Source organism: Lepidochelys kempii, chromosome 5 (genome assembly GCF_965140265.1).
Source record: "Lepidochelys kempii isolate rLepKem1 chromosome 5, rLepKem1.hap2, whole genome shotgun sequence".
In the NCBI taxonomy this organism is placed as follows: Eukaryota; Metazoa; Chordata; order Testudines; family Cheloniidae; genus Lepidochelys; species Lepidochelys kempii.
The window spans coordinates 73,057,941-73,346,298 of NC_133260.1; the positions used below are offsets into that span (position 1 = coordinate 73,057,941).

General features: G+C 40.9%; 1 protein-coding gene and 1 long non-coding RNA gene across 3 annotated transcripts; one reads left to right on the plus strand and one right to left on the minus strand.

The window, feature by feature from the left end:
• Positions 1-14,143: 14,143 nt before the first annotated feature.
• LOC140911512 (uncharacterized) lies at positions 14,144-115,867 on the minus strand. Its single transcript, XR_012159003.1, has 3 exons — positions 115,728-115,867; positions 31,346-31,423; positions 14,144-14,816 (listed from the first exon to the last, which is right to left on the minus strand). It is a non-coding gene; the product is annotated as an uncharacterized lncRNA (long non-coding RNA).
• A 75-nt stretch (positions 115,868-115,942) lies between these two features.
• Positions 115,943-224,032, plus strand: KCNN2 (potassium calcium-activated channel subfamily N member 2). Of its 2 annotated transcripts, XM_073344727.1 has the most exons (8): positions 115,943-117,052; positions 117,812-117,907; positions 144,827-145,245; positions 192,707-192,848; positions 212,793-212,903; positions 215,457-215,584; positions 221,159-221,228; positions 223,458-224,032. In XM_073344727.1, the coding sequence occupies exons 1-8, from the start codon at positions 115,943-115,945 to the stop codon at positions 223,740-223,742; spliced, it is 2,361 nt and encodes a 786-aa protein (XP_073200828.1). In that variant the 3' UTR covers positions 223,743-224,032. The 2 variants fall into 2 exon arrangements, with proteins under 2 accessions (XP_073200828.1, XP_073200829.1); XM_073344728.1 differs by lacking the exons at positions 115,943-117,052; positions 117,812-117,907 and adding an exon at positions 119,958-119,981.
• Positions 224,033-288,358: the final 64,326 nt, after the last annotated feature.

A 288,358-nucleotide genomic window follows, 5' to 3' on the forward strand; every position in this document is an offset into this window, starting at 1 on the left:
CCTACAATCTAAGTATAAGACAAGAGACAACAGACAGATGTAGACAGGGGAGTACAAGGAAACAATGAGACAATACTAGTCAGTGTGATAGGCCGTGGTATCAGTACAACAGCAGCCTAACCATTGCCAAGTGTTTTTGGCATCGTGGCAGAACAGAGTTTTAAGAAGAGCTTTGAAGGAAGATAATGAGGCTGTTTATGGGGAGCTCCTCCAAAAGTGAGGGGCAGCTGGGGAGAAAGCACAAAGAGGCTTGTTTGAAAACTTAACAAGTGAGCGATACAGGCTGGCATCATAAGTGGGAGTCTACCTCTCGATAGCGAATGAGACCTGATAGGTAGCGTGGAGATTGACTGACTGTGAAGGGGCTTGCAAGTGAAGCGGGTATCTCATGTTTAATACCTTACAGAAGGGTGGGGGGAGCCAGTTCTGCTCAATATGAGAATGGAATTAGAGAAATTCATAAAGGGTGCAATTGTTAGTGAGTGGGTGGATGGCTCTATTAGCTGATTACAAGACTTTGTCCTGTTTCAAGAGCTCTATATTGCTCAGCCATCACTGTATTACTATGATGCTTTTTTCATTTAAAATTAGTGTGGTACGATGGGAAAGCTGCTAACATAAAAACACATTCCAGTAAGTAGCTGCCCACAGCACAACTTCTGATAGGGTTTGCCACACCGCAATGTCCATGAAATGAGAAATTTCCAAATGGCAAACGTTCAACTAAGATAAATGTCTGGTCTCCGTAAAGTTCTTGCTATAAAGACCTTTTATTTGCTTCTCTGGGAATGCAGCAGTATTCACTTGATGGACCCTATAAAAATGTTTAATTATTTTCAATACAGAAGGGGATTGTAGGCCAGGGAAATTCTCAGTAGATTTCACTGGAAGATATTAGTAAGACAACTGCACCTAGTTGGTTCAGCATAGACATTTTTTCCTCTTTAACCCTCATCTGTTGCCCTGTGGATCTATTCTTAAGCTACAAAATGTGACTTTCGTAACACATTTTTCTTCAAAATAAAGCGAACTTTTTCTATATGCTTAGCAGCTCCCAGGCATTTGTACGGTGATTCATTTGTATTAGAAATGGTTCCAAAATCTGCTGAGAATCAGAGTACAAGTCCAGGGTATTCCTGGAAGATATGTATTTATGTGATTATAGCCTGGTCTGGTAAGGTCCTGCGTGCCCTCAACTCCTGTTGAAAAGTAAAGGAAGATGAGAGCGTGACGTTACACCCCATATTCTTCATAGAAATATGCTTATGACATAACTGAGATATACTTTACGCAAGATGGGTCTTATATGATATCATTGGAAAGGTGGTGATTTACGGAATGTGTTTATCCAATCTATATGCTTGTATCATTTCTGTATCTGAAGCTGGCAATGTTGACCATGTCTCTGTATTTCAGATGAGCTACGTTGGATGAGGCCAAACAATGTTAGTGACTTATTGAAGAAATGCACACAAGCCTCAGGATTACCCCAGCAACTGTGTGCCATAGAAACCTCTCAGAGATAGCTCTACACAATGGGAACTGTTTGACCCAGGCAGGGTGACAGTAAGCCGGTACGCGTACCGGTGAAAAAGAGAGTGCAGTGGCATACCAGTAAGAAAGTGGCCGAAGCATTCAGCACTGGCTTACTTTCACCTCTTTTGGCTGCATAACAGCCTAAACTCCACTCCATCTGTGGTTTAACCCGCAGGATTAGGGGCCATTTCTGGCATCCTTGTTTATTTCACAGTTGTTGGTGTGACCAAGGGACAGTTTTTTTTTTCTGCCCTGGATCCAATACACAAATACAATTGGAATCGGGGACTATTTCCGAGTTCAAGTCTATCCCTCCCCATCAGAGGATGGATGTGATGCCCAAACTGCTTGCAGATCTTCATTGAAATGTTACTTTAAAAAAAAATGGAGAACATGGTGGGAAGATGTCATGTTTGGGGCTTAGTTTTGGCAAAGGAATTTTGCTAAAGCAATGAAAGAATCACAGGGAAAGCAATTAGCCTGATAGACAAAACCACAAAGAGATCAGAGGGGAAAACTGGATATTTAGGAAAATTATTGTACCACCTTTGAAAGAAAAAAGTTTCCATTCCACCCTATTTATATATTGAATTAAGCTCCCAGGCACATAAACATTATTATTCTCCCAGGCACATAAAAGGGCACAGGGGGCACGCCAATGGGTGGCTAGTAGTAGGGTGAAGGAGAAATGAATGAAGGACAACTAGAACAGCCTTCATGAAATATACAAGATACTTAAAGAAAATTTTGTCAATTTCAGCATCTGCAGGACACTGAAACAAGACAGAAAGAGATCTCACATCGGGCCTGTATGTCCTAACAACATTTCAGGTGTCATGCACATCTCTCCTCGCATTGAGGAAGAGGGTGGATTTTTATGAGCTTGCGTTGTGCAGATTTTTCTATATAGTGCAAGACAGTATTATTTTGGATTTATCTCTCCAAAGGGGCGTGCATGTGAGTGCTGGGGGAATCCTCTCACACAGAGCTGACTTCAGTCTGGCTGCAGCTGTGTGTGTGTGTCGCACACGCTGCAAGAGGCCAGAGAGCCTAATTCAGCAAAACAAGGAGTGGGAACTCAGGCCAGTGTAGCAGGAGAGGCTCAGTGAAATCCCAGTACATCAGGTGGCACTCCGGAAGGGGGGTCCAACCCATCACAGAGAGTACTCATGTTGGTCATCTCTAAGCATCAACTCCTATGTATGGATGGTCTTAGAATTTTTCTGTCTGCTCCATGGAAACTGGATTTGGAATAATGGAAACTAGTTTAAGACATGCACTTTTATTTCCACATCAGGAATGAACATACATGTATGTGCAAGAGTGGTATTCTTTAAGCTCCATAGCTTAAATAAATTAATTTTTAAAAAAATCCCAAAGCTTTTCCCTTTTGTAATAGGATCAAGAACCATAACTACTGTTCCATTTCTTCGTTGTATGCAGTGTTGCTGTAGCTGTGACGATGCCAGGATATTAGAGAGACTAGGTGGGTGAGGTAATATCTCTTATTGGAGCAACCTGTAAGAAAGACAAGCTTTCAAGCTTACACAGAGCTTTTCCTCAGGTTTAAGAAACTTAAGTGGCCTGTTAACACCCCTCCAGTCATAGGGAGGAAACAGGGGCATGGGGGGAAGGAATTGGGTGACAGGTTGTTAGTGGGTTATAGATTCACACTGCCAGAACAGCAGATGCAAAATCTGCAGACATATCTCCACTGCTACAATGATCAACACACCTGTCACGATCCATGGGTTCTACATATGCCCATCAGAAAATATGGCATACTTCATGCAGTGCACTAAATGCTTCAATAGCAACTCTGTGGGTGAAACTAGATAATCACTATGATCACAAACGAACTCACGCAGGAAACTGATAAAAGACAAAAACACCCTATCACCTGTGGGTGAAACTTTTTCACAAAGCGATCACAATATACCTGAGCTATCAGTCCTTATCCTCAAAGGAAACTTGCACAACACTTTCAAAAGATGAGCCTGGGAGCTTAAATTCATAACTTTGCTAGACACTAAAAATCATGGACTGAATAGAGAGACGGGATTTATGGCTTACTACACCAATTTATAACCCACTAATAAACCTCCCTCCCAGCTGCTCCCCCCCATTCCTTTCCTCCCTATAACTGGAGGGATGTTATCAGTCCACTTCAAGTTGAATGGTCCCTTGAAATATGTGTTAACTACTTATGCTAAACAATCTTTTATTTAACTGTGACACTCTTGAGTAAATTTCCCACACCTGAAGAAGAGCTCTGGGTAAGTTAGAAAGCTTGCTTGACCCACCATTTCTTCATGATTATTCAGGCAAAAATCTTGGGGACTTCGTTAACACAGACCCATAGGCATAGGCGCCGACTTCCCTGCTTTCCCCTGGTGCTCAACCCTCCTCTGCCCCCACCCCCACTCCACCCCTTCCATGAGGCCCCGCCCCTGCCTTGCCTCTTCCCACCCCTGCCCTGCCCCCATTCCAACTCCTTCCCCAAATACCCCACCTCTTCCCCACCTCCTTCCCTGAGCATGCCACATTCCTGCTCCTCCTCCTCCCTCCCAGCACACTGCCAAACAGCTGTTTGGCCAGGGGAAGTGCTGGGAGGTAGGCGGAGGAGGGGGGATGCAGCGCGCTTGGCACGGGGAAGGGAGCTTGGCTGCCAGTGGATGCAGAGCACCCACTAATTTTTCCCTGTGGGTGCTCCAGCCCTGGAGCATCCATGGAGTTGGTGCCTATGACTATAGGACTTCCTAATTAATTGCTGACTGAATTAGAGCATGTCTTTTAGAAAAACATCCAATCTAGATTAAAAAACTTCCAGTGATGGAGAATCCACCACAATTCAGCAGAACCTGCTGGATCCCATATGGTAATGCTGACCCTGACGCAGCTTGTGTTGCTTTATTTAGATTTATAAATAGGTGACCTGCTGTCACCTCTAAATATCACTAATTAAAAGATAGGATTATATTTTGAAATTAATTTTTTCCAACAAGTTCATTATAGCAATAAAATTGTTCTTAGTTAGAACTTCTCATGCTCTCATACAAATCAATGGCTGTTTGCCAGACACTGTACATGGATGGCTTTCAACCTGTAGTCCATGGACTCCTGGGGGGCAGCAGACTATTTCTAAGGTGACTGAAAATAAAGTTTCAGATCCCAGAATAGGCACGCTGTTTTTTCTGATTAATCAAAAGTATGTGAATACCCCCACCTACAGGTCAAAACCCAGAAGCATTGTCATTAGCATAGAAGCCCACAGTTTAGCGCCCTTTCTCATGCTGTATCAAATGCCATGCTGAGCATGGGCAACATTTCTAGTTTAATTTTGTCCAGTCAGTTTGCAGTCTAAGACTTCTATGGTAGGGGTCTGTGGACCACAGGTTGAATTTCCAAAGGGGTCTGCACCTCCATTCGAAATTGTTTAGGGTTCTGCAAAGGAAAAGAGGTTGAAAACCACAGCTGTACGTTTCCTTCCAAGCAGGGTACAATTGCTCTCTTTCCCCACCCCCCTCTGTTTTTTCGGCAGGGAATGGGTTGAGGCTGAAGAGGTTTATTATGGGTTTTATTTTACAAGTGTACTTGCTATTGGATATTTGTTTTAAGCCGCCGTTTGTATGATACTCTGTTGTATGACTGTATTGTAGGATTACAGTGCTCTGAAGAAGCTATCGTTAGAACCACCACAAGATTCAAAACTTGAAACCTTCAGCTCCCAAGTACTGGTATCTATCACAGAGCTACAGGAGGATCTTAGCTAACTCAACTAGTAGTCTCTCTAGAGAACATGGGTATACATGTACATAAGACAGCTAATCACAAGCAACTCATTCAATCCCATTGGCATTCAGGGGAAATATTTAGGTACTGGAATCCCAAGAAGCTTCATGGACAATATTTTTTTGCTGCTATTAAGGCCCAGATCCACAAAGGGGCCTAGGTGTTGCAACACCTACTTTGTAGGTGCCTTGAAAAATCTCTGGAATTCACAGACCCTGGGCTAGGCACATAGGCTCCTATATAATGAGTGGATGGGGTAGAGAGGCACCAGAGAAAGGGATGCACAAAAGCCAGCACCCTACTCTGGAGGCTGCCTAAACTAGCCAATAGATGCTGATGAGGGGTATGTGTCCTAAGCCCTGACTCTCATGGAGCTTTTAGACACCTAAGAGAAGGCTGCCATAGGTCAGTGGCTAGGGCACTCACTGGAGTGGTGGAAGACCCCTGTTTAAATCCCTTTTCAACAGGCAGAGGAAAGAATTGAACCAGGATGTCCCACCACCCAGGTGAATTTCCGAACCACGGGATTAACGGTTATGAGTAAAGCCTCTTCTCCCACCACTTCCTGGTTCTTTTGTATGGAATTAGGCATACCCAGAGCACACCTAACAGATTGGGCCATAGACAGGGCAACACCTGGTTTCACACGGGGGGCTTAGCCTGTGGGAGAGGTGCCTGGGCAGCAGTATGTGTGCCCACAGGCAGAAACGTAAGCACCTGGGGGACTCTTACAGCAAACATTTAGGTGTCTACAGGGTTAGGCAGCAGCCGAGTGGAGGTTTTGTGCATTGAAGTAGCGCCTAAATCCCAGGTTTAGACATCAAAGTCCCTTTGTGGATCTGGCACTAAGGCCTGGATTCTGCCGCTCTCGTATGTGAGTGTAACTGGAGCTGGTCAGGATATTTTCAACTGAATGTTTTTGTCAGAAAAGGTTGATTTTTGTGGAAAGGTATCAATTTTGACTAAATTTTCACTGGGAAGGTTTCTCGGGTCCAGGATAGAATTTCTGGTCAATGAGGTAAACATCCACCCACCCCAGAATAGCCAATAGCTCAGTGGTCAGGGCCACTCACCTGGAATTGGGAGATCCAGACTCAAGACCCTGCCCTGCCTGATACCCTGCATCTCCCACATCCCAGGTGAGCGTCCTAACCACTGGGCTCTTGGCTATTCTGGGAGATGTTTCTCTCTTGGTTTTTTCACAAAAAAATTAGAAAGGTGTCAGCTTTGTTTGCATGCAGAGCAAAACTAAATTTCAAAGCCTCCATTTTTTGTGTGAAGCAGAATTCTTGTTTTTTGGCCAGCCCTATCTGAAACTCATTTTGAAATTATTGAAAAGGGCTCCAGGACAGGGCTTTGGAGTGTTAGTTTTCAGCAAAATTGATTTTTATTTTATCCCATGGGATCATACATCTGGATTTCCCTATGCCTTGTTGTGACTCCCCTGTTACACAAAAATATAGCATTTTGCTTCAGTGATGCTTGTTACAAAATATACATTCAGTAATGAATGCCCACACTACGGAGATTCATAAATGATCGTATGTAGGCTTACAGAGTTCTGTACATGTAAATAGATATGTACCAGTAAAACTGCTTTTCAGGGCTTCTTATTTTTGTTTTTTATAAAGAATGTGTCTGAAGTTGCAACATCACACTGATTAAGCTGAATATCTGCAACAGGCAGTTTGAAAGAAATCTTCCCTAAGGAAAATAAACCTCCCCTCATTCTGTTTTCTTATCAGCATAATGCATGGTGGCCTCATAGAGCATTCTGAAACAAAGCAAAGTCTGAACGAGGCATTTTGTTTTCTCGTATTATAAATTTCTGGTTTCTAATCCCTTTAAAGCCATCAGTTACCAGCATGCCTTGATCACTGATTTTTCCATCTCTAAACATCTAGGATTCAATCAGTCTATTAGACCATTCAATCCATCTTCCTGTAAATGCAGTCCTAGTCTTTCCAGGACTGACCTGGAGCAACAGGCACAAATTGGGGGACTTGACTGCATTCTATGTGTCAGTATTGAAGAGAAAAATCAAATGCCACCTTTGCTTGTGACATACAGTAAATGAAATCAGGTTGAATTCATGCCACCAGCCTTATTACCTTATTGTAGGCTCAATTAGCATGACTAATGGCTTTAAATTTGGGGCAGAGGGCAGCCGTCTGCATACGTAAGCCAGGAATATAATCATAGTTCTATAATGCTAGGGAGAAGGGAGCACCCTGAACAGTTGCCGTTGCTACACATTTAGTAACATATGCAGCCCCCTAGCTATTTGCCAATATACAGGAGGAGGCAGGACATAGCTATATGGCACCCAACCCCAATGTGCCCCACTGGGGATTTGAGCAGTGTGAGGCAGCACTTTCAGCATCTCCCCGCACTACTGATTCCAGGTAGCTGAATTATTGCTGCTTCCTGATTGGAAGTAGTGTGTGAAAGGGGTAATCCTGATAGCTGCACAGAGACAGCCATAATTGGGCTTTTAACTGCCTGCTGGGTAGTGAATGCTGAGTCAAAGCTAAGTACTGAGGTGATTTGGTTCCTGTTTATGACCATCAGAAAGCCATATGGCAGGGCTGGCCGAAGAGCACTCGTGAGCGACTGGCTCCGTCATACCTCTCCCCCAGCGCATCCCCACCCGGCTCCTCGGGGCCCGAGCTGGGTGTCATGTTGTGTCTGCAAATACACCAAATGAGTCCTAGAAAACTGCCTTCATCATATGTAGGGGTAGGAAGTCTTTTCATTTTGGTTTCTACAACAGTTGTGACTAAGTCACTTTTATGCTATCACAACACATTCATTGCACTTAGTCATGTTTTCTTTAGCTGAATATTATCCAGATTTTTCTTTGCTTTAGAATCTACTAGTTACCACAATCTTGACAGAAAAAAAATCACTGAGAAAAACAGCATCTCTGTTCAAGACAGTACTTCTTGACTTTAGTAAGTCTTATGATACTGTCTTGCATGACCTTCTTATAAACAAACTAGGGAAATACAACCTCGATGGAGCTACTATAAGGTGGGTGCATAACTGGTTGGAAAATCATTCCCAGAGAGTAGTTATCAGTGGTACACAGTCATGCTGGAAGGGCATAACGAGTGGGGTCTGGTTCTGTTCAATATATTCATCAGTGATTTAGGTAATGGCAGAGAGAGTACACTTATAAAGTTTGCGGACGATACCAAGCTGGGAGGGGTTGCAAGTGCTTTGGAGGGTATGATTAAAATTCAAAATGATCTGCACAAACTGGAGAAATGGTCTGAAGTAAACAGGATGAAATTCAATAAGGACAAATGTGAAGTACTCCACTTAGGAAGGAATAATCAGCTGCACACATACAAAATGGGAAATGACTGCCTAGGGAGGAGTACTGCGGAAAGGGATCTGGGGGTCATAGCGGATCACAAGCTAAATATGAGTCAACAGTGTAACACTGTTGCAAAAAAAGCAAGCATCATTCTGGGATGTATTAGCATGAGTGTGGAAAGCAAGACATGAGAAGTAATTCTTCCGCTCTACTCCACGCTTATTAGGCCTCAACTGGAGTATTGTGTCCAGTTCTGGGGGCCACATTTCAGGAAAGATATGGACAAATTGGAGAAAGTCCAGAGAAGAGCAACAAAATGATTAAAGGTCTAGAAAACACAACCTATGGGGGAAGAATGAAAAAATTGGCTTTATGTAGTCTGGAGAAGAGAAGACTGAGAGAGAAACATACATTTTCAAGTACATAAAAGGTTGTTACAAGGAGAAAGGAGAAAAATTGTTCTTCTTAATCTCTGAGGATAGGACAAGAAGTAATGGGCTTAAATTGCAGCAAGGGCATACATTAGGAAAAACTTTAGGTTGTACATTAGGAAAAACTTCCCAACTGTCAGAGTGGTTAAGCACTGGAATAAATTGCCTAGGGAGGTGGTGGAATCTCCATCATTGGGGATTTTTAAGAGCAGTTTGGACAAATACCTATCAGGGATGGTCTAGATAATACTTAGTCGTGCCTTGAGTGCCTGGGACTGGACTAGATGACTTCTCAAGGTCCCTTCCAATTCTATGGTTCTATGATTCTGCATAGGCTTAAGTCCCATTGAAAGCTATAGGACTTAAGCACATGCTAAAAGTTAAATGCTGTGAAGAATAGGGATGCACTTATGAACATAATAAAGTACTTTCATGAATTAGATCTATGGAGCGTATAGTATCAAATGGGCCTTCTGCATTCTGCTGAGTTTTACCCCTTGATAATTGAAGAATGGCAGACTTGTTTGGAGAGTACAAAAACAATTAGACTAAACTGAGGCTGTAGTAAAAGTCTCAGCAGAGAGCTTGTTTTTGTAAGGTTGCCAGTTTGATCTCTTAAACAGAGGGACTTGGTTAAACTGAAGATAAGCATTAAAAAGTTTAGATGATTATGTGAACAGAACTTCTGAACCTCTTGAGTTTCTCCAATCATTAATCATAAATGCAATGGAGTTCTTGTGATCAAAAAATATCTGGTTTATAGAGGATGTCTTTCTGCAGAGCATGGCTGAAAGCCTTTAGCTTAGCACGGGAGAGGAGAAATGGTGTAGCAAAATGTCCAGAGGAAGGAGAAAAGATTCGAGTTGGTTGGATGGAAGAGAGTCTCAAAGGAAGAGTTGCAAATACCTATGTGTGGGTTTGTTGGGAAATAACACTGTCATTACTATAGTGGGTAGTTTTTATAATAAAACTGAACATAAAACAAGCTTAAGATGGCTAAATATAGGCAGCAATTGACCAAGTCTTTACTCTGTGGGAAGTCACATCTAGAAAAGCTGAAATTCAGAGTATTTGCACATGAGAGTTGTTTGTAGAGTCACTCAATATTTTTGTACATGGTTACAAAAGTATCACTCTGCTGTAATGATGAAAAGAATGGTGATTGAAACTAACAGTGTGTGATCAGTTAATTCTTTGTATACTGCAATCAGTCAGTAGTACGCATGCAATATGCTGTGATTGGGAAGAAGGCAGCAGTAGCTCCAAGTGGCTGGTAAGGTCCTTTGACATTTCTTCAGAGGAGGAGAAGGAAGGGTATGAATTAACTTACATCTATGCAGGCAAGCAGAAAAGCAAATAGTGTAATGTACTTCACAATGTCTTCGCCTGTTTGTTAGCTCGCACAAAGGAAAATGTACAGAACAAAGATGACTGAGTAACTGAAAAACATCCCACCCTTGCAAATGGCAACTGCTTTCTGAAAGTATAAAAAGGTCCTTCCACAGCAAGTCCAAAATGAAGTAATTTTTAAATGTACAGCCTTTGACCATGTGAATCACTCTAAGATTAAATTGTAATGTTACACTCGCTCTCCCTCCCTCCCCTCCCCTGGGGCAAAATGCAATAACTCTCTCTTTATTTGTAATGGCCCAAAATTGATAAGGACGCTGAACAAACAGCAGTATGAAGACTGAAATAGAAACTGAAGTAACTTTCCTTCTGGTGCTAGGTTTGTGATGACGCTTTCTAGTTTTCCACAAACTTGGAAGCTTATATTCACTGTGTTTGCTTGTTTTGCTTCAAATGATGGTCTTTGTGATTCATCTCCGACTACATCTCAGAAACCTGATTTAGTTAAAATTCCAGCTTTTACACATATAGGCAAATTTGTGGCCTGATTCTGATCTCCCACCTGTTGACATAACTCAGGAATAAGTCCATTGAAGTTTGTGGAGTTTTACACTAGTATAAATGACATCAGAATCAAGCCTAAGAATCAGAATGGTAATTACTTTTAGGGCATTGACAAATGCATGTGGTGATTTTGTGTGTGTGTGGGGGGGGAGGGGATAGGGGGTTGGTTATATTGAAAAGGACACAAAGATCAGCACTTATGTATATTTAACAGTATGTCCTATCATTATTAGTCTCATTGATACAATTAACTTAGGCTTGAATAGAGACTGGGAGTGGATGGGTCATTACAAAAAGTAAAACTAATTTCCCCATGTTTATCCCACCCCCCACTGTTCTTCAGATGTTCTTGTCAACTGTTGGAAATGGCCCACCTTGATTATCACTACAAAAGGTTCCGCCCCCCACTCTCCTGCTGGTAATAGCTCACCTTAAGTGATCACTCTGGTTACAGTGTATATGGTAACACTCATTGTTTCATGTTCTCTATGTATATAAATCTCCCCACTGTATTTTCCACTGAATGCATCCGATGAAGTGAGCTGTAGCTCACGAAAGCTTATGCTCAAATAAATTTGTTAGTCTCTAAGGTGCCACAAGTCCTTCTTTTCTTTAGTGTAAGGTGGTGTCAGCAAGAGCCAGAGTTGACCATCTGTAATCAACCAATATTCATTTGATGCAATGCTAATAGGTTGAGGGAAAACGATGAAACAAACTAACCATAGTAGAACATCAGTGAATTAAAACACCACAATTATTCTCTTCTTACATATTTGTATACAAATTGTGCAAATACACTGTTCTTTATACATAAACCTTTTTTATTCTTGTCTTTTCATAAAACATTTTAGTACAAGAAAATGGATGCTTCATTAAGTTTCAACACTTAATTTCTCTAATCCTAAAAAATGTTTTAGAGGCAAATTATAAGAATGAAAATAGAAAAACAAATCCATTACCTCTGTAACACCAGACTGAATCAGGAGAGATACTGTAATAACTGTAAAGACAAATACACTACCAATGTCTTGCAAATGTAGAGGAACATATTTAAAGCAAAAGGCTTGTCTGAAGCGACAAACTATAGTACTTGTGACTTGGGTAATTTTCTCCCAAGATCTTCTGATGTTCTGTTTAAAAATTGTTGTTTGGGTGGGAAATGGGGGAAGAATGGGCAGCTTTCAAATTTTCAGACATATATTTTCAGAATTGCAGCTTTCAAGCAGATGGATCAAATCTTCAAAATTTGATTTATTTGCTGGCACGCTTTAAAAAAAAATCACTTGCTTATGCAAATTTCCATGTGAAAAATCCATTGCATGCACTAATCCAGTCCAAATGGATTTTGTGCTGGCTATTCGCACATGTCTGTGATATAGCTGAAAACTGCATGTACAAATAATCACATGTGCACAGCTAGAAGTTGGGCTGGGATCCCTCTACAAATCTGCTTCACACCGGGTCACATGTAAACCTGTTCAAAATGTAAATTTAACTCATGAGACTCACCTGACATTTGGGCTCTATTACAAATTCAAAGCAGAGGCCAGGTTGACTAGAGTTTACAAACTTTAAGAGCAAGCCTCTGTCCAGTTTTGAACTATCCTTGGCTAATGTTTCATAAAATTCATGGTTTTGATGTGTGAAGTTAATGAGTTTAACTTTGAGTTTCAGGTTTGAAAGAACTCAAAAAGTCAGAGTAAAATCCAGGGAGCAAATCTGTGCAAGTAACTGTGGACTAAAACCTTAAAATTTTTCACCAGTTTCATCATAATGCTTCCAATCACATACAGTACGAGTGTAAAAGAGATGGAAACAATCATAATGAATGACATATCAACCCTTCCTATGTTATCTTGTTACTCACTCAACATTGTAAACCTTTTCAGAAATTGTGAACCTCGTTTCTCCATATTCCCATACTTCTTATGAATATGTTTGGATTTTATTAGCAGCAAAGCAGAGAAGATGTAAGAGGGACATTGTACAATCTTAATACTGCAAATGCATACACGTGTTATGGAGCACAGGAGAGGGGAGACATGCACATAGACCTTTCCCTGATGCTGTATGTAAAGGCAAACAGGTAAAGTTATCTAGTCTTCCTTACTGGTTTTGGAAGCATTATTTTGTTCTAATTCTATTCTGGGATTTTTCAAAAGCACCCATCTATATCTTTTAGGCTCCTAAATACCTTTGAAAATCTGGCCATAGGGCCTCAAACTAGCAAAGAATTTAAACATGTTTGTAACTTTAAGCATTTGATTAATTTCACGGAAATCAATGGGCCAACTTAAATGTTATACATGCTTAATGTTACTTTGCTGGACCAGGTCCTAGCACTTGTGGTTGTTTGGGGGGCGTATTTTGGGGTGTCGTGGTTTTTGTTGTGTTGTTTCTTTGTACTGTCTGTAAGCTTTTCTTTTAAAAAAAAAATTGTCCCAGTCCTTTTTGAATCATTCAGTTGTGTCTGGGGAGTATTTTCTTTGTCCAGTTTTCAATATAAAGCTAAGGAACATGACCCCAAGAAAAGCTGTATGCATCTGTGATGCTGGTAGATCAGGTGCCAGCTCTTGCCAAGGCTGTAGGCCTCAGCTGGGCACTGACAGATTCACAGCTGGAAACCAGACCAGCTCACCTGTATGTTAGTATGGTTCAAGATAGGCGTTAGACTTGTGTCAAGGTTCCTTCCCCACTCTGAACTCTAGATGTGGGGACCTGCATGAAAAACCCCCGAAGCTTATTTTTACCAGCTTAGGTTAAAACTTCCCCAAGGTACAAACTATTTTACCTTTTGTCCCTGGACTTTATTGCTGCCACCACCAAGCATCTAACAAGGAAAGAGCCCACCTGGAAACGTCTTTCCCCCCAAACCCTACACCCCTTTCCTGGGAAAGGCTTGATAAACATCCTCACCAATTTGCATAGGTGAACACAGACCCAAACCCTTGGATCTTAAGAACAATGAAAAAGCAATCAGGTTCTTAAAAGAAGAATTTTAATTAAAGAAAAAGTAAAAGAATCACCTCTGTAAAATCAGGATGGTAAATACCTTACAGGGTAACCAGATTCAAAACATAGAGAACCCCTCTAGGCTAAACCTTAAGTTACAAAAAGGCACAAAAACAGGAATATATATTCCATTCAGCACAACTTATTTTATCAGCTATTTAAACAGAACAGAATCTATCGCATATCTAACCAGATTGCTTACTAACTCTTTACAGGAGTTCTGACCTGCATTCATGCTCTAGTCCTGGCAAAAGCAACACACAGCCAGAGAGAACCCTTTGTCCCCCACCAGCTTTGAAAGCATCTTGTCTCCTCATTGGTCATTTTGGTCAGGTGCCAGAGAGGTTGTCTTAGCTTCTTAACCCTTTACAGGTGAAAGGGTTTTTTCTCTGGCCAGGAGGGATTTAAAGGTGTTTACCCTTCTCTTTATATTTATGACAACTTGTAAGAATGTGTTTAGTGTTTACACTCTATAAAATACTTGTAAGTGGCTACATGCATTAATCTTACTTGTAATGTCTGTATTCCATGCTATAAGGTAATATGAAAGTTTTGCTTTATAATTGTAAAAATGCCTGCTTTGAACTCAGACAGGAGGAGAGGTTCCCCTGGCCCATCAAGGAGGATTACCAAGACTAAGTGGGCCATTGTGAAGCATCACAATACACAGTCTTTACTAATTGCCCCTACACAAGCTACATGCAGAAGGGCACATCCCCTCAGTTTGAATTCTGGAAGAGGGAAATAAAGATAGCTGACATGACGATTTTTTTCATTTCTTTGCTGTTTGAACTCTCATGGGGCTGCACCTAGGAAACAAAAGTAGAGATCCCTATGGTCAACCTGGGTTAGCCCTGAAACATTCAGTGGATAGATTACTACATCTCTGTCACCTTTTGGAACCATAGACTAATTCATTTGTACACATATGTTGCCTGCTTTAATCTGTAAATAACCCCCTCTCATTTCTTTTGCCTAGTTAATAATCCTTAATTAGTTTACTATATGATTGGCTACAAGTGTTGTCTTTGGTGTGAGATCTGAGGTCCAAATTGAGATGGGGTAAGTTACTGGTCTTTTGGTACTGGAAGCAACCTGAATATTTTGTGATCTTTAGTGTAAGTGACTATTTATCACTAAGTCTAGCTTGCCTGGGTGGCAAGACAGACTGGAGAGCCCAAGGGAACTGTCTGTGACTCCATGGTAAGACGGTTACAGTGCTTCAGGAGTTCATATTTGTTACTGAGTTGATGAAATCTAATGATAGAACATACCACCAGTTTGGGGTGTCTACCCTGCTTCAAAAAACAGTCTGCCCTGAGGTTGGCACTCATAGTCATGAGCCACTCCAGACAGCGTGACCGTATCCTCCATCTCACCCCCTCTACTTCACCTAATCTATTTAGGATCTAATACTGCATGTGAATGGTTTATTAATTAATTTTACAACAAGGTGAGCTCTCTCTCCTTTTTAAGTGTTTTGGTGGAGTCACCCAATTCAGTATAAAAGGCCCAATTCTTTTAAGAAAGGGACTGTGAAGAGACATGCTCTCACTCAGGTATGATGGAGATTAACAAGCTCCTCTGGGCCTGTTCCTCACTAACGAGATACACCTCCAAGGTTTGTTTGGCCTGGAGGAGGAGGGGCTTAAAAGTGGGGAATTCCCCATGGGAAGGGGTGGTCAACAGGAAAAAGGCTGCCCCAACAGATGCTTCTGGTACAGAGGTAGATCAGCAGAGGAGGAGACACCACTCCCGAAGCTGTTCTGGCTGATAGCAAGTGCCCTAGGAAGAGGGGGAGAAGGTAAACTCTACAAAGAGGCAATAGACTATAGGAGACTAAGCCCTTAGAGCTGAACATCCAGGGGATACATGAGAAACTGGTCCTCTTTCCAGAGAGATCCTCCACTCCCGCAAGGGGAAGGGAAGTAGAGTAGCTAACCCCCTTCCCTTGACTGGTTGCCCTCAGAGAGCATCCCGAAGGGCTGCTAACTGGGGGAGAAGAGAAAGTAAACAATGGACAGGGGACCTGGGGGAGGAGTGTCCAGGGAGCCCCTCCCTGACAGGCAGCCAAAGATCCATATACAGGAACACCTCACTTAAAGTCATCCCAGTTAATGTTGTTACGTTGCTGATCAATTAGGGAATATGCTCATTTAAAGTTGTGCAATGCTCACTTCTAATGTCATTTGGCAGCCGCCTGCTTTGTCCACTGCTTGCAGGAAGAGCAGCCTGGTGGAGCTAGCTGGTGGGGGCTTGGAACTAGGGTGGGCCGGCAGCCCCCTGTCAGCTCTCTGCTCCCCTAAGTTCCCTGTGCAGCAACTGCCTAGCAGGCTACCGATTGCCTGCAGTTCAGCTGTCCCTCCCCCACTGCCATGTGCTGCTCCTGCCCTCTGCCTTGGAGCTGCTTCCTGAGTTTCCTGCTTGCTGTGTGTGGTGGTGGGGGGGGGGGTGGGCTAATGTCAGGGTGTCCCCCTGCACCCCGCTTACCCTATCTTCCATAGGGCAGGGGGGACACACAACAGGGCTCAGGATGGAGGGAGCTTCCTGGCAGCAGCTGCTGTCTCAGCTTGCTGATTAATTTAAAAAGGCAGTGTACTTAAAGGAGCAATACATCTCTCTCTCTCACACCAGGTGTGTGTCTCTGTCTGCCATGCTGTCTCCCATCCCTCCATTCGTGCTGCCTTGAAGAGTGTGAGGCTACATCTGGGGTGGGCAAACTGGCCCATGGGCCACATCCGGCCCGCAGGACCCTCTTGCCCAGCCCCTGAGGTCCTGGCCGGGGAGGACAGTCCCAGTCCCCTCCCCCGCTGTTCCCCTTCCCCCGCAGCGTCAGCACACCGTGCAGCCGACACAACGCTCTGGGCGGTTGGGCAGCGCAGTTGCAGAGCCGCAGCCTGACCCTGTGCTCTGGGTGGCACAACTGTAGCGCCGCCAGCCACCGGTGCTCCAGACAGTGCGGTAAGGGGCTGGGGGGGGGGTTGGATGGAGGGCAGGGGAGTTCGGGGGGTGGTGGTTGGAGTTGGGGTGTGGATAGGGGTAGGGGCGGTCAGAGGACGGGGAACAGAGGGGTTGGATGGGCCAGGGGTCCCGGAGGGCAGTCAGGAAGTGGATGGGGCAGCAGGGGGCAATCGGGGTGAAAGGTCCAGGGGTCGTCAGGGGACAGGGAGCAGGGGTGGTGGATGGGTCAGGAGTCCTGGGGGGGCATCAGGGAATGGGGGGGTTGGATGGGGCAGGAGTCCCAGGGGAGCTGTCGGGGGTGAGAAGCTGGGGGGGGGGTTAGGTAGGAGGTGGGGGCTGCGCCATGCCTGGCTATTTGGGGAGACACAGCCTCCCCTAACTGGCTCTCCATACAATTTTGGAAACTTGATGTGGCCCTCAGGCCAAAAAGTTTGCTAGCCCCTGGGTTACATTAACAACAATGAGTTAACTCTTGAGGGCTCAGCTAGGGTGACCAGATGTCCCAATTTTATAGTGACAGTCCCAATTTGGGGGTCTTTTTCTTATATAGACTCCTATTACCACCACCCCCCAGTCCCGATTTTTCACATTTTGCTGTTGTAGGCTCAGCCAATTGCTAGTTCATCATTTAGCGGTAAGGCATCCCCGGGGAAATATCCCACCCTCTGACTTCACCACCTCAACCAAGCTTCACAATCATCATTGCTGTGTACCAGTATTAAATTTTTTGTTTAAAACTTGTACTCTCTGTGTGTGTGTGTATATATATATGTGTGTGTGTGTGTGTGTGTATGTATGTATATATATATATATAATGTAAGCAGAGTCAGGATGAGCTCTACCCTGACATCTGGTGGCGAGTCGTGGTGGGTTACGGAAAACAACTTCAAGGGCTGATCTCATTTGCATAGGCACACCCACCCCGCCTAGTTGGTCACTTTGGCTGCTATAGGAGCCCCAGTTTCTCTGTTGTTGGGGCAAGAAGAATAAACTGTTATCCTGATTATGTGAATCAAGGACAGTAGAACTGTCCTTGGCCTTTTGTTATGATGGAGGGACTCACCATCAACTAAGCAGCACTCGCTAGGCAAGGGTCATGGGTTCCAAAACCCAGTGAATTGAGAGAGGCTGGGGATAGGTATTAATACCTGGTGCTATGGGCCTCCTGGTGAGGGTCCTACATGCTAATTGTACCCTCTCCCCCCCCCCCCCGTGGAATATCCGAGCTAGTTTTGATTCCACTAGGAGTCTAGTTACAGGCTGCTGAGCTGAGTTCACTTTGGGCCAATGGTGTACCAGCACTAAGGCTCCCCTAGTACAAGCAGAAATTACTAACAGCTGAAATCACTGAGCGTTGTGTTTAGTGGTGGGGCCTGAAGAGAGATTGTGGAGCAGTTTGCGGGACGGCAGGAATGGCTCACGAGATGGCTGGTGGAGCAGAGCCCTACGAAGAGGTTGGGCAGTCAGCTTTGGACCACATAAGGTGCCCCTTAAACCCCCCCCCCGCCCCATTTCCACCCAGGTTGGGAGGTAAAATTCTACAGATAAACTTTTGAACTCTGGGGCTGCCCTGACCAGGGACAGAGACTTTTGGGTTGTTGGCTGCTGGACTCAAGAACCAAAGGGAAATGACATGGCCCAGTTTGCTTGGGATGGGTTTTGGCTTATGGGTTGTGTTATGAATTCTGTTGGTGGTGTTTCCCTAACACAATGCCACATTGTTTCTCTCTGTTATTAAAAGGCTTTTGCTACACCCAGACTCTGTGCTTCTGAGAGGGGAAGTATTGCCTCTTAGAGGCACGTAGCAGGGGTGGTATATATTTGTCCCAGGTCACTGGGTGGGGGCTCGAGTCAGTTTTGCATTGTGTTATTGGAATGAAACCCCTAGATACTGAACCCGGCCCTTGTTGCTGCCAACTCTGATGGGCAGAAGGGTTACATATCTATAGTGGAAAATTACCGGTACAATTATGATGGGTCCCGCGCTTCCTCTTCTTGGGGGTGGGGGATAGGGTGGTTCAGGGCACAGTTCCCTGCTCCTGAACTAGGGTATCTACTGTCCCACCACTAACCCAGAGAAGGGTAGTGGAGAGGGAGGGACCCGGGCCCCCCCTTTTACTCCGGGTCCTAGGGATAGTGGTAAACCACTTGAACTAGTGCTTCCTTCCCCTGCTACTTCCCTCTCCTGCTTTTCAGCTTGTGGGGCTTCCTGCCTTTTCTCTCTCTCTCTTCACAAGCTGGGTGTCTCTTTACCTAGGGTCTTGATCTTCTAGCCAGCCATGGCACTGCTCCAACTCCTTTTCCTGGCTGATTGAAGCAGGAGGATTTTATCAGGTGACTAGCTTCAGGTGCTCTAAGTGGCTTCAGGTGCTTTTAATTAATCTATAGAAACCTTTCTTCCCTCTACAGGGAATAAGTTTTCTCCTCATCTTGGGACTTGCATATCTCTCCTATATCACTCTCCTGCTGCCTTCTGGCCATGCTGTATCACAATATATAATATAGTCTTTTGTCTGGTGAAAAAAATGTCCCTGGAACCTAACTCCCCCACCCCCATTTACCTTAATTCTTATGGGGAAATTGGATTTGCTTAACATTGTTTCTCTTCAAGGCGCATTTTTCAGGAACGTAACTACAACGTTAAGGAAGGAGTTACTGTACAAGTATGCATAATGTGTGCTACATTTTCATGCATAATTCCTTAGAGGTTGTAATATGTATTCTTCCCTAATTTTTCTAAAATATGCTGCTGTTACAGAATGGCTAATGTGTTCCAACTCAGAGGTGTTACAACCCAGATGGAGTTGTATTTCAGTAGTATGATTCTATGTATATACAATTTACGAAGTTCTTTTGACTCCTTAAGGGTGATAAGGACTAAAACTGTACATAATATTTTATTGTGAAAATGTAACTTGATAACTAACCTGCAATTTGCCAAGTTCCAGAGGGAAACTAAACAAAGCTGAGAACAAAATGTTTGGAAGTGACACAGCAAATTAACGTACCCTCTGATATGCAACATCTACAGCCTTTGCTGTTTTCTTTTATGCAGGGCAGAATTCAAAGGCTCTCCATGAGGTAAGAGAAGAGAGAGAGTGTGTTTTTGTAGATTGAGACAAGACCAATGAAAGCAGAAAGTACAAACAGCCCCTTTTAAAGAATTGTTTGATGTCCCCTAATTATAAATCAGGGTTTTCTGATTCTAATTCTGTGCTATCCATTGAATACATTATATCTCCCATTTGAACAGCATGGGATAAATCCTGAGGTCCTGATTTGGTGTTCACTCTGCCCTTACTCAGGCAAAATCCCATGGATGTTAAGATTTGGCCCATTTTTTTTATATTCTGTGTTAGGTGCACATTTATTTCAGTGTTTGGAGTAGTAGTACAAATCTGGACTCTGAAGAATGTGCACAGAATGGCATGCTGCAGAGTTTTGTTTTGTTTTTATTATTAAAAGGTCAGTACATTCCTATTTTTTTTCCTGTTTTTATATTTCTCTAATTTGAATACCTTTTTTGGAGAATGAGCCACTTAGCTGTCTTGCTGGTGAAGCAGAAATGGAAAACTGCACCTACTTTTGGGATCTGATTTGGCTCTTAGTTCTTGCTTTGCTATAATAGACATGCATCAGCTATGCAGTAACTCTATCACAAAACAGATATGCTGTATCTGCAAAATTCTTCTATCTAGATGTTCAGACCTAGAGCTGTATTGTTTAGCATTAGGGAAAGAGAAGCAAAACAAAGGGGAGAGAGGTGGGAACTGGATATCTGCTAATGTGAAACCATAGGTTAAAACAGATTTCCTTGTTGGGGTTAGATACAGTTTGTAAATTCCTATGTTTGAGCAATAATATGGTATGAAATAGTAGAAGAGAAATTAATCATTAATAAAAATATATAGAGAGATGAAGACTGACACCTCTGTTTTAGGGTCCAAACCTGAATACCTTACAAAGGGCTAGATTGTGTCTTTTTAAACACAACCCTGAGACACCCCACTGAGGTGCCATTGCTGTAGTGCATCCCTCTTGTGTTCGGGGTAGAAATAACCCACTACTGACCTTTAACAGGACACAGCATCCAACTAGCTCCACTGACCGGGTGTGTAGGAGCCAAGGATCCACTCCCCTCCTGCCCACGGGCTGGTGATAGGAGCTGTAGGAGGGAAGGGAGCTCTTCTCTTCCATACTCAGCCAGGAGCCATGATATGGACAGGTCTATCTTGGCCACATGCAGAGGTCTGAGTGGAGGCTTAAGCCCTTTTCTACACATCCACCTGGCGCATAAGGTGAAAGCACAATCTAGCTTTGATTCCTTACTCAGGCAAAAGATCCATTGGCTTCAGTGGGCATCTTGCTTCATGATTAGACCTTTAGGGACCAATCCTCCAAACATACATGGATGTTTGTACCTTTTGTGAGTAGTGCCACTAATGTGAAATGTCCCATAATAGAACTATTCTTATGAATAAAGTTACACATGTGCTTAAGATGTTTTCAAGACTGGGGACTTGAACATGCCAGGCGATGGATAGATATGTACAGGACACTGTACAGTCTAATGCATCCTTTGATAAAATATCAAAATGTAATGGCCTTTATTCAAGTCCTTGGGACTCATCTTTAAAGGTGCCAAGGGATTTATTGTGATTTAACCAAGTTCTGCTCTACTGGAGTTCTTTTATTGCTTCTAAAAATAGGTATTCTGAGGAAGTTCAATCACTTAATAAAAAGCAGAAACTATTAAAATGATCCAAACTGAGAAAGGTAACACCGAGAATAGAAAATAAATAAAAAGACGTGAAATACTATTTCAAATTGATTTCATTTAAATCTAAAGTGGGGACGGAAAGCCTCACAACAAAACTTGGATAGTGAAATGAGGCCAGTTTCTCATTACCAAAGTTCTTGAAGTGTTCCAGGCAAGTCGCTTTAGCAAAATTATATTTGGACATGAATGAGGCCATTTCATAGAATCATAGTATATCAGGGTTGGAAGGGACCCCAGAAGGTCATCTAGTCCAACCCCCTGCTCAAAGCAGGACCAATTCCCAGTTAAATCATCCCAGCCAGGGCTTTGTCAAGCCTGACCTTAAAAACCTCTAAGGAAGGAGATTCTACCACCTCCCTAGGTAACGCATTCCAGTGTTTCACCACCCTCTTAGTGAAAAAGTTTTTCCTAATATAAAGTTTTTCACATAAACCTTAGGGTCTTAGGTAGGACCTATGAAATATCTGAAAGCTCTTTACTAGGATAAGTACAATAAAAATTTTAGAGGCTTTCTGAATAATCTTACAGAATTGCTATGATTCTCTATTGAATTCTGTAGCACTTAAAAAAAAATTAAATTATTAGATTCTATAGGACTTCTCCATGAGGGTGTTAGACAAATAAGTAGGATGCCTGTTCTAGTTTTAACAACCAAAATGAGGCATATGGTGAATACACAGCAGGCCAAAACTTGGGTGTCTTAAACTTAGCTTCCTAAATCCATTATAGGTAACAAGTGGCTTCACTTTTCAGTGGTACTGAGCACCCACGACTACCAATGAGAACTATGGATTCTCAACACCTCAACAAATAAGGCCACTTTGTAAGTTATCCAACCAACCTCTCAGACGTTAGCTATAAACACTAAACCAGGGATTAATATTGTGGTTTACAATATTTTTGACCAAAAATACTGGCCAGTCTTAAAGTCAATTCAGAGGTGAAGTATAACTTATGCTCAGTTAAACTCTCTTAGGGCTTTTCAACATGTGAAACAATTATAACCATAATTATTCCACTATAGCTACTCTGGTCAATTTCCCTGTGAAGACAAGCCGCCCAGTGTGCTACTTATACCTAAGCTAGCGTCTTCTGGCTCACTGAGGTATATGTTGCTCCAATTCACACTCCCGAGGACACTGAAAGAAAAAGTGTGTGTTTTACTGTTAGTTTCTCCTCTCCAGCCAACCCTGTTTGTCTGTTCTGCACCCATTGCATGTCTTTTCATAAACCCAACATTTTAACTCTCTGGGGCAGCAAGTCTTTTTGCTACATGTACTAGGCACTGCACAAACAATGGGGCCGATAGATGCTACTACAATTAAAATTATTTGTAAGAAGCTCCAAGAGGTAAATGGGAAGAGAGGGTCTAAGTTATTGTAGATCAGAATTATCCACCACCTTTGAATTTTATCCTGTGAATTAGAGGGAATGTGGAGGGAACCTAAGTTGGCATAACTTGCCTACTGAGGGGACTGGAAGAAAGAGTACAGTATATTATGATTTCCTCTAGACTTTCTTAGCCAAGCTTAGACAGATTGCTGAATAGGGCCCATGAAAAGCACAAGTGCTTATCTGTATTCTGTCTGCACACCCACAAACAGAAAAACCAGAGAGCAAAATACGGTATAAATCCTGTAGGGGCAAAGGGTGTGTGTGTGTGTGTGTGTTTGTTTCTGATTAAGTGCAGTCACCTGTCAGTATTTTGTAAGTGATGCTTGTAGATCTTTGAAAGAGTTGAATTTGTTTCCAAGTTTTGTTTTCAAGAGTGTTTTGCCTCTGGAAAGGAGATTTGGGGGTCTAGATAGCTTATATAAAAAGATTATAAACATACCTTTGCGATTTTTCTTTTAATATAGTATTTTTTTACCGTTAAAGTTTCCAGAAAGTAGAGAAGAGCAATTATTCATGGAATACACAGACTCTGAAATATCATCCTTCATTTGAATTTAATCTTTGACATTTCCCTTTTGAAACAGACTGCAGCTGGATATTAACAACATGTGTTGGCAGAGGTCTGCAATAATTAATATGTAGCAGAGAAAATGCTAACAAAACAAAAAAGGAACAGATTGCAAATATAAAATCTGAAAGTGTCTTTGATATGACTCTTGATGACTTCACCTGCTTATAGGCAGAAGTGGATCCACATTAACCCTGGTAGGGGAAAGAATTGTCACTTGATTTGTCTTAACGTGTTACTTCACGTACTGTTGCAAAACCTTTGTGAAGTGCTTTGAGATCTACAAAGGCTAAATGTTATCTTTATTACCCCAACATTGATGCATATTAAACCAATGGATAAATAAAACTTGTACTTGATTAAGGACCTAATAGTTCTCTATGCCACATGATTACATTTGCAGGGTGGAGGAAGATGGTATAGAGCTTATTCCCTGTTTCCTTCCTAACATACCCATGTAGTAGTAGGGCTCTTGAACAGAAGGATGACAGGAGAGGGGCGATTTAGCATACTCATTGATAGTTCATGGCTTCAAGGGTCTATGGCCTGTCAGTTTGGCTGTATGGTTACACCTTTGGTCTACCTATACGTATGGTGGCTACACTGACTAGAAGGGGGTGCACATTGTTCCCCTTCTAAGCAGCAGTACGATGCATACCAGAGAGTATTCTCCTAGGCTGCCCTGCACTTGCAGGAAGGCTACTGGATTCTTCATTAAGTCACCAGCCTTCACTTGCTCACCCCCATTTTTGTACCTCATGTAAGTAAGGGCAGTGGTTTGCTTTGAGACTGTAATAGAAAAAAGAAGTTTCTAAATTTGAGGTTGTCAACTATGTAGCTGTTCAGACAGATAACACAAACTTCAGCAGAATGCAACCTGTCTGGTTTCATGTGTCCTGCTAAAGTGTGGACAGCGGATCTCACAATTCACAGGAACAAAATGCTGTTTCATTAGATTATTAGGGCACAGTCCAAAGTCTAGTGGAGTCTTTCTACTGACTTCAATGGGATTTGGATCAGGCTCAAAATTTGTATCATTTTATATATGACTCCTAACAGGCAAATCCAAGGACCTAGCCAAATACTGAATTGGGCATTTGAGTATCTTGCTGGGTACGAATTCTCTCTTCTAGGGCATGGATCAGCTCTACATGTTCTCAGCTGGGTCTACATTAGCTTAATGGCTGAATTAGCCTCTGTAGTCCAAGCATGCTTCTAATATGGCAGGGGAGGGGTAAAACCTGTGCAGCAGCTTCTTCCCTGAGCCCACCCTCGGCTCCTTCCCTTTCATACTGCTAGGTAGGGGCTGCCATGGAGCTGTGTTTTGCTTAACATAAGGCTTTGTAGCCCCTGCACAGCCTCCAAATCCAGCTCCAATAGAACCATACCAGAGGCATCTCTGCTAGCCTCAGAGAGGGGGAAAGATTTGCCCTTAAATACAAGTGATTCCCAGTTACAAATATCTACCTACAACAGCTTGACTTCTATTGATGTGCTTGAGAAACAAATAATGGACATGACTTGTTTCATGCTAATGGGAGAATTTGGGTCATTCCAGATGAAATCTCTTCCAGACCTACAATCTACGATTCTAAGAGGTCATAAAGTCCAGCCCCCTTCACTGAGTCAGAACCAAGTCAATTTAAACTATCCCTGACCGTCTAAGTCTACTCAGACTACCCCTGACAGGTTGTCTGCCTGTTGTTAAAAACCTCCAATGATGAGGATTCCATAGCCACCCTTTGAAGCTTATTCCGGAATTTAACTAACCTTATTAGTTACAAAGCTTTTCCTAATATCTAATCTAAAACTCCCTTGCTACAGATTAAGCCGATTACTTCTTGTTCTACCTTCAGTAGATATGGAGAACAATTGATCACCATCCTCTTTATAACAGCCCATAACCAGCGATGAGCTGCCAAAATCTTAACCGGTTCCCTCCTCACCCCACGAGGGGGTCATGGCCCGTGCCCACCCTGCAGGACCCCCCTCCCCTGTCCCCCGACTGCCCCCAGAACCGGGCAGGAGGGTCTCGTGGGCCACTGTAATGGGTGCTCGCCCCACCCCTAAGAGCCAGAGGGACCTGCCGGGGGGCAAGGTGAGGAGTCCTGGCAGTGCTTACCTGGGGTGGCTCCTGGAAAGCTTTCAGCAGGTCCCTCTGGCTCCTAGGGGTGGGGTAGCATAGCTAGGAGGGGAGCAGGGGGAGCGGCCGAATCAGCTGTTCACGTGGGAACTCTGGTCGGGAGGAGGCTGAGAAGCAGGCAGCAGCTTTGCGCTCAGGCCCAGGGAGGCAGAGGTGAGCTGGGGTGGGGAGCGGTTCCCCTGCGCCCCCCCCCCGGGTTACCTGCTGCGGCACGGACGGCTCTTCTCGTGCTCCCCCCCAGCTCTAGCTCACCTCCGCTCCCACATCCTTATTCTTGAGCCTGAGCGCGAAGCTGCCGCTTGCTTCTCAGCCCCCCCAGGCTTCCTGCGCAAACAGCTGATTTGCAGGAAGTGGGGAGGGAGCGGAGGTGAGGTGAGTTGGGCCGGGCGTGGGGTGGGGCAGGGAGCTGCCGGTGGATGCTCTGCACCCACCATATTTTCCCTGTGGGTGCTTCAGCCCTGGAGCACCCACGGAGTCGGCGCCTAAGGCGCCACTTTTGGCCGGTTGTTAAATTTAGAAGCCCTTTTAGAACCGGTTGTCCCTCGCGACAACCGGTTCTAAAAGGGCTTCTAAATTTAACAACCGGCCAAAAGTGCCCATCACTGCCCATAACATATCTGAAGACTATTATTGGGTCCCCCTTCAGTCATCTTTTCTCAAGACTGAATATGCCCCTATTTTTTTAACCTATCCTCATAGGTCAGGTTTTCTAAATCTTTTATCTTGTTCTTGTTTTTTGTTGTTCCTCTCTTCCAGATTCTCAGCAATTTATTCACATCTATCCTTAAGTGTGGTACACAGAACTTCAGCCAGGGCCTCACTAGAACCCTGTAGAGGTGAACAATTGCCTCCTGTTACATGCAACATTCCTGTTAATACACCTCAGAATTATATTAGCCTTTTTTGCACCTGCATCCCATTGTGAACTCTCATTCAATTTGTGATCTACTATAACCTACAGATCCTCTTCAGCAGTACTACCACAAGTTCTACCTTGTTGTTCCCCATTTTGTAGCTGAGCTTTTCATTTTTCCTTCCTAGGTGCAGTACTTTTCACGTGTCTTCATTCAATTTCATCTTGTTGATTTCAAACCAAATCTCTAATTTATCAAGGTCATTTTTCATTCTAATCTTGTCCTCCAAACTGCTTGAACCCCTCCTCCACAAATTTTACAAGCATACTCTCCACTCCGTTGTCCAAGTCATTAATGAAAACATTGACTAGTACTGGACACAGGACTAACCCCTGCAGGACCCCACTAGACATGTCCTCCCAGTCTGACAGCAAACAGCTGAGAACTAGTCTTTCTGACTCTATAAATGTCCTCTCTGGAATCTGAAGGTAGGGCAGGGATGTTAGGTGAGTACCTGAAGATTAAATAAAAGGATAGCAAAAAAAGAAGGAACAATGAAAAGAGGGGAGGGGAGAAGTGGTGTAGCTATCCCTTGGTAATGAGAGGATTAAGATGGATACCCTGTAAAACCTCCCAGGAAAAAATGAATTGCTCCACTGTTTCTTGTGAGGTGCTAAGTGTTGAGGAGCTCTCTGCTTCCATTCCCAAAAAGAGGCAGGATATCCGTCTACCCAGTGGTATGGGCGAGCTTTTAAAGACGCTGTTGCTGCTGAGACTTCATTTTTGAGATAATGGGAATAAGTCTTCACATAAGCCTACCAGATAGGTTGGCTGACAGGGTAAGGGAGAAGTTTAGAGCTTGAGCTGCTGTGCCCAAGAAAAGGTGAGGGAATGGGGGGAGGTAGCTTTGTATGTGTATTTGAGATACCAGAGAAATCTTACCTTGCGCTGTTCTGTTTGTTCAGAACGACAGTATGAACCAGGAAAGTATTTTAATCTTTGAACACTTAACTGGGTTGGGCCATATGTTTTTATGTGGCTGGCCTAAAAAAGTCCCTCTATTGAAGCACCCTCATCCGGACCCATCAAATTTGGACTAAAACTCCCATACTAAAAGGAGTACCAACTCCTCCCCCCACAAGAGAGAAATTAATAACTTATTGTAACTACAACCAGTATGTGGGGCGGATACCTGTCCACTAGCAAACTGAACTGAGATCACCAACTCACTTCACATACTGCAGGTCAATGTCAGTAACTAACAACTTTCTATCACACTTGTCCTGGGCTGGATTTGAACAAATGACTTGGACACACAAAGTTCAAGAGATCCCCTTTACCAAATGTCTAAGACAGTGTTTCTCAACTGGAAGAACCAGGGAATTGTAAGGGGTTAAATTTTATTGCAATATAAAGCAAAGAAAATATCATTTAGCCCACACACCCCATTACCTTTCAAGATCACAGCTGTGTATGAAAAAACTAAGGCCTGATATCTGAACGGACCTATAAAATGTCATGAATTAATGTTGAATTAATGCTGATGTTAGTTTTGAGACTAAATAAGGTAACTTTGTTTGCAGTGCTTATAGCCGCAAAGTGATCTGAAAAGCAGATTTTTCTGACCTTCAAATGAATAATACAATGCTAATAAAACTATAATCCTTAATAAATAAATGGCCTTATTATCCACAGTAATTAAGAATTCATCTCTAAGCTCTTAACTTTATCCATTTTGCCTTTGTAATTATTCTGTGTGCTTTGAGTTGGTAAGATTTCTATGCTTCTCATTTTTGGAAGAGTTTTGGAGTTAGGGAATTACTCTAATACAAACACATTTCCCTGTGGAGATACAAATATAACAAGCATTTTTTTTCATGTCGGAAGTACTTCTCAGCTTTCCCAGTGCAGTGAGAGCAAAGAAACGGAGTGTGAATGCTGAGTGACACAAACTGGATGATGAGTGCTGACCTTTTCTGCAATGACTTATGCCATATTGATGGGGCCATTGAAGTGTTTGGAGCATTTGTAAATCATCACTAGGTTTGGCTCCAAGAAGGAGCACATGTACTGTTGAACTGCTGTAACAGGAAACTGGATAGTAATTGATAAAACTAATGGCAGCCCAAGGTAAAATAAGCATCTATTCAGTCAGCACTCAAGCACATGCTTAGCTTTAAGCATGCTTTGCTGAAACAGGGCTAGAACTGTTTGATTTAAAGCTTAATATCATTGGCTGCAATATATACTCATATTACCCTGCACCATGACCCACAGAAATGTTAAGTGACTGCAGAATATACCTGTTGTTTCACTGGAATATCAAATGAGCTCACAATATTGAAAAACCTTGGTTTTATTATGACTCAGATCTATAGAACTCATATATTGCTGCAGTTTCTTTTCTAAGGGGATGACATCCTTTTGGCCTCTCTGTGACTGCAGAAAGGCCAGAATGCAGCAGATTGCAATGGTTCCACTAACATAGGGGAGATGGACACTGAAAATGCTGCATAAAGTGATGTAGAATCTACCTGTGTGCTGCCAAGCTCTGCACTGGCATTGCACACAGGAGAGGGGTGTGTGTGTGGTGTCATGTGAGTAGGTCAGGGAAGTGATGGAGCAGTGGCCATTGGGTCCATGAATTACATCCACTAGACACAAATGCTGCAGGGTAGAGGGCAACTGTAGTAGATGGGCTGCAGCAGAATTGTCTACCTCTGTGCCAAGTTTCTATTTTAATTCACCGTACAGAGCCTGTTTACTTGAGCTTTCTACAGCGGTGTGACTTTCACCTTTCAACATTGTTTTCAGCTTCTGACTCAGCTCCCGTAGGCTAACATGGAGAACATATAGGAGTGAGCAATGCCACGTGGCTCACGTGGGGGGGGAGGGGGCGTGGAATAGGGTTTATTTTTCCTTCAAATAAAATGCAGGCTATTATTGTATGTTTTTGTTTTTTGTTTAGTTTTTCTCTCTTCTTCCTTCCACCCACCTCCGACCAAAAATGTTTGGCAATGCAAAGACAGGGCAAACAATGATAGTTTCACAAAGATGTTGGTGGGTGGCAGATGGGGAAAGACCTGTTTCTGAGTGCACAATCTGTAAATTGCTAGCTCTTGCTTTCTTTTCCTGGAAGTGCAAATTCCTTTCATCCCAACTGGTAAAGCAGGCTCAAAAGCGAGAGAGATCGACCCATAACCACAACCTTTGTAAAGTTTCTTTGGGGAAAACAAAATTCTTTGTACTGCTAAAATTGACACTGCCACTTTACACAAGTAAAATTATGAGCATAACACATGAAATGAAAACTGAACTATCCTGCTTTAGCCTTAGCTCCAATACGTATTATAATGTCCTGTAAAGAAACCAACTATGCTCCTGGTGAAGATTTAGGTAGTTACAAGTAGATGTCTGGTCAACGGAAATGTCCAAGAAATGTGTTGTTTCTTTAAAAGGGCTCAATCCTGCATGGTGCTGAGCAATCTGGCCTCAATCCAGCAAAGCACTTAAGCACACAATTAGCTTTCAACAGTACTAAGGTGCTTAAAACCTAATTAAGTGCTTTGCTGGATCCAAGCCAGAGTACTCTGCACATCCAGGATGGAGCCCATAATGGTGTAAAAGGTTCAGAGAAGTCCTAAACTCTAAAGTGGGATGAAAAAGCATGACTGGTACTGGCAAATCCTTGGAAGAACCGATCACAAAAATGGTATGTTGTGCTGTGTAATGCTGTGGACATTGTGGCTCCCTTGTACATGCTCATAATTTACTGCTGTGGAACTCCAACCATATGAGCCTATTGCAGAAGTTATATATATGTGTGTGTGTGTGTATGTGTGTGTAGAGAGAGAGAGAGAGAGTGGTAAACCCAGGACAAACAGCTACAAAGGGGGAGGGTAGTAATTAGTCCCAGGGGGTTAAAAGGCCCCTCCCTATCCACGGAGGAGAGATAACCAAGGGGCAATAAGGTTCAGCTGGAAAGGGGGTTGCTAGGGAACCACTTAGGTTCAGCTGACTCCAACTACTTGAGGCCTTTTTAAACCCTCCCCTGGGTGGAAGGAGGGGGGGAGTGAGGGGAGCAGTTTGTAGCAAGACACCAGACCCTCCCAGTAGGGAGGCTGCACTCCCTACCCAGAAGGGAAGGAAAACAAGCACAAGGGACTGACTCAGGAGAGGAGTAGCAGGACCAGGACCCTGTGCCACCTATAAGGATTTGCCTTGTCCAAGGCTAAAAAGGACTGAGCCTGCTGAGGCAAACAAGGTATTTTGCCACTATATATATATATATATATATATATTCATGCCTTGGTCCAAACTTTTGTTTCTAAATTTCTTGCACTAGTAACTTTATAGCTTAACCCAGTCAAAGGCACATTTGGTCACAAATGGCAAACATCAGTTGGTATTTATTCACCCCTATCTCACATTGTTTTGTGCCTTAACATCTCAGTGGGTGCAGGGATAAAGGACTGGTGGACAAGGAAGAGGTGTTGAAATCCTCTGTGATTCTGGTGCTTGAGAATTTTTTTTTTTTTGCTTTTACTCACCCCTTATGCCACAATCCTGTAATTAAACTGTACCTATAAACTACTTAAAAAATAAAAAAGACAAAAGGTTTCTGAAAAACTATTTACCCAATGCTCTCCCTCCACTAAAGCAACGCTATAGCCATTCTTCAGGCACCAGGATTCTGTGCTGCTTCAGTCTTCCACCTAAGAAGATAAAACAGAGATAGAAACTTGCCATCTACAGGAAGGGATTGTGGGGGCATAGTTCAACTTGGAAAGTGGGAGGAGGAAGGCAGGCTGGGGAATGGGCTAGAGCCATGCTGATCATGAGTGTCTGTCCCTGGCTTCTTGACATACATAAAATGTCCTTTAACTACTCAGCAGCAGAGGTTTCTTGTGACTCCACAATGAATCAGTCATTACGTTCAGAGACATATAGGCAATGTCAAAATTAGTCCAGATACTTAGCTACAAAAATACATTTAGAAACACCTTGGATAACTGTTATACCAAGCCTTTGTAGAAGGATTACTTGCTGTGTAAAATGACAGGTCTCAGAGTAGCAGCCGTGTTAGTCTGTATCCGCAAAAAGAAAAGGAGTACTTGAGGCACCTTAGGGACTAACCAATTTATTTGAGCATAAGCTTTCGTGAGCTACAGCTCACTTCATCGGATGCATGCAGTAGAAAATACAGTGGGGAGATTTTATATACACAGAGAACGTGCAACAATGGGTGTTACCATACACACTGTAACCAGAGTGATCAGGTAAGCTGAGCTATTACCGGCGGAGGGGGGTGAAACCTTTTGTAGTGATAATCAGGGTGGGCCATTTCCAGCAGTTGACAAGAACGTGTGAGGAACAGTTCTTGGGAGACAGACCAGTCCTTGCTTACAGACAGCCCCCCGAGCTGAAGCAAATACTCACCAGCAACCACACAACAAAACACTAACCCAGGTACCTATCCTTGCAACAAAGCCTGTTGCCAACTGTGCCCACATATCTATTCAGGGGACACCATCATAGGGCCTAATCACATCAGCCACACTATCAGAGGCTTGTTCACCTCCACATCTACCAATGTGATGTATGCTGCCATGTGCCAGCAATGCTCCTCTGCCATGTACATTAGCCAAACTGGACAGTCTCTACATAAAAGAATAAATGGACACAAATCAGACGTCAAGAATTTTAACATTCAAAAACCAGTTGGAGAACACTTCAATCTCTTTGGTCACTCAATTACAGACCTAGAAGTGGCAATTCTTCATTTAAAAAAAAAAAAAAAATTCAAAAACAGACTCCAATGAGAGACTGCTGAATTGGAATTAATTTGCAAACTGGATACAATTAACTTAGGCTTGAATAAAGACTGGGAATGGATGGGTCATTACACAAAGTAAAACTATTTTCCCCATTCCACCACACCCACCCCCACCCCCGTTCCTCAGATGTTCTTGTCAACTGCTGGAAATGGCCCATCCCTCTCCCCCCCCACCCCACCCCCCCGCTGGTAATAGCTCACCTTACCTGATCACTCTTGTTACAGTCTGTATGGTAACACCCATTGTTTCATGTTCTCTGTGTATATAAAATCTCCCAACTGTATTTTCCACTGCATGCATCCGATGAAGTGAGCTGTAGCTCACGAAAGCTTATGCTCAAATAAATTTGTTAGTCTCTAAGGTGCCACAAGTCCTCCTTTTCTTTTTGCTGTGTACAGGTTTTTCAGGGCCATTATTTAATTGTGAACTGTTTGCTTTTGGGTTAGTCACTCACGCAGTAAAAAGTCTTATGTTCACCCAACCACACATGTCTGTATGTGTTTGTGCACATATAGGTACAAATACATCTATAGACAGGAAACAATTGGAAAGAAATCTCCCATGATCCACAGGATTCAGAAATAATACTGACAGTACCTGGTTTCATTCTCTCATTGCTAGAGGGGCTCAGCCTTTTGGCCACTAGACTTTGTTTTCATGAGTTTTAGCTGCTGGACTGAGTATTTTACCTCCGAATGGTATGTTGAGACTTATGCCCCGTCTCCATCCTTCTTTTCTTGACTGACACTGTATTGTGGGCAGCAGATGGTGTAAATGGCCCACAATACATTAGTTAAATTAATTGCTGACTTTCTTGGCACTGTACCTTTGGCACCAATAGCTGGTCAGGGAAAATGACAGCACTTGAAACTGATAGAGACTGAACTTTTCTGGGCTGGTTTTTGGTGACATGAGGGCATTTGTGGGATTGATGTCGGAGTCTGTGTTGGAGTGGGAATGACTTACCTCTCCACATTGTTGACACTATGCCCTGGAACTCCTGTTCAGTTGCTCTTAGAATGAGATATTGTAATCATGGATTCCTCTTATACTTTTTCTTCCTTTCCACTACAGTTAGGAGCTAGGGTCTTCCTACCATTTCCCCTCTCTTTCTTTCATCTCTCCTGATCCCCAGTGCAGGATGTCTGTGTCCAGGGGAAGGAGGTATGGCTGAGAGCCTACACTAAGAAAGACCCTGTTTTCCTGACCCCACTAAGCCTGGACTGATGGGGAAACCATGGTCGATGTAGAACTAATATTGTCACCACAGACCTCTTCAGAGATTATTTTTTCATATGCATTGTAACCAATAACACTGAGCAGAGCAGCAGTGGTATTGATAGTAGGATGCCCTTCTACTTCAGGCTTCTCAATGAACTACAAGGAGCAGTATAGCCTGTAAGGCCAGGCCCCAAAGAAAAGGCTCTGATTTCTCTTTTTTTCAGTATATCTTACTGTGGTGCACTAGCCTATAAGAGTGAGCTCTGGAGATAATCCTTCACCAAGATACAGAACGCACAGAGTGGGGTCGGGGTGGCTGTGAAATTACATTGTGTTTATACTACTTCTGTAAAGTTCCAGTTTGGCTGCATTATGGAGGCCATAAGCAAAAGAAGTGTCTATCCTGGGCACAATGAGGGAATTCAAACTCTAACATACGCACAGTCTCTCTCAGTTCCATAGCTGGTCCCACACACTCTCGCAAGGCCTGCAGGAGTGAAGAGGAGGGGGAAGGTTCAGCCTGATATTCATGAAATTGGAGAAAGAGATTGTTGGATTAGTAAAAATACATAAATTAATGCAATTTGCATTTCACCATTTTCCATGAAAACCAAAGGTAGACTTTTTCAGGCACAGAACTGCTGTTTTGCTACAAAAAGCTGCTTTCACTGTAGAAAGAAGGAAATTTCAATTAGTAATGTCCATGTTAAGCATGTCTTGTATTCAGTGGTTTACAGCTCCTGGCTCTTAAAATGGCAGCATATGGTGGTAGCTCTGCATTTTTTTTTTTTTAATGACCTGCTGCATCAGACCCCAGCCTATGATATGGCATAATTGTCACGGAGTCCCTGGGCGATGCTCTGGAACTGCTCCCCATGAAGCCAGTCAGGACTCTGGGGCAGTCGCCTTTCTGTGAGCAGCCTGTCTTCAGGACACACAGCTCACACAGCTTCCACCTTCCTAGGTCTGACCTCGGAGCATTCAGCATCCTCTGCCCCTCCGTGCGCTTCCCCCCCAGCGAGTCCGCTCAGGTGGGGCTCCTGCGGAAGCCAGAGGGTCCTGCACCCCAACTTCGCAGTCAGACGTGACTCTCAGCCAGCCAGTAAAACAGAAGGTTTATTAGACGACAGGAACATGGTCTAAAATAGAGCTTGCAGGTGCAGAGAACGGGACCCCTCAGCTGGGTCCATTTTGGGGGGCAGTGAGCCAGACAACCACGTCTGCACTTCACTCCATGTCCCAGCCAGCCCCAAACTGAAAACCCCCTCCAGCCCCTCCTCCTCTGGGCTTTGTTCCTTTCCCGGGCCAGGTGGTCACCTGATTCCTTTGTTCTCCAACCCTTCAGCTCTCACCTTGCAGGGGGGGAAGGGCCCAGGCCATCAGTTGCCAGGAAACAGGGTGTTGGCCATTCTCTGTGTCCAGACTCCTGCGCACACATGCCCTCTAGGGCTCTGCAATGATCATACACTCTTACTCCACCCCCTAGATACTTAAGAACTGCCTAGGGGAAACTGAGGCACCCCCACACTATTCAGAGGAAACATTAAGAACAGTCCCACTTCGTCACAATAATAGAAAGTAATCATAGAATATCAGGGTTGGAAGAGACTTCAGGAGGTCATCTAGTTCAATCCCCTGCTCAAAGCTGGACCAACACCAGCTAAATCATCCCAGCCAAGGCTTTGTCAAGCTGGGCCTTGAAAACCTCTCCTGCTGGAGATTTCACTATCTCCCTAGGTAACCCATTCCAGTGCTTCACCACCCTCCTAGTGAAATAGTGTTTCCTAATATCCAGACCTCCCCAACTACGACTTGAGACCATTGCTTCTTGTTCTGTCATCTGTCACCACTGAGAACAGCCTAGCTCCATCCTCTTTGGAACCCCCCTTCAGGTAATTGAAGGCTGCTATCAAATCCCCCCCTCACTCTTCTCTTCTGCAGACTAATAGCCCCAGTTCCCTCAGCCTCTCCTCGTAAGTCATGTGCCCCAGGCCCCTAATAATTTTTGTTGCCCTCCATTGGACTCTCTCCAATTTGTCCACATCTCTTCTGTAGCGGAGGGACCAAAACTGGATGCAATACTCCAGGTGTGGCTTCACCAGTGCCGAATAGAAGGGAATAATAACTTCCCTCAATCTGCTGGCAATGCTCCTACTAATACAGCCCAATATGCCATTGGCCTTCTTGGAAACAAGGGCACACTTCTGACTCATATCCAGCTTCTCATGCACTATAATCCCCAGGTCCTTTTCTGCAGAACGGCTGCTTAGCCAGTCAGTCCCCAGCCTGTAGCAGTGCATGGGATTCTTCCTTTCTAAATGCAGAACTCTGCACTTGTCCTTGTTGAACCTCATCAGATTTCTTTTGGCCCAATCCTCCAATTTGTCTAGGTCACTCTGGACCCTATCCCTACCCTCCATCATATATACCTCTCCCCCAGTTTAGTGTCATCTGCAAACTTGCAGAGGGTGCAATTAATCTCATCATCCAGATCATTGATAAAGATGTTGAACAAAACTGGCCTCACGACTGACCCCTAGGCCACTCCGCTTGATACCGGCTGCCAACTAGACATTGAGCCGTTGATCACTACCATTGAGCCCGACAATCTAGCCAGCTTTCTATCCAATTTGTAGTCCATTCATCCAGTCCCTACTTTTTTAACTTGCTGGCAAGAATACTTATCAAAAGCTTTGCTAAAGTCAAGATATATCACATCCACTGCTTTCCCCATATCCACAGAGCCAGTTATCTCATCATAGAAGGCAATCAGGTTGGTCAGGCATGACTTGCCCTTGGTGATAGATAAATCTAAACTGTAGTTGTTTTCACAGATCATTAACCAGCAGCAAAATGGGAAAAATCATATCTGGCATTTGATGTGAATACCTGGCTATATTGTTTCAGTAAGGCGTTGGTGCATGTTGTATACACAAGCTCTTGGGGCATAGCGCTTCCTGGGTCGTCCCACCATGCAGGGGCAATGCTTCTGTCCCTGAAGGAAATACAGTGTGTACTGCCCTCTGTGCCTGGTGTGGATGGGAGCAGAACTATGGCTCTGCCTCCTCCCCTCTCCCTCTGGGACAAAGGCTGTACTTGTGCTGTCCTGCAGCTGAGAAGTGTGGGCATGTGGGTGTGGGCTGGTCACAATCGAGCCCATTTGTAGTACAATTTTCCATTTGTCTCAATACCACAGATGCTGCTGGCTTTTTAAAAAAATGGTTTAGTACATTTGGTCTTTGAAGACACTTTGTGGCCAGAAACATTGCTGCATCTGTGGCCTTGTTCCATCCTACATGCTTGCGAGCATTGTTGTTAGCATAGTGTGAGGATGCATTAACTGCTGTCTTTTTCAAGATACCTCAGGGTACCAAACTAGTAAAAAGGAGACAATAAAGAAGGGCTGAGCCAACTATGAATTCCAAAACTACACTGGAATAGAGTGCTACAAGCAGCAGGACATAAATAGGATTACATTCTCACTATGTTTAATTTACATGGAATATAGGAACAGAGGAATTGCCATATCCAGTTTGACCAACCATTCATCCCATTCAGCATCCTGTCTCTGACACTGTCAATTATCACACTTCAGGGAAAATTTCAGAAACTAGATAATTATGGAATAACCTTCTGCTTTGAAGTATAGGGGTTTATAACCATTCCAGTTTTTTACTTGGTCTAATCTGGTGGTTGTCATTACCCATAAAAATGTCTAATCTTTTAAAATCTTACTAAGCTGTTGGGCTCAATGGTATCTTGCGGCAGTGAGTTCCAAAGGTTAGCTGTCTTTTGTGGAAATAGTTTTTTTTTAATTGGGTTTTAAATTGTTTACTATTCATTTTAATTGAAATGTGCTTTACTTGACTTTCTACCGTTTGTTATTGTGTATACCTCTATTGTTGTCCGCTCTTATTTGTCTCCTCTCTAAATAAACAGCCCCAATTTATTTCTCTCTTTTTTGTCATACACAAGTCTTTCCATGCCTCTAATCCATTTTGTTGCTCATCTATGAACTCCCTATACTTCTGCTGTATCCTTTTTGAGATAAACTGGCTAGCTCTGAACACGGTATTCCAAGTGAGGGTGTACTACTGATTTATATATTGTTATAAATTGTGTTTTCAGTATTTTCTTTCCCATTCTTTATACATTCGTCAGGGTGGCCTCTGCCTGGAGTACCCTCCTGCACAGACCACAGCACTCAGTGTCCTTCAGAGTCTCCAGATACAGTCCAAACAGGCTTTCTGAGTGCAAATAGCCTTTGCTGGGCTCATTTATTACAAAAGAAAGCCCCATGCACATAAGTCATAACCAAAGTCCCAAAACTATAGTCCAGACAGTACATTAGATACAGCGACTCTCACTGTGCCCCAGCTCTCCAGTACAGCCCCAGCATCTCTTACCTTCAGCCTTTCTGGCCCTCCAGCTTCAAGTCTCTGGCTCAGGGAGGCAACGGGCATCTCCTTTTTCTGCACACAGCCTTCTCTGGTCATGGATTTCTGTCTCAGGAAGATCAGAAGACTAGTCCCTCCTCTTGCTCTTAGCCTTTGATCCTTTTCAGCCTCCCAGCACTGGCTGGCCCAGCAAGGTCAGCCTGCAGCCCCCTCCTCTGACAATTCCTCCATTTTTCCAGGGGTCTGCAGAGAGCTCTCACCTGCCCTTTCCCTCAGGGAAACTGCTCTGACCCACTGGGTCTCTCAGATTCTCCCTAATACTTTGTAGCTCTCAGTGTAGCCAAATTAGCCTCTTAATTAGCCATGTTCTGGTACAGGGGCTCCACACCTGCTTCATTTACAGGAGACAGCCACCGTGTAACAATATCCTGCTTTTTTGACCTCTGTTTCACACTGAGCACAAGTTCTCATTGGTCTGTCCACTCACCTAGCTTTGTTAGTAGGGTGACCTTATGTCCCATTTTGGCCGGGAGAGTCCCTTTTTTAAGCCTTGTCCTGGCTGTCCTGACTTTTTTTGGCAAAACTGGGCATTTGTCCCATATTGCTCTTGCCAACTGATCATCAGGGGCATGGAGGAACATGTAGGGGGAGGAGGGAGAGGCAATGCCAGCCCCGCATGGGAGAGAGGGCTCAGGAGAGTGGCTTGGGCCGGGCAGCAGGGGGGTTCGGGCTGTCCCATGTGTGGAGAGGTGCGGGGGGCCTCAGGCTGGCCCTGTGTGGGCAGACAGCAGGGAGGGCTGGGGCAGGCCCTGCACGGGGAGGGAGTCTTTGGTCGGCCCCTGGGGTGTTCCGTTTTCCCTTTGGGAAAATATGGTCACCTGATTTGTTAGGTCCCTTTACATTTCTTCAAACTCGTCTCCAGTCTTGGCTAGCCTAAATAATATTGTAGCAACTGCAAATTGTGTCATCTCATTGTTCATCCCCTTTTCCAGATCACTGGTAACTATATTGAATACCCCCAGTTCTGGCATGAAATCTTTTCTAACTTCGTTGTTACCCTCTTGGAATATTGAAAATTAACCATTTGTTATTTCTTTTTGTTTTCTGTTTTTAGCCAGTTGCTAATACATGACAGTACTTTAATTCTCAGATCATAGGTATTTGGTTTCTTTTATATCTTCTTGTTGGATGCTTTTGACAGCAATGACTTATTGAAGGCATATGGTGATTTCATCACATAACGAACAAGAATGTCAAAAGTCAGACCAACCAGCCTCCATGGTCTTGCCAAATGACTCAACGCCGGCTCAGGTGCCTTGACCATCAGCTCCATCTACTGGAGTGCATATCACCCTGCCAGCTTTATGTATTTGATCCAACCAACGCTGGATGGAGAAGGCCTCACTGACAGCCTCATGCATGCTGGAGAGAAGTTGTGGTTTCCAATCTCGCTCACTTCAGCCTTACTATAGAGCAGGCCAGGATATTGGAAGGAGACTGGGCTGTCTGGAAATGAGTGATCTGAAGCGTGCACTCCACGAGCAGGAGAATTAATGAATGAATTCTCCTCTCATGAAGGACTTTGCCAAAGATTTTTGGAAAGTGTTCTCTGGGGCAAGAACAATCTTTTCTTCTGTATTGTTTCAGTGTCCATTACAATGAAGCTCCAATCCTGACTGGAGTCTTCGGGCCCTTTGAAATTCAGTCAGTTGGCTCTTTTTATCCATTGTATTGCATCAAAAGCATCCAATAAGTAGATATTAAAGAAACCAAAGAATTCAAATAGACTGGAGAGGCATGATTTTCCTTTACAGAAGTCATGCTGGTTTGCTCATATAATTCCATGTTAATCTCACTATTTTATAAATTCTCAGTTATTGTTTCAATGCAATTTCCTGGTACTAAAGAAATGTTTATTGGTTTGTAATTCCTGTGATCATTATCTGTAGCACTTTTCTTTTTTTTTTTTTTTTTATAAAAAGGGTTCATTTGCTACTGTTCCGGTGTTTGGATTTAGGAGCTGATTTTAATGAGACATTTCATATTTTTGTTAGTAGCTCAACTCCTTCATCCCTCAACACTCCTGGATAAATACTACCATCCAATCCTAATAATGTGTTGCTCCTTCATTTATCAATCTTATACAGTTTTTACAAATCATTACTGTATTTATTACATTTAATTAGTCTTTTGATTAGCGCTGGGTAATTATTTTTGGTCAAATAATAAATTTGCTGAAAATGCAGTTTTGGAATGATCGAAACTATCTGAATTTGGAAAAATGTTTTGGCCAAATAAGAGACAAAATTTAAAAAGTTGAAATGGTTTGTTTCTACACTTTTTTGAAACCAAATGTCTTGAAGCATTATTTTGAAATCAAAAATCATCTTGAAATTTAGATACTTTTTTTTATTAAATCTAAAAAAACAACCAGAAACAACTAATTGAAGAAATAAAATTGACTTGTTTGACCCAAAATGAAATTTTATTTTGTTTTGGCAAGAAAAAACAAAAATTTTCCATTTGAAACTAACCAAATTTTGTGTTTGATTTTTTTTTCAGTTCAGCCATCCCAAACTGACAAATCAATTATTCACTCAGCTCTATATTGTGTGCTCAGAATCCCTCTTCTGACTTTAGATTTTTCTCTTGAGACTCTATGGAATCTTCTAAGCATAGCACTACTCCTTTCTCACCTCCTACATTTCTCTGTAATATATATAGTATCTATATAAATATGTCTATTAATTATTTAACTTCTTTGTATGACACTTTTTACTATTCAAGAATTTGTCTTTGTGATCTTAACCTGTCCCCACCCCCAGCTCAGTTGTAATTTATTTCCTATTCATTGCTGAATACAGAGATACCTTTGTATTATTAATAGGGCTGTCAAGCAATTAAATAAATTAATCGTGATTAATCGCGCTGTTAAACCGTAATAGAATACCATTTATTTAAATATTTTTGGATGTTTACTACATTTCCAAATATATTTATTTCAATTACAACACAGAATACAAAGTGTACAGTGCTCACTTTATATTTTTGGTTACAGTTTGCACTTTTAAAAAATAAAACAAGTATTGTAGTGCAATCTCTTTGATCATGAAAGTTGAACTTACAAAATGTAGAATTATGTATTAAAAAAAACCTGGATTCAAACATAAAACAATGTAAAACGTTACAGCCTACAAGTCCACTCAATCCTACTTCAGCCAATCGCTCAGACAAACAAGTTTGGTTACAATTTGCGGTAGATAATGCTGCCTCCTTCTTGTATACAATGTCACCTGAAAGTGAGAACAGGCATTCACATGACACTGTTGTAGCTGGCATTGCAAGATATTTCCATGCCAGACGTGCTAAAGTTTTGTATGTCCCTTCATGCTTCAACCACCATTCCAGAGGATATACGTCCATGCTGATGACAAGTTCTGCTCAATTATGATACAAAGCAGAGCGGACCGACATAGGTTCGTTTTCATCATCTGAGTTAGATGCCATCAGCAGAAGGTTGATTTTCTTTTTTGGTGGTTCACGTTCTGTAGTTTCTGCATCTGAGTTTTGCTCTTTTGGGTCAAGTGCAGTAACTATTTTTTTTAGAAATCTCAGATTGGTACCCTCTTTGCATTTTGTCAAATCTGCTGTGAAAGTGTTCTTAGAATGAACATTTGCTGGGTCACCATCCAAGACTGCTATAACATGACATATATGGTAGAATGCAGGTAAAATAGAGCAGGAGACATACAATTCTCTCCCAAGGAGTTCAGTCACAAATTTAATTAATGAATTTTTTTTTTTAATGAGCATCATCAGCATGGAAGCATGTCCTCTGGAATGGTGGCCGAAGCATGAAGTGGCATATGAATGTTTTGCGTATCTGGTACTTAAATACCTTGCAATGCCGGCTAAAAAAGTGCCATGAGAACACCTGTTCTCACTTTCAGGTGACGTTGTAAATAAGAAGCAGGCAGCAGTATCTCCTGTAAATGTAAACGAGCTTGTTTGTCTCAGCAATTATTTGAACAAGAAGTAGGACTGAGTGGATTTGTAGGCTCTAAAGTTTTACATTGTTTTGTTTTGTTTTTTAGTGCAGTTATGTAAAAAAATAATTCTACGTTTGTAAGTTACACTTTCATAATAAAGAGATTGTACTACAGTACTTGTACGAGGTGAATTGAAAAATACTATCTCTTTTGTTTATCATTTTGACAATGCAAATATTTGTAATAAAAAATAATATAAAGTAAGCACTGTACACTTTGTAATAGAAATCAATATATTTGAAAATGTAGAAGAACATCCAAAATATTTAATGCATTTCAATTGGTATTCTATTTGCGATTTATTTTTTTGAGTTAATTCTGTAAGTTAACTGCAATTAATTGACAGCCCTAATTATTAACAATCTTGTATCTGATAAGAATGCTCTTTGGCAGCTTTTGGCTTTTCCTCAATTCCTACTTTAGATAATCCCCCTAAACCTGGATGACTTTCCGTACCAGCAATCTTGTTCTACTTTGGTTAAGGTAGAACCCCATTTCACACAGCCTATCTCATTTCCAAAAAAGTCCTTAGTGTCTAATGCGCTTAAACCGTTCCTCTTTCCATCATCATCTCATCCATATCTAGAGATTTCTGAAGGCCCCTCATCGTGCTAACCCTGTATGGGTAACTGGAAGCATTTTAGAATTAAGTACATTAGCGGCAGTGGCCCTAAGTCTATTCTTAGTAAACTAAATCTAGCTTGCGGGATCTCTTTCCTACTACTTGAGTAATATCTGAATGAAGAGTAGATATTTTTCAGAAGTGCTATGTGGGAGTTTAAAAGGGTATGACTACTTGTGTGAAGAGCTACTGGGGAAGTCTTAAGACAAAGAAATGTATTTAGCTTTGCATCCTGTGACTATTGGGCTTTGTAGCAATTTCCTAAGGGAAGTAGTGGAAGCCTCGTCACCTGTACCACTTAGTCTGGTCTAGATGCTAGAAAAGGCACAGATGTGAGAAAATTGTGTATTGGCAGCAGTTAGGCTGGATTATGACCTAATCAGTCTGTAATGGCTATGATAATTTAAGAACTATTTGTGACTGACTTGTTAGAGTGCTTTTGCTCTTCAAGTACAGAGCATACTTTTCTTTGTCTCCTTACTGAAGGAGCAACATAGCTTATTCACTAAGTACTTTCCTCTTAACCACGCGGTGTGTGGGGGTGGAGAAAGCGTATTTCTCAGTCTTAGGGGTAAATGCACTTTACAGAATATAAAATAAAGGCATCATGTTTTATGGAAGGGCAGGTGCATAACAGTGCATAAATAGTTCAGGTACCTAGCATATCAATCAAATGACAGGTACCAGCCACTAGAGGCTATGCTAGTCTCAAACGCTGAAGATCTCCATATACAGACAGCAATGGAACATCTAGTGTAGCATATTACATATTCCTTTTCCCCCAGTTAGATTTTATTCATGCCAATTCATCTTTAACTATTTTCTTTTCCCTTTTTCATCAGCTTTCTCCCTTTTTTCCTTTCTTTCCTTTGGCTATTTCTCTATGGATCCAGCTTTATTTTAATTGTTTCTTGCTGTCAACTTTTATACTGCACTGACCTATTGGTACACCACTTACTCATTTATGTGAAGCCCACTGTGAATGAACAGAGACAAAATAGGGTTTCAGAAATTAGCCTTGGTTTTTTGAGTCAAGTCAGCCTCAAATCTTCTTAAAATCCAATGCATCAGAGAGGCAGCATGCTATGGAAAATAAAACTAGTGTATTATTTGCTGCCATAATTCAAAGGGAATTTCAGTTTGCATCAGCCTTGCTTGTAACTGTGGTTCATTAGAGCTCATATTAACTCATCTGTACATGGGTATGGTTTATTACTTATACAGATTATAGTCTCATCTGTTTCTAAATCACAAAACCGCTCCTCCTTATTATATTTTTCTTTTCTAAATTACTGAGCTGTTCTCTGTCAATGTTTGTGTCTTTGTATTGTCCTCTTTGTGACGATTTTTGTATTTACAATGCTTATACTTATATTTGCATTACAATATCTAACTCTGTTCATGCCATCATAAAACCCCTCAAATTAACATTTCTCAAGTCTCTTGTTATCCCTACTCTACATTTTCACTGCTCGCCTACAGTGTCCCCCTCAAAATCACAAGTCGGACCATTCATTAATTCAAAAAGAGCAGTACGCCATTATACCAACTGGATGTGTACAGACATAAAATTGATTGTTATAAATGTTCAATACTCTTTCAAAGAATTGTAATGGAAAGCAATTAAGAAAAAGGAAAGGCACATAAAATATACAAGAATAAGCTCATAACAAAAATGATTCAACTCATATGGGTACAGTCTTTGCATAATTTAAATCAAAACCAATTTGTTCTACAATTAAAAACAGAGAAAGCTGAGCTGAGTCATAACATAACCAGGAAAAAATGAATTTATGGCTTAGAGTTTGAGAAATGAAATGCTATAATTATTAAAAAAGAACCTGGGTGACCATTCGAAATCTAGACCACTTCAAATGTTGCCTGCTGAAAGTTGTTACCATCAGAAGCCTGTTCATTGGCCTATCTGAAAAAAGTTGACTGTCTCAGTCCATTTCCTATTAGGTGTCCACATCACAAACACTGTCAGAATTGGCACAAATGGCATGATCCAAAGCACCCTGATGTCAGGGGAGAGATTTGCATATTTTTGTGGGCTTTGACTCAGGCCCTAATTTGGCACTCGCTTTTTAGTCTCAGCAGAGAGGTCACAGACTGAATGCATGTTGAGACAGAACTGTCCTTTCTTCTGAAGATGTCATCCACACAAGTCAGGCTTGAGGTATGTAGATAGCTGGTGAGTGAAAGATTACACTGCTTCTGCTTTCCTGTATCTGTTCTGTGGATAAACAGTGTCCAGTCTCAAGCTGATATTTTCCTCCAGCACTAAATAAACCTTTAGAACCAGATTCTACCTCCCTTACTCTGCTTACTCTGCAGGAAGTCCCACTGATTGTTTAGCAGACCCACTGAAATCAATGGAAACACTTACAGAGTGAGGTACTTCTCAGGGTGAATAAGGATGGCAGAATCTGGCCCTTGGCAAATAGTTTCACCTTGCATCTCTTTACTATCATATTCTAGTAGTTCATCAGTCAATGAAAGGGACAGAGATGCAGGATTGTGCCCCAAATGAGGGAGCAAAGCATGAAAGTATTTAAATAAACTAGTCTTTTATGGACATTGAAATCCTATGAAAACTCAGGTTGTCATTCCCTGTCCTATCAAATAGACGATGACATAGTAATCCTCAAATATGACAGCTGGTTGCATAGCAAACTGTACTAGTCATGCACATTTGGTGGAGCTGGGTTGTAAGCCAAACAGAGCTCATCTTTTGAGGGTGTGATGACTGAAACTGGCTGAGTGCTATTTTGTAGTAACGTGTCTGTCTGCATGCACCATGCAGGAGGAAGACTGCACGACAAAAGGAAAAATGGCAGTCGGCTGTCAGTCACGCAAACATTTCTATAGCCTGTCCCCTCCTCTTCAGTAATCCGCCTTCCTGTCAGATGTATCTCTTTTGTAAGTACAGAAGTTCCCTTTTTTTCCCCCTCTGAGCACTAGAAGGTGACTGACTTTGGAAGAGGTTTCTTTATATCTTTGAAGGCTTTATTAACACTTCTTTTTGAACTTCTAATAAGCCTTGTTTGCGAAGGGTCATTTTCTTTCTCACCTGCAGTGGTGTAGCTTGTTGCTCTTCAGCCACGCCTCTGCCCCCCGCCCTGCCACAGAAAAAAGAAAAGCCTATAACTTGAAAGCAGAGCATAAAGTCTCAGTTGGAGATCACGAATGACTGAAGTGAACCTGCAGTTTTTTGCCCTTCTCCTACTCATTCCTATAAGGAAGCTTTTGAATTGACAAATAAGAAGGCTGTGTATGGCAGATGAGATTGCAGTCTGTAATTAGCCACCAGAATATGGGGATAGCAACCTTTGGGCTGAGCTCAAGCTGAAAAACAAAGCTGTCAGGAGAGTATACCGTTGAATCAGGATAAAGAGAGAGAACAGGTAAGCTCAAAGTATCTTTATCTGAGTATGAAAATATAATCATTGCCAATCAGGCTTTTTTACCAGCTGCAAAGTTATTGAACAAGGCACTTTTAACAGGAGAGAACTGAGCCTACATCATTTTCATTGTATTACTCTCTATAGGCTGACTCGAGTGCAGTTGTTTTCTTAAAACTTCTCTGACCAACAACTATTTGAAATTCATTCAATTTGCTTTTGCTTCCTATGACAATGTGAATCTCTATATCTTGTACAAGGAATAGGTCCCTTTCTTTTTCCAAGTCTTTATTTCATAAGTGTGTTGGTAAGCTTACTTTGCAATAGTAATTATTATGGGCCTGATTCTGCCACCCTTTCTCACACCGCGTAATACCTTAGCTTGCAAGAAGTCTCACTGAAATCAGTGGGACTGCTTGCCTAGTGGGGCACTGTTCAACATAAATAAGGCTGGCAGTATTGAGCCTTATGGGATCAACAGAACACTTTGTGTCAGAAATTTATTAGTTTAAGTTCCAAATAATTAATACAATGCATTTATATTGTAACTTTCCACCTGGGATACTTAGATATAGGAAGATTATTGCCATCACAAGTAAATGATTCGAAGCCATGAAGCTTTAAAAGGCAGTTTTTATTATCTCCTGAAGAGTATGTCAAAGTTATGCTATGCAGGTTAGGTCTTTGACTATGAGAAAATACAACCATGCAGACAGAAAATATTATCCTTTAATCTAACATTCGTCCGTGTAATTAATATGCAGTTCAAATCAGAAAAGACAGCAATCTTAGAAGGCTCTTATTTTTTGTTTTATTGATGAAGACTGAAAAGTTACCTATATTAGTAACTGCTTTGTAGAAAATAAAACACGGTTGTTTCCTCTGTGGAAAACAGCTAGGAGATAAATATTTTTTTATTACTCTAAATTCAAAATACATGATACAATAAAAAAAGACTATTCATTATCTTGGCTTATTTACAAAATGCAGGGCAGGCGTGCATTTCATTACATTTTCTAGTGCAGATCAGCTGCTTATAAAAGACTTTTATCACTGTTGATCTTGGATCTTTCCAGCTCATTAACATATACTCCAGAAATATTCTCTTCTTTGATTTTGGGCTTTGCACTTAGCTTTATCTTGTAGTCACAGTATAAACTTTACATGAAACCAGCTCTGGGCTTGCATTCTAGATTGTCACTTTCCTATGACCCCTCATTCATTTCAATTTCAAATCAAAGGCAGCCTATTACCTGAGGATTCAAACAGGATCAAAAGCTTTCACATTATATTTGTATTTATTAGCCTGCTAGAAATGCATCAGTTTCATTCATCAAAGATCACTCCCCTGTTAGTCTGTTTATGTACATATAATCTTATGTGTAGACATATGTAATTGTTTTTATTTCTCACTGGTATCCTACAATCTGTTCAATCAGTGTAACCATATTATTTCTATAATCATAATATCATCAACAACTGTGCAGGTAAATCTTACGTAATTTTATTGCTCTACAGATGATTCTTTGGTATTAGTACCATGTGATACCCCTGTGAGAAGTTGATTAAAATATTTAACTCATGAATAGAAAATGTATGTGATTCTGCCCAATCTTACATACTTTTCATGTTTTTTGTAGAACACTACACTAATGCGGCTACAGGACATGATATTATTTAGTCAGTAACTTAAAAATGCTGAAACACAGCTATAAATTCATGAGACAGAAATACTGAAATAAATACCATGTCAGCTCTTTCTCGTGGCCCTGCTTCTCTACCTCCTCTTTTGCTACTAGACAGCAGATCGAGGGATGTGATCGTTCCCCTCTATTCAACGTTGGTGAGGCCTCGTCTGGAGTATTGTGTCCAGTTTTGGGCCCCACATTACAAGAAGGATGTGGAAAAATTGGAGAGAGTCCAGTGAAGGGCAACAAAAATGATTAGGGGTCTGGAACACATGACTTATGAGGAGAGGCTGAGGGAACTGGGATTGTTTAGTCTACGGAAGAGAAGAATGAGGGGGGATTTGATAGCTGCTTTTAACTACCTGAAAGGTGGATCCAAAGAGGATGGATCTAGACTATCCTTAGTGATAGCAGATGACAGGACAAGGAGTAATGGTCTCAAGTTGCAGTGGGGGAGATTTAGGATGGATATTAGGAAAAACTTTTTCACTAGGAGGGTGGTGAAACACTGGAATGCGTTACCTAGGGAGGCGGTGGAATCCCCTTCCTTAGAAGTTTTTAAGTCAAGCTTGACAAAGCCCTGGCTGGGATGATTTAGTTGGGGATTGGTCCTGCTCTGGGCAGGGGGTTGGACTAGATGACCTCCAGAGGACCCTTCCAACTCTGATATTCTATGATTGATTCTATGTTGCTGCCACTTCCCCCAGAAACAAACAAAAAACCCTAAATCATTTGTGTCATCATCAAATAGTTATCTTAATAAAAAAAAATTAAGTATACAGCTTGGGGCAAATGTGAACCAACTTGCATCAATGAAAACTGATTCCCCTATTTGCATCTTTGCATTCATAATTGGGAAGAATGGCAGAAATTGACTGAGGCCTAAGGTTGCCAGTCAAGTCCATGCATACCATATTCTATAATTCCGCAGGGGAACATGTCCTTACATTCTACCCAAATGAACATCTCACTATAGAACTAAAGGAAATAGCATACCTTTTAATCTAGAGTTGAAATCTCATTAATGTCAACTCTTAAGCCCTGATCCTACAATCGACTGCTCATGGGCATACTGCCATGCCTGTAGCTGGCCCCATGGAAGTTGTTGAGGCTGCACATGAACATAATCTATTGCAGTATTGGGACCCTCGTTAGCAGTTTTCTTCTTTCTGCACCTTGAGTATTGTATAAACATGTATGAATAGAACCTGACTGACACACACAGGTGGACCTGCTTCTGCTCCCACTGGGTACAATGGGAGTTGTACATTTGGGAGGCAACAAGGTCCAGTGAATAGGGAATGGATTGGGAATCAGGATACTATTCCTAGCTTTGCCACAGCTTTGATGTGTGACCTTGGGCAAGTCACTTAACTTCTCTGTGCTGTGCTTCAGTCTTCCTCATTCAATTATTCTCAAAGCACTTTACAGATGAAAGTAAGAACTATGGAAGGAAAGCATCATATGAGAGCTAAGTTGTTATTATTTATTCTTGTGGTTATTGCAAGGTGCTGGATACTATATCTGCTGTCTTTTTCTAAAATGGAAATTATCTAATTTAGATCTTACAGCAGTTATGGAACACCCCCCCCCACCCGCGCTTTTCAGTTAGAATTGCTATAAAAGTCTCATTGTTCTTTTCAAAAGGTTTTTCATGTAGGGTGTACTGTATGATGTATTTTTCTATAAGGATGCTTGAAACTACAGGCCTCATTCCTCAAAGAGAGAACCAGGACATAGTATTAGTTTTTTGAGTTTAAATGAATAAATGGCATTGCTATGCATTTTACAAGAGATTATAAGACAGGAAGGAAGGTCTTGTGGATAGGGAACTGGACTGAGGATCGAGAGAACTAGGTGAAATTCCCAGCTATGCCACAGACTTGCTATGTGACCTTGGGCACCACACTTGAAGTCAGTGGAAAAATGCCATTGACTTGAATGGTGCGGGATCCAGGTTTTAAAATCTGGAGTTTTCCATTGACTTCAGTGGGGCCAGGATTTACAGTCTATGCTCGTCACCTGTAAGCTTCTTTTCTCCTATCCTCTGGCTGTCTCATCTAGTTAGACTATAAGCTTTCCAGGGCAGGGACTCTCTCTCAGTATGTGTATACTCAACACCTAGCACAATGAGAACCTGATTCCAGTTGGGCCTTCCAGGTGCTCCCATGAAATGAATAGGTGTAATTGTTCTTGTCCCTACGTGGTTATAGACCTAGTTCCCCTCCTTGAGTTGGCTTGGAACAATCCTGATCCTTGTGCTCCTGGCCCATAAGGATGGAGGAGTCCGGCAGAGACAGAGTTGCTATATTTTCTGAAGAGGGCAGAATTGGTCAAGCCTGGGGGATACTGACTCCACCTTTTATAAAGCTGCTGTGCACATTCCTGTGGCAGTCCTGGATGCAGACCCTCCTTAGCTCCTTGCTCCTCACACAGGCAGTGGCTTAAAACGACAACCTTGCCCTACTGAATTCTGAATTTTATTTGACTCATAAACATGGTGATAATTACCAATTCTATTGTTTATAGAAAGCCAGCAGCATTGCATGTAATAGCACAAATCACTGTTTACCATAGGAAGTACAGCTTGTCTCAAAATGAAGAAATTTGGCAATTATCGCAAGTGAGCAATATTCAGTACAACTTTCCTATGCAGAGAAATGAGGAATAAGAATATCATTTATTTGTTAAAATTATTTTTTCTTCTCATTATCCTTTTTAATGGAGATGGCTTTATGTTGCAATTACGAAGAGCAGTGGTTCTCGAAATGTGGGTTGGGACCCCAAAGTGAGTGACGACCCTGTTCTAATGGGGTCGGCAGGGTTGATGTTAGACTTGCTGGGGACCAGGGCCAAAGCTGAAGCCTGAGCCCCACTGCTCGGGGCCAAAGCCAAACTCAAGGGCTTTAGTCCTGGGCTACGGGGCTCAGGCTTCAGCTTCAGCTTTGCCCCACTGCCTGCACAGGATGGTGGGGCTTGAGCTTTGGCCCTTCCATCTGAGGTGCTGGGGCTCAGGCTTTGGTCCCCCCTTCTGGGGTTGTGACGAAGAGTAACTGTGTGTGTGTGTATCTCTCTCTCTCTCTCTCCAGCCTGTTATTTTGTGTAACCATCTGATGTAGTAAACATATTATCAGATAAATAATATAACTTCTGGGAACTCCTATACAGAAATCATACTGTGTTGCATTTACCTGAGTCAGAAACGTACCAGCACACGGCTGAGTCTGTGGTGACAGTTACTGTGTTAGAGATATTCCTGTGCCTCAACCATGGAAGGTTGAACCATATGATCTCAACTTAAAATATAATTATTTTGCTCTGCATTATTATTTTTTGAATTTTGGGTGAATTACACTGCTCATCACAGCCACAGCCTGTTGGGTGGGTTCTGAATTCCCCAGAGTGCCTTTCAGTTCTCTGTCCAGTTCTGCCCATGTACCTCCTGCAATTCTAGTCCTGGGCATTACCTCTTTGAAGCCTTCCAAATGTTCTAAATTATGTGTGTGTGCGTACACACACCCAAAGTTGGCCCTTTTCATGGCTAAATACCCACTGAGTACTACCACTGGGACCACTAGTCCTTTTCTACTGTTGATGTAAGCCGAACTAGAACATAAGTCTGATCCCACTCTCATGCTGGTTCTGCACTGCTGGAACTCCATTGATTCCAATAGTTTCTCTTGATTGACATTGCTGTACCATGAGAGCAATTTCAGGCCCTAAGGATGAAATCTGGGCCATTCTGAATTCATTGGTAGAACTCCCATCTCTAAGTTTGAACCCATTGTCTTTCTTTATTTCAGTTACCTTTCTGGTAAATAGAAAAGGAGTGCTTGTGGCACCTTAGAGACTAACCAATTTATTTGAGCATAAGCTTTCGTGAGCTACAGCTCACTTCATCGGATGCATCCAATGAAGTGAGGTGTAGCTCATGAAAGCTTATGCTCAAATAAATTGGTTAGTCTCTAAGGTGCCACAAGTCCTCCTTTTCTTTTTGCGAATACAGACTAACAGGCTGTTACTCTGAAACTTTTCTGGTAAATGATTCACTATGAGTGACCTTTGAGTGACCTCCCACATCTCTTGCTTATTTCTAGTTTCCTAATTTTCACTTTGTCCCATAGAATTTGACACCCTCCCCCCATCACTGTACTCATTTTACCAACACATTATTGACTTAGTCCCTTATTCATTTTCCAGTTCTCTATTAGGTCACATCAAATTCTTCTTTTCCAAGGTGCACAAGACTAATTCCTTTAACTTTTCTTTGTTAAGAGATGGTACATCTGTGTCCTCATAACAGCACATGATGTCATTTCCAGTGGCACATTCCCTGAATAGAATTTCAGACATGGCAAAGGAGAGTCCTGTGTTGGAGACAGAAGTGGGAGGAATAAGACAGACTGAAATGGAGGAAAAGGGAAACAAACTGGAGGGGAAGGTAAAACAGACTGAAAAGGAAGGAGGGAGGGAAGAAAACTGAAACTTCACTAAGGTTGGCACCTGACAGCTCTAAGACTTTCACTCTTGGCACTCTGGCTCAGGTAGGACTGACTTATTCTTCAGTCCTGATATCCTCTTTCCATTCCTTTTATTGCACCCTCTCCAAAATAATAATATCATTCCTGTGACGCATTGACCAGTGTTGCATAAAACGATCCTTTTGGGGGATGACAAATGCCTTTATAGAGTGCAGTAACATCACCAACTTGTTTTCTAGTTTGTCCCTGTGCTAGTGTAAAATACTTACCTTATTTTTTAAAAAATCAGCTGTGTGTAAGGCTGATGGTGTCAATGACTTTTCTGTAACAGCTCCCAAATCCTTCTTTGAATTCAGAACTCCAAAACTGTGTGCCCAGTATGCTAAGAGTACCAGCTAGACTTATTAAATAAAATGCTAACTATCATATTGTAGAAACAAAGGGCAAAAAAGGAGACATAACAGCTGTGTCTATATCTTCAACCAAACACAATTTTGTGTGAGGGGACTCAGTCATTAGCATCTTGACTCAGCTAACAAATTGCCTAACTAGTAAGGAGGCTTTGCTTCTGTTTGAGGTAGGGTGGTAATGAATGGCCAGTCTTAGTAAAGAAGCTTTTACTTATGCTGCACCTGCTCCACTAATTTTTTACTCATGCTGAATTTCCCTCCACTAAGCCTCATGTTCTTGAAGAAATTAACTTCATGATGAAGAGGTTTCTTCCACCTCAGTAATGTCAGGCAAAGTGGACCACTAAAGGGAGGCTACCCATGTACAATCTGGCATTCTCTCATCTTCTCCAGAAGGTGAGAGTATTACTTCTGTGGCACTCCTACACCTTGCCAGCATGACCTGTGATAGCCAGAGACCAGCCTCAAACCAGCATCATAAGTTCCCTTATGACTTCATTGAATTGTGTTGACTTGTAACAAGAAGCACCAAGAACACTTCAGCTTATTTCACAACAAATTCCCAATAATACTAGCGATATGTGATTCACATAATGCCGGGGTATCCAGTCTACTTAGAGAGACCCTCTTTTGCCTGTTGATCAGGCTCAACTAAATGGACAGAATACTAGCCAGTGCTGAAACTCTTTTATTCATTGAAGCCAGGAGAGAAGACACTGGTTCGATGTTCTTTCCTTTGGGGTAGCACCCAATAAATGTTAGGCACGGAGACAGACAGTTCCTGCCCCAAAGAGCATGCAGTCTGAAATATGCATGTACTTGTTTATACAAATGACTTCGCTTCTTTTAGCTCTTCTGATGTATTAATGCAGACTTAATTTTTCACTTTAAGAACATTCCTCATTTTGAATGGAAGAGACTTCCTGAAGAAATTTAAAACATTGATACTAAAATGAATCAATTTTTCAAGATCAACTACTATGACATATCAGTTTCATATTGGTAAAGCTTGCTGAATGAAGGTGACAGAAGGTCACCAGAAAATGACTGGTACATATCAGTTTTAACTTTACATACTTTGTTCAGAAGCTTGGCTGGAATTAATTTGTTGCTCAAGGTTTAAAATAAAATGCAGTTGTAGTAACTTTCCAATAAAACAAATACACGGGATAGGACTTCTGAGAAATTGTTTTGGTAATGCTGTAATTTCATCAAAAGAACTAACTGCACCTATCAATTCTTAATGTGGGATAAGCAAAACCAATTTTCTGAGACTAATCCTTGGATTACTTTCCTTTGTCACATTGAGATCTATTGAGATCTTTCTTCATAATATCTATCCACTCTGTTTCATTTGCGGCAGAAAGAATCTTTCACCAGCAAATACTTCTTAATTAGTGTGTTTCAGGATAAATGGGACAGGTTTTGATAACATTAGGCCTCTGATTAATGAAACCATAATGATGCAAATCTGAGCAGGGCACATTGCACCTAGCTTATATTTCATTTATTGACCACCTGTCTTATTAATAACTAAGAATAAGATTTAATCACAGGTATTTTTAGTAAAAGTCATGAACAGGTCACGGGCAAAAAATACATAAATCGTGGCCCGTGACTTATACCATAAATACCCCTGATTGACTCTTAAGGGGAGGTGCTGTGAGGGGGGTGCTGTGGGGGAAGGCAGCTCATGGCACTAGCTGTGGGGGGGAAGCCTGGGAGGCCCCGCTGCTGCTCCAGCTGTGGTGGTGGTGGGGGAAACCCCAGGGGGCCAGCAGCTGCTTTGGCTGCTGCTGGGGCTGCGGGAGGAAAGCCTCAGGCAGCCAGTGGTGGCTTCGGCTGTCCCGGGATTACTGGGGGTGAGCCCCGGGGCCAGCTACTGTTCTGGCTGTCCTGGGATTGCTGCTGAGAGCTCCTGAGCTATGGCTGTTCCCTCCTCCCCCGGGACTGCTGCTCAGGTGGTCCCCGGGGCCAGCTGCATCGGCTGCTGCCTGGGGCTGCCAGAGCAGCATCTGGTTCAGCTGGTTGCGGGCACCCCCGAGCGGCTGGCTATAGAGCTGCTCCAGAAGTGGCCTGGTGTAGCTGTCCCCAAGGGTCAGCCACACCATCTGCTGCAGACGTCATGGAGGTTGCAGGAAGTCACTGATTCCGTGACTTTCGCAACCTCCGTGATGAAACCAGAGCCTTATTAATAACTTCAATAATTAACACAATATTGCTTGTGAATCCACTGTGAAAATGCAGTACACATACTTTCTTATCACAGCTTCAGGACTGTCACAGCAGCATGCACATGAGTGGAGAGTAGTGTATGCATTAATCTGAGGTAAGACAGTTTTATACTTGGAGAGATACCAGAATACTTAGCATATATCTTTCAGTCCCCTTCATGACACTGTATATGTAACATGGGGGCATACAGCACACTGAAGTGCATTTCATAAACTTTCTGTTGAAGTGACCTATTTCAAACATTTTAAGCAAACAATAAAAGGTTAAAACTTCTGTTATATCTAGTCACTATAGTTAACAAATTGAATAAACTTAACATTCAATAAAAACAGGTCTCCTTAAGGTCTTAACTTCCACCAGCAAAACATGGGCTAGGGACCCCCAGTGGCATAATGCCTGCTTGGGCAGAATGTCAGGATGGCCTCGGATGCTCTCCATTCCTGATCAAGAGCCACCTGGTGCAATTCAGAAAGTCGGTAGAGTTGGCTGGAGGTGGAGTGAGCCAGGATACCTGGGGGATACCTTGATTGAGCTCATTCCCCAGCAACTCTGATTGGTGAGGATCTGAGAGAGCCCCAAGTGAAGTATAAAGCTTTCCTCCCTGGTGGAATCCCTAGTCTTTGGAGAGTGTGCAAATTGCCCCTAAAAGTCAGATCTGAAAGTGATTTCATTTACTTAACGTTCATTTCAAAAGCAGCATAAGAAGAAACTATGATATCTTGATTACAGTAGAGTCTGGCCTGTGTTTCACATTTAGTACTGTATAACAGCAGGTAATTGTTCATTGTTCAGTATTCTCATGGTGACATAGATGAACAAATTGTTGAAAATTATAAAAGCCTTCATCTGATTGGACCCTAGATTTCGCTTAAAAACCAATACACTGAGGCTGTGCAGTAGCAAAATAAATAAATAAAATTTGTGCCTGCCTAGTGACCTCACTCTCTCTTTCCCCTTGGGTCTCTTATGTCATCGGAAACATCACTGCAGATTGAAATTCAGAACATGACTCATAATCAGTTTGTACCCTTTGGTAGAGATCCTGTTGTCAGTTTTCTCATAGCAACTGAAATACTACTGTGCCATCCCTGAAAGAACAAACATATTCAGATCAATGTCAATGACAGGCCCGCTACACCACTCAGTATCGGAAGTGTGTTAGCAAAACCCGACCTTTTGTAATAGTTTGAAATTGTGGTAATGCTGCAGTTCCAGATTTTCCTTTCCTAGTTGTAAGGAGTCCGGCAGGTTCAGAGTCTTTGCTAATGCAACTGCACTTTCATCTTTTCCAGTATTAACAGTGTGAATAACCTGACAAAGAACAATAGACAGCTGCTGCTTCTTAAAGCTGGCTCCCGCTCCATGGTTGCCTATAGAATCGTAGGACTTGAAGGGACTTGGGAGGTCTTCTAGTCCAGTCCCCAACTCTCACTCTGTTACAGAACGCTAACAATTAGGCTGTGGACTAGAGTTCTCCAGGGATAGTTTCAGGGGAGTGGGAAATCCTCCACAGCCATAGAACAGCGATTCCATGGCTGCTATTGCTCCACCACAGCGACAGTAGTCTTTGCTCTTGTTGCATCTACCCCTATGCTGTGGAGAGTTGCTAGTGGAGCTTCAGATGATCTGGACTACTGCTTAGGGTCTATGATGCTGTCTTTAGAGTGTGTGGGGACAGCCCACAAGCACTGGTGCACGTGAAAACTAGTTTTGATTATGTTAATATTTCCTCTATTTAGTATAAAATGACAAGGAGAACCTATATCTGCATGGTAACTCCTTTGATTTCAAATTTAAGTTCATACTTAACCCCCCCCCTTTTTTTTTAAATGGTCCTACTGAAAAGTTTCATCCTTTGTGCTTTTTTCCCCTCAGGGTGAGCTATGATGCCTCTGCATTTATAATCAGACATAAATTAAAATAGCAGCCCTGATGACTACACTGCAATGCTCTCATTTAAAAAAATCAGCATTTGCAAATAGCAAGGAATTGCTAGTGCAAATACCACTGGGTGGAAACTACTGGAAAATCCTGACTTCTTCACAGTGGCCATTTATCAAGGAATGTATTTCTTTTAGAGATTCTACCAGTTTAGTTACAGAGACATAAAAGACACATCATTTCTCTTATTAAAATCACTTACAGGAGGGATAAGACTGCCTGTTTTGCCACATCCACAGGTAACTGTCTAATTTGTTCTGAACATTTTGGCATATCTTAAATAATTATTACTGCTGTAATTTAATCTTAAATCAAACTGCCTAAAATATGCATCAGCTAATCTATTTTTTCACTGAACCAAAAAATATATTGGAGGCAAGGAAAATTAATCTCTTACACAATAGCATGGCTTAATGAAGACTTTGATTATATTTTTGATGTTGGTAGAAAGAAAAAAATTGCTCAGTCATTAAACTATATGGAAATGAGAGACAGAGAAAAATGATTAATCGATGGATGTTGATTTGTGAAAAGCTGTTATCCAAACACTCCATGATGGGGTGGAATATTGGAGTGTATTATTTGAAAGTCATAACATAACAGTAACTCTTCTTAGTTTCATTTGCATGCTGCACGTTTGAGGATGCTTGGCAAAAAGTCTGTGATGGCATCCACCCTAATAATTAACCACCCCAAGTGTCCATTATATGAGTTGTTTTTAGTTACTGATCTGTAATGACCTAAATAGGTTGCTTAATATGTTTTAAAGGCAAGATCCAGCTTCTTATTATGTTAATTAGGGATAGAAAAACTCATTCAAATAAATCTGGAATCCAGTAACAAAACTGTGCTTGTGGGATCAGAGCAAGAAGGGCTTGAACCTCCAAGATGTTGAGTACTATGGTCTGATCCAGCAAGGCATTGAAACACATGATTAACTTGAAGAACACTGACTTCAGTGGGATTATTCATGTGCTTAAAATTAAGCATGTATTCAAGGGACTTGCTGGATTGGATCAGAGTGCTCAGTATCTTGCAGGACTGAGACCTAACTGAGCTTGACAGAAGTGTGGTGAGTGGCTAGGGTTACGAGTGAAAAGAGAAGCAGTGAAGGAAGTGAGGCCAGAGGAGGAGAAGGGTGATGCAGTTGAAGGGAAGAAAAGAGGTTTGGGAGAGGAGCCTAAAAAAAAAAAAATCTATTTAAATACAGAAAAGTCTCAGAGTCGAGAGGGGCCTTTGAGATAAGGAGAAGGACATGGCTCCAAAATCCAAGAGGCGAGTGGTGGAAAGTGGAGTAGGTCTGGGGAGTAAAGGAATGTGGAATATAATTCTCAAATTAGGGCCCCAATAGTGCAAGTTATCTGCACAGAGGGTTCTGCATCCACACAAACCCATGCTGCCTTCAATGGGGCTCTGTCCGTGTAGAGTAATTTAGCTGTACAAATGAAATCTATTTAATTAAAGGGGAATTGCTATTATGAACAATATCACATCCAAAGTCCTTTCATCCTTTTGTCATAGAATTGTTAATTGGTTTTCTTATCATTACAATAATATTAATAAATGGACACATTACAGTAGATGGTAAGAGGGGGACGGACTGTCATTGACAAGGATGAGCAGTAAAGGAGGAAAAGATTATATTATTTCTTTACATATTGAAATGAATATTTGAAAGAGATTTCCAGAGTAGAGTAAAAGAAAATTACTCCATAAGAGCAAAGAAAACAATAGAAACTTTTTTTTGTAAGACTACAATAAGGAACTAAAATATAAGGTGTAATATTTTCTATTTGAAATATTTGTGTATAGTGGAATTTAATTTTTATTAATCACTGCTACGTGTGATAGCTTGTCTATATGGATCAAACATAAATTGATTAAAAGCCAATGGATTAAATCCAGGTCCCACTGAAGTCAACTGCAGAATGTCCATTGCCTTCAGTGAGAACAGGATTTCACTCAATGTGTTTGCATTTGCTTATTCTGATCACTGGACATTTGGCTGTAAAGATAAGTCTGGAAATCACTTCTTTTGACTTTTCCTCTGCTTCCAAAGTGAGAAAAGACTTGTCCACCCTGAATGCCACTCACGTTGCATTCACATAGGGAAGAGTTAATTCTCAACAGTAGTGGACCTCAAGTCTCCTTGCTCACTATCCATGAGGGGTAAGGGTTGAATCGAAATTTTGACCAAAAACCAGAAATGAATATTTCTGAAATACGCTGACTTTTCCCCACATTTTCTGACCAGCTCAGCTGCTCTCTTGCATTACAATCTGGTGAATGGAATACCTTAAAGATAATGTGTGTACTTTAACACCCCCCCCCCCAATTAACAAAGGAACTACAACAAAAATGCTGTGAAAGAGTAGGAAGGACCTGTCAAAATGCAGTAAAAAAGGAAATAAAAGTTCAGTTGAAGCAGCAGGGAATCCACCTTGGGTACATCCCTGAATCATTCCACTGTGCATGTTATAGGACAACCTTTGTTGTGAATTTCATTAATGAGTTGTCCTTTTCTAACTAGGGTTTTTCTTGTTAAAGTTGGCCTTACTGTTTCCAGTATTACCAATTTATACAGAGGGAGACAGGTGACCCAAAGGTGAAGTAAGAAGGCCTGGAAATAATACATTGAAAATATGGAGGAGAGAGTTAAGACCACAGAAGAGAGAGAGAGAGAGGCTAAAGAGAGTTTACGTCTCTATTCCCATGCTCAAGCTCTGGGGCCAGAATCAAAAGCCTGTTGAAGTCAATGGTTTCTTCAGATCTGCTTTATCCTTTGAACCAATGACACATTTTTAACATCTCTACTAAAAGATACTTTTATTAAGTTGAGAACCAAGTCCCCAAATCCAAACACCAATACACTTGAACCCAGATCTAGATACAAAATTTGTAACTGACCTCCTCCATCCTTGTAGCAAACCAAAATCTTGGATCTCGACATCCACAAACCCTGTGGTGTTTAAGATCTGGATCCAACTTGTAAAGCTTGGGCACATCTATATTATTCTGGGGGAAAATGTTTCAAAGGGAAACACACAAGCAGCAGTTGAGAGAACATGTAAATACAGAACCAACAATTATTCTGCAGTATAGAAAAAAATATTTATATCTATAGCCCATTTTCAAGCTTTGGATCGGTGACCAAGGAGCATGGTACACATGTGTCTACTCAAAATGAATCCATGCACTCTATCTTTAACTTTAAAGAATGACTCTCTATGCAGTGTAACTGAATATACTTCGGGCATAACCATGGCTCTGGCCATTCGTGTATGAATGGGAGTTTATATTACTGATGGCAATATGGGGACAGGGGAGAACAGCTCTTCAAGGCTACTATATTTCATCCCAGATGATCAGGGGAGAGGAATAAGTGGAGCCTTGTCTTTGCCCCCCATCCCATGCTCCAGCCAACATGGAAGGCGGCTGTAGATTGCCTCCTACCTGTAACAAGAAGGGAACCAGTGACCAGATGGTGATTTCATGAGTTACATTCAAGTCATTGGTCTGCATAGTATGGTGCAGCCCATTATTCTAGGCTTATGGCAAAGCCACAACTCAGCCTTTGTCTTTTAAAATTAAATTATAAAATGGCAAATTCCCATGTGCGTTCCTTATGTTCTTTATAGGACAGTAAGGATTCGTTAGTTCATGACTCTTCAGTGCTTTGAAAATGTAAAGTACAATATAACTATTGGTCATACAGGAAAGCATTATTCATGGAGCTGGTTGGAGAAACTTTGATGGAAACACATTCCGTTAGAATATGTAGCTCTCTCAATATCCAAATGCTTTGTGAAATGGAGTCGATGTCTTTGGAATTTTGTTTCAGAAGAAAACTGGGGGGAAAGTTCTGACACTCTCAACATGTCCTGTTTTGATGTTTTTAAAATGATTTTCATGCTGAAATTTTTTTGTTTTCAATTTTTATTTTAGTTTATTTTATTACGTTATAATATAATACAGATTTTTAAAAGTGGAAATCAAAACAAAGTAGTTTTTTTAGAATTTTACTTTGTGGGGAATTTTTACATTTTTGGGGTGAGTTCCAATTTTGAATGAAGTCAAATTTTTGAAATCTTGATATCCTTCACAAAACAAAATTTACATCCTCTGCACAGTCCTAGTTATTAATGTGAGATGTTCTCTTGGAGGCAGGCTGCAGTAGTCCCTTAGCCTCCAACATGGCCTCCCTCTTTCCTCTTCAGCTCCTGCTTGAGACTGTTTAGGACTGACTGGTAATTAGAGACTTGATTCTACATTAACTTAGCAACAGTGTGCTGACGTTATGTGGGAACGTTCCCCTTTGAAATGCTTCAGAGCTACACAGGTGTGTCATTATTTTTCAATCTGAAAAGCAGGTTGCTTTTTCACTAGGAAGGAATTGGTAAAAAAGGAGCACTTTAATACTAAGTCATGAAATGGTCTTCCATTTTGTCATGTGATGGGATCTAAAAGTCTGGATGTAAAAAAAAGACAGTGTTAGTCAAAATGAATTCTGAATTAAAGTCTTTTTAAAAATCAAAAGATATAATTTGACTGAACAAAACAAAATAAAGCCAAAAATCCCTGATTCAAGATCAGAGGTTTTATATTGTTACAACTTTAGTGGTGCAGGATGCAAACAATTTTTGTCAGATCTGAGATTTTTCTTAAAATGCTTTGAGATCAGATTATATATCTCACGCAGTCTTTTAAATTGTTTTTAAAAGTGATCCATGTTTAGTTTTATTATGAATTACTTGTATTATCTGCATTCCAGTAGCATTTGTGTTCCAAAGTGTAAAGCATTTAGATTCCACTTTCTTCTTGTTGTTTAGAGTATTTACCACACAACTCTTTTTTTGTGTGTGGTCATTTCCCCCACATACAGGTCCAGAACAACAGCTGGTGTAAATCACTAAGATCACACAGGATCTACACTGAGTTACAACAGTTAAGGGTCTGGCCTTATATTTTATATTGCCTAAAGAAATTATGTAACTGTAGAGCTAGATTGTGAAATGATGGCAGGGTAGGCATTTTGCCAGATTATTAGTGAGTCAGCCTTTCTCTTGGGCAATTTTGTTTTACTTGTAATTGACAATGTTTCTCAAGTGGGACCCCCTCTATTTCTAAGGGAGGGAGCTGCTATCCTTTCACTCTAGAATTTGCTTTAGCAATATGCCTGCAGGAACTTGGATTTGTTAGTCTTCTAGGGATGCTGCAAATCAACCCCCCGCCACATACCACCCACATGTTTTAACACAGACTTTTGATTTAGAGGTGGGATTGTGGCTTGAAAGTTTTAGTGTGCCTGTGACTGGGGATACTGGTGAGTTTTGCTGTAATAAGCACATAGACCTAGGCACTACAAAAGTAAAAGTCTAAATATGTGAATAAACACCAGGGACCACATTCTCTGATCTAACTGAGCTGTGTCTAATACAAGACGAGATAAGAATGGAAAGAATGTGGCTTTGTCACTTTTTGTAGCTCTCCAAACCCGGGACTGTGTGAGTTTCGGTTTTGGAGCTGCTCTGATTTTTGTGCCAAGGTGCCTATGGATCCCAATTGCTGTGCTAACAGCTGGCAATTACTGCAGGACAGGGGTACTCTCCGGCCCCCATCCCACTCAGGAGACTGGTTGAGTTGGCTTGTCAGTAGCCTGAAGGGGCTGAAGCAAGGCCAAGAGCCTGGATCCAGGTGGGCAGAGAGTCTGGCTGCCTGCTTGAGCAAACTTGCACAGTTATTGAAACTGTCTGCAGAGTATTTCTTGTGCACAGAGGGTAACATGTCCATTTCAACAGGAAAAAGTCTAAATGAATTCTTTTGACTGTCTTGTTCCATTTTGATAAAGTTAAATGAAATGTCTTGACATTATCAATTCAATTTTTTTCTTTTATAGTATATTCATTTAAATGGTTATAAATATTATTTTTATATTATTTTGACATTACTGAAATATTTTGACCTTATCAAAACTAAACATTTTGGTTTTTAAATCTGGCATTCCAATAATTTCAACTTCTAAAACTTGGAACAAAAGCAAATTTGGAAATGTCAGAATTACCCGCAAAATGGACATTCTGTTTTATGACCAACTCTAATAAGTCTTTCCACTGACTTATTTTTATTACAGTAGCAGCTAGAGGTCAGGCCCCTTTATGCTTGGCACTGGGCAAACAGTCTGTGGGTTTTGAAGCACCCTTCTAGTTTTTCATGGAAATCAGGAAAGATTTTTAGCAAGTGGGGGTTGTCCCACATACTCTCAAGCCTCAACTCTTACTCATGTGATCCATACACAGAAATTATTAACGTTGCTATTCCTCCATCCTAAGTACTGCTATAACCCTCATTACCATGGTAATAGAACTCTTCACAATCTTTTAATGCATTAGGACCCCTGTGAGGTAGGGAAGTACTGTTAGCTTCTCTGTGCCTCAGTTTCCCATCTGTAACATGAGGCTAAGTGACTTTCCCAAGGTCACACAGGAAATCTGTGACAGAGCAGTGAAGTGAACCTTGATCTCCTGAGTGCCAGGTTAGTGCTCTAACCACTGGACCATTTTTCTCTGCAAGAAACCCCCTTTTTATTGCATCTCTACAGTGTGAGCAAAATATACTGGAATGAGGTGTAAGTCCCACCAGCCCAAGCTCCATTTTGCACCAGTGCAGTGTGTCTGTATGAGGGAGTCTGCACTTGTGCAACTATAATAAGAGCAATGGTGAGAAGTATGTGGGGGGAAACCACAAACATGCTTGGCATATTTAACTGTCTAAGCCCAATATATTCCTATTGCTAACTTGTCACTTTTTGTTAATTATGGTTGGGAGACACTTGTTCAGAATAGAAATTAAGCCCATTGTAACCTATTATACAAAGAAAAAAACATTGCGGTGATCTGAAAAACAATGCCTGATAGTGGCATGAAGTGAAAGCAATTATTTACAGGGGAAAATTTCCACTAAATGCCCCTCCCTGCTCTGAAATGTGCAGTAAGTGATTGATTCATAAGCATCTGAAACCTTGAAATTCCAGAATAATCTGATCCTTGAGAAATGTTGTAGGCACTTTGGCAGTCACATTTATTGCTGTTTATAATTTCTAATCAGATACAACTGGAAGTAAGAGACCCCTCTTGTTGACTGTATAGGACACCTGCTGTGTCAGCTAATGGATAGTTTACTAATCCTAAAAGGGATTCATGAAGATTGTTGATTCACACTGTGATGTGGCGTCAGCCCCTCACTAGCCCATAAAGGGTTAATGGAACCCTAGGGAGGCTGTGCAGGAGACAGTCAATTGGAGAGGGCTCCGGGGAGCAGCCAATCAGGGCTCGGCAGGCCTGTATAAGAAGAGCCACAGGGCAGAGCAGGTCAGTCATTCCCTGGAGCTTGAGGAGGAGGAGGACTGGCTGCCTTGCAGGTAGAAGAGCAGCTAGCACCTTGGACAGAGCAGTGCTGGGCAGACTCAGGAGAGCGAGTGTGAGCTCCTGGCTGATGACTGATGACTGGCATGCTGAGGCCCTGAAACAAGGGCAGAGAAGGTGCTGGGGCTGCAGGGAAGTGGCCCAGGGAAGTAGACTGAGGGGTTGGAGGGGATGCAGTTCGTGGCTGCTGTCTAAAGGGTCCCTGGGCTGGGACCTAGAATAGTGGGTGGGCCTCGGTTTCCCCCTCAGTTGCCACTGAGGAAGTGGCTAGACCAGGAGTGGCCAACCTGAGCCTGAGAAGGAGCCACAGTAATACGTCAGCGGCCCCCCATCAGCTCCCCATTGCTCCCAGTGCCTCCCACCCACAGGTAGCCCTGACAATCAGCGCCTCCCCCTCCCTCCCTGTATGTCAGCTGTTTCATGGTGTGCAGGAGGCTGGGGGCGGGGGGGGGTAGGGGAAGGAGCGAGTACATGGCAGGCTCGGGGAGGGTGTGGGAAGGGGTAGAGTGGGGGCAGGGCCTGTGCAGAGCCGGGGGTTGAGCAGTGAGCACCCCCCAGCATATTGGAAAGTTGGCACCTGTAGCTCCAGCCTCTGAATCGGTGCCTATACAAGGAGCCGCATATTAACTTCTGAAGAGCTGCATGTGGCTCTGGGCTAGACAGTGGACTGCCGTTCCCCCCAGAAGAGGGGAGAAATGAGTGTAATGCAGCCAGAGGGTTGTATCCTGAAGAGGACGCTGTGTTCTTTGGAACAACATGCTTCCTGGAGTAGAAGTGATGGCAGCAAGATGTCACCAGATGAGGGTGCACTGGTGAACTAAGCTAATTCCCAGGATTGCCAACAGGAGGCGCCACAGCAGTGAGTCAAACCCCATCTCTCACCATGTAATTAATCATTTTAAAACAAACACACACACATAATAACATAGGAAAGCAGGCTAAGTGAACACAAGATGTGTTGACATGCTGTAGTAATGAAAATCTATTTCAGAGGGTGCCCATATGCTTCAGCATTTCAAAAAGCACTTCCTTAATGTATTCTCACTTTCTTCAAATCCTCTGTTATCATGGATAATTTTTTATTAGGCAATTTCCACTTCAAAGGGTCTGTGTTAATTTTAGAGTTGCTGCTCCTCCCCGGTCCCCTGTGTATCTTCCAAACAACTAATTTAAAAGCTATTTTAATGCTAAAAGATAAGATGACCTAGTACCACCTTATTAAAGCACTAGCAAATGAAAGAACCAAGAAGGACCAAGTTGCATTTAGTAGAAGCGTTAATGATCACATTCATCTCTTTTTAAAAGTACTTTCTTTTTCATTTCTATTCAAAACTCTGCAATTGCAGGTCTTGTTGCAATGTATTACATCTAACCACAAAATTACATAGGTGCCTACAACCCAGTTTTGGCTCCACTGTGATCCACAAAAACTGGGTTCAGCAGGAGTAGGCAGCTAAATTCATTTGGCACCTGTGTTTCTATGTCTGGGCATGTGCACAGCTCTCTCCCTCTAGGTATCCTGATGCCGATTTCCTAACTATGCCCCAGAACAATTCACAGTGGGGGAAGACAGCTATTAGTCTAAGTTGCATGTGGACCTGATCTGGCAGGTGGCCTCTGAGCACGTCTACTGGAGCAGACCCCATTTAAAACCTGGCAGAGGCAGCAACAGGTAGTGTTGCTGTCACCACCCACCCACCTTAGAACACTCACCTGAGCTATGGGGTATTCTGATGGGGGGAAGGGGCTCCCTCAAACTCCCCATTGGAAGCTGTTGCACTCTGGATAAATAATGAAAGTGTGATTGGAGCAGAGGGTCTGCTCCCAGTGTCTCCCCCTCCCAGTTGGGTGCCCAAACCACTGGACTAGAGTCTCTCCCTCTCCCCCCCCGCCACCGCCCTCTGGCTAATGACTATTCCACTGTGGGTAAATACTTCAGCAGAAGATTATCAGAATATCCCATAGCTCAGTGGTTACAGCACTCTCCTGAGATAAGATTTCAACAGGGTTTTCCCTTTTGTGCCTCTGGTAGGGGGGTGGGAACTGAACCAGGGTCTCCTACATCCCAACCAAAATTATAAGAGGGGCTCCACCTTCTCCTCCTCTGGCCATTTTTGCATGGAGCATGGTGGGTTCCTAGCTCATTCCTACGTGAGCCTAAACCTGACTCTAGGCAGCTGGTTCCCATTCATGGACCACTCAGGAGGCATAGGCACTTCCCTACAACCCCCAGTTTAGTCCCTATCTCCATGGGAGGGGCAGGGCTTAGCACATATCCCTCTCATCAGCATCTCCCATTAACTAGTTTAGGTGGCTCCTGTCCTAGAGTGCACCATGGATCAGAACCTGACCCCAAAACTTCTGCTGTACCATGCAATCACTTTCTCGACTCTGCTACAGGGAAAAGGGCTTGCTCTTTCTCATTAAACCTGCCATAGGAGGGAGACTGGATGTGTTCAGTGCTAGGCAGAAGCTGGGATGGGGTGTGGGCCAGAAATCATTTCTGTATGTGTCCCTGGATTCTGGTGCTTGGGAAAGCACATACTGCATCTTTTTTGGAAGGGTGTAATAAATGCTGCAGCTGAGTACACTTCCCTTTAAAGTCTGCCTCTGCCCCAAGGTATAGCATCATGCTCCTACTGCACACCTCCGAGTTAGTCATACTGTTGTACAAAGATGTGCACAAGGGCAGCCTCTTAGCGCTTGATGGGATTAGAAATCACTGCCATTCTTATTTAAGGAGAAACTCCCATATAATCCCCCTCCCATAAAGCTGCTTTTGCTTTCGTCAATATGCCTTCTGTTAATAATACGATAGCTTCTGCCTTTTCTAACTATATTTCTACTACTGAGTGTTATTTACTTGCCCTTACTATGAAATCTACTTTCACCATGGAGTGAGATATTTGGCAAACAAGACCTTGTCTTCACTGCTAAACAGGTACACTTTTACCTCAGCTATCCTGAGGTAAAATCAGGCACTTTAAGTTTATTGTGCATAAACAGCCTTAAAACTCCTTCAAGGGCTGACCTTAGCAAGCTTGTCTCAGGGTAAAACTAAAGCTCATGAGTGTTAGTTATCCCGAGGTAAAGCATGTACCTTTTTTTAGCAGTGAAGCAAAGGCAACAGTGCACGTTTTGCTCTTAGAATGACAGTGACTCATTATAAGGGACAAGGTAACATCATACTGCCAAGTTGGATGTGCTGATGTAACTCCACTGCTAGGGATCTCAGGTACTATATAGTCTGTCTCAGGAACAGTTATGCAACCGAAAACAACTATGCCAACAGAGAGCAGATCTATCAGCTATTCAGCTCATTTCATCCAGCAATTTAGGGAGAGTATATATTTTGAAAACTCATAAATGCAATTTTTTTATTTTATTAGGACATATAAATGTAATGGTATTTTACACAGAAGAATCAATCTGTGATTCATCATGATGTTACCTTACAGAATAAATTGTACAGAAAGCAATGAGTGCTATAAATAGTGGGATCAGAAGAAAATATTGCTCCTCTGTAAGTGCTTATAAAATGAACCCATTTTGTCAAATGAGTGAGGTTATGCCAAATCAAAAAGGGGTTGCTGTTGCTTCATCAATATGCTGATTCCAAAAGGAATGAAAGGATTAATATATATTATATATAGCTGAAGAAAAACAGCACATAACTAAGAAGTCAACATTCTTAGGAATGATCTACAGAGGAATAGATATAAACAGGGAGAGAGAAACTGGTTTTCAGATGGAAACCAGAATTCGAGGGTTCTGTTCTAGGCTTTGTGGGTAGGTCACTTAGGCCAGTGGCTCTCAATCTTTCCAGACTACTGTACCCCTTTCAAGAGTCTAATTTGTCTTGTGTCCCCAAGTTTCAACTCACTTAAAAACGACTTGCTTACAAAATCAGACATAAAAATACAAAAGTGTCACAGCACACTATTACTGAAAAATGGCTGCTTTTCTCTTTTTTACTCAGTAATTTATAAAATAAATCAATTGGAATATAAATATTGTACTTACATTTTAGTGTATAATATATAGAAAAGTATAAACAAGTCATTGTCTGTATAAAATGTTAGTTTGTACTGACTTCGCTAATGCTTTTTATGTAGCCTGTTGTATAATTAGGCAAATATCTAGATGTAGCCCCTGGAAGACCTCTGCATACCCACAAGGGTATGCAGACCCCTGGTGGAGAACCACTGACTTAGGCCAAAATATTCTAAGGGGCAAAGAATTTTTGAAAATGACTTGTATTTTTCACTCTATGCATCTGATGAAGTGGGTGTTAGCCCATTATAGCTTATGCCCAAATAAATTTGTTAGTCTCTAAGGTGCCACAAGGACTCCTCGTTGTTTTTGCTGATAGAGACTAACGTGGCTACCACTCTGAAAAGTATCCAACTGAAAGTCTATGGGCCAGGTCCTCCACCCACTTGAGTCTGTGTTTAGAGCAATTAATAAAGTTACCACACAAAGCAGGGAGTAACTAGGATTAGTTAATTGATTGAAATGTTGTAAATAAAGCAATGCAGGCAATGCACTCCTGAAAAAGCATGTGTGGGTATGTGTGCGCACACACAAACTTCCCTGTTGTACTGTAAACAACTCCAGAAAATTTTTCAACTTTTCCCCCAGACCCTTTCAAATGCTAAATCATGGCTTCTAAACCTCAGCCACAAAAGGTTGGAGTGGGCCATATCAGAGCCCCTCCAGCCCATTTCTTATGCAGATTGATCTTGCTTCTGAAATCTACTAAACCAAATATACTTTAATTACAGTGATTTTAATTGGACCATAATAAAAATTACAAGATAAATAAAGTAACTCCTCAGATGAACCAAGTGCGCAAAGAGAGTGGGTTCTTTTATAAGCTACAACAGACCATTCCACTTAGTGTTTCATTTAGGTTAGTGTTTAGATTAATCTCCATCCACCTTTCCAGCTGTAGCTATATCTTAGCAGCTTGCATCAGGATTGTGACCCTATTGGCTAGGCACTGTGGACCCACAACAAAAAGGCAGACCTTGCCCCAAAGAGCTTACAGTAATGAGACAACAGTAGGATACAACAAACAGAGGGGGAGTATAGGCAGATACTGATCATTAAAATAAGCCGATCATAAAATACTGATCATAAAATAGCATGCCAGCTGCTTAGCCGTTGTTGACTGTTTTGTAAGCATCACGGCGGGGAGAGTCTGAAGGAGGATAATTACTATTGTCATGGTTTGAGGAGCTGGAAAGGAACAGACTCCAATTGTGAGTTACTGAAATAGATGTAGACACAGAATACTGTATTCCGAGGCTTTTCTATCAAAAAAGCATTTACATTTTGAACAAGACTTCTGATTTCCAAAGCAGCAGCCAGGTTTATAATTCACAAGCATAGCTCTGCTTGCAGAATGCCAGAAAAAGCAGCTGGGTTTGAATACCTTCTGTGAGCCAGCAGCTCTCCAAAGACACAATTCCCAAAGCTACTACATATGTGAATTTTACTCTTTAAACACATTTGTGGATGTCATTAAATAGAATCAATGACCTCAAACAAGTGGGCCTATGTCCAGTAAGTACCATTATTGACTCTCGTCTGGGAATCTCCCAACATACAAGTGATCTAACTCCTACTATTTTTAATGGGAGTTGTACTTAGCCCGAAGAGAGAACAGAATCCCACCCTTCATATGTGAAAAGGATATCTGAAGAGCAATAGCTATGACAATGTGACAATGAATGTGTAAGTAAGTTCCCTGATGAAGTTTATGGGTTTTTGATTTGGGTATAATGTAGCTGGCAATATAAGATCACCCTTTCTAATCCCACGTCAGATATTTTACTTCAGTAAGTTGTCATCTTCATCACATCTGTCCCAACAATATTAAAAAGATATTTAAGGGCCTGTTACTGATCTGTGAAAATGCACTGTATTGTGTTCTTATTTGACATAATCAGTCCCTTACATAGTGTGAACCTACTGCCAGAAAAATGTCCTGGATGAAACTTCAACCATGCACATTGGCAGTATTGCAAATGCCTCTATTCTATCATCATCATAGAATGCATACTGATTTAAAGTCTTAAAATGGCTTTGCCTTTAATGACTAGTAAATATCACCTTACAAATACTAAGATAAATGACTAAAAACAGGTGGTATAATTTTATTTCTAATTTACTGATTTTTTTTCTCGTGAATCACATAAAGATCTCATTGATCTTTCAATCATTCTTTTCTCCTACAGGAAACTTCAACCACCTGAAACAAGTAGTGTTTTATTTGTTAAGAAAGATCTTAATCACTAAAATACTAAGGGACTAATGTATATCTCATTGACAGAACTCTGTGCTCTTCCTTTTTCTTGAACAATGTTATCAGAAAAATTACCAGCTACAGACATTTGTTTTTGTGCTACTTGAAACAGCCAGATTAGCAGGGGAAACTTTGTAAATTGAGGTGCATTCAGTTACACAACTTCAAGACATGGCACTGGATCCACAACCTAGGAAATTATCTACCTTATGTTAAATTGTACTGAATTTAAATGGGATTATACTAGAAATTGAAGCTGCTAACCATCAGGGACCATTTAAACAAAAACCTTTCTGCTTTGGCAACACATAAGCTAGTATTTGTGAGCTTTGGCTGCTTTGTATAGGTTTCCTTGCTATTACAGCCTGATAGACTTTTGGTGTTAAATTGGGTCCCAAGGGATCACTTTATCTCTAATTTTCCAGCTGCTAGCAAGTGTACCATTTGTATGGTCTGCTGTTATGCCATCAGTCCTGTATTCATGTATATTTTGTCTCTTACCAAGTAGTCATAAGAGACTTTCTTGCTTTCTTGTAACAAGAATTTATAAGTCTCTTGAGAGTTTGTACCATTACAATTAATACAGGTTTCCTCAAATAGAATGACCTCCCACTCCCACCTTTTCATTCAAATTCTTTACTGAAATGTTTCTCAGGTGGTAGACCATGACCTCTAGGGAGGTCATAAAAGCCTATTGGAGGTAAGGGCACTTCAAGCAGTGATTAATTTGTAATGAAAGAGGTGCTGGGGATCAAGCAATTTTTTTTACTTTCATAAGAGGCAGAAAGTCCAGAGGTGCCAGGGCTGTGAACTGCCATGCCTAGAGGTGCCGGGGCTCTGCCCTGGCAATCCCTGGCACAAATTAAGCATCAGCTGCAAGGCATTAAATGTTATTACAATTCTAAATCAAAGAAAATAAAATTACCAGCATAACGTCAAGGTAGCTAAAACCTTCAATGTTTGTGAGGTCAAAAGTAGTGGTAGTTGTTTTACATAAGCTTATCACTGGTATGTTTGTACTCTTATTTTTATAGTAAATAGAAGAGGGGCACCAAAATTTTGGAGTTCAAATGAGGGACTATCAACTTGGTAAGGTTCAGAAACACTGGCTCATTTATTCCATTAGGTGGTTAGCCCTAGCCAGTCATGAAAGAAATAAAAATAAGTGTTCTAAATTAACACTTTTTCTGGCTCTCCTAGTGCAGGGGTGGCCAACCTGTGGCTCTTCAGAGGTTAATATGGGGCGCCTTGCCTAGGTGCTGACTCTGAGGCTGGAGCTGCAGATGCCAACTTTCCAATGTGCTGTGGGATGCTCGCTGCTCAACCTCCTGCTCTGCCCCAGGTCCTGCCACCACTCCGCCCCTTCCCCCAAGGTCCCTGCCCCTTCCCCCGAGCCTGCCGTGCCCTCCCCGCTCCCTACCACAGCCTCCTGCGCACTAAAAAACAGCTGATTGGCGGGCAGGAGGTGTGGGGAGGGAGGAAGAGGTTGGGCGGGAGGCGCTGGAGGCGGGTAGCGGGTGGGGAGCTGCTGACGTATTACCGTGACTCTTTGGCAGTGTTCATTGGTAAATTCTGGCTCCTTCTCAGGCTCAGGTTGGCCACCCCTGTCCTAGTGTGTGCCAGCTTACCTATAAAAAGAAAAGGAGTACTTGTGGCACCTTAGAGACTAACCAATTTATTTGAGCATAAGCTTTCGTATAAGCTTTCGTGAGCTACAGCTCACTTAAGTGAGCTGTAGCTCACGAAAGCTTATGCTCAAATAAATTGGTTAGTCTCTAAGGTGCCACAAGCACTCCTTTTCTTTTTGCAAATACAGACTAACACGGCTGTTACTCTGAAATCAGCTTACCTGTGTCTGTCAAGTAGTTCATCATAAGCTCCTCTGGGCAGTGACAGTCATCTCTTAAATAATGACAATAATTCCTAACCACACAGCCTTCAAGGGGGAGTTGCCACATGCTTGAGCTGGGGTGACACATGGGGTACAATTATTTTTTGCTCAGCTAAAGAAGGGGAAAGGAGAACACAGCTGAATGAGAATTAATGGTCTGTGAGACAACAACTCAACCCTTTACAAAGGAAAAAATGCCTAGTAAGGCAAGAATGCAGTTGCTACTTCAGTAGCAGTGAACAGGCTTCCATACTGTCACAGGTGGGAAGTTTAATTGCTCTATTGCATCTTAATGTTTGAATCAAAAATACAGTCAGGTCAGAAAATATTGTAAACTGAATGAATATAGTATGTTACGATAGACAAGCATGTTATTCACTGCAAGGGTCTATTGCAAACAAGCTGAATAATTCACTCCTTGTGATTCTCAGAGAAGTGGAATTACAATCACAGAACAGCTCTCATGTAAGTACAGAATGAGACAGACATGTTGAGCTAACCAAGAAAAATCAGTTTCCATAGTAACAACTGCTTGTTAACTCTCAGATTTGGCAATTTACAGGAGCCACATGAAACACCATCCTCACTATTATTCATTATTGTAATGCTGTAGGACTCAAACACCTCAGTCAGGATTGAAGCCTTTTTGTGCTGGGTGCTGTACAAATACATATGAAGACAGACATGGTCCCTGCCAAGCCAAAGAGCTTTCAATCCAACTAGATGCAATGTGTGTCATAAACAATAGGAGGGAAGGGGAGAGCAATGACAAAGGTAGCCATCATCGCACTTTGCATATTGGTATCATGGCTAACCATGTGCATCACCTGTAGGGTCTGAATCATCCTTTATTATCCTCCTGCTCACACCATTCCTCCTAACAAACAATCAATTTTTCAACCCCACAAAACATTGGGGGAGATTTAGGTTGGATATTAGGAAAAACTTTTTCACTAGGAGGGTGGTGAAACACTGGAATGCGTTACCTAGGGAGGTGGTGGAATCTCCTTCCTTAGATATTTTTAAGGTCAGGCTTGACAAAGCCCTGGCTGGGATGATTTAGTTGGGGATTGGTCCTGCTTTGAGCAGGGGGTTGGACTAGATGACCTCCTGAGGTCCCTTCCAACCCTGATATTCTATGATCTGTAACTAAACCTACAACCAACTTAAATTTCAGCCACGGTCCATAATAATTTCTGTCAGCTTCGGCCAAACTATGACCCAAATTAGGCTGAGTTTCAAGCAAATGTACGCTGATTTACGGTTTCAGGCCACAATCAAGAGAAAATCAATGAGTTTCACCGATATGCACTTATACAATATGTATTTTTAAGTAATTATAACTGATGGGGTGGTTATATAACTTTTTGTAAATATTTTTAAATTGCCTGATTGTTTACTTGACTAATCTAATGGATCACTTGAATCTCATGAGTAAAGAATTGATATTTTACAACCTTCTACGCACTTAGCACAAACAATATCCCAAAGCTAAAATGCCCAAAACAAATGAGGATGTTAAACTCCTGATCAGAGGATGTTATGACTGACACAAACTCTGAAAGGCCAGGAAATTCCACATTAAAGCCTTGATCCTTAATTTCTCATTTATTTGTTCATTTCACAATGGTGTGTTAACGACAGCATGTCAGCATAACTTGGAAATACCTGGCACTAGTTGGCAGTGTTGCAGCCACTATAACATCAAGTAAACAACTTGTAGCAGTTAGCTGTTTTCATATGCATGCATATTTCTGCTTATCTAACTCTACTGACTGCCAAGAAAATATTAATTTAAAAAGTTCCCATCTTTCACCATGGGCTCAGATTGTTCAATCCTGTTTTGCAGGCAGCCTGTTAATTTATTCCCCCAGTTGTGTGGCTGTCTTTCCCCATCATTGTGAGCCAGTTCTCTTCTTCTAGACTCTGTCTTTGATTAAACATTGGCACATTTCACCTTTTGGTAGCGCTGGCATGGATGAAGGCCAGTATACAATGGTCGCCATTTAAATGTAATTTGCCCACAGTGACCAACACATTAAATATTACAGTGTGGTAACTGAGGTTAAACACTGATTGTTTTAAATGGTAACCAAGGTACATGGACCAGAATTTCAAATTTAGCTGTAGAAATTTTATGCCAGTCAGTTTCTATTTGTGGTTATAACTCTTTAGGAGCAATATTAGGAAATACCCTGACTGATTGTGGATTAATATGGGCAAACAGGAGTTCTGTGCACAGAAAGACATGCTGCCATTCCCTGCAGCGCTTTTATCAATTAACATGTTCCAGCCAAAAATCTCCTGTTAAGACTTCTACTCAACAATCAGTTCAATACAATTGTACCTTCTGCCTTATTTTTCATGACTCTTGTCTTCACACTCATGCAAAATTTGAGTGATTGAGTGGTTCTTTCCTATGCAGATTGTATTATTTTAATTCTCCATAAAACTGACATTCTCAATGTTGTGTCCTCTTCAGAATCTCATCACTCGACTTCTCACATGGTTAGTGCAGCATCTGTTACATAGCAGTGCTAGGCTGAATTACCTAGCCTACATAGAGCTTTCTTCATTAGTCCAGGGTGCGTGTCATGGATACACACACAAAAGTGTACTACCGTACATTCCTGTAGCTTGTTGTGTTATGATTTAGGAGCCCATAAAATGGACAATCAAAGTAAACCCCCTGTTCTTCCCCTTCTGCCCCAAAAGCACTTTTGAGAACTGATTACTACACTGATTATCCTGGCAACCTTAATCTTCCAAGACATGTGAGTCTATTCAATTTACTACTATATAGCACTGTTATATTTATTACTAGGGAACATCTTTCTTTCATTTCACATAAGTAAGGTTTATGATAAAGCTGAGAACTACAGCAGATCAAAAATTTTCAAGAAATAATTTTTCATTGGAAAATACAACAATCAAAACAAACATAACACAGGAATGTGACTTCTGATGAAATTTCATGGGGGTGGGGAGTCTAATGAAATGTTTCAATATTGAAACATTTTGTTTTGATAAAGTAAACTTTTTTGTTTAGACTTTATGGTTACAAGTAATTGTTTACTTATATATTAAACTATTTTCAATATTCTATAATATATAAATTATAACATTGACATTATCAAAGCAGAATGTTTTGATAGTTCCAATTTTAATTTTGGGGGGGATTTCCATCCTGCAGGAAATTCTGGCATTTCAAAATCTACTTTTGATCCAAGTTCTTGTTTCTGACCAGCTCTGCCGAAACACAGGTTGTCACTAAATGCAACGTGCATAATAAATTACAATATTATGGACCATATCCTCAGATGGTGTAAATCAGTGGAGCTTTTCCAATTCATTCCATCTGAGAATACAGCCCAATTTAGAAATACAGGAAATAAATTCCTTCATCTTCTACTTAAAATGCCCCTGTAGATGCTCTCTCTAATGCATCAGTTAAAAAAAACCCTCCCGATTTAAACACAAAAAAGCCAATAAAATTGAAGATAATATTGACTCACCCTTTGTCACCTCTGTCCTCTACTTTTGCCGATTTTTGCTTCCATGCATAATTTCGTTTTTGTTCCACTTCCCTACTTGTCCCCTTAGTTTAGGTATCTACAATATGCAGTACTTTGATTGTCATCACTAGACCACAGGGCAAAATGACATTGTGTTGTGTAAATATTTTACCGCTATTTACATTTTCTGTTTTTACTTGTTTTTCTCAAATTCCTGGGTTTTACAAAAGCTATTATTTTTACTGCCTTTTACCTGAATTTTGGACCACACAAGTACATGCACGTACTGATTATGTTAAGAATATTTAATTCATTACATTAGCTAGATGCATTTATTTTAATATATTAGTCTAAGTGTGAGCGTTAGGCTGACTGTTAAAGTATGACAATGTAGTGGAAGATATGCATACGTGTGCATATGTGTATGTACTGTTAATGTACAGTTCATGAAACAAACCACAACATTCAACTGTTATTACATTGAATAATCTTACTTTTCTCTTTGTTGCTTTTTTCTGTCCTTCCATCCACACATTAATATTAACCCTGATAGTTACACAAAAAACAATGAAGTTCATGTTTTGCACATAATGCCTTTTTTTACCCATTTTTAATTTAAATTGATAAATTCCTGGGAAATTTTAAACAAAATACAAACCGAAAATGAAGGGCCTTTCCAATATTTTACTAGAGTGGTGGGAAAGAAAAAATTCTCATTTTGATAGTGACGTATTAAGATTATGCAGGTAATTAACATCCAAATTTTCTTTTTTTCAGGTATTCATATGACTCAATATTTAGTGGAATCAGCTTTTACACTATTCTAGTAAGGGATCAGGGAGAAGCCTATCTTAAGCTGCAAAGCTATTACAATTAAGACTCTTTCTATATGGAATTTCCTTCATAAGATTTAAAGATGTATTAGCATTTTAATAGTTACTGGGATCATGGTATAATGTGTGCAAATTAAAATACTCGATTGATTGAAATGATGATTTAGTAAAATAAAATATGGAGAGAGAGAGAGAGAGAAATTCCATCCCAAAAAGTAACAGTGCATCTTATTAGTCACAAAGAGGAAGTACTATTTACTCTAAAGCCAGTTAAGGCACAATTAAGTGGTACAGGAAATAAAGTAAGAAATTAACCCGGGGGGAGAGGTATGCGGAGGGAGGAAGGAAGGAAAGGATCAGGAAAGATTTTAATTCTGATTTTCAAGTATTAAAGCAGAAAATATGGACACTATTCATATGGATCTTGAGGTTTTAATCTGCTGTTGGTTTTTTGGCAAATTTTAAGCATGCAGAGAGGGATGGTGGCGTGCTAGATTTGTATTATACAGATGGTAACTACTTTGCATATGAATCTTGGGTTGAACACAGTGAAAAGTTAAGAATTAAGTTTAACTTATAACCAAGGAGTCATGATATATCTTCTCATTAGTACAGACTTCTCTGCAGCAATACATTTATAGTCTGCACAGCGCAGCGAAATTGTGTGAAGATCAGTGCATCAGTACATGGTCAGAGTTTGATTTTGTTTTTTAATGAATAAATGGACTTCCAATTTGCTACCTATTTAGGAACTTTTAAATCACCCATCATCATAGCAATTCCTTGGTAAACTAAATCTGCAAAGTGATGTTGGCTAGGATATGTTTAAATTATACATGTATATCTTTTCTTTCCCTCTTCTCTGGTTTATAGGGGCAACACGGTCATTCGTGGTGAAAACAAACGGCCATTGGGCCAGGGAACGAGTGAAAGTGACAGTATAGCCTGGTGGTTAGGGCACACACCTAAGATAAGGGATACTCAAGTCCCTGCTCCAGTTACTATGAAGTATACCAAGGGGAACAGATTCAACAGGAGAGGCTGAGACCCATAGCAGAAGATTCCATCGCTCAGTGAGCTCTCTTGCAATGTTCAGGACTGAAGTTCAAGTACTTCTCCAGATCGGGGGGAGAGAGAGGAGAACTGAACCTGGGGTCACCCACATCCCAGCTGTGTGACCTAACCCACTGGGTTTAAAGTTATAAGGAGGGCAGTGGCACCAGTACAGCCAGGGCTGGGTGAGTAATTGGGGTGGGGTTGGGTTTTTTGTGTTTTTTTTTTTTTGTTTGTTTGTTTAGTGGCTGAACTGGAAAAAAAAGTGGTTTGCTTTGACCCAAGATGATTTTTTTCTTAGAGAAATGACAAGCCAAAAACATTTTATTTGGGCCAAACTGAATTGCCATTTGAAATAGCTCACTTAGATTTTTTTCAAAATGAACCATTTCAACATTTCCAAAATGTTTTTTCTTTTGCTGGAACTATTGGCCAATTTCTGCCAAAATTGTTTTTGGTTGAATGAAGTATTTTGTTTGACTCAAAATGTTTTTCAGTTTGCCAATAAACTAAAAAAATCCATTATTCACCCAGTTCTAAACATAGCAGCATGTTGACCCATGGATGGGCTTGAAGATTGGGCAATGGAAACAAACTGGAAGCCATCGAAGGGTCCTATATAGGCTCTTACTTGAACTGCTAAAATTGAGTTAAATATGTTTAAACTATGTCTACATGGGTGTTTAAAGTGGGATTTTAAATTAAGCAAACTTAATTTAAAAAAGCACCTTGACAAGTCCTGAACTGCAGTGATCCTGTATGGAGACAATAGATGGGTGGATCAGCGTGGCCACGTTCTCATTTGAAACAAGGGCAGTTTCCTAGTAAGCTTGAGGTAGATGATGGTGGTTTGCACCACGGATGTTACCTGATGTTCTAGGCTTAGTGATCCTTAAGTTTACCACCCCTTTGATAAATGAAGATGTGGTGGGAGATGGGGAGTATATCTTCAGTGGAGTGGGAGAATAATGTCCCAGTTTTTGAAGTAATCTTCCTCTTGACCAGCATCATTTTGGTCTTGCCAAGGCTATCTGAAGCCTGGTTTAAAAGATATTTCCTGTTGTTGGAGCTTAGTTGTCACTACTTTCTTAATGATTTAATCTGGAAATAGTGGTGAAAATGAGATATAGCTGGCTAACTTTGTGTCTAATATTGGTTTCTTGAGGACCAGGCAAGTTGGCACACGTGCTTCTCTGAAGGAGGCATTGACAATTTTCAATAGCAGTGGGCACAGTTCTTCTCTGGCTTTTGTCAACCAAGAGAGTCATGGATCTTTCCTGCGAAGTAGGATAGGCACTCTTCACAGCAGTTGATGCTCAGGACTAATACTTGGATTACACAGTTCATGTCAATTAGCTGATTTGCTATGCAGGATAGCTGTGCTGGGCATAACTTTGTGGTGATTTAATGGGTGGCATGGACTAAACACTGGGGATGCTGAAGTGGTTCTTTTCAGTCTCCCCACCAAGAGATGGCTCAGCTAAGGTTTCCTCCTGGACCACAGTGGGATAGGCCCAATTTTAAAATATCTGTCTCACAGCTGCTGAGCTGGTTGAGTCCCTCTTCAGCAGTACAGAGAGCAGAAGGATAAACACAGGATTTTGGTCTCTACAGATATTATCCAATCTAGCCCTTTATTATTCTAAATTAGATACACGAGAAAAAAATCTCTTTAATCCCTTAGATACATTTGGCTGAAGGGGTTATTTCCATCACCATGCAGTGCATGGGAACTGGCTGCTTTCATAGCATGCTCATTGGTGAGGCTATATCAGTAACCCCTGCATCTTGTACCATAATGCAATGGTACATTCTCTGAGTGATGGAGGGAAAACTCTGCTTTTCACATGCCTAGATGAGGAAGGTTTATTTGTGTCACCACAAGGCAGAACTACTGAAGAAAAGATCACAATAGTGCATTTCTAATTACTAGCTGTTCTAAACACCAACAAATCTGTGCTTGGAACAAGATCCTGTACTCCAGATGTAAGTCTCTCAGATAATGGAAGAGAAGCACAAAGTAGTTCAGGAGATATGGGCCTTGAACTTGCATCTGTAGAGTTGAAGTCTGTGAGAAAGCAACCCTATGAGCCACTACTGGATATTGATGATCTATTAGATGAAGCATGCTGAGGGGCATTGGAGCTCCACACTGGTGAGCCAATACAGACCGTATGCCCAGAACATGTTAGGAGACATCATACAGCTGGCTGAGAGACTGGGAAGCCCTCATTTGAATTCACTGGATTGCATTTAAGCCTCTAAGCCCTATTTCTCTCATTCATCATGCATGCTATTTTTTTTCCTCCTGAACCATGCACAGTTTAGCAGAGGTGGGTGGAGGATTGCTCACGATGCTGAGACCTGTGCACAGCAACTACTGGGTGATCAGTGCTAGCTCTTTGGCTCTCTGCACTTCATAAGCCAGCCTGCAGGGTCAAGCCCACAAAGAGCTGGATTTTCTCCCATGATATGCAATAAATATTTGCTCAAGGAAAAAACAGAACAAAAATTTACTAGCTTAATACAAACAAAAGATCTGTGGGTATGCTAGTTATTCAGAGACTGTTCATCCTTAAAAATCAAAATGATTGTATAATGAATTGAGGTAGGAGTCATCTAGGGTCATGCTTTCTGTGTGCCTGTCTTTTTGGAAAGTGTGTATTTTGTATTCCCAAATTGGGGGAACTTGCTTGTTTGCCCCACATCCCATATTTTATATGTATTCTAGGCGGAGCTGGCAGCAATGTCTATGGTTAACGTTGCCTAACACTTTTCTTATTTATATATTTATTAATAAAAACGATTATAAATAAAAATGATATAACTCAATATTATTTCAACGTTTCTGTAAACCGTAACCCCTTGGGCAAAAAGACTTGATCTCCACAGAATGTGCCTACACCGCCTATGGCAGCAAGCCTCCCAGCCTGGGTTGACAGCCTTGGGCTGGTGGGGCTCCTGCTTGAACTCTCAGAATAGCCGTGTAGCCACTACTTTGAAGTTGTGGCTCAGGCCTAAGGGAGGCGAGATGCGTTTCTGAGTCTGAGCTCAAGCCCAAACTGCAGCTTCAAAGCTCAGTCTCCACAGCTAGCCTAAATCTGTCCATCTGGGCTGGGAAGTTTACTGCCCTGGGCTGTGTTGACATTACTCATGTGGTGCAAAAACTGCTGTTCTGGATATAGCATTACTGAAGGTCTGCTATTTACTTCATAGCCACACGTACACCAATCTAGTTTTCTTTCACCATTCAACTAGGAGTATAACCTGCTCCTTCCTCTGTGGGAATAAGTGACCGTTCACACCTTTTGTGATACTCATCTGAGTTGTAGATTTTTATTTTTTTTTGCTTTAAGCAACATAGAATACAACATCAACCACTGTTAGGAATAACCTTTTATTCCAGGATAGTTTAAATATGTGGGCTTCCTTTTGTCTCCACTGTGTTTTACTTTTGAATTGATCCATCAAGAATAATTGGTGCATTTGTCCACAGTTCTTCATAATCTTGATCTTTTCAAGAGAAAAGAGCTTTTGATCCTGACTAAAATAGATTGATGGGAAAAACAATTTGTGAGCACTTGTCCTTCTAACTATAGAACTGAGTGCTTGTATGAAAGTTCCTATGGCTATGAGGGTGAACTTTCACACAAATACACCTGTTTTTAACTTATACCAGAAAAGCTATAGTTTAAAATGAAAACAATAATGTTTATACATATTTGTGAAGTGATGTGTGCTTATTATGGAACTCATCAGATCTCAAAGCATTAGTAATATTTTAAAGCCCCACACATTTTGCATGCAGAGAGATTTATATAAATCATTCAGCACAGACATCCTAGCAAATATAACCACACCTGCCACTGGATGGACATAGCTTGGAGAGAAATCTCTGTAGCCTGTGTTTGCAGTCTGCAGAACCTAAATTTGGGGAGCTAGAAATGTAGCTGAATCTCAGCCGTCATTTTTAAAAGAAAGTAGTAATTTTCTAGTCCTTTTCATGTAATAGAATGCAAGGCTCAAAGCTTGTCATGATCTTTTCTTAAAGCTCTCAAGTTATTCACAGTCCTCTCACAGCCACCCGAATGATTTTTGGGCAGATGGCAGATCAGATCACATTTGTTGGGGACGTTCCATCCTCACTACCACTAACGGCACCAGGGAGGGTACAGACTCATTAATAGTCATTCATCTGCATCTGAGTCAATTCCTCTGCTGAGCTGCAAGCATGAACTCTGGTCATTATGAGGGGCAGCTCAATAGCAAGAGGCAGCAAGATCTAATGGACTAATTAAGGGATTTAGGGCCAGATTAACAAGGGAGATTTAGGCTTCCACTGCAGAACCAAACTTTTAGATATCCTGCCACCAAGTTTAATTCACAAGGGTCCCTATACAATGGTTGGGGAGAGTTAGGTGCATAAAACGGAATTCACAGAAGCCAGTAAGCTGAGTGGGGAGCTGCCTAAACTAGTCCACCGAAAATGCCAAGAAGAGAGCTGTGGCCTAAATCCTCCTCAACAAAAGGTGTTAAGTGCCTAAGTCCAACCTCGAGGGAGAAGCTTCCCTCCACTCAGGATTCACAGTTGTGAACCCTCTCCTGAAAGAGACCCCAGAATACCCTGTAGCCCAGTAGTTGGAGCATTCACCTGGGAGATGGGAGACCTGGGTCAAGTCCTTGCCCCACCTTAGGCAGAGTGGGGAGTCAGATTCCAAGGACAGATGGGACCGCTGTGATGAGGGATTTGGACATAGGTCTCCCACATCTGAGGTGAGTGCTCTAGCTCTAGGCTATTGGACACAAGGGAGAAACCACCTCCTTCTCTGGCTGGTAGACATGCTCAGCAGCTGCCTCAGAGCATCTCCACTGCCTCAGGCCCTGCAGACAAGATAGGTTAGGGACAGTCCCTCTGAGGCTTAGATATGAGTTTGGCATCAGGCTGCTTGGTAGTGTCAGAATTGAGGTGACTGTACACATGCCCATCAGCAGAAATGTAAGCATCTTGGGGAATTCCCCAGTGGAAACCTGTGCCTACAGGCATAGGTGCCAGCTAAACAGAGATTTTGAGAATCTAAAGCTTGGACTTAAGTGACTAAATCCCACTTGTGACTCGAGGACTAGTTCATTACACTAAGAGCTAAACTCTGGCACTATTTCCATCTCTGTCTTTGTCAAATTACGCATAACAAAATTTTCAGCCACTAGAGCCTAAATGTAAGTAGCTGAATTCAGAGTTTGAGCACCTGAGCCTGTTGATGTCTTCTGGGATGGTGTACCTCTGAAATGCTCCATGCTGTGGACTTTGGCTTAGAGGTACAATTGAGACTGAACATAGCAATGGAAAATATAGCAATGTGGCTTCCACTATGTCCCTTGGAAGACTATTCCAGAGATTAATAATCTCAATTTAGTGAGGCACAAGGGCCCAAAGCTGTGCACTGGCTTGTGTATTTAAAGCAAAGTGCCAGATTCTGCTCTGTTACATTGTTGTCTTTCCAGAGGAAATTCATTGGAATCCCTCTGGGATTCCTCTGGTGTAACAGAGAACAGAATCTGTCCCAAATTCTTAAATCAGTTTCTAAAAAAGTTCAGTTTTTCCAAGATTGGTATTTCCTGCCATTATGCTACTCTAGCCTTCCACTGTATTTTGGGGTAAGGAATTTTCAGAGGCAAAACTCTTTCTGGACTTTAGTTTATTGTGTGGTGAGTGTGTCCATAAAGTAAATATCTTGGATCATGCATCTGTTTTTGTCTCTCCTTTTTTACTGCAGGCATCTCACCTCACTGATGGTGTTGCAATCCCTGTGAGGCAGTATAGTGACAGTGTTGAAATGGTTTCAAAGTCCCTGTGATGAATTCAGTATCAATAGCATTTATTTCAGGATCAATTTTGTTTCTGGCTTGAGCAAGACCATACTAGGGCACAGTACTCTGCAGTTCAGTAACACAAGATGACACTGGTTGCTGAGTGTTTGGGGGGGTCAGCTCCCCATTTTGTGTCTGTCAGTTTCTGGAGCACACAATTCCTGGAATTCACTGGCTTTTTTCAGCTTCTTTAGGTGCTCTTTAAATGTCTTATGTAACTCCAGAGTACACTGGATGTTCATAGTGCTCAAAGATCCCCTGATATCAGGAGTTTTTGCTTGGTCTGATGGTGGTGTTTCAGGTGAAAGGTGAACACTTGTGTCTTGCCAGGGTTGAAACTCAGGGACCAAGTAAAATAGTATTTTCCAAATACAGTGAGCCAGTTAAAATTAGCTTGATGTCCTCAAATCTTTCTGAGTGGATGGTGATGGAAAGATAAGCTAAATAAATGAATCTTCACATGTTGGGGAATTCTTGTTTGTAATCTGTGTAGGTGTTAAACAGTCAGGGTGACTGCACTGAACCTGGGGGCAATCTATTCTGTTGTGTATGCCATTGACTTTTCTGACCACTCATCTTGACAAAGGTCATTTTCAAGCAGGCAGGAGATGACCTGGACCATATTGGCAAGAATTTTGAGAAATAGCAATATCAATAGAAGAGCATGATGGCTTCACAGCATCATAAGTAACTGATGGATCAACAAACACGTTCCCCGTAATTTTGCAGATTTTGAAGCTACCTTCGATGTACAGTACTGAGTTAGGTTTGCAACTCGGACACAATATGAACATGCTGAGGAGAAACCAGTTTGGTGATCAGTCAGCTGCCTTCCAGTATTTGCGATATTCTACACATTAGCATCTGTTTATATAATGTCGAACTGCTCATTGTGGACTTTGCTCACTCCTCAGAGACTGCAAAGTTTCCACGTCACTTGTTTCATTTTGCACTTTTTGTTTTGTGGGCTGGTTTCCCATTTAGGATGAGCTGGTATGCAACCTGGGTTGGAAAGACTGTGGTGAAATGCTTTGGTTGTTATCCATCAGGTTCAGCTTGCAAATGAGGGCACATGCTTTCTTGCTTTAGTGGCACGTTTGTTTCAACAAGCTTCCTCCCACGGTCACGCTGTTCCTTTCCTACCTCTCATAAGCATTTCCTCAAGACCGGTGGTTTCTTCACCAAAGGGACTGAGGTAAAACATTCATGAATATCTTTTATATGGTTAGCTTGTCTGTTCTGAAAGTTCAAGTATATATAGTGTCTGACATCCTCTGGGGATGTCCTTTTGAACCGTCTTAACACCAGAGACAAATTTTCCATAGTGTTTATCAGAATAATATTACAGAAGGATTCATCCAGTTCAAAGATAAAGCCTTCCAAGTCAGCCCTTCTGAAGGTAAATGGTGGCAGACGTTTGTTTTCCTGAGTTGTATGGCAGCCTCAATTGTTCCTTGCAGTGGTCTATGCTGCAGTCTTGGGATCTCTGCCATAACCTCCCTCTGAAGTTGACTGTGTTTTCAGAGGTGACAGAGGCTAGCTCATGATTATACTCATTCTTCAAAGCTGAGGTTATATATGGGAATGAGTTTACACAATAGGAGGCAAATCTTTCTCCCAATAGCAGGCAAATCTTTCTCCCAGCACCCACCCTAACCAGCTAGGCTAAATGCTGGAGAGTTACACGTGGTTGGAGAGGGGGTGAAATCAAAACAATCTTCCCCTCACTCTGTGGAGTGAATTCCTGAGGCTGCAGTAGCTCCCCTATGAATCTAACATGTCCATTTCCTGGGGTGGAGAAGGGAGGCATGGCACGATCTGTATAGCAGAGGGTTGCCCCATCTCCAGCATGCAGGGACTTTATGCCACATACTGTGTGCCCTCCACCTGCACAGTTTCCCCGGAAACGTTCCCTCCAAGTAGCAGAACCAGAGAAATGCTGCTGCATAGGAAGACTCTCCACAGGAGCCTGGGGCAGAAATTGGCCCCAGGTACAGAAAGATAACTGACCTGTCCAAATGATGCATGTAATAGCACAGAAAAGAGAAAATATCAAATTATGGTGAATTTAAAACACCACATAAGAGGTCAAATATTTAGCTTTACAAAGCTCCTGGGAGCTCAAGAACGCAGAGTCAAGAAGAGTCTTTGTATGTGAATAGTAAATGAAGCTACAGTATAAGGATTCTTCCTCATGCAGGAACTCCGTATCACAGGCTTTAGTTACTCAGGCTTTGTGCTGGGACCACCATTTGCCTCTCAGAGAATCTAGAACCAAGGGAAGCTTGCATAATTATTACTAAGTCATAAAGCACAAGAGCACAAGAGAAGCAAAACTGACATTGTTCTGCATACATCTTTGGGTTCTTTCCTTGCACTGTAAGATGGTTTTATGGGAACATTAAGGATTCAGTCTCTGCTACACACCAGCATCTAGGTTATGTGGTCAAAATTCAACTCCCCATTCAAACATATATAAGTAGTTTGTATGGCTTAAATTTCTCCCAGAAGATGAATTAGAGCATAGATTTTAGAAAGAGATCTAATCTCGTTTTAAAGACTCCAAGTACTTGTGAGTCCACCACGTCTGTTGTTGAGCTATTCCAATGCTTAATGACCCTAGGAAACTGCATCTTATTTCCAGGGTGAATTTATCCAGCCTCAGCTTCCAGACACTGGATCCTATAATGCCTTTGTCACAAGAGTGAAACCCTCCATCCCTGCACTATTAGATATTTTTTCCATATGTAAATACCTCTACACGTGACCAAGTCACCTCAGCCTACTCTTGGATAAACTGAATAGACTGAGCTCCTTAAGTCTTACATTGTAAAATTTGTTTTCCAGTCCCTGGATCATTCTTGTGGCCCTTCTTTGAACTCTCTCAGGTATTTCCACATCCTTCTTGAAGTGTGGACACCGTCACCCTTTTCTCTCTTACCGTGGACTCAAAACAAATCCCTTTTACAAGGGTCGGTCTTGATGGACAAGAACTTCATCCCAAGAGCAAAATTCTCCTCTCAGATAACTGATATAAAGGTGAATTTGAAGAAAGTAGATAGAAGAGAACTTTGGAGTTGAGATCCATCAGAGCTGAGAAAAGAATTTTTCCCTGAAGTACGAGTCTCTAATTTGACAATTGCATATACATGTAACAAGCGGATATGAAATATTTATATTCTGACTGTCAAATGTCCTTTCCTTTCATTTATAGGCAACATACAGAGGCCAGTTAAATTAATGACAGTTACAGAATCCCTATCCCTAGAAGATAAATCCATTGAAAATTACTTCCCTTTTTTAATCAGCAACTTTTAAATCTGATGTAGAAAATCATATACATGGTCACATTGTGAAGACCCATATGGAGTGCCTGAGTAGGTCTTCAGTGAAGGCTTCAGGATGTGGCTCATGGCATATAGTTTAGCATTGTAAAACTTAATTCACTTGTTTATAAGACCATGTGTTGGATAATTAAGTTAAACTTAAATTGATACCGGATTGTCTATTCTGATAGGGCAGATATTCAGAGCAAAAGCTCTGCTCCACTACTTGAAACCTGATGGCTTCATTTTAGGATCCTTGTTATATACTTCTTCTTTTTGAATAAGGTCCACAAGGATAACGATATTCATCTGTACAAGAAAATGTTACTGTATTATACAGATCTGTTTAGTCACTGCAGAATCACATTGTGTCTTTGGTATGAAACTCTGACTATAAAAGTATTTTTAGAAATAATCATTTAGAATGTTAAATATTTTTCGTTAATTAACTGATTAATTTGGAATTGAAACCTGAAAGTCCAATCAATCATCAATTTGAATTTGGAGTGTAGGTTGAACAATTCTGAAAATCTCACCCATAACTTTTATTGGCTTGAATTGAGGATTCTACACAATATTCTATCCTAAGCTCTATTTTTAAAAAAATCATCAGCTCTTAAGAGTTTTTGGGCAGCTCACTTAACACATTACCTACTTAGAAACCAACTGATACTTTGTTTGATGTTGAGGTATTTCCACTAAAGATAGGAAAGTACTAATTCCACCATACAAGGCACTGATAAGACTTCATCTATAAAACTGTGTACAGTGCTGGTCACCCATGTTCAAGAAAGATTAATTCAAATTGGAAAAAATACAGAGAAGGGCTACTGGGATGATCGGGGTATGGAGGGCCTATCTGACAAGAGGAGACTAAAACAGTTTGGCTTGTTTAGCCTAGCCTAGCAAAGTGCAGCCTGAGAGGAGATGTGTGACATTCCCAGAGTACAATCTGGACTGCTGAACATTTGTGTCCCCTCAACTCTCCAACTGGGGTGCCTTTTACATTGCTTTGCTGTGAGAACAACCACTCATAATCTGTCTACATGCAGCCTCTAGCATGCACAATCACTCCCACCTGAGTTATATGAGCACTTCTAGCCAGTCACTCTTGAATTATATTGCAGAGTGACACCAGCAAATTCAGTCACAGACTTCTCCCCAAGAATGTATGTCTTGTATTGCCCAGCTTCTGTGCAGTACCAGCTCACAGAAAATCTGTCTTTTCATTAATAGAAAATGATATGTCCAAACCCTGTTATCCCAAATGGAGGCTCCCAAACACTTCAATCCAAACACACAGGCTTAGATAAAACAAGTTTATTAACTACAGAAAGAGATTTTAAGTGATTACAAGTAATAAGGCATAAAAGTCAGAATTATTTACAAAGAAATAAAATGTAAAATGCAAACTAATACCTCACTTAACAAGCTAAGTGAATTTAAAGTAAAAGGTTTCTATCACCATATGTTTACAACAGTCTGGCTGGATTCCTTCAGCCAGGACCACTCTCCCAGTTCAATGATGCTTCTTTTGTCTTTCAAATGTTGTTGATGCCATGAGTAGAGATGAGGGGAGAGAGGCAATTTGTGTCCTCTGTTACTCATTTTTATCTTTTCCTCCTCTTTGAGAATCATCTTCTCCTGGGATTCAGGAGACAACCAGTCTGTTTGCCAACATGTATATTTCTTGCTCACACCCTTCTTCCTGCCAAAGTATGGCTGCTTAACCAGGTGATAGTCTATTTGATTTTGTTGACACCTGGCTGAGGTGTCAGTTTGCCTTTAGTCTGAGGACCTGATCTGTACCTGCTTTTCTAAACTTGGAGCATGTCTCAGCAATGTCAGAGTAGAATCTTATAACTTTACATACAATGTTGCCATTCACATTTTACCAGGACAATCATGATCAGCAAATTATGAGTTTTTCAAATGTCTCACAAGGCATACTCTGTACAAAATTTACCATAGTTTTGTAAAAAGGATGAACATAAGGATAGTCTGTCACAATAGGATTACTTTCTATAAATACATTAGTGGGGTAGAAGAGGTATTTAATCAAGCACAATTTTGGCACAAGAAAAAAAAAAACTGGTCACAAATGTATTTAGGCTGGAAATTAAAAGGTTCCTAAACATCAGAGAAGTGAGTTTCTGGAACAGTGGAATAATGGGAGCAAACAGCCTAGCTAGAACTAAAATGGAGCTTGATAAATGTATGAACAATACTACATGATTGGATTGACTTGGATAGCCGGGGACTGGACTCAATAACCAGGATGTACCTTCCAATCCTATGTTCCTATGTAACCCCATTTTAATTCAATGATATCAGAGCACATAGTTAAACCTTAATTAACTGGTTTTAAATAAATCTTAGGCAGGTATTTTGTATTCAATACCAATCAATTGAAAGGGATATGTTAAAGGGACACCATCAGTGGGAAATAGATTCAGTTCTGAAAACAGTTGAAAACAGTTTCAGCTTTAGTCATATTTTCCTTTTTTAAAAAAATCCTCTTGCTTCTTGATATAGAAAAGAACCACGGGAAGAGGAGAAACCGAGTTGTGCTCCAGTTTTGTAGGTGCTTATGCATGTGTAAAAAACCAAAAAAACAAACTTTATTCAAATAAGTAGTTTCAGTGACTTCACAACAACATAGGTGGGGGTGTGTGTGTGTGCGTACGTGCCTGCAGTACTGGGGCCTCAGTGGGTATGTCTACACCGGGGTTCCCAAACTTGGTTCGCGGCTCGTTCAGGGTAAGCCCCTGGAGAGCCATGAGAGGCTTTGTTTACCTGAGCGTCCGCAGGTATGGCCGCTCGCAGCTCCCAGTGGCCAAGCCGCTTCCCGTAGATCCCATTGGCCGGGAATGGTGAACCGTGGCCACTGGGAGCTGCGAGCAGCCATACCTGTGGATGCTTGGGTAAGCAAAACATCTCATGGCCTGCCAGGAGCTTACCCTGAACAAGCTGCGAACCAAGTCTACGCTGGTCTACACTGCAGCTGGGAGTGAGCCTCCCAGCCTGGAAAGACAGACTCATGCTAGTGGGGCTTGAGCTACCATGTTAAAACTACCAGTGTGGACATTATGGCTCTGGTTAAGACTGGGGCTAGCGACCTGAGGTCAAACCCAGGGTGTTGGCAACTCGGGCTCTCACACCCACCCACCTGAGCCTCAACATCCACACTGCTATTTTTAGCACATTAACTTGAGCCCTGTTAGCATGAGTCTGCCTGCCCATGTTGGGATGCTCACTCCCAGCTGAAGTGACTGCTCAGGATAACAGTGAAAATGATTATATATAAACTAAAAAAACTGAAAATACTAACTTTTTTCACTAATCTCATTTGGTTATAATCTGATCTGTTTTTTATAATCTCAATATGTAAAAATATTGAGACCAGTGTGATTCTTTTTTTAAAAACTGATGATAATCCTTTAAGTTGCAATAATTACTATATAGAAAATTACATAGTAAATTGGTTATTAAACATCAAAACACATTAATAATGACTGGTAATATATTTATCCACTACAGAGTTAATGAGCTGAAAAACCATTCCAATAATTGGTATTTTTTCAATATTCAATAACTTTTAAAATAAATTTGAACTAAATACTTGACATCTTGAAGACACTTGAAAACATGACTGTACTCTAATTTTGACAGAGTGCAAGTTTTTTTTTTCCCATGGCTTAGTTTATACTGGTAGTGTAAAAGATGTTTAAACAGGTGAACATATATAACTAGAGGACTAAAACAAAGGAAATGATCTTGCATTTATACAAATCATTTCATCTCAAAGAATACCAAAGCATCTTACAAACTAGTCTAAAAACAATACAGGAGTCACTTCACCTTGCCTTGAAATGCAACCACTTGTAAGCGTACCGCAGCATTGCATAGTTTAGGAATAACATTTTCAAGTGTGCCTAAGCACAACTGATTTTCACTGAAGGTTAATCACCTAAGCATCTGAGTCACTTTTTAAAATGAGACTTAGCTGTCTAAATCACTTGGGCCCAGATTTTTAAAGACACTAATGCACTCAGTGTTGCAGTGCCTAACTGATTGATTCAGGAGCCTAAATCTCATTTTCAAAAGGGATTTAGGAACTTAGGAGCCAAAATCCCATCAACTGTCTGGTTGTACAATACTAATAATATGCTAATAATTCAGACCATATATTTGCCAGCCCGTTATTAGCATATATTTGTAATGAAAGTGACTTTAAAATATTATTGATGTAGTATTTCACTGCAGTAAAACTACAGACTGTTCATTTTATTTTAATGAGTCTGTGAAACTGTAACATAGCACAGCTTAGTGGGTTACAGTTTCCTGTTAATGATTCTAACTACTAATGGTCTCATACAATGATGCACTGGCACATAGGAGATACAATTTAAAAAGTGGTATTAAGCTTGCTAAATGATTATATGGATAGCTACCCTCAGTCTAACTGGCAAGCAACAAATTCAGTTTTTTTAGAGCATGTCCACACACTAAATTAATTCTTTCAGTACTGTGATTCCTACTAATTTAAAAGAAAGGGCAACATCACTGTAATCACTTGTCTTGATTGTTGAATTAGGTGTAATTACTAAAATCAAAGAAATAAGTTTTTTCTCTCAACTCTGACAACTATGTTAACTACTAAATGTATAACTATTATCTTAACCATAGTACAACTTATTTAGGAAGTGCTGCATCCCCTAAATGCAGTTATAAGGATGAACACACAATCTAATCCATATAATTTACCGTTTAACTGTGTAACTGTGGTTACCATTTGTCTTATAATTGAAGACAAATCCTGGTTTCTGTTTTCCTTCTCACTTGAATCAATGAAAAATTTTTTTTACTGGTCCCTAGAGCTTTTGCTGATGAATTATAAATAAAATATTAGCAGTTCAGTTGAGTACTCTTGTCTGTTCTTGCCTATTAGAAGGCAGTCAGAGGGGAGATGTAAGCAGATTCTACGTTAGTTATTCACAGCTATTGGAGGAATATGGCCATATCAAAAAACTGAAATTCAGGGTAGCACAGGGGACTGTGATTGTACCTGGCTGGTGGGCAAGAGCATGACATGAGGTGGGAAGACTTCTTGTATCTGCTACTCCTTTTACATATCCTTAGAGCAGATGGCAAAATGTGGACCTTAATTAGGTGTAAATGTACTCTTAAGGCAAATCACTTTCCACAAAAGATACTCTGTGTGTGTGTGTGTGTGTGTGTGTGTGTGTGTGTGTAAAAACAGTTCTAAAGAAGGTAGTGTACATTTTGTTATATATACACTTAGGGAGCCTGACAGAACATCCATTGAAATAAATGGGGATCTTTCCATTTACTTTCAATAGGTAATGGATCTAGTCCTTAGAGGTGAAGGAATTAGGCTTGTATTCTTTAGAAATGAGAAGAATACTTGATGAGCTCATATACACAGCTCTGAATGGATTTTAAAAAAGGGAGAGAGAAATGCTTACAACACTATTTTACCTTGCAACAAATACAACATCATGAAGCATGACATGAGATCAAGATTCTCTTAAGTCATTAATGATTTGTGGGTACTCAGTGTGAGTGTCCAACCTGATAGATCTTTGAGGGGCCTGATATTTGAGTGTATGTTCTCAACACTTTCTGAAACTCAGGCCTCTTTAAAATGTCTCAAGTTGGGCAAACAAAAGCATTAGTAACTAAAAACATTGGCCACAAAATGTGTAAGGATTAGGTTTTTTAAGCAGATTTTCTTTATACAAAGAGCACTGTACTTACCAAGGAACAGACTCCTGTGTTCAACAAAAAGAGGAGCTAGGCAAAATACGCATTGAAACAATTTTATGCAAATAGTGGGAGGAAAAAAGATACATTATTGCTTACAACTGTTGACTTGGGGGAAGGGACTATCTAGTTCTCTTCTTTCTTTGTAATTTCTCGCCCTCCTACGTAATACAAAAAGCCAAGTCTAAGCCTCTGTAGCTCATCTTCAGCAACTAGTAGTGTGCTCTGCATGGTATGGGACACTCAAAGAAAAGGGCTCTCTTTTTCACCCACACTGAATGCTGAAAAGTTGTAACTAAAACTAAAATAGATAACTTTGTCTTTGGCTTAACCACATGATGAAGTAAAATAAACCAAGTGGCGTGCTAGACAACGGCTTACATCTCTGGAATGTAAATAGTCCAACAAACATTGGAGAAGTTCAGCTTCTGCTTTTTTCCCCTGACACTTTCAAGGTAAGATGGCAGGCACGATAGTTTCCTTGCAGATTATTAATGCACTTGTCAGATGCGAGAGAGAATTCAAAAGAAAAGTCAAGTTAAGTGGGTTTCAACTTTCATTAAGTAAGCATTTCCTGGATAAGATCAGCATTTTCAAACACAATTCCAATTCTTACGTCTTTCCCTTGGAATCAGATCTCCCTTTTCTGTCCATAGTATTAATTTCAATGATGAGGGCTGAAACTGCTGCCCCCAATCACTCCCTACCTCCCCTCCCAAAAAAGGGGGGGGGGAGGAGGGAAGGAGATCATCCCCAAAAAACCCTTAGGTTTTAATGTCCAAAAACTGAAACCTTTGGAAAAAAAGGCCAGAGGGAGGGGGGTACTGAATGAAAAATTGACCAACTGTACAACGGACATGTATGCTTCAAGGACCCTGTTCCCCAAGACCATTGCATGTTGACACCTTATCCACTCAGTCAGCCTGTCACCTCCACCTGTGTCCTTAACCTGAGGTGGACAGCTTTACAAAGGGGAAGAAATGGGCACCCTTTTCCCGCCCACTCAAAACCTCCTGTGTAAACCTCAGTGACTTCCAGCAAAAACATCCCTTTTGACAGGTGCTTCCACTTTAAAATCCGGTCACTCTGTTTAATGCAAAATAAGACTGTAGTGCATTTTATTGTGTAATTTATTCACATTAAGCTAGCCTTCTCCATTTTCCATTTAATGAGTAGCACAATCTATGGAACAGCGGATAACATTACCAGGGCCTACCATACATAATTTTGCTAGCTATAAGCCCGATCTTCAACTCCTACTCAAAACAAAACTCCCATTCAAATCAATGGGTTTGAAATGCTTTGCCAGGTTGTGTTCTATTTTCAGTGCTAAAAAAGATGTTGTATTTGTTTTCTTTTATCATGCAATCAAGCCACTGACAAAATGGTCTATTTTAGTTTTAGGTACAGCTATGCAACATTCAGTGCTGCAGGAAAAGGAGCCCTTTTATTAGTGGTGGCATGCATGCCACTGTAGTTTTTGTAGGAGATGAGCTACAGAGGCTTGGATTTGACTTTTTGACTCCTGATATTTTTTGAGCTTTGTCAGAGGAAGTTATTCAGGATTAGGCCATAATGCAGAGGATACTGGCTTTCTTGCCACAAACACACTACTACAGTAGCATACAGGAGTCCTAAAGGGGCCAAAACAGGCTGAGAAAAATGCAGGTATGGCGTAAAGCTACCATATGTGGCCCTATCCTCTTCTCCCTCCCTCCCCCCCCCACATGCACACACAGATGTTGGGGCTGTACAGGTTTACAAAAACAATGTGTTCAGTTACAAATATGAATGTATTTGTACAGTAGTTTGAAGAGGTATCACTGTATACAGGTGCTAAACCTGATTAATAAAAATGAAATGGATATATTTAAGATATTTTTTTCACCCGAACACATGTTGAGCATATGACTAGTTACAAAATCAAAGGACTTCAGCCATATGATAAGTGCATCATCATCCAAAAAGGTATTTACTATTTGGATTGCAGCAATGCCTCCTTGCTCAATTTCCTAGGCACCTTCCAAATACAGAGGAAGACAGCCTCTGAATTAACACATTCAGTTTTCCTGTCATCATAATTCTACTCCTTGTTTTCCCAGCACATGAGTTCCCAGTGTCAGTTTGGTCCATATACCCTTCCTTTCAGCATCTGACCCAATTCATTCAAAATAAGCAAAATAAATAAGTAGAAAACTTGATCAGTTGATATAGTGCATATGTCACAGAAGCAGATCATCAGATGGTTTGAAATGAGATGGTAGAAAGGCTTTGTGGCTCAAGAAGAGTTTTGTATTTAGAAGACGGGAGGAAAAAATATGGAGTTATTTGCCGCAGATGAGGACAAATAAGTTGGCATCATTGGCAGAGGGGAAAGGCTGGAGATGGGGTAAGATGTAACAAGAAGAAAGGATAGAGAAGTAATTAAGGTCACAGTTAAACAAAGCCTTGAGCACTGCTGGAACAAGAAGCTCAAACTTTGTGGTGGAAGAGTGGGAGCCAGCGGAGGACTGAAAAAGGTGAACAGATGTGAGCAAAATGATGAGCAAAAAGCATGATCTTAGTGACTCCATTTTGTGTGCAGCAGAAGAGGGCCAGATTTATTGCCAGGAGTGTTGTGTTCTATTCCTTATAGGCCCATATATTGCTCTCATCACCACAGTATCTGAGGGTATGTCTTCACAGACTCTGACAGCGTGCCTCCCAGCCTGGGGTTGACAGACTTGGGCTTGTGCTAGCTGTGTAGACAGCTCTTTGAAGTTGTGGCTCAGACTCTGGAACCTAGGAGGGAGAGTGGGCTTCAAAGCCCAATTTCCAACCTCAGACACAACTTGAAAATGCTGTCTACACAGTTATTTTTAGAGTGCTACCATGAGCCCTGCAACCCCAATCAATCTACCTGGGCTGGGTTGGGTGGTTTGCTTGTAGACATCCTGAGTGCCTTCCAGTAGCACATTAGCAACATGGCTAATATCTGTCATAGGTGGTTTGTTCTCTCCTCTTCTCCCACTGTCTTTCTAATATCAAATGGGAAACAAGTCCCTAATTAAAAGAATGTTAAGGTTGCAAAACCAAGGACTCAAGTGTTAGGAAATGCCAGAATTAAGACTGCCTGTGCAACTTTGATTCAGCCCCTTCATACATATACATTATGATACAGTCTTTAATTATGTGATCACATACTTTTTTTCCTCAGCACACAGGATGGTCAGTGCCTGGGAATCAATCCGAGTTTTGTTGTGGAGGATATTGTTTGTAGGACCCCTGCCTCTTTGTTGCAAGGAGTGTGTAATAAATAAAGCTGGCAAAAAAATGTGAGAAATTGTAAACATTTTTTTCAGGGAAACTAAACTATTTGCAAATTCTGATTGAATTTGGCAAACAGTTTCAGCTGGAAAAAATTAAAATTTAAAAAAAAGTTTATGGTACAGTTTGGTTGTTTTGAAACAAAACATTTTAATTTTTCATTTTCAAATAGTATACTCTTTAGAAATGTAGCAATTAAAAAAAATAAAAAGGTTGAAAAACACCCCAAAATGACCCCAAAAAACTGAAAATATTTCATTTAAAGTCAAATGAAAGTTTAATTCTCCTTGAAATGTATTCATTTTGGCGAGAAACTGAAAATTCAGTTTCAGCCAAACCAATATTTTTCTGGATTTTTCAGTTTGGCCCTTGAACTGATAAATCAATTATTCACTCTGCTCTAGTAGCAAATGCAGCAGGGGACTGCAGGAAGAGAAAGAAGAGTCTAATGGTTAATGCATTTGGATGCTGTCCTGGAGAACTCAGTTCTATTCCCACCTCTATCCCCTCACAGCATTTTTATGTGATGTCTGGTTTCAGTAATGTCAATGTTCTTTTTCTGGGTATGCAACTTCACAGCTTGGGGCTGAGCACTTCCAGCTGAAACTGAAGTCAATGGGAGCTGTGCTTTGAACATATTACGTGCGGGTATAATGCTAAGTTCTCTGAAAAAGTCAAGCCTGGAGTGTCTCAACTTGGGTACCCAAAGTTAGTACATACTTTTGACCATTATCCCTCTATGCATCAGTTCTTCATGTGTAAAATGAGAATAATACCACCACCGCACCTTACCGAAGTGCTGTGAAAATAAATTCCATGTTTGAGAAGCACACAGATACTACAATGATGTGCATCATAAAAACCTCAAGGAAATTAATTGAATGGTATATGTAAATAAGGCCTCGGGCTACACAGTTCAATGAGGAGACAAAATATTTAATAGCTGCTTACTCTGTATATAGTTAGATACACCTTTTGGGCCTGGGTGAATGGCATCCTAATTATTTAAAATAGAGCACTATATGTTTGCAGCTCAAAGATTCTTGCTCATTTATGTATAATTTTGCATTTCTTAAATTAATTTTTTAAAGAGGAGCATAGACTTTTAAAAGTCTATAGTTTAATCTTTGCACACATCTAAAATTGCTATGAAGTTAATCACGAAGTGTAATTGGATAAAGCACCATATTAAACTTCCATTTCTGTTTTTTGTTGAATGTATAAAATTGATTTTTTTCTCTTTAATGTGAATATGGTGATTGTAAAAAAAAAAGCCATATAACAGATGGTAAACCTAGGTCCTTTACTTAGCCACAACAGGCACACAAGTACAGCATAAGCAGCGGCAATGTAAGCTTAGCATACAACCCACTTCCTAGTCTTTTCTAAAGTTTTGCAAAATTTTCCACTTTCACCACCACCAGTTCAACTGCCCCAGTATTAGCAGTGCTAGAAGTCCTAAGGCAGGAAGGACATGGCTGCCACTGGTATTTTAAGCAGTGTCATTTAACCCTGCTCAGACCAGGGTCGAACTCACACAATGCTTAAAATACCTGTGGTTGCTGTTGGACCATCCGCCCTAGGGCTCCCAATGAGGTTAACATGGCTGGAGCTGAACCACTGATAAAAATGGTGGGCAATTTCACGGATATAAATGAGATTTATAGTGCTTTAACTGTGAACTGGAGCAATAGCAAGAGGGCTCATCATTCTTAATATCTGTTTCATCAATGATGTGAGCTAATTAAACTGTGATAGAGAAATCTGTCCACCAGCCAATGGCCTGGGACCACCAACTTATTTTGCATAGGCTGCTGAACAGCCATTAAATAGTAACAAAGAAAATATGGAATTATAGGCAGTCATCTAGTCCATGAAAACCTCTTTTACGGACTTGAAAGCCATTTCAAATCGGTTTCTAAAAACAAGGTAAACACAAGCTCAAATGTAAGAGCACGAGCTATATTTGAGATCCTACCCCTCAATCTCTCTCAACAGCCCCTACTCTCACCAATGGTATTCCATGCTCCATTGATTCTTCACTGTTCCACAAGTATCAAACCTCTTTTAATTTTTTATTTATGACTTTTTAAATTTAGCTTGGCCATATATGTGACATCAAACTGACTTACTGAGAGAAGTAGGGAGGAGGTGGGGGGAGTTGATTGCAGACAGGCAATTTAACTTGATGCCAAAAGACCACAACAAACTCAAACAGAGAGACAGACAAGCTGCTGGAGTCCAAGGAAACTGAAGAGAAAGGAAACTGATCTAGCAATGAAAGCTAAAGAGAAACTGAATGGTAATCTTTTTACTGTCAGTGGAAAATATATTTTTTCTTAAGTCCATTGAAAAATACATGTTTAGTAATGTGAAAAAACAAACAGCATTGGAAAAAACAAACAGATATGGAAGGACAGATTATCAATTTTCAGTTAAATCATTGACTGTAATTTTGTATTTATTTAATGTTAAATGGATAATACGACTAGAAGAGAAATATATTTTCAAATGAATCCAGGTCCTTATTGATGCATTGTGCTTTATATACTTAGAATGAGAGAGTTTCTCTTTGAGACCACCTATTTTCATCTGTTTTTCTCCAACACGGGTAATTTTTGGAACTACACAAGCTCACCCTCAAATCATGCTTTTATTCTGAGTAATTCTAAAGTGCCAGAATATGCCAGGTAGCTAAAATAAGGATCTGCTTCAAGTAAGAAATATGAAAATGCTTTCCAGTCTGAATCCGCTTGCCTATTACATTCCTGGGGGAAAAATGCACCAAAATGTATATTCAGGATCCTACTCAAGAACTTAGTTAACAATACATTAAGAGAGGGTGAAATTCCATGAATGAAGCAACACAAGAAGTGGATGTTGATGGGTGGAGTTAAAATGAAGTTCCACAGTTCTCAGACTTCTTTAGATATATATCTGTAAGAAAAAACCTTAAAAAGATTCTTTATGCGAGCACATGTTGCTACCTTATACTTCTCTCATGTCTTCACAAAATAATTTCTAGGGCATATCTTTTTAGAGAATCATACAATCTTGATTTTAAAATTGCCAGTGATGAAGAATCCACCACCACTCTTGGTGAATTGTTCCAATGATAATTACACTCACTGATAAAAATATATACCTTATTTCCATTCTGAATTTGTCTTGCTTGAACTTCTGGCCATTGGATCATGTTGTACTTTTCTCTGCTAGAGTAAAGAACCCATTATCAAAAATGTGTTCCCCCTGTAGATACTTAGAGACTGTAATCAAGTCACCTCTTAACCTTCTCTTTGTTAAGCTAAACATACTGAGCTCCTTGTGACTATTAAGAATTTTAAAACAAACTCGTCTAATCCTTTAGTCATTCTTGCTTTTTTCTGAACTCTCTCCAATTTATCAACATCCTTCTTTAATTGTGGATATCAGAACGGGATATGCTATTCCAGCAGTGGTCTCACCAATGCCAAATAGTAAGTACAGTAAGTAAAATAACCTCTCTAATCATACCTGAGATACCCTTGTTTATGCATCCAAGGATCATTATTAGCATTTTGGCCACATGTGTGGGAGCTCATGTTTAGCTGATTTTTCCACCATGACCCCCAAGTATTTTCCAGAGTAACTCCTTCGCAGGATAGAGTCCCCCATCATGTAAATAGGGCTTACATTCTTTGTTCCTAGATGTATACATTTAGCTGTAGTAAAACACACACTGTTTGCTTGCATCCAGCTTACATATCACTGACCTGTCCCCTTCATTATTTACCACTCCCCCAATTTTTGTGTCATTTGCAAACTTTATCAGAGATGATTTTGTTTTCTTCCAGGTCATTGATAAAAGTGTTAGAGCATAGGACCAAGAACCGATCCCTGTGGGACCCCACTGTTTACAATTACATTTTGAGACCTTTAGTTAGCCATTTTTTAATTCATGTAAAGTGTGCCATGTTGGTTTTATATCATTGTAGGTTTTTTTTAAACTAATAAAGTTTTCTTTCTGCTCATGCACTTCTGACTTCAACAATTTATCATTTCTTTTCAACTGTTTTTGTCTCTGAATTACTATGGCTCTGGTAAGGCCTCTTTGAAAATGACTTACTGAAAAAGCATATATGTTCATTTAGTATTATAAAAGTCACTTTAACACTACCCAGAAAAAGCACTACTAGGGAAAATGTTACAGGGAAGCAATGGCCCTTGATTTCTTGCATTCAGAGGGAACTACTGGCATTTTAAAATTTTCTTCTGAAAAGCTGTGAGCACAAATGTTTATCATCCATCTTCTCTACAGCTTTATGAAGGATGTTCGAACATTTAAATCATTTCAGAAAATGGCTTAACATAAATTTAGTCCATCTTTCTAGAGCCAAGGAAGCCATTCTTACATTAACCCATATGTCTTACACTGCAGCTTCAGAGCATCCATCTGCACATTGCAGCAAGAGAAAAGCTCTGGCTAGGATTTTTTTTTAAAATGTGTGCTTAAGTTAGGCTTTTAAATGCACACTTTGGTATCTAAATAGGTGGGTTTATTTTCAAAAGTGCTAAGCACCAGTGTTTCCTACTAACAATAAAAACATTAAAGTTCCACAAGATTTGGCCCATTGCTTTAAGACTTTGCTGTAGTGTCTGTGGTTTGCTAAAACAGTTGAGCTAAATTCTTCTGTTACATCCATGAGATTAATTTGTTCTCTCATCAGGCTAGGTTTATTCCCTACTATATCCATATTACAGGGGGAAAAAAGGCTAAAACAAAGATACAGGGGACCCAATTAAGCTCAGAATGTAGCTAAATGGGAAAGGGGTATAGCACTGTTCACTACATTCAGGTACTTGTTTATCTTTAATGGTTCTTCATTTGTACATTCTATAAGCGTTTGGTTTAACAGACTATGTAGGGAAATGTTGGGATGACAGACCATTATTACTTAATGTAGCAAGAGACGTGTGTCTTTATAAACAACTAGAGCTGGGAAATCCCTTTAGGAAAGGGACATGGGTGTCATTATAGATAGCTCAATGAAAAACTCTGCTCAGTGTGCAGCTATCGTAAACAAAATGCTAAGATGAACAAGGAATGGAGAATATTATGAAAGACTTTTCAGATAAATCAGTGGTGTGGCCTCATCTGGAATACTGCATGCAGCACAGGTCACCCCATCTGAAAGGGAGTATTTCAGAATTGCAGGGGGTTGAAAGGCAATTATCAAAGGCATGGAGGAAAAGTTGGAGAGATTAAGATTGTTTACCTTAGAATGGAGGTAAATAAAAGGGGACATGATAAAAGTATGTAAAATAATGAATGGTATGTAGAAGGGGTATCAGGAACTTCTGTTCTCCCTATCAAATAAGACAAGAGCAAGAAGACATACAATGAAATTTTGAAAAAATGTAAAATTCAAAACGGATGAAAAAGTAATATTTTTCCACATGTGATTAAATTGTGGAACTCATTGCCACAGTAAGTGACTGAGGCAAAGAACTCAGCAAGTTTCAAGAAAGTATGAGACATTTACATGGATGACAAAACTACCCAGAGTTGTTGTAATTAATAACAAACTCTTTGTAATGGACATTGGCTTAAACCCTGAATCATTCAGTTTAATCTCACAACTACTAGAGATCAGGATGTGATTTAGCGTGAGGGCGATTGTCTCAGATCTGCCAACTGTGGGGTTCTTACACCCACCTAAGCAGCATCTGGGACTTGTTACTGCCAGAGACAGGATACTGGAGAAGATGGATGTCAGGTCTGATCCAGTTTGGCAATTCCAGTAAGTTCCTATTGTCTTAAATAAATCTGAACACTCCCTGTGGTTAATGCTCTATTGTCTTTCCCCTGTTCTTGTTTGGGTCTGAGGATTTAACTAGCTAACTTGTGCCTGAAGGTTCTTTGGAGGAAGCCCAGAAACTTGACTGGCTCTGTTTCATTTAGTTTGGAAGATTTGTACATGCTATATTCCTTCATATGAGAGAGGAAAAGGGGGGAGAAGAAAAAAAATTCTGAAGTCCTTATTCAGACCTTCCTCCTGGGGAAACTCATTTCATTTCCTTTCTCTCCATGTTTTTGAATGCCCCTTGTCCTTCAAACTCTTTTTTCTTTAATTTCCCTCTCCTCACACCCTTTTTACTCCTATCTTTTTATGTACTGTTCATTCCCCTTTCTGTTTACATACTAGACTGCTGGACCAAACATTTCCTTCACACATCTGATGATTGCATCTTTTGCACTCAAGTCTTACTTCCTGGAAAGTGCTCCTGGACATGTATGTTTGCACACAACTGGAGGTTGGGTTGAGATAATTTTGAAAACCTGATTCTTAGTGGTGTTGGTAATGTAATTAGATCAGTGGTGCCCAAACGTTTCCTGTCACACTGCCCCTTATCAGTAATGGAATCTCTCTGTGCCTTCCTCCATTACTGCACAGGTGGCTCAGCAACTTGGGCTGAAGGCGGAGCTGGGGGCTGAACTGGGGATGGGGGAGGCACTGGGACTAGAGGGCAAGGCTGGGCTGGGGGGCAGAGTGTAATTGCGGCTGAGGCCAGAGCTGGGATGGGTGGCACTCCCTGCCCACTCCCTGTGGGGGCTAGCCCGGGCTCCCCTGAATGTTCCTCCACACCCCCAAAGAGGGCATGGCCCACAGTTTGGGGACCACTGCACTGGAGTATTATGTATTTAAAATACAATTAGACACTTCTGATCAACGAGGTGCGTACTGAAGAACTTGGCATATTTGCTCTGTCTTCCATGGTAGTATGTTTTCATTATTTTCCAATTCAATGACAGATTCACAGGTGACTTTAGAAACACTTTTCCTGATGTCATTTTGCAGCTTTTGTTTTTGTCTTGATGTGATAGGAGCCCTTACTTCTAATGCAGTATTAGGTATGTTAGCATTCATCTTTTCTTTGAGCAGGATGCAGCTGTTTAAAGTCACTTTTAAATCAGCATTTGAACTGGTGAAATCATCTTCTACAGAGGGGTTTATAGACCACCAGGACAATGAGATAATCCATACTTTATCTTCCTCATTTAACTTTTTCCAATAACCTTCTAAATATCTGCACTGTCTTCCTGCAGTGCAGATGCAAAACAAGCTTGTGAATTTCTGGATACAGCAGTGTGGTTGGAATTCTTACTCCTATATAAACCTTTGAAATACCTCACTTAGGGCTCAACTGTGTCTTTAATGTACAGCTCTGCTTTGAGGGCCATGTAGAACCACAACACCCCAGGAGGAGCTTGCTTGCTGCTATGCTGCTTCAAAAGATGAAGCATTTCCCCTCACTCCCACTGCACAGCTGCCAACACTACAGGCTGATGTATGGAGGGATGGCTCTGCCTTCCTCCTGCCCTCTTTGGGGTGCCTCACATCTCAGGGCTGAAATGAGGGGAGCAGTCACAGTGCTATAAATCGTACTACAGGGGCACCTTTTACAAGACAGGTGGAGCAGGCACTTGTGAAGCTGCAGAACACAAGCTGGCTCTTGAAAGTGACAGGCCCAGAGTCTGTTTTTATTTCTACAAAGAGCATATAGCATGCCTTACCAAAATACAATCTGTCCTAGTGTTTTCTGTTCAAGACTTGCACTATTTCAAAACATATACACTGAACCAAACACAGCACTGAGATGAGGACAAACACATGAATGGATTTTATGGAGCAGGCCGCAATTTCTGCTAAACTTTAACACAGGGGAGAGGCTCTACCCACCCATCATCCATGCTCTCCTATACCAGTCATTTAATTGGTTCTAGTATGGGGTACTGGGCTCTTACCGTATAACTCTGGGTAGGCTCTCCTCAGCCTACTCACCAGGACTCAGCTCGCTCTGATCCTATCCCATGAGCCCAAGGCCCAACACCAAACTTCCAGGTCTTTTACCTTTGGGAACAGTTTGGTTTTTTAATCACACTGGGTACTGACTGTAAATTGTGGCAATTTAACAACTCAACCAAGTACCTCAGCTAGGTACTAAGCATGATCCTACTTAAAAAACTGTGGCCTGAAGGTGGTGGAAGGACAGCAAAAGACTCCCAGGTCCTCTGCCAGTTGGCCCATAGGATAAAAAACTCCAGCCTGACCCCAAAACGGGCAATCAGCTTGACCCATAGCATCTGTCAGACCTGATTCCCATTCCTAGTTCAGGGTGGGGCTGCTGGAATGGAGCTGGAAGAAGTTCCACATCGCTCTCATTCCAGATTAAATCCTGGCAGCTGTGAAATGCTGGCCAATCAGCCCCTCTCCTTCCCAGCTGGCCAGTGGGTGTCAGACTCCAAGGGGAGGGGGGGGCTGGAGCTGCCTGGTATCCCTCATTGAGTGTCTGCCTACCTGACTGCTGAGACTGTCCTCTTTCCCCAATGGGCCCATTCAGTTTCCCCCACCCATTGAAGCGGATGGGTGGCATTGCTTATTCTACAGGACTAAGTCTGTTCTCAGAATTTGCTATTGGTATTAAATACATGAGAAATATCTTTGCTTGTTGAGAATTTCAATGCTGCTGACATGTCACATTCAGACACAAATTCTTTTATCTGTCAATATATTGTATTTCTGACCAAAACATCACCTCTCATTCTCATAATTACACTGTTCAATTCCCAACTATCTTAGATGTTTTTAATATCTGTCACATCTATTTTGTAACTGCTATTTTTTATTCGTCATAACTGTTTCTTCCATCTCAAATTGTTCATCTCTATAGTTCCAATATTCTTTCAGAGTAACTGGAATATCAATTTCATTTCCAGACCAGCCACACGTCACTTTCATGCTACAGATCAATGTCCCTCACTGGTGTTTACTTCAATTGTATTCATTCATAAAGAAATTATTTATACACATATGGGGAAGGGGCATATTTTCGGTTAAGGTTCAAGCCTGGCCTCATAACAGGCTCAATTTATCCCCATAAAAAACCCTGCAGTTCTGAGTTCTTGTGCCTTTAACTCTCCAACTTGTGTCTGCAATCAGATAGCTAGAGGCACAAGTGTTCAGATTTATGCCTAGAGTTGAAATGTAGGAACAAAAGTGTGGGCACAAGGGAAACTATCCTTCCGAAAGAGTATCCCATTATATTTCAGCAGAAATTTTCTAACTTTTTTATTAGAGCTCTGCACATTTCACTAGTTCCATATTTACCGTCTTGATTCAGATGCTATTAGTTCTGAATTTATTTCTGACATGGGTTTTTGGGCAAAAATTTCAAATGTAGGCATTTAAACTGCACCTTCAAAATATTACATGTGCATCTTTTGTATACATAAAATTCAGCTGTGCATGAGCAAAGAAGTATTTGTTCAAATGCTGGTAAGCTAGATGCATAAATATCCATCTGTAAATGCAGTTACCCATTTGGCAGGTGACAATACTCATCTGCACATGCAAGTGACAGTATTATGCTGGCAATGGATACATGCACAGGCAAGTGAACCTTTTATGTTGGCAATGGGTGCATGCAAGTATGTTCAGACTGCAATTATGATACAGATATTTCACAATGTAGCCCTCTGTGTTCACACTGCACATTTATCTGGCCATTAGTCCTTTTATTGCTCAGTGTTGTTTTTAGTCATTATATAATTATCTCAGAGTAATTTTCCAGTCTTCTCATCTGGACTTTTTTGTTTCTGTTGAGACTTATGGTAACATTGATCAAACAATATGGGTATGCATAAACTACAACCTTACTTATGTATTTGTGTATTGGGTAAACGTATTCACGTACTGAAAGTCTGTCATTAGATATGTCCAACTTAATGGCAGTCAAAAAGTGAAATTAGTCAAGAGAATGCAACTGAATCCCTACCCTTTGAAAAAAAACTGGAAATAACAGATAAGGAAATATCACAATTGTCCTTGCTAAATTTCCTTTTCTTTAGCATGAAAGACTGATTATCTGGTAGTTTTCCTCCACAGCTTTAAAAGTAATTTGCTGGTAGATTTGGAAAAAAAAAAATCAATGCATTCATTTTGTGAATAAATTTAGAAGAAGCTTTTATATTAAGTCAACAATGTACCTTTTACATTTATATTCCAAATAGCAAATTCTTTGCTTTTATTTTCTATGCAAAAATTGGTATGAGACCACAAATTATTCAAAAGCTATTTTCCTCTTGAACCATGCAAGAGAGAACTTGCCACAGCTAAGTGACTCCACTGAATTAATAATGAGCACAAGCAAATGTTGGAAAATAGTCTTAAATGGGCAATGATTTAACAGCTGCATCTCTTGGAACTGACAGGCCTGACACTTATGTAGCATGCTACAGGTTTTGTTTCTTACTCATAGACTTTAAGACCACAAGGAAGCACTGTGATAATCTAGTGTGACGTCCTGCACCTTGCAGACCACAGAACCTCACCCACTAACTCCCATAACTGACCCATAACCTTTGGCTGAGTTACTAAAGTCCTCAAATCATGATTTAAAGATTTCCAATTACACAGAATACACCATTTACTCTAGTTCATACCAGCAAGTGAACCATGCCCCATACTGCTGAGGAAGGCAAAAAATCCCCAGAGTCTCTACCAATCTGACCCTGGGGGAAATCATAGGCCCTAACGCTGTGGGTGCTCCAGCTCCGCAGAACCCAGGGGGGAAAATTGGTGGGTTTTAAGTACCCACTGGCAGTCCCCCTACCAGCTCCTGCCTATCGGCAGGTCTCGTGGATCAGCACCCTCCCTTCCCTTCCCGCGCCTCACACCCACTGCAATCAGCTGTTTCACAGCATTCAGGAGGCTCTGGGGGAAGGAGGAGGAGCAAGGACACGCATGCTCAGGGGAGGGAGTGGAACTGGGTGGGAAGAGGCGGGGTGGGGCCTTGGGGAAAGAGGTGGAGTGGGGGCAGGGTCTGGGGCAGACCCGGGGGTTGAGCACCCCCCGGCACTTTGGAAAGTTGGTGCCTGTGAAGAAAATTCCTTCCAGACCCCCACTATGGTGATCAGTTAGACCCTGAACATGTGGGGAAGACCCACCAGCCAGACACCTGGGAAAGAATTCTTTGTAGTAACAGAGAATCCTCCCCATCTAGTGCCCCATCTCTTGCCATTAGTGATATTTGTTACTAGCAGTCACAGGTGGACCACAAGCCATTGAAGGCAATCTCATCATACCACTCCCTCCATAAATTTATCAAGCTCAGTCTTGAAACCAGTTAGATTTTTTGCCCCCCAGGGCCTGTTCCAGAACTTCACTCCCGCAGCTCCCATTGGCCAGGAACGGCAAACTGTGGCCACTGGGAGCTGCGAGCAGCTGTACCTGTGGACGCTCAGGTAAACAAAGCATCTCGTGGCTCACCAGGGGCTTACCCTGAACAAGATGCAAACCAAGTTTGGGAACCCCTGGGTTAGCTAAACAAGTCAATCTCCTTAAGTCTCCTCTCACAAAGTAGGTTTTCCATTCCTCTGATCATCCTAGGAACCCTTCTCTGCCCCTGTTCCAGTTTGAATTCATCTTTCTTAAACATGGGAAACGAGAATTACTGTATGCCAGATGGGGTCTCAGCAGTGCCTTGTATAATGGTAATAACACTTCCCTATCTCTACTGGAAATACCTCTCTTGATCCATCCTAGGATTGCAATAGCCCTTTTCATGGCTGCATCAAATTGGCATGTGCTAATGAGGTACTTATGTGGAACTGTTAAGCAGCTGACAATATAGGAATTAATACATCCTTTCTCTATTTATTAGTAGCATTAGCATTTCCTTTTCCTAGACACTAAACATAATAGGTGGAAAATGTTAACATTCCATATACAAGATTACTCAATCAAATCTTTGTCATCATTTAGGGATTTGAGGATTCTTGCATAGAAGGATAAGCCTTGTTTTGTTTTTGCTTAGTAAGGAATTATGGGAAAGCAGATAGTAACTATTTGCTAGTTATTTCTTTAGCCATAATATTGGTGCCTCAAAACACCAGACAACCGGAATTCTCAAACTAAAACTTTGTTTTGGGAGTGTAATGGTGAGAGCATATTTCAAAGTCCAGTTATCACTCAAAAATAGTATTACCTTTGCTAGAAAAAAAGTAATATTAAAAAACCCAAACACAAGAAAGTCTGGAAATAATTAAAGGATTCAGCCAGTTTCCCACAGCTGCCTAGCAATGAGAACTTAGAGGTTTCACTGTGTAAGTTGGATATTTGGGCTCAGCTCTTGCAAAGAGTTGTGTGAGAATGGGCCCCCTATCCTTACAAGGAGCCTCACTGAAATCGATGGGGCTCCATGTGGGTATCCTTGCCCATGCTGACCTTGCTGCAGGATTGAGTGCTTAATTACTTCACTAGTCACTTTGAAAGACCAGGACTAGGATGCTAGTGCTGTGCTGGGATTCTAGGTCCTAATGGGCAGTTGTCCACATCAGTAGATGTGCCATACGATTTAACAACTTGTAGCTATCAACAACTGTAGAGGTCTGACTCTGGAATAGCAGGGATGTTGCCACTCAGGACAGAGTGCATGGACAAAGTTTATGCCCCTTAAGTTTAACAAATCAAAAAGGGAAAAAAAGAAAGCACATATGTAGGCATGAGAAAACCTGTTTTCTAACCTAGATCTCCACTGGCTAAAACTGCTCTTTCTGATTCTCTTATTGGGCCTTGTGTGGCCAAAAAAGAAGCTCACCCTGGGTTTTGCTCACATGTCAGGCACTGATGACAGAGGATGTTCACAAAACACAGCTGTCCAGAAACGAAGCTGAAAGCTGAATGGGACATGACACCCCATCTGCCTACTGGAACTAAGATTAAAATGCTCTTCTATGGTCAATTGTTTAATTCATCAAGTGAAAAACAAACATTTGTGTGAAAGGAAATTTAGTAGTTGGAGAATGAATGGGGCAAAAATGGGAATAAGGTATTTTTACTGTGGAACTTAAGTGTGGAGCATTCACTACAATACCTTAAAAACATAAGCCATTCCCTGACCACCACCTCTGCTTTAATGGCTAATGTGGGAAACATTGCAGAGCCTTGACCACGTAAATTTGTGGCTTCTTCTCAACTTCCTTCAGCTAAAAGCCTCAAAAGACAGAAGTGTTTCTTATGGACAAGAGGATCAGCCCCCAAAAACCTTTTTATATTGTGACTTAGACACCACATATCTCTGCAACCTCCGGGTTATCCCTTATCCTGAACTCATTCTCCCAGATCTCCTGGGTCTGTAAATATACTCATAACCATCTCTACAACATTGCTTGTGACTGTCACTGCCTCAGCTACACCTCTACTGAAATCCTCATCCATGCCTTTATCTCCTCTCTCCTGGACTACTGCACCTTGGTCACTGTGACCTTAAGTCCCAGCTTTGCAGATTCCAGCATATGCAGAATGTTCTTTCCCACTCACTTGTATGAAGCTGCATGACAATGACTCACATATTAAACCTCCACTGGCGTCCTACACATTTCAGAATCCAGTTGAAAACTGATCGCTTTGGTTTTAAGACTCTCCATCCTACACTACTGTATGGATAGTCTTCCTTTACTTCTCTTTTCGGTCTAGCTATAGCTGTCTTTTCTTACAGTCTCACTATTGTTTGAGAGAGCCTGTTCCTCTGCAGTTCCTGTCATCTTAATAATTATCTCTGTCTCACTGTCTCTGTATCCCATTTCAAGTCTCAGTTAAACACATTTTATCCCTTGCCTAGGCATCTTATTTCCTCTCTCCCTGTGCTTGTCTTCTTCTTCTTCAGGGGTTACGTTACTTGTTTCTTCCCATTACAACTAATAATGACTCTTGATCCTTCTCATAACTACAGGGCTTAAAAAGCCAGTTTTCTACACTTTTAAAACATCAGGTGTATCCTATTTAAAGGCCCCACTGTGGAACCTTTACTCATGTAAAGGTAAGCATTTACTCATACAAAGAAACCCAATGAAGTTAAAAGTGCTCACCAACATAAGAGTCACACGACCTAACTAAAAGACTACATCTGAGGTCTGAAATATCGAGGCCCCATTATACTATAGCTATAATGTACTATAGCCACCATTTTTCAAGAGAGGTAAAACAAAATATAATTATGATATATGTGCTTTGAACATTGCACAGAAATTGAAAATACTCTTTTTTTCAGTGACACATGACATCAAACCTGGAAAAATAACACTTTCTTAATTTGGAGTATCATAAACAAGGCCTTGGTGTAGAGGATCTCGGTGACAATCAACATGTTAAATAATCTTAGTCACATCTTTAAATAAATTCCCAAGATATTTCAGTTGATTGAGCCCATGGAATGCATTTGTGGTAAGCTATTGCTTAGGATGTTAGTGTTGAGTTCTAGTTTTCTGCAAACAGTATAATTCTTTGTACATACCCCCATCTATGCCCACTTTAATAGCAAACACTCTTTCCTTCAGCGATTTTTAGAAACTCATGGTCTGGGGAGATATGCTTTTGAGGCCAAAAGTATTGCTGCATGTTACCATCTTCAGCCTCTGTGCAACTTCTTAGCCTTTTCAACTTATTTTGTTTCCTGCCCCAACTAACAGAAGCATGCATCATGTGGTAGCTTTGGACCCTTAACTTTAGAAAAGCAAAATTCTTATTGACTTGAATAGGAGTTTTGATTTAGTAAGGACTGCAGGAGTTTGGCCAAAATAGCTATCTATAACTTCAGTTAATGTGCTCTAATACAGCAGCTGCCATTATTTGCCTCCTAAAACACTTATGGGCTAAAACAATAATGACAATGTAGAGGGCTTTTATTTAAGCCACTTAAGCTAGCTAGGCATTAGCTGTCAGGTCAGGCATTTTCCTGATCTAAGAAACCTAGTAATAATTTTTTTCTGTATCTGTTGTGCTCCACATATTATCAATGGTACAGCTTTGCTCTACAGTATCTATCTTGTCCTAGCAATTAATGGCTGTTAGTGTAGCCAGCTGGAAAACAGGACTTTTTTCTAAACATACTATCAAACTAGATCTAAAATAAATCTCTCCCCATAACATGGCATCTTTGGCACAGCAGCATAGTGACCTAAAACAGTTTGAAGAGCAGGATTAATAGGGAAGTAAAAAATGTTTTGATGAAACAAAGAAAATCTCTAATCATTGTTCCGTAGGAGGTCTGTCATTATACCTTGGCACATGCCTTACCATACCATTTTATCAGTTTTGCATTATGTCATACTAGTGTCCCTTTCATACAAAGGCAATTCAATTAGCATATTTTGTCTGTACTATTAAAATGCTATTACACTCACCCATTCTTACATAAAGTTTCAAAAATGCTTATTATAAGAAGCAGGATTGATTTAAATAGTGTGCCTTTCTATTCCTGCTCTTTTGCATCTTTGACAAATTGAGAGGGGGAGGGTCTATTCTTCTAGTGTTTAAAAAAGTAAGCTCTCACTAATTTTTTATTTTAGACCTTTAAAATTTGGGTAGTAAAAATAATGCCTATATAATTGAAACAAATGAAAACTTGCAGTTGATTAGTTTTATAATATGTTGAGTGTATTAGTATGCCCTCTTGTGTTAAACAAGGGAATATTCAGTTGTTTATTGTCTTAAAGAAAGATCAAGCAAGCACATAAAATATTCCAAAAGCTAGTAGCAGCCTAGTGCTTGACCTAATTTTAAGGACAGACACAATCTGTCAATGATAAATACACTAAAAATGGGATTTGCAGCTGTTCATATATTAAAAAATAGAATAAAAATAAATTTTCCCTTACAGAACACAGCAAGCTTTTACATATACGTGTTCTACTATTAAAAATTCATCTTATTTTTTCTGATTTTATAACTTTATTCACAATTAATTAAAACTAAATTATCAGATTAGATGAAAACACAGAAAATGTGAAGATAAACTGACACGATATGAAATCTTCAGGATAAAGAACAAATGTGGCCAGGAAGGTTAAAGGGGAAAGAAAGTATATTAAACTAACATTAAGATCATGAAATGAACAGACAAAAGTAAGGAAGTTGGAAGTTAAAACTGTCTGCATTCTTTAATTCAGTCTATCATGAATCAAATCTCTTGGTACCCAATTTTATATAGAATTTCCATGCGTAGATAGATTTACAAATATAGTCCCTGAGATGTGCCACTGTGTACTAATCTGAGACCCAAATATTACCATAGGAGCCCCTTCAAGGTTTAGACAAAACAGAATGACTTGAGGTAGAATGCATGGCATAACTCTGGATTTTGTTTTGTCTGTTTATAATACTGTTAAATTTACTTACAATATTTTTTCTTCTTAAGAGTAAAACAATTTCCTTTTTACTCAAATATATGAGAAGTGACCCAATGGATTTATACAGTTCAGGTACACATTAATATAGTTTGAAGGTGCAGATTGATTTAACAGAATATTATAACTTAATCTGTCATACAAATATGTATTAAGGGACTTCAAATCCCGATTATTAACCCAACAGATTGACATATTTTATGAGCGACTATGATACTGTATATCATACAAATCCATATTTACAGGCACTTATTTTATAATCATGTCTAAGCATACTTAAACACCCCAATTTGTGTGTCACTGCAATAATCCTGTGACTGGTTTTTAGAACCATAATGTTTTATTACCTCAGTGAAACTGCTATGAATTTGCAAGATCTGTGTCCTAAAAGCAATATACCACATTCTGGCTGAGAACAAAGTTATTCATCTGCTGTAAATTTACCTTTCCTAAATTAAATAGCTTAGTTGTTCAAACACTTCACTCACTCCTCCCTGCCAAACTCACCCCCAATAAAATTACCCAAGACAGAACTGATTAAAGCATACAAAATGTCATTGGGAATCTAATTATTTTGTGAGATGGAAACACCTACTGAAAAACACAAACAAACACACCTATCATTATCAACAATTATTTTTTCTGCATTTCTATAATTTACAAATGCTTGAACAAACATTTCCCCTAACTATTAGAGGAAAAATAAAGATTTCTAGAGACTTTGACCCCTTAAAGTCAGGCCATTCAAATGAAATTTAACAGTTGAATTTCTGATTCTTGGAAGCCAGCTGCGTAATGGAAATACTGACACAGCCTTAACTCTAGCAGTGGGAGCAGCATGGCTATAATAAATGAATCACTTACCATTTTCATGATTCTTTCCTCTCTCTAAGTAAATGCAAAATAGAGACTTTATCTGGCTCAGGCATTAAACTGTCTAAGAAGGGAACTGCTAAAATGAATTATTCACTTGAAGTCACTGGGGAAAAGAAGGCAAAATGGTAGTGGATGGCCAACATTAGAGTTGTTGCAGAATAGAATTTCAGGAAATTGGATGCAAGTCAGAAATTCAATTACTTAATGAAAGTGATCCTGTTTCACAGTAAGTCTTAGACCTATTAGAACAGGTCTCTATCATGTAAATCTTTTTGTGGACTACTGTTGGCAGATTTTTTTAAAACACCGTGAATCTTCTACTACTGCCTGACTTCTCTCAAGTTTCCAATGAACATTTTTTTTAAAAAAAATCATATTGCAAAATCCCTCAAATTTTTTAATTGTAGGATTTGAAAAATGTTTGGAATTTTGTTTACTATTTATTTTTGAGTATTCCTTTATTTTAGTGGGAAAATCCAGTTACAGATTTGCCAATTGCTGTGTCTTTTCTCTCCCTTTCCCCCTACCCCTTCACTTTGAAAGGATTATATCTAAGCCTCTGGACCCAATCATTCAAACCTGTACTCAGAAGTAATCTTTTTGTTAATAGTCCATTGACTTCACATGGATAAGAGAAACTTATTCAATGAGTGCAGTTTTAGGTCCCAAGCCCGCAAATACTTATGCATGCACATGGGACTGCTCATGCATTTAGTTGCCTGAACAATAGGGCAAAATCCTGGTCCCATGGAAATCAGAGGGAATTTTTCCATGGATTTCAATGGGGTCTAGATTTCACCCTTAGAGTTTAGTGTCTCTGCATGTACATTAACACACACATACATATGACATCATCTTTCTTGAAATAGCTTGGGTCTTCTCTCTATTCTCTCATATTTATGCTTGCTCTCAGTTCATAGGTAGGCAGACAGAGAGAGAGGATGCCTGGAGGCATGAAGTCATGCTACATGTCTGTCTTTCAGGTCTCCAGGGAACCTGCTGCAGGTGGCCAGCAGGAAGAAAGAGGAAGAGGGGCAGAAGGACTCCGCCGCGCCTTCCCTCCAGGCTATGCTGCTGGGGATCGCTGGACAGCTCCCCACTGGCCACTGGCAGGGCCTCCTTTGTGCTCTTACCGCCCCGGGGCCAGGCCCCACCTACTGCCACCTTTCCCGTGCAGCCGAAGACGGGGACAGGAAGAAGCGGGGCGCAAAGCCCGATGTTTCGGAAAAAGCGTAAATGTGAGCGAATCCAACGGTCTACGCTGAGGCGGGCATTGCTAGGTCCGGGGAAATCCCCGCCTCCAGTCAGGCTTCCCCATTTCTCCCTAGTTCAGAGCTTTGGGACGTGCATGCCAATGCTTCCAGTCCACATCGGGACTGCAAATCATTTAAAAAGAAAAGGAGTACTTGTGGCACCTTAGAGACTAACAAATTTATTTGAGCATAAGCTTTCGTGAGCTACAGCTCCCTTCATCGGACGCATGTTAGTCTCTAAGGTGCCACAAGTCCTCCTTTTCTGTTTGCGGATACAGACTAACAGGGCTGCGACTCTGAAACAAATCATTTAAGCATCTCAGGAAGAAGGGTCTGGAGTTGGGGGGTTATTTCTCTCCCTATAACTAACTGTTTGTGAACAGGTGCAGTCCTAGTTCCCCGTTAGAAACAGCCACACGTCCTGGCTCAACAATTCACTCCTCCAGCACTTCAGTGCAAAGGTTTTTATGGCTGCGGCCAGATCAGAACCACCATACACAGGCAGGGGCATGATCGCTGCCTCTGTCACTGTAATTCTGGGATTTCCTGTTATTCTGAATCAAATCGAGCAATCTGTTTCAAGCTATTCCCAAAATAATAACCCGGGCAGGGGAAAATTCCTGCATGCAGCCCTTTCCCCATGAGGTTAAATGAAATACAGCCGGTACCGCATTCGTATCCTATTGAAACCGATACTGTTACCTGTCAAACTTTTAGTATCATAGCTGCACCTTTTGCTAACAAGTAATTAGAGGCCACATTTCCCCCAGTTTTGGATACAAATTGGGTGGAATGAGAAATAATTTGCAGATTAATGTAAACAGGCACCAGCAAATCTTAACTGCAGAGATTTCTGAGTGCTGTGCTCGTCAGGGTTGCTGGCTGCGCTGCGCGTTGACAGCAGGTGGTCAGTACTTGCAAAGGGTTTGAAGCACCCACCGGGGCAGGGTCTAGGAGGGTGGAATATTGCTACGAATGGTGATTGTGGTTATTAATTGTGCCTTGTTGTTGCTCCGGCGGGACGATCCCTGGTGTAAGTGCCCCGAGGGAGAAGACGGAGGGACCCTTACCTGCCCGAGCAGCTCTTGCAGCACGGCTCGCCGCGCCGCGCCCCGCCCCGCCCGGGCTGCGTTGCACTGCAGGGAAGGTGGAATTCCCCGCGCAGGGGCGGAGCAGCGCTCGCGCTGGCTGGCAGCGACAGCTGCTCCCGGGATTCTCCCCGCGCCCCCTCCCGTCCCTCGCTCCTCGCCTCACGCCGCAGCTTTCCCGTCCTCCAGGTGACGTCATGCCCATTGTTTTGGTTCGCCCGACCAATCGGACTCGCCGGCTGGATTCTACGGGCGCCGGGATGGGCCCTTCGTGGCGGCGGCAGGACTCGCCACTGCCGACCGTAACGCATTGCGCAGGGTGCACCACCGCCTGGTCCTCCTGCAGCTTTAACAGCTCTGACATGGAAACGTCGCTGCAGTTCCAGCCGGGCTTCTGCTCAGAGCAGGAGCAGCAGCGCCCGCGCCCGCATTGCCAGCCGCCGCCGCCGGGCCAGGGCAAGCAGAGCCTGCTCCAGCAGCACAGCCCCTGCCGCCAGTGCAACAACTGCACCTACTCCGGGGCTGCGGCGGGGGACAGCCTGCCGCTGCTGCTCCGCACTTCCTCGCCCCTGTCGGGCGCTTTCAGGACCCACTCCTCGCCGCTCTCCTCCTCCGCCGCCTCCTCCAGGCAGGGCAGCCAGCTGAACGTGAGCGAGCTCACCCCCTCCAGCCATGCCGGTTCGTCCAGGCAGCCCCACCCCCACCAGTACCACCAGTGCCACCCCCCCCAGCCCCAGTACCACCAGTGCCAGAGCCGGCAGCAGCAGGCAGCCAGCCCCAGCAGCAGCGTCAGCAGCGGCAGCACCCACCCCCACCACCCCCACCAGCCGCCGCCGCCCCACCAGCGCCGGGAGAGCAACCCCTTCACCGAAATAGCCATGAGCAGCTGCAGGTACAACGGCGGCGTCATGCGGCCGCTCAGCCACCTGAGCTCGTCCCGCAGGAACCTGCAGGAGCTGGACTCCGAGTCCCAGCCGCTGCAGCCGCCGCTCTCCAGCCCCGCCGCCGCCGCCTCAGCCCCGGAGATCGTGGTGTCCAAGCCGGAGCACAACAACTCCAACAACCTGGCGCTGCACGGCCCCGGCCCCGGCCCCGGCCCCGGGGGCAGCGTGGGGGGCGGCAGCCAGAACAACAGCGGCAGCAAGTCCAGCAAGAAGAAGAACCAGAACATCGGCTACAAGCTGGGGCACCGCCGAGCGCTCTTCGAGAAGCGCAAGCGGCTCAGCGACTACGCGCTCATCTTCGGCATGTTCGGCATCGTGGTGATGGTCATCGAGACCGAGCTGTCCTGGGGCGCCTACACCAAGGTACCTGCCCCTCCCCGCTCGCCTCCCTTCCAGCGCGCTATAGCTGCCGGCCACTCTCTCACTCCTCCTGCTGCTGGGCTTGCTCTCTCCCGGGCCCCAGCCTCCTACCCTCTCTCCAAGGTCCCAGCCGCAGTTTGATCTGTCCCCTGCGGGGAGCGACTCCCACCCAGTGCATGCCCTGCAGACACGCTCCGCATTCACTTCCACTAGGCGGGCAGACACGCCTGCCAGTGTCACCAGTGTCCGTCAGGCGCTGCTCCTTTGCCACATGCCCTACAAACCTGGGAGGGGAAGGATGAGAAGGACAGCGGAGGAGGGAGAGCAGGGATTTAAGAACAATTTGAAAAGAAAAGTGTATTTTCTAAATCAGCCGTTTAAATCACCACGCTCAATTTTTCATTCTGCCAGCCAGGGTCAATTTCTTTGGATTTGCATAATGCTGTAGACTTGAGAGAAACTTTTTTTTCCTCTCGGGCTAGAGCGCTCCATCCCATTGGCAGTCCCTAGAGTAAATTGGTTTCCCAGTGGTGTTGGCTGTCCCACCTGTACTGGACCTGCTGCTGAAGCAATGACAAGTAGCCCTTTTGATTTAGGGCAGCTATTCTTCATCCTTAAAAGAGAGAAATCAAGTCAGTAATCCTGGTCTCTGTTATGCAAGATAGATTTTCCCCCATCACAGTTCAGAAGGATGAAGGACAAAAAGTCTTTTTATAAAGGTGTATGTCTTTTCATGGACACTCAAATGTTTTTCTGTTGCAGGAGTCGCTGTATTCATTAGCTCTAAAATGCCTTATTACCCTCTCCACGATTATTCTGCTTGGTCTTATTATTGTATACCACGCAAGGGAAATTCAGGTAATGTTTCACTTTATAAACTACCAAACATTGAAACTGTCGGTAATGAAAAGACTCAGTTTTCAAAAGGCATTCTTCGGTGAGTAATTACTTTTTTCCAGTATGTCAGAAAAAGTTCACTTTGTTTCTACTGAAGTTTACTGAATCTATTTCAAAGGGATCTTAAAGAGATTAAATATAATACATTGATATTCTTATTAGAAGTTATAAAAATGTCTGTAATATGCTGCATAATCATTTATTCTGAATGACTGCATAGAGTATTCTGTGCACACTTGTTGTTTTATGCTATAAGGGGAACTTTTTAGCCCAGAATTTAGAGCTATATTATGCTGATCCATACATCCTCATTAGATCACATGATTAATTGTAGAGAGACTTCAGTCACCTCTAGATATGAAGTCTTCACCATACTGCCCTAAACACTGAAGATAAGACAATAGTTGGGAAGAAAAAAGATAAATAAAACAAGCCATAGAATGTTTAAACTGTGAACAGATTTTTTTAATGCCACAGAAATTACAGGCAGTTAGTAAAGAAATGTGAGAAAAAAAGTGTAATGGTCAACTAAGTGTTGTCTTCATTAGTATTTTAAAATGTATCTTTTCAGGACTTGTAGACTTCCTTCCATAAATAAACCAAATTTTCAAATGGGATTTTGCTCAGCTAAGGAGTGAAGTATTGTATTTATAATCAAATAAGGATAATCTCCACATTAATTTTTCTTTGGTGTTTTATTCCTAGATGTATATAATCCTATTGTTATTTCTGACTATAGAGAACTTGTGGCTTAAGGCAGCAGCGAATATTTTCAAGGACAAAGAAACTTGTTTGTGTTGTATCAATTAACAGAAAGAAAAATGGAACACTTATAAAGGAACTATAATATAATTGTGGTTGCAGCTTGTTGGTCCCAGATATTAGAGAGACAAGGTCAATGGATCAACTTCTGTTGCTGCAAGAAAAGCTTTTGAGCTACAACAAAGTTGGTCCAATAAACGATATTACCTCATCCACTGTGTCGATCTAGAATATAGTTGTTATATAAGCGTAAGTACAGGCTTCTACCTGCTAATGTTAGAGTAAAAGAATACTGTTTTATCTGAGACCATTTGCAAAATAGGACCCTGATCCTGCAGTCCTTATACATGCAAAACTCCCATTTCTGAATCGGGCTCTAGTTTCTTTGCACTAAGATCATAGAGCTGGGAAGCCTGTTAATTTAATTCTTCTTGAGTAGTTGCTGTGGAAGTGTTAATATAAACTATTGGAGGACTTAAGAAAAATAGAAAAAAATAAGTTGATATTTCTGTAATGCAGAGTTCTTTCCCCTCCACCCCAGTGTTTCTCATAATGAAAACTGTAGAAGTATGTTATGTAAAAATGTACTTAAAAACGACCTTCCTAGATATTTCAGTTTCTGTATGCAATTCTGTTAAGAAACTTTAAATAGAAAATATAAAGAAATTTTAAGATAAAATCAGTTTGAAAAAATTTGAGTTAATTTTCCAAACTACAGTAAAATAAAAATTTTAAAAGTACTCAAACATTTGTTCATTAAATAATCGCCATGACTAGATGATTTAGATTTAGATTATTGCCCTCCCCCAAAAAAACAACTCACAACCCTAACCAAAATAAATAATAATAATAAAAAAGCCCTAACATTTCTGAAGTTTGGAGAAGTCAATGTTTTGTAGAGAAATGTGCCTACAATTGAATTGATAAGGGAACTCTAATCTACAACAAATCTAAAAAATATACCACTGATTTTGTCCTAGGATTTTGATTAGTACTGATTGTTTAGAAAGACTGTAGATTTACATTTGTCCGCTAAATTTTTGCAAATAATAATTGCTACAGCTGGTAATAAAGCTGGAGCTTGTGCGTCTTTCTGTATGTGTCTTCTCCAGTTGTTAACAAAATATAAAATAATCCAGGACTTCTGTTCTTCGGCTTATATATATGAAATCAAAGACCTTACAGTAAGGTTGCCAACAGCCCCTTATTACAAGGGATGTCCCTTATTTTTTTTTTATCTCTGTACAGCAAGAAATACCCCTGGTGAATGTAGGTGAGTACTGCTGCTTATTATTATTAATAAATAATGTCGGGGCGGGGAAGGGGCTAAGAAAACAGTCCCTTATTTTTGAAATACAATGTTGGCAACCCTACCTTACAGTGCCTCATTTGTTTTTCTGGTTGGTAATAAACAAAAATGCAACTTTGGTTGCATTTCTGTGAGTTCTTCTGGATTTAGTGACCCTCTTAGAAAGCTTCCCAGTAAATGACATGATATAGAATGAGTAACACCATCTACTAGCTTAATCAAAGTTAATATAGTTTAACACTGCCTGACAGCATTAAAACTAAAAACATACTTAGTTGCAAAATAGTGATACAGTTTCTTTTCATCAGGAAGGTACTATAGGCTGCCAATAGACATTGTAGGGTTCTGGATAAACTGCAGATCTTCAGGGCTCAGTTTATTTACCTGGATAACGAAGAAGGAGATCAACATGGGAAAGGGCACTATACCACTTTTAAGCTGACAACATTAAATATCCTCCTTATTTAGAGACAACCTACTTAAAACTTTTTATTCACCTTTCCGTAAAAAACAAACAAAAGCAACATAAATAGCCATATAAGTAGCAAATAATAACTGGATGTATAAGTGAATGTTACACTTCATGTCTGAATACAGTGGACACAATTTAAATATTTTGGCTTGTAACAGAAATGGTGAAATCTATTCTTCAATTATTGTTCCATGAAAAATATTGCATAATCCTACTAACAGTAGATTTAAAGAAGATCAAATTTTTATCCATCTGTTTTCTGAAGGGACATCTATAGTGTCAAATTTTTAACTTCTGTTAACTTCAATGAGAGTTTATCTTGAGTGAGGACTATAGGATTATATTTATAGAGCTGTGCATACTTGACAATGAAGGTTTTATTGTTTTGGTTGTTTTTTTTCTGGAGGCTTGTTTCAATTAACTATTTGTTAAAAGAAAAGGAGTACTTGTGGCACCTTAGAGACTAACAAATTTATTTGAGCATAAGCTTTCGTGAGCTTCAGCTTACTTCATCAGATGCATCCGATGAAGTGAGCTGTAGCTCACGAAAGCTTATGCGCAAATAAATTTGTTAGTCTCTAAGGTGCCACAAGTACTCCTTTTCTTTTTGCGGTTACAGACTATCACAGCTGCTACTCTGAAACCTGTCACTATTTGTGTAAACCTAATCTCAGATGAGGATTAGAATGGAATCAATGCCCAAACACAGAAGTGTTGAGACTGTGCTAGTCAGTACAGTGCAAATTAACAGGAACTCGTTGAGTTAGCAAACAATATTCTGGGGATTGGAAGAATATCCATATTCTCTGTTTGTAGTGTGATACGTTTTACAATTGGAGGGAAGCAACGCTACTTGGAAATAAGAGGTATTTGTTCGACAAAACATGATGCAGAGTATTTTGTGACAAATGATGAAAGTTTACAGATTGTTTCTGCTCTCAGAAGTTCTCTTGACGGCACCTGATGGCCTAAAATGCCTACTAGCTGGAATCAAAATTTCTTCTTCATTTTCAATGACATATTCCCTTGAGCTACTGCTAATGGGAAGTCTGAACAATGTGTGGTTCAGTCCTTCACTGTATTGGAGGTGAATGTGTGCTACCAATTTAAATGTCTGTTCTGATGTATTCTGATAGTAAAACAGTCAAACTGGCAATAAAGCTAAACTTTGCAGCTTGCCTGTCCAGACCTCACAAGGATTCTATCTTAAGGATGTTTGGTAAGCGGGTTTTAATAGAATTATGAGGTTCCTTCACAAAGTTATTTTATGGAGGAAATTTTATATTACAGCCTTGGTTGAGCTGATACATGTTAGAGTATTATTTTGTTAGACCATGTATTCAATAGTGAGAATGCAGAAGGGCAGCAGTTCCTTGTGCCATAGCTTGGTTTATTCTCCTTCAGCACCGCAGACAGCACCATATATTGGAAATTCTCTTGGCAGTGCTTGGCTGTGATGCTTTACGTCCTGGTGTTCTAAACAGAAGCTATATGTAAACATCATTTATAAAGAATTTTCAGTTTCCATTTAAAAATGCTCCTGGAAATGCAAGGTTTAAATACATTTTTATTGGCTTTTGATATTAACTGAATAGAAATTCATGCTTTTTGAATGCACATTAAGTCTTGCATTCTAAACCCATTAGCAAAACAAATTCATTTTTATGCTCCAATAAATGTACATATATCAAGGCTTCCTGAATACTACATTTCTAGAGTATTAGGAAAAGGATGATGTTTGCATGTTTTGCAGCCTTTTTAAAGTGTTTTTTAAACAAATACGTTTTTGAAATAGACTTTCAGTGATTGAGTTAGTGTATTATAAAAATGTTTATTTTTAAACTCTCAATGGGTAAAGGGGGATCTATTACAATAATTTATTAAATTTCTAACTGTTATGTTAAAGCTAGCACAAATTAGCTGGATCCAGGACATTTTAAAGGTGAGGATCATACTTTATTCTTAGCTTATGTCTTTGTGAACAAGGCAAGAACATCAGGAGTCAAAGATATAGACAGCCTTAACACTGAGTTTTTTTCATTTGTCTCATATCCATAATGCTATGAAAACATTTTAGTTGGGAGATTATGAAATATGCATTAGCATCCCTATCCAGGCTAAAGAAGGCTCAGTGACTTTTGGCCCATGAAAGATCCATAAACCTTCTAGTTTCTTCAAAGAAACTGTTCTCTGTTTGGAGGAGAAAGTATGTCTCCATGGGGAAAGCATACTCAATGTTGTCACTAGAGTCCTGACACAGGATAGCTGCTTCCCTGGCTGCAAAAGTCTGCTATGGAAGTTTTTGAGATCGGTAGGGTGAGAATAATAAACTTTATTTTTATTGGCCAGAGACAAACTAGTGGCCCATCATTCTAAGGCTTATCTAATATCCCACTGAGGAACTGGGAACCTGTATAATGGAGACAGAAACTCTCCAGGGCTAGTGGTTTACTTTTACAATTATACATCATAATTTATGGGATAATCTTTTCTATATGGACTTTTAGTTTAAATAGAATGTTTACTTTAAAGTTATAAACCCAAGAAAACTGTGGGAGAATGAATGAATGAAAATAATGAACCTTGAGAGATGCTGTACACATTAAATTATGATGATTGAGGCAATTTTGATTTCTCCTTTCTTTTTATTTTAAATAAAGCTGTAATAAGTTTAACTATAGGGTTCTAAATTTTGCCACCTTTGTACATATTGAATGAAATGAGACATAATCTCTATGATTTCTGGTATGCACTACATACCACATATCATTTAGCAGTGCTTTACTTATAAAGGGTCTGCACACACAGAGGTTCTTACATTATTGATATAATGGAATGGTAATATATCATTGCTTGCTGGGTGGACAGAGCTGCACCACAAATTAATTATGTGTGTTGCTGTTGGTTTACCACAAAATGGGATTGTTGGCATTTCTTGACCTGTCATGCATGCACAGCATAAGTGTGTGTGGCAGGAAGGCCAATATGGGCAGAAGCCACCAACAAGAAATTGGGAAAGCTATGGGTGGAGGGAGACAGGAATTTTTATTCAACATTGATTCAGCATAAGGTAAATAAAAAGCACATTGGCTAAATTGTCTGCAATACTTCATTTTTAGGACTAGCAGCTTCTGATTCCAGAGCTGACCTTTATAAGTCTTTAGTGACAGTATTAAATGTTTTTTCTTTTTGAGCATTTGGTTGAAAGTTTTGAGGAAAAGGAAATAGCTCAGATGAATTTCATCGTTACTGTCTCATTTGATGAATGAGACAGCTAAAAATAAAGAATACTAGAATGGCAAAAGTTGCCCTGTCAATTGCAGTTAGTACAGTGTCAACCATGTCAAGAATGTGGAAATGTAATTGGGCATTGAATCACTGTGGTTTTTTTTCCATTACTGAGCAGTTAGATAGTTCAGTGTGTCTGAAATAGAATTTGATTAGGGCTGTCAATTAATCACAGTTAACTCAAGCAATTAAACAAATTAACTAGATTTTAAAAAATCACAATTAATCGTGAGATAGAAAATAATCACAATTAATTGCAGTCTTAATCACACTGTTAAACAATAAGGGAATACCAATTTAAATTTATTTTACATATTTTAGATGTTTTTCTACATTTTCAATGTTATTGATTTCAATTACATCACAGAATACAGTGTACATTGCTCACTTTATATTATTATTTTTGTTTACAAATATTTACACTGTAAAAAGGATTAACAAAAGAAATAGTATCTTTCTGTTCATTTCATACAGCTACTGTAATGAATGAATGTGCAACTTACAAATGTAGAATTTTTTTTTACAAAACTGCACTCAAAACCAAAACAATGTACAATTTTAGAGCTTACAAGTCCACTCAGTCCTACTTCTTGTTCAGCCAATCGCTAAGACAAACAAGTTTGTTTACATTTACGGGAGATACTGCTGCCCACTTCTTATTTACAGTGTCACCTGAAGTGGGAACATGCATTCACATGGCACTGTTGTAGCCAGCGTTGCAAGGTAGTTACATGCCAGATATACTGAACGTTCGTATGCCTCTTCATGCTTCTACCACCATTCCAGAAGACATACTTCCATGTTGAATTAAAATTGGTATTCGATTATTGTCTAACAATGTGATTAAAACTGTGATTAATCATGATTTTTTTTTAATCTTGTGATTAATTGTGATTTTTTTTATCATTTGACAACCCTAAATCTGATAAAGTAAGGAAAAGGCTAACATGAAAATTTTGGGTTGGTTTCCTTCTGCTGCTTTGTGATCCTAAAATACACAAATGAATAGGATACATTAAAAAGGAATTATTGGTAGTTTTTGCTGATTCTATTTTTGGAATTAATTATTTATTGCAAAAATGGATAAGGCATCTGATATACAATGTGTAAGGCACTCATTCTATGTATACACAGTATGTTGCCAAATACTATTTACGTAATTTGAACAGCAATGTATAACATGATTAAAACTTGTTCTTCCAAGATAGAGAACATAATGTTGAATTATGTTGACCGTAATGATGTTGAAATTCATAATTTGTACAGGGAAAATTTTCATAGCAATGCATGAGAAATTAGACATGTTACTCTGATATTACTGGAGGTGGCATTGCCTTTTTTTCTCAGAGCTAGATGCAGCTCAGACCTTATTCTCACAAAACTCACCACAAAGCAAATTTTTATTGTTAGACGGGGTCATGGTGCAATGAAGTTTGAGAACCTCTGTGTAGGCTGAATAGATTATTTCCCTTCGTTTGTCAAATCAACACTATTGAGTAATTATTTAAAGCCTGATCTGTATGTATTTTAAGTGTTCCATCCAATCTGATCATCTTCCTCTTTCTAACTGAGACCAGCTATAGCCTGATTTTTCAAAGGTATAAAGCACCCATATCTCCTGTTGACTTTAATAGAAATTGTAGGTTCTCGACACCTCTGAATATCAGATCATTGTAATCCATATATAAAAAAGAGGGACTGAGGTGATGGGAAAGAACAATGTAACCTGGTCTAGGCTTCCAACTAACGTTAATTGAATGAGAGTTCTGAGGTCTAATAAGCTTATATTCAAGGACGCTCATCTGCAATAATTTCTTTTATCAGATAAATGGACCATTGAAGAACTGAATGATTATAAAAACAACTAGCCTTGTTCATCCAAGTGCACCATTTGAGCTTCTTTCATGTGTGGCTGTCATAATGATGGCCGAGCTAGTGTAATTACTATTTGCCACAGCATGAACAACTGGCAAGAATATTAATTATTACACAAGTTGGAAGCAAAACAATTTGGAAACTGAGGGTCAGATCCTCAACTTGTATGAATTGTTCAATTGCACTCAATGGAGCTATGACAATTTACACCAGCTGACGCTGTGACCCATAAGCTACAGGGTGAACAGCATAAAAATTTAAAGGTAAGTATAGACAATAGGCCTGAGTCTGCTCTCATTCACTTCCGTGCAGCTTTTTCTGTTTTACATCAATTTAAGTGAAGTCAGTGAAGTGGAGTCAGGCCCAACAAATGTAGAATACATTTCTGCGATTTGATTTATGAAATGTATGTCTGGTCTACTAACTGTGGTGTTCTGGCCTTTGAATTTGATTTGATGTATATGTGTATAATTAACTTGAGAGGGGGCCAGAACAGGAATAGCAGCTTCGACAGAGCTTCCACAGCATCTGGCCAACTTTAGTCAGTATAATTAACCCTCACTACCAATATAATCCAATCATAGGAGCTGAGTTTTTCTTTTCCCTGGGAGTTCTCCACCCCTGCTCTCTCCCAAGGCTCCACCTCCTCCCCCAGGGCCCCACCTTTGCTCTGCCCTGTCCCCCAGGGCCCTGCCCTCGCTCTACCTCTTCCCACCCCCACTCTGCCGCCTCCTTGAGGGCCCTGCCCACTCTCTGCCCTCTCCTAGCCTCCAATCAGTTTTTTGGTGGTGCCCTGATCAACTGATTGGGGGTGCCACCAAACAGCTGTGGCTGGTGGTTGCTAAGCATTTTTTCCATGGGTGCTCTAGGGCTGGAGTACCATGGAGTCAGCACCTATGAATGCAATCCCTTTTTTTATTCTCATTCTAAAGGATGAACCATTTTAATATTTTGGACTTGTGTAATTAGTCTTAAATAAAATTTAAGTTACCTCTAACAGAAGAGGCATTAGAGAGGATGTGCTATAATTAATTTTGTAGTTTAGTTTTGGATAAGCTGGATGTATTGGCTAATAACAATGCTTTCCTTATTTACCTTTTCATCTGTTTTTAATACTGTTTTGGGGTAGCAAAAACAAGAGTCAGATTTGTTTGAACCAAGTGAAGTAGAACGCTAGTCTGTTGAAAAAAGAAGAGAAACAGCTCATGACTGAACAGAGAAAATCAGTATTCAATATCAAATATTGCTCCTTGTTTTAATAGTATTTAATTTTTTTGTAATTTTACAAAACCTATTACATTTGACAGGTGGATGAGAAAAGTCCAGTCTGAAAATTTGGTCTATGCAATATTTAACCATTTTACTTTTAGTAGCTTATGTATTTTCACTGTGACTAGGTAGGTCAACTTTGTCATGTTACTTTAATTTTAGAAAATTTATTGAAACAAACTTCATAGTTGCCACTGGGTCACATTTCATTTTTATAGAACATCTTTCTGGTTTAGAAAGTATTCTTGTGTTAGAGAATAGTAAAACATGAAGCACTTGCTGTCACTTAGGATCAATTTGTTTTAAGCTAGACTTATGCAACTGAAGATACCAATAGTTTGTTTTATGTATCCACCCTGTGTATACCCTTTTTAAATATTGCTGTTGAGTATATGATACATTTCTCTTCTACTCTTCAGTAGAACAATCCCTGAAATTGACCTCATTGATCAGTGTCAAACTAGACCCTCAAAAAACTAAGTTTTACATTTACCTTTTTAAAAAACTTCATTTTAAAGAAAAGAAAACAAGTTGGGAGTTCATTCAAGGCCTGATAATGAAATGTGTTGTGAGACATACAGTGCTGAGTGCCTCCTACAATGTGCAGAGTTGTCTCAGCTCCCATTCATTTGGTGAAGTTGTGGTCACTCAGCACCTTGCAGAACTGAATTCTTATTGAAGGAGTAGCCCATTCTTCTTATGAATAACCTTCAGCACAGCTGGCTTTGCTCCATACTGATTAAGACCAGGAGCTATGGCCTACATGATTTTTTAGTTTAAAACAGCAACATGTGTTTATATTTTAAAAGCCGTTAGGTTTCTTTATTTTAAATATTTTTATTAAGAGTCCTTTATATTTTGTGTATCTTTCTCTCTTAAAAAGTAGATATATTCTTAAAAATAACTCTATTAAAATTGCACCTTCTTATACTACAGATGTGCTTCATTCATGTGTTCAGAGCCATATCTGATGACTTAAGTGGAAAAACAGAAATTTCTACTTGTGTGAACACCTCAGAGCCCACATAGTGAGCTGAAGTTTATCCCTTGAGCATTATCAACAGAATTGTTTACTATGTTACAATCAGTTGCACCTGAGCAAACCCATTGACGGCAATAAGACAGCACAGGTGTCACTGGAGGCATAACCAGAAAATAAAGGTGTTGCACAGGTGTAACTGAAGCTGTAATTTGGTTTGCAGAACATTAATTACTGGTGATAATGCTTTAGAAGGAAGAAACCCAGCTTGACTCTCAGAGCCTAGGTTTTCAGGAGTGGGGAGGATGGTAGCGATTTTGTATAATGAGCATGTTTTTGTTATGGAAATAATTGGAAGACAAAAGTATATGACCCCACAATGACATTTTTGCAGAGTCACTTTTTTGAGTAAAACTATGTTCTAATTTTCTCATCTGCAGTATGTCATAAGTATTTCATCTGCTGAGATATGAAATGTATAAGTTGTCACGTGTCAAATTGAATTTTGGTAAAGATTTTTGCTTTGAACTGTTTAAATGGTAGCTGCATGTCTTCCATGAACAGTTAAAGATGTAACCACCTTACCTCCACAGGTTGGTATAGGGTGTGTGTGTGTGTGTGTGTGTGTGTGTGTGAGAGAGCGTATAAAGTATGAAAAAAAACTGAGTACATTGTAAATAATATGCTTTTCGCTGTCAAAGTGACTTCAAAAAGTCAGGTTTCAGAGTAGCAGCCGTGTTAGTCTGTATCCGCAAAAAGAAAAGGAGTACTTGTGGCACCTTAGAGACTAATCAATTTATTTAAGCGTAAGCGTTCGTGAGCTACAGCTCACTTCATCGGATGCATTCAGTGGAAAATACAGTGGGGAGATTTTATATACACAGAGAACATGAAACAATGGGTGTTACCATACACACTGTAACAAGAGTGATCAGATAAGGTGAGATGTGGGTTCTACACATCTTCTGCCCCCACCCCCTGATGGTCATAACTCACCTTACCTGATCACTCTTGTTACGGTGTGTATGGTGACACCCATTGTTTCATGTTCTCTGTGTATATAAAATCTCCCCACTGTATTTTCCACTGCATGCATCCGATGAAGTGAGCTGTAGCTCACGAAAGCTTATGCTCAGATAAATTTGTTAGTCTCTAAGGTGCCACAAGTACTCCTTTTCTTTTTTCAAACGTCAGTTAAGCCTCTCAATGCTTTTGTGAATTAAATAATTATAGTTATCTGCCATTTCATAGATGGGAAAACTGAGGCAAGCAGTTTGATTTTTCCAGGGCAAAAGAAGAAATTGTTGTGAGAGCTACGACTGGAACTCAGTATTTTCTGGCAGCCAGTCCTGTGCTCAGTGAGATACATGCCATTGAAATGAGAGGCATATCATACAAATATGACTTTGGCTGCAATATGACACTTAGACTGTGACATACAATAAAATAATACTCTCATGAATGTGCCATAGTCAGGAAGCATGTCTATAGCATAACTCACTGTAACTGATATGGCATATGGTACACACTACATCCCCTACAACTTAATGTTGCAATGCAAAAGATTCAGTGATATTGTATTACTGGGCTATGTTGGTCAGTGTTAGGATGCATTCTAATAGTATAATGTTGAAAATCTCCATGAGTCACTAGACTGCTGTTATGAGCATCTGTTCAAGCCTCCTTGGCATTTTGATGCCTTTCACGGGACACTATCTTAGGCAGTCTTTCTTTACACACTCTTGACCAATATATGTGATATATTGGACTACAATTGTGGGCCAGTGCTTCAACTTTAATTTCTCGTGAAACACTTCAGTGTGCTTCAGATAACGAATGCTGTTGCTGATAGGAAGACAATTATACTATCAGGTAAGTCCGTTGACGAGGAGCCTATGGTGTGATTACAGCCTGGTGTTGAGGCACCTTGTTTTAACACCGTAGCACCAATCTTTTAAAGTGGCCTTGACCCAATTTCTAAAATTGTCCCCACAGATTTTGCATGTGCAGAACCCACATCTCAGACTGTAAATTGTTCAGGACAAAGTCTATGTGTTCATATATGTCTGGACAGCTCCTAACATGTTGAGTCACCTAGTGAAATATAAATAGTAAATAGAAATAACAATTTGCACTTGCAAATTTTGTAGTTAGCCATCAAACAGCTTTCACTGGCAACACTTCAGGGGCTATTTTTGAAGATCACCGATATTAGTTTAATCCCAGATATGGGAGTTGCTGTCAGCTGCACACCAACGTGAGGTGTGTCATGGCAAAACATTACCACAGAGTGAGGTTTGCATTTATGAAAGTGCATAAACGGGTGGGAATCATATTGCCCTTTTATCTTACAAAGTCATCAGTTTGGGACATTAGCATTTTCTTCTTCAAAAGGCATTATGACACAATAAGGGCCTGATTCTTTTAGTGCTCTTTTTCATTGCAGTCAGTATTTCTGTGCAAGGAGCTGATCTAACTCAAATTCTTGACTGTAGAGTGCAGCTGAAGTAACTGGGTTGTGCACAAAGGATAGGCTGATGGAGAAGAGAGCCTCTGTCATCCAAACTGCAGTAAGGTAGAACAGCTTCTCTTTGGTCACTACTATATCAATTTGTCACTCTCCTGATCCACCCACTGGGGTACTGCATTGTATTGCCTCCTGTTCAGGGCTGGTCTGTAATAACACAGGATGGCACTAAGTTGTGTCTTGCATCCAGTTTGGTATGAACAATTTCCATTCTGTTGTGAGCTCTCAAATGATGGTTTGAGACAGCAAAGTCAAATGAAGGATTTCTGTACAATGAAAACCTGCATTTCACATTTGGTTGTCAGATAAGAAAAAATTGTGATTTATCTGTTGGTATTTTGTAGCCATATATACTTGGACATGTACCTGCTTCCCAAAGGTAGTATGGGACACCACTGGCTGAGTAGAGCCAAAAGAGAAAATTAGCAGTGAAGGGACAGTGCTGGCAAACCACAGTTTTCTACTGCCGTTTGGTAGAAAGAAACAGAAGACCCTGAGCAATTTTTATTTTCAATCTCAGGTCAGATGTGTTAGTCAATGCACCTAGGAGTTTGAACTCAGATAAACACTTTGTATAGCAGGCAGTAAGTGATTTTAAATTTCACCTCCCTACCTGGTGTTTTTGTTTGGTTTTCCATGGTTGCCAGACAATGGGCTTTTTCCTAGTCTGCGCTGCTGTGCAGAATGCAGTTTGTGGAAAGGAAGCTTCCTGAAACATTAAGAAATGCAGTTATCTCTCTATCTTGAAAGTGAGGAAAATGATGGGGTTAGTTGCTCTAACTACAGTCCAGTCTCATTTATAAACACAGATTGCAATATTCTTGCAAAACTATTGGCTATGAGGATAGATAGAGCCTGTTTTTCCTGGGATACTTCACATAAACTAGATGGGATTGGTAAAAGTGAAGCATTCCAGTAATAACATTAGACTTTTTGTTGATGTGTTAAACACTAATAAAAATGTCAGCAACCAGGCAATGGCAGTAACCTTTGATGCTGAGAAAGTGTTTGATAGAATAGGCTGGGATTTCCTTTTTTATGCTTGATAGATTTGGGTTTGTAAGGATTTTGTTGGTGGATGAAGCCATTTTATGCTGATACAGCAGCTTCAGTCACAACTAATGGTGCAGGGTAAAAACCATTTTTACTACGTAAAGGAATGCACCACATGTCCTCTACTTCCTCATTTATCTGACCCTGCTGTTGAAAGTCTTGCTTTATGGCAAAATTGTAACTTGCTGTATGAAGCAGCACAATGAAGTAGGAGGGCATGAGGACCCTGTATGCTCCCCTGTGTGCTTTACCCAGATTACACTCAGGGCATACTAGGGACAGAGGGGCTGCTGTGTTTCTGCTTTTCTTGGATAGCTGGGTAGGGAGTCAGTGGAGCCTTGTGCCAGTATGCCAACCAGTGAGATGGAGATGAAGGTGGATAATCTGGGTGTAATCTGCAAATACAATAATCATACAGCTGTGTTTAGTGCAAAATAGTGTGTGTTGTCCCAGAGTAGATTAAAAACTGATTTTTAAAGATGCATCAGATTTTTTTTCTTTTTCTAGAGGGCAGAGTTAAGGTGCGTTAATTCTGTGCTTCTGTACCGTAGCATCTTTGGATATCTTTTAAGTTTAACGTTATCTTTGGAATTTCTTGGATTTGTAATGCTTGTTTTTAAAATTAGTTACAACATCCCTGTAATGTTTTTACCCTTAAATTACTGGTTTATCCTCAACTTTAACTCCAATTAACATAGTTTTATTTGGGAATTTCCTTAGATTTTTAAAAAACAAATCATATATAAACAGTAAACAAGAAACCCAAAGAGCATGTTATGTGTATTTCTAATTGTTTTAATATATTAGTATCAACCTTACTTTTTTCCCTTTATTTTAACTTTTAGGGCTAGGTTCACCAGTATGTTCTGGCTGCTTTACCTCACTCTGGACAAGTGCAAAGCACCCAAAGTGAAATGGCTAGTATCCTCCAGCTTCTGACCTCCACATTCAGACGGTCTTCTCTTAACCCCTGTCCCTCACATTCCCTTACACACACTCCTCTAGATTTCTTAGGAAGGACGCTCACTTTCAAAATGGTGACTCCATTCCATTGTTCCCAAAGGGAGAGAAGCCAAGCTGCCTTCAGGGAAGGTGGTGGCCTCCTATATTTTTGAGGCCACCATTTCCCATGAATTACAGAACCACAACTAGTGTTTCCATAACATTACTGAGTGGGGTGATTGGATTAGCGCACTGACAAAATTGGAGAGGGATATCCTACTGTCTGAAAGACAGATGTTTGTTTTAAGAGATTTGGCCTTTCTTTCTGGGGTTTTATTTGTATAATCATCAGTGTAATGTAATTATGTCCCTGTATTATGTATCACTCCAGATGTGCAAAGGGAACTTAGAGCTGCCTTAAAGGGGCAGTTGGGGATTCCACTGCCATGTGTTATAAAGCTGGCATAGGTGGCTCTATGCAACCTTCTCTCTTCTTGGTAGTAGGTGTGTTTCAGAGCAGGCCAGAGGTGGAACTGGGGGATGGGGTGTGATGGGACCAGGTGGGAGTTGGGGTCAGAATGTGTTATCCTTGTCAGTCCCTGAGGAACCATGACAATCTGGCAGAAGCTGGAGCAGCTATTAGATTGCTCCACTTGAGGTGTGGGCTGCTTTGACCCATGCTAGCCCCTGACATCAAGAGAGGCAGAAACATGGTTTAAAGCTATGTATGCTTCCCCTTCTCCCCATCCCTCATCAGCTGCACTGAGAATGAACTTGGTGCAGCTAAAATCAAGCCCAGTGTCTTGGTTTGTAACTTATATATAAGTGCATAAAGGGATAAATGCCTTTCCCTTCTCCTTCCCTTTTTAACACAAAAATAAAAATATTTTATTACACTGTTTATTCTCACATTAGGGAGAAAGAGGCCATGCATTTGTGTTAAATTACACTTAGATTACCTGTTAAATGAAAAATACTTTCATCAGTGGCAGTTTTAATACAAATAATTTCATTTAATATTTAATAGTATCATTTATTGAGTTATCTTAATTCAGTCACTTACTTATGGGTCCAAGGAGTGTCACAAATCCAGATCGTATTCGTGAGTGGAGGATTTTATATTTGGATCTGTGATTTGGCTGAAAGATGAGCTTTACACATCTAGATAAATAGCTCCCTATTGACTACATATATGATGATGCTTAAGATTGATGATTATTCCAGAAACAGTCCAGAAGAAATTATACTCAGTAAATTAGCTCATGATATACCTTTTTAATTCAGGAGAATGTAACTTTTGGGTTGTCCTAAATCTTTCTCCTTTTGGCTGAAAAAACACCTCTTTATTAATAATAAACTCATCTAATTTCTTTGATCTCCTGATATTTTTATAGACTTACAGGAATCACTTAACTCACTACTGAATTGCAGTCTTTGCAAAATTTTCATCTTCCCAGCACCACTAAGACATCTGTTTTTTACTGCAAAGCCTTTGGATCGAGCACCTTGACAATTCCTCTAGCCTGGAGGAATTCTTGGGTGGCATAGAGCCACTGTTGCAGAGTCTACACTCTGCTTGATTCCTGCAGTGGGTATGTTTGAGAGGAAAGGTGGCATCACCGGGGATTCCCTATGTCCCAGTGATTGCTGGCTGCAGTATTGGCCCCTTGGGACTCTGGAAAGTGAGCAGTTAAAGCCACCTTTGTCGTCTTAGGAGTCATGTGGACAAAGGATGGAGCTAACACTCCGGCCCATAGGCCATGTCTATACTTACACCTAGATCAGTGCTGCTGTGATTGAGCAGCAGTGTTGATTTAGCAGGTCTGATGAAGACCCACTACATCGATGGCAGAGAACTCTCCCATCAACTTCTGTACTCCAGCTCCCCGAGAAGCATAAAGTAGACTGACAGGAGAGCATCTCCTGTCGACACAGCACAATGTAGACACCGCTGTAAGTCGACCTAAGATACGTTGACTTCAGTTACATAACTTATGTAACTGAAGTAGCATAACTTAGGTTGACTTACATCTGTAGTGTAAACAGTACCAAACAGTGTTGTTCAACAGCTCAGGAGAGGAAGTGAAGAAGAATGCTGTCAGTATCCAATTGAAAACAGAGGGGAAATGTGTGTGGGCAGAATGAAACCTTAACTGTAGTGTGATCAGAACATCCTGATTAATATCTGTTCTTTTGCAAAATGTGCCAAGAAATATTTGGGCTAGATTTTCAAAATGGTCCAGGACCATGTATTTAAATGTATGCACAAGTCAGACAACTATACAAATGTTACTTAAAACACCTGTTTAGCTATTTGCATGCACATTTGCCAATGTGTATGCACACATAATAACTAAGCATAGAATTCTGGGTGCATTTTTATTTGCAGACCTTGGCACTCCATGTGTGGACCAGATTTCCAAAATGACCACAAGTGGTCAGACCTCAATTTTATGTCTCATCCAAATGACAGCACCTCTCTAATTCTGTGCCAGGAGAAGTGGCTTATTACTGTGTCAGATGGAAGTGTGCCACCTACCGAATCACCAGCACTGTTACTTGCCTCACAGTGAGGTTTCTTATGCATTTGCCGACCTATATAGTATTCACAGGAGAACCACATGGTAGGATGTTAACATTCATGGAAAACTCACTTTGTATAATTTTGCCTAATAGCATCAAATTTACATAAACAGTAACATGCAGAAAATTGTTTTCATGATGACATTAAGGGACACATTTTCAAATTGTCCCCTTACTTTGACATTTTTACAAGCAAATTAGGCATTTATGCATGCAAATGATGTATTTGCTTGTCTAATTACCCAATTTGAACAAATGATGTGTTTCATGCAGACAGGTGGTTATACCAACAAGAGTTTGTGGACCCATTTTTAGTGGCCCAGTGAAAAGTTTGTCCTTTACCCTGTATGTAGGTAACAATCTATCATACGCTACAAAATAAGCAAAAATATATTACAAGAGTATTTTTAAGGTGCTGTGTCACTGCTGGGTTATATGTTGATTCACCTCTTTCTGTTTTGTCATGCAGTAAGTGTTGGATTCACATTGGCCTTATACGAAATTAGACATAATAAGAAATTCCTTACTCTGTGCCATGCAGATTTGTATCCAAGACTTGTTCCTGTCAACCATGCTGGAGTACAGCAGCCCTCAGTAATTTTGACAATCTCTCCAGGCTTAAGGGGGGAGAAGAACAGACCCTGGGTGACCTATAGATCAGTGGTTCTCAAACTATGGAGTGGGCCTCTCAAGGGAGGCATGGAAATGTATCAAGGGAGGTGTGTGGGGTGGGTTTTTTTTTTTTAAGAGCTCTAGCTGTCAGCCCTGGGTGGCTGGGGCTTGTGCAGAAAGGCCATACACATCTGGGAGGTGGGTATAAAGGGGACAGCTGGAGCCCCACCACCCCAGGACTGACAGCTGGAGCCCAGAGTTGACAGCAGAACCCTGCCACCTGGGCTTTGGCTTTCCTTCTCCCCTCACCGATCCCTCACTGGAACGTGGCAGCAGCAGCCCAGAAGTAAGGGTGACAGTGGGGCGCTAAGTCTGCTGTGAAAAGAGAGGACAAATATCACTTTTCACCATTGCCACCCTTACTTCTGGGCTGCTGCTAGCGCAGCACTAGCTTCAGAGCTAGGAACCTGGCCAGCAGCCGCTGCACTTCGTTCTGCCTTCAGAGCTGGGTGGCGATATATGTACTTGTGTCTATGGGGCGTAAACAACTACAGACAGAAAGAAGGGGGGCCCGATCAAATAAGTTTGAGAACCACTGCTATAGATCATTTTCTAAAAAGACAAAGATGTATCTACTGAGGATGGGATCTTTTTCACCCCCAACTTGGAAAGTTGTGGTGAAGGTGTGTGGTGTCTGCTCTTGACCACCAAGAAGAAAGGATGTTTTCTCCTTCCAGTCACTTATACTTGGCTGTGTGTGGTGGGGAGGAGATAGGGTTGGGGATTGCAAGAGTAATATATTTTCACTCTGGCTGGCTCTAGAATGCTTCTTTTAGTCAGAGATTAGTGATGTTTTTGGAACCATGGGCAGCCTTTTGAACTAGCTTGATGTGGTCACTTCAGAAGCAGAAATACCATTTCCAAAACTGTAGTAGCCTCTGTAGCTATAACACCAGGGTGATCCAGAGAGCTTCTGAGGACTGGCAGCCAAGAAAGTTGTGTTTTTCAATCTTGTGCCCTTAGCTTTTCCAGTTATATTTTATAATAATAGAATGGTTGGATTGTCAAACAGTGAACAACAGTTTCAGTCACTTGCAGTTTGGAATCACAAGTAAGCAGCGGCTGAAATACTTTGTTGAATGGGGGGTCTCTAACATATCATGAAGCAGTACAGCTGATCCACTTATTGTGTATGTGCTGCCTTTACGTTTCTGTTTTTGTATGTTCTCACAGTACTGAATCAAATAGCAATAGTGTCTGAAAATTTGATCTTTTACCTTAAAATAGATTATAAAGAAGCCCTTAGTAAAGGTGTCCTTAGTTTAATTTCATTGCCCTCCATATTCACCAATATCCTGTGAAGATCCAGTATGAGTCTGCTGTGGATTTACAAGATTAACTTCTATTTGTGCACTAGATAATTTAACTTCAGGCAGTCTCCAGTATAAGAATTTTAGAGAAAATGTTTGTGTATACCTATACTGAATTTCTCTCTTTTTATTTTTATATAATTTGGGTTGTGAAGTGCATATTTTAATGTCTTATTGTGTGAACATGGAAACAAAAAATTGTTGCAAGAATAAAAGTAGACGTGATATGTTACTTTTTACATTATTTATATCCAGTGATGGAAACCTAATATTGTCTATAAAGTTTGTTGCTTTTTAATAAATAATATAGGATTAATTTTTTTCATGCCACAAGTTTGAAATGCTTCCTATAGACTCAGACTCAAAGACTTTGTGGCCAGAAGGGACCATTGTGATAATCTAGTCTGACCTCCTGCACATTGCAGGCCACAGAACCTCACCCACCCACTCCTGTAATAGATCCATAACCTCTGGCTGAGTTATCGAAGTCCTCAGATCATGATTTAAAGATGTCTATTTTCAGAGAATTCATCATTTACTCTAGCTCATACCAGCATGTGACCCAGGCCTCATGCTGCAGAGAAAGGTGAAAAACTCTGCCAATTTGACCTGAAGGAAAAAATTTCCTGACTCCAAATATGGTGATCAGTTAGACCCTGAACATGTTGGCAAGACCCACTAGCCAAAGACCTGGGAAAGAATTCTCTGTAGTAACTGAGAGCCCTCCCCATCTAGTGCCCTGTCTGTGGCTGTTGGGGATATTCACTACTAAACAGTCACAAATGGGCCACATGCCACTGTATCAATCTCATCCTACCATTTCCTCCTAAATTTATCAAGCTCAGTCTTGAAGCCAGTTAGGCTTTTTGCCCCCATTGCTCCCCTTGGGAGGCTGTTCCAGAACTTCATTCCATCTAATTTCAAGCCTAAATTTGTTGATGGCCAAGTTATATCCATTCATTCTAGTGTCAGCAATGGCGCTTAACTTAAATAACTCCTCTCCCTCACTGGTATTTATCCCTCTGATGTATTTATAGAGAGCAGAAAGCTCCTTGAGTCTCTTCTCATAAGGTACCAAGTATCAGAGGGGTAGCCATCCACAAAAACAATGAGGAGTCTGGTGGCACCTGAAAGACTAACAGATTTATTTGGGCATAAGCTTCCGTGGGTAAAAAAACCCACTTCAGATGCAACTGATGCATCTGAAGAAGTGGTGTTTTTTTACCCATGAAAGCTTGTGCCCAAATAAGTCTGTTAGCCTTTGAAGTGCCACTGGACTCCTCGTTGTTTCTCTCATAAGGTAGGTTTTCTATTTCTTTGATCATGCTAATAGCCATATTCTGCCCCTGTTCCAGTTTGAATTATTCATTCTTAAACATGGGAGACCAGAATTGCAAACAGTATCCCAGATGAGATCTCACCAGAGCCTTGTATAATGGTACTAGCGCTTCCCTATCTCTACTGAAAATACCTCGCCTGATGCATCCTAGGATTGCATTAGCCTTTTTCACAGCCACATCACATTGGCAGCTCATAGTCATCCTGTGGTCAACCAGTCCACATTTCTTCTCTGAGCTACATGGGTGTGATGCTGATTAGCCATATATTTAATTTAGGAGTCCTTTTAAATTAATGAGTTATGCCTGAGCAATAAGGAAAGAACAGAATCCGTAGAGTAGAATCCTCAGGTCAGTACACAGGCAAAACTCCCATTAAAATCAGTGGGAGTTTTGCCACCATATGGATTTTAAATATGGTTGCATACATTCCATAAATATGGAACTAATAATGAGAAAGTGCTTCTTCACTGCAAACCTGTTGTACTGATTTTTCTAATATAAATTTTCCTTTCATCTACATTTTTCAAGAAAACTTGAGAAATTTCCTTTATTTTCCTGTGAAATTGTATGTGAGAATTGAAAGGTGGATGAGGAACTGGTAAAAGGGGAGACTACAACTGGTCATACTGAAATATGAACTGTCAGGCTGGAGGGAGGCTACTGGTGGAGTTCCTTAGGGACTGGTTTTGGGACCAGTCTTATTTAACATTTTCATTAATGACCTTGGCATAAAAAGTATGAGTGTGCTAATAAAATTTGCAGGTGAGACAAAAAGTTAGACAGTATTGCCAATACAGAGAAGGGCTGGACTCTTATACAAGAAGATCCAGATTACTTTGAAAACTGGAATAAAAGAATTGGGATGAAATTGAATAGTACAAGGTCAGGCACTTAGGGACTAACTACAAGAATTTTTGCTATTATCTGGGGCCAAATATTAGAATTTTTCTTTTTCAAATTTTGTAAAATGTGAAAAAAATATGGCAAAACCTTTGAAAATGTAGGTGGCCTTTGAAATTTCAGGTGTACCTTTATTGAAAGCAACAGAAACGTAAAATCATTGAGAGGAAAAATAACATATATTCCATTAAGCTCTATTGAAGGAACTAGTTCTACTTACATAAAGTTTGAGTAGGACTGATGGATTTCTTCCACTATGACATACAGATAGACGTGTTTTCATAATATGTATTCCATACTGAGATTTTAAAGATATTAAAAATTTAATTTCCTACATTAAGTGATTCAATAACATTTTTCTTCCATACGGAATTTTTAAGATCAAATTTTAATGTCTACTTTTACAAATGCATATCTTAAATTGAATTAGACTTAAGGTATTGTTTTTAGAAAGCCGTGGCAATTCTAAGTATAGACTTTTAGCAGGAGATTTCTTATTGTCTTTATCAACAAATTCTGTAAGGTGTGTGTGTTTTTTGTTAAGTTTTAAAACACTATTGGCTTAACATTTATTTGGCTTGTTCTAAAATAACTAAACTCTTATAACTAAACATTTAAGTTGCTTATATGTTACAGAGACAGATTAAGTGACGTCTGTCTTCCTCAAATTCAAATTCAGAATGTGGGGTTTCTGTATTGTCTCTCTCTTTGGCAGACAGGCAGGTTATTGTTGACCTGTTGTTTCTGTACAATTGGGCTCTCCAAATAGTTGAGCCTCTGAAATAGCCATTTGATCGTTCCTTGAACTGAATACCTGATTCTGACTACATTTTTGCACACTAAATTCTGTTGTAGTCTTTCAGCCTCTTTACTTTTGGAAAGTTTGGCTCTTTGTATTTGCTAAATACAAAGTGGCTCAATTTTGGCAAACAAAAATTTAGAAATTTGACTTCATACCAGTATTTAATAGAGAATTTCATTTCCACATCTAGCATAAAAGGCTTGCTATTCAGAAAGTCTGTAGAGAAGGTTTTGAAATAATTTGGGAAGTGTATTTGAGCAATTTATGACCAATATTCTGTGTACAGGTTGCCTATGTGAAACTTAGTCTATGCAGTTTCTTTGGCATACCACAACTAGTTGGTGCTAGTACTGAAGTAAGCAAAGATAAGAATGATATCTATGATGAAGGTAAAGAGCATTAAAGAAAAAGTAAATATTTGCATTAAAAAATAAGGTAGATTTCATTTTTACCAAAAAAGAATTTGAAGTACAGCTAGCCAAAGACTCAAAAAGTAATAGCAAAAAAAATTATAAGTACATCAGTAGCAGGAAGCCTGCTAAACAACCAGTGGGGCTACTGGATGCTCGGGATGCTAAAGGAACTCTCAAGGACGGTAAGGCCATTATGGAGAAACTAAATGAATTCTTTGCATCGGTCTTCATGGTTGAGGATGTGAGGGATATTGCCAAACCTGAGCCATTTTTTTTAGTTGACAAATCTGAGGAACTGTCCCAGATTGAGGTGTCATTAGAGGTGGTTTTGGAACAAATTGATAAACTAAACAGTAATAAGTCACCAGGACCAGATGGTGTTCACCCAAGAGTTCTGAAGGAACTCAAATGAGAAATTGTAGGACTACTAACTAGTCTATAACCTATTATTTAAATCAGCTTCTGTACCAAATCACTGGAAGGTAGCTAATGTGACACCAATTTTTAAAAAGGGCTCCAGAGGTGACCCCAGCAATTACAGGCCAGTAAGCCTGACTTCAGTACTGGGCAAACTGCTTGAAACTATAGTAAAGAACAAAATTGTCAGACACATAGATGAACATAATTTGTTGGAGAATAGTCAACATGGTTTGTCAAGGTTCCTCCCCCACTCTGAACTCTAGGGTACAGATGTGGGGACCTGCATGAAAAACCTCCTAAGCTTATCTTTACCAGCTTAGGTCAAAACTTCCCCAAGGTACAAAATATTCCACCCGTTGTCCTTGGATTGGCCGCTACCACCACCAAACTAATACTGGTTACTGGGGAAGAGCTGTTTGGACGCGTCCTTCCCCCCAAAATACTTCCCAAAACCTTGCACCCCACTTCCTGGACAAGGTTTGGTAAAAAGCCTCACCAATTTGCCTAGGTGACTACAGACCCAGTCCCTTGGATCTTAAGAACAATGAACAATCCTCCCAACACTTGCACCCCCTCTTTCCTGGGAAATGTTGGATAAAAAGCCTCACCAATTTGTATAGGTGACCACAGACCCAAACCCTTGGATCTGAGAACAATGAAAAAGCATTCAGTTTTCTTACAAGAAGACTTTTAATAAAAATAGAAGTAAATAGAAATAAAGAAATCCCCCCTGTAAAATCAGGATGGTAGATACCTTACAGGGTAATTAGATTCAAAAACATAGAGAACCCCTCTAGGCAAAACCTTAAGTTACAAAAAAGATACACAGACAGAAATAGTTATTCTATTCAGCACAATTCTTTTCTCAGCCATTTAAAGAAATCATAATCTAACACATACCTAGCTAGATTACTTACTAAAAGTTCTAAGACTCCATTCCTCGTCTATCCCCGACAAAGACAGAATACAGGCAGACACACAGACCCTTTGTTTCTCTCCCTCCTCCCAGCTTTTGAAAGTATCTTTCTCCTCATTGGTCATTTTGGTCAGGTGCCAGCGAGGTTACCTTTAGCTTCTTAACCCTTGACAGGTGAGAGGAGCTTTCCCCTGGCCAGGAGGGATTTCAAAGGGGTTTACCCTTCCCTTTATATTTATGACATGGTTTTTATAAAGGGAAATCATGCCTCACCAATCTACTAGAATTCTTTGAGGGGGTCAACAAGCATGTGGACATGGGGGATCCAGTGGATATAGTATATTTAGATTTTCAGAAAGCCTTTGACAAGGTCCCTCGCCAAAGGCTCTTATCCTGTGACTGCTTACTTTGCTTAAGAGGGAAGGTTCTCTCATGGATTGGTAACTGGTTAAAAGATAGGAAACAAAGGATAGGAATAAATGGTCAGTTTTCAGACTGGAGAGTGATGTCTCCAGGGGCCTGTACTGGGCCCAGTCCTATTTAATTTATTCATAAATGACTGGGAAAAGGGCTAAACAGTGAGATGACAAAATTTGCAGATGATACAAAACTACTCAAGATTGTTAAGTCCCAGGCAGACTGCGAAGTAAGGATCTCTCAAAAAGGTTCAGAAAAGGGCAACAAAACTGAATAGGGGTATGGAACGGCTATCGTATGAGAAGAGATTAATAAGACTGGGACTTCTCAGCTTGGAAAAGAGATGACTAAAGGGGAGTATGATAGAGGTCTATAAAATGATGGCTGGTGTGGAGAAAGTAAATAAGGAAGTGCTATTTACTCCTTCTTATAACACAAGAATTAGTGACTACCAAATGAAATTAATAGGCAGCAGGTTTAAAACAAACCATAAGGAAGTATTTTTTCACACAATGCACAGTCAACTTGTGGAACTCCTTGCCAGAGGATGTTGTGAAGGCCAAGATTATAACAGAGTTCCAAAAAGTACTAGATTAATTCACGGAGGATAGGCCAATCAATGGCTATTAGCCAGGATGGGCAGGGACGGTGTTCCTAGCCTGTTTGCTAGAAGCTGGGAATGGATGACAGGGGATGGATCACTTTATGATTACTAAACAACAGAACCCTGACTTTTGTGATCAACCAGTTGCATGAACCATTTTTATTCCTTGATTAATAAGTACTTGTGTATGTACTTGAGCAATGAGCAGAGGTCATGCACTCAGCATGTGGAAATATTGACCTTTGTATGCTCTGGTGAAATCACCATAGTATCAGATGTGTCATGCCTTGGAAGAGTTATGTTTATGTACCCCGTCTTCTTAAGTGTCCTTTCTCACGATTGAGAACTATAAGTGAACTGTGCTCAGTGTTGTTTTTTAAAAAGAGTTAGTTGAAAGTCAGACAGAGATGAAATAGCAAATAACTCTATGCATTTATTAGATACACTTGTTGAATGATTATTACATTAACTTATGCTCTGTACCTACTGTAATTTTGAATGTTTGAATTATGAATGTTTCAACTTTGTGGACTGCTCAATCTCCAATTAGTTCATGAACTGTAGTCTTCCATTTCTTCTTTTAAAATAAATTGTGTGGCCATCACAATTGTAATAGCATTAGTTTATAGTTCTCACTTTCTTAACCCAAAGAGCAGCGGCATTTTCTAAACTGCAAGTTGAATGAATTCTTAGGAGGATGTAAGTGTGTTTGCAGTCTGTAAGAGTTAATAGAGGAAGTTCAGGTCACCATTTAAACTCTTGATTTGAGAAGAGAGGTGAGATTGCTCGAGGACACTGCCAGTGAAGAAGAGTTTGCTAGGTACTGTACACTGTTTAGGGTACCATTCACATGTTCATAGTCCTCCTGCAGCTTCCTGTTAGAAATTTATTGTGGTATTTAAAAATCAACTTAAAAATTCTTAATAATCTGATTTAAAAAAAACTCTAACAACCTTAGTTAGGAAGGATTCTCATCTTTCAGCTATGGAAAGGAATTTTACATACTGCCCACGTAGTGAACAGCTTGGTTCAGACTATATTTACAGTACCAGCCATTCCTTTTTCTGCCTCATGGCAGGATGTTATCACTGATGAAACACTGCTAGCGTCATGGATTATTTTCCCTCTTGAAAAGCTGCTCATAGAACCTGTTTCTGCAGTTCTTACTTGAATAGTTCCAATTCAAATCAGTGGGAGGTCTGCCTGTGGAAGGACTTAGCCAGTTAGGATCATGAAAGAAAGGAGATGCCATAAGTTGTTTATTGTATGTGAAATATTTTAACTCAAGATGATAGTTATCAATTTTTTCCCACTCCCAGAGTGAATTTTTTGTTTGGTTTGGTGTTTATTTAGTAAAGTTTGGGAGGTGACAATTGATAAAACATAGTGAAGTATCTGATACCTTTTGTGCTGAATTGTGCTGAAGGCCCCTGATCCCGCGAAGGCTTACTTATGCAGCATGTGTAGCTTTCAGCATGTGATCAGGCCCACTGAACTCATTGAGGCTACTCATGTGCTACAGTTAAGCATATGAGCAAGCACTGCAGGAAAGGGACCTAACATTTCATGTCATGCAGTCATAATTTAGGCCATAATCCTGATAAAGCTTTCATACATTCTAAACTTTACATACTGTGAGTAGCCCATCAATTTGAATGGGACTACTCACACTATGGAAAATTTAAGCATGTACAGAACTCTTAGCATATGCAAGGCCTTAATAAAAAATTACAATTAGAGGGTATAAGAATTTGCGTAAACTTCAGTTTTATATTAACATCTTTTACGTCATTTTCTATTTTATATAAAAGTTCTTTCTAGCTTAAGTAAAATTATGTATTGAGTTGTTTAGTTATACCTTTGACTCCATAACACATTGGGTTAGGAAATAGTATTTGACATATTTAGAGTTTTCAAATGTTGTCAGTTGTAGTGCTGCTAATGACCAACTACTGCATATTTTTTTTTTCTTAAAAAGACGTTTATAAACCCTTTACTAAAGTAGACCTTATATTTTATTATTTCAGTTGTTCATGGTGGACAATGGAGCAGATGACTGGAGAATAGCCATGACTTACGAGCGTATTTTCTTCATCTGCTTGGAAATACTGGTGTGTGCTATACATCCCATACCTGGGAACTATACGTTCACATGGACAGCACGGCTTGCCTTCTCCTATGCTCCATCCACAACAACAGCTGATGTGGATATTATTTTATCTATACCAATGTTCTTAAGACTATATCTTATTGCCAGAGTTATGCTTTTGCATAGCAAACTTTTCACAGATGCCTCATCTAGAAGCATTGGAGCACTAAATAAGATAAACTTCAATACACGTTTTGTTATGAAGACTTTAATGACAATATGTCCGGGAACTGTACTGTTGGTTTTTAGTATCTCATTATGGATAATTGCTGCATGGACTGTCCGAGCTTGTGAAAGGTAAGTCTCTTTTTCCTTTTATATATATTTAAGAAACATAAATGTCTTACAAAGTGTTTTTCTTCTAATCCCTTGGATACTATCTCATTATCTTATGTTGAATGGAGTGGGGCTTCCAGTACCTGGGGCATGTTGATTGCTAGTTGTATTGTGCTTTTTGTATCATGGCTCTCTGGAATTCTTTACTGCTTGACCTCAAAGGCATTTGAAAGGGATGCTTAAATTGTCAGATTTCTGCCATAGCGTTATGTGAATTTTTTACTTCGTTCTCATTTTATTTGAGTGCTTTATTATGAGTAGCCTAGAACATTAAAGTGGTAGATGAGTGGACATGAGTGCCATAAACATTACTTTTAATAATAGTCTTTAAAATTCTGCATTAATATTAGGTCTCAGTCATTTTAGGTTATGGTTTACTACAGTTATTGACAATGGTGTAAATACATCAGTAATAGGAAACGCCAGTGAAAAACTGATTCCAAAAACTCTCATAATTCTAGTGCCCTTTAATTAAAATGAAAAATCAAAGGTGTAATCCCAATATAGTCTATTGATAGATCTTTTTATTTTGGTTAGGTTGAATGCATATCGTTTATGTTTACAAATACTTGATTTACTGAGGTAGAAATACAAATATAACAATAGAGGAAAGAGGTAGGAGTTATAGTGGTTGGCACGTTTTTCTGAAGTCCAGAAAAAGTGCACTTGATAGCCTGATATTTCGTTAACTTTATGTTTCAAGCTTCAACAACCAATGGATGTTGAACAGGCATGGAACAAATCAGTATCCATACTGACACCATCAAATCTGATTTCTCAAAAATACCGCTTACAAAAAGAAATGAGCAGGGTAACTTCTGACTACTGTGGACTCGAGTGAGTGAGTGATCGAGAACAGGTAGCACAGGACCATTTGATTGACACAGTTAAGAAGAATCTCTGAAAGATTTGATGCCTAGCATGGTTCTCAGGCCTACGTTGAAATACCTTCAATTACTCATTACTTCTTCAAAATATTTCCAAAATTTCCACTATCAATTGCTGATCACTCTGTAGCCCTTTGCCTGTGTGTCCATTTTGAAAACAATTTTGCAGTTGCTTTCTGGCAGTCAATTGCTGTAGACACGTTTTTGAAAGTTGCTTGCCACATCTCCTCTCAGTTAGGTAAGGGGAAAAGTGGCAAGTTTTATAAACCTAATATGGAGGTTATCTTATCACAGTCTTCCCTGTTAAAAACCTCAGCACTGAGAAACAGTGGCATAAAGTGTGATACAGTATGTTCCTTTGGATTGTCAATGATCCAAGTGCTGTGGTGAAGATGTACAGTGTATATCATGTGATGCCAGGAATAGCTCATCATCAGAGGATATTCTGAAACACCATGCTAAGGATCACATATCATGTTATTTATTGACAGAGACAAGGTAGATGAGGTAATATCTTTTATACGACCAACTTGGGTTGGTGGTATAGCTTTTGACCAATACAGAGCTCTTTTTCAGAAGACACTTGTACCTTCCACCAACAGAAGATGGTCCAATAAAAGATATTACCTCACCTACCTTGTCTGTCTCAGCTCCTGGGTCCAACAACTACAAAGATTAGTTATTGTCTGACAAAATAGTCCCCTCAGCTGGGACAAGTAGAACAAATTATTATTAATATATTTTATTTATTAAAAGTCAGTTTCTCCTCCTGAATATGTTAACAAAAAACTTCAAACATAATTCATTTTTCACCAATTTTGTCCCCTTTTTTTTGTCACACTGCCTCCAATTTCCCTTCAATTGGGACACCATCCAGTAGCCTCCCAAGAGGAGCTGAGCAGATTCAACTCCTACTTAACACCATTGTTTTTGAATGTACTGTAATTTAATTATTATTAAATCACTGTATTTGCCCTATATCAAATGAATATTCAAAACACTATGGTAAAGCCAGTTTCTGTTAAGAAGAAAGATACTGAATGAGAATAGTGAGGTTCCTGAAAAGCACTTAAGCATATGAGTACTTTTGCTAATCTGATCTAGTTCCATTGCACTCCGACAAAACTGCAAATATATCATGACTGTGACTTGTCTTAATCCCTGCAAAATCAATGACAGAATTTGTGAATTTTGAATTGCATTTGCAGCTCTTGAATGCACTATAATGAATGGTGATACCAGGCTGGATCGTTCACTGATTTTTTTTGTTATTTTTAAAAACACCAGATCAACATACAGTAGTCCTAGGATTAACTTTATACTTGGTGTAACTGCACTTCCTTCAATAGAGTTAAACGAGAGATTAGTTTGGTTCCTTATTGTTAGTAATTATGAATTTTAAAAGTTCTGGCCTAATGCATGGGGAATTGGATACTCATTTCCTATCATTAATGGGAGTTGCGTGGCCAATTTCCTGCACATTACACTTCAGATTTCTCCTGAAGGGCTTATGCTTCATAGAAGAACTGCAATGAATCAGTGTAACTGGCCCAGTTACTAATTAGTCAAATTTAAAAAATTGTGGCTCCTCACCCTATACTGAAGTACAGTAAGAAAGTGCCCCAGGCACAGAATGCTAAAAGGCGTCTATATTTTTAAACCAACTTTATCTTCTTGTATATATTCATAGATATAATAGTAGTTAGAGATAGAAAAGACAATTTAGATCATTGAATCTATTCTGAGGTTAGTGCAGTTATAATCCCCAGATGGAGGATGGATCTGAAACTGTATTTAATGGGCTTGATTCACTCCCTAGCAAAAATTTACATGTTTCATTTACTCAAGTTGATTTTTCCATCACAAGTAGAGAGAACCTTTATTCTAGTAGGTTGTTTTAAGTGTGTCAGAAAATAAACATTACAATTAGAAAGAACTTATAGTTTTACTTGTCATTATACATGGCAGTCTAACATTTTAATTGTTTTGGGGGGAGGCAGATTCTTATTCGGCAGAAATTAAAACTCTGTGAGGATTTTTATTTATTTTCCTGATGAGAGATAATGAAATAAAGGAAAAGTAACTGTTCTGTTCCAACAACTATCACTAATTCTCCTACAGACAGAGTGGTAGATAAAGTTCTGTAGCAAGTTCTTTTAGTGTTTCTGTGACTGTGTATCTCCATATCAATTTGCCTGACTATTCCAGTTAGTGCAAAATAGTGTGGATGGAGACAGGACTCACCAAAAATAATAAAAATCATGGAATGGATATTAGACTTTATCATCCCATTCCAAAGCACGCATGAAGGTTTATGCATAGCCAGGAATAGCTAATGGCAAACAGAAAAGGCATAACAGATTTTCATGTAAGTGCTGTAAAATCCTGAGTGCTCATGTTACAACAGAAGCAGTAGCTGAATGACAGCCCAGTAACCAGTCCTGTCTGGTTTAAACTGACCAATCAGTTGTCCGGTTGGGACTCTGGAGACTGTCACATCATAGACCTCATGGAAATATGATGGATAGGTTTGAGTGGGAATATTCATGGCAGGGGAGGAAACCTCTGTCTCTAGATTAGTCATTGTTTTGACTATCCTTTGGCTTCACTTAGTCTAAACACTTTTTGTGTCTCCCTCAGTGTTTTATATGGCACTGAGCATAGTGTCAGCTCTCAGCAAATTAACAATAGTTGGTGGCATCCTTTGTGTTGGTGTGTGCATGAGACATTTTACAGAATGCTGCTTAAGGTCATCCTTGAGGGCATTAGGTCTGAATGAAAATAAGGGCAGGCAGGTAATGTGTACTGAGTGTAGGCAGTCTAGCAACGTTCCAGGGTAATCTGGCAAAAGGAACATGGAAGATCAGCATGGTGGAGGTATTTAAGTCTTTACCATATAGACTGATTGTTTGTGGTTTCTAGGGCTGCAAACGTGGCATAGTGTTGAATACCTACACCTCACCAGCAGGTATCAGTTTAATTGCACAGCTGTCTGTCATGAATGTGCTCCCTAAAATATATCTTAGTTTTATCTGGCCCAACCCAAGAAATGCTTAATTTATCATTTGTCTTTTTGAGACACATGGATCTTAATCTACAACACTCATGAATGCCTTTGCTTATAGGGTCCATTATTCAAGTGTGAAACTAATAGTTTTTTACCATCTTCATCATAGTGATCTTTCAGTTGTTGCTGAAATGGCTCTCCATTCCGGCAATCAGTCAATTACAAAAGGTGAAATATAAATCTCTTCAACCTCCACAAAAGTTAGAAACACATTAAATGTTTAGTGTTTTATAATTGAAAAATGGCGTGGCAAATTTGCTTCAAACTTAAAAAAATTAAAATAAAAAACCCCTTTATTTCGGGCTGAAAAGAGATTATTTTTCCTGGCACAAAGGAGGATCAAAAAGAGAGTTTAAAATGGAATGCTGGTTACAGGCATAACTATAATATGCTCTGCATATATTCCAGCACATCTCTGTAAAAAGATTGAGCCAAAGTTTGCCCTCATTTACACTGCTATATGTCCAGAGTAGCTCCATTCACTTCACTGGATTTTCTCTGAATTAACAGCAGTTTAACTGAGAACAGAATTGAGTACACTACATTTTCCTTACAAATGACAGTGGCACCTTGTTTGCTTTTGTGTGTCTCTCTTTTGACATTTTTGATGGTGAAGCCATTTCAGACAAAGAAGCTTATGTCATAATTTTTCCTCATTCAGATTCTGTCCTGTCCTGTCCTTGATTTAACTCAAATATTTGTTTGCTCTCTTTTTGTGTTCAGTTGGACTTCCTCTGTACTTGCTGTACATTCTTTCATTTTCCTACAAAAACATGAACTTCTGTGTACCTTATTTTCTGGAAATCAGATGTCATCTCAAAGGTTTCTACAGGAAACTTAGAAATCGTAAGTGTGAGGCAAATTCTAGAAATCTAAGAATCCCTTTTTTCATACTGACAACTCAGACATGTCAAGCCTCTAAATTCTCATTGAAGATGAAAAGTTATTTAGATATCTAATTTCGTCATGACCTGTGCCCAATATCTTTTGCTGGTGTGAGAGAGAAATTTGTTCTGAAGTATACGTATAAAGCAGAATGCCACTTCAGGCAGTGATGTGTACTACCAAAACTAATATCATATGGTAAACTGAGTAGATCCCTGTTTTCTGCATTGGCTGTCTATCTATTTTTAAAGACTGTAATATAGATTTTTACCAAAGAGGCTGAAGTTATGTGAGTTACAGTAGCTCCCAGATGCATTAATCAGGATTGGGGGCCCCCATTATATTTATAATCCTCCAGACATATATGCAGTAAAATCTATTCCCTGGCCTGCAGATCTTAGTCTAGTTGATAGTGATGTTAAGAACTGGCCTCCACCTCTTTCTGCACACTTTCTCACAAGTTTCATCCAAATCTTCCCCCTCCCCTCAGATTTCCTTTCCTTCCCCTCCTATATCTCTCCTCCTTCTTTCCTGTCACAGAGGCAGAAGTTTCTTCACTGCTCTCCTCCTCTAACCACCCACTTGCCTCAGTAACCCCAACCCAAGTCTTATGTCTGTTACACTCACTCTTATCTCATCCCTCCCTTTACTCTTCTGCTTAACCTCTCACTCTTCTCTTGCTCTTTCCCTTCACAAAACAAACATGCTTTAGTCTCACCCATCTTAAAACAAATCCACTCTTTGCCCCACTTGTCTCTCTAACTATTACCCTTTCCCCCTTTTCCCTTTAATGTCTAAGATCCTTGAACACACTGTCTGCAATCACTGTCTGGAGTTCCTCCAGTTCCATTCTAAACCCTCTCTAGTTTGGCTTCTGCCCTTTACACTCCACTGAAATTACTCTTGGCAAAGTCTCTTATGACCTCTTCCTACCTCAAAGCTCAGAACCAGTACTTCCTCCTCATTTTCTTTGACTTGTCAGCTGCCTCTCGGACAGTAGACCACATTCTTCTTGAAATTTTGTGCTCCCTTGGCTTCCATGGTTCTCCTTTCACCTCTCTAACCACTTTTTCAGCATGTCCTTAGGAGGATCCTTCTCATTTCCCCTCCAACTTTCTGTATGGGGGTCCACAGAGATCTGTCCTTGGTCCCCTTCTCATCTCCCTCTACACTTGGTTTCTGGGTCATTTCATTCACAAACACAAATTCAGCTACCATTTGTGATGGGGTGTTCACCCCACACAGGTTTAGGAAAGTTAAAGTGGCTAAGTAGGCCAATTAACTGCCCAGGCTGCACCTAGAGGAGGAGTAGGGAGTTGATTAAAGGAGGCTCAGCTGGGTGGGAATAGGCTTGGCTTATAAAGCTCAGGAGCTGAGAAAAGAGAAGGTAGCTGGGAAAGGCTACAAGCAGTCAGTCCATCTAACCCTCTCTGGGAAGAGGGAGTTAGTACTCCCAGGGTGGGGGAGGCGGAAACCAGGAAGAGTAGGAAGCACTTCAGGAAGGAACAGTGAGGGCTGAGAGAGTAGAGGCTAGAACTGCTGAGCTGAGGGCCCCTGGTCTGGAACCCAGAGTAGAGGGCAGGCCACTGGGGAAGTGGCATCATCAGGGCACCACAGAAGAAGACTGCCTGGGACTGTTTGCATAGAAGGACTTTGGGGGTAACCTTGGAATGGTGACCCGGTTGGAGAGCCGAGTCATGAAGAGGACACTGTGGTTCCTGGAACAAGGTAGGTCTGCAGGATGAGAGGATAATGGGAGAGGCACCATAATGAAGAGGACGCACCAACTGGCAGAGCTAATCCCCAGGGTGGCCAACAGGAGGTGTCATTGTGGTGAATAGCCCATGTGACACCATGTCTATGCTGACAAATCACAGATCTACCTGTTTACTCCAGATGTGTCTCCTTCTGTCCAAACTAAAATCTCAGCCTGTCTCAGTGATACATCCTTATGGATGTCTATCCGTCCGCCCAGGCTCAGCAAATTGCAATCTGGCCCCACTCATATCAGGTCAGAATGCTGCTGCTGCAAAGATAGTTTCCCTAGCCGTCCCCTTTGACCACCCCACCCCTCACTTTGCAACCTTCCACTGATTTCCTCCTTTTTACTGCATCAAACACGAGTTACTTGTCTTCACTTTCAAGGCCCTTTATGATCTGTTCTCACTCTACCTATAATCTCTCATTCAGTATCCAGAGATAGACTCCCACCTTCACTCTTACCATGATGCCAGCCTCCATTGCCCACTTTTTGAATTTTCAAACAAGCACCCGCACCCTTTCTCCCGATGCTGCCTCTCGTGCTTGGGAGCAGCTCCCCGTATATATCTGCAAAGCTACCTCATGTGTCTTCAAATCCCACCTCAAAACTGTGCTCTGCTGAGATGTCTACAAAAAAATTGACAGTGGTCAGGCTACTGGTGATCTGAGGCCACTGCCTATCATGCTGACCAATATTGTCATTGTTTCCCTGGACTCCCTTTTTGGTCTGTCTGTATCCATCTGTTGTCTTATACTTGGATTATAAACTCTTTGAGGTAGGGACCTGCTTCTTCTTCTTCTGTTTGTACAGAACCTAGCACAATGGGGTCCTGATCCATGATTATGGCTTCTGGGTGCTATAGTAATACAAATGTTGCCACTACTAATAATAATAATAAACCAAGTTTTTCAGTTTTTTCAGCTAACCTGTCTAAACAATGTAAAAAAGAATATGAAAGAAACTGTTCTCTTATTTTTATCAACACTGTCCATTCAGTGCAGAATCTCTTATTTCCTTTTGATTTGATTGAAATTGAAACCCATTACTTGTGATCAGGTTTCTTCAATGGTTGTAAAAGTAGTCATAAAAAATTCATTACAACAGTGATCAAACATGCCCTATTATCACCTTGATTTATGACTCTGTACCAATGCTATGAATGATCAAATATATTTCTTTTCATTCCAACTTTAGTTTTGGATGTTGCAGAGTGAATGTTAATTACTGTAAGTGTAAGTTGTAGTGCTGTTTAAATATTTACACTTCAAATGACTAAAAATAGATGTAACCATTTATGTAACTGTCCTTTCCATTTGCGAAAGTTACCAGTAGACGCCAACGATGTTGTTTTACAAAACAACAATAAAAATGTAAGGGGTGTTATCACTGAAGCTCTACCCTTGTATGGTATACACAACCTGTTTGGGGGCAGACAAATCCTGGAAGGCCCATACCCAACACAGTGTAACTGATCCAGGGAAGAAACTGACCTTCAGTGTAATGCTAAAGGAAAATAACTATGTACCATGTTGTTGCGCAGCTTGAAGCGGGAAGAATTCATGTGGCTTTAGTGGAGGCAATGGAGATGCACCAGTTCATACTAATGGTGAATTTGACTCCACTCTGTTTTAGATTCTTCACTTGATTATTTTCTGGAGCGATGGTGGTTGTGTTTTTTGCCAGAACTTAGTGGAATATGAATTAGAACACTTTGCACTGACATGTTCTTCTGTTAGCCTTGATTTATGGAATTACTCTCACTGTAATGGAAGATCACAAAGAAAGGAGTAATGTGTCAGTGAGTAACATTCTCTCTTTACAAAATCTCAGGGAAAGGTGTTGGTGAACCAGGGCAATGTCAGCCTTTAACCAATCCAAATAATGGCATATCCAACACAACAGCTACCCCCCCCCAAGTTTTTCTTTCTTTCTTTCTTTCTTTTCTTTCATATTTAAGTGCAGGAGATTTTATAACTGGTTAAAATGTCTGTTTTAATTTTTTATTTTAATCCAACTAAAGCTGAAAATCTTTTGGGGCCTGAATATCCTTTTACTTGCATTGTTTTTATGCTTGTGTAACTGTATTGATTTTAGTGACGTTACTCCTGATTAGAGCTGGGCAAAACTTGTCTGATTTTTTTCCCCCTGAAAAATGCAGTTGCAAGCTGGCTGAAACATTTTGTGAATTTGTATCAATTTTCAAGCAAATTGTCCTAAACACTGGGCTATGGGGTATTCTGCAGTAAATCACTCTCAATGTCTCCTATTGAAGTTGTTCTACTTTGCATGAAGTACCTCAATATTTTCTGGGCCAGACTGAGTGAGAATGACTCTGTGGCTTGGGCACTCACCTGAGGATGTGTATAGGAAAGTGGGGGACCTGGATTCTAATTTCTGCTCTAATGAATACTAATTATTTATTCAAAGTGGAATAACTTCAGCAGGAGAGATTGTGAGACCAGTCGTCAAGTAGCCTGTGGCCCAGTGGCTAAGGTATTTTCCTGGGTTATGAGAGATCTGGGTTCAAATCCCTCTCCACTCCAGGCCAAGGAGGGACTTGAACCCACAGCCTAGGTTAGTGCTTTAACCGCTGGGGTATAGAGTGCAAAGGGTGGCACTGCTACAACAATTTTGTAAATGTCATTTGCTTTTTGTTTTTTAAAAAGGTTTAAAAATGCCTGAAAGCAGAACATTTTGTTAACCCCAAACAATCCCCCCCAGCTTTTTGAATAGCCAAACAAACAAACAAAAAACACCAAACACTGCCCCCTTCCCCCCATTTTGGGTTGATTTAAAATTAATTCTTTTTTTTATTATTATTATTTGGAACTGATAGTAAACAGAAAAATCAGTTATTTCCACAGTTCTACTCCTAATTTCACTTGTGTAAATTCATGTAGAATCAGGACCAAATTACCTAGAAGTTTCTGGGGCCTCAAAACAGTGGGTGAACTAAATCACAAGTGTTTCATTACCAAACCACAATAGAGTGAAACAGAAGTGCACAGCTGCTTTCAAGGATAAAAAAAAAAGTCTGATATAATTTGGATTCTTCAAAACATGATATATATGTTGATCTTCCTCCCATAGAAAGAATAAGAAAGGTGGTCATGTTCCCAAACGGATACTGTTTTTTTACAGGAGATTGGAAATTGTGTATGTTCCTATAATATCCTTATTCCGTGTTCAAAGTCAATGTTCTAATCTCTGAAGTCTGCTTTCAAACAAAGACAAATTTTAGTGTCCAAGCAGAATTTTTTTCCTTCGTAATGTATAATGTAAACTGTTTTGACTGCTTTTAAAGTGAAATAGTCTTAATAGTGTAGTGTCTTGCCTCAGAAGGACTCTATCCCTCAGGAAAAGCTGTAGAATATACATGATAAACTGATTTATGCTTCAGTACAATCTTTCACTTTAATCTTTATTTTTTGTTGCCTCTTAATTTAGGAAAGAGTTTTACATTCAAATGGGGAGCTCTTAGGCTTTACCATCTGTTTTCTCCTGCTACTTGACCTAGTTTGTAAGCTATAAAAAATAATATAACAACATTTGTAACATAGTAATCATTTCTGTGGTACCAAATTGGAGGACTGTGGACCAACTGACATTTATACATTAACTTTAATATGAGAGTAGAATTTGACCCTGTGCCCTAACTGCATAGTTCAGCTGTAGGAGAAGCTGGGTTTTGTAGAAGAAATTTCATATGCTTCAAACACTGATACTTATACTAAGGGAATACTGAAAAAGGACATTGGATTTTTAGATAATCTTGTTTCTCTTCCCTGCCTGAGAATCACTCTTTTAAATCAAGATTGCAGTAATATGCAGTTTGCTAGTTTAATTTGATTTCTTTTCCAGCTTTGTGGACTCCTTTATATGTCCTTGCTTTTGATTTTATTTTATGTACCGAAACAGCATTGCTGATTTTTTACCTTGAAAATTTCAATATCAACCAGAGATTTTAATAACCTTTGCCCTAAGTAATCTTGCGAATGTCAGTTATTTCTGTGGCTAATGTGTAAAGAAGTAACCCTAATGCCTTGTCTGCACACAAAAGTTGAATCAGTTAAATTAAGGAATCAACTTAAGCTATATCAATAAAAGGCACTTTTAAACCCATTTAAGAATGTCCACTCAATGGCAGGGACATCATTTCAGAAAACAAAAATTGGGGGTGGGAGGTGCAAAGCTGTGTTACCAAATACAATATAATCACAAATGTTTTATCTTGCAAAGTTTGGGGGCTGGGAGAGAGATGAGAATGAGGGGCAAAACGTGGAAGACATACTGAAACTTATAGACCTATGAAAAGTCCAGGCTGGAGGGATGTAGGAGAGAGACCAACTGCCTCCTTTGCCCCATAGCAAATAGTGCCCCTGCACAAGGGGTCTGCAACCAGTGCAGTTATAGCAGTGCAACTTGTGTGGAGACCAGTCCTAAAATAGTTTTGGAAATAAGTGTTTGATATTTGAACCTGTAATGTCACCTTTAGTTAATGTTTACCACTGAGTCTGGGGAATAAGTGTTGTCAAGCTGGATAGACGGTTAACAGCAGGGACTTGACCCCTTGTGTTTATGAGGTGGGATCAGTGAATTCAAGTAGGTTTCCTGTTGTACTGCAAAACAGCTATAGCTAAAGCTACATATAAATATGTAGCAAAGATAATCCATTGCCCAGTCCCCAAAACCAAATGGCCAAACGCATTCAGAATTTAGAACAGGAGAATCTGTGTAATAGTGAGCGGGCTATTGGAATGGGTGGTTTTACTGGCTGAGAATCTGTGCAGGTCTAAGCTTAATACTTTTGCCAGTATAGTAATGTAAGTTAGGGTTGTGATATTATTTTTATGACATCTTTATCACAGCAGAAGGCCTAGTGTAGTAGTAGTCGTAGTTATATTGGCATAAAAGTGCTTTTACCAGCATAGCTTGTTTCATTCAGGGAACTGGTATATGATATTCTGGCAAAAACGTTCTTTGGCCAGTGTATGTTGCATCTATACAGCACATATACAGTAGAACCTCAGAGTTACGAACACCTCAGGAATGGAGGTTGTTCGTAACTCTGGACAAAAGATTTTCGCTGAACTTTCAGAAGGTTACAATTGAATATTGACTTTGACTTTGAAACTTTACTATGCAGAAGGAAAATGCTGCTTTTTAACCATCTTAATTTAAAGTAAACAAGCACAGAAACAGTTCCTTACCTTATCAACTCCTTTTTTTAAACTTTCCCTTTATTTTTTTAGTAGTTTACATTTAACACAGTACTGTACTATATTTGCTTTTTTCCCCCCCTCTGCTGCTGCCTGATTGCATACTTCCAGTTCCAAATGAGGTATGTGGTTGGCCAGTCAGTTTGTAACTCTACTGTTCATAACTTTGAGGTTCTACTGTACACATTACTGGCAAACCTTTTCTGTACAAACTATGCCTCGGTTGAGACATTGTTTTTGGCAGGAAGGATCAGGTCTGGCTGAGAATTTGCTTCCATAATGGTTTGCTGAAGTTCAGAAAGTGATATGGTACATATGTAAGTTATAAGATCTACTTTGGTTTTGCAGTCTAGCACTTTTGTTCAAGCACATGTTACTTCTAAATAAATTAGACTGGTATACAGTAATCTGTGTCTTGTCAACTGATTTATATTCCAACAAAGTAGTAACCAACTTCTAGAGTCAAAAAAGACCACTTGGAAGCCATAACTTTACTATATCTTCTTTTCTTGAATTGACATTTAAGAGCAGAGAAGAGCTCTATACTCGTATATAAATAAATGTAAAGATGTCTGTGACAGGGTATTGTTAACAGCTTCAAATTTGGTTCAGTGGAAGCCAGCACCCTGGTCACTGTGAACACCCCAGGCACTGGGTGTGGCTAAGGTAGAAGAGAGCACTTACACCTGCTGGTAGCCTCATGAGTTAATGAGGTAGCTAGCTAACCAGCTGGAGAAGGAAAGAAAGCAGGCAGTATAAAAAGCTAACCTGGGGAATAGGAAAGGGGATTTCTCATAATTGCTGTTATATGGTTGTATTGTACCTGCCGTTTAAGGAGGAGACAAACATGCTCACATGGTGAGCTTACCTTGGCGGAACTGTGTGCTGTTTAATTTACAAAGAGGGCTTACCAGCAAGGATTTTCCTGGAGAGGAAGAGGGGATCTTGTTCATGGTGCCTTTTGCAGAAGTAAACATTTTGTTAAACTTCTACTGTGTTATTTATAGGTTTATTTTCCATTTGGGGTTGGTTTGTTGAACAAATGTAAATTGAAACGTAACAAATTTAAAGTCACTGTATTTTGACTTAGTTTTCAAAATGAAGGGCCAAGATTCCTGTGTGCAAATTGGGAGGGAGTGGGGGAAGTGTGGGTTGCCTACTTAAGAGCCCAGCTCATACTGTCATGCACTAACTTGCCTTGCCTATGGAGTCATGATAACTGTGCACCTGATTTTTCCCACATTAAAGTCAATGGAAGCTTTACCATTGACTTCAATGCATGCAGCATCATTCCCCATATGCACAAATGCAGGAGTTTTCAGCTTCTGCCAGTGGCCCAGAATGTGAAAATACAATATTTCTGCTCTGATTGTACAATGCTTTGCAGGTCTGTAGTGTTGATAAATTGGACTGCTTTGCATTCTGCCTTTTGCTGGCCATTTCTTTGGGCAGTAACATTAGTGCTTTGCACATTCTCCTAAATTTCCATTTATCATGAAAGTGGAATCAAAAATAGTCTCCTGAACTAAGTGATTGATTCGCCTACTTCCTGAATAAGTTCTATGATGGGGGGGGGGGAGAGCAAGTTATGGTTTGAACACATCAAAGAGTGCTATCTGCATCAAACCCCAGACTTTAGTTATCCTCCGCCTCATCCTTAAATCTTTATTATAAAGAAATAAAAGCTTTAAGGTATTCTTTCTGGATTAACGCAACATTTTATACACTGATTCCTATTTGAAAATATTGTCTTCCAATGCAATGGATTTTCTCTTGCATAGAGAAGTAAATCATCTATTAGTTCTGGTAGATGCAGATTAACTTCTTAAAGCTTTACCCTACACTAGGTACTTTAGATCAAGAAGCCTTTATAATATGTTTCATTAAACATCTTTGTTCCAAATTTTCCCACAGATGTTTTCAAGGCCCAAGATGTGCATATTTTTCTCAGTTATTCATTCTCGTTTAAAAGATGTGGTGTTTTAGGATTATATTTCTTTAACAGTAATTATAAGGAAATGTTTGCTTTTCGCCTTATAAAGTATAATTCCTAGGCTCAAACATACAAAGACACTTTGTTTGTAATAAATATTGATGGAAAGCTGGGCTGAACCTCTAATAGCCTATCGTAATGGTGTCTCCAAGAAGTACCTCAGTAGTGACCAATTCTGATGCTGCTATTTAAAAAAAACAAACCAATTTTCTACCTGTGATATCTTTAACTTGTGCTTTTTGTAATCATGATATTGGTGCTAATGAGGGGTCATTGCAGCTTTTGAGCTCTGCCTGCAGGATGGAGTAGTAACAAATATATATTCAGTTGTGAAATGTATATCCTACTGACGGTATTGCATACAAGTTCTATTATATACACTAGAAAGTGTCCTGTCTAGGTGGATGGGATCACTGTGTCCATAACAGTTCTGTCACAAAATGGGTCATATTGATTATGGCTATAGGGCCCAATCCTGTGAGGAACAGAGCATGGTGTTCCAATTAATGAGTGTTAGGCTCTCAACACCAAACAGGATCTGGCTCACAATCCCTCTTCATTTGACTGAGCTACTGATTTTTGTTACTTGGGGTAACCTCCATTCCAACAGCATGACTGACTGCGTGAGCAGTATTACACAGCAGTTTTATACTAAATACGTCTGTCACAATTATATCAAGTGATTGTTTGTTTGCTCTTGAGTACCTTTAATTTATCTTATTTGTTATGAGTTCTCTTCTGGGATTCTGGATTGCATTCTCATTTCCACTCATCTACATTCACAGTGGAAATGTTCAGCTAGGCTAAGGCTTTGCCTGTCTCTTTGCTGGTACAAATATACACATGCAGTCTTTACCTTAGCAAATGAATTGTGGACATAATCTTTAGTGCTTATATGGGTACCTCGTTTGCAAATTGCACCCGCAGATGGATGGGTGGGCCACTGAAAATTTGGCCCATGCTATTGCCTGTCTACTATAGCTGTACCATCAGCTGCAATTACCTCTGAACTGTGCATAATAAAGATCTTTCATATATGAGCCACTTGATGTGGTTACACTATGCTTTTTGCTGGGTTTCCAGAAGCTGTAAATAAGGGTGCTTTTACAGCACATAAATAATATGACATCTTTCATATATGGAACATCCACTGTCACTGAAACAACATCTAGTGGCTGCTATTAATTTTTGTTAATTTTTTATGGATTTGATGAGATGGCAGGGTGCTGAATTGATATGTTTCTGTTTTGGAGCATCATTTTTGTTTGCAAGCTTTTTATTCCAAATGAGCAGATCAGACCCTGTCTTTTTAAAAACTGCTGGATGAAGAGATTCTGAAATCTCACCTGTAGGGACACGCGCATGAGCACATGTGCACGCATCCCACAATGTCATTTGGAAGGGCAATCGTTGGCATGTTCTTTATCCACAAGAATGAAGTATATGGTGTACAGTAATGTTATGAAAATATTGCCTAACTATAATAAACAATTTTAAACTTTTATATACAAATCGTACAGTATGTTTAATTTAGTTGCTTTAAAGTAGTTGAATTGAAAGGAATACATTACATATTTGTTTTAAAAAAAACTCTTCCCCATATTTCCATATCCTCATCTGTTGTGTTTGTTTCCATAGCCCGAGGTTCTCACAATCCTTGCTGATACTAGAGTCTTGGGGTATGTTAGAGGGTTGTCATGAGCCTGACAGTCTTAATTTCCATTTTTAAGGTCATTTTGGGAACACTGTGTCTTTAATTGACATATTTCTTGCAGTAGCCAGATTGAGAACGAGATCCAGTTCTGTACCAATGAATACCCGTAGTTCCTGGAAAGTGCTGTAGGAATGTGTTCAGTTCAGCCATTTAATATTCATATTAGTGTATGGCCTACATGGCCTCACTGTGCTGGTTATTGCACAAGCACCTATGAAGGCACAATCCCTGTAGTGTTGCCAACTTTCTACATGCACAAAACTGAACACCTTGCCTCACCCCCTCCGCCTGCTCCACCCCTCCTTTGAGGCCATACCCTGCATGCCCTTTCTCCGAGGCCCCACCCCCGCTCACTCCATTCCCCCTCTCCCACTGTCGCTCGCTCTCCCCACCCTCACTCACTTGCTCATTTTCACCAGGCTGGTTCACGGGGTTGAGATGTAAAAAAGAATGAGGGCTCTGGGGTGGGGCTTTGAATGAGAGGTTTGGGGTGCAGGAGGGTGCTCCAGGCTGGGATTGAAGGGTTCAGATGGCAGCCGGGGGATGAGAGCTGGGGCAGGGGGTTGGGGCACAGGAGGGGGTCAAGGGTGTAGGCTCTGGGTGACGCTTACCTCAAGGAGCTCCTGGAAGCAGCGGCATGTCCCGCCTCCGGCTCCTATGTGGAGGCATGGCCAGGAGGCTCTGCACGCTGCCCCGTCCACAGGTGCCATCCCCTCAGCTCCCATTGGCCCTGGTTCCCAGCCAATAGGTGCTGCGGATCCAGTGCCTGGGGCAGGGACAGCGTGCAGAGGCCCCTGGCTGTCCGTACGCATAGGAGCCGGAGCGGGGATATGTCGCTGCTTCCGGGAGCTGCGTGGAGCCAGGGCAAGTAGGGAACCTGCCTTAGCCCTACTGCACCACCGACTGGACTTTTAATGGCCCGATCAGCAGTGCTGACTGGAGTTGCCAGGATCCCTTTTCAACTGGGCGTTCAGTCAAAAAACACACCTGATATATGATGGGTGGGAGGAAATGGATACAATTTAAATATATATACATTTACAACTTTAAACATTATTATAAATAAGTCCAAGCTGTTCTTATCTGCCCTTCAGTGGTGTCATCATAAATTGGCTGACTTCTGAAAGATGTTGACCAGAAGTGAGTCTTGAAGAGAAATTAATTGCTGGTTTTCAATTGATCTTCGTCAGCATTGGACAGTCCTTCTTTAAAATATATAAGTATTTGCATATGTGGACAACTTGGCAGTCCAGTATAAAAAGGAAGTTTGAACTGTAGCAGATGTCCCGTATGTGGCTTTCCGTGAGTAAAGGCAACATGGGAGCATTCTTCTAATGCTGTCCCAGCCCCTGCTCACTGTTTCCCCCTAGAAATCTTTACATGGAAGATCTAAATGTAAAAATATCATGCCATATGAGGAGAAGTAATGAGCCCCCCAAAAATGTTAAATAAAATATTGTACTATGTAAATGTACATTATTGCTGACTTTTATATTTTTGGATTCCTAAACACACACATACCTTCATCACGTCTTATATTGATTTATATGATTTAGAATATAAGCTTCTTGGAGCATTGACCGTATTCTTGGAACATGGACCTGTTGTTTTTTTTTTCTGTAAAATACCATGTCTACTCCGATGTTGTACAAATAATAAATTATTGTTATGAACAAGGCCATGTGGATGGAAATATGTGAAAACAGAAATTAAAATATAATTCATCATATAGATGTTTTTTCCAATTGTGGCTCATTTAGGGAATTGTTCAATATGATGTGATTATAACATCAAACAAACTTTACAGTCTGGCATAATATTAATCATCAGGTGTGAAATATAATTCCCATTTGTATACTTTTCACTTAGTTTTAAATTTTTAGTTTCTAGCATTAATTATTATATGAATCTGTAGCATCCCCAACACCAGTGTTGCATTTCATAACAATGGTGAAACACACTGTTTAACAAAATATTTTGTTTTTTCTTCTGGAGTCTGTACTATGAGCTGACCTCTTATCTCCCGGCAAATATAATCAATTCAGTAATGCATTTAACAGTAAGATATTATATGGCATTTACAGTGCTACTAGAGTGGTGGTGGTGTACCGAAGACCAACAGCCCCATCACTAAAAAATGGTTACTCTTGAGGGGACACATTCAGGGCTTCCCGTGAGATGAGCAAAATCTCAGACAGTAGACCTAATAGCATCTCTAGCATCATGGACATCAGCAATCTGATCAGGACTGGTGCAAAGATGCTGGGTTTTTTTTAAAAGCATTACCATTATAGTATGAGCATTAAAAAAAGAAACAACCACCACCAACCCCCCATAAACCAACAACCACCACCATATCCTGTTCTAGTGTAAGTCCATGGCAAAACTCCCATTGATTTCACTGAGAGCAGCCTTGGGCCTACACACCTCAAAAATGGATAACTCCAGATATTAGTACAGTGAAAGCTGAATAAATATTTCAGGTTACTTAGATGGTCTCTGCCCCAAACAGCTTACAATCTTTTTGACCTGTGTTTATATAGCACCTAGCATAGCCCATGACTGGGGTTACTGTGACACAAATAAGTAATACTAATAATAATTAATAAAAAGGAGAAATGGGAACTAAACCAAACTCTTCATCTGAAGGCCAGGCATGTTCAGATGCAAATGAGTGTGCAGAAGATTATTGATACTTGGAGTTAAGCTATGTTCAGAATCTGCTGATGTAAGCTGTGGTAACAGACAGCACTGAGTGCGCTGACCAGATAGAAATAACACAGCCCTAACTAATGGCTCCCCACTCTCAAAGAGACAGTGGCATTTGAGCCAGTGAGCCCTCTCATCCACACTGGAGCAGGGGGGAGAAAGGAATCCTTCATTCCCCTTAACTCCTCTGCAGCAGATGGAACATGGGAGAAAGGGGTGAGCTGTAGAGGAAGAGGAAAGATCTGGGACATGGAAAAAAGGGTGAGCTGTAGCTGGTAACTTTGTTGTGGTCCCATTTACCCTTTAGCACAAGGTGTGTGTGAAAAAGAGAAAGATCATTCCGTGAGAATTGGAGACAGGGGTTGAGGATAAAGGGACGCTCTACACATACACTACTGCCCCTACAGGGGAGAAGAAGTATGGTAAAAGATTCTAGCCTATCAACACTGATTTAGGCCCAGGCTTTAGGCCCTTATTAAAAGCCTTTTGAAGCCAATGGAAAGACTGCCCCTGGCCTTTGGATCAGGTCCTTGGTGACAAATGCAATTGGGACTGGTCCCAAATTCAGATGAGTGCTGTATTTGGAGCGTGCTGCACATCCCTATTAAGTAACATTCATCAATGTTAGTAAATTGCAAAGTGTAACTAAGAACAAATACTTTAATTGCTATTATTGGCATCAGCTTTCCTGAAAAGTAACAGCAGTGTGACACTAGGGGGGTGTGTGTGTGTGTGTGTGTGAGAGAGAGAGAGTTGAGTGTGTCTAATGTCAGAGAAGGTAAAAAAAAAACAACCTTTATTTCACTAGGAGGGTGGTGAAGCACTGGAATGGGTTACTTAGAGAGGTGGTGGAATCTCCATCCTTAGAGGTTTTTAAGGCCCGGCTTGACAAAGCCTTGGCTGGGATGATTTGGTTGAGGGATCTCAAGCTCAAATCACCACATAAGGTCTAGTACATTGACCTGAGGGCAACATCACTGGAACCTTTTTATACAATGATACAAAAGTATAGGAAAAAAATGAAGAGTAATATTGTATGCTATTGAAAGTCAATGTATTAATTTTTTTAAAACTATAATGAGACGAGGGGTTTTAATAAGATATAAACACTCGGTAATGCACCTCACTCAAATGACAAAACACACATTTACTCTTAGAATTACTTCGGATAAACCCCGCCGTCCCCGTCCCCACTCCATCCCTTCCATGAGGCCCTGCCCTTGCCCTGCCTCTTCCCACCCCTTCCCTAAAGTCCCCGCCCCAACTCCCTGCCCCTATTCCAACCCTTTCCCCAAATCCCCACCACGGCCCTGCCTCCTCCCCTGAGCATGCTGCGTCCCCACTCCTCCCCACTCCCTCCTGGAAAGTCCTAAATGCCGCCAAACAGCTGTTTGGCTGCAGGAAGTGCTGGGAGGTAGGCAGAGGAGCAGGGATGCGGCACACTCGGGGGGTGGAGAAGGGAGGGGAGCTTGGCTGCCGGTGGAATTCGCGGCCTATGGCTGCGGGCCGCGTGTTTGAGACACCTGATTTAGTTGGTGTTGGTCCTGCTTTGAGCTGGGGATTGGACTAGATGACCTCCTGAGGTCTCTTCCAACCTTAATAGTCTATGGACCCTTAATTGTCAAATATTGTCTTCAATTAATTTCACTAATATAAAAACAGGTAACTTCTCTTCCTACAAAAGACTAATCCCAAGCTGAAACTCATAATAAGCATGGAGTCTGTGAATTGAATTTGTAACAATACTGCATGTTGTAATATATAACCTAAATATGGAATGGTGAAATTAACATGCTGTCTGAAATGTCTCACCATCATAAGTAGCTATCTCAGGGCAGAATGTGAAAAACAGGGCAATCACCCAAACTTCTGGTATGTTTTATACTGTAATTAGATTTCACCAACCTAGTAACAAATGTGAACTCCTGGATCGCTGTAACAGTCTTACCATGAAGTCACAGAGAAGCCTCTTAGGCTCTCCAGTCTATCTTGCCACCCAAGTAAGCTGGATTTAGTAATAAGTGGTCACATACCCCAAAAATCACAAAATATTCAGGTTGCTGTCAGTCCCAAGAGACCACTCACTTATCGCAGATCAATTGGTACCCTAGATCTTACATGAGAGACACTGCCTGTAGCCAATACTGTAATAAACTATCTAAAGCTTTATTAACTAGGAAAAAATAAATGAGAGTTATTTACAGGTTAAAGCAAGCAAACATATACATCCCATGGAGTGATGATCTATGGTTCTTAAATGATCTATGGATGATCTATGGTTCCTAAAGATGACACAGATGTGATAATCTGTCAATTCAAAATGTCTCTCAGGGTGGATGCAGAGGTAACCCCTGGGGATCTGTGCCTTAGTTAAATGTCTCTGGCTGTGAGATAGTTCAAACAGTAAAGAGTTGCAAAATTATTTTGTGACCCTATTTTATCTTTTACATTTAGTCTTCCAATCTATGAGATGAGCTCCCGTGCATGTAGGTGTGATAGGGGCATTCACCAATCCTTTGTGTCCTGATGTTCCTTAATGGCCTGTTTAATCTTGATAGGGCTCCAAAATGGGCACGCAGCATCTTACACGGGATTAATGCATGCAGCAATTTATAAGCATTTCATAGAGTCTAAACACTAAATACATTCTTATAAATATAATACCTATTTAAAAAAAACTGACATACAGGTGAGCTGGTTTGCTCTCCAGCTATGAGTTTGTCAGTTCTTAGCTAACACCTAAGACCTTGGCCAGAGCTGGCACTTCATTTACCAGTGTCATAGAAACAATTAAAAAAATTGGATGTAGTGTTATGGGAGCCAGCAGCTGCTCTTTTCCCACCCCATGATGGTGTTCGTGTATAAAGTGTAATACAATTATAGATTTAATATAAATGAAATGAGTTGTAGTTTCATAGTCAGTAGATAATGGTGGGTGTGGAAGGACTGCAGGGTCATATCCTGTCTTTCGGAGTGCAATAGATATTAAAATGTGTGTCAGTTATTTCAAATTAATTATAATTGTTTAATAAATTAGGTAATTTTATCATAACACCATTATAAGGTAGACAATGATCAATATTCAAATATTCTTCTGAATAGTCCCAAACTTGAGAGTAAATCTGTAGATATAGTTGCATTCAGGTCTTTGTGGTAACTGACAAATTACATTCCAGACAATTTTCAGAGTAACAGCCGTGTTAGTCTGTATTCACAAAAAGAAAAGGAGTACTTGTGACACCTTAGAGACTAACCAATTTATTAGAGCATAAGCTTTCGTGAGCTACAGCTCACTTCATCATAAATTGGTTAGTCTCTAAGGTGCCACAAGTACTCCTTTTCTTATTCCAGACAATGTTATCTCCTATATGTTTAGCTCTACAGAACTTGATAGGAGTCCAAAGTAAGAATTCTTTTTTAACTTTATGAACTGTAAGACTGTTGGCCTGAGCTAAAAGGAGTGTTCTTTTAAATGTCAGGGCTAAAATAGATCAGGGAACTACTTCTGGCTTTTTCAGAGTCTTTCTGTGGGCCCTAAGAAAAGTTATATACCATCTCTCTGCTTCAGCTTCCTCATCAATAAAATGGGGATAATTCTTCCCTCGCTCTTGCGGTTGGTAGCTGGCTAAATTAATTAATGTTTATAAACCACTTTGGGATCTTCAGATGAAAAGTCCAACAGAAGCTAAACTTATTATTATTGTTCCAAACACTTTCTGCTCGGGGCTTTGCCTATCATCTGTTCCAGTACACTTTTTAAAACCAGATAGGAATTACTGAAAGGCTGCCTCAGACACTGGAACATAAGAATGACCATACTGGGTCAGACCACTGGTCCATCTAGCCCAGTATCCTGTCTTCTGACAGTGGATAATGCCAGGTGCTTAAGAGGGAATGAACAATCATCGAGTGGTCCATCTGATCCCAGCTTCTTGCAGTCAGCAGCTAGGTACTCCCACAGCATGGGGTTGCATCCCTAGACCATCTTGGCTAATAGAAATTGATGGGCCTATCCTCCAGGAATTTATCTAATTCTTTTTTTTGAACTCCATTGTAGTTTTGGCCTTTACATCATCCCCTGGCAATGAATTCCACAGGTTGATGCATTGCATGAAGAAGTATTTCCTTTTGTTTGTTTTTAAACCTGCTGCCTATTAATTTCACTGGATGACCCCTGGTTCTTGCGCTATGTAAAGGGAAAAATCACACTTCCTTACTCACTTTCTCCACATCATTTGTGATTTATAGACCTCTGTCATATCACCCTTTGGTCATCTTTTTCCAAGCTGAAAAGTCCCAGTCTTTTTAATCTCTCATATGGAAACGGTTCCATACCCTTAATCATTTTTGTTGCCCTTCTCTGTATTTTTCTTATCCTAATATATGTTTTTTGAGATGGGGTGACCAGAATTGTACACAATATTCAAGATGTGGTCATACCATGGATTTACATAGTGGCAATATGATATGTTCTGTCCTATTATCTATCCCTTTCCTAATTGTTCCTAACAATTGCTAGCTTTTTTGGCTGCTGCTGCACATTGAGCAGATGTTTTCAAGGAACTATCACAATGACACCACGAGCTCTTTCTTGAATGGTAAACGCTAATTTAGACCCCATCATTATGGATGTATAATTGGGATTATGTTTTCCAGCGTGCATTACTTTTCATTTATCACCGTTGAATTTCATTTGCCATTTTATTGCCCATTCACCCAGCTTTGTGAAATCCCCTTTTCTAAGTCTCCTTTGAATGGCATGATTTGAGTAATTTTGTATCATCTGCAAATTTTACAACGTTACTTACCCCTTTTTCCAGATCGTTTATGAATATGTTGAACAGAACTGGTTCCACTACAGACTTCTGGGGGTCTCTGCATCCTGAGAACTGACTATTTATTCCTACCCTTTGTCTTCCATCTTTTAACCAGTTACTGATCTATGAGAGGACTTTCCCTCTTATCCCATGACTATTTACTTTGCTTAAGGGCCTTTGGTGAGGATCTTGTGAAAAGCTTTCTGAAAGTCCAAGTATGCTAACTTCAAGACTCCCAGATGTAATGTTTTAACAAAGTTCCCTTTACAATTATTTCCAGTTGTAGGTGCTAGTGTTTGTGCAGTGGGATTTTGGCTCCCACAAATAAGAGCCCCTGAAGGCTGAGAGTCTGACAGTGTAAATGAAATTTGTCTGTGTCTGATTCACCTTATCAGAGGATGTCTTAGACACATTCTTGTGAGAAATGTTCTTGTAACTACATAGATTAAAATTTCTGTCACATCATACAAGTATCAGAGTAGCAGCCATGTTAGTCTGTATCCGCAAAAAGAAAAGGAGGACTTGTGGCACCTTAGAGACTAACCAATTTATTTGAGCATAAGCTTTCGTGAGCTACAGCTCACTTCATCGGATGCATACTGTGGAAAGTGTAGAAGATCTTATTATATACACACAAAAAGCATGAAAAAATACCTCCTCCCACCGCACTGTCCTGCTGGTAATAGCTTATCTAAAGTGATCACTCTCCTTACAATGTGTATGAAATCAAGGTGGGCCATTTCCAGCACAAATCCAGGTTTTCTCAACCCCCCCCCCCACACACACACACAAACGCACAAACTCACTCTCCTGCTGGTAATAGCTTATCCAAAGTGACCACTCTCCTTTACATTGTGTATGATAATCAAGGTGGGCCATTTCCAGCACAAATCCAGGGTTTAACAAGAACGTCTGGGGGGGGGGGGGGGTTAGGAAAAAACAAGGGGAAATAGGCTACCTTGCATAATGACTAAGCCACTCCCAGTCTCTATTCAAGACTAATTTAATTGTATCCAATTTGCAAATGAATTCCAATTCAGCAGTTTCTCGCTGGAGTCTGGATTTGAAGTTTTTTTGTTGTAAAATAGCGACTTTCATGTCTGTAATCGCATGACTAGAGAGATTGAAGTGTTCTTCGACTGGTTTATGAATGTTATAATTCTTGACAGCTGATTTGTGTCCATTTACTCTTTTACGTAGAGACTGTCCAGTTTGACCAATGTACATGGCAGAGGGGCATTGCTGGCACATGCTGGCATATATCACATTGGTGGTTGTGCAGGTGAACGAGCCTCTGATAGTGTGGCTGATGTTATTAGGCCCTGTGATGGTTAGTCTCTAAGGTGCCACAAGTACTCCTTTTCTCTTTTAGAGAGATTTTAGTGATTGGTGAAACAAAGAGTGATTATGGGCCAAGGCATTGCTAGCTTATGCACATCCATTTGTGAAAACATTCTTAGTTTCAGAAGAAAATATTTGCAACTTGCTTGTGTGAGCTGCTTAGCTCTAACATCCTTTTATCTTTGATTGGATGCTTTGTTCCTCATGATAAAGGGCAGGGAGGTAGATCCCATAGATTTTGAAAGCAACATGCAGTGTTTTTTCAACTGTGTGGCTATAAAGTTAATAGGAGTCATGTAGCTAAAATCCAGTGTTTTGAAATTTTACCCTATTAAGTGTCCAAACTTCAGCTGACGAAAGCAGAGTTTTTAAAATGTGCAGCAACACAAACCCCAGCTGTGATCTTATCTATCATAAGCTAAGGGAGCTTGAGCTAGGTCAATGCTTGTCTGGCAGGCCTCTAGGGAAACCTAGATGCTGCAGGAAGTGATTCTGGTGATTCAAGCGGGGGCACAGAGTCAGCTTGGAACCAGAATGCAAGCAGAGTGCTGGAGCCCAACGTGCTGCTAGAGGTGCCATCTTCAAATGAAACTTAAAGTCACTGGTCCTTAGAAAACCTATAACACTTTTCACAAGTGTAGATATGTTAACAGTGTCGGTCTAATCAAAATCCAGTACAGCTAATTGCATTTTACTTACCCACACTTCTCTTGAAGCTCTACTTAGTAGTGTTATTCTTCACTGCATACTTGCCACCTCTCATTTTGGCCAAACTATGTCTGGTTGTTTTAAAATCAGTCACAAGAAATTATTTTCCTGGTCATCTCAGGAGGTCAGACTAGATGATCACAGTGGTCCCTTCTGGCCTTGGAATGAATGAATCTGAGCTTTTCTTTTTCTTTCTTTTTAAATTAGGTTCCTGTCCCTTGGAACTGCAGTGCTAGATAGGAGACTGGTGGTTGAATGTGCCCTCTCCTCTTCCTCTGGATCATTCACTACCTACTTTTCTTTCACGTGGCCAGCATAGAACATAAGAGAGATCCAGAGGGAGAAGCCCAGTGCTCCCCACTCCCCTCCACAGAGAAGGGGAAAAGTCCAAAATCTTCCTGTAAGGAGGAATATGATGGTTGATGATCAGTCAGGCCAGATGGTCCAGCTGCTTTTCATTTCAATGCTTAATATAGTGTGTTAGGTGTGGCATAAAGGACATAAGGATCAGCAATGCTATGGGATCCTGGTGGGGAACAGGCTACCTTTGCTGCTGCAGATGGTGTCTGGCTTGTGCATTTGTGCCTCTCCTTTCTTGTTTAAACTCTGCTTCTTCACCAGCAGCAGGACTGAAAAGTTACTGCTGGATGATGGTAATCTTTGTGTTCTGCCTGGTTTGCTTAATTTCAGACACCTCGTGTCCTATGGAATAATGCAAATCTGTCAAAAATCATAGAAATGTAGGACTGGAGGTGACCTAGAGAGGTCATCAAGTCCAGCCCCTTGCTCTGAGCCAGGACGAAGTAAACCTAACCTAAACATGTTGGTACTCCGCTTGCTGCTGCTAACACTTGTTGATTTGGGTGCTATGCAGGATAATGGCCCTCATAACAGATATGTGAACTAGTGGCCAGAGCACTGATTACATATGCTTGAGTCTTCAGTAGATCAACTTTGGGGGAAGAAACAGGCCGGTAGGAGGAGGAGGCAGCATTATAGTAATATTTCCTCTCTCCTCACCTATGACACACAAAAGTAACGTTTCAAAGAAGCCTGCTATTCCCTTCCCACTTGAAACTTCATTACTGCAACATTTCAAAATAAAGGTGATTTCTATTGGTGTCCCATGTTTCAAAGCAAAAATTAGACACCCAGAAAATTTGGGTAATGTACAGTTTTTGGGGGTGCAAAATCACCAGTGATGAAACAGTGCAATTTCAGAAGAAATTCTCACCCTAAAATGTGTCATTTTTTCTTGGCTTTGTTTTTATTCAGTCCTCTTTTCAGAAAGCCATCAGACACCATTTTAATAACAGGCTTCTAAAATTGTATCCCTGACTGTTCAAACTCCTCTGTAAATGTAAATATTCTTTTCCAGTAGATCTTTCCTTCCCAGCAATTCAAAAGCAAATTACATGTTACATGTATATCATTTAACACTGGAGAGGCTTGTCACAGCTCACTAAATACTTGTGGCATTAATTCTGGTCCCTTTTCTCCCTCTGCAGCCCAGCATTGGAAACCCATTATGCTTGGCACTTCTGAAAGCCATATACCAAACTGGAATATATTTGCTTACTTACAATGGCATCTGCTTCCAAGCAGGTTGCAGAGGTCACCTTCCCTGCTCTCTTGGTTGGTTTCATTACTAATTGTACTGGTAGCCACATAGCTGCTGACATAATAGGTTTGCCTCATCTGAACGTTGTGACTCTTCATTTACTGCACCTATGGTGAGATGTATGAGTCCTGTTTATTTTGAGGGTAAGGTCTGGCACCAGTCAACCAAAGGGCCAAGGTGAGAAATCTGTTGTACCAATATGTGATAAATACATATGCAATATGCACCTGTAACTTCACCATTCATTTTTACTTTCTCCAGAATATAACCTAAATTCAATTAATCATATACATAGATTTTAAAGAGATCCTCCATAATAATTTCTTTCTCATCCAGTTATTCAGTATAGTTAGTACGTGATAGTTTTCATGAATAAAATGGTACATCATCCAGTTCTATGATTCTATGATCAAAATGACCTTTTTAGCCAAAGTCTATTCATAAAAAAGTGCAACAAACTAGTAGAACATGCAGTTGGTTGTCTAACGAAATATACAGAAGATGGTCTTGTGATTAAAACATTGGATGAGAAGTCGAGATTTGGGATTTGTTTCTGGCTCTGCCACAGATTTATTGTGACCTTGAACAAGTCACTTAAGCCTCAGTTTCAGAGTGGATAACAGTACTAATGATGTTAGTCTCCGAGTAGCAGCAGGATTGTAATATTAAATTCTACAAAGTGCTTTGAGATCTTCAGATGGAAGGGTCTAGAAAAGTGTAAAGTCTGAGTTACAATTTTACAACAGTTAAAATCAGTTGCTGAATTGTAGCCTTACCTGGTAATATCCATGATGAAGCGCCAGAAACTCAGCAAAGGAGTTTCCTCTATATCCTTCCATTGCTCCCTCTCACTCCTTGGGAAGAAAGCGAGAGCTGCAAGGGGCCTGGGACATTCTGTGCAGAGGCCCTGTGTCTGTGCAGCAGCTCTGTGTCTGCTTTTCGCTAAACCCACCTTAAAAGGGGAGGTCACCACCATGAGTTGCAAAAAGAAAAGGAGTACTTGTGGCACCTACCATCAGGAGAGTGAGTTTGTGTGTGTATGGGGGTGGGGGGGTGAGAACCTGAATTTGTGCTGGAAATGGCCCACCTTGATTATCATGCACATTGTAGGGAGAGTGGTTACTTTGGATGAGCTATTACCAGCAGGATAGTGAGTTTGTGTGTGTGTTTTTTGGAGGGGGGTGAGGGGGTGAGTGAACCTGGATTTGTGCAGGAAATGGCCCAACTTGATTATCATGCACATTGTGTAGAGAGTTGTCACTTTGGATGGGCTATTACCAGCAGGAGAGTGAGTTTGTGTGTGGGGGGGTGGAGGGTGAGAAAACCTGGATTTGTGCTGGAAATGGCCCAACTTGATGATCACTTTAGATAAGCTATTACCAGCAGGACAGTGGGGTGGGAGGAGGTATTGTTTCATATTCTCTGTGTGTATATAAAGTCTGCTGCAGTTTCCACGGTATGCATCCGATGAAGTGAGCTGTAGCTCACGAAAGCTCATGCTCAAATAAATTGGTTAGTCTCTAAGGTGCCACAAGTACTCCTTTTCTTTTTGCGAATACAGACTAACTCGGCTGTTACTCTGAAACCTGTCACCATGAGTTGGAGAGTGAAAATGTAATACAGTCTGTGTCTGTGCTACATTTCTTGGAAATTTTTGTTGGACATGAAGGGAAATGCCCACTTCTCCCTTGACCTGCCTACTGCCCTTCTACTCCACTCTGCATGGGTCCTTATGCCCATGAAGCTCCTTACACAGGGTCTGTGTGTAGATCAAAGGAACTATCTGCCCAGTAATTTACACTTTACTCATATCTCTTTAAAACCTATAAAAAAAGTGACATTCAAAATGTAGAGAAATTGTAACTGTCGTATTTTCAGTCTATTTAAAATGTTTCTTGTTTATCAATTTTTAAAATTAATTTTTGGTAGCTCCAGTAATGTAACTTCTGAACAAGGAAGGTGAGGGTCATGTAAGGAAAAGCAACACAAATATCTTAAATTCTCTTTAGCTCCCCCAAACCAAAAATATTCTGCACTATGGCTACGACCTGTTTTTTACTGTTAGAATCCTTCAGCTTGCTGGGGTTTTGATAATATGATAGACAGCCTTTAACCTGTAGGTTCACTGGTCATAATTAATTTAAAGTAGGAGATATGGAGTGAAAAATAGGGAAGAGGATTTCTACCACTCTCTGACCTTCTAAACTGATAATTTCAGGGATCTTCAAGAAGCAGGATAGATGAGACTGTCAAAATACTAGAAGTCTGTAGCCCTATATTAAATGAATTATATCTTGGATTTGGTTCTTTGTAATAACTTTTTTAACCCTGGATGTTTTTGATTGATTGAATTAATTAGTTTTTCCTACTGTGTATGTGAAGTCTTGTAGGACTTGGAAGGCCAACTCTTCCAAGCAACAGTAAGATGTTTGGTTTAATTTTTCTTTTTAAGTTGAATTTGACCTTGTGAAATGAGCAGGATTGGCAGATTTAAAGACACAAGTCTTCTATCCATAGAGCTGGATGGGCAATGCAGATTCTTCCACACTGCCTCATCAATGAGCTTCAGCCAGGCTAGATGAACCATCTCTTGGGGTAAGAGAGTACTGCAAATTAGTCTCCATGCTCATTTAATATTTGACCTCTCTGCTCAGGCTATCTGCCTTGTTGCCATTTAGTACTAATTGTATTGATAGTTTTTGTGATGTGGATCCATGTCACACAGGCTGAACAGCGTACAGTTGGCAAATGTTTGTTTTGAATTCAAACCAGTAACTTCAGCAATGAAAAGTTCAGTGTCCTGTTATCAAAGCCCTGAGCACTCCCACAACTACCAAGTTCCTTTCATTTAATCTTTTATTAAGGACCCAGTTGAGCAAAACAACTAAGCACATGCTTAAGTGCTTTATAGAATCAGGACCTAAATGGCCAATTTAAATGTCCAGTCATTTGCATTGCCTCACACAAATATTGTATGGAAAATCAGTATTAGTTTACAAGGAAATTGCCAACAATGAACATCTGACAAGCTTTCCACACATATACTGGTGGATTTCTTTGATGCTTTTGAGTTAGTAGACCATAAGGTACTGCTAACCTGCCCACATGACATAGCAGAAATAGAGGGCACAGCACTACAATAGCTCTGTCCAATTGTTCCTCTCTAGTTGAGCTCAGAGAGGGATGATATGTAATTACTTCTCCTTTCTGAAGAAGCTCACATATGGAGTCCCTCAATGTCCTATATTGTCTTTCTCTTCAATATATGTAAGCAGAGTCTGAATGAGCTCTACCCTGGCATCTGGTGGTGAGCTGTGAAAAGGACTTCAGGGGCTGATCTCGTTTGCATGGGCACGCCCACCCAGCCTAGCATGATAGTCACTTTGGATGCTGTTGGATCCCCAGTCTCTCTGTTACTGGGGCAGGAGTAATAAAGGGTTGTTATCCTGGGTATGTGAATCAAAGACAGTAGAATTGTTCTTGGCATTTGATGACGGAGGGACTCGCCCTCAACTAAGTAGCACTCGCTAGGCAAGGGACATAGGTTCCAAACCCCAGGGAATTGAGAGAGGCTCGGGATAGGTATGTGTACCTCGTAGTGTGGGCCCCTTCTGAGGCCACAAACACTACTTTTACCCCCTCCTCTCTCCACGGTGTAATAACAGAGCTAATTTTGGCTCCATTAGGAGTCTTGTTACATGCTGCAGAGCTGAAATCACTGATACCTGCGTCTAAGCATTAGACCTACTTTGGGCTAGTGATGCACCAGCACTGAGGCTCCCCTACTACCAGCTAAAAATGACTGAGAGCTGAAATCACTAAAGAGCTGAAGTTGCTGAGAGCTGTGTTAAATAGGGAGTGAGGCCTGAAGACAAGTTGGTGAGCGGACAGCAGGATGGCTAGCGCAGATAGCGGAGCGGATAGCCGGGTGGTTGGCAGAGAGGAGCGGACAGCAGGACAGCTAACGGAGAGGCGCGGAGAGCAGAGCGGAACGGAGCGGATAGCAGGGTGGCTGGCGGAGAGGCGCGGCTGGTGGTGAAGACAGCAGCAGTACCCCATGGAGAGACGTGGCACTTGGCCGTTGACCCGAGCAGTGAAGCATGTAAGATGCCCCCCATACCTCCCTCCACTTCCACCTAGGCTGGGAGGTAACCTCTGCAGATGGACTTCTGAACTCTGGGGGGTTGCACTGACCAAGGACAGAAACTGTGGGGGTGGGGGGTGACTATTGGGTTGCTGGACTTAAGACCCTGAGGGGAAAAGGACACTGCCAAACTTACTTGGGGGTGGGTCATTTGCTCATGGTCGGTGTTATGAATCCTGTTTGTGGTGTTTCTCCAACATAATGCCGCATTGTTTCCCTCCTTTATTAAAAGGATTTTGCTACACTCAGACTCTGTGCTTGCGAGAGGGGAAGTATTGCCTCTTAGAGGTGCCCAGGGGGGTGGTATGTAATTGTCCCAGGTTACTGGGTGGGGCTTGAGCTGGTTTTGCATTGTGTTATTGAAACGGAACCCCTAGATATTGAACCCAGCCCTTGTTGCTGCCAACTCTTATGGGCAGGAGGGTTACAATATATACGAGATCACTGAGTGAATGGACATCGCACATCAGAAAGCCTAGAATGAAGTGCATGAAGGTTGACAGCAAGGTTTTCTTGGTCAATCTAGCTATGAACAAACTTCCAGAGGTGATTATGTGAATGCAATGTTTCCATCTTTAGGAAACACTGCAAAATCTTCCTTTTGATAAAGCATTTCCACTACAACAAGAATGACATTTACCATATTGACACCCTTTCTATTTGCATTCCCCTGAAGCAAATAAAACAGACTTGAAACTATCAAAGAAAGAAATTGACTGACCAACAAAACCAAAACATCCCAAACTCTACCTTAAGCAGAGGTTTTTACTATGAAAAGGGAGAAGAGCCAGAGATTCATGAAGTCCATGAAGTGATGGGTGACCGTATAAAACCCTAATACATGACATTGTGAAAATCACTTGAGGTGCTTTCATTTTTATCAAATGCATCTGGCTGGGTGATACTTCTGGCTTCAAATCTGATATTGGAGATGTGCAATAAACTAAGCATGATATTCTTATATTACTGTCAATTTAGACAGTACAAGTAGGTTATGTTTATTGATAGCAAGACAAAAATACAGTATTTCTCCCATTGCAGCTTTTGTTCTTCAACACCTGTGATGAAAGTGCTTTTCATTTTACTCTGTGCTATACAGGCATAGAAGTCCTTTAAATCTTTTTCTGTGCTTCCAATTGCTAATCTGCTAGGCATGGAACAGTGTAGTAGTCTTACCAGACAAAGCATAGACTTTTGATTTGTCTGTAGGAAAGGAGAAAAATTTCCTAATCTCCTGAAAATGAATGTCCATATTGTTATATATATTCTAAGGAATAATATATTTAATTAAAGATGTCCTTGGAAGGTTAGAGAAAATCCTGGTATCTGGCAGCTTGGAACAACCTTTTCTGGACTAGTGGAATTTAATTACCACTTGCTGTTTTCCATTTGCCCATCAGTACATCCTGGGACATTGTGTAGAGAGTTGTCACTTTGGATGGGCTATCACCAGCAGGAGAGTGAATTTGTGTGGGGGGGTGGAGGGTGAGAAAACCTGGATTTGTGCTGGAAATGGCCCAACCTGATGATCACTTTAGATAAGCTATTACCAGCAGGACAGTGGGGTGGGAGGAGGTATTGTTTCATATTCTCTGTGTGTATATAAAGTCTGCTGCAGTTTCCACGGTATGCATCCGATGAAGTGAGCTGTAGCTCACGAAAGCTCATGCTCAAATAAATTGGTTAGTCTCTAAGGTGCCACAAGTACTCCTTTTCTTTTTATGTTGGAACCGAAGATAAAAATGGAAAGTGTCCTCCTCTCTGTGTTCTAGTAAGCACTGGCGACCAGCAGAAGAAATGGGTGATTTGTTCTCTCAGCCCAATACTCTGTTAATTTTTTTCCACTTGCATAGCTCAGGCAATTGGGCCTCAGACTGCACTTTAGGAAGATTGTACATTGCCAATTATGTCTGACTGCAAAATTGCTAGGACAACCACATGTTCTTGTTGAACAGCTAAATATGAGATCCAGATCATCTTTGGACAAGTCACCTTATAAATATTTTCCAAGTCTGCCTGCAGAGGTGATAAGTGGTAAAAATTTGGGAAAGAGAAAGCAATTTTAAAAAGTGTTTGCAGTAACATGCTAAAGAGTTTCATATAAAAATATAAATATTATTTATCTTACAAATGTGCTTTCTTTGCTTTGTTTCCTGAATTACAATATGTAATAGCTGTGTTTTATACTTTCTTACATTCCATGAAATTACATTTACTAAGTAAGCAGCAAGTAAACAGTGTTCTTCTTTGGAAATCTCTTACAAATATTCAGGAAAACCTATCTAGTTTCCAACAGAATGAATTGTTGAAGCATAAAAATAAATAAAACCTTTCCCTTTAAAAATGGTAAAAAAACAAAAACAAATAATGATCGATGCAGTAATTGTTTGGAATAATGAAATGTCCCAATAATGTAGCATGAGACCTGAGCCTGATCCAAAGCCCATGGAAATCAGTAGGAACCTTTCTATTGACTCTCAGGGGCTTTGGATCAGGCCCTAAGTTAGTTAAAAGGTTCTTCATACATAGGTTTATGTAAAATGGTTATTAACGCTATATTACGTAGGAAAGATATTTTGGGTAATAGTAGTATTTTATTTTATCAGGGAATTTTGAAGGAAATAAGATTGTTTGTCCTCCCTCCCTATTCTATATACTTTTCATTTGAAAATCTGCTCACACTAGTAAAACTATTTTTATTTTGAAGTATTGTAGCTGTTAAGATTAAATTTTACAACTGTAAGCTTCTGTTTTATTACCTTTTGTGGAATGGCATACATGGAGCTTTGCTGTTATAGTGAAGAAACAAGGAATTAAAAAAAATAATTGCATAATGAATGATGACATGTGAAATTAGTTTCATAGCAGAAAAACACCCTGGAGACCATTCAGTTTGTCACAGTATCTTCCCAGACACCTCAGCATTAGCTCAGCAGCATGATTCCTCCGTATGGCTGAAAGGCTAGGGTAAGCTTTCCGTAGTTGTGCAGTTTTATGTCAGGAAAAAAATATCACCAGTGGGTTTGGTTTTAAGTGAATTATGATTAATACTTTTTTCTGGTCTGCTTGAGAATGAAGCAGTTATGTTTAAGTGACAGTTTTCTTTGGACATGAATTGATTGTTTGATTTTAGCTTTGAAAAAACTTGTCCTTTTATAAAATAGTAGCAGAATATACCCAGAGAAAACATGCAATGCAAGACAAAGGAAGATGAGGAAGGAGTATATTGATCGCAAGTGAATATGCTGAAAGATTCCCAGTGGAATCCATTAAGGTACTGTTGATTGTGAAGAATCGATATCCCTAAAATGAGACATATTAAACTAATATATGGTTATAAACTTTGTGAAATTGTGACATATTTTGCAAATAAAAGGATTCTGTTTTAATCAATACTTAATACAAATTTTTAATATTATGCTGCTCACTACAACTATGGGTGCAGAAAGTGCCACATTTTTATATATGTATATAATACACACACATACACACACACAAATTATCTTAAAAGAACATTATTAAGGCTGCAAAGTCAATCACGCAAATGAGGAGATGTCAGAATTAAGGCTGCCTGTACAATCTTATTTGCCCCCTTGTGCATTGCATTGTGTGATACAGTCTTTAATTACCCGGCATAAAATATTTAAGCCCAAATAGCTAACATTTGGCAGAGTAATAAGCAACTGAAAACAGGGTCTTCTAATGGGAAGTATTAATCACAGGCAGCACTACCAGCCCCACCTATAATTTCTGAATAAGAGAATGATAGAGCTAGTATATGTATTTTTAAATGAAAATTCTCATTTATTTTCTTGCATGCTTTTGTTTAAATTGCACCCTGTTTAGAAACACAGAGCCTGATTCTTTCTCACTTGCTCATGACTTACATCCATGTAAATGAGAGGATAGTCAAGCCCAAGGGGGTAGATGTCTGTTTCCACATATTGAGGCATATGAAACCACCATTCAAATTGGTCCTTCATGTCACTTTGGCAAAACAATAAAAACTCCACACAGGAATTACCATATTAGATTAAATCTGTATCAATTGCTTCAGAGGAAAGTGTAAGACACTCCATAATGGGCAATTTTGGAATAACCTGCCATTGCCTTCATCCCCTGTACTTTGTTTCTCATGTGTGGTTAGTTGGCATTTTCCATGTGTCCATTGGGCCACACCTTATGGGAGGGGACTTCTTAATCCATGCTCCTTTTGAATGATGATCCCAAAAGAGACAGGTTCCAGACTCCCTTTGCTAGGTTATTTTTTCCCTCTCTGGGTAATTCCTAAACATCAGTCTAGGCGAACAGAAATTAAAACAAAAGAAGTAGCACATATAACAACTGCATAAAGCTCTTTGTGATAAAGGAACAAAAAAGAAGACTTAGCATTTTATAAAAATCATTTTTTCGCTGTGATCTTCTTGGCCATCCAGTCTGTAAGAGAGACATACCTCTAAATTCATTCCTTTCAAGTTCCCTTCACAGTGCAGGAATCCTTTTCAGATTTCTTTGATATGTCTGGCTCGTTATCATACCGGATGATTCCCCTCCCCACTAAGGGGTGTTTACCAGGGTCTGGTCCCACAATCATGCAGAACTATATTTAGTGCTATGCCTAAACTGTTTCAGTTTCTGTTTTCCATTCAACTTTTTCATCTTATAATTCCCTATAAGTATCCCTACCTCACAAATTGTCTATTCACAGTGCTGGTTTTTAAGGATCATGCTTTGTCATGACGATTGTCCTGACTCAAGGTGTTATCCTGAAGCTGGTTTCATCTGCTTTGAAAGCTACAGGGCATGTGTAATGCTAGAATTCATTCTTAACATTAATTCTGCTAAATCAGTTATGCTTTGAGCAGGGAATTGGACTAGATGACCTCCTGAGGTCCCTTCCAACCCTGATGTTCTATGATTCTATGAAACATGAAGAGATTAACAGATCCATTAAACTTGCCTATAGGCAAAATTCCTTCTAATCCCTGACAGTTAGTGGTTGCTTTATGCCATGAAACATCAAGATTTTTATTACTTATACATTTTAAATCTCACTAATGTAACTGTGGATGTTCTCATTATACATATAACTGTCAAATTTGTTTTGAATCCTGTTAATCTCTTGTCCTTAATGACATCTAGTGGCAATAAATTCTATAGGTTAATTATGCATTGTGTCACAGAATATCCTTTTATCCATTTTTAATTTGTTTCCAGTTTCATTGGCTCATTCTTAGTAAATGCAGGTGATATAAATGCCTTTTCTGAATCTCATACAAAATGTTCCTGAAATGGGACTTTCAAATGGTTTATAACAGAAGCCTGAACATTTAAAATATTCTAGCGAGCTCTTCAGAACCTTGAAATCTCATGAATTCTTATATAATTTTTATACATTACCAAGGTAGCCTGTCTTTAAATAATATTTTCCTCTTCTCCTCCCTATAGGCATTAATTCTTGGGTAAATTAGCCAGACGAGTATACAGTAACGTACAAGGTCTGAATGCTGTATATGTTTACGTATTATGATAGAATTATAGTTTCTATGAGATTTATTGTATAAATATGTAATCTGAGGCACAGACGGTGACTAAATACAATTCTGTTTGTTTTATGTTGCTGCCTAGCACTGTTTTAATGAACTCAGAATTATATTGTAGCACCTCTCTTTGCTGTTTTGAAAAATCTGTAGTACTTACCACTCAAGTTATAGAAAATAAATTCTATGACATTCCTTGCAGACAGATTTTAATTTTCTTCTACAGCTTATGTCATTCTGTCCTCTGCATCCATATTTTAATCCATTCATACTCTGCAATGAGTAGATTTCCCACCATACATATTTTTTTCTTCTTATTTGTGTATTCTAACCTATTTTCTCATTCCATTTCCTCTTCTTTGTAATGTAGCAATCCTTGTAATTTCTCACACCGGACACAGTCCCACAGGCCTTATGCTTGCAAAACTTTCCATTGATGTCAACAGGATTGTGGCCATTGGTTGCAACTATGGTGTTACACTGGCATCTTTAATTAACATTTCCAAGTCTAATACAAATCTTTATGACATGTTCTTTTAATTTCTCAAACTACACTTATTTTTATTATCATTACTGTTTCCAGCAGTGACCAAAATAAGGTAGGTGCTTTCCAAACATAAAAGGAAGCACCATCCCTGTTCCAAAGAGCTTAGCGGAAAGAGACAAACAGCCTTGGGGTATGGGAAAGAAGAACAATGAACAAGTAAGCTGAATGGCTGGTGATTGGCCACATACTGGTTATAAAAGTTTTCATGGTGAAATGTTACAGAGAGAGAGAGGCTGAAGTCATTATGGGAGATAAAGAAAGTCTGGAGGAAAATTTTTGCTAACTGAACAATCAGAAAATATTTTGTAGGAAGCTTACTTTGGCTCTTATTAATTTTCTTTTTTAAAAAATCAGCAGTATCCTACACAGAGAGGAGAGGATACAGAACACGGTGCATTTAGGGGAAAGTCAAGGTTGTGAATAGGTGACTGGGAGTAGAGGTATGGGGATCAATGTGAATGTAGGAGTAGTGCTGCTCTTATTCTCAACATTTACTAATAGGCGTAGAATTATGACCTCAGGAGTAACTAGCTGCACTACAGCTCAGGAGTGGCTACGTTCCTGGGGGGTAAATGTGCAGAGGAAGAGACAAATAGTCATACTGTGACCAGCACCAGGAGCTTCTGAGAAGGTGTGAGGACCCTGCAGCAGGCAGTTATTGGGTAATACGCCTCCAATATTATCTCCTCCTGGGCTCTAATAGATAGAGAGTGGCTTAAACTTGAAGCAGGTTTAGTAGCCTTCCGAATTTTGATCCAGGAAAAAATATACACCAATGTTAACTAAGTTTCAGCCACAAATATCAACATATTGAAACATTATCACACTTCAGAACGTTTCAGAAGTAAAAATAAATTTTTGTTTAATTTGATTAGTTTTAATTTAATTAGTTTTAATGAATGAATGTGAAATGTCTTTCAATGTATAAAATCAAACTAAAAAAGGAAGCTTTATTCAAAATTAAGAGCCAAAAACTTGAATCCAAGACAACACAAAAATAAACATTTCAGAAATATTTAAATGCAAATATATTTTAGGGCAGAAAAACATTTTTAAAAAACTGATTTGCTGATGCTTCATCAAAAATGAGGGGTGAAATCCTAGCACTATTGAAATCAGGGGGAATTTTCCTAGTGATCTCTTTGGAGCCAGGATTTCATCTGAGTTATCGGAATCTACTTGAAATCAATGAAGAGGGTTCTGTAGTTGTAAGAGTGTTGTTAAATTAGGGGGGACAAGCTCATTATGCGCTGTGACAAAGTCAGGTTGGACAGCTGTAAGAGAGTGGTGGAGGGCAGTATGTGAGCCCTAGAATTGTAAAGGTCTTTCCCCCAAGCTGAAAAGAGGTTACTTCAGGTCAACTAGGGACACCTGAGTCCAATTAAGGGCTGCCTCTGACCTTTAAAAAACAAAAAAAACCTTTTCTGGAGAGAGAGAGGGAAGAGAGACAAGGTACCTAAGGGAAAAAGGGTTTCTCCTGGCTGAAAGGCTGCTTTCCTCCCTGTGAGGGAAGTAACCAAGCTTCCTGCCTGTTTGGAGAAGGACTGGCATTCGAGAGCCAGCATAACAAGGCAGCACCCCAGAGAGGGGGCAGGGAGAGGTACTCCCTTTTTGTGTTACAAATTTTTTTGTTTGTTTGGCTGAAGAGTACTGTTTGGGCCAACACACAGGCCCAGCTTGTAAAATACTGAAAAATAAAACCTGAGTGAGGAATTAAAAGCTCTCTGGACTGGACTGATTTACTCCAGAGCCCCCCACTGCCAGAGGGGGAAGTGCTGAGCCTGGCAGAGCAAAGGAGGTGCCTTTCCCCAGTGCTCTCAAGGTCAGGAAAAGAGCTGCATGAACAAACCTAGTCCAAATTTTGATTTAGCATTATATGTGAAATGTGAAAAGATGACACTAATATTTTTGCTTTGTCAAAATGTAATGAAAGATACCATTTCATTTGTGTGTGTGAGTTCAGCATAACTTTTGTCTCTGCTGTGAAGTAGCAGAATTGTTGATAGGTGCTCTGCAAGAGATAATTATACACAGTGTAACTGAGCAATCTTGATACATTACTGTCCTTCCAACTACTCAGAGAAGTTGTCTGGACTCAGAGAGCCCCATTTCTCCTCTTCATAAAGGAAGTGTGTGGGTGGAGTGGAGGGGATGAACTGGAAGAAGACACCTCCCATTTCTTGTTCTCAGTGAGGCAGAGGGGAAGGCTTGAACTATTGTAAAAACCTGTTTAATTTCTTCAAGGGTTGGTCTTCAAAAAGCTAGTGACATTTTTCACTTCCTCCTCCTCAGAAATGTTAAAGGTCTCGATCTTTTGCGGAGCAGAGCACACATGGAGCTTGCATAGTGGTGGGAGAGGTGCATTAGCAATTAGAGGAGCCTTTTTAGTGGTTGGATGTCTCATTGGGATGATAGTACATGGGAATTGTTTCACGACAGGAGTAGTCCTATATCTGGGTGGAGTGCCGTAATTGGGGAGGAGGTTCTCAGGGGAATGGGCGCAATAGAGACAAGTGAGCAGATGTCTTTACTACGGGATGTGTGGAGCACACAGAGGAGGTGGTACCTCTGTGGGAGACAGGTCTCTCCCCGATGATCCTGCTGCTTCCAAAGGGAGAGGTCAGCAGTGTCCTTAGAACAACTCCTAGTTGTGCTTGCCACCTCTTGGGGATATTATTCTATTGTTTTCTAGAGTTGTTTAGTTTGTGGGCATGCGGAAAAGCCTGTTTTACTCTAGTGAAGTTTTCAGCTCAGTTTAATTATCAGAATATTTCTTCAGCACTAAATAAAAGTCTATGGATTTTTCTTATGATATGTTTGTAGAAGGTGTGTCTTTCGTTATGCAGAACAACTTACACTGGATTATGCAGGGGAACACATAAGAACAAATATTATCTACCTATAGAGAATTAACAGACCGATCTAGTGAGGCATGTAACTTAGTATTTGTGTCATCAAAACCCAATTATAAAATCACTCCTGAATTATTGTTTTTGAGGAATGAGTTCTTCCTATTGCTGATGAGGTGTTACGTTGTGTATGTTTGGTTAAATCAATAAAGAATGGTGCTGTAAAACCAAGATGAACAATTCATCTGTATCTGAAATATATTCCAGTTTGCACTAAATGACAGATTGAATTTTGCATGCTGTCATTGTTCAGCTCAAAGTCAGCTGAGATTGCAGTTCTGCTATTGTTTGTGTACATAGAAATATTTCTAAATGTTTGCTAGAGAAAGTACAATAGTAACAGTGGTTATTTAAAATGACTGAATATGATAGTGAATTAAAATACCACTATTCCTGTTTAGGGATGTTTTGGATGATTGGACATCAGTTTCACATAGGAGGCCCAGGAGAGGGCTTGGTATTCATCATTGGCTTTAATACATGATAGTTGTGTAAGATTATCAACATTTAGTCTTCTGAGCAGCGCTATAGTGCTTCTGTGGGGAGTTCTAAGTCTGTCCCAGTTAATTCAAGCAGGCATATTTAAGGCCCTACAAGACACCCAGAGGCAGATCATAAGCTGCTGTAAATTGTCATAGCTCCATCCTAATCAAGGATCTGCCTCCATACTGTCTCAAGAATGTTCTTGGCAGCATCTACAGTTAAAGCATTTTTTGGAACACCAATTTGATCTTAGTGCTCTGGAATCACTATATGTTAAAACTACTTAAGGGAATGGTAAATATGATAGGCCTTCTGTTATAGTATATTCTTTCCTGGTGAGGGAAACAGCAATAAGCCTTGATAAACAAGTTTCCCTGAGAGATGCACTTAACTGCATCTTAATGAAATAATATTTGTCACAAATATTAAACAGTCTTCAGTTAATGTTAGTTCAACAGAGATGCTCCTTAATGTACAGGAACACTTCTCATTTATTTAAGGCAGGGAGAGATGCTGGTGATGCAGCAAAGTCTATGATTCATCAGTATTTGTGTTCTTGGACTGCCATCATGTGAACAGTTTGGAGAAGGATGTCTGTGCCAGAACCAATTTTATTTTAGATGTGAATAATCCTGTAACATCTGGAACTTCCATATAGGTCTAACAGAGTTAAAGTTGGGTCATCCAAACTCTTAGAAACTCTGGTTCCTTCAGGCTACACATGAAGTCAAATGGCTTCTCTTGCAAAGGTGGAAATCCTGTTTGTTTCTGAAGGCTGAGTACTGGTATAATAATTTAGCTGAAATTACAGCTCTTGACAGACTCCTTTATAAACAATGGAAAGAACTGCAGAAGTTTGAGGACTCTGGCTAGATTTTGACATCTCTGGAAGCTACATGTGCTCCGCACCTTTGAAAACTAGGGCAGTGGCCTTTATTTCTCTTACGTACAAGCTAACCATTACCCTTATAAATATTCTCAAAAATGAATAAATGTTTAATTAAAAAAGAGAGAAATTATAGTTACTTGCAACATTTTGACCTCAGTACCTTCAGAAAAGACCACTTGCCTATACCTTTTACCTTTAGCTTAATTTATAATTGCTGTATTTTTGCATCTATGTTTGTGGGTTCCAGACATCTGCTTTAGCACCTGGTGTATTTGTGAAATTATTCATGTTGCAAGAAAAATTTTGCTGTTGTTCATAAATGTTTGTAGGAGGCCAGCAAAGATGACAGAGGGAAAAAAAGGAAATCGAACATCACCTACTTGAAACCATCTCACCCCTCCAAAGCCCATTGACGGAAGTTTTTTCCGTTGACTTCACAGAAGCCAACTTTGAGTCATGGTGTATGTTGCTTTAAGCACAGTTGATTTTGCTTTTTAAATGGTGGAAAAATAAAGACCTATCTGTGATCATCACTGTATTAAAAGGCGGGGGGGAACTGCTTATGCCTACTGTTTAACTAGACCTGAAAAGGCACTTAACAGCCAAAAAGATTTAATATAGTGGGAGAACTTTAATAGCTAATTAAATAAATCAGTGTCTTATCTGAGCCTTGACAAGTTTCTGATTTAATGGGCTGAACAAACTTTCAGCTGTTATTAGTGTAAGAGTTTTAATATTTAACAAACCCCATACTTGACTTGGCAAGGTATTTCAAGCTAAGATTTTTTACTTATTTTTATGATTACTATACAAACAGTCTGTTATATTTTCCCCTGGCAAAAAGGATGGTCATCTCAGCTGATACCACAATAATTTTTTGCTTGGATTGTCTAGGAAAATAAAATCAAGGAATGTGAAATTTGTCAGTCAGCTGTCAGGTGAAGTAGGCTAAACTGAAACAAAGCTACTAAGAGTGAAGTAATATGTCATTGGTTAAGCTAAAACTTACATTTTGTTTCTTTTTACTCATAATTTTTAAGATGAATGTAAGCAGTTGTCAAGGCAGAATTACTGGGTGATAAATATGTGCTGCTACAGGGAGACATAGCAGTTAAAATGAGATCACCAAATACAAATGCAATTATGAAGGAAAATAATTTTGAGTCATGATATTGATTTGAGCCGTATTAGAAAAAGAGCACTACTGTTACAATCTCTGTAGGCCTAGACGTGACATGGAATCTGGAGTATTGAATTACTGCAACTTTATTAGTTGAGGAATCTGATCCTAATACTCTTGAAGCCAATGGCAAAACTCCTTAACTTCAACGTGAGAAGGAGCACACCTACTCTTTTTTTGCAAAGGCATAATCGTTTCAGCCCTTGGCACAATCTCAGGACTACTCTAACTTACGTCGGTTTGTAACTGTCCCCCATTACAGTGAAATGTTTTCTGTGTGCCCTCTCCCTTCTTTTAGGGTATCCCTACAGGAGGAAGGAAGATGATGTAAGAGAAAGCTGTCTGTGTCTCCTTTGCACCAGCCAAGGATTCCCACACACCAGGGGAATCTTCTGCTGTAGTAAGCAGCCCTTTGTGCTGCTGGAGCAGGGCAGTTGTGTCCCAGTGAGTTCAGTTCCTGTTGTGGTTATAGTTGGGTTTAAAATGTGCTAGCTCTTATTCTCTATTTCAAATGGGTGACTGTTCTCAAGTCTTGCTTTCATTGTCCAAAAATATTACATTATAATAAAATATTTAAATACGTCTTTTTGTTAATCAATCAAAAGATTCTGAAAAGTATTTTGTTTAATATCCATGACATTTGGAATGCATGTGGTAAGACCTATGGAATGTACTGCATAAGAACTTTATACTCCATACATTCAGTTTTGAAATTAGTATTTTAGGAATCCTGAATATTTCTGTTCTATTAATGGATATGCACTAGACAGAGCCTTCTGGTGGCCAAATTATTGCCTCTATATTTCCACTAAGTTAGCCAAAAGTTATAGTGGATAAAGAGCTCATTCCTACATCCTTCTAAAGTCATTCATTAGTTCTGTCACTGACTTCCCAGGGAACAATATCAGCCCCTAATTTTCTATCTGATATTTCAAGATATTGTGTTCAAGTCTTCTTCAAGCTGTACATACATTTTTATTGATTTCTTATTTTATTTCTGTCAAATCAATTAGAAATGCATTGTTCCAGATCCTTAGAGGGGTACAGGGAGCCAGTTACTCCCCAGATCCTGGGGCTGTTTTTACCCCATCTGTATGAATCTCCATTAGCTGGTAACTGATCCCAAGGAACCATCTGTCAGCTGGAGAGCTACTTCAGTGATTCTGTAATCTCGCTGATCCCACACATCAGTAACCATTTATGTCAGAGTTTTCAGGGGCTTTATGTAGGAACCAGCTGTATGCTTGCCAAGAATTCCTCTAAATGGAGGAAATATCTAGCTGGGGAGACGAGGCCAGTTTCTGCCTCCTTTTGCCCCACAGAGTTTTGTAAACCAAATGGAAGACGGGCCAGGCCATTCATTGATATTCCCTTTAATTTTCTTTAGGAAAAAAGTAAATATCTCATCCCAGCAATAAAGGAAATAGTGTCTCATCTCAACTGATAAAGGGAAATACTGTTTTGTATACAGTACACAATCACCCTGTGAAGTTCATTGCCACAAATATCAGTGAGGCTTAGTAGGATTCAAAAAAGGCATAGACTTTTCTATGAATAGCGAGAAGATCCACAGTTACATTGATAAGGCGGTTTGTTTGTGTGAAAGGATATAGAGCTTCATGGTACAAGCCAACTGTGAATTGTTGTATATTAGGAAGAAATTCCTCTAAGGGCAATTTATTCCATAATTATCTTCTCAGGATTTCTTGCTGCTTCCTCAGAAACAGGAAGTACTGACCAGTGTCAGAGACAGGACACTGAACTAGACAGGCGACTGGTGTGATCCAGTATGGCAACTTCTACAGTATGTTTCTATTTAATTAATTTTTTTTAAGAAATAGCCAAGCCATATCACATTAAAAATGTGATCGGTGTTTGAGTGATAAAGTTAAACAAAGCACAATTATGTCTAATGTGGCCCTCTGATCCATTTCAGAGCTCCCACCTCTGACTCATGGACCGTTAGACAAGTCCAAATTTGCCCTCATTTTATCTAGTTTAACTTGGTCATAGTGTTTTGTAATGTGGCCACTTATTTTTGTAAGTAAAATGTTTATAGAGTGTGTCTGCACACTTCTTCTTCTTAATTGCCATTCTTGTATAAGAACAATCTGAGTCGGACACAGTTTTACTGCACATGCTTTCTGAAATGACCCAGCTTTTTGCTGTAATGATAACCTATACAAAATCTGCTATACAAAACTGTGTTAAGGCAATTTTATCTAACCATTGTTTTTTGTCTTGCTACAGTTTTATTAAACTTTTGATATGATAGCATCTAAACTGCTCACTGATGACTACACTGTCATGTGGTGGAGCTATTTCAGACATAGAAGGAATGGATAGCAGTTGGATTATGGAATCTTTGACATCTAGGTTGCCATTCAAAATCCAGCCCAGGTTATTATTGAGCAAATGCTATTGTCAGCTGATGGCTGTTCAGTAGTCTTTCTGCAAGTGAGTTGGTGATCTCAGTAAATTGGTTCCAGCTGCTAGTGGGCAGGTGTCCTCACCACAATAATCACCATTCCAATTGGCTCCGTCACTGGTAGGCTCAGCAGAGAGACAATGGACAGAACCCATCTGCCCTCTTTCTCTATGACAGATTTGAGGTATGTTGGTAGAACACTGTGGGAAAGTTTGAACTGCCACTATACACATTGTACTTGTTCTGTGGATAAATAGAAGGTTTATATCTCTGGGTCTGGCATAACTAAAAATGCATTTAAAACAAGTCTGAAAAGTAAAAAATAGATATTTCAAACTGAACTGATTTAATGGCTCATTTATCCTTTTGCAGTTGTCATTCTCATAGAGCTTGTAAATGCAACATTGCAATTTCTAGTATGCAGAAAATGCTCTTCATCTCTTCCATTTTTAATATAGATGGATTCACTCTGTAATTGATCATATATACAGTGCATGCAACATCTTAAATATAGAGATGGGGCCTGTACCTGCTGCTCCCACTGAAGTCAGAAAAATTCCTATTGACTTTCATGATGCAGGATCAAGCCCTTAGAACCTGATCCAATAAATAAATAAAGACATACAGGTCATGAGTCAGCAAAGTACTTAAGTATGTGCTTAATTTTAAGAACATAAATAGTCTCATTAAAATCAGTAGGAGTTAAGCAAATATTTAAAGCTAGATTACTAACCTCAGGGATTCAAAAGCATGACTCAGGCCACAAAAGTCATGAAGCTGGCTTAAAAGTCATGAGATTATAAAATTTAATGCATTGTTTGGTTTTCTTTGTTTTGCCTTCTGGTTTTTGAGCAGTAGGGGATCACAATTCCAAACTTGTTTTCTGCAGTCATTAGGGCTGGAAACTTTTCTTTGTTTTATGAAAGCTGTTATCTCATTGCATGAGGAGTTTTTAACAACATTGCTTGAGGGGCTTTAATGAAAACACCAAATATCATGAGACTCATGGTAAAATCACAAGAGTTGGTAGCACTGTTAAACATGTTCTTGTGTTCCTTGCTAAATCAAAGGCTAAAATAACCAGAGTGGGAAATCCCAGAGATCAGTCAGCTTGTTGCTGAGAGCTGACAAGATAAAAACATTTGAACAGGTCCTTGAAGTGGTGTGCTACTAAATATAGATGCAGACAGCTTTAGTGAATATTTCATCTAAAAGACCTTACTAATTATGATACACCTCTCAAGTGAAACCTGGAAAATTACCATTGATAATTGTGCTGTTAAAAATGTGCATCCTTGCATCTCTGACATAGCATAGTGTCATGATGGTGTCCACTCTGTGAATGAGAGAGCTTTTGATGCATTCCCTGTGCAATCCTAGCCCATCTCTGCAAGCATAGGAGACTCTTAAGGAAGCAAAGTTAAGGAACTTGCTTTTGTGGTAGGAGACAGTGTGCTCCTGCATCTCATGGAGCACAGCTCCACAAGTGGTCCTTGTGCCCAGTGAGGACAGTGGCTCAGGGTACACCATGGGGAGGGCAACACCAGAATACTCCAGCCTAAACCACTCATGTAGGACAGCCTGGCAGCTATGGGGTTACCCTGAAGCTTCAGTAGCAGAAAGGGCGGGTTTCTCTGTGTTGCTCTGTGCCTGGGAGACAAGATTTCCATTTGCCCTAATTGCCAGAAGCTTCACTGGTGAGCATTCATTTCATTCAGACTATGTGTGTTGGCTACAAGTTTTGATCCTAAAGCAGGTCCCACTGGATTCACAGCTGTTTGGGCCCAAATGTAATATAAGGGCCACTATATTGTTTAACCTCTCTCTGAGACTGTTCTCTTTGGAGGCGGGGGAATAGTTGTATTGTTCTAGAGTATTTTAACAAAAATGCACATCCCCAAAAATCAGTGTGTAGTCAGTACTGAATTTTAACAAAAAGAAATATTTACATTTTTAACATGAACCTTTCATGGTCAAGTCGGAATGCAATGTAGCTGTTGAATGTAGTAACGTAGAATGATGGTGCCAGACTGCTTCAGTTTAATTCGGTGTCCGCATGTCAGTTTAATAATGAACCTCTGCTTGCAAGGGTATACTCAGGCTGGTCGCTGGGGAGATGAACGGGGTGCCCTGCCCTCAGCCCACCCATGCCTCCACCACCACCTGCAGAGACCCACTGCTACTTCCATACAGGCAGCAGATTGTGCTGGTTCCACTGCACAGTAGGCTTCAGCACCTGTGGAGGTAGAGAATTTTCCCCCTAATGAAATGATTCTGGTGGGCGGGGAATTTTTCAGCCAAAGGCTTCCACCACATTAGGTAATAATAAAAGTATATCAACTAAATAGCACAGATAAATACCTCTGCTGTTGTACCCGCTGATTTTTGTTGTTGTGTCTCAGTTTTATATAACAACTGCTTATCTCCAGAAACAAAACAAAACAAAAATACATAAATAAAAGTAGCATTACATCTTTGAGAAGGAACAGCTGAGACACCAGCTAATGAAAGCTCCCTCTCAAAACACAGAAATTTAGTAGAAGTATTTATTAGAGTTAATCGTTGTTTCCATCTCTTAGGTACCACGATCAACAGGATGTTACTAGCAACTTCCTTGGAGCCATGTGGTTGATTTCAATAACTTTCCTATCTATTGGGTATGGTGACATGGTACCTAATACGTACTGTGGGAAAGGAGTCTGTTTACTTACTGGAATAATGGTAAGTGTCACTGATTTTCTTCACTAACTTTCTCATGTATTCAGTTAAATCAAGTCTAACACAAGATCGTTGGCTTTAAAACATCACTTCCTGGTGGTGATATAAAATGCTTATCAGTAGTTTGTACAGTACATAGGTTACTTTGGGCCACTCCATAGATCTTTCATTCTGGCGCTAACTAAGAGCATTCACAGGTAAATGCAGAGCTTTAGCATGAAACACAGAGAAACCGAATCTAACCTGCTGCTGTTCTGAGAATCAGAGTCTCAATAAAGCCTGTTTCTAAAGGTTATGAAATAGCGACAACGCTTTTTTATGGATCTTGCTTTGTGTTTGGGCATATGTAAGTAGATCAATAATAATAGCAAAACTATAATTCCTATACCTGTTTCTTAACATTTAAAAGTTATTTAAATATATAGAAAAGCTACTGTGACTAGTCTGCCATAACATGTTTTACTGTGCATAAGTTTTCTAAGGTAGTCCACATATATACATTGCTTTTAAGTAGGTTTATATAATGTGTCTACCATAAGTGCAATGCTAATGTGGCATTTGTTACTATACTATTATACTGTATTACTAAGGTTGTACCTTTTGGCTAATGCACTATAACTGACCATGGTATTTGGTTAAAGCCAAATAGTGGAGAGAGCAACAATATTTCATTTGATCTTATTTTGTTGCAGAATGTTAGTAATAAAGGGCTTGACCCTGCAATTCTTATTCATGAATAAATGTAATTTAAGCTGGCCCCAAATCAGTACCAATGGTAACCCAACTTCATATATTGGTTATATTTTTCTCTTAGTTTAATAACTTTCTATTCTTATGTTCACACACAAAAAAAATACAGCTTGAACACCTGCCTTTCATTAAACAGGTGTTGGGATTTTGGCTCATACCTAATGATAACTAAGGGTTGTTTTCTAAAAGTTGCCTTTTCTGTACAGATATTCTGGCAGATAAATTCATCTGAAAATAACTCCTTTTTCTTTTTATAGAATGATATATACTTCTGTTTCTAAAATGTGAAGTAGACTAATACACTCTGGAAGGCTTGCAGACTTTATGCCAACTGTTCTTTTACTTATGATAGATTTCTTGTCATTGACTTAGAGTGGTTGAGATAATAAGAAAGTCTCCATGCCCTTTTAGCAAAGTGTGCTGATAGTGGCAAATACAGCTTGTTTTAAAATACAGTTTGCAAATTAGTCTTAAAACAAAGCCTGGAAGAGTAAGGAGTGAAACAGAAAGCTTCCATAGAGTGTATCAAAGCAAGCTCAAATTTGTCATCTTCCAGGGTGCTTGACTCTCCTCCTCAGTACAAGATGGGTTCTGATACCAAAGAGGGGGGCTTGAAGAAGAACTTGCCATGGGGGAATCTGACATGAGTAGTGTAGGAAGAAGAGGGAAGAAAAGCACCCACTACTGTGGGGAGAGACTGGAAGGAAACAGTCCCCCACTCCATTTCAGAAATGAGAAGCAACAGCAGCCGATTGGGTCATGCTACAGGTACTGAAGAAGGATAAAACATTGTCTCTCCCTATGTATCATCTTTTCCTAAGTGTTTGAAGAATTACTGAGCCAACCTTTGGTTTTAAATTAATCTGAATATGCATTCAAAGCAAATTTTGGAACATGGTTGATATTTGCAATATGAAAAATCCTTTTGTGCAGAGTAAATTTTATCCAGAACTCTTACGATGGGCTTCCTAGCTTCAAAAGGGGGTGGTAAGTGCACTGACACTGGCTCTGATGTCATGTGGGTTTCACACAGAGGTGAAAGTAAGCCGGTACATCCCAGGACGGCATACTGGCAAAAGCTGGTGCTTCGTACCAGGGTGGATCAGCTTCCTCCAGGCGCAATTTAAAGGGCCTGTGGCGCCCAACAGTGGCTGGAGCCCCCAGCCCTTTAAATTGCTGCCAGAGCCCCGCTGCAGGACCCCTGGGTAGCGGCGGCGGGGCTGGGGTGGAGATTTAAAGGGCCCGGGGCGGTAGCAACGGCCGAGCCCTGGGCCCTTTAAATCGTCCCCGGAGCCCCGCCGCCGCTTCCCCAGGGCTCCGGCAGGCTCCGGGGACGATTTGAAAGGGCCCGGTGCGGTAGTGGTGGCCAGAGCCCTGGGGAAGCGGTGGCGGGACTCCGGGGACAATTTAAAGGGCCCAGGACCCCTGCCGCCGCTACCACCCAGGGCCCTTTAAACTGCTGCCAGAGCCCCTGGCTGTCACTGTTACCCCGGGGAGGGGGAAGGAGGCACTTGCCGGCACAGGCTCTGACCTCCCCCAGCCCCACCCCTTCCACCCGAGGCCCCGCCCCTTCCGGGGGCCAGAGCCGGCCCCAGTCCAGCCCCGTACCAGTAAGCCCCTAGACTTACTTTCACCCCTGGTTTCAAACCAGTACAACTCCATTGACACCAATGCTAGCATAGCTGAGATCAGCATTAGGGCCTCTTTTTGAAGACTTTGATGGTTAAGGGTCTGCTGTATAACTGTAATGTGGTAAGAACAGTGTTTTTTATTATTTTATTTTTACTGACTCCAAATTGTTGCGAGTATCTTTCTCCATACTCATGAATTAATCACACTCAGGACTGGAATGATAAGCAATAGTTATCATTTTACTTATGAGAATGTGATTCTACTGCAAGCATAAAATAGTTTGCCACAGTTGGTTCTACTGTATTTGGTGAAAAATGAATTAAATTACCATTTAATGTTTAGTGTTTGCATATGCAAAGTTACACACACAGTTGGAGGCCAGGCCACGCAAGACCCTTTTTGATAATTTGGCCCATAAAATGCAGAGAGAATATGAAGAAAATAATCAAAGGCATGAAGTAAATAATTACAAATTCTCCAAATACATTAAAAGCACTAAGGCTTCAAGTATGACTGACACAGTCAGTTTCTGTTAGCATGGTGATGGGTGTGATATGAACACCTAGAGCAGTGGTTCTGAACCAGGGGGCTGAGCAGGTTTCAGGGGGTCCGCCAAACATGGCTGGCATCAGACTTGCTAGGGCCCAGTGCAGAAAGCCAAAGTCCTGCTGCATGGGACTGCAGCCAAGGCTCCCCGAGTCCCACCACCAGGGGCTGAAGCCTGAGTAACTTAACTTTATGGTGCCACCTGTGATATGGGGCCTGGGCAATTGCCCTCCTGGCTACCCCTAATGGCGGCCCTGGCTTTTATATGCAGAAAAACAGTTGTTGTGGCACAGGTGGGCCATGCAATTTTTATAGCATGTTGGGGGGGCTTCAGAAAGAAAAAGGTTGAGAACCCCTGCCCTAGAGAAATGGACAGACTGTAAACACTCTCAACCAGCGTTTCTCAAACTTCAGTGATCTGCAACCCCCTTCTGACAACAAAAATTATTAACAACCCCCAGAAGGGGTATCAAAGCCTGAGCCCACCTGAGCCCCACCACCCAAGATGGGGGGGCAAAGCTCGAGCCCCACCACCCTGTGCATGGGGGTGGGGGAGTGTAAAGCCGAAGCCCAAGGGCTTCAGCTCCAGGCAGGGGGCTGTAACCTGAGCCCCGCTGCCCAGGGCTGAAACCAAAGCCTGAGCCCCGCAGCCCAGGGCTAAAGCCTTTGGACTTTGGCTTCACCCCTGTGCAGTGGGGCTCGGGCTTCAGCTTTGGCCCTGGACCCCAGCAAGTCTTAACACCAGCCCTGGCAATGGGGTCGTGACCCACTTTGGGGTGCCAACCCACAGTTTGAGAACTCCTGCTCTAAACTCCTGAAAAGGAGAGAAGCAATGGAAAAAAATGGTAAAGTTAAAATAAGATAATATAGAAATTCCCGCCCCCAGCAACACTTTTAAGGGAAGCTGAAATTTGGCTCTGACAGACTGACATCTCTAAGAAGGAAGCTATGGAGCAATTGGAGAAATTCCAGTACTGTAAATATAGATGGTTTTCCTGCTAGTGTTCTGAAGGGCATAAAATAGTGGGCACACTAATGAACATGTGATCCTTGGGACTGACCTCCAAGAGCAAAAGGCTACAAGACTTAGCCATAGCTCCTTAAAGACAGCAACTCGTTCTGAAGACTGGAAAGCTAATTTTTGGACTATTTTGAAAAATGCAAGCTGCCAGGAATTACCATCTGGTAAACCTCACCTTGGTTCTATAGAAATGATTCATAGTAAAATTCAAAGGTCTAATAGTACACCACTTGAATAAATATGTCCAAATAAGGTCAGTCCATCAACATTTATGTGAGGAAAATCATGATCTAACCTTTCAAAAAAGGGAGTAAATTAGTAGATAACCATGATCTGTATCTAATTTAATTGGGTTTTCAGAAACTCTTATTAAGGGCCTGATAAAGGAGTAGATAGGAAAATAAGTAACGATAGGTAAAAAGGGAAAATACTGTTGCTAATGGAAACCTATTTAAGTAATGGGAGGCAGTTGTAGTGAGTGGATTCAAGAGCTGTTACATAAAGTACCTAAGAGTCAATATTGGGAACAGTCTAATAATGACTTGTTAGAGAAGTAGACATTGAGTGTTTACAGTTTGCCTTGACTATTAAAACTAATGATATATTGTCGGACTCCAGATAGAGTTCATTGTCTTGGGAGACTGGACTAGGTAACATCATTTAAATCCCACTAACTCCTGTTGCCAGAAAATAGCCTGAACTTCTAATATATGTTGATAGACTCTGAACTTCAAGGATAAACTGAAGGGAAAATACCTCAGGAGTCATCAAGAATAGATGCATTTAAAAGTCTGTTCTGGGTGCAGGAGCAGCTTAAACAACAACAAAAAACAAAGCAGCAGCAACAACAAAACACAAATAGGACATTTGGATACTTTAAAAACTGGGAGAAATGATGCCTAATCTGTTGTCACAACATCATGTTGAGCCATGGTGCATTTAGAAGCACTAGACGTGTGCAGTTGATGTGGACAAAGCCCTGGTCTACACTGGGGGGAGGAGGAGATTGATCTAAGTTACGCAACTTCAGCTATGTGAATAACATAGCTGAAGTCGATGTACTTAGACCTACTCACCGCGGTGTCTTCACTGTGGTGAGTCAACTGCTGCCGCTCCCCCATCGACTCTGCCCGTGCCTCTCGTGGCAGTGGAGTACAGGAGTTGATGGGAGAGGGCTCGGGGGTCAATTTATCGTGTCTAGACTAGACGTGATAAATCGACCCCCGCTGGATCAATTGCTGCCCGCTGATCTGCTGGTAGTGTAGACATACCCAAAGAAACAATGTAACACAGACACCACAGTATGGTTAAATATGGAGGTTGCAGCTTTATTGACAAGTAAAACCTAACTGGGGTAGCCATCCTGAACTACTCAGCAGGATTGTTCCAGAGTGGACTTCACGTGGGCCATTGGTGCCAGCTGAACTATAAACCTGGGTGAGTGTAAAGGCTGTGCCCCCTCTATACTCTCAGACCGGCCTGCCAAGGGACCATAATGGAAATCAGAGTCCCAGCCAGAGGGTCTCCTCCACGGCAGAGGTATTAGATATGAGGAGCCACATGCTGTACCAGGCATAGTCATACCTCCTGAATATGCCATGGGAATGCCTTCAACCAGTATGCAGGGAGCTCTGCTGGACCCTGCTTAGCTCACCAACTGAACTTGAACCCACCAGCTTTGCGACCGTTGTAAATTCACACCCACACCCAAACCAGACATCCTGGATGCTGAATGGAAGGGGAAAAATCTACATTCTAGTTTGCCGATTCATCGTAGGGGGGAAAATCCCTCTCAGCTCCCAGAACTGGCAATCTGATTAGCCCCAACCATCATAGGAGATATTGGATACTAGATTAAGGATGTGAAGGGAGAGGCTGAAACAGAATGCCCAGAATGGCTACTCCCCTGACGAGCAGACTGTATCACTGCTGTGTCCCTACCTACCACCAGACAGAGCCTGTCACCTGAGCTTGCACCACTCCCACATCAAAGGGCAACAGTGGAGGGTAGGACAAGCCCCAGAGGCTGGACAAGATGGAGCATGTCATCCCTCCCACACACACACACTTCGGCATTTGCTGTTGGCTATGTTAGGTAGCTCCCTGCTCAGTATCCCTGCTGGCTTTTGAGAGTCTCACTGTTAGGTGCCTAGCTCCCCGCATGCCTTGTACAGGGAGCCTGGGTACCTAACTTGGAACTGTGGATTCTATTCAGTGGCAGAGCACCTGAAGTTAGGCACTGCAGTGCTGAGTCTAAGTCCTCTTTGTGGATTTAGCTCAAAAGAGTCAAAGGAGAGACGTGAAAAGCATTAGTGCTGATGGGAGACTTACATCTGATGAGAGATTGGAAGATCTAGAATTACATAGTGTGGAAAGGAGAAGAGTCAGGGTGCATGACTAAGCTATTAAAAATGTATGATGGGTGCAAAGGAAATTGAACAATCCCTTCTTTTTACACCATTTCATACAAGGGATGTATTCATCTTAATTAAGGGCCAGTAAATTTAGAACAAATAAATAGAAATATCTCTTCATGAACATATAATCTCTTTGGAATTCACTCTCACAGGTGGTCAGCAAGTCAGTGTGTCTGAGTAACTTTATAAATCTTGGTAAGTAAGCTTGGCAGGATTAGATTTTTATCAGTAAATATTGATATCACCACACACAAGCCAACAAAACGCTATTTCTATCAATAATAATTGAAATGTACAGATAGGTAAAGTAAGGAAAATGCTATTTGAGAACTTCTTAGAGTTTGATTTAAGGATATTCACTTTGTCTGTTTTGATGTTATGTTGACAATTTGTACTTTAATGGTTATAAACTTTAACTTTTTGAATTTGCGTTTACTGTCATTTAATAATTATTGTCCGACCCTCCCCATAATTTTCCACAACTCTGAAAATTTAAATAGATAATCTAAAAATAATTTTGTATATAATGTATACATTTTTGTATTTCTGCAAGAGAAAATAATGGCATCCAAGAATCCTGCTGCAAGGATCAGGAAGGAATATTTTCCTCTGACATGCAGCACTGCAGAATAGGATGGGACATGATGGTGGTACAGAGATAAGGATTTGCTTTCCTCTGAAGTATCATGTGTTTGTCACAGCAAGAGGCAAGATACTGGATTAGATGGATCTATTATGTCAGATCCTATGTTCCTAAAATAAATGAGAGAATGAAGATTGTGATAACTGCTATATTGTGGGATGCACACAGATATCTGATGTAGCTTGATTGAGGGTTGCTTTTAACCAAATAATTATCTTACGGACTCTTTGAGGTGGCTAAGTCGTCAGTTATGAAACAGGGTGGCCTGCAATAGCAAGGGCCTGAACTCAGTGACACAGGAGTTCCCTTCCAGCTCTGTGTTCCTGTATTGCTGAAACTTCTATTTTTTATCATCTGCAGTAAGATTCATTGCACAACTTGAATACCATTATTATTATTAAAGTAAATGCCTGCACTGGAGAGCTCATTAAGCTTAACGATGAAGTAAGTGAATGTAGAAGGTATTCTTAAACTGCACAGTAGAAGTGGGTGGGGGAGGGGAGTTAGCAATTTCTTTCAGAAAATCTTTAGATAGCACATTCTAAGGGCTGGATCATGAACCCCTTCCTCACAAAGGTGACCAGTTATCAGGAATAGTCACAATGAAGATAGTTGTGGCAAGCTGATGCTAACGTACTAGCTTTCACCAGTTTTACGAGCCAATTAAAAATCTCTAGTAAGGAACAAGTATTCAGGCCTGTCCTGCTGAGGTTCAACTCTCAAAGTCCAGGTGTAAATCAGGGATGCATAGGAACTAAAGGACGTATCATTTTGAAAATTAAAGTCTGTATTTGCTTTAAAAGGGGCAAACCTTACCTCCTCTAACATATGTGCTTAGGACCTAAAAGGCACCAGGACTGCAGTGTTTCTGCTATATGGGAAGGAGAAGGCTTTGCACAGGCTAAACCATGTTTCTGAACAGAGGGTTTGGGACAGACTAGGGAAGAGCTGGGATATGTGACTGTGAAGGGCAGTGGCCTCTACGTACCACTAAGGACCATGAGCTACGGAAGCTGGGATGGAGATGCAACATAGATGTTCCTCAGCCCTGTGGGGGAAATAATTCCATCCTCCCAAGCTCTGTGGGACTCTCCTGCACAATTTAAACATACTCAGCATTTGCATAGGTTGAAAGAATTTGCCCCCACATATCTCTTTATAACAGGTCTTCTCAACGTTAATTAGACAATGTGCAGTTTCTGTTACAGTTAAAGAGGAACTCTTATTTGAAACTACTGTTTTCAGGTGCTCCTAACTCTCCAGAAACATTTCCCTTTGGGTTGAAAGTAAATTTGTTTTTGGTGTATTTATTTAATGTGATCTATTTTGAGAGAACTAACCAGGAAAAGAGACATGTATATGTTAAGGTCATTATCACACTTTTGCAAACTGTTAAGATGCATTTATTCCACAATACCATGCCTTCAGAGCTGGGCACCCAGCCAGCAGCCACTGCTTTCCACTCTGCCTTCAGAGCTGGGCATCCAGAGACCAGATTTCATGGAGGAGATAAGATTTCACGGTCTGAGACACAATTTTTACAGCTGTAAATTTCGTAGACCCCTACTTATAAAGTTTGCAGACAATACCAAACCGGGAGGGGTTGCAAGTGCTTTGGTGGACAGGAATAGAATTCAAAATGATCTTGACAAATTGGAGAAATGGTCTGAAATAAACAGGATGAAGTTTAGTAAGGACAAATGCAAAGTACTATGCTTTGGAAGGAATAATCAATTGTACAAATACAAAATGAAAATTGACTACCAGGAAAGAGTACTGCAGAAAAGGATCTGCAGGTTATAGTGGATCACAAACTAAATATGAGTCAATAGTGTAATACTGTTTAAAAAAATGGAAACTTCATTCTGGGATGTATCAGCAGAAGTGTTGTAAGCAAGACACAAGAAGTAATTCTTCTGCTTTACTCGGCATTAATAAGACCACTGAATTGCAGTGGCCAATTTTAATCACTATGATTTAGGAATGAAGTGGACAAATTGGAGAAAGTCCAGAGGACAACAACAAAAACGATGATACGTCTACAAAACATGACCGGTGAGGAAAAAAAGGTATGTTTTTAGTCTGGAGAAAAGAAGACTGAAGTGGGACATAACACTCTTCAAGTATTTAACAGGTTGTTAAATTGTTCTCCATTTCCACTGACGACTGGACAAGAAGTATTGAGTTTAAATTGCAGTAAGGGAGATTTAGATTAGACATTAGGAAAAACTTCCTAACTATCAGGGTTCTTAAGCACTGGAACAGATTCCCTAGAAAGGTTGTGGAATCTCCATCGTTACAGGTTGTTAACAGGTAAGACAAACCACCTCTCAAGGATGGTCTAGATAATACAGGTTTCAGAGTAGCAGCCGTGTTAGTCTGCATTCGCAAAAAGAAAAGCTCACAAAAGCTTATGCTCAAATACATTTGTTAGTCTCTAAGGTGCCACAGGTACTCCTTTTCTAGATAATACGTAGTCCTGCCTTGATGCCAGAGGCAGGTCTAGATGACTTATCGAGGGCCCCAACAGTTCTAAGATTCTTGGCCTTACTTGCTTTTTCTTTAAAGGAAAATAAATGCAAACATCTATGGGCCCAATCCTGCTCCCATTAACTGAAGTTCCCTCATTATGGCATGCACTGCAGTTATGTAGTAAAGCAGAAAAATATACTATAGTTATATACAGTAACAGAAAATACTACATACAATTAGTATTGAAACAATAACTTTGAATGTCATGGTTTTCTGTGTGTGTAGCAAAATCTCAACAGTACCATCCCATTAATGTAGTTTGTGGCATTTAATATATGAGAGTATATAGGTAATGAAGGAAAAGGAGGAGAATCTAGCTGCAGTGTTAACGTTGGGAACAGATCTTCTGTTCAGAATCCAAAACAAAAAAGAGAAAATAAATATCAGTTTGCTGTGAACTGACGTTTATGCATAATGTTCACTGAAGTCATGAATTACCCTAAATCATAGTAGTTAAAAACTTGTATTTGAATTTTAGAAAAACTGAGCTTTACGCAGTTTAATTTTGTAACTTCTGAATACAAAAACATAGTGCCTTGAGCCATATTCAAGGAATGTATCATTAAAACTAATGCCCAGTCCAGAGGCAGAAGTTTGACTGAACTGAAAGGAGTCAATTTTTGTGTAATATCAACCAGATGAAAATAGATGGCATTGTCAATTAAAGATTTACCCAAGGCTTTCCTTCATTTCAGTTGTAAGTGTTAGTGGGAATCTTTTTTATCATTTTGTAAATAGATATGATGGTACACATATAAGGTCATGGAAACAAAGTTCTAACAGCTTCATTTTCCTGTGAGTAAGGGAAAATGTCTTTCATGCACATTAGTGGCATTTTATATACACTACTAAGATGGATGTGCTAAGAATTTAACAAGATAGGTTCTGACAATTTAATAATAAATATCAATAATGACCTCACAGTTCAGAACAACTTGTGTTTCCTCCAGTGATGTCTTTCTTCTAACCCAGTATGCTCCAAATACACTAGTATCACGCAGACGCATAATATGGGGAAGGAAGTTAATGATGCTCAACTCGCTGGCTGCAGCCATTAGGAGTCTAAATCAAATTTCAGCAAGTTAAAAGGCCTGAAGTTATTGACTGGAATGAAGAATAGTTTGTAGCAATACTATGGGAAAACTGTTGTTTTGTGAGTTGAAAAAAATATAACTTTTATTTCCCAATAGTACACAACTTGCAATGCTTTGTAATCTACATGTGTACGTGGCTAGGTACCAGTCTGAATATTTAGCTGTGCCTGCTTGTATTGAAAACAATATATTTAAACTCAGCAGGTCATGTGACTGTCAGATACTTGCAGATCACCATCAGTAAGAACGGCTACTGTCTTGAATGAACAAAACTAACATTTCCATTTTTGCAAGGGGTGAGCTAGATACACCCCTTCTGGTCCGGAGAAGACAATTGCACCTCCTTGTTCCAGCAAAGATTTTTGCACACAGGCAGAAAGAAGTTTTCACTCTCCAAGGAGGAAAGGCAGTTTTTCCACCACCACTCTCTGCAGTGGACATTAAAGCTGCAGAACCCTTCAGAGGCTCCATAGGAGCCCCACCACTGGGCTGCATTGAATCAATGCATCTCTCAGTCAGTACCACCCACCCTTTGCAGGTTCTCTGGTACAGGGTAGAGTGCACGTGTCTTGCAAAACGTTAATCCCCTTTCTCACCTAATAGACTTTCTGCTGCAAGAGTCAGTACTATCAGAAAGTGAATCTGGCTCTCTCTTTCTCTTGTCTCTTGGATCTATTTTTAAAACTGGATCTATTCTGTACTTATCAGATAATTCCTGGGGTCCTGGAGTGTCTTTGGGTATTAAATTTACGTTATTTTGTGTCATTTTTAGAATTTCACACAATTTGTATTTTCTCTAATATTGCTGACAAACCTGAAAGACTGATGAAAAGCAAGGAAATGTGCTCAAGTGCTACACTATGAGTAGAAGAAACTTAAATGTTTCAAATACAATGGATCAAATTCAAACAGGCAGAAATGCCACTGAAGCCAGTTACTAGCTAGGCACAGCTATTGAACACATAGAAGGGCCATAATGCAAAACAATTTTAGGTAACAGTTTTGGATTGGAGGATACAATAATACAGTAATTGTGCTGTTACGTCTCCTGCACTGTTCAGCACAGGAGGGTTACTCCTCACTCCCTGTAGGCAACTCTGATAAATACAAAAACTCAGGTGTATGAGCTTGCTGTATGACTCCCATTTCCTTAGCTTTGTGTCCATTTCATGGGTGGATTCCTCTTTCAACACTCTTACATTGCTTGTCTGGAGAACACTGTTGCTTCAAGAAGGACTTTTTTTTTCTCTGGCCGGTCCATTAAGCCCACCTACTAGAGAGCCAACTGAACAGAGTATCTGTTTAAATTCTTACAGGCTTTTCATTTTATGCAGAGCAGCAGGAGGAATGTTGTGCCTTTTCTGGTGCAGAGCTAAATTTCCCACCAGAGACATATGTCTGCAAAGCGGACCTTCTCTCTGCCTCAGTGGATCCCAAGGGAAATGAGCAAGAAAATGTGGCAGCTACCTTCTCTCAGCACCAGGCAAGTATAGCAGGACATTTTTGTGACAACTACAGCACTAAAGAACACGCTTCACTCCCAGTCCAGCTAAACCAAAGCTGCCAAGAGATTTCCAGCTGAGCCACTGAGCATAAAGTTGCTTCCATTCCCCATAGCCCCCACCACAAGCATGGATAGATGTAAACAATAGGTGGTAGGCCTAGACTAAGCAATTGCTTGGTTCATTACCAACATTTAAATGCAATTCTGACACCCTGCCAAAGGCAGAATCAAAAAGAAATGCCATAGGAGTTCATTCAGTGAAATCTAGAATTTCTTCAAGTCCAAGTGCAAGATTCTAAAGCTCTGACTAAACACTGTCTTCAGTGCTGCCTTCCTGGGCATTTTATCATCTTAGATTTTTTTTCAAACTTTTTATTTAAGAGATGCCATCACCATTCTTTGGCTATCACTAAAACTGAGCCCACACTAGAACCTTAGCTCCAAACCCTCTGTGCTCGCTTTGTAAATGTCCAGATCAAAACACTGCAGTTCTGGCCTTTCTTTGTGTTGTGCCTAAGCTGAAAACATGAATCTGAACACCTCTGTATTTGAAGAAAGCTTGGAAGCTGATCCAGACTTTACATCTCAAGCCTGTCTTTAGCTATGACTGTTGTTGCCTTGGTTCCTCTGGGTGACATTTGCCTTTCCCCACTAGAGCTGCTGTTTTGCTTCTTGTGCTCCACTGGGGAGCTGTTTATTAGTAGTAGTATTAATGTAGCACGTAAGTGCCCTGGTCATGGACCAGGACCCCATTATGCTAGGTGCTGTACAACAAGGCAGTCCTTGTCCCAAAAGAGCTTACAATTTAAGTATCAGACCATAGATAAGGTGGATGAGACAGACAAATGGGGGAGTACAAGGAAAAACGGAGACGACTGGTCAGTGTGTTAGGCAATGGTCTCGGAACACGGGCAGCCTAACCATTGTCAGGTGTGGTTTTTTGTAGGTATCACTACAGAGGAAGGTTTTAAGGAGGGAATTGAAGTAGGATAATGAGGTAGCTTTGCATATATTTACACGGAGATCCTCTGAGTATGAAGGGCAGCATGACAGAAAGCATGTAGATGCTTGTTTGAAAATTTAACAGGCGGGGGATGGATGCTGGTTTCATGGACCAGTCAGAGGCAGGAGTCAGTGTCTTGATAGTGAGAGAAAATAGGTGTGGTGGGGATGGATGGTAAAAGACCTTGAAATGTGAAGACAAGCAGCTTTTGTTTAATGCAGTAGCAATGAGGGAGGCAGTGGAGGGATACAAAGAGAGGGGCAACATGGCCAAAGCGATGAGCTAGGAAAATGATCTTTGCAGCAGCATTCTCAATAGACATGAGTGGGGCAAAATTAAATTTGTCAAGACCAGCAAAGAAGATGTTGCAGTAGTAGAGACATGAGATGATGAGAGCCTGGATAAGAGTTTTAGTTCTGTGGATGGATAGGAAAGACTGTATCTTAGAGATGTTATCCAGAAAGACTCTGCAAGATCTAGAGGTAGCCTGGATGTGAGCACCTAGAGAGAGGTCCAAATTGAAGATGACAGCCAGTACAACCTTTTTTTCTTTTTTTTTTTTTTTTTGGTGGGGAAGATTTCAATGCTTCACTTTTACTGTTATCTCAAAAAAAAATGTTGTTGTTATTTTACCTCTCTTTGCTGGATTGGGAGGCTGTAGGCCTTTAAAGTTCCAGACTGGTGCCAGAAACTTATACCCAGGTAATCAGGTATGATTCTTCTCTCACTCATGCCCATTTTTCACTGTTGCAAGTCCATTTGCTTCAGGATAGCAATTTATGATTCACATTGGTGTAAATGAGTAGAGAATTAGGCTCTCAATATTTTTAACAAATACCTAAACCCAAAAATGGGTCAGATACATACACATATGTCTTCTAACAATGGGTCTTATTTTAGATTTGTGGCATTAAGCAAGATTCCTGGTAATTGATTTTGCAAGACATAGCATAGACCAACATTTGAACTAGAAATTGTATGATCTTGAAGCTCATTCATGTTTGTTCTATTAGGGAGGACCGGGTCTATAATGAAGATATGAGGAATGATCTTTTTTGTTTTGCAAATATTACTGAAACATCATCCTACAGTACAGGTAAAATGTAGATCAATGGTCAAGGGAAAATGTCTGCTTGTGAATGATTGTCAGGCTTTTGCTTCAGAAATTAGTCACTCTGTAATGTGTGCTCCATTGACATCATAGACTTTTGAGAAATGATGCCTGCAGATGTGAGAGCTATCATACAGTCAGATCCATTCCAACATTTGTCACTCTGCATGAGTGAAGGTCTGAGAATTTGTCATACCTTGGTATTCATAGAGTTCACTTAATGATGTAAACATGTTGTTATACATCACACTGGCTATAGTGTACATTTACTATAAAATTCAAACTCTCCCAGTTTCTGACCATGAAAAATAGGTATTGACCAGAACCTCGGAAAACTCCTGGTCCCATTAAAGTCAATGGGAGATTTACCATTGACTTCAATGAAATGGGGTGAAATCTGCACTTGTGTCAGTAGATAGGCCAAACAGATCTGTTGACACTTTTGGAGAATAGAAGAATCTAGGCAGGTCATCATTTTACTGTCTAGTTTGCTGGAAACCCCTCTAATGCATAATTTACAGTGCTCCTGAAAAACAAATATCATGCTCCTAATTCTGCTTTTACCAACAGCTATCCACTTTCATTAAATAAAATAGATGTGTTGCGTACAATTTTGCCCTGCAACTTCTGAGTTCCTAGAACACTTATGTGAAAATATTTAACTGCATATCTGCTCATAATTTATTCTATTCTATTTTGTGAACATTTATTATGAAATAAAATGGAAATAATTTACCTGTATTAAGCAACCGCTTGGCAAGAGGCTGAGAAAAAACAATTTCCTAAGGCAGGTGGACCTTTACTTAAGGTGTTTGTGAACTGTACTGGGAAGACTGAATAAAATCACATAATTAAATTCTATGTAATGGATACAAAATTATTTTATTATATACGTTATTGTTTAAAATACTTCAATCTACTTTACTTAAAACATGCTTTCATTTAAAATATACCATCACCCAGAATACCAGTACCGTATTAAATATAGTGTTTTAAGAATTTGTGGTGCTGTTAGAAAAATAATGCAGGAGAGCTCATTAAAAAGAGTTTTAATGGAATGTCAGTTATAAAAATTAGCACAAAAGCCACATTTTAAAAGGCTGTCTCTAAATTTGTGCCTATGATTTTGCAATTATTTAATGCTTATTTACATATGCAAATCAGGTATATTTCTACATGAGATGAGTATGTGAATTCTATTTGCACTGGACAAAGGAAGGGTTATGCACACTGTAAAACTATATACACAATTATAGGCTGTCTTGAAAAATTGGCACAGTTAGTTTATGAGCTCAGGATAGCTACAGGGGTGAAAGTAAGGCAGTCCGGACTGGTACAGCATACCGGTACAAAGTGGCCACCAGGACCAGCCCGTACCACTGACTTTAAAGTGCTGCCTCATCGCTGTTCCTTTTGCGCCCCCCATCGGCGGCCCTGCCACATTCCTACCAGCAGGGCTGCCAATGGGGGGGGAGGGCGCAAAAGGGGCAGCGATGACCTGGCAGGGGTGCCGATGGGGGGTGTAAAAGGGGCAGTGACATTAAAGCCCTGGGCCCTTTAAATTGCCACTGGAGCCCTGAGCGGTGCGGATCAGGGAGCGCAGATGGACTGGCTGGGGGGCGCTGACCCCCAGCGCCACCCCTTCTGCCCGAGGCTCTGCCCCTTCTGGGGGGGGGGGAAGCCAGAGTGGCCCCCTACCAGTAAGAGCTCCATTTTACTTTCACCCCTGGATAGCTAGAATGGGTTAGTAAATTCTGAATTTATTCTGTTCTCTGTGTGATAAATTCCTCCTTTTCTGAAATGGCTACAAGTCATCATGTTTAGATGTTCTACAAAGTCTTGGCAATTAATTAGCAGGCCTTGCTGCTCTCTAATTCTTGTAAAAAATAAAAACCTGGTTGGCAGATTCTGTTCTAAAGATAGATCAAGATGGCTGAAGACCATGATAGCATTCAAGAGTACATCCGAAAGTTACCTTTTAACTGTACTAACAGTATACTGGTTTTGTTCTGTATTAGTCCTTTCAACTTGGTCTGTGAATAATAACTGGAATTCCCAAGTGTTCTTAAAAACTTGATGTTTACCAACACAAAATATGCAATTTAAAATAAAGTATAGTCTAACAGGCAGGAATGAGCCGAACCAAACGGTGTAAACTCCAGATAGAGTATATTACTGCTTTGAAATTCCAAAAGCTGTGTGCACTTCCCCCATTTGTTTTGTTTCTGATGAAATAAGATTCCGCTGAAGAGAGAGCAGGAGCTTGAAGCAGTAATTTAGTTTATTGTTGCCTTAGTCCTGCATAATGTTCAAAGTACAATAATTGAAATACATTTTTCAGTTTTTCAGTTTGTCATCTTAAAATAAGACTTTCTTGCGACTGGGAATTGTGCTTTTATCCAGCAGATATAATTCCAACAGAAAATATTGTTGGATTTTTTTGTCCATTGTTAATTATGGAAAAAATGGGGGAGGGTATGATTATGCAACATTATGCCATCATTTAACATAACAGTATAGATTATCTATGCCTCTGTTTCCTGATCTTTAAAATGGGAATACCACGTCTCAGTTCAAGTGGAAGGCCCTCTGGAAGTGCAAAGTATGATAATAATTCAATGTATTTATAATAACGATAAAACTTTAAAATCCCAATTTAAATTAATGTGCTATCTCTGCAAACTATTTATTATTAAAAGAATAAACATCATTTGTTTTCTTCCATGGTAGTGCAAAGAAGAAATCCACAAGTAATATTCTACCTTTCCTCTTTTGAACAAAGGTAAAAAGTGTGCATTTTCACGCATACCATCATGATGTGATTCTGTCGTATTTCACTAGCCCAACAGAGCAGTCTAAATTAGTATTTACAGGAGAGCCCTCCAACAAACACCTTGATGCTTCATGAAGCAGTTCTGATGATTCAAGAGAGAGCATTCTGTCCCGCAGGCCATTAGAAGGCATTTCCCTAGCATGCTGGTGGCAGTTTGGAGCTGCTACAGGTACATGATAATAATTCCAATTCAGGTAATTGCATTTTTTTTTACCTGAATTCCCTTAATTTCAATTGGATACAGTATTCTTTTTTGCTTTTTGATTCTACACTGTGATTTGCCATTTAAACAGCTGCTTCATTCCATCATGCCAGTGGCAGGTGAACTATTCTTTGCACATTACTGCTTCAGAGGGATGGTCTCAGACTCAAGTTATTAATATTTGGGAAGTGTTTTGAGAAACATTGATGAAAGATAGTACAGAGGGATTATTGGGATTAAATAATAGCATTCCTGAGCTGAGGCACAAGAGTTCACCACTACTGACTTTCTAGTGATTTTCATTGTGGCCTCTTTGTGATACATTTGACAGTTTAGATTTCAGGGCTATAATTTTAAGAGAACATGGTGATCCTCAGAGCAGTTGATTTCCATTGCTGGTTAAAAGTCCTTGCTCAGATTCTGCACTGACTCCCTGTGCACTCCCACTGCCCTCCCCCTGTGTGACTTCACCCAGATTCAAAGGTGAGGCTAAGGGTTGATTAATTTACATGCTAGGGGGAGATTGGTCAGAAAATGTGGGCAGAGTATCAAGCTATGTCTACACTTCTGGTGGTATGTGGAGTGTATAAACTACACACACCCCTAGCACTGGTATAAATAGAGCCTTCTCTGCAGCTCTCAGCAATGCTCCCTTGCCAGGGCTGGGATTTGGAAGAATGAAGACACTTCCTCCTGGCTCCCCCATGCCTTGAGGGCGTGAGAGACTCCAGCTTCCCTTTCCTTGATTTCCTCCAGCACTAGAATAGGAGTGAGGGAGCAGAGACTCTGAAGAAGAAGAAGCTTAAAGAGAGAATCAGAACAGGGAGCAGCACCAGCAACATCTGGGAAGAGACTTATTTGTGGGGTGAAATTGGTGTGGAGGTTCAGATAGGGCAGAACTAATGGGGAGAGATTAGGGCTGCATGGTGAGCAGATGAGTTTCACTGGACTGGTCTATGCTTGGGAGGGATCCGGGACAAATGAAATGGCTGAGGGCACAAATGAATGTACTTGGTGTGTCTCAGTATATGGGGAGAAGGAGGCAGATGAATTCACTGAGGAGTCTATGTTAATGAGGGAGTCTGTGGGGTCTTTGTATAGGGGCAAATACATTAATTGAGGGGAACTTAGAGCAAATTAATTAGGGAAATTTCCATATTTATTGAGGGTAGCAGAATTGATTGTTTTGGAGGGAAGGATGAGAGAGTGAGGGAAACAGAAGAATTTAGAATGAGGAAAAGTGGAGGCAAGCATAGGAGTGAAACCAGGGTAAACTTCAAGGTGCAAAGAGAGACTTTGCCTCTCTGTACTAGGAGTTGCACTGATACAGCTTCATTGACGGCTGTAAACAGGGCAAATCCCCAGTCTAGACAAAGTGAAACTCTGTGTGTGTGTGTGTGTGTGTGTGTGTGTGTGTGTGTGTGTGTGTGTGTCAGAAAAATACTGGGGCTAGAGAGGCTGTCTGTAGAAGTTGGCAGGTGTATTACAAAAGAGCTGATTTGGGAATTGGTGGATTAATTTGTAGTTGGGGACTGCTTTATATTACAACCTCCTCTTAGTTGTTTTACCTATTATAACCTGCTTCTACTCTCTTGGCTCATAATCTACTCCACTATATTTCTCTTCCATGGGATTTGCATCTGCTTATTCCAGGCTGTATTTGGAACAGTATTTATAGTTACAAACATACATACACTTGGCACAAAACAACCTCCAGCCAAGTTGCAGAGCTATTTCTGCAAGACGTGTGTTGTTCAAAGTAGTAAAGTGGACTGGGCATAATTTGTAGAAAAAGATCACTTCTGTTTGTCAGAAGAGAACATGGAAATAGAGCTGTTCAAATAACGTTTTTTTGTTTCGGAATCCAAAATGTTTTATTTCATTTGCAGGGTTTTTTAAAATCTTTTTTTCCCTGCCTATAAAATCACAGGGCATTTCAGATTTAAAAAATTGAAAGTTTAGTTTGAAAATGTTGAAACTAAAGTTAGATTTTTTATTTTTTATTTCTATTGTTCCGCCAGAACAACTCCGTGAATTCAACCAGAGTTCGCAAACTGTTTTAGTCAATACAAATCTGTATTAGTTAAAAAAAAAAAAAAGGTTTTGCACAACAAATTTTGACCAGCTCTACATGAAAGTATATATAAGTGACTAAAAACAAGATTTAAGGTAACTTTATCTGTAGACTTTAAAGAAAGCCTTCAAACAGCTTCTAGTTTTATTGTGCTAGATACTAATCCAGTCTTACTTCCTTTTAGCAATTGCAGATACCATGACTATGAACGGGCCTTTCTGGATTCATTTACAGATGTATTCTAAATTTTAAACCTTGTATCTGGCTGCCCTTGTTCAGACATTAGAAACTGAATTTGTTCTAAAATCCATTTCTTTTTTCAACTCCTAGATGGAAAAAGCATGACTTCAAAGTGGTGCTCTTCAGTAAACAATTGATGATGCCTTGACAGTTTACCAGTCTATGGTAACAGACTCTTTATATAACCATGAACTAAAATAGCTGTACTATATTCATCACATTTATCAAGAATGGTGATTCATCTGATGCCTTTCATATTTCTTCAGTGAAGGAGAAACTTCTTAAAAAATGCTTTTGAAACACACAGCAGTAACTCCTTGGGGTTTGTTTTATTGTTGTTTTCAGGGTGCAGGGTGCACTGCACTGGTGGTGGCTGTGGTTGCAAGGAAGTTAGAACTCACCAAAGCTGAAAAACATGTGCATAATTTCATGATGGATACCCAGCTAACTAAAAGAGTAAGTTATACCTGCAGATCTTTATATTCCCCACTGAAAAGGGAATGTTGTTTAATGTATTTCTGAGACGCGTTGGGGAAAAAATAGAATTTTCTTTCTTCTACTTCTCTTTGGGCCTTCTTCTGCAAGGTGCTGGGTGCCTTCTGGGGAGTACTGAGCACCTGAACTTCCATTGACTTCAACGGAAGTTGCAGGTTCTCACTCCTAATGAGGATTTGGTGCAATGGCAGTAGATTTGAAGATTCTTTTACAGCGGGACATATTGAAACTAGACCAAAGCTGAAAGGTAACTGAGGTAACCAGCAAAGAACAGAATATTATTCTGAAAGATGAGTTTATTATGTATTAAACTAGACTGAGTTTTGTGCAGCATATGAGAGGAAAAAACTACAGCATATAGGTAATTCTTGTAGTTCTATTAGATTATATGAATTAAAAAAGTGATATAGATTGAAATCCTGAAATCCAAACATACACAAGTAGAAAAACTGTTCTTTTGTAAAAGAACGAGAGATGCTTCCTTACATGTGAGAACATCTTGAAAAACAGAATTAAAAATATTCACAAATGATTTTTTGGTCAAGTCTTTGCTATTGCTTCATTTACTGAACACATGGGGTTATTCAATCAGCCACTTGCAATAATGTAGCAATCTCATATACCCATTAAAGATATTTCACAGATGGAAACTAAAATTCAATAAGAAAATGTTTTTAATTAATTGATTTTAAAAATAACCATGTCAAGAAAATATAAGCATCACAGCTAAGAAGACAGTGAAGATTTACAATCCAGGAAGAATATGTTTATGCAAAGGGAACAAATAATGGAGTTTACCTTTCTCATTTGATCAGTCTCATTCATTTCAGGGGGATTATTTATGTGAGACAAGTCTGCTCAGTCAGACCCAAAAGCAGGAAAAACAACCTGGCAGATTAGGAAGAAGGTGGTGATAGTCACATAGGTATTAAGAAACTGAACCATGCCAACCATGAATGTGAGTAACAGGAAGGTAAAACTCTCCCTCTCTCCTCCCCTCCTCCCAATGTGGAACAAGGTGGGTGAGGTCAATATCTTTTATTGGACCAACTTCTGTTGGGGAGAGAGACAAGCTTTCACCAACAGAAGTTGGTCCAATAAAAGATATTACCTCATCTGCCTTGTCTCTTTAATATCTTTAACAACAAATGAAAATCTAGGCAGTAAAATGGATTCATGCAAATTTGCTAGCTCTTGTGAATTTAGCATTTCAGTCACCTCTCTTTAATCCCAGACTATCTGCCTTCTCTAGCTATCTATTCCTCCAAATAAATCTAAACATCAGCTCAGTGTAATATTTAAATTAGCCTCAGAGCATACTTGTGCAGTAACCTCAGCTACTCAGATAATACAAAGGAAAGCAAACAACCTTCGTGTTTCTGAATATTTGTTAGATCACAAAACACAAGAGGTGGATTTTGCCATAAATCACAAACTGACGGTGTCCAAAGCTAAGGGGAGAGCAAGGACTTCATTCCTTGAGTGAGGTCCAGTGAGCCTGATTCTGCTTCCATTGACATAAGTGGCAAAGCTCCCAGTGACTACAGTGATACATGATTGGGACTGTTGTCTCTGGGCGCTCCTGCTAGTTGCAGGATCTGCATTGTTACCTTGTGTATACTATAATTTAGCTTGACTACGGCAATGGTGGATATGATAGAAACATAGGTAGAGAGGGATAAGGAGAGAGATAAGAGCTACAATAGAATTCTCTATATTTACCTTAGGAAGTATCCTATCAATTAACATTAGTCATCAATACATTGAAATGCTTTGTCAGTATTTGTATAAGTATTGTGAGTGCCACACTGGGGACATCTGAGGGCATAGGAGAACTGTAGGTCTCCTTACGTTTTATATTGTGAATATCGTTCTATAGAGACCCTCATTTTAGAAAAATACAAAGCAGACATGAATCATATACCGTAAACATAGCTGTAAGGTTTTGACAATATGCTTATCTCAGAGAAAGTGGAGGGACAAAAATGGGAAAACCAGAACAAAGAAAAACAGAAACACTTATTTGAGCATCTCTTGAATTTATCACAGAGGAAAAGACTGTTAAATCACTATTAGAAGTGAGAGGGAGAAATCCTACAAGAAGGAAGTGACCAGAAGAGACAAACTTGTAATAGGGAAATCCATTTTTGGTCCTGTACAATCTATCCAGTTAAATACTGGACATGTAACGTTTTAATGTCTGTTTCATATAATTTACACATACTGAGAACACCAAATGGGTCAAGTTCCTATCAGAAACAGATGTGATTCTCAGCCAAAGAGGAAGCTGTTACAAATATCACTTTTAGAAGAAGCATAAATTTATTAGACAGGCCTCATTGTCTCTGGTCATGTCATCACATTTCCTGCATCACTGCTGTAGCTTCATACAGCACCCTTACCCCACAGATATCTAGGACCATGAGTGCTTCTGAAAGATGGTGTACACCAGAGAAAATTCAAAGAGACATTAATGCTATTTTTGTGAGTCTGGTGTTTTCTTTTATTAAACAGGTGAAAAATGCAGCTGCCAATGTACTCAGGGAAACATGGTTAATTTATAAAAATACAAAGCTGGTTAAAAAGATAGACCATGCAAAAGTAAGGAAACATCAACGCAAATTCTTGCAAGCTATTCATCAGTAAGTACTATTTTGGTTTGGTTTTTCTGTCCAGACTTATCTATCCTCACCCCGGAACTTTGCTCTGGGTTCTGAATTTTCTCTTTCTCGTAGAATAAAGCAAAATAAGATTTTAGAGTAGTGTTTATTCACAAAAGAAACTGGGCCAGGAGTGCATAGCTATGATCTGAATTTTTGTAAACATTTTCCTGGAATTTTCTATCATGCTTCATAAATTAGCATGAAGATTTTAATGTTATGTTATTACCAGGAGTTTGTTGTTACTATTGTATGAATTGGCTTAAAAGCAGTTGACTCCTTTTATCACTGAAGAAAACAGAAATGCAGCAAGTATGTCAGTTTCATTTAAAGCAAATATTTTAATCCTTTCATGTCAGAATAATCTAATCACTTTAAAATAGAGGCTATTACTACAACTAATATTTAATGAAAAGATAATAGACCAGATTCTCTGGCCCTTAGAGCTGCTCCAACAGCTCAAAGGGAACAAAAATGTAATTGCCTGGTCTCAGCTGGGGATTTCCTTGGTATGGGAGAGTCCTCAGTGGGTGTAGTTGGCATAGCTGACTCCTACACTACCCCCTGGCATCTGGGCAGGGAAGTAGCATGGCCAGAGCATGCTGTACTCTGGCAATCCCTAGATTACCCCTTTGGAGTTTTTACCAGCATAATTTAGATCAGCCCCTAGCCTGTCCTGATCCCCATCAGGGGATAAAATCAGTCTGAGAATCAGGAGTGATAAAGACAGAGACTGGACAAGATTCTCTGTTGGGCCCAGTCGTAGTAGTAAGCTGAATCATCATAATACAGCCCCTGAAACTCTGCTACGTTTTAAATTTGGCCTAAAATTCACAGTAAGTGTTTGTCATAAAGCAGATCCACAGCCAGGAGGATGGACCAAGACTCCTCACATGAGTAACTTTTGGGCTTCAAAGTAAAGACATGCAGTGCATGGGGACTAGCGTTCCTCCAACCCACAGATAGAGCATGTTAGCAGATAGTTTCCTGAGCTACATGGAATGAAAATGCAGATCCCAGGGGGTTGCTAGGACATCTGGCACCTTCACACCTGCTCTGGGACCTCCTGCTGACCCTTCCAGCTGCATGGCAATCCAGCTCATTGAAGCCTTTGGTACCTGCCATGAGTTGAGCTTCCACAACATAGTGAGGAAAAGTTAGCTCAGCCTCTGGTTGTACTGGTTTTTTAAATAAATTCTAAATGCAAGTTGATGTGGGCTTGTGCACATCCCATACCCACTCCCCCACCCCAAGCCCCCCAACCTCTGCCTACATGTGGTCCAAGCCACAGGAAGGGATGGTGTTGGCTGGCTCACATATATTCACTCTCACTGCTCAGGAGGTGGGAGGTCTGCAGGAGGAGATTTCTCTTCCTGTGTGGATATAGGGACTGGGAGCACAATCTGGCCATTAATTTTCTCATCTATAAATTGGGGATAATATTTGCTTCACTTCAGATATGTTAATGTTTGTGCAGTGCACTGAAGGTTTTTAAGTACTGTACAAACACTGCATGTTGGTTCACTTTAGCAGAGTTGCAAATTTTAATGTAGAACTGTTGTAAACACTTATAATAGAAATACTTTTATGTAAAAAGCCCACAAAAGATTAGGATTTGGTAGGTTAAGATTGTGTTCTGAAATGTATTTACTCAGCTTTGTCATCTTGTGCACCATGGATGGATGGTGGGGCCGCAGGGTGTGCACGCACATTTTACATCTGTCCTTTGTCCACATAAGATATTCCTTCGTTTTAACCTTGCCATGTATTTTGTATGTGTGTATGCAAAAATGAATTTAAAATAAAAAGTCTGTCTGGCTCAATCTGCAGTCTTACACACCATTCAGACCCCAAAAGAGGTGCACAAGGGTGCAGATATTTGTTCTGCATCTGCCTTAACTATTCAGCAGTCAGTTCAGTTGGGTTGCAGTGGTCATTTTTTCTAGTTATGCCAGTCCAGGACTCTGAGAGCTCATGCTAATGAGTTTCCCTTTGCCCTGCAGCACTTTGCTTCTGATTCAGAAGGATACTTTGCATAATATATTGTATTTTAGCAAAAGATTGGAGGGCCTCTTCTGTGCATACAATGATAACCTGTTAGGAGTATAGCTCCAGAATTCTGCTTTTTTTTTTTTTCTTTTAGTTAGAGTACCTGGGCACAATGAAATTTTTTGGTTTTGGTTTACTTCTCTTTTGATTCCTAGCAATATGTCCCTTATCCATCTTTATTCTGGGTTAGTTTTTAATTTTTTAAAAACACATTATTCTCTTGTTCTACCACAAATTATTGGACTGGTTTCAGGAATCATGGTTGAAGGTCTATGGCCTGTGTCATACAAGAGGTCAGAATAAATTATCCTTTCTGACCCCTAAAAACTACAGAATCCATGAAATTATTCTGCCTTCAGTACATCTGCCTTCAGCAACTCATAATCCTTTTTCCTCATGTAAATTAAATGGGGTGTGGGGAGAATCATAGGAACCACTAGACATAATTAATAAATGGTATATTCTATACGGATAAGGAAGATCCATGGGTCACAGGCTGGCATAAAGGAAAATGGGAAAGAAATGGAAGGCTTAATGATGTGTAACATTACTGCAAATCCCATCATTATTGTGCAAACAAATCAGGCTTAACCCATGGCTGTTGCTGATCCATAGAAGCCAATGGTGAAACCATGGGACCTGCTGAATTGAACCGACTGTATACCTATGAACACCACCCCCTGTGTTGGTTTGTTCTCGTATATTTTACAGATTGTTTTCTTTTGTTTTGTCTTTTTATTTCAACAAAATGAAAATAGAGCTCGGAAGTAAGTTGTATGGGCTGTTCCTTTCAAATTTGCAGAATTTACCACTGTCTGCATGCAACAAATGGATTCTTTATTTGTGAATTTAATGGTCTGATTGCTGCTGTGAAAATGTGATCCAAAATCATGATCTTTGCTGTGATAAGTGAAGTTCATAAGGAAGGAATTAGAATATCCATATTTTAAGAAAAAAATAAAATCTGCTAACTTCCTTTTAATCTGGCTGTTGCAGCTAAAGAATGATCTTTATGTAATAGCTGTACCTTTGCAGCCCCAGGCCAAATTTTGTCAGCTGGTATTTCTGCTGTTCCATTATCCATGGAATTACATGGGCTTTAAGTCAGCGCAAAGATTAGTCCAGTGTGCTGAAGTGTAAAGAATTGGCAATTGGGTTGTGCACAATATATAGCGTCTTCAGAAGCTAGAAAATAAAATGTATATGTATCTTTTCAATGGTTTGAATAAATTCACAACAAAATACTAAGGGTATAATTCTACAGTCAAATCTGTACATACTTTTCAGAGATAAGCATCTTCAGTGAGTCTGTTCTGGGCTGTAATGTTTAACTCATGTTCTTCAGGAGTTTTCCATATTCCAAAAGTGCTTAGCTACAGCTCTGTGCACCAACAGTGTTTCAGAAGATGAAGCTCCATCAGGTGATGAAGCTTTGGGTTTGCCCAAAAAAGGGAAGCTAGCCAGCAGACTGACTGAATGTCAGCAGCACACTGCTGCTCCTACCTCAGCAACAGAAATTATTACACACCTTCAGTGGGATATTTTACTCTTTACAGCTTTCTTTTAAGCATGAAGTTGGAAGTCAATATGTTTCTACAAATGAATTGCTTAATGTAAAGATCCAAATACAAACTTCATTTGATAGCTTCTTATGGATTTTGGAAAATTCCTGAAGTATTTTGGTTACATAAAAATTCCTACTTCAGACACAGAATAAACTTTCCAGCTCCTATATGTTTCATAGTATTTTAATGGCAACTGGAGTCACTTTCCCGAGTTCATTCTGTTGAAATTTCCAAAAAATAAGAACTGCCACTGAACAGGAATCTATTCCCTAATTATGCATACATGTCTAGCATGTTAGTTACAGTGCATGATATTTCTCCATTTGTATCATGTGGTGTGACTTTTTTTGAAAATAGTGTTTTTTAAGAATATCCATTAGGCCTCTTGATGTGGTTAGGAGTCCAGTTTCTGCTTGTCAGCTAAAATGAAACACCTTAGCAAACAATTCACACTTAAATGGTTAAAATCTCATAAAGCTATTGCGGATGAGTACATCTGCAAACCACTCCCATAGCTTGATCTGGAAACCTGAGTTTGTGACAGGGAAGGATGTGGAAAAGTTTTGTAGCCTTGATCATATGGAGAGATCTGCTCAACAATGGAATTAATTACAAAAATCTCACTGACGGTAGACTTTTGCCCTTAGAGTTTTGATTCTCTACCTGTAAAACTGAAATTGTCCTGGCTTTAGGCCTAATTCTCCTTTCACTTATGCTGGTGTAACCCAGGAGCATTGAAGTCAGTGGCATTAAACCAGGGTAAAACCAGTATAAGTGAGAAGAGTCAGGCCCCTAACTTCTTTTATGCGAGAAATCAGAAGTTAGAGGTATTTTAACTCTTTTATATACTGAAATTTATATTTGTGATACAAAACTAATCTTGTATTTTGAGTAAAAGATTATAAAATGACCCATTCTGTCACACACAAAAAACATTTATCAGTTGGTGTGTTTGATCAGTTTACCATTTGCAGTAAAGCTTGGTAATATCATTAACGTTATCAAATGAATGAGGGTTTTTTTCCTTCTCACTGGTTTTGAGTTCACAAAATAGTTGATTAAAAGTGTCCATTTGTATAGGCCTTGTTGGAAATACAGGCCTTTTAACAAAGCATACAGATTTTTTTTCCTAGTACAGTGTGAGAAACTTAAAGCTTGCATTCCCTCTCTCATTGTATGTGCATAACTGTAATTAACTTAATGCAATTACTCAAGCATCCAGAGGAAAAAATACAGGAGTTTTTACAATGCTGTAGTTTAAGCAGTGCATTTGCATGCTGACATACTAACAGCAGAATTCTGAAAAACATGTTTGATATATATTTTGAAATTTAATGGTATTTAGAGGTAAGTTGAAAGTTAAATTCAGTAGGACAATAAAATTAATATAGTGACAAGTATTCTGGTTATTTAGCTGCTGGTCAGATAAAAGTTTGTTTAAAATTAAAAAGAAACTCACTTATCACTGTATTTTCATCAGGTTCAAACACCTTCTAACCCAATCCATTTCAGACTGAACAGGGCTAATACCTGTATCTAGTCATGTAGGTATAGGAAGATTCTTGACTGTTGTAACATTATTGATGAAATCTGACTTGTTTTGTTTCTCTTCCTATATCTACTTGTCATGATACTGAGGCTTTAAGGAATGTTTTGGCTTTCTTTCATACAGTATGAGTAAATCTTTACCTCCCTTTTTGAATTCAACTTTAACCATGATAAATAATAGTCTTGAGGACATCACATTTTCTTGCTCTTTCTTTTTTGCGGTGTTGAGGAAGCATGCTTCTCATTGTACCAGACACATAACCAGATCTGACTTTATACAAAGTACTCAAGGCATTGTCCATGCAGTTATTTGTTCTTGTAAGTTATATGCATGCTATTTAGAAGACCTAATATGGAAAAAAAACGTATCTGACCTCAGATTCCACCTTTTTAGATTACGAAGTGTAAAAATGGAGCAAAGGAAACTGAACGATCAAGCAAACACTTTGGTGGACCTGGCAAAGGTTAGTAGGCAATTCACATTTCGTTTGTTCTTTTGTAAAGTAACATTTATCTTCTCAAAAGGAATAGTTCAGAATAAAAAGCTCATCTCTTCACTGTAGTTCACAGGTACACATACACACGCTTCCTTAGTCAGTCATTATAGGAAAACAGGCCAATTGTCTTGTCTTCTGTGGTAAATTATGTTAAAGCCAGTATCATTCTGTCTGAAATGGCAAATACTTGATACTTCAGAAAAAAGGCAAAGTCCTTGTATAATGCATGTAACAAGGAGCCTGATCCGATGTTTAGCCTCTTTCAGGAATGGGCCATGTTTGTATCATGCTATATATGTGAAAGAGTAAATTCTTCCCTATATTTACATATTATGTGAGAGGGAGCATAGCCTACTGGTTACTGTGGGGGACTGGAATGCAGGAGTTCTGGGTTCATGTCCAGCACTGCTACTGTGACCTTGGGCAAGTTACATTACATCTGTGTTTCTGGTCCATATCTGTAAAATAGGGATAATACTTACCTACTTTGCTAGTGTGTTATGAAGCTTGATTAATTAAACTTCTTAAAACCCTTTGAGATCTTCAGATGAAAGGTGTCATTCAAGTGCAAAGTATTATTATATCATGTGTTTTCTGTAGAGAATAATAATCAGATTTATAGGATTGAGGCCCAAAATGTACAAGGTTTCACATCCACATATGTTTATATAGCAGCTGCTCAATCTGAACTTCATATGTCACTAAGCGAGAGTGTATATATTTTAAATAAATATCTCCGACGTCTATCCCAGATTCTTTGAATCCACATTTGTTCAGTGCTTGCCTTTATGAACAGCCTGAATCCTTCAGTATGCATCCCACTCGGGCAAAATTCCCCAGCTTGCCTAAACTAAAAATAAATGGGTACCCAGCTAACTACTGTGGATGCACTTCAAGCACTTCCTATTTATGTCAACTAATAAAGACAACAGATCTGTCCATGAGACGCATATAGAGTAGCTTGCCCTCAAGAATCATGCCAACACCCTTGAAACACCATGCAGTGAAAAAAGAATATGGAAGTTGGGCTGATTCGTCACTGTCTTGCACCTTACACAGTCATTCAGTTAATTGTTCATTCCCTTTCTGTGTACTGTAAACTTAACTGCACGTCAGTAAATTTGCCTACAAGGTAATAAAGGATCTGGTTATTTCACATCAGTTTAAGTGTTTAAACCCAAGTGTTTGAACTCCTCCCTCTTGTAGACATAGATAAACCACCTTAACTCTTATCTCTGTTTCAGACACTGCATTCCAGTCTCATAAGAAAAATACAGTACAGTAATCAAAATAACAGAAAATTATTAATAAACAAGAATATTGTTTCATAAAGAGATTTAGCAATACAACCATGCAAAGATGAATGTACTTTTACATTCTAATCCCTTCTGCTTACTCGTACAGCTAGTGAACTCTGAAAAATAAATTAAACTCTATTTTATCATTTAAGGATCATTGATTCAACAAGTCCCAGTGTAGACTCTTCATTTTTAGCAGTGAAAATGAAGTATAAAACTTGTATGCTTCACATTTACGATAGAGCATGTGGTTATTTTCAAAGCACTTTGTGTTACTAAATCGCTTGTATTATCACTTATATTTTTGTTTTCTGGGGGGTTGGATGGTTGTACCTTAAAAGTATAGTTTCTCCTTGGTCGGCATAAGGAGCTCCATTAACACTAATGAGAGCTCCATATGCTGATCAAGGGGAGAACATACTGCTTAGAAGTATGAAGATCCATTTAACGCAAATATAGAGAAGGATAAAAATTCCAGAATTTATACCATATACAGTGGAATCTTTGGACTTCCTCCACTTGTTGAATAAATCCAGTATTAAGGTAGCACATTTCTAAATCTCTGTACTTCTGAAAAGTCTTCTGTTTGACCCAGTTCATCAACAGTTTGAAATTAAAACAGCTGAATGAATGAATGAATGTTAACTTCTTCTCATTGAATGTTGCACCAAGTGGGGATTTGTACTAAAGCCCTGAGTAAAATTACTTCATGAGACAGGTGCTTGTTGTAGTATCATCAGCCTTCCACTCATGCTGACCTTTTCTGTCAGTGCCAACTTTAAAGGGCTGGGGAAAAATACAAAAACAAAACCCTTTCAGAAACCCGACTGGAATAACCCTTCAGACTGAAATGTTTGCAAACCAGATATAAAGCTCTGCTTGCATCCTCTCCTTTCAGACTCAAAACATCATGTATGACCTGATTTCTGACTTAAATGAAAGAAGTGAAGATTTTGAGAAGAGGATTGTTACTCTGGAAACTAAACTGGAAACTTTAATTGGTAGCATTCAAGCTCTCCCAGGACTGATTAGCCAGACAATCAGCCAACAACAGAGGGATTTTCTTGAAGCTCAGATACAAAATTACGACAAGCATGTGGCCTACAGTGCTGAGAGATCACGATCTTTGTCGAGACGGAGATCCTCCTCCACAGCACCACCAACTTCATCAGAGAGTAGCTAGAAGAGAATACGTTAACCACAAAATAAAGACTTTTTGCCATCATATGGTCGATATTTTAGCTTTTATTGTAAAGCCCTATGGTTCTAATCAGTGTTATCTTGGTTCTGATGTCAGAATCCTGGAAACCTGAACACAAAGTTTTAGGCCAAAATGAGTGAAAACTTTTTTTTCCTGTCAGATGCACAGTGAATGCACCTATTATTGCTATATAGATTATTCCTCCTGTAATTTCACTAAGTTTTTATTCATGCACTTAAAACAAACTTTACTATTACAGTATATAATATAATAAAAAGGTTAATTTCTGCATATACCTGCTTGGTCACTTTGGCTTGAACATTCTTAAAGATTTATTAAGCATTATTTTAAGGCCAAATACAGAAGATGATTCTAACTAAAGAAAGACAAAGTTTAAGCTTAATTAGCCTTCAGATGTGAACATTGATTTTCTAAACTCAGCCCACAGGGGAGAAAAAAAACAATTGCTGGATGAACATTAAAACAGTTTGTGTATGTATAGTCACTTGAGAGGGACAATGTTAACTTGAATTTTTTTAAAAGTGATTATTTCTTAAAAAAAATATAAAAAAACAGTTTCTGGTACACCCTTAAAAAATCATGGAACATTTTATAAAGTAGTATTGGGGGGGGGGGGATCTGCTCACCTATTTATGTTAATAAAGGCCTTTTTCAGTAGTGGGAAACTGACTATTTAACTTCCTATACAGTGAAATTGACTATTCATAAAATGTTGCAAATGTACAAAGCACAGTAAAAACACAGAGGGGAAGTAATTCCTCCTAATTTATGCAGTTATAATCAGTTTAGGAGTGACTTGTAACTATAGCAGATGAAAATCATATCTGTCTGGAAATATTGTAAGTCGATAGTGTCCCTTTAAATTACTCTGCATTTCTATTTGCATTTCAAAACGGTGTTTGTTTTGTTTTTTGTCATATATCTCTGTATGGTGGGTACAAGCTACAGAGAAAAGCCTAAGTTACTGTGTCATAGCAGCTCAGTGCTAAATATCATGTCACATTTAGATAATCCCTTTGATTTCAACTACATAGCAAACTAACATAGAAATGAAGTGAGGATTAATCTAAGAGGCTCTTCATGATGGTCATAAAAAAGCTGTTGGAAGCTAGTGTTCCAGGTGATGGAATTGAACTGGTGGGTACTCCATTGCTTTCCTTTCATTCACTAATAATGAAGTCTCTGATATTTTGAAAAGGCATATGTATGCATTTGGGAAGTATTCTCTTTGGCTTTTCTACTGCATATATTCATGAGTGGCAATCCTGAGTAAATTATTTGTGCAAGGCACAAGAGTATTACATGCACGGTTCCCATTTATAAAAACAGGATGTAGGGGGCTTTAACTCCCTTTGTTGGTTATCATCTTTATCTGTCAACTGATGGAGTCTAACACAAATGAGTACTTGAAGATAATTGGTAAGTATAGCTATTTCATGTTTTCATAAAATATATTTATGAAATACATCTACATATGAACTATATGCATGTTGGAGGAAATGGAGGTTGTTATATTAAAAGATTGCAAGTTCCACTCTACAGAAATTAATTTTTGGCAACAATTTAAAGGAAATTGCTATTCTTATCTTAGAAACACAGGGACATTTCTAGGATGAATCCTTCCATGAATACCCTCGTGCTGGGAAATAGAATTTCACTGCTTTATACACCAGTACACTTAGCACATTAGCACTGGGAAATCCAGACCACTTCTAAGCAGCTTCATTTTTGCCCAGTTAAGGGTGCTACCATTACAGGGGATACACTTGTGCGGCATACATTGTGGTGGGTCTTTAGCCATGTGTTCTGCCATCACAGGGTATGTCTTAAAACAGATGGCAGAGCATTTGTTACTACTCCTCTGAGCAGATCACTTATGCTGGTCAGCTTGTTTGTGGCAACAAACGTATGCCGACTTCTGGGCCAGCCTCATCGTATTCATGATGTTAGATGGGCATACTTGCCAGAATGCTTTTGTATGCTAGTTCAGGAGGCCAGCTAACAATCCACATTGTTTCAGAGTAGCAGCCGTGTTAGTCTATATTCGCAAAAAGAAAAGGAGTACTTGTGGCACGTTTAGAGATTAATCAATTTATTTGAGCATAAGCTTTCGTGAGCTACAGCTCACTTCATCGGATCCAGAGACTTCATCGGTTAGTCTCTAAGGTGCCACAAGTACTCCTTTTCTTTTTGCGAATCCACATTGTGTATATGTGGGATTTGAGACCAACATTTTCTAAAGTGGTGTCTGATTTCAAGTGACTCTACATTTGAGTGCCCAACTTAAGCCACTTTTGCCCTGATTTACAGAAACCCTGGGCACCCACATCTCCAGCTGAAGTGTCTCTTTCCCCAGAAATATGAATTCTCTCTCTTGCAATATTTTCATATGTTTCTGCCTGCCTCTGATACCATATTGCACGTAGGAACTTTTTTATCTGAAACAATTCTGCCTGAAATGCTTCTAAGGTACTCCCCTTCTCCTTAGTCCATGATCATCATCTTTTAAAATAAGGAAGCTGGGTTGCTGGAATTCATCTGTTTATACTGTGTTCTTTGGTAGAAGCCATAACAATAATGCCTAGATCTCATATACTGCTGTCTGTCAGTAGATCTCAAAGCACTTTACAAAGGAGGTCAGTATTATTATCCCCATTTTACAGATTGGGGAAATTGAGGTCACCTAGCAGGCTAGTGGTGATGTAGCCAGAAATAGAACCCAAGTCTCCTGAATACCACTCCAGTGCTCTAGCAACTAGGCAATACTGCCATAAGAGAAACCAGAGTAAGGAGGACCTTAAATTGCTATCCTTGATGAGGCACACTATTTTTTAAATCATAAGCTATATGCTGAAGCAAGTTTTGTGAGGCCTCTGTATAATTTCTAAAAAATTATTTTCTCATAAGAATGATCCAACTGGGTCAGACCAATGGTCCATCTAGCACAGTGTCCTGTCTTCCAACAGTGGCAAAAGCCAGATGCTTCAGAGGGAATGAACAAAATGAACAGGCCATCATTGAATGATCCATCCATCCCCTGTAGTCCACGCCCAGCTTCTGGCGAATAGAGACTAGGGACACTCAGAGCATGGTGTTGCATCCCTGAGCATCTTGACTAATAGCCAGGGATGGATCTTCCTCCACTAACTTATCTAGTTCTTTTTTGAACCATATTATAGTTTTGGCCTTCACAATATCTCCTGGCAAATTATTCCACAAGTTGACTGTGTGTTGCATGAAGAAGTACTTCCTCTTGTTTATTTTAAACCTGTTGCCTATTAATTTCAGTGGGTGACCCCTGGTTCTTGTGTTAGGTGAAGAGTAAATTACATTTCCTTATTCATTTTCTCCACATCAGTCAAGATTTTATAGATCTTGATCATATCCCCTCTTAGTCATCTCCCGAGCTGAAAATTCCCAATCTTTCTTTTTAATCTCTCCTCATACAAAAGCTGTTTCATACCCCTAATCATTTTTGTTGTCATTCTCTATACCTTTTCCAATTCTAATGTATCTTTTTTGAGATGGGGTGACTAGATCTGCATGCAGTATTCAAGATGTGGATATACTGTGGATTTATACAGAGCCATTATGATATTTTCTGTGTCTTATTATCTATCCCTTCTTTTTATTCTCTACTTTTAGAAACCAATCAGTTAATAACATACTTAAGAACGGCCATACTGGGTCAGACTAGTGGTCCATCTAGCGAGGCATCCTGGCTTCTAGCAGTGGCCAATGCCAGGTGCTTCAGAGGGCATTAACAAAACAGGTAATCATTAAGTGATCCTGCCCTTGTTGCACATTCCCAGCTTTGGGCAAACAGAGACTAGGGACACTTCAGAGCATGGTTTTCATAGATTCATAGATATTTAGGTCAGAAGGGACCATTATGATCATCTAGTCTGACCTCCTGCACAACGCAGGCCACAGAATTTCACCCACAATTTTGCATCCCTGCCTATCCTGGCCAATAGCCATTGATGGACCTATTCTCCATGAATTTATCTAGTTTTCTTTTGAACAGTTGACAGTGATGGCAAAGGGAAGCAATCATGCAAAAAGTGATGGACATAGCACACATTCTCCTCTTCCAAAAATGAAAACTCTTCTCTAATCCACAACGTAGCACAAAGTATAGTTTGTGATTGTATTTTTGTCTGTTTAGGGCTACATGTTTACTTTCCTGTTGGCTGTGCTTAAATGACTCTTGCTACATATAAGCAGTCTAGAGGGATTGTTTGGTTATAATGAGAAGCAATATTCCACCTTTGTGAGGGCTGAATAATTTAGAGTTGTCTAACTTTAGGTGTAATTTATATAGCTTTTCTAAATGTCAGAATGTGGCTTCCAATACTTAGTGTGTGGTGTTTTTTGGTTGATAGTAGTGGGTAGCAGGTACAGTATTTACCATCTGGTTTATTTCAGTATACCACTTGCTCTTGGCTATATCTGGTTTGCTGACTCTGAGTTTCTCTCTTTCAAGATTCAAATGAAAAACTGGATTAAGTGCTCAATCAATTATCTGCTGCTAGTGCTATATGCACTATTATTCTGAAGTCAATATTCATAGAATCACATATAGACTAGATGGGACCTCTGGAAGGTCATGTCAGCTTTGTGACCATATCCTAATATTTCTTCTAATCCATGTCTAATAGCTACTTATCTTGAAAATTTTCAGTGATGTTCCTTCCTCTAATTGATTTTTTTGGATTAGAACATTTTCCCTACTATTGAATTTGAACTATCCTCTTTTGTAGTTTAAACATGTTACTTCTGGTCTTGTCATCTTGGGGAAGCAAGAATGAGTATTCCTTTCTTGCTTACAACATCCTTTTTATTGGACTCATAAAATATCATCAAGTGTCTCCTTGGCTGTTTTTCTCCAAACTGTACAAACTTTGCTCTCTCAACTGTTCTGAATACTGTAGGTCTTATTTTGAAGGTGTTTATTTACTTTTGGTGGATGTCTGACTCTCTCCCATTTGTCAATAGGGAGTCAATATTTGTGTGTGGTGGGGTTTTTTTTGTTTGTTTGTTTTTTGTAGTAAACTGACTGGAACAGCACTTGGCACTTCATCTCACTTTGCTGCTGACATAATCTCCCTATTTTACATATAGTACCTTTACTTATACAGGACAACTCATGAGCATGATCCTGAAAACTCTTGTTCCTTGTAGTACTTCTTACGCAAGTAACTCCATAACTTCAACAAGATCACTCAAAGGAGCAAGAGTTGCAGGATTGAGACCAAATATTTTCAGTTTCACAGGACTGGAAATAGTCAAGGGAAACTTTGTGTCTGAAGAGGGGTTGGGGGGGGGGGCAGGTTGGTTGTTTGAAAAATAGCCTTTTTATGGGTTAAAAAATTACAACAGTCCAATTTTGAGATTTTTTTCAATTTTTTTGCAAATTATTTTTTCAAAAATTTTAATTTTTTGAACCGAAACATTGATATTTTTTATTAAAATCTTTTGGGCTTTGTTTATCAGAGTTTGGGTTTTCCTTCTTTCCTTTTTTCCTCTAACATTTGTAAATATCCTTTTCCTTCCCCTCCCCCCATATTTTCTAAAATGACTGGAAAAAAGCGGTAGGGGAAAGAAAAGGAAGAAACAAAAAACGATGTGTAATGGAAGATCTTAACTTTAAAAAATTCTATAAAATTTTTAAAAGTTGAAAAAAAATCACATATATTTGAGTGGAATTGAGTCCATTCCAAACCCTACAAAATGAAAATCTCTTAGAAAATAAGAAATTTTTCACAAGTTTAATTGGAAATTAGAAATGAAAGATATTAGGCTCTTGGGCCCCAATCCAGCAAAATACGTATGTACGTGCTTTAACATACAGTAGTCCCATTGGCTTAAGTACATACCAAAGTGCTTGTCTGAATTGGGGCTCTGAATCTGATCTCACACCTGTTTACTCAAATATAATCTCAGAATCAAGTATTATGGCTACTAATCTGTTTCCTCTGATGCATCTGCAGTCTGGTGCCCTGGGTACAGGGAAGGGAGTCAGCCAATCTAGATTCTGTTCTTGAATATACTACTGATCATGGTGTGATCTTGGCAAGTCATTTAACTCCTTTCTGCCTCTGTAAAATAGGAATGAAGATACAAATCTTCATACAGTGCTTTGAGATCTACGGGTGAACAGGATTCTAAAAGGCGAGGCATTGTTCTTTACTACTGCAGGATTGTTCCCTACAGCAATGCTTTGTTGTATCCAAGTTTAAGTGACTAATCATGTAGTGGGGCTTTCATCAAATGGAACCCATTTAATCGTTAAAGCAGTTTTTCCTGACACTGAATCTAAATGTTATTTTGCTCACTTTCACCCCATTACTTATTGTTCTCACTCACCTTCTCTGAAGAATGGACTTTTCCTATTCTCAACTGTTTGGCTGATCTCTTTGGCTGAAAAGGACCTGGCAGGTAGGGACTGGTATATTTGCTAATTGTCAAGTCACATGATTTTGATTCTACAAAGCATTCTAGATTCATTAGCTCTCTTCTGGAGCTCTGCCCATGGATGTCCTAAACAATGCTGAATTCTCCTTTTTCCTTACTCATGCAGAACAGCACAATGTCATGATACAGTGCACCCTTTAATGCTGTTCCTTCTATGTATATGTAGCTGTGTCTTTTCCAGCATTCATTCACAAAATTGTAATTTTTAAATCTTCCAACCCTTTTTGTTTCACCTACATTCTCAGTGTGGACTTTCTCTGAATCTAGTCATTCCATTTACACATGTTCCTCTTTTTTTCCCCTTTAGAAAAAAATAATACAAGGACTTGCGTGCCTGTAAGGTAGCTTGATCCATCATCTGCTGGTCTGGAACGGAGGTATTGGGTTTGCAGAAAAGCTGGTGCACCTACCTCAGGATCCATGAATAGAAACCACATCTCTGATGCAGGAGCAGAGGATGGGATTGTCTTCAGGAGCAGAACAATAGGATCTGAGTGGGAAAAAAAACAACATCAAGTCAATCAGGTTGCTTAGAACAGGACTGCTCTTTGTAGAAGTGGCCAGGCGAAGAAGTTTAGTGTAGGCTCTTCTAGTTCTATTTATTTGTTTTATTTTAAAAATTGTTCTTTGTGTTTGGGGAAGAGAGTCCCTCCTTGTCTTTATCTGAGGCTAAACTTTGAAATTAGGTGCCCAAACGTAGGCACCTATATCCAAATGGAGGCACCTGGTTGTCAGAGCTGCTGAGTTGCACGCCTTAGCTGAAGTCAGTGGGAGCTGCAAGTGCTCAGCACTTCTGTTTAGATGCCTAAGTGTAAGCTTCAGTCCTTAATTTGAAAATGTTGGCCTTCGTGCTATCCCTGAGCAGCCGCATTTTCCTCACTCACCTCAATAACAGGTTCTCTTCCAGAGGGGCTTAATGTACAGCCCAAGAGTCGGATGCAATAGCACAGAAGCTGGCAATGCATTCAGTGGCTACCTTTTCCTGTAACTGCCAGGTCAGGACGAAGCCAATGGACTGTGTGTGTTTTTATGGGAATCCTGATTGCAATCTACGGCCCAGATCCTGCAACTTCTTGCACACAATTGGACTGCTGAACCTGCTTTCAACTCCATTGCATTTAACAGGGCTCCTTTTGGGTGCAGCAAGCTCCTCACATGTATGAAGTTGCAGGATTTGGGACTAGTTCAGCAATTTCTATTAATCTTTCAAGTATGATTTCCACACCATAACATCTGTTGTCACTTGAATTTATCTTTACTTTAGAGCAGTGGTTTCCAAACTTGTTCTGCCGCTTGTGCAGGGAAAGCCCCTGGTGGACCGGGCCGGTTTGTTTACCTGCCGCGTCCGCAGGTTTGGCCGATTGCAGCTCCCAGTGGCTGCGGTTTGTTGCTCCAGGCCAATGGGAGCCGCTGGAAGGGGTGCAGGCCGAGGGATGTACTGGCCGCTGCTTCCAGCAGCTCCCATTGGCCTGGAGCAGCGAACCGCAGCCGCTGGGAGCTGCGATCGGCCAAACCTGCGAACGCGGCAGTAAACAAACCAGCCCAGCCCAGCCCGGCTGCCAGGGGCTTTCCCTGAACAAACGGCAGAACAAGTTTGGGAACCACTGCGTTAGAGGATAGGTATGGTTATATGCAAATTAGCTGTGATCCGTAGACTCATGTCAAGCACCTGTGCTGTGTTTCAGAGTTCACCCTCAACAAATTTGGACGAGAGAGTCAGGTCATTGGCTCCTGATTCCTGGGGCGTCATTAGGCAAGTTACTTAACTTTATTCTGCCTTTTTGTTCTCTAACTAATGTATGTATGAGGTGATGTATGAGGGGGTGAGAGTTTCCTGTTGAGTAGTTCTAACTAAAGAGCTATCAAGTAACAAAAAATGATCTTTCCTGGCATAGCAGAATCATGCAGTTTAAAAAACACACACACTGGCTGAGGAAAGGTAAACTACTTAAAGCGGTTAACAAGTAAAACAAAACCTAACTTCAAAGTGGGTTTCTCCAAAGTGTGGAGTGTTGACGGGCAAACTTCAACAAACAGATCTTACAAGTTATTTAAGTGACACTTGTAAAGTCTGAGATCTCTGAACAGACTGGAGGACAAAGTGAGGAGATGGTTGGAAAGCTAACAGAGAGCCAATTACCAGATTTAATGTATGATCTAACATATTTTAATGGTATGTAGTATACATGTCTGTATTGGATGTAGTCTCTCACAATAGCATCTACAGGCACAGGTAAGTTTATCTTATCTGGCTTGAACCATCTTACATTTTCCTTTATCCTCCATATTGAGAATTACAAACCTCCCCACTGAGAGAGGAACATGAAGCTTCTCCTTCCTCGGGTTTGATAGCAGGAAGTCACAGACAGAAGGCATCAAAGCTGTTGCGTGCATAGCTATTGCACCAGAGCAGGTTGCACCAGTACAAACAACTCTCAGGGCCCAATGCAAAGATGATGTGTAAAATGCCTTTGATGATGTTGGCTTCCCTGCACTTGGACTCCCTTAAGTCCATTTTACATTAAAATATATGTAAGGGAGTCTAAACTGGTGTAAGTTACATACTGAGATGCCTGAAGAAGTTGTAAGCTAACGTGACTTATGCCTTTTTGCACTCTAGAGTTGCTTTCTACTCTCCTCAGATCTGGCCCCTCAATATGTGTTACACTTTCTTAAACTCCTTTGGATTTCAGTGAAGCAAATTCAGTGGTGATGTATGAGGGGGTGCGAGTTCCATGTTGGTGAGTAGTTCAAGTTCACAGCAATGATCCACCACATCAACAAGTGTCGGATTAGGGGGCACAGGTAACAAGGTTTGAAGGAGTCCACTTCTAAGTGGATAAATGATAAACGCTATTTAAAGACTAAAAAGGCTCAGGTCAAACACTACAGAAAGAAGTTAAAACCTTGTGTTAAGATGGGCATTGATTTTTGGCTGATGTACCTTAGCACTTACTGAGGTTTCTGTTCACTGAGAGGCAGATTCTGATCTCAGTTACACCACAAAGTAACTATAGATTTACCCTGGTGTGCATAAGTTCAGAATCTGGCTCTGAGGAGGAACTGTACTAGCAAGTGCCCTGACTTTATTAGTTCAACTCTGAGATAAAGTTTTGAGAAGTTTGACTAATACGTGTGGATTAAACTTACTGCATTAGTAATTTTAATGTGTTTTAAGGTCAGTACGTTACAACTGTGCTGATTGCTGCTGGGTTCATGGTCCCTGGAACAATTTATCAACTCTAGATAGCTATGCTAACCTGCAGACGGGCTCAGTCCCAGGAGGTGCTGAGGAGCCTGAACTCCCATTAAAGCCAGCAGAAACTCAGGGTATTGCAGCAGCTCAAAGTGTTCAGCAACTCAACTGGAGCAAGCCCTTAGAAAGGAGAAGGAGATGCTTTCCCATGAAATCAAAAGCTTGACTGAAAGACAATATTTAATGAGCTATCTGGTGTCTGTTCCTTCATCCTGTTTAATTGCAGTGTGTGCACCAAGGAGGCCACAGACAGTTGGGTGCAGCAGTAGAAGAAAGTGAGGGCCATGCTGATTTCAAATATAAAGGGCATGAAAAGAAATATTCACTATTTCTTTACAAAGTGGTAGAAGTTGCTTTTTATACTTTAGGTGCAGGGGCATGTTTCATAGAACCATAGAGTTAGAAGGGACCGCAGGAGTCCTCTAGACTAACCCCCTGCCAAGATGCAGGATATGTTGTCTCTAAGCCATCCAAGACAGATGGCTATCCAGCCTCCTTCTGAAAATCTCCTGTGAAGAAGTTTCCACAACCTTCCTAGGCTTTCTGTTCCATTGTTCTAGTGTCCTTACAGTTAGGAAGTTTTTCCAGAGATTTAATCTAAATCTGCTATGCTGTACTTTGAATCCATTGCTTCTTACATAACATAAGAATGGCCATACCTCATCAGACTAAAGGTTCATCTAGCCCAGCATCCTGTCTTCTGACAGTGGCCAATGCCAGGTGCCCCAGAGGGAATGAACAGAATAGGTAATCATCAAATGATCCATCCCCTGTCACCCATTCCCAGCTTCTGGCAAACAGAGGCTAGGGATACTGTCCCTGCCCATCCTGGCCAATAGCCATTGATGGACCTATTCTCCATGAATTTATCTAGTTTTTTTTTGAACCTTGTTATAGTCTTGGCCTTCACAACATCCTGTGGCAAAGAGTTCCACAAGTTGACTATGTGTTGTGTGAAAAAATACTTCCTTTTGTTTGTTTTAAACCTGCTGCTTATTAATTTCATTTGGTGACTCCTGGTTCTTTTGTTATGAGAAGGAGTAAATAACACTTAGAATCATAGATTACCAGGGTTGGAAGGAACCTCAGGAGGTCATCTAGTCCAACCGCCTGCTCAAAGCAGGACCAATCCCCAATTTTTGCCCCAGATCCCTAAATGGCCCCCCTCAACGATTGAACTCAGAACCCTGGATTTAGCTGGTCAATGCTCAAACCACTGAGCTATCCCTCCCCCCACTTCCTTATTTACTTTTTCCACACCAGTCATGATTTTATAGACCTCTATCATATACCCCTTAGTCGTCTTTTTCCAAGCTGAAAAGTCCCAGTGTTATTACTCTGTCCTCATATGGAAGCTGTCACATACACCTAATCATTTTTGTTGCCCTTTTCTGAACCTTTTCCAATTCTAATATATCTTTTTTGAGATGGGGCAACCACATCTGCACGCAGTATTCAAGATGTGGGCGTACCGTGGATTTATAGAGAGTCAATATGCTATTTTCTATTTTTTTTTTTATCTATCCCTTAATGATTCCCAATATTCTGTTCGGGTTGTGTTTTGTTTTTTTTTGTTTGGTTTTTTTTAACTCTTGCTGCACATTGATTGGATGTTTTCAAAGAACTATCCACAATGACCCCCAAGATCTTTCTTGAGTGGTAACAGCTAATTTAGATCCTATCATTTTATATGTATAGTTGGGATTAGGTTTCCCAATGTGCATTACTTTGCATTTATCAACATTGAATTTCATCTGCAATTTTGTTGCCCCGTCACCCAGTTTTGTGAGATCTCTTTGTAGCTCTTTGCAGTCTTCTTTGGACTACTATGACATCATCTGAAAGGAGACATCATCTTGCCCTGCCCTCTGTGGCAAAAAGAGAACAACTTTTCTCCATCTTTTTAATAGCAGCCTTCAGATACCTGAAAAGCTGCTATCATATCGCCTCCTTCATCTCCTCTTTTCAGAACTAAACGCACCCAGTTCCTTCAATCTTTGCTCATATAGCTTGCACTCTATTCCTTTGGTCATCTTTGTAACTCACATCTGAATCCTTTCCAGTTTGCCTACCTCCTTTTTACATATTGGTGACCAAAATTGGACACAGTGCGCCAGCTGAGGCCTAACCAGCACAGAGTAGAGCGGTAATATCCCATCCTGTGACTTCCATGCTATGCCTCTGTTAATGCAGCCTAAAGTTGCATTTACTTTTTTTGCAACAGCATTGCATTGCTGACTCATGTTGAGGTGGTGATCCACCAGAACTCCCAGATCCTTTTGAGCAGTACTGCTGCCAAGCCAGTTATCTCCCATTCTGTATTTGTGCATTTGGCTTTTCTTCCTTAAGTATAGCACCTTACATTTATCTTTGTTGGATTTCATTTTGTTGTCTGTAGCCCAGTTCTAAAATATAACAAGATCCCTCTGAATTTTAGCTCTATCCTCCAAAGAATTGGCATCCCCCCCCTACATCAGCAAACTTGATCAGTATGCTCTATATTCTTACATCATCCAGGCCATCAATAGAGATGTTTAAACAACACTAGACCCAGAACAGAGCCATGTGGTACCCCATGTGTGACCTCCCTCCAGTCCACCTCATTCCATTAATAGTTACTCTTTGTTTGCAGTTGTTTAACAAATTATGTATCCACTTGATGGTAGTTCTTTCAAGCCCATATTTCTGCAGCTTACTTATGAGTTTCATGCTTCCCTTGCTACTATGTTTTCCATCTTGCAAATGTATTTAACTCTTCTGCTATATTTTCAGTTTAAAGCAATTATAGTACAAAGAAAAGACTAGCTCAGAAGTTTTTTCCCCTTAAAAGGTACTAACGGCTCTGAACATAACTTTCCAAAGATGTTTTGCACCCAAGTACCTCTATGATGGTCATGGTAGAACTAGTTAGATACATTAGATATACAGATGAGACAGAGTGAGGGCTAGATCGTCACCTGATATCAACTAACATAGCTCCTTTCATGTCAAGGCTTTGCTGATTTATCAGATATGGATTGGACTCAGATTAGATAAGATAAGATTAAATTTGATAAAAATTACATACGAAAATAAAAGTCTCACGTAACTTTGCATCAAAGATTTGGATCCAGTTTCTCAGCCTGGCAAATCGGCATCACTTCAGAGAAGTCAATGGCGCTGCTCTGATGTTGTTCAAGGTAAACCTCATGTTGTAGTCCAGATCCTGCGCGCACAGTGCTTTCTACTACGAGTCCCGTTGGTGGTGCAATAGTAAGCACTATTTCCAGCACAAATGGCCCAACTTGATTATCATACACATTGTAAGGAGAGTGATCACTTTAGATAAGCTATTACCAGAAGGAGAGTGGGGTGGGGGGGGAGGTATTTTTTCATGCTTTGTGTGTATGAAAAGATAGTCTATAGTTTCCACAGTATGCATCCGATGAAGTGAGCTGTAGCTCACGAAAGCTTATGCTCAAATAAATTGGTTAGTCTCTAAGGTGCCACAAGTACTCCTTTTCTTTTTGCGAACACAGACTAACATGGCTGCTACTCTGAAACTTGTCTCTATCTGTGTCTTCCTCCTGTCTTGCTTGAGAGAGGCAGCCACAGAAGCCTCCATCAGCTTGGCTTTTGTCAAAGCTTTTGGGGTTTTATTTTCCTCAAGAGTGTTTGTTGCAAATATGCAGCAGAGACAGGAAAAGAAAATGCTAAAGTTTAATCACTTCTTGTTATGACTAAATATTATGACCGTAGTGTCTTGAGGTCCCAGCTGTGCTGGGCACTGTACCAACACAGAGACAGTCCCTGCCCTTAAGAGCTCACAAGCTGAATACACAAGATAGACAAAGGATGGCAAAGAAAACAGAGGAACAGATGTTGAGTTAGCACTCTTCAGTCTCCTTCAACCCTGCTGCTGAGATAGTCCTGGGCCCACTCTGCCAGGGGGCAGCTTCTGCGGGGAGATTAAAGACAAGACCTGGCTTCTGGCTGGCCAGCCAGCCCATTCCATAGTGGGCAGAAAAAGTTTTGGCTCTCCAGGTCCCACTATGAAGGAGGAATCTCAGACAGTGGTGGTGGAAGAAGAAACGGAGGGGCCCTGCTTTCACCAAGAATAGTGTCAGGGACCAGCTAAGCAGATACTATTGGGTTGCCTACGTTCAGGGGCTTAATGATGTATGGAGTGGTTGTTATCCAAATCCATAGCAGCATGTGAGTCCCCCTTTTGATTGGATTTTTACAATAGTCACAGCTGCTTACTCTCCTTCTGGTACAGGGCGTTCTAAAGCGATTGATCCCCTATGCCTCAGCAGTATTTATTTCCATGCTTCAGTTGTCACCTGTCACACTAGTTTGTTTTCTGTCCAGAGATCTCAGAGGATTCAGAGAGAACCAGGCAAAACTAGAAAGATCTTACTACTCCCATAGAAACATTTGCTTTTAAGCATCTAACATTTGCTTTGTTTTGCCCTTGTATTGAAAAGATTAAAACTGATGGGGGGGGAAGTGTGATGCAATATGCTGGGGGGGTTTCTGTAGGAACAGCTTGTTTCCATGACATTTATACAGTAAGCTTTTTCTAAATAACAGGCAGATTAGTGAAAGATGTTATTTTCTGTCATTTTTCCCTTTGATCTTTGCTTGCCTGATGTAAAAGAGCTATAGCCTTTATATGAAGGTCTCTTGTAACATATTAGGTTGCTGAATAGAAAGCCTGTTTGTTTTGGGAATGATTGGATGTTAGTGAATGAATTAGAATGCGGAATTCATGTGAAAAACATTGGGCTTGATTGTGACTCATGCTACATGCCCATGCAAAGGACTAACGGGGAGTAAGAATTCACCTTGCACCCCTATGTGGGTTATTTGGACCTTGGGCAGTGGCCACATACTCCCCACAGAGCAGATGGGTGGAGAATTGGCTGGGCAAGGCAGGGAATGGGAACAACTTTGGTATAGACCACCCCACTCACAGAGCAAGGAGGGAGCAGGGAGGAGCAGTGACTCAGAGGTGTCTGAGTTACAGGTCCTCCCTTAAGCACAGCAGTTTATGCACCCCTCCTCGCTCAGGGTTGTATCTTCAGTTACAGTCTAGCCCTTTGGGACTATCCCTAAGACATAGTCCCAAGATCCAGGAAAATATCTAATGCTTGATCTTTAGTCTTCTCCAGTAGAAGGGATTTTAGTGCTGATGTAGGCGGTCACATGAATATCTCTGGAAAATGGACTTCTCCACGGCAAGGATACAGCAAAGGTGGCAGCTGTGCAAGTTCCTCTGAGAGCCCTGCTACTGAGTCTCAAGCCAGTTTGAGAAGAATCACTTCTACAGGTAAGGAGCCCTGTTGTCAGTCTTTGTGCCCAGTCGGTCCTGGCTCTGTTGGTACAGGCTGCCTTGTTTTTGGTACATTAGGAAGCAGTTTCAGACCACTTACCAATTCATTTAATAGAAGTCTGTGACAGGCTCTGGGACTCACCACAGCTGCACCTCCCGCTGGCAGGTCTGGGAGGTAGCTCTGTCCATTGCAGAGCGCCCTCTGCCAGTGGTGTCATGTCCATCATCTGCTGTGCCGGTATCCAGACTCCCGCTCAGCAACATCCACTTCAGGACAGTGCCCTCCAGCAGTGCCCCCTAGTCCATCCTTACCCCCTTCAGGGGGAAGGGGCATTAACAGCAGTCTTCCAACTTGCCCCTGCGCAGTGGCCAACCACAACCCCCAAAGTCTAGCCCCTCTGCTCAAGGGCCGGTTGCAGTCTGTCATGGCCACTCCTCTACAGCCAGGTGCAGTACAAAGGGGAGTGGGGGGTCCCAACCCAGAGACCCTCTAGCGGCAGCCTCTCTGCCCTCCTTCTCTCCCCTCATCTGTCCATCCTCCCTGGATCACTTCCCCTCTGACGAGGGCCTGCAGTCTGACAGGTATCAAGCTGGAGGTCTCCTCTGTTCCCCCGAGCCTACCCAGCACTGCACTGTCCGAGGGCACTAGTCTCCTTAGCTCAGAAGACAGACCTTCCCTATTTCTCTCCTGGGCAGCCTTTATATAGGGCCTAGTCTGGCCCTGATTGGCTGACTCTTTCCCTCCTCTGATTGGCTCTCCCCAGGCCTTCTCTGATTGGCTACAGGTCTGCGCAGCATCTCAGGCCTGGTTCAGCCTAATCTTGCCTGGGGGTGGGGCACTGCCCCACCACAAGGCCACCAGCCATCCTGAAGCTCTTTGGATATTACTACTCTAAGCTCTGGGAGGGAGTTTGGCGGTGAGAGGGGGTGCAGGGGTGGGGGTGCAAGGGTGGGGGTGCAGAAGGAAATTTGGGGGCCAGAGGGTGTGTTTGGGGAGGGAGTGTGAGTGCAGGCTCTGGAAGTGGATGGGGGGTTCGGTGCTTACCTGGGGCACCCCCTCCAGCAGCATCTCCTGGGGGGGGGCAGGCCAGGGAGTCTCCGCGCGTTGTTGTCCCCAGGCACCATCCCTGCAGCTTCCCATTGGCCACAGGGGCATTCGGGGTGGAGGCAGCACACAGCCTGCCCTCGGGCTGCAAGGACGTGCTGGAATGAGCATGCAGGAAGCCGTTCAGCCCCACTGCTCTGCCGGGTGGCGGCAGGAGCCCTCAGGCTGTTTTAAATTGCCCGGGAGCAGGAGGCCGGGCTGGGAGACGCACGCGGGAAACTTTGCTGGAGCCGAGCCTCCGGGCCAGGAATATTCCTGGGGCCTGGGCACCACAGGCCCGTAGAACTCGCTGCCCATGGTGAGAGCCAGTGGGTACAGCACTCTCCCATCATTCAGGAGACGTAGAATCAAATCCTTACTCCGATGTAGAGCAGAGATTCAGAGCCTGGTCTTGCACCCTCCAGGTGAGTGCACTGAGCTATGGGGCATTCGAGAGAGCTGGTTTCTCAGTCTCTCCTGTTGAAGCTGTTCCACTTCCAAATACAGTTTATAAAATGTATCAGTGTAAAATATACCGTATAAAATAAATTGAACAGTCATTGGCACAGGGGCTTGAACCTGACTCTCCCATAGCCCAGATACGTGTTCTGGGCATTGGGCCATAGAGACACTCACGCTTTCTCACACAAAGAAGAACAGTTCCAATAAGAGAGTGTCCCACACCACCATGCCCCAGCCATTACGGCACTCACCTGGGCGGTGAGAGACCTTGCTCCACATCAGGCAGAGGGAGGATTTGATTCTTGTATCCTGGTTGAGTGCTCTTATCACTGTGCTATAGGATATAAGGAGGGTGGAAGAGGGGGAACCACCCCTGCCATTGTTTAGTGCAAGGCCTAATCAGCAGCAACCTCTGAATATGGCTACCAGCTCAGGCTCTGCATGTGAGACAGGCAGGGCAAGGCCTAGTCTGAGGATCCTGCTGGGGTTTAGGTACGAACAGGGCATCAGGACTCAGGTGGCTGTGCCCATGCCCAGCAGCAGTAATTTTAGTGCCACAGTGACTTTACTGGCAGACACCTAGGGTGGGATTCACAAAGGTTCCTAGGTGCCTAATTCCAATTGAAAGCAATTGGTGTGAGTTGCCTAAATGCCTTTGTGTAACCCGCCTCTAAGGACTGTAGGTGCCTACAAGGTTTGGCAGCAGCTAAGCAGGGGGTTTGAGGATCTACATTTTGGACTTAGGTACCTAAAGTTTCAGTTTGTCGCTCTAGTCCTTAATCTCTCCAGGCCTCAGTTCTCTGGCTATAAAATGGGGATAATACTGCTCCCTATTTCACTACAGTGGTGTGAGGACAGTTCAGGAGTGGTTGTTGGGAGCCCTGATACTATGGTGATGAGGGCCATAGAAGTACCGAGTTATATGACATATTAAAAGAAACACTAAAATAGCATCACTGTTATTGCATCTTTACTTAAAAGACTATAAAAAATTAATGATACATGAAATGCTGTAAGTGCTTTTCTTTAGAAAGGGCGCACTATTTCAGAGGTAATTTAAGATGTGTATCCATTTGTGTGTTAACCACTCACTTTAAAAGAAGGATTACATAGGGATTTTCAGCTGAAATATGGATGAACCCTAGTTGTTTGTGACTACTGAAGACTGTGTATGGAGTATGCTGATTCCTCTGGTGAGATGACATGCTACATTTGAGCCTCCATCAGATTTGCATTATTTGAATATGCTGTGAATTATAAAGTCAAGAGAACAGAGTTGTAGTTTGAAAAGAGAACTTAATACTAAATTTTGATGTAGTTCTTTCAGAAGGATGTTCCTGTAATCTTAAACATTTTCCCACGTTACTGTAAATGACCCACTTGTTTTCAGGTGCTCATACATTTGTCATTACTTACTTTGCTTAATGACTGTCAAGTATCATACAAGTGACTAGTATCCACCAGCCTATTAAGTGGCTTGAAGATGCATTTTCCTTAGTACTGATATAAATAACTGAACTAGAATGTTGCAAATTTCATCAGCAGATGAAATCTTTGCATTTATGGGTGAAATCTTTGCATTTACTGCCATGTGCTGTATTTAGGTCAGGCCATAGTAGCACTATAACATGAAGGCAAAAACAGAAGCATGCGGACCTCAAGTGCACCAATAATGGGGATGATGATAGAAGCATACGAGGAAAAGATGGAACTGGTTTTGTTTTTAAAAATGAGAAAACAGGCATAGAAAAGAATGCATGTACTCCAATGTAAAATATACACATTTCAGGTGACTAAGGGTATGATGCCAAGTCAACAAGAATCTTTTCATGGATTCCAAGGGGCTTTAGGCCCTAAGGGTATGTCTACACTGCAATTAGACACCTGACTCAGGCTCATGGGCGGAGGTGCTGTTTAATTTCAATGTAGATGGGCGGGCTTGGGCTGGAGTACAGCCTCTAGGACCCTGCAAGGTGGGAGGGTTCCAGAGCTCAGGTTGTAGTCTGAGCCCAAGTGCCTATATTGCAGGTAAACAGCCCCTTAGCCTGAGCCCATGTCAGCTGGGGGGTTTTAATTGCAGTGTGTAGACATACCCTCTATGGCTTAAGGGGATCAGACATGAGATATAGTGCTCCTCACCTCTAGGTTGCTCATTGAAATCAGCCAGCTTAGTTTGTTGCAACCAGAAGTCGTCATTATCTCACGACTGTATTGGCTTATGTGAAATAGGTTGATAGTCTCAGTCCAATTCCAAGTGAACAATATCTGCATCACACTGTCAAATACAATGGTCGTTTTAATTACACACTTGTCAATCTCAACAGCATCCAAGGACTGATTGACTAGGGAGGCTGAACTACTCTGTCTGACCAAGGGGGAGAGCGCGGATTAACTCTGCCCGTGGAAGCTTGCATTGCTGCTACTTTTGCTGCAGAGGTTCTGTATGATAGAGGATTTCAGAACTGACATCATAAATGCATATTTAACAGGGGGTGGGGAAGGGAGGGAAGGGGAGGGAACTGTAACTGAATGTATTTCTTTCTACTTACCCTTACTGTGGGCATGCCCAATTTCCTCCTGTTTGCTAATACCTCTAACTTTGACATTGTAATTCTACAGGAGTCTTGGGCCCAACTGAAACACTACATGGAGCACAAAAAGTGTCATTAATTCAGAATTTGTGTCTGTTTGGTTGTGTGAGTCTTTCAGTTCAAGCCAGCATCTCTGAAGGACTGTTTTGATACCCCATAGCAATAGAATACAGGGTGTGCTACTAAATAATCCAATTCCAAGTCTGTAACCAGCAGTCCACCTACCATTCTGCTTTTGTATAAATTACAAAGAAGCCCTGACTGTAGCTATTTAGCCAGCTCTAAATATCTTGGTACCTCAGTAGATAAACAAAAAAGAAAAAAATCTCTCTCATTTTCTTTTTATCTAGATGGTCCCCCTCACCATAGTACATGAACTAAAGATTCAGTCGGTTGCGGGGTGGACTGACCATAGAGAAACTCGTTTAACCTGAGAATTTAATGCATACGTCCTATTAATAAAAAATTGTCTTCTTGGCTGCATCTATTCATGTTCCTTGTGTTACTAGTACAATGCAGTTGTTTATTCTGTGACATTATGTTTCATATTTTCAGATGTATGCTCTCTCCTATGATTTCTGGTGTAACAAAACTATTTTTATATGATAAGGCACGCTCATACTTGGTGTTCAGGAGCAGAAAGGAGAGAGATCAAATCTTTAACTGATGCAGGACTTCAAAAAGTCCAGCCTCCCATAATTTGAATGATTTGTCCTCTTCCTGCTGTTGTTTTCTCTGTTTTTGTATTCATCTCTTTAGCTGATGAATTGTGATGTAATTGATGGGGTTGTGTTTTTTTATAACTTTTTGAGAATGACATAATTGAATTGTATATTTACCTATGATCATTTCTTTTTTTAATTTAAAATGGAATTTATTATAAAAATACTGTGGAACTTTATATTATAATGGACTATTCTCCATCTTCATGTAAATTTAACACTTTTAAAATAGTCTGGAACAGCTACCTAATTAGTGTTATTGTTTGTCAGCATTTCCTTCATTAACTTCTACCAAAATATGCCAAAGTAAAGCTGAAACTGATGCTATATCCTCTGTTCAGGGTGTGATGTTATTTTCCATGTGATGTAGTATCTAGGCATATGGGCCCCCACTCCCTTTGCCACTGCTGCTACAGGGAGCTGCAATAGCCCCAGCCATATCTGTACACTGCCCACATATGGTTGTGAGGATAATAGATAAAATCTACTAACTCTGCACCTGCTCCAAACACTTCCTCTATGGAGTGGTGCATAGGAAACTATCATATATCTGGGTATACTAACCCCATATGAGAGCACCCCTTATACTTCTCACAAGAACCACATTGTTTCTTCTTCAAGTAGGGCTCTTTATACCCATGGAGGAGACAAGAGGGATGTGTTTGTCTGACAGCTGCAATCTTTGTCTTCACCTCTGATCAAAGGAGCTTGTCCTGAGTGTCTGAGGCCCACAGCTGTTTGAATCCCAGATGTGGCCCCACTTAGGACAACTGCCATCTTGGGTAATCTACCAAAGATTGAACTGTGGACCTGAGGCGCTAAAGAGCTGTAGCTCTTTAACTGGGCCTGTAACAGGCTCATCCTCTGTGGACTGGGCACCAAGGAGGACCTGTAGCACACACTCACCAGTAGGTTACACTTGCTCCTAGATACAGATTACGTGGGAATACGACTCAGCTGTCAAATACACTTAAAAAGCTGTCTTCCCCAAAGGCATTCTTTTAGAATGCATGTCATAGTGTTAGAGGAAAAAAATAAACTAGGAATAAAACTAGTACTGATCTGGTAGTGGAAAGACTCTCATATTCCATAGGATGCCCAAAAGAGATGCACTGCATTTTTTTTCTCATCTGTTTAAAAAAAATTGAACACCTTATGAATATTCTTAGTCAAAATGTTATTGTTCAAAAGCTCAGAGAGGCTTTAATAGCTTTTTTTACAATAAATGCAACTTAAAAAATTTCTTAAGGGACAATGTTCTACATTTAATGGAGGTGCTTATACATTATTTATTGAATTTTCCTTCACTTCGGCAGAAGCAATGGAACAATCACTGAGTATTGCCATGGATTATCTTTGCAGTACACAAAATGAATCAAACTGGAACAGATATGCAGATGATCTCTGTAAGTAGTTATCTAATGCACAGTTCAAGTAGTCGGCCATCTAGTGGAGCATTAAAGAAAGGTACATAAAGCCCCTAGCTAGTCACTTCATGCGCTGATGTCCAGCTACGGTGTGTCTCACCATCATACAACACATAAGCCACTTTCCCCGTTTTGATTCCTTTTGCTACACAGAGGGGTTGTGCTAACACTGATATCTCCCACCAGGCTTCAGAACAGAGTGAGTCATTTTGGCTTCAGGTGTGATGCATTGTCTGCACTCAACTATTGCTTGTTTCTGTCCCTGAAATTCTTCAGTACAGTACTTGCTAATCATTGTCTTGGCCAACATGTGACAGACCACCGAAAGGGAGTCCTTTATTTCCTAACAAAGCACCTTCTTTCCGTGAGGTGTCTTTGTGTGGGAGTAATCCTGTATTATCACAGACTGATGAATGAGGAGAAAAGCAGGCGGTATGTACCGAAAAGAGTTCGTCAAAATTTCAATTTTTTAAAAAGAGCAACATTCATTCTTCTGCCTGTCACTGTCAGTAAAAAATAGAGCTCTGCAAACAGTTTGACTCAACGTGCCAAAGTGCTTTGATGCACATTTCACTTCATCTGCAAACCAGCAACAGTCTATTTTCACTTTTAGCCAGGAAGTGATCTTATAGTTATTATTTATATTACTGTGGCACCTAGAGACCTCAGCAAAGATCAGGGCCTTACTGTTTTTCACAAACTTACTGAGAGATAGTCTGTGTCCAGAAGAGATTATGATCTAAACAGATAAGACAAACAAAGGGTGTGAAGGGAGGGAAGAGGGACAGAACAAAGCAAGCAATAGAACCTAGTCTCCCTGCTCCCAAGCCGTTGCTCTGGCCAGTAGACAACAGTGCCTCTCAAGAAAGCATTTTGCAAACTGAGCATGAGCCTTTGCTCACTCAAGTCAATGAGACCTGTGCCAATAACTTGGATTATAGGCTTGCTTTTTGCTGGATCTGTTCAAGCTTCTGGTGGTGGTCTGTTTCCAGCTGAAGCCTGTTCTGTTAGGCACGTGGGGCATGTCACATGGTGGAAGGCACATGGTATTCTCTTGTTTCACTGATTGACTTAGCCTAATAAAGGAATCAGGAGGTCACACCATCTCAGCAGAAGCTATTTGAAGATGGTGTCTCAAAGAGAAAAAGTTACATTTTTATCTGAGCTAATTGGAATAACCAAATGGTGTCAAAACTGCTGTCACCAGTTCTGAATTTGGTTTCAGTGTCCATTTGCTCAATGGGGTGGACCAGATCACACAGCCTAGCCCTTGCAGGTTGCCTAGCTTTGTTAGTATGATGTCAGTGTGGCATTGACGATGTAATTGTTTGTCACCACTGCGGCATGTTGTCTTCAAGGGTGCAATGACCTCACCACAGCAAAAACAGTTTTGTGCTCCTATATAGTGGGGGGAAAGGGCCACTTCAAAAGGTGCCTTGCTCACTTCTTGCGGTTTCCCATTAGAATGGAGCATATGTATATTTGGCATTCACTACAGCTTCTTTCTGAAAGGTCATGCCCTGAACGAACCATAAGCTGTCACTGAGCACTTCATTATGCCTTCCCTAGTCCCCATTTGCTCATAACTGGAATGTGGGCTATAGGGTAGCACCTTTCTTAGTGTAACAGGCACTCAGTTTTGAGACTGGGGGTAAGTGCACCTTCTTTGTCAAAAAGCAAGACGTGCACCAGAGGAATTCATGCACCATTAGGTCTCAAACTTGGATATTTGCCTGGATTAATAAATCATATGGGTCTGGTTCCTATTGCCTGATTATTTTATATGATTCTAATTTCATTCCTCTTGCATTGGGTCTCTGCACAAAGATGTATTTCAAGAACCATGAACCAGCCGATTACCACATAAGCCCTGGGTGGAGGCTAAACTGCAACTTAAGTGATTCATTGCCATTGTGCTGGGTCTCTGCAAAGAGAAGAATTTTCCTCATAGTTCTTATTGGTTGATTTGTTACCCGTTTCTGATGTTTTACAGAAATGTGGGGCTGGAGAGATTATCAAGTCCAAACCCCCACCTAAACTCCTCCCTGCCCCACCCCATGAGGCAGCACCAAATAAGTCTAGACCAGCCCTGACCCCTGTTTGTCAAACCTGTTCTTAAAAACTTCTAGTGTTGGGGCTTCCACAACCACTCTTTGAAGCTCATTCAAGAACTTAACTACCCTTACAGTTAGTTTTTTCCTAATATCTAATCTAATTTTTCACCTTTTGTGTTATAGAGCTTTGTGGAATAAGAGGCTAAAATGTGTCAGTTTAGAAGTCTATTTGTTACCCCCTGAAAAAGACTTAGCTTTTCATCCTGATGGATGCAGGACTTTTGCAATCAAAACTTTGATCATCTGATCAAATGATGCAATATGATCTGTTCTGCTGGCTCAGTAATACATTTTAATGGTTTGGTTATGTGCATGGGACGTCCTCCCAAACTGCACACAACTTCATCTTCACTATTGAATGTATAAATAAATAGAGAGCAACTAAATGCCTTTACTTGTGTTAGGCTATATTTTGCAATGTAACTGTGGGTCATGGCATGTTGGTGTTTCTGCATTTCACTCAGCTGACTATTTGCCTGTTGTATTTAAAGAGGAAAAAAGTCGTTAAAATGTCTGGCTAGATTCCGCTACTGTAATTCAGGGGACCAAGAATGAAAGGTCTGTTGCAAACAGGTTGCAGAGGCACATGCAACCCCCACTCTGGGGGTGGGCACATAGCCAAGTACTGCAGCCCCCACAGTGGGTCAGAGGTCTGGAGCCTGGATGTAGTGATGGTGACCAAGGGGTATACGTTCACCAAGCAGTCTTGGCTGGCTAGAGTCCTGTGGAGCCTTGCCTGCAATCTAAAACTGACTGATTTGTTGAAATGTCTATGAGAGAATAGCAGTTCTAGCACTGCCTGCCATCCATGCCCCAGGGATGAATGTCTCTTCAGTGACAATGCCCCAAGAGTGATGCTATTTTGCAATCTTCCTATGTGAGCAAAGGCAAATGAAGCCCGTATCTTTTAAATGAAGAGTGACAGAAATATTATGTTCACCAACTTACATGCAACAATCAGAAAAAGACTAATGCAAACCCAATCCCCCCCCCTGTTTTCTTTGTTAGGGCCACATCTTCAGCTGATGTAAGTTGACATAGTTCCACAAACTTCAGCTGATATCAGCTCAGGGTCTGGGCTGTATGGCCTGACCTCAAATCCACAGAAGTCAGCTCAATGACTTCCATTGTCTGCCTTGGGCTTTGCATCTGGCCCTTAACTTGGACGGGTATAAAAATTGTGAGGAATGTTGAACCAAAATTTATCAGCTTCAGTTCGCCTTAGCCTTCACTCCCTTCGCCCAAATTTAGAGCTCTGATCTATTGAACTGATAATTCCAGTCATGTCTCTTTTTCACCATCCCTTTGATTTTGAATAATATTCCTGTTTTCTCTCTCCTTCTCTCGCTCTCTCAATTCCTGTCAACTTCTACACCAATAGCCTTTGCTTTTCAAGCTCTTATTTGGGAATTTGAATCCTTGGAGTCTTGCAGAGCTGATATCACTTTCCATGGAGAGAAAGCCGTGCTAATTAGGGGCCCTGAATTTTAGGATAAACAATCACAACTTTGGAAAATATTTTTGTGACCTGAGACAGCATAAAAAGAACATCAAATCCACAACTATTCATAGATTATAAGATGCAGCTGTAGAGTGAAGGAAAGAAAAAGGGTCTCTGACTACTACTGCCACTTGCATATTGCCAGGCATAATCTTCTAGTAGCAGATACTGAATAATTCCAAGTGTCAACAATTTAAATATTAAAACCAGTTTCATCGTGGCAGCTTGTACAACCGCAACAGCCTGTCTGCTTATGTGCAGCTAGATTTTCACAGCTATCGACTTTTTTGTTTATAAACCTCAGAGAAAGGTGGGTTCCTCCCCCAACAACAGAGCAAACGATTAAGAGAGGGTTGGCTGGAGTGTGACAAATATAGTATAGGCTTTCAAACCAGTCATGTACATGTTGGTGTTTGCTTACAAAGCAGCTGACCTTGAAACACAGACTGCATAACATTCATACGTGTCCAGTATGGGGCCTTTAAAGACCAATTTGAAAAATGTTGTACATCTGTTTCCAATTAATAACAGAGTAAGCTATCGCATAACATCAAGTTAGGGCTTGTGTTACTATTAACAGAACGGACAGGATAGTTCATAGCTTAACAGGTGAAGCCATGGCTTTTCACCTCTGGAATCTCTATGTACTGCACATACACATACTAAAGTACCATACACAATTTACATTTTCTAGCAGCAGTTCTTTAGGAGTTACTGAGGCCTGGTCTATACTACACAGTTATGTTGCCGCAAGGCAGCTTACGTTGACTTGGTAGGCACGTGCACAACTCTCAAATTGGTCTCTCTCTGCTGTAAGCGCCTCGTTAAGCGGACACAGTAACACAACTTTCCTGAGTGGCGTAGAGCCATGGTTGATGCACTTAGGTCAACGCAGTGCAAGTATAGACACTGTGTTACTTATGGTGACCCTAACTGTCCTCGAGCAGCTGTCTCACAATGCCCACACTGACTGTGCTGGTCACCATTGTGAACTCCACTGCCCAGGGGTCATGGAGACCAGAAGCTGCGGCCCACAAATCTTTCAGTGCCCTTTCCTGGTTGCCCGGCTTGGCAAGCACACCTAACAGCACATTGTTGAGTGCAACTGCCCAACTGACTATGGCGTAGACAGGAGTGATTGGATCTCCTGCACCTGTGGAGGGAAGAGGCTGTGTAGGCACATCTCTGAACCAGCTGTACAAACAGCATCTACAAGCAGATTGCTCAGGGTTGCAGGAGAAGTGGTAGGGCAGGGACCACCAGCAGCACCATGTGCAAGCCAAGGAGCTGCAGCGGGCATACCAGAAGACAAAGGAGGCCAACAATCAAGATGGTTCTGAGCCACAGACCTTGTACTTTTACAAAGAGCTGCATGCCATACTTGACAGAGACACCCCCACCCTCATACCTCCAAAGAGTCTGAGTAACAGGCCCCTGCTATGAACAGCAAGGAGGAGGAGGAGCGGAGACAGACAACTGGGGGATCCAGCTCCACAGTGGGCCAGGACGTGTTTTTTGACTCAACTGGAGTCCAGCAAGTTCCACCAGTTAAGGATGGGTGGGCCCGATGCAGGAGAAGGAATCTCGAGGGGGTAGAGGGTAGATACATTTTCAGTTACAGGTCTGGCCCCCCACAAAATAGTGGGACACATCTTTTGTCTTTGCATTAAATGTACTCATGCTGGAAGAGGTAGTGGTCCAACTAAAGTTGCTGTCTGCTTTCCATTCTCCTCTAGAGTTAGGAATCCTTTGCCGTAGGACACTTTCCCCCGCAACTAACCTCATCAGGCACCACTGCAGTACAGGCCTGGGTGGCTTTGGGACACCAGCAGTAGCAGGGCTCTCTCTGCCTTTGTTACCCTCAGGAGTGAGATACCAGGGAAAATCACCACAGCCTGTGGAAAACTGTGCCAGTGTTCAGTGGCACCAGCCTGCCAGTGCCAGGTTTACAATGGCACCAGTGGCTCCATGGAGCCCGGCCCATGCTCAGAAAGGGCCCCAGCCTGCTCTGCTTGCACTGTGCCCTGAGACCTCACCAGGCCCTCCCCGCTTGCTCCTCGTGGCCTGCCCCCTGGCTTAGGGCTCCTCTCCACCCCCTGGCCCCACCTGTCAGGTTCTTGCCAGCAAGTTAAAGAAGTATGGATTGGATGAATGGGCTATAAGGTGGATAGAAAGCTGGCTAGATCGTCGGGCTCAACAGGTAGTGATCAACTGCTCGATGTCTAGTTGGCAGCCGGTATCAAGCGGAGTGCCTCAGGGGTCAGTCCTGGGCAGCGTTCCCTCTAATTTTTCCCTCCTATGTGCAGACTTAATTTTGTTATGTGCACCAATACGGAGGTGATATGTGAGGGCTGGGGTGCAGGGGTGTGAGGGCTCTGGCTGGGGTGGCGGGTGCTGGGGATGAGGGGTGTGGGGATCAGGAGGGGGCTACAGTAAAGAGAGAGGACTCCCCCCAGCTCTCTCGCCCCACAGCAACACCTGGACTGAGAGGGAGAGCTCCCTTCCCTTTCCCCAGCAGGTGTGGGCTGGGGCTGGGTTTGGGGCAGGGGAGGGGTGCTCCGCTTGGGCCGGGACTGGGGCTGGGCCGCGCCTCCCTGGCCACATCTGGGGCTGGGCTGGGCCATGCCGCCCTGGGCACGCTTGGGTCCACGCCGCGCTGGCCACAGCTAGGGCCGGGCCAGGCCACACTGCTTCAAGCACACCTGGGTACGTACCGCCCTGTCCGTGCTTGAGTCTGCGCTGGGCCGGGGCCACTCCTGGGTCTGCACTGCCCCGAGACACACCTGGATCCAGGCCGGGCTGCTCCTGTGTCCAGGCCGTGGCTGGGGCTGGGCTGGGTCACCACAGCAGGGCTTGTGCCCCCTTCCCTTTCCCCAGCAGGGCAGGTTGGGCCTGGGAGAGGGGTGCCCCTCCCCCGACCAGTCACTGGTCACGGCAGGTCCCCGGGCGGGTTCCCTGAGCACCAGCATGGCACTAAATAGGCTGCTGCGTGGCCATACAGCTTATAGGGAATTTAGGTCCTGGGGTCAGTTTTGTTCAACATCCTTACTAATGATCTGGATGATGGGATGGATTATACCCTCAGCAAGTTTGCAGATGACACTAAACTGGAGGAAGTGGTAGATATGCTGGAGGGTAGGGATAGGGCCCAGAGTGACCTAGACGGATTGGGCCAAAAGAAATCTGAAGAAGCTCAACAAGGACAAGTGCAGAGTCCTGCACTTAGGATGGAAGAATCCCATGCACCGCTACAGGCTGGGGACTGACTGGCTAAGCAGCAGTGCTGCAGAAAAGGACCTGGGGATTACAGTGGATGAGCAGCTGGATATGAGTCAGCAGTGTGTCCTTGTTGCCAAGAAGGCTAACGGTATTTTGGGCTGTATAAGTAGGAGCATTGCCAGCAGATCGAGGGATGTGATTATTCCCCTCTATTCAACACTGGTGAGGCCACAGCTGGAGTATTCTGTCCAGTTTTGGGGCCCCTTCCCCCCACTACAGAAATGATGTGAACAAATTGGAGAGAATCCAGCGGAGGGCAACAAAAACTATTAGGGGACTGGGGCACATGACTTACGAGGAGAGGCTGAGGGAACTGGAGTTATGTAGTCTGCAGAAGAACAGAGTGATGGGGGAATCTGATATCAGCCTTCAACTACCTTAAGGGGAGGTTCCAAAGAGGATGGAGCGTGGCTGTTCTCAGTGGTGACAGATGACGGAACAAGGAGCAGTGGTCTCAAGTTGCAGTGCGGAAGGTCTAGATTGGATATTAGGAAACACTATTTCATTAGGAGGGTGGTGAAACACTGGAATGGGTTACTTGGGAGGTGGTAGAATCTCCATCCATAGCGGTTTTTAAGGGCCAGCTTGACAAAGCCCTGACTGGGATGATTGGGGTTGGGCCTGGTTTGAGCTCTCGAGGTCTCTTCCAACTCTAATCATCTATGATTCTCTCGGCCCCCACCTTTCTCCCTGGAGCTGAGCCACCTGGGACTGGTGTAGAAGTCTGGCCAGTCTCAGCCAATTGATGGGGGGGGAGCTTCACCTATGCTGACCCGGGAAGGGCACAGTTGGTGTATGTGTAGGTGCAATAAAATTTAATAAATTGAGAACAAAACTTACGAAATTTTTAATGTATTTGTGTAAAAGTTGTGTGGGGTTTTCTGCACTGATTTTGTTGCAGAATAAAAATTCTATTATTTGGAACAGGAATTCATCTTTATTAGTTCACAACAGATGCTGCCAGGTACTCAGCAGCTCTAAAAGAAACCAATTACCTTTCACTGCACAGTGTCACACCATTCGTAGGACGATTCACAAACAAAATTAATCAGCGCATTGACAATGTTATATTCCTACATGTACAGCAATCACTACATGATTCCTGCCAGGCCACAAAAGAGCAGGGCCAGATAGAGCACACTACTATAGCTCACTGTTAAAATGGTCTTTCGAAACCTCCCTCAATTGTAGAGCTCTGTGTTGAGCTCTTCTAACAGCCTTTGTATCTGGCTGGTCAAATTCAGCAGAAAGGCACTCCACCTCCAGCCAAGGGGAAACTTTTCCCCCTTTGTGTCACAGATATCATGCAGGACATAACAGGCAGCTATAATCATTGGGTCTCAGTGAGAAAAATATCCCAATCTTGTGAGTAGCGATTCATGGTCCTGCACACTTGTATCACAATGGCGTCTGCAGTGGATTTCCCAACTCCAGATTGATTCCTGACTCACCATAAATCAGGCATTGCAAGTTTCCAAAATGTGATCGCCCCTCGTTTCTCCACTGTCAGTGCAGCTCAGGTTTTGGTGTCCCTGGGCTGTAGGGAGCTTGATGCACAGATCCAGGAATGTGGTCTTGAGCATCCAAAAATTCTGCAGCCACTGCTTGTCATTCCAAACCTGCATTACAATGCAATCCCACTGGTCAATGCTTGGGTTTTGGGCTCAGAAATGGTACTCCACTATCTGCAGAGGCTCCAAGACTGCCATCAACAACATTGACTTGGTTCCTGCTGTGTCTGACAGCAATCTCACCTCCAAGAACTCATCATGTTCCCCACTCATTGGGTTCTTCTTGCGGCTCTGCAAATACTCCAGGATAGGGTTGCCAACTGTCTAATCACATAAACCAGAACACCCTTGCCCTGCCCCTTCCCCGAGGCCCTGCCCCGCTCACTCCACCCCCCCTCCCTCCGACACTTGCTCTGCCCCACCCTCACTCACTTTCACCAGGCTGGGGAAGGGGGTTGGGGTGCAGGCTCTGGGCTGGGGCTGAGGGGTTCAGAGTGTGGGAGGGGGCTTTGGGCTGAGCCTGGGGCAGGAGGTTGGGGTGCAGGGTGCAAGCTCTGGGAGGGAGTTTGGGTGCAGGAGGGCGCTCAGGGATGGGGCAGGGAGTTGGGGTGCAGGAGGGGGTGAGGGGCGGCTTCAGGGTGGCTGCGCAGCAGGGCTAAGGCAGACTCCCTGTCTGCCCTGGCTCTGCTGCCAGAAGCGGGGGCATGTCCCTGCAGCCCCTGGTGGGGGGGGGGTGAGGGGGGGGCAGGCAGCTCTGCATGCTGTTTCCTCCTGCAGACACCATCCTGGGAACTCCCATTGGCTGAAGTTCCCGGCCTAAAATCTCCTAGTTGGGTTTCAGTAGCCTCCGGGAGATAGCGCCTGATTCTGGGAGACTCCCAGCAAAACTGGGAGGGTTGGCAGCCCTACTCCAGAGCTGTGCACCCTGTGCTTGCAATGCTTATGACAATAGTGCAGCACTGTGCAGGTTCCGTGATTGTGGCAGAGATGGCGGACAGTGAGGATGTAACTTGAGTTGACATAATTTTGTAGTGTAGACAGGGCCTGAGAACTGAGTCCATGTAGAGATCTCACAACCAAAGGTTTGCTCCCTCCACTTTCTGATGAAGCTTTTCAACCCAGATTGGGAATGTCACTGAGCTTGCTGTATACTTATTAAAGGCTCCTCAGTGTAAATACAAAATATTCCATATTCCTTTGATGCGCACATCTACCATTGACACATTTTTATTTCTCCTGATGTTGCAGAATATTAGCAAACAAAAATTATGTTTAGTGACATTTCAGTTTGCAGCAGAACACATCCCATCCACCAAAAACACCTTAAATAACTAACAATAAGAAGCTAAGGGGAAAAGACTTCTGCATTCCGTTTCTCCTTCATATTGCTTCCAACACTGTCAATAACACACTCCACATCCATGTCCATAAGATACCCAATGTCATCAAACTTGCTGTTTAATGCAAAACATTAACAGTGACCTTATATGCTTTTTATACCAACAGATCAGCCCATCTGACCATCACACATTCCACACAGTTGGGAATGTGTGCACATGGTAGAATCTGTTTATAGTGAAGTCAAACAGGGTGTAAAAAGCTAGGTTAGATAGCCACATTTCAAACACCAGCGTCTGTGAAGTACCCATTGCACATGCAAAGCCCAGTTTTGCACAATAAGCCTGGCAACTGCATGTGCATATAGGTTCATATAAGTACGTAAATAACTTACCTGATACTGAAAAGTGCTGGTTTAAGAGAAGCAGCCGTGTTAGTCTGTATCCGCAAAAAGAACAGGAGGACTTGTGGCACCTTAGCGACTAACAAATTTATTAGAGCATAAGCTTTCATGGGCTACAGCCCACTTCATCAGATGCATAGAATGGAACATATAGTAAGAAGATATATATACAGACAGACAGGGCCATCCTTAGGATTTATGATGCCCTAGGCAGGATTATTAAACTGGTGCTCCTATGCCTGACTTGTTCTTAGCAACACAAACATAAGCTTACAATATTGGAAAACTTGCCACGTGCACTTTATTAACAACAGTTTAACTTAATTAAGCACACTGTAATGTTGATGGACTAGCATGAAAAGTAGCGCTATAGAAAAAATTCTGATTTATTGAAAGAATGATGCAAATAATATAATTTTTTAAATTTGTGAACATTTTATTGGAAATTTCTATGAAGAGGCATTGAAACAAGGATTTGTTTTTAATTAAAAGGGATCTTTCTGGCTTTTTTGGCTGCAAAATCGGTAATAATGTCATCATATGACAAAGACAAAGAGATGTCTTGTTCGATTGCAAGAATAGCAAGACCAGTCAATCATTCCTGACTCATTGTAGAGCAGAGATAGTTTTTAATGAGCTATAGTTTTGAGAAACTCCGTTCTTCTGATGCTACTGTTATAGGAATTGTCAGTAGAATACGAGTGGAAATGTACACATTAGGATATATGTCAACAAGTTTGCTGATATGAATAAACTGTACAATGTCCATCACCGATTTTGCATGTGGCAACATTGATGACAATGTACTCAATTCTTTGTACAGTTCAAGTCCATTTAAATCAAACCAATCACTGTACTTCAGGAGGCTCTCTAGGTTCTTGCACTTCGTCGTTTCCTGCTCTTGTTTTCCTATTTCGTTGAATTTAGTTATGTCATACAAAAATCCAAACTGTTCATGGTGTGCTTGTAAGGTATTAAACCTTTCATCAATGGCAGATATTGCTTTATCCATCACAACATTAAAAAATTCATCCTCAAATTTTTTTTCTGGATTGTCTATGGGCTCATCTGCGCCTTCATATTCCGCTTGCCGTTTTTTTTCCTTGAAACTCATGTCACGTTCAGACATGGAAATTTTGGTTCTACACCGAGTGCCTGCACAAGCTCTCTTGCTGTAACCTGTGCTTCTTTGAATCCATTTTCTCTGTATTTCACTAAAAAGTCTCGTGTGTTGTCTAGTAAGGTAAGTGTTGAATCAAACTGCATCATTGGACTCTGCATTATTTTGCTTACACTTGAGATTTTTAACAAGAATGTCATACCAGATTATGACAGATGTTAGAAACTTGAAGCTGGATATTTCAGAGGCGAATGACTGTGCTTCACTTTTAGCTTTTGGGTCTCTGGCTTCCGAAATAGCAACCAGTGCTTCATAGACTTCCTCAGATTGATCTCAATGTTTTTGCACTTTCTACCCTGCTTTGCCAGTGTGTCTCAGATAGAGGCTTAACGGTAATACCATTGACATGTGCTTTGAATATTTGCCATTTGTTGAGTAGAAGCTGAAAAGAGCACGTAAATGTGTTGCAGCAAACCAAAAAAAGAAATAGCTTCTACAGAAGACTTGGCCATATCACACAAAATCAAATTAAGGCTGTGGCATGCACACGGAACAAAAAAAGGCTCGTGGATGTTCTGCCAGCAATCTAGCTTGCGTGCCAGAAATGCATCCTCTCATATTGGCACCATTATCATAGCCTTGTCCTCAAATGTTCATTACGGACAATCCCATTCATTTTAGTTCATCAAGGAGATCTTGAAGAAGTCCAAAACCTGTAGTGTCCTCTACTTCTAAAAATGTGATAAATGAGTCCTTAACTGTAATCTGTGCTGAATCACTAATGTTGACAAATCTCACTTCTGACCTCATCTGTTCTTGTTGACTTATGTCCGGAGTGCAATCTAGAATTAATCATAGAATCATAGAATATCAGGGTTGGAAGGGACCCCAGAAGGTCATCTAGTCCAACCCCCTGCTCGAAGCAGGACCAATTCCCAGTTAAATTGCGGCAAAATATTTTGCCACAGTAACCAATGAAACAATTTTTCTCTCACTTTATCACTCATTAGCATGATCAGTTCATTTTGAATTCTTGGTCCCAAATATTGGTCACGTATTTCATTTTCAGTTAGTCTTCAGAGATGTTCACTCATCACTGTGTCAAATTTTCCCAGCAGTTGTACAAGGCCCAAAAAATTGCCATTTTGGAGCTGGAATAATTTCTCAACACTTCCTCTAAAAGCTAGATTGTTTGTTGATAGATATTCAACAATAGATAATAGACGTTAAAGAACACGACGCCAATGCTGCTTCTCTGACTCCAGCAATCTTTGATTTTGGGCATCAAGAGTTGTCTGATTTTTTAACCTTACACTCAGCTCACACCATTTGTGCATACTTTCAATGTGGTGTTGTGCCTTTTCATGTTGCAGTAATATGTGACTAAGATTTTTCCAATCATTAATACCCATGGTCACTATCTTAAAATGCAACTATTGAAAAGCTTGCATGGGAAACAAAATATAGCATCCTTGCATTTAGAGTACACAAGCCACCCTCTGTTCACAATTTCACCATTAGAAAGTCTTTTGTCGTAATTATTTTCTGTGAATTTCCTACCTCTAATGTCTTTAGGATATTCAAGACCTTTTATTCTCCCAGGGCCTTTCTCAAGTATAATGGAATGGAATTCGTTGTTTAAAGATTGCGGCCATATGCCAATGTCATCTATATCCCATGCTAGTACAGTTTCGACTGTTGTAATTTCTTGTTTTGTGTCTGCATCTGTTTCAAATGATTGTTCTGTGTGTTGTTGCATTTCTTGAGCTTCATCTGCATAAAAATTTTCTTCAGCGGTTACTTGATGATCTTGATCAACTTCGTTGTTTTCATGATGTACAAACTTAAGTATAGAACCCTTCTGTGATTGTACAGCTAATCCTTTTTCATCTTTCTGTTTTCTTTTTTGTGACCTGGAAAGTTGTTTTTGATATGACATAACTTATAAGGGTGTTTTTTAAAGAAATAACTGTTTAAATTATCAGAAATATTATCTAAAATAAGATAGGCATGAGCCTGTGACCTTGAGCTAGTGTGAAGACACCTCACAAGGCGCTCCACCCTGACTGAGACACAGTAGAGTTGGAAACCCATGTCATTTTTACAAAGCCACTTTTTAGTTTTAAATTTATAGTGGGCATCAGTCTTAATGTTAGTTACAACTCTATAGATCAATGGCATTATCCAGTTTAATAAGCTGGGTTTCCAAACAATGGCAAAATATAACCCTAGTTTTACTCCGAGGTAAAGCACAAAGTGACCAAAATGAAGTCAGCACAGAATCATCTCCTCTCGATTAAGGCAGCACAGAAATGCGACAGAAGTCCTATTGTGCCTTATTTTTGTTTGGAAAGGCATTAGCAATAGCAGTTCATTTTGGGCACAGCCAGAAATACATGATAAATCACTGCCTCTAAAGTTCCATCAAAAACTGACATTTTCACAGCCTCTAGCATGATCTTCTACACAGATTCTTCACAAGGAAGTATCCCTGGCCTTTTAACTCATATTAACCGTGTATTTACTTTATGAAACTTGGACAAAACATTGTGAAAACATAAGACATTGGCTGCCCAACCTCTGGGCTGGCAAAAGCTATACTGACTCACTGGGGAAAAAAGCAAGAAAATCTTAGTATAACATATGGTCACTCTATACACTAGGAAGGAGAAGAGCATATTACAGTTGTTGGAGGGCTCTCTTTAGCAGTGACGGAGCTATTGGAAAGCCAGTCAATATTTTTTGTTTCGCTGATGAAAACTGGCCGACTCCTTGCTCCAAACCAAACTTGTCACAAATAATTGTCAACAACTTAATTTTCTGTTTTTTGGCTAAGATATTGATGTTTTAAAAAAAAATATTGAAATTGGATTCAGGATTGTTAGCAAGCATTTTTGGCCAACAAAGTTGTGAAATGACCTAAATGGCAACACAGTACTGCTTTCATGCTTGGCTCACTCACCTCCGCCCCTACCCCCAGCCTGCTGGTCCAACAGCTGCAGTAGAGGAGGAGATAGGTGGAAAACTGCAGTACCCCAAAATCCACTTCTTGGGGGGCAGAGTAGCAACAGCAGCAGCAAACCCTCAGGTCCGATCACAGGCCAATGGGCACCACCGCCAGCCCAACGGACCATGGTGAAGTTAGCACAGCATCTGATCTCAGGGACGGGGCACCCACGGAGCCACAGCAGCTCATGCTGCCCTGTGCAGCTTCCTCCCCCCCCCCCCCCCCCAGATGAGATGGATTGCTGCCAGCCCGGGGGAGAGACATGCTCCCCAGCTAGGGTGACCAGATGTCCTGATTTTATAGGGCCAGTCCCGATATTTGGGGCTTTGTCTTATATAGGTACCAATTACCCCCACCGAGGGTGACCAGACAGCAAGTGTGAAAAATCGCGACAGGGGATGGACGGTAATGGAGCCTATATAAGAAAAAAGAAAAGGAGTACTTGTGGCACCTTAGAGACTAACTAATTTACAGCTGTAGCTCACAAAAGCTCATGCTCAAATAAACTGGTTAGTCTCTAAGGTGCCACAAGTACTCCTTTTCTTTTTGCGAATACAGACTAACACGGCTGTTACTCTGAAACCTGTCATTATATAAGAAAAAGACCCAAAAATTGGGACTGTCCCTATAAAAGTGGGACATCTGGTCACCCTACCCCAAACCCCATCCTGATTTTTCACACATGCTCTCTGGCCCAGCCAGCTGCCTGTGACCCTTCCAATCCTGGCTGGCTGCCGAGGAAGTGAGTTACTTTCACTTTCATTCCTCAGCATGCAGCCAGTCAGCCCCCCCCTTCCCCTCACCCAACCCAGCCCTGCCGGAGGGGAGGGGGGAGAGAGGGGTGCTCCATGGGGGGCGGGAACAGGGAGGTGCTCCCTGTTGGGGGGAGAAGAATGGAGGTTATGGGGGGCAACAAAGGATACTGCAGCCTCTGAGCCTGCCTCACCTCATGCCGGGGGGAGACAGTTACACTCACAGGTGAGTTCCTCCTCGCCCCGCCCCTACCCCCCTTCCCTTCCCTTCCCTTCCCAGAGACCCCAGCAACCAATCTCCTCCCTCAGACTGTGCTGCATTCGGCTCCCTCTAGGACCCAGCAGCGTCTGTCCAGACTCCCAGCACAGTGTGCCCTAAGCAGAGTGGTGCCCTACGGGGCTGCCTATTCTGCCTATGGCTAAGGACGGCCCTGCATACAGATAAGTTGGAAGTTGCCATACAAACTGTGAGAGGCTAATTAGTTAAGATGAGCTATTATCAGCAGGAGAAAAAAACTTTTGTAGCGATAATCAGGATGGCCCATTTAGACAGTTGACAAGAAGGTGTGAGGATACTTAACTTAGGGAAATAGATTCAATATGTGTAATGACCCAGCCACTCCCAGTCTCTATTCAAACCCAAGTTAATGGTATCTAGTTTGCATATTAATTCAAGCTCAGCAGTTTCTCCTTGGAGTGTGTTTTTGGAATGTGAGGATGTGACCGGTCGCTTCCCAGCTTATGGCTGCCTCTGCTGCTTAGCCAAAGGCCTTAGCCTAAGAACAGGGCCTCAGACTGTCACAGTAAGAGAAGGCCCTTACACCGGCAGACAGTGATTTTGATTCTTTCTTTTACACCTCTATAACTAGCTAAGTGATAAGATTTCAGAGTAACAGCCGTGTTAGTCTGTATTCGCAAAAAGAAAAGGAGGACTTGTGGCACCTTAGAGACTAACCAATTTATTAGAGCATAAGCTTTCGTGAGCTACAGCTCACTTCTTCAGATGCATATCGTGGAAACTGCAGCAGGCTTTATGTGATAAGTGATAAGAATACATCTAAATTCTTAGAGTATAGGCCTTGTGCTGAGCACCTATCTACTTCTATTGAATGACTGTGTGCTTAGCCTGTTAGAACATCAGGCCCCTAAATCTGTACCCCTAAACATTGACCTAGGAGCCTATTTTTGAAAACCTTTGCTGTTAAACTAGTGACCTATTTTCTAATGAATAAATAAAAATTAAAGCTGAAGTACTGATCAGCTACAAAATATCCTTTGATTTCATTGGCTCACCACTGGCCAGCCTCCCTTCTCTCTCTCTTTCAGAACCAATGTATGTTTGTTCAAATGTTTACACTTGGTCTTCTTGCCACAGCTGTTGTACCACTAAGGCCTGGTTTCCCTGGAGCGGGAACATCTCTCAGGGGCTATTTTACTTGAGAAGCTATTAGCCAGTCTAAACAGAATGTCCATATGATATGGAATTGAAACTAGGCAGAAAAAAAGATCCAGAGACAAAAAAAGGAAAAGGAGACAAAAACCACCACTTTTTCCTGAAAGTACAATAAGCAATGCAGAAAGCAAGGTTGTTTAGCACTCCAGTTTATAAGACAGACAGTATCTATCTAAGTTAACCACCTTGAAGAGCTCTTGAAAAAAAATGTTTTATACTCACTGCTTACAAGATTAGGAGTAGAAAGAACAAATCAGCAGTCCTTCAAATGAACCTAATGTTTCCTGGATATAATAGTTGGCAGGTTTGGAGTAGGTCGGAAGAAAAGAAAAAGTGCCAGAAAATTTGATGTACCCTCATATCCATTTTATGCCTCTTATCACCAGGTAGCTGAAAAGTGTCTCTTGCTAATCTGTTTGTTTGAGCGAGAAGAAGGTATATTTCAGTCTCCTGTGGTTGCTGTGGAATTGATTCTCTTGGAATAAATTAGCATAACACTTACTGAAAAATACAAAACTCATCAAATATTATATTGCAAAATGGCAAGAGCATAAAAAAGAGCAGCCTGTGTGCCTCCAATATAGAGATGTGGCCTATGGACTCAGCGTACCTTCAAGCTGAATGTGGCCGTAGCATAGGTTAGAGAAACTCCATGGGCCACTTTTGTTCTGCATTCTACACTTGAGTGACCTCTGGCATATGCTGTTACTCTGTTCCCGAGCACACAGCTTGGTTCCCCATACTTTATTCTATGTTGTTTTGTGCTTCAGCAAGAATTTCTCTTCAAACCTACTACAGGTGTGGAGTATATACAGCTTGCACTAATCATGACTTCTTTTCAGTGTACAGCATCTTCAAATGGAAAGAAATCCCCCTTCCTACTGGAGAGGCAGCTGCCATTTTGTGTCCACAAGCGGTCTGCTACTTAGTAGGCACACGCTATGTGATCTGACCCTGGGCCTTTACTTTTGTTCTTTCCTATATGGCTGTACCACAAAATAAAGGTCATTTTGACTGAAAGGGCATGGCTGGCTCTTTGTGCATGCAAAACATACTACACTGGAAATGAAGCTCTTTCATCTTTGCATTAGGGCTACTCATGCATCACCCTGAAAAGTGTAGGATTTTGAGTGAAGCTACTTGATATAAAATAGAAGGCTTTGGATTAAAAATGGGTGTCAATCTAGAGGAATTCCATGTTGTTTAGTTTTGGTAAACAAATAGCTTCAAGATCTAACAGCTTGTCTACATGGGAAAATTTCACAGAATACTTACATAAGAGTAATTATTCCACTACAGTTCCACCAGTGTAAATCCTTTGACAAGCAGTTATTTTGGAGTAAAATCTCCTATTCTGGAATCAGAGTGGTAGCCCTGTTAGTCTGTATCAGCAAAAAAACCGAGGAGTACTTGTGGCACCTTAGAGACTAACAAATTTATTTGAGCATAAGCTTTCGTGGGCTAAAACCCACTTCATCTGATGCATGCAGTGGAAAATACAGTAGGAAGATATATATACACAGAGAACATGAAAGAATGGCAACACCCATTTTTTCATGTTCTCTCTGTGTATATATATCTTCCTACTGTATTTTCCACTGCATGCAACCGATGAAGTGGGTTTTAGCCCACGAAAGCTTATGCCCAAATAAATTTGTTAGTCTCTAAGGTACCACAAGTACTCCTTCGTTTTTTTCTATTCTGGAATGGGGTTTATACTGGTATAACTGTAGTGGAATAATTATTCCTGTATAGCAATGCTGGGAAATTTCTTCATGCAGACGTGTCTAAGAATATGCCATGTGTGTGTGACTAGAGAATAAAACCTTCTTTAAGAGCCAGATCCTGCCCCCTCTTGCGCAACAGCAGAGCAAGAATCAGGTTTGGGGGCCTGATCAAAAGCTCATTGACTCTAATAAATACACTCTGATTAACTACAGTAGGTTTTGGATCAGACCCTCTATGCTCACAAAGCACTAGAGAAGATGACCTGCACCAATGCCCCAAGGAGAAACTGTGTGCCTTCTAACGGGAGGTAATCAATAATCTCTCTGCTAGCTACCTTTCCTGCTTGTAGCTACAGCATTCATGAGTAAGGAGTATATGTTGCTCCTTTAGCCCCAGGACACATCTACCTAGGCCACCCTGTGAAATCCTGCTCTGGCTAGCAAATTTTGTGCCTCAGATGATGCAGCTGCCAGTGTCCCTTCTCCCTCTCTCAGTGCTGGCCCTATATTTTTAAGGACTATGCAATAAATAGCATGGCGGATGACAGAGTGGGATATCCAAAAAGCCTGGGAGTTTTACCATGAACTTTAAGATAAGCAGAGTTTGCCCAAGACCGAGCCCACTGAAAATCTCACCATTAGCTGGTATTTGACATATATTTATTGTCCTATTAAAATTGAAACATCAGATTTAAAGGGCGAGAAATTTATGTGTGTTATTTCAATAACAAGCGAGTAGTTCAAGCTTATATTTAGGATTAAGTATAAAGTGATAAATGCAGGAAATTAAGAATCTACAATAGGGCATACAAATTATGTATAACAACACTCTGTATTAATTCTAAATTTTTGGACTATTCTTCTTTTGATCATACACACATACAACTCCCACTAAGATTAATGACAGTTGTATTCATGAATTAAGGGGAGAATAGATCAATCAGTGTGTACTTGGAAACCTTAAAATGTTGTCAAAGCAAAACAGCTTTTCATTTCCACTCCCCTCTTTCATGATACACCGTCTCTAAATGGGGAAGATGGTAAAGGGCAAACATTTTGGCTGCCTGAAAGAGGAGAATAACATAAGTTTACAACACTAGCTGCTGAAAGTTCACAGAAGGTATGGGAACAAGTTTTCTGCTTGTACTCTTTAGCAACTGGCATTGAACCTTTCATGAAGGAGAGTGGAATGGACACCATTAGTGTAAAAATGTTAAAAAAGAAATGGAGAAAGGAATGGATACTAGACAAATTTGAATTCACTTTCTCTTATTTCTTGAGGATTATATTAGTTCATATTCTATCAAATATTTGTCTAGCATAACAGCAGGCAGTGCAATTGCATTGTGCTGAAAAGCTTGCTAGTCATCATAAGCACTTCATTTTTCTGCAGACAGATCAGTTTTGGGATGTGACCAGTTGTCCAAGAGGGAAAAAAATTTAAGCAGCTGAATAACTAAGTTGCATCAACTCCTGATATGCTCTTGATCACAGGAAAGGAGATGAGCATTGTTAAATAAACTCAAAATGTAGTCAATTTCCACCTCTAAAAATAGCAAAGGGAGATGATTTAGTCTAATTCTACAAATAGAAAATGCACCGATTTAACTAAATCAGTTTCTAAATATATTTAATTAAATCGGTGTAACCACCATTGCGTGGTCACTAGTGGGTTCCAGACTGCCTTTTTTCAATTAAACTTCATTTCTGTAACAAACCAAATGAAATAGGTATTAGCCACTCTTAAATAGTACTACAGTCTGCAAAACTTTCTCTATTACATACAGAAATAAAAAAGAAAGAAAATCTTGCCCAGACTAAACACTGAAGGAATTCTTTCTTCTGTGTACTATAGTAATGTAAGCAGTGTCAGGATGAGCTCCACCCTGACATCTGGTGGTGAGGTGTGGCAAGTTGTGGAAAAGAACTTCAAGGGCCGATCTCATTTGCATAGGCACGCCCACCCCACCTAGAATGAGGCCATAGCTGCCCAGATGGTCACTCTGGCTGCTGTGGGATCCCCAGTGTCTCTGTTATTGGGGCAGGAAGAATAAATTGTTGTTACGCTGATTATGGGAACTGTGCTTGGAACTGTACTTGGCCTTTTCTTATGATGGAGGGACTCACCATCAACTAAGTAGCACTCACTAGGCAAGGGTCATGGGTTTTAAAACTCTGTGAATTGAGAGAGGTTGGGGACAAGTATTAATACTTGGTGGCATGGGCCCCTTGGCAGGGCCTTACATGCTAATTGCACTTCCTCCTCTCTCCACTGTGGAATATCAGAGCTCATTTTGATTCTATTCGGAGTCTAGTTACAGGCTGCTGAGCTCACTTTGGGCTAATAGTGCACCAGCACTGAGGCTCCCCTACTACAAGCTGAATTCACCAAAGAGCTGAACTGACTAAGAGCTGAAATCACTGAGTGTTGTGTTAAGTAGTGGGGGGAGCCTGAAGATATATTGCGGAGCAGTTTGCGGGACGGCTGGAGTGCCTTGTGGACAGGCTGGTGGAGCAGTTTGTAGGACGGCGGGAGCTGCTGGTGGGACGCAAAGCAGTTTGTGGACCGGCTGGTGGAGAAGTTCGTGGGACGGCGGGAGCTGCTTGTGGGCCGCGGAGCGGAGCTGAGCAAAGGAGTTCGTGGGGCGGCTGGCAGAGCGGAGGCCTATGGAGCTGTGGGGCGGTCAGCTTCAGATCATGTAAGGTGCCTCTTACCCCCGTCCCATCTCCACCCAGGTTGGGAGGTAAAGCTCCACAGATAAACTTTCGAACTCTGGGGCTGCCCTGACCAGGGACAGAGACTTTTGGGTCATTGGACTTTTGGGACTTTGGGTGATTTGGGGTTGCTGGACTCAAGAACCAAAGGGAAAGGACATGCCCCAATTTGCTTGGGGTGGGTTTTTTGCTCATAGGTTGTGTTATGAATCCTGTTGGTGGTGTTTCCCCAACATAATGCCACATTGTTTTTCTCTGTTATTAAAAGGCTTTTTGCTATTCTCAGACTATGTGCTTGCGAGAGGGGAAGTATTGCCTCTTGGAGGCGCCCAGCGGGGGTGGTATATATTTGTCCCAGGTCACTGGGTGGAGGCTCGAGCCGGTTTGCATTGCGTTATTGGAATGGATCCCCTAGATATTGAACCCGGCCGGCCCTTGTTGCTGCCAACGCTGACGGGCAGAAGGGTGACAGTAAGAACTTTTGAAGTTTAAGATACCAATGTACACCTCTCAAGTTCATGCTGATGAACAGGCTAGTCAATGTTTAACTGAAACACTAAAACCATGCAGGAATGTATGCAGTTAACTCATTGCAAAGCCTCTGTTGACAATGCCCAATGCCATTGGTTCACAAATGGCACTCCCTTTGGCCATCAAACTGCATCACAGCCCTTGGCAAGACAGCATGTGCAACAGACTCTTTTCAAAAGAAAATTGAGACTCTTGTGAGACACAAAGCACCTCCTTAAACTTAATGAACAGTATCTAGCTGAAGAAGTGAAAGCTTAAATTTGGCTGCTATAAATATCGACAATCCCAATGTCAAATCTGAGTGAGATTCAATTAACTCAGATTGGTCCCACAAAAACCATATTCTGAAAATCAGATAATAAAGGAATGATACATGGGTTTTTAAATTAGGCATTTTGTTGGTAGATCAGTGGTGTGAGAAACAAAATGTCTTTTCTCTTTGAATGCAACAGCTGCTTATAAGGGCTTCTTGAAGTCACCATGAAACTTGAGCCACACTGGAGGCAAGACTCAGAAACAAAATAGCCCTAAAAGAGCAGCTGTGTCTAGGAGCTCAGCACTGGTACTAGTGCTGTTAAATTTTCAACTCTGCACTCACACAGTGAGTGTTTCGGTCTCAGATAAAGCTCTGTTGACTCTACAAGCTCTGTACAAGCCTGAGCAAAATTAGAGGAACTTTTAAACACTCACCTGATTGGAAAGCTCAGTTTTACTTATTTATCTATTTCTACTTTTCAAGACAAGCCCATCAGACATGCAAATGATGAGAATATCCCTCTAACAGGTGATTGACGAGAGAGGAGCCTCACTGATGAAGGCTCATCCTTTCATGTATTTATACCTGCTCCTGTATGTTTTACTTCATACATCTGATGAAGTGGGTTCTAGCCCATGAAAGCTTATGCCCAAATAAATTTGTTACTCTTTAAGGCGCCACAAGGATTCCTCATTTTTTTTGCTGATACAGACGAACACGACTCTCACTGAAACCTGTCACTGATGATTAGCGAGACAGCATTTGACATTGCGATCTCAAGAGCACTGATTAGTTTACAACACAAATGACCCATCTTTTAGCCAGTGCCTTGCCCTGCCTCAGGCAGTAAGTAGAGGCCACCAGGGAGATTTTCAGTGTGTTGCCTGCCCCTAAGTAACAGGGCAAAAATAGAAAGCAAGAGCCATTGCCAAGTTCATAGCTGGTTTTGTGAGTGTTGCTGCTGCACATTTATCATGAGAGGGATAACACATAAAAAACCTTCAGTTTAAAATTAGTCATTCTCTCATTAAATATAAAAAGAGGAACTTTTTTTTTAAATGCAGATGCCCTGAAACTGGCCCCTGAACTGGCCTTAGACTACCAGCAGGCAACTTACTTCTCATTTGGTTTGTTAACTTGGATGTTAAGCATGCCTGGTTTCTGTCAGAGCTTTGTCGAAATCAAGCTCACCACAAAGTGTTTTGATTTTGACAAACTGGCAAAATCTTACAGAAAAATATTTCAGTGGAATTTTTCCAACCAGCTGTACACAAAATATGGTCAAATCAAAGCCAGTTTTCACCCTAATGTTTAAAGACACTCCTCTATAGTGAAAGTTTTTTTACTGGCAAAATTCAATTTTCTACCCCTAAGTCATTTTGGTGCTGGAGCTGGTCAAAAAGTCTCATTTTTCCATAGCAGGGGAAGCATACGTTTAGCCTCTCCTCAAAATGCTGCACCATTTTTTTGTACATACATGCATACTATCCCAATGCAAAGCCCAAGCCTTGAAAATGAGCATCTGAAAACAGAGGCTTAAGACTGGAAGTTATTATAAAATCTTAACTACAACAGTCCTTGCCACTCCCACTAGAAATAATATTTTCCACTTCTATAGTACTTTCCATCTGAAGCTCTCAAAACAAGTTACATTTCACTAATCAAGTCCCACAACACTCAGGAGACTTAAGGAAGAGTCATCCTCACATGATACACAGTGATACCAAAAGAGAGTGGTTGTTAGTTACCCATCATTATGTAGCAATTAAAGGCCACAATGATGAAGAGAACCAAGCTCTTCCAAGAAGAGAAGTATCAGTCTTGTGCTTTAACTTCCAGACCAAATTCCATCACTTTGCAATCAGAAAACGACAAAAGTGAGGCTACTAACCACAAGTTTTAGGTTAAAAATATTGGTGGCCACTGATATCCCTTTGAAGCCTAATTTATCATCTTCTCCCAGAGAAAGGAATCTAAATACAAAACTATGTCCTGATAATCAAAAGTCAATGCACTGCATTGCTCCCAGGTTAGCCAGGTTTATTCTAGAGCATTTCAATGACTTTCAGGTCTCAAGGGAAGGGACCGTTACCAAATGTAGAGCTAGTTCCTTTTTTCTGAGCTGTCACTTTAGCACCAGCTGCAATGGTTAACATTTAGCAGCTCAGATAGTGCAGTGGCTCTGTGGTGGGAACTGTAAGAGCACAGATAGAACTAATCAAATAATGGGAGGGACAGAGAAGGACAACCACCCTTTGAAGAATCTTTGAGCTCAATTGTGCATTTATAGCAGTTTTAATGGAAGCCCAGAAAGCATTGCACCCCAGACAGCACAATGTCTCTTGGAGTGCAAACTACCTACCTATTTAGAAATTTTGGGTACTCATATGCCCACCCCATCCCCCACCCCACTGCAGTATCTGAGCACCTCACAATCTTTAATATATTTATTCTCACAACACTACTGTGAAGTATGGAAGTACTATTATTCCCATTTTACACCTGGGGAACTGAGGCACAGCGAGACTAAGTGACTTGTTCAGGGTCACACAGGAAGCCTGTTGCAGAGCAGAGAATGGAACCCAGGTGTTCCACAGCCCAGACTATCATCCTAACTTCTGGACAAGCCTTTCTTCTTGATCTGGAGCAGCACATGCTCCTTCCCGTTCCACAGTGGTCAGCAGACCGCAGAGTATCCCTCAAAGACTGCATTTGTGCCCAGCTTCTGTAGAGAGGTGCAAAGGGGATGGGGAAGGGCATTTCCTTGCCCGCTCTTCCTCCATTGTGCACCCATAAAGGAGTATGCACAATGGAGTCTTGTATTTGAGGGTGTTTTTCCCTTCAGCTGTAAGCATTCCTTCTTAAATCTGAAAAGGCCAGGACTCTTCACTATGTTTTTCTCCTAAGTGCCTGCTTTGTCTCCCCCTCTCTATTGCTCCTGAACTTTGCTTCTTCCTGCCCCTGCCTGGGTCACTGTAAATGCTGGCAGACAGTACTTACGGGGAGAAGCGCAGTGGAGAGCAGCACATTGCAGCCAGTTTAATTTTTGAAACCTGAGGGCTGAATCAGCTAGAAGAGAAGGAGGAAATCAAGACTCTCAGGGCATGGCTAAACTTGCAGATGTAGAGTGCTTTAAGTTAAACCAGCCTTCATTGAGCACAGTAAGGAAAGCACTGCAGTCTGTCCACACTGACAGCTGAAAGCGCACTGGTGTGGTCACATTAGCAGCTCTTGCAATGGCCACAGAGAGCAGTTCATTGTGGTAGCTATCCCAGCATGCAAGTGGCTGGAATGTGCTTTATAAATGTGGGGGTGGGGGGGTGGGATGGAATATGACAGGGAGTGTGTTGTTTGTATGTGGGGGGAGAGAGAGTGGGTTTTTGCAGAGGCTGACAGCATGCCAGCATGCTGTCTTGTAAATTCAGACAGCAGCAGACCGCCCCCACCTCTCTCTCTCTCACACACAGCATTTCACAGTAATGGTTGCTTTGTCTCGGAGCAGATAAGCAGCCGGCTGTCAGAAACGGAGCTTTCAAAGGGCATATCCGCATTCCTACAGTGATTCCAAAACAATGAGAAGAGTGGTCACTTGACATAAGGGAATTATAGGATGTTTCCAGAGGCTGATCAGAGCACAGTAATGCAACACCTTGTTCACAGTGACGCCCTGGGCATTTCAGCCAAGGCGCAACAAGCGTTAATCTTCTCGCCGAGGTGGAGTACCAGGAGCACTCTAGCCATGGAGTCAGAGCGCTCTATGTGCCTTGCCAGTGTGGTCGGGTAGTGAGCTAGGGCACCCGGGGCTACTTTAATGGGCTCTAACTCGCAAGTGTAGCCAAGCCCGCAGTGTCGGCGTACCTTGCCAACAGCAAGACAATCAGCCAGAAGGAGGCTGGAATTTTTCCACTCTGAAGGACTGAAGGTAGCTGCAGGACTGTGTCAGGAATTGCCAGAAACGTAGCACAGTATTACTGGAAGATATAAAGACTTGATTCTTGTTCTGTTATGAAACTATCTGCCTCAAATGTTTTCAAGTTATCAGCAATACACTGAGTGAGCCTGTCAATAGCAGTTGGATTGTGTTACTATTTGCATCCTGTTTTACAGGTACATAGTCTACAGTGTAACTTTCATTGATTTGTTTAGATATAAAACCCCACAAGTAATTTATGAAAAACTGTACATATTACAGTTGTAAACTTCTCATCCTTCTATGGAACTATGTCTCCCTCCTGCATCTGATCTGCTAGCACTGACCTCAGTGCCTGTGCAGAATCCCAAGCATATGCCCTAGCAGATCTTAGACAGGATCAGATCCTTAAATAATAACCTCTTCAAGTAGAGACCATGTCCCTTGATATATTTGCACAGGTCCTACTACAGTGGGGCCCTGCCTCTGACTGGTGACCCTGGGCAGTATCGTAACAACAAGTAACAGTAATGACAATCGTAATCTTGATTCTGATTTTAGAATACACCAGGAGTAAATCCAGGGAAATATCTGAAGATGCAGCCATTGTTAAATTGGGGTAATGAGCTCTAAATGAGGCCTACTGAATTTAAATACTATTAGGAGTACTTCCACTCTTTTTAATGCTTAATACTCATATGGCCTGATCTAAACCTCATTACAGTCAATGGGGATTCAATTGACTTAAATAGACTTTGGGTCAGGCCCACACAGCACTCCTCCCTTCTGTGAAACACAAAACAGGGACAGGGCTGAATGAGACAGATTATACAGTCTTTCTATATTTATTCTCTTGTTCTTTCAAAATTGCCATATTTTCATTATTAAAAAACACTATAAAACAGAGAAAACTGTTGCATTAGAATGCCAGAAATTGTTTCTTTAAATGATCTATGTCTATTCCTACAAAAAAAGACAACAAAATGTAAAATGTTTCTTTGCAAAGATGTATGTGGGTGTTTCTTGAGCAAGGTGCCATGTATTTCTGAAGTTCAGAAGCGTGTGAACTATATAACAAAAAAGGTTGCCATGGTAAGCAGGCTGTTTTTCTTCTTTTTCTTTTCTTTTTTTAAAATGAAACCCCATCCACAGTAATCACATAACCTTCGGTAAATTATTGGTATATAAAACACTACTGCTGTTCCTACTTGCCACCGCCACCCCCTCTAAATTGCTTTCTTTGTCTTGTTCATGGGTGTTGCCAAGGCCTCTCTCTTTCTTGGCCCCAGCTTCCCTGTGGAGCTAAACATTTCTACTATTCAAAACTGAAACTTAAAAAAAGGATATGAAGAATTACAGATATTATATAATGACAACAAATTGTGTAAATACACACACATAGACCCAAGTGTGCATCTAGCGATATAGGGATGGTGGGTGGGATATCTTTTATTGGACCAACTTCTGTTGATGATAGAGAAAGCTTGTCTTTGTGATTAACAGAAGTTGGTTAACTATAAGATATTACCTCATGCACCGTGTCTCCATTTCTCAATGGAGGCTGCTCAAAACACAAATCGCACCCAGTCTGCTTTGGAGTAACCCTAGATAAATCTCTCAGCTATCTTAACCACCTGAGGAAAACTGCAGCTAAGGTGATGACGTTTAACAGACTTCTAAGCATACTGACCGGCACTTCATGGGGAACAAACATTCAAACTCTCCAATAATCCAGTTTAGGCCCTCTGTTATTTTGCAGCAGAATACTGTGGTCCGGTCTGGATCCATTCATCTCACATCAAGTTGGTTGAGATGCAACTACACTCAACCATGAGCATCAAAACTGGGACAATTTGACCCACATCAGGACCTTGGCTCCCTTTGTTCATCAAAAATCACTCCTCCGTCGTGAGGATGCTAAAGCCAGAATGGTTGAAAAGATCAGGGCAAACGTGAGCCTACCACCATATACAGACCTCTTTGACCACTGAAAAGTGTGCTTGTTGTCATGGCACCCACTGTGGGCCCACTTGTCCTGCCCAGCGTTCTCTGTGATGTTGAAGTGTAGGAATATTGGCATGAAGAATGGTCTGCAACTGATGTCAGAAACCAGTCTCTTATAACTGACCTAAACACCCTGTGTCCTTCTTTGACTTGCCACTCTGTTCATGGGCCCTTCTGAATGGATTTCGAATGGGCCAGGATCAATGTGCAACCAGCCTTCACACCTGGGGACAATGAGATGATCCCACATGTGGCTGTGGCCAAAGACAGACAGACAATGTCAGACATCACTGACAAGTGCCCTCTGACAGATTTGGTGGTGGTCTGAGGGCTCTGCACTTCAGAGATGAGGCTGCTGCAAATTGGCTTGGCAAGGTCTGCATCCAGTAAGATGACGACTTTGTATCTCTAATATCCTGGGGGGACAACATAGCTACAACAACACTGTTAGCAAAGTGTACACACACACACACAAAATAATTTGAGATGTGATTGACACACAAGGAGCAAGGGGGTTATGATTATGTAGATCCAATGAACAGTCCTTTTTTAAGGGATGGGGAAATGTGTCATATTAACAAGATAGCATTAAGGACAGGAAAATATTTGAGCATAAGCTTTCGTAAGCTACAGCTACAAGCCGATGAAGTGAGCTGTAGCTCACGAAAGCTTATGCTCAAATAAATTTGTTAGTCTCTAAGGTGCCACAAGTACTCCTTTTCAAGATAGCATTAATTACTTAAGGTGGTAAAAGAGACAAGTGTTTGAGCTTCACAGAGCTCTTCTTCAGGTCTGGGAAAGGTAACCAGAATGCTATTACCAGCAGGACAGTGGGGTGGGAGGAGATATTGTTTCATGGTCTCTGTGTGTATATATAATGTCTTCTGCAGTTTCCACGGTATGCATCCGATGAAGTGAGCTGTAGCTCACGAAAGCTCATGCTCAAATAAATTGGTTAGTCTCTAAGGTGCCACAAGTACTCCTTTTCTTTTTGAGAAAAATACAAGATTCGTAAAGCATAAGGGGTTAACGTTGCAAGAAATCACTTAAAAAGAAATGGGCAATTAACACCTCCTCCATCACAGGACAAAGGAGGATAGTAGGTTGCATATGTTGTAATGAGCCATAAAACTAGTGTCTCTGTTGAGATCATGATTTAGTCTGTGTCACACTTCAGCTTGTTTGCACATTTTGAGCCAGATTCTGCTTTCATTTACACTGATATAAATCCAGAGTAATTCTATTGACCTCTATGGAATTATATTGTGTTTGCTGCAGTGTAAGAGAGCCGAATTTGGCCCTTACACTTGTCTATACCACTCGTCTTATAGTCACTGAATGCTATAGAAAATCCTTAGCTTGATATTACATGCTCACAATACTTATGTTCCTTGCTGTTGTCCTTTTCATCTTCACCCACATACCCATTATACCTGTTTTCACCCCCTTAATATGTTCCTCTGTCCTCTACTTCCCACAAACTCTACCACATTCTTTTCTCCCATCACCTCACCATGAGGTACCTCTTTTCAAAAGTGCAATATGCTGGGTGGGAAGTGAGGGAGATCATATCTTACACAACTTTTCACTGTCTTCTAGATGTTCTTTTGACCATGGATGGAAGGCTATTGCATTGTCATGTAAAGTCCACAGTTGTACGTGGTCCCACTACTGCTCCTCTCAGCATCCTTCTTGTCCCATAATCTGACCATTTTCCAACAAAATTCAACGTTATATTATTCATTCTGTTCCATATGCAAGAAACAGCTCTCCCAAATAGTTTACTTCAGTGTTCTCTACCTCTCTTTCTGTAAACTGCTTCACTGACACATTCTAAGACATCTTTAAGACCTTTCAACTTTTTTCCATTTTGTTTATTTCAACTGTAAGGTTTTGGGGACAGAGAACTGTGTCTTCCTATGTGTATCTACAGTGCCTAGTACAATGGGCCTCAGTCCCAGCTGGGTCTCTAGGCACTACTACAATACAAATAATAAATATAAATCAAAGACCTCATGTCCCATGGGTGTGTTTGCATTGTTTTGCACCAAAGAGTTACAGCTCAGTTCTTAATATTGGTAGCCCTACCTCAGGCAGGGATTCTGTTACTTGTTTGGCACAATCACCTGTTATATGGACTTAGGTACACTTCAGGTGCGCCATATAAAATAAGGAGTTATGAATTATTAAAACTGTAGAATTATTCCCTGACCACATTCAGTGGGGCAGTCATATTAACAAGATAGCATTAATTGGGTTTGTTTACTGAATTTTTGTTTACCCTTTGGTTCTATTATGTATGTTTCTCTTTTTCTTGGCCTGAAAAGATTTTTGAGTAAGTACTTGGTGTGCCTAGCTGTAGAAAAGAAGTCAACTTTATTCCTGGAACAAAAATGTATTCCCTGGATGTTCTATATGCAATATGATATATTACTACTTTTAGCATGATCAGTACAAGCAAAATTTAATTGAGGGGGAGGGAGAAAGTTGTTCTTCCTATCACAAAGAATGAAAGCTTAACTTTTTGCTTTGATACTGAAACACTGGTGCACTGATGAAGTTGGCAAAAGCAAATGGGACAAATACCCCCTTTTGCCAAAAGAGTCGGGACAGCCAGGACAGGGCTTAAAAAAAGGACTGTTGCTGCCAAAACGGGATGTATGGTCACCCTAAGCATATTGTATGCTGCTAACGTGGACACCCAGAGCTTCCCTGGAAGGCTTAGAATCTTGAGGAATATTTCAATGAGAAGTAGAGAGAGATACTTGGTTTGGTTTCTACCCTCTTAAAAGGCAGCAAAGCACCTGACTGTTGAGAACACTGAGGCAGGAGCAAACCACAACAGTCTTTTAGATTAATGGATTTCAGAAAGTTCAGACTCCTACACTTAATTTAGAGAAAGACCTCTTTACAATTGAATAGATCTTTCTTGAAATCAATGAGCAAGAGGTGAAAAGTTCTATACCAGTCCATTACCAATCATGTGAAAGATCCAAATCCCACCTCTATTACAGCACAAAATTTTACATACCAGTTTCATTTTTATTTTTTGGTAAAGTGGAGCTAAGTGCATATTACACTTTGTCTGCACAACCCCATTTTAACAAAGTATCTCCTGCTGAGATCCCCAGACGGCATGGAAGATGCCATTTTGAAGAGCAAAATGGCATCCTCCGCATGGCGTGACCTCTTACATATAGTACTTGCGAGTCATGCTGCGGGAAGGACACCATTTAGCTCTTCAAAATGGTGTCCTGAGCATAGTGTAACCTCACATGTACAGTGCGTGAGGTCTCTCTGTGTGGAGAATGCCATTTTGCAGAGCAAAATGACATCCTCCGTGCATCATGACCTCACGTGCACCGTACATGTGAGGTCATACTATGTGGAGCAAAATGGCATCCTCTACATACTAGGGAACACCATGACTTCATCTGCTGATGGTGCAGCCCCACTTGGGGGTCACCACCCACAGTTTAAGTCAGCAGTTCGCAAACTAACTCAACACAATTCTCCTTTGTCGATTGAATAAGAACATCTATATTCTTAATGTTCTACATGTAGGATACATTTCTTTTATCTTTATTTGTCTTTGATTAAATACATCCCTGCAGTTTATAATGTATTACGTTAATAATTTTCTTCCATGTCTTCTGATTTAGCTGCAAGTTGTTTCCAAAGCTGTTGTATCTGTAAATTACATATATTGAAAGATTTCAAAGCCAGAAGGGACCATTGTGTTCCTCTAGTCTGACCTCCTGTTATAACCCAGGTCATAAAACTTCCCAAAAATAATTCCTAGAGCATATCTATATATGTACACTAGTTCTTTGTCCTTAACCTCCTTTTCACCAATGCTGTACAATTGTCAGTCTTCCTTTCTCTTCCACTGTGAAATGATGCTTCTGGTTTTAATTCAGTTATTTTCAGCCTTTAGATCATGTCCTCCACTTGCCCTGTTTAATTTATGTTCTAGAAGTCTTGTGGGAGGCTCTCTTTCATATTATACTGAAATACTGTAAGTAGTGTCAGGTTCTGATTTACAGAGTAAAGGACGTATACTTTAGTAAGTCAGTTGATTCTATTTTGGGATGTGCAAGAGCAAAATAACCATAGGCGCAATGCTAGTGGAAGTGTGGGACTGGGAGCAGGTCTGCAGCTTGTCACAGCAAAACCATGTGAGAGGGAGCCCAGGCTGGTGAGTCAGAGCGCTCAGTGGTACCCTAGTTCCAGGTGGCACCCCATAGGGACCCATCACAAGGGGGACTGTTATAAATACAAGAGTCTGAATGTTTTCAATTTACATGGTCAGGCAGTTGAATTGAGGTGCATGGTAATATTGCCATAAGTGGCAATTTCCTTGATTTCTTAAAGGGATTTTTTAAGTGAAATTCTCTTGAGCAACCTTTAGTAAGCTTTTATTATAATTACACCCACCCACCTGTGGCATGTAGCGGGTTCCATGTCATTTCTGTTATGGAAGAAAAAGATAGAGATGTTCAGAGTGCATGCAAAATGTCTGAAAAAGGCACAAGAAATCAAACTACTGAGCAGGAACTTTCAACTGTACAGAAACCCTGAGTCCAAAGAGGATGCCCCACAGGACAGGCTAGAGATAGGTTGACTTGATCCATATTTGTTGAAAATTCTGAATTTCATCAACTTTTTTCTTAAAAAAATTAAAAATTGTCTATTAAAAATGTGTGGTATTTTTAATGGCTCTAGAGATGGATGACTAATGGAAAATATTCCTGAATTATGAACTGGTCAAATAATAGAAAACAATATTAAAATAATCTTAAAAGTACTACATATTTCAGCAATTAATTTATTTGACCAGTTCTAGAAGAAACACAACAAGCTGAAATCACAGATGGGAAAGACAACAGAACATGAAATTAAGGAAAACCAGAAGCTCTAGGAAGTGCAAAACAAGGAAACGGACGTGAAACCATTGAACCTTGATACCTACATAAGAACTCTTCCCTCAACAAGACTACGGTGAGGAGATTACTAAAAGGAGCCACACGCACACACAAAACAAAAAACAAACTAAAAAACCAACAACCCTGGAAAGCAATAATGCTGAAAGAAATGTACTGTAGGAGTGAGACTGGGTAGCAAATAGCTGTATTTGCAGGGCCATATGGCAGGGCGGGGAGAATCAGCACAATTGTAGGCTGTATAAGGAGAGACATATCAGAAAGAAATGGGGGGCTACAGGCCCTCTCTGTGAAGCTTTGATCATACCCAGAATATTTTTGTTCACTTCTGGATACCTCATTATAAGAAAGACATTGATGGGATTAAGAAAAAACGCAACAAAAGTGATTAGGGCCCTGGAGGGATGGGCCCTGGAGGGACTGACCTTTAAATTAATTAAATATGTACAGCTGGGCTAAGAGGGGACAAATGAGAGGGACTTGATCATCTACAAATACTGAACTGTCTAAACAAGGAGGATGGAAAGGAATTATTCAGGACAGTACGAAATATCAACCAAACAAAAAATACCAAACACCCCATAGCACAAGTAGAGCTTTCCATAACCTGATAAGGGAGATGAGACAGCGATTTCATGAAGTCCATGTGGGAACTCATTATTGCCAATCATATTTACATGGAAAGTACTCAGATACTATAGTAATGGATGCAGTCCAAAACTAAGGTAGAGAGAACTGTGAAATATGTAAGATAGGATTGTACTTCCTATCTGTCTCAATGGCTGAATCATATGTCCAGCCCTAATCACCCGCTGCCTTTATCACTGAAACTTTGCTCTCTTTGATGCCAGCATTGCCCCCTCCTTTCCATATTCAAAATGCTACCCCTAAATAATCTTCTTTGCCACTCATTCAGGCTGTGTCACCCATCCTTCATATCCTTCCACTCTTTTCCCTTTGTTCTACATAGCAATAAAACTAATTCTTGCATTCAAGGCCCTGCACCACTCCGCCCCAGCCTACATCTCTGTAACTGTCTCCTTCTGACCCCTCTGCTTTGGCAATGATGGTAGACTGGATGACCCAACCACTTCTTTTTCCCAATCCCATCTCTTTGACTTCTTCCATGCTGTACCTTGTTTACAGAATGCCTTCCTGATACCTGCTCACAAATCTAACACCTGCTCCTCATTTAAATCCCTCTTAAAATCCATATTTCCCCATGTTGTCTACAAGAAATGGATTAATTTATTATCATTTAAAAAAGATAGCAAAACCACCCAGGTGCATACATATCAAGGTAACCATGTTGTTACGACAGCCCTTGTTCTTACTTGTTTGTTACTTTCATTAGTTTTGACACAACTCAAATTAGATTGTAACCTCTTGGGGCTGGGACCATGGGCTAAAACCTAGATCGTTAAAGATATTTGGGTACCTAAGTCCCATTGAAATTGATGGAAGCTCAGCACCTAAATACCTTTGACGATCTGGACCTAAATCCTTTGCTGGCAAAACTCTATTGACTCTGTGTTATTATTAGTATTATCATAGCATCTCGGCGCCACTGACCTAATTTTTGGTCTCTAAAGTGCCTAGCACATTTCTGGGTACTCTCTAAAGAATAAAGATATTTTTCAAACAAAAGAGCAATTATGGCTAGGAAGAAAGGGCAGAAATTTACACAGGAAAAATTCAATCAATGTTAGAACCAAACTTCCTGGCAATAAAAATCTGTGAGGCTGCAAAACTGTCTCCCAGGAGACGTGTGGAATCCCACGTTTGGGACATTTTAAAAATCGGGTTGTACAAAGCACATAATAGAGAAAAATCATATGTCCGAAGGAGGATGCACTAGATGACCGTACAGGTTTTTTTCTTCTCTAATTTCTATGACTCTTTGATCTTGTTGGCCTGACATATTGATTGGCATCACTCACATTAAAAGAAACATGATGATCTGGAACTGGCTTGTCAAAGCTTTGAAATAAAACAAGCCTGTTATAACTAGCATCTTGCTGCTGTTTTGGTGCACCTCAAACCACTACAGATTTCAAAGAAGCTTGCTGTGCCCTCTTTCCCGCAATAAAATGTCTCTAATGGTCTGAATTTCAGGACAATACCCATGCACTAATAGTTTTATAAATACGAAACGCCCTGAAGTAAGGGTTTCTTATTAGTCTGAATAAAGGTATTTGGAACTCTGGTTGTGTTGAAAGCTTGACAACTAGCATGTTGGAAATGGCTCATAAGTATAAATTGTAAAGCAGGGGAGCATCCTTTTGTTCATGCTAATATGCGGTGAGTGAAACCCTGGCCCCAGTAAAGTCAATGGGAAAACACCCATAGACTGCAGCGAGGCCAGGATTTCATTCTGTGGTGTTCTGCAAAGATTCAGGATGAAAAAGTCACTCAATCTAAGATTTTTAATCTGTACATTTATCACTAGTTCCAGTTCTGTTTTTGTTTGTTTAAATGTCCATTTTATCATGATATACAACTCCTGTAACCATGTTTTGAGAAAAAATATGCTATCCTTACTTTTCAGCTGATCCTTCGCATTGTGGCATGTTTCATCATGGTGTATTTTAGGGAATAAAAAGATTTTCAAAACATCTTTTTAAAAGTATTCCGCCACGCTAGTCACAGGACAGACAGTGCGGCTTCTATTATTTCAAGTCCAGGGCTCCAGCTGGGAGCTGATATACAAGCCCACCGTATTTGGCCACCCATTCACTATGTCCTTGTTTTAAATGCCATTCTAAAAGAGCCATTTAAAACACATGCAATGTGAATGACTTTTACTCGATACTGACTGCCAGGATCTAGTGCACAACAGCTTGAATTCAAGCAGACCTTGACAAGTTCCACCTGGGCCTTTAGGAGACTGACCAAATCATTCTAGCTTACTGCAACACAAGATGGTAAATTCATCCTTAAAGAGAGAAAAATTCACCAGTTCTTCTGTCCTGATCTACATTTTTTTCATACATCTGAAGATAGCGCTTTAAAATAAAGCACTATAGGTGCTTACTAATTATTAATAAACTATACAAACACTGAATGGGACAAAACAAACCACTGCTTGCATATTTTAGTAACATTTTGTGGGTTGACATACAACTTGGATATTCAAAGTATAAAGCAATAACTCTTTGTGCAATCAAAATTGTAAAGAATCAGTCAGATAGCTAGCTAACAATTGGGTTACATCAGAGGTCACATGTCTTTGTTTACATTAGGTATTGGGGAGGGGCAAAGTCGGTAAACGGAGGTAAGTTGAATATGAACAACTAATCTAGGAGTTTGGAGTTTAAATCAATGAAGCACCGTCACTGAGTTTTCACTACAAAGAAACCACAAGGAGGCGTTAAGGCCAAAATTTTCCCTTTTAAGCTAAATAAATAATCACAAAAGCTACTTACACCTCGGTCTCTGAGAAGACTATGTATACAAGCAACCCTAAGGCACTTGGCGTGGGATTCATAGAAGTACTTCAGCAGCTAAGGGTATGTTTACACAGCAGCGGGGAGACAGACATGTGCTAGCTCAGCTTCAGTTGCATGCTAGAAAGAGCAGTGTGGCCGCAGCCACCCAGGAGGTGGCTTGGGCTAGTTGTCTGAGTGCATTCCTGCCTGACCGCCCCCTCCTGCGGCTCTATTGGTGCCTGACTGAACAAAGTTAAAGATAAAATGTCTATTGGTGCCACCGGACTCCTTGTTGTTTTAACTGAACAAACTATATTAAATTCAAAGCAAAGTTTTCTCACCATAGGCTTTCAGTAGTTTTACAGACCAAACTCTTTAGGCCAGGACCTCTTCCGCAGAAACCAATGGCTGTTTCTTTTTTGTCTCTTCAGGTGCAGTGAACACAATGGGCAGCGAGAGGGTGGTCGTGCCATGGGGTGCTTGTACCTCCTTTTCATAGTATTGAACAACATTTGCAACTGAAACCGAGGATATTAATGTGGAAAGATATTCCCTCCTGGTTTTTTTCACCTGTTTGAACTTCCTTTGTCTTCCCTTCCTGCTTGATGATTTAAATGCAAATTAAAGCAAGCACACATTCCTTTGTTTCTGACAGACCTGTTTGCTAACTTCTGTGTGGGCAGAAGTTTGAAACCTGGGTTAATACCACCATAGAGGGGGAACCTTATAACTTCACATACAAAACTGGCACATATTTTACCAGGACAGAATTGACCAGCAAATTGAGTTTTTAACTGATACGTCACAAGGCATACTTTGTACAAACATTCTTACAATGGTGTGTAGGATGTGAACACAGGTATATTCTGTCACACTGCTCAGTGCTATACATAGTGCAAGACGCATTCCCTGCCCCAGGGAGATCACCATTTCAAATAAAATAACTATCCAATTTAAATTTCATCAATTTACCAGGAATTGAAGGGTTCAGTCTCAAAGCAAAGGAAATACATAAAATAAATTAGTGTCATTTAGGGGATTAAGATTCAAAGTTTCAACAGAAAAAGTGATTCCATTAGGGATTTAATGAAAAAGCTAGCTTTCTTGTTGCCTCAATGGAGGATCACCTGGTTATATTTCTCTTCTAGCCTGAGCTTGCTAGTTATCTTATACACAAAGCAAACTGTCCTAGTAGCTTAGAAGGAAGACTGGCACCTTGACCTCTTCATATTTCTACTTCTGAAGTTTAGGAAAGGGAGAGCTTTAAACACCTCACTGGCTTTTAAATGCCAAAGTCCACTTTTATTTGATGTATTCCAGATGTAATTTTTGTTTCCATTATCCTGGCTCAAAAGATACACAACCCATCAAGGACTGAGGTGATGCTTATCTGTGGGGTAAAACAACCAGAAGAAATGGCAAAGTAGATCAGCACTTCTTGCTGTAGGGGTTTGTCCATCATTATTTTCTAAGGAACATAGGTGGCGAGCTCATTAGATCCTTGCAGCTTCTAGATATTCAGGTAACTATTCAGGTGCCAAGAGCACTCTGGCATTTGCCCAGGGCAAGAAGGACATTCATTTTTTTGAGCCATGGACCTCACTATTAGCTATCCTTGCCTTTGACACTTCAGTGTTGGATTCCTGCAATTACCTCCGCCTCTGCCCCTGAGTTACACTCTGCCCCACTCTGCTTCTCTGCCCCCCCCAGCTTCTTGCGAATCAGCTGTTCACGCGGGAAGCCGGGGCTGGGGGCGGGAGCTGAGAAGCAAGCAGCGGCTTCGCACTCAGGCCCAGGGACGCGGAGCGGAGGTGAGCTGGGGTGGAGGGGCTGAAGGAAGGCCGCCTGCACCGCAGCATGTAACCCTGGGGGCACGCAGGGGAAGCACTCCCCGCCCCAGCTCACCTCTGCCTCCCTGGGCCTGAGTGTGAAGCCGCCGCTTGCTTCTCAGCTCTCCCCGGCTTCCTGTGCAAACAGCTGATTCGCGGGAAGCGCGGGAGGGGGGCGGAGAAGCAGAGCGGGGCAGTGCATTCAGGGGCGGAGGCGGAGTGGAGGTGAGCTGGGGCTGGGTGCGGGGCGCGGAGCTGCCAGTGGGTGCGCTGCACCCACCATTAAATTTTCCCCGTGGGTGCTCCAGCCCCGGAGCACCCACGTAGTCGGTGCCTAAGGTGCCACTTTTGATGTGATCAGTGGGGGGAGCAGCTGCTCCCCCTGTTCCCCCCCTAGCTTCACTACCCCACCCCTAGGAGCCAGAGGGACCTGCCGGATGCTTCCTGGGAGCCGCCCCAGTTAAGCACTGCCGGGACTCCCCACCTCGACCCCTGGCAGGTCCCTCTGGCTCTTAGGGGCGGGGCAGAGTGGGCACCCACTATGGTGGCCCACAAGACCCTCCTGCCCGGTTCCGGGGTCAGTCAGGGGATGGGGGTGGATGGGGCAAGGGTTCCAGGGGGGCTACAACCCCCTCGTGGGGTGAGGAGGGAACCGGTTGTTAAGATTTTGGCAGCTCATCACTAAATGGATGTAACATATTTGCACTGTCCAGGAGAGGGCTGGGCACTATAGGACATACATTTGTGGGGTAGGGAGGGATTGGGAACTGGGAGTGTGCTGGAGTCACACTGCAGCATAACCAAGGTTGGTAAGAGCCAAGATGTGGCTGGCTGGCTGCAGCACACATACAGACATAGCTGGGAGTGACTTACATGCTGGAGGCGATAGCAGCGAGGCATTGTAACGATCACCCCAGGTTACAGGGCAAGTGTGACATAGCTACTCAGTCTGTATTGTACCCTGGTATGCCACAAGCACGCTGACTGTGTCCAGTACAATCACCGTAAATAATAATAGGCGGCATGAAATGAATGTTTAATCTAAGCGTGGGATATACAGGAGTTCTTTGCTCGGCAGACCCTGCCACAGCAATGCTGTACAATTTTACATTTCCATGTGTGGAAGCAGTTTCTCTCCCCATCTCCCCTTTAGAATTTCACACTGAATAAGAATCAACCTAAACTTTTGCCATTAACTCAAAGAATTAGTAGACTGGTTAACTTTAAAAAAAATGTAAATCTTTGCATGCATATACACTTCCTGATTCTAGTGTTATGCTTAACTATGGACTAATGCCACACAAAGAGCTGGAAACTGATAATTGACTGTTATGGAGCCAATAACCACATTGACTCTGCAGCCATATCCCTACCCAGCCTTCTCCTTCAGTCTCTTGACTCCAACTCACTTTACTCCAGGACTTCTTCTACCTACCTATTTCCTTTGAGAAACCATTTTACAGCCTAGGACATCTCACTTGGAACCTTCCCTAACATTCAGCCTTCATTTTCCTCTCCCTTGATCAGTCTATAACTCATAGTAACAACCATATATACCACTGTCAATATTTTATCCCTGTACTATAGGCCAGATTGTGGATGAACCTGTTCTACTCAGTAAAAGGCACCTGCCCAAGGGGCAGCCACAATCCTGGTCCTTGTACCTGCTTTTGAAGCTCCCAAATCTGGGGAGCTTCTTGGTCACCAGCCAAAAGTTAGAGCCGCCTTGTTGTTGCTTTCAGTTATACCCAGCTGCTTCGTGGTCCCAAGAGACTGTTTGGACATCAGAGATTACCAAAGTGCAGAGGTGCTCTGGCAATATGTCCTTGAGCCAGGGAACACTCACTATGCCTGTAATAAAAAAAGGAGTACTTGTGGCACCTTAGAGACTAACCAATTTATTTGAGCATAAGCTTTCGTGAGCTACAGCTCACTTCATCGGATGCATAAAGTGGAAAATAATGAGGATGTTTTTATACACACAGACCATGAAAAAATGGGTGTTTATCACTACAAAAGGTTTTCTCTCCCCCCACCCCACTCTCCTGCTGGTACTAGCTTATCTAAAGTGATCACTCTCCTTACAATGTGTATGATAATCAAGGTGGGCTATTTCCAGCACAAATCCAGGGTTTAACAAGAACGTCTGAGGAACAGTGGGGGGGAGGGGGAGGAATAAACAAGGGGAAATAGGTTACTTTTTATAATGAGTCAACCACTCCCAGTCTCTATTCAAGCCTAAGTTAATTGTATCCAATTTGCAAATTAATTCCAATTCAGCAGTCTCTCGTTGGAGTCTGTTTCTGAAGTTTTTCTGTTGTAATATCACAACTTTCATGTCTTTAATCACGTGACCAGAGAGATTGAAGTGTTCTCCGATTAGTTTATGAATGTTATAATTCTTGACATCTGATTTGTGTCCATTTAGTCTTTTACGTAGAGACTGTCCAGTTTGACCAATGTACATGGCAAAGGGGCATTGCTGGCACATGATGGCATATATCACATTGGCAGATGTGCAGGTGAACGAGCCTCTGATAGTGTGGCTGATGTGATTAGGCCCTATGATGGTGTCCCCTGAATAGATATGTGGGCACAGTTGGCAACGGGCTTTGTTTCAAGGATATGTTCCTGGGTTAGTGTTTTTGTTATGTGGTTGCTGGTGAGTATTTGCTTCAGTTTGGGGGGCTGTCTGTAGGCAAGGACTCGCCTGTCTCCCAAGATTTGTGAGAGTGATGGGTCGTCCTTCAGAATAGGTTGTAGATCCTTGATAATGCGTTGGAGGGGTTTTAGTTGGGGGCTGAAGGTGACGGCTAGTGGCGTTCTGTTATTTTCTTCGTTAGGCCTGTCCTGTAGTAGGTGACTTCTGGGTACTCTTCTGGCTCTGTCAATCTGTTTCTTCACTTCAGCAGGTGGGTATTGTAGTTGTAAGAATGCTTGATAGAGATCTTATAGGTGTTTGTCTCTGTCTGAGGGGTTGGAGCAAATGTGGTTGTATTGTAGAGCTTGTCTGTAGAGAATGGATCATGTGGTGTGGTCTGGATGAAAGCTGGAAGCATGTAGGTAGGAATAGCTGTCAGTAGGTTTCCGGTATAGGGTGGTGTTTATGTGACCATCGTTTATTAGCACTGTAGTGTCCAGGAAGTGGATCTCTTGTGTGGACTGGTCCAGGCTGAGGTTGATGGTGGGATGGAAATTGTTGAAATCATGGTGGAATTCCTCAAGGGCTTCTTTTCCATGGGTCCAGATGATGAAGATGTCATCAATATAGCGTAAGTAGAGTAGGGGCATTAGGGGACGAGAGCTGAGGAAGCGTTGTTCTAAGTCAGCCATAAAAATGTTGGCATACTGTGGGGCCATGTGGGTACCCATAGCCGTGCCGCTGATTTGAAGGATTACATTGTCCCCAAATGTGAAATAGTTATGGGTGAGGACAAAGTCACAAAGTTCAGCCACCAGGTTAGCCGTGACATTATCGGGGATAGTGTTCCTGATGGCTTGTAGTCTATCTTTGTGTGGAATGTTGGTGTAGAGGGCTTCTACATCCATAGTGGCCAGGATGGTGTTTTCAGGAAGATCACCGATGGATTGTAGTTTCCTCAGGAAGTCAGTGGTGTCTCAAAGGTAGCTGGGAGTGCTGGTAGCGTAGGGCCTGAGGAGGGAGTCTACATAGCCAGACAATCCTGCTGTCAGGGAGCCAACGCCTGAGATGATGGGGCGCCCAGGATTTCCAGGTTTATGGATCTTGGGTAGTAGATAGAATATCTCAGGTCGGGGTTCCAGGGGTATGTCTGTGTGGATTTGATCTTGTGCTTTTTCAGGGAGTTTCTTGAGCAAATACTGTAGTTTCTTTTGGTAACTCTCAGTGGGATCAGAGGGTAATGGCTTGTAGAAAGTGGTGTTGGAGAGCAGCCGAGCAGCCTCTTGTTCATATTCCGACCTATTCATGATGACAACAGCACCTGTAATGGTGCTGTAATGTTTAGTATGCCTGTAATGGCATACTAAACTGCATTGTATGGTTTAAATCGCTAGGTGGCACTGTGTATAATATACCTTAATCCCACAACAGCCATTCCTGGCAGTGCATAAAGGATTTTATAGTGAACACATGAGGATCTGTCTCTCTGGGAAGGAAGCTCTGTAGCCAATCCATATCCAGTACTGAAACTTGACCTGCTAGTAGCAGCCCTGCAGCCTACTGCATACAAGACAGTGCCAGTGAGCGGTTGGGGATGGAGTATGATGAAATAGATGGCTCTATGCCACCTTGGAATTCCACCACTCTAAGGAATCACCAGAAGAGCAGAGGACGATTTCTGGCAGCTTTGCGCACCAGACAAACAGGGCTGAAGGTCTGATCCTCCAGATATAGGCTACGATATTTAGCTTTCTTTCCATGTGCAAACACCTAAATCTACCCATACATTTGCAGTCAGGGTACATACGAATCAGGCACACAATTGTATATCTAGAAATGCATGCAAACCTCTGGTCTCGACTTTGTGAAAAGATGGCCCCGAATATTTACCAGTCTGGTCGTGTGGGTAAATTCCAAGATTATCCCTCTACAAAATCTAAAATCATACTGTACACTTTGTACTCAGCATAAATTACAGTTTTCTAAAGGAACATTGGAAGCACATTTAGCCAAAAAGTTATTGTAATTATGTAAGTTTTGTCATTAATACCATTAATGCACACTCAGCAGATTTGAAAAGCAATATTAACTACTACAGTTAAATTCACAACACTAAAGGAAATGAAATGTGGTCCAAAAGACCTATCTTAGGATATTAAATATCTTAAGACTATTAAAGGGATACTTCAAATAATAAATGATGGGGGGAAAGAAATAAAAATATTAGTCAGATCCTTGTGAAGTCTCTAGTCCATATTTAAAAACAATTTCACTTTAACTATGCACTTGTCAGAGTAAAACAGTTTAAGAGCCTGCAGTTTGTAGCCTGCAAATTCATAGCTTGCAGTAGAGAACTATGCTCCACACTACTGGTGGCTTTCAGGTTGTGAATATGTTGTATCCTTCTGGTCTGAATGAGAAATGAGAGAAGAAAACTGCAAACTGTAGAATATTGTCCTTGATTGTATTTTTGGATAGTTTCCATTGGACAACTAGGGTCTTCAGGGCATTTTGCATTGCTTGTGTAGTAACTGTTCCCAAAGGAAAAAAGAATTCAAGGTATTCCAAGAATGAATCATATTTATAAGGTTTTACCTTCGATGTGGGGACAGCCTACAATTCAGCACTGGCAGTGGTTTCCTGTTAATGAGGGTCAGTGGAGAGAGAGGCTGTGAAGGCAAGGTTCCTAATGCTGTATGTTTCCTGTCAGGACTAAGCCACATTTCAGCCTATCGCTTGCATCTGTGGGTCTCACACTTGGCTGATTCAATCCTTCTAGAGG

What these genes read in the sequence shown, in the direction of transcription:
- KCNN2 (XM_073344727.1), top strand. Translation starts at nt 115,943, where the DNA reads ATGCCCATTGTTTTGGTTCGCCCGACCAATCGGACTCGCCGGCTGGAT. An exon ending in ACTGTCCGAGCTTGTGAAAG is followed by an intron (nt 145,246 to 192,706) that starts GTAAGTCTCTTT and finishes TCCATCTCTTAG; the next exon opens with GTACCACGATCAACAGGATG. An exon ending in TTCTTGCAAGCTATTCATCA is followed by an intron (nt 215,585 to 221,158) that starts GTAAGTACTATT and finishes CCACCTTTTTAG; the next exon opens with ATTACGAAGTGTAAAAATGG.